This window comes from Saimiri boliviensis, chromosome 4 (assembly GCF_048565385.1).
Source record: "Saimiri boliviensis isolate mSaiBol1 chromosome 4, mSaiBol1.pri, whole genome shotgun sequence".
NCBI classification, from domain to species: domain Eukaryota; kingdom Metazoa; phylum Chordata; class Mammalia; order Primates; family Cebidae; genus Saimiri; species Saimiri boliviensis.
In genome coordinates this window covers 127,611,359-127,899,716 of record NC_133452.1, presented here as the reverse complement: position 1 = coordinate 127,899,716, position 288,358 = coordinate 127,611,359, and the positions used below count along the sequence as shown (strand labels likewise).

At 35.3% G+C, this 288,358-nt stretch overlaps 2 protein-coding genes across 3 annotated transcripts; one reads left to right on the top strand and one right to left on the bottom strand.

Moving 5' to 3' along the window:
- The first annotated feature begins 31,116 nt into the window (after positions 1 to 31,116).
- GFRAL (GDNF family receptor alpha like) lies at positions 31,117 to 90,927 on the top strand. Its single transcript, XM_074397082.1, has 9 exons — positions 31,117 to 31,138; positions 35,873 to 36,007; positions 37,721 to 37,879; positions 45,008 to 45,061; positions 46,155 to 46,485; positions 54,218 to 54,468; positions 88,304 to 88,399; positions 88,501 to 88,573; positions 90,864 to 90,927. Exons 1-9 carry the CDS (start codon positions 31,117 to 31,119, stop codon positions 90,925 to 90,927), a joined length of 1,185 nt encoding a protein of 394 aa, XP_074253183.1.
- A 23,923-nt stretch (positions 90,928 to 114,850) lies between these two features.
- Positions 114,851 to 264,534, bottom strand: HMGCLL1 (3-hydroxy-3-methylglutaryl-CoA lyase like 1). Of its 2 annotated transcripts, XM_003926374.4 has the most exons (9): positions 264,290 to 264,534; positions 229,568 to 229,648; positions 229,236 to 229,343; positions 203,604 to 203,699; positions 201,450 to 201,598; positions 186,404 to 186,467; positions 181,355 to 181,543; positions 120,768 to 120,893; positions 114,851 to 117,354 (listed from the first exon to the last, which is right to left on the bottom strand). In XM_003926374.4, exons 1-9 carry the CDS (start codon positions 264,395 to 264,397, stop codon positions 117,253 to 117,255), a joined length of 1,023 nt encoding a protein of 340 aa, XP_003926423.1. In that variant the 5' UTR covers positions 264,398 to 264,534; the 3' UTR covers positions 114,851 to 117,252. The 2 variants fall into 2 exon arrangements, with proteins under 2 accessions (XP_003926423.1, XP_074254281.1); XM_074398180.1 differs by lacking the exons at positions 114,851 to 117,354; positions 120,768 to 120,893 and adding an exon at positions 173,199 to 173,335 and having other exon boundaries at positions 264,290 to 264,473.
- Positions 264,535 to 288,358: the final 23,824 nt, after the last annotated feature.

The following is a 288,358-nucleotide window of genomic DNA, read 5'->3' as shown; positions in this document are numbered from 1 at the left end:
CTTAGTGACAGGAATACTTGTGCTTTTCTTGCTTGCATCTTAAGAACATTGCATAGTAGAGTATTTTTTCAAATTGTGCTTGCTGTTCAAATTGCCTGCAGGAAGGATCAGAGGCAGATCTGTAACATGCCCAATCCCACTTTTGCATATAGGATATTGTGGCAAACGTTGTATGTGCTAATTCTATCTGGTTTCACTTTATATTCCTGCCTGCCTCCATTTCCCAGCATTTTAATATTTTTAAAACTATATTTTTTACTTAAATGAATTTTGGAAGAAATAAATATAAAATTTGTTAGAAAACATGAACAAGAATAAAACCAACAAACATACCAAAAAAAAACCCTCATCATAACTTGTCATTAGAGAAATGCAAATCAAAACCACAATGAGATACCATCTCATTCCAGTTAGAATGGCAATCATTAAAAAAATTGGAGACAACAGATGCTAGAGAGGATGTGGAGAAATAGGAACACTTTTACAATGTTGGTGGGAATGTAAATTAGTTCAACCATTGAGGAAGACAGTGTGGCGATTCCTCAAGGATCTAGAAACAGAAATTTCATTTGACCCAGCAATCCCATTACTGGGTATATACCCAAAGGACTATAAATTGTTCTATTTTAAAGACACATGCACACACATGTTCATCACAGCACTGTTTACAATATCAAAGACCTGGAACCAGCCCAAATGCCCATCGATGATAGACTGGACAAAGAAAATGTGGCACATAAACACCATGGAATACTATGCAGTCATAAAAAATGATGAGTTTATGTCCTTTGTAGGGATGTGGATGAACCTGGAAACCATCATTCTCAGCAAACTGACACAAAAATAGAAAATCAAGCACTGCATGTTCTCACTCATAGGTGGGTGCTGAACAATGAGAACACTTGAACACAAAGAGGGGAGCACCACACACTGGGGTCCGTTGCAGGGGCTACTGGAGGTATAGTGGGAGGAAGGTGGGGAAGGGTTAATGTGGGGAGAAATGTATAGGTGATGGGGAGATGGTGGCACAATGAGTGCAACAAGCCACCATGGCCCATGTATACCTATGTAAGAAACTCACATTTTGCACATGTATCCCAGAACTTAAAGTATAATAATAATAAAGGAAAGCACAAAAAATAAAAGTACTTGGAAGGGGTTAAAGGGTTAAATATTATGCAAAACTAAAAACTAGCTGCAGATACTTTATATCATTTTAGCAAGTGGTTTCTTTCCAAAAATTTCTAACCTGTATCACACAGAGAGTGGACTTGAACTTGAAAATGTGGTTAAGGTACAAACGTAGATTTGGGGTCCCAGTCTTCTAGACTGTGGTTCTGTGGAGGAGATTTTACTGGCTCCAAATTCCATGATAATTGAACGAGTCGTTTCTGGCTGTGTCAGAGATGAAGAGTGACTATCTCCGCTTTATGTATCTCAAAACCTCTGAAAGGAAATTTGGTAACGCTATACCAGGACGCATCACAGTAGTGATTTGTATTCACAAAAGTCTCTCAGAAAAGGTGTTTGAAATGCCAGACCCTTTAATTTTTTAAGGCTTATATATTTATGATGTTCAAGTGCAGATTTGTTACATGCATGTATTGCATACTTGTGGAGTCTGGTCTTTTAGTGTACTCGTCACGTGAACAGTGAACCTTGTACCAAATAAATAATTTTCCAACTCTCATCCCTCCACCCTCCCATGTCTTACAGTATCCAAGCTCTATTATCCAACTCTCTATGCCCATGTACCTATTGTTTAGCTTCCACTTATAAATGAGCACATGCAGCATTTGACTTTCTGTTTCTGAGTTATTTTACTTAGGATAATGGCCTCCAGTTCTGTCTACATTGCTGTAAAAGTTACAATTTTATTTTTTATGGCTGAGTAGTATTCCATTCTGTGTGTGTGTCTATCTCAGATTTTCTTTATCCAATCCTCTGTGGATGGATACTTAGATTGATTCCATATTTTTGCTATTGTGATAAACATGAGCCGGGCGCGGTGGCTCAAGCCTGTAATCCCAGCACTTTGGGAGGCCGAGGCGGGTATATCATGAGGTCAAGAGATCGAGACCATCCTGGTCAACATAGTGAAACCCCGTCTCTACTAAAAATACAAAAAATTAGCTGGGCATGGTGGCGCATGTCTGTAATCCCAGCTACTCAGGCGGCTGAGGCAGGAGAATTGCCTGAACCCAGGAGGCGGAGGTTGCGGTGAGCCGAGATCGCGCCATTGCACTCCAGCCTGGGTAACAAGAGCGAAACTCCGTCTCAGAAAAAAAAAAAAAAAAAAAAAAAAAAATGTGAGTGTAGGGTTTTTTTTTTTTTTTTTTTTTTTTTTTATATGTAATGGTTTCTTCTCCTTTGGATATATACCAAGTAGTGAAATTGCTGGATCTAATGGTAGTTCTATTTTTAGTTATTTAAGAAATCTCCATACTGTCTTCCATAAGGTTGTACTAATTTAGATTCCCACCAACAGTCTGTAAGTATTCCCTCTTCTCTGCCTCCTCACCAACATCTGTTGTTTATTGACTTCTTGGTAATAGCCATTCTGACTAGTGTGAGACAATATTTTATTGTGATTTTAATTTGCATTTCTCTGATGATTAGTAATGTTGAACATTTTCTCAACATTACTATATTTGTCAGTGCCATTTGTGTTTTCTTTTGAAAAAAGTTCTTATACTTTGCCCAATTTTTAATGGGGTTATTTTTTTTTTCTTGTTGAGTTGCTTGAGTTCCCTGTAGATTCTGAAAATGATTTCTTTGTCAGATCCATAGTTTGCAAATTTTTTCCCATTCTGTAGTTTGTTCACTCTGTCGATTATTTTTCTGTCTAAAAACTTTCTAGTTTAAGTCCCATTTGTCTATTTTCATTTTTGTTGCATTTGCTTTTGAGGACTTGATCATAAATTTTTTACCTAGGCAAATGTCCTCAAGATTTTTTTCCTAGGCTTTCTTCCTGTATTTTTATAGTTTCAGGTCTTATGTTTAGGTATTTAATCTATCTCAAGTTAATTTTTGTAACTGGTGAGAGGTTTCAATCTTCTGCATATGGCTATCCAAGCTTCCCAGCACCATTTATTGAATAGAGAGTCCTTTACCCAGTAAATATTGTTGTTGGCTTTGTCAAAAATCAGTTGGTTATAGGTGCATGATTTTATTTCTGGGTTCTCTATTCTGTCCTATTAATCTATATGTATATGTTTATATTGATACCATGTTGTTTTGGTTATTAAAGCTTTGTAGTATAATTTGAAGTGAGATAATAGGATGCCACCAACTTTGTTCTTTTTCTTTAGGATTGCTTTGGATTTTTGTAGTCTTTTTTTGCGGGGGTTGTATGAATTTTAGAGTTTGCTTTTTCTAATTCTATGAAAAATGACATTGGTAATTTGATAGGGATTGTGTTGAATCTGTAGATTGTTTTAGATAGTATTGTCATTTTAATAATATTGAATCTCCCAATCCATGAGCCAGGGGTGTTTTTCCATTTGTTTTTATCATCTAGGATTTTTTTTCATCAGTGTTTTTTAGTTCTCCTTATAGATACCTATTACCTGTTTGGTTAAATGTATTTAGAGGCACTTTGCTTTATCCTATTTCTTGTAGCTATTATGAATGGAATTGCCTTCTTAGTTTGATCCCTGGAAATGCCAACTACATTTAAAATCCTTTTCCAATTGATGGATTTCAGGTCTTGATGAACACTTCAGTTGTGATTTTCTCAAGACTGAAAAAGTAAATAATTTTTCAAGACATATAATGAAGTGTCCTCTCTTAAAGTTTTAATTCAATAACCTGTTAGATATCCATTTAGAATCTTGCAGTACTAGTTTTCTTCTAAATTAATTGTAGATCTTAGCCTTTTAATTTGGGCACTTTGTTTCCCCTTTAAGGACCTAAGTTATCAGGACCTAAGTTATCAGGACCTAAGTTTTTAGACAGAAACCACGTTATATTTGAGAAATTTGTGAGCCATGTCCTGGGCCTAGCGCAGTGCCTCATAAGATGTAGACCCTCAAAACACTTTTGTTGACTAAGTTAATAAATGAAGAAACTCCTATTCAGGGTTGTGCTTTATTTCACTCCATTTTTAAAAGTGCTGAGAACAAGAAGAGACCTTGTTATTTACTATTTACCTAAACACTGTATGAAGAAGGGATATACAGATAAAAAGGGCTAAATCTCTGCCCACATTAAGCTAATGCTTCTATAAAGAAGAATGTAAACACAGCAAAAAATGCGGGTTTTTTTAGGTGCTAGAGATTAGACAGGATAAGAAACTTCTGGCTCTGCCTAGGGTTAAGCGGCTTTGGGAGAGGCTTTTCTGTAGTTCAAAGGCAGAGGTGAGGAAGGCCACTACGAGTATAAGGACTGATTCACAATGGGATGGGGTATGAAACAGCATGAACCCTTCCGGAAATTACACACAATTTAAAAGGAAAATGGGAGTCTATGGCAGAAAACGTAATTGAACAGGAGGAAAAAGGTAGATAGTAAAAAGCATTTTATAATATTTGAGGAAATTTGAAGTTTGTGTTATATAATGAGAAACAATTTAAAAATTCTATTCAGAGGGGTGACATGGTTAGATTTCTGTTCTGGGGAGTATATTAATAGCCTAATTGCTGGTGAATTTGAAAGCTAGACCTCAAACATTTAGCTCTCAGATAGGTTTTTATGGAAGAATTCATCCTCAAGAAACATGATTGGAACTAAACCAAGGCAGTGGCAAGAGGGTTGTAAAATAAACACTAGATTTCATATCTAGATGAAGATTTGGGGAATAAGAGAGGCCACATTAATGTTTAATTCTATTTACAATGGATCCCAGCCACCATCTGCTTGAACAGAGGTGCTTTTCCAGTAGCCAGGAGTACTAGATGCTTAGATACATTTGTGAAGTTTTCCTCCCCTTGTTAACATGCGTTTTTACTGTCTGTGTGTAGGTTGATGGGGAAGGCAGAGTTAGGATCACACATAGAAGTTCAGTCTTTGAACTGCCTTCTTTCTCTTTCCCCCAAACAATGACCCCCACCTCTTCCTTCTGGCATATGTTGCCTCAAGACCCTAACATTGCTGCCAATCTGCTGGTCTTAGAGCCAAGAATCTGCCACCACCTGGCCCACCACAGCCTGCTCTGCTAGCTGCTCTCCTGCCAATGCTGGCCCTGATGTCCAAGTGTAGATTTTGAGGGCTCTGTTCTCTCCCCCTTTCTCTCTTTGAGTGTGTGTTTCTGAGTGTGTGTGTCTCCTGTAATGAAGAGAAAGCAGGCCACATTTTCTCCACTTATGTTACATACTTCCTGGAGTATCTCATATCAAAACCTGTCCTAAGTCCAAGCCTTAGAAGCTCTTTACTGGCACAGTCTACACTTGGGTTGTTACCTCCCAAGGGTTACCTTGCTGTCAATTGAGATTTTAACATCTCATTATAGTACTCCAACCATGCAGTCCCTCATATCTTGAAATCTGTGCCTCGGCAGCAGCAGAAACGGGGGTCTGTGGATTCTGAATCCAGACTACGTCAAGCCAAAAGGGTGACATTCTGGGACATTTAATAAGTCAGAGAATATTTCCCAGGAAGATATTTTTTGAACCACTTAAACTAAAATACAACTGAACTGAGATCTCTGAGCAGAAGAAATGATCTTGACAAAAATTAGGCTAAGCCACATCTCATGACATAAATATTCACATATGCATATACATTAGCAGAGTCAAGACAAAAATTGATATATTTTTTAATAGAATTAACTTTACAGAAAACAAAGTTCAAATGATTGGCTTTAAAAAGCTGAAATTTACTGTCTTTTCATGCAATCTAGGAGAATTGGGGGAAGATTGGTTTGTAGGTTTCCCATGTTTAGGGTGCCAGGCTCCTCTGTTTCTGGCCCATATCATTGGAGGGAGGCTTTCCTCTTCAAGATTGCCTACCTGCAAGGTGGCTGCTAAAGCTCGATTTTATGCCCAAATAGTAATGAAAGAGAAAAGGAAGAAGGAATGGAAAGCCACATAACATGTGTATTTTCCCTTTTTAAGAAGCTTTCCTTCTCAACCAATCATAGAGATGATGGCGGTCAAGGAGCCAAGGATATAAAGTGTTTCATTTGGGTTCATTGACATTTCAAATAAAATTAGAGGGAAAATAATAATAGATATCTGATCAAAAACTAGCAGTACCTTCTGCAATAATGATTACATTTCTAGGAAATAAATGTTAAGATTCTTGAAAACAAGAAGTAATAGTTAAGGAAAAACTTCTTAGCAACCTGGGACTAAAAACTTTAAACGATCTAAGATAAAAATCTGAAAATTGGTAGAGAATCGTGGAGAAAAAGAGAATATGAACAAAGCATTCAAGAGTAAGAAAAATGTCATGAAATTAATAAGAGCATAAAACCAACTATATTTTCTTAGATAAAAATAAGTGGATTGAATAACTCTATTAAAATAAATTCCAGCCATACAGTGTTTATAAGAAGTGTACTTAAGGTGATGAGAAAAAAATAAAAATAAAAACCTAAAATTAAGCCCAATGATCTCCCAGGGAGGTGAAAGCAAAAATAAACTCAGATATTATTATCATCAGACAAAGTAAAAGTTAAGCTGAAAACACAACAAAGAGGGACAGAAATAAGGATAAATATACAATCCATGGTGATAAACCTTTATAAACTTCAAATTATATTAACAAAACACAAAAATTAAAAACTAAAATACGCTGATAAAATGCACATTATCAGGTAACAAGAATATATTTGTAGAAAGTAATATATCAAACTAAAATAAGAATAAATGTGTATCAATAACATGTATGTTATACTCTGTAGCTTACAAAATAAGAATATAAAATTTCTTCTTAAAATGTTGTACATTTACAATAATAATTTGTCTACTTAGAAAACCTTGGTAAAGCCAGAAAAATAGAGATACAATAAGACAACTTAATAATAATTGGTGACATTAGATAAAAGTGGAAGAAGTATCATATTGTGGTTGTGAACATAATCTCTAGTTATCCTAGTTTTGTGATCTGGGGAAGTTAGCTATCTTGTCTCTACCTCAGTTCAATTTTCAGTAATATTAGGATAAAATATTTCTTCATCATCAGTGTTTTTTTGTTGTTGTTGAGGAATATATGATTCATATGTATTAAACACTTAGATCCATTGTTGGCATATAGTATGTATAAATAATCTCAGTGTAAATCAGCGTCAGCCTAAAAATTAAGACTGTGATCTTAATACTAGATTTAGAATAAAAAACAAAACTGCAAAGACATTAATAATTTAAAAATAATAAAAGAGAAGACTTAAACACAATGGATGGAAAGCAGCTATACCAATAAAAGAGAAAAATGTGGAGTATTATATGTTAATATTTAATTATAAAAATAAACTAAAACATAGGATTTTAAAAATTAAATGTTGGAGGGATTAGGTCAGATAATAAGAGAAATTTCTGTTAGCAGCAGGCTGTATTTTCTGCTAATAGAGAATTGTGAAAAGGTGATTTCATAAATGTGGTAAATGTTTGTAATAGCCATCCCAGGAACATCCTAGGAACATCCTTGTAACTAGTGAGGAAGTACTGTTGGGCAGTGTCAATACACTGGTTAAGAATAGAATTTAGACTGCTTACAGTGGCTCACCTGTAATCCCAGCACTTTGGGAGGCCGAGGTGAATGGATCACGAAGTCAGGAGATCAAGACCATCCTGGCCGACAAGGTGAAACACCATGTCTGATAAAAATACAAAAATTAGCCAGGTATGGTGGTGGATGCCTGTAGTCCCAGCTACTCGGGAGGCTGAGGCAGGAGAATTGCTTGAACCCTGTAGACAGAGGTGTAGTGAGCTGAGATAGTGCCACTGCACTCCAGCCTGACAACAGAATGAGTCTCTGTCTCGAAAAAAAAAAAAGGATAGAAATTAAAACAATACTAATAAAGTCAAAAAGCTCAGTGATGGAATTTTTTTTTCCTGTATGATTCAGTAATTCAGAAGGAGAGATGATTAAACTTAGAAACTGACATACAGTTATCCCTTGTCATTGCCGGGAAATTAATTCCAGGGCTCCCTATAGATACCTAAATTGACAAATACTTAGGTCCCTTATATAACTTACACATACCCTCTTTATACTTTTTTTTTTTTTTTTTTTTTTTGAAACGGAGTCTTGCTCTTTTGTCCAGGCTGGAGTGAAGTGGTGAATTTCTGCTCACTGCAATCTCTGTACCCCAGATCCAAGCGATTCTCCTGCCTCAGCAGCCCAAGTAGCTGGGATTACAGGTGCATGCCACCACGCCTGGCTAATTTTTATATTTTTAGTAGAGACGGGGTTAGCCCCTTGTGATCTCGAACTCCTGACAGGTGATCCACCCGCCTCAGCCTCCCAAAGCTAGGATTACAGGCGTGGGCCACCACATCCACTCTCTAAAGTACTTATAATACCAAATTCATTATTAATGTCTATGGAAATCATTGTTATATTATTTAGGGATTACAAGAAAACAATACTGTATGTATTTAGTTACAGATGCCTATTTAAAAAAATGGTTTTGATACACAGTTGGCTGAACCTATGGATAGAAAACCCACATTTACTGAGGGCACACTGTATTTAGAGTACTTAAGGATCACAAGGGACAAGCATTTGAGGGTACAGAGAGTGTGAAGAAATTTCTAACCTTAGGGTCAGGCTACAAGGCAAGGAAGTGAAGCCAGGAGATGATTAGAGAATAAGAAAATCATACAAGACTAGAGATTATGTTGAAGTGTAAGAACATAATTAGAGTGAGAAACATGAGTCAAAGAAAAAGGGGATTGGTGCTTGAGAGATGTGGCAGATTGTGTCTTTCATATATGGCTACACTAATATATATCTCATTCCCCAAGCTCTTTTTACAATGCTGTATTGATATTCCTCTTTCTGGAGGTGGGAGCCTATCTCCCCTCCCTTGAAACCAAACAAAACTTTTTAATTGCCTTGGCCAACAGGTTTCAGTGGGAGTGATGCTTGATGATTTCAAAGGCTAATACACACAAGTAAGTACTGGCTTTCATTTGGCTTCTTGTAATATGTGCTATGGAAACCCTGAGCTTATTTGTAAGAAGCTCAGCTATCCTAAAGTTTCTATACTGGGTAGACCAAGTGGAGAAATTACATAGACGTTGAGATATATTCAACAGGTCTCAGAGGTTCAAGGCCTCCCAATTTTGGCATCAAAAAAGTGGAGAAGGCCGGGCGCGGTGGCTCAAGCCTGTAATCCCAGCACTTTGGGAGGCCGAGGCGGGTGGATCACGAGGTCAAGAGATCGAGACCATCCTGGTCAACATGGTGAAACCCCGTCTCTACTAAAAATACAAAAAATTAGCTGGGCATGGTGGCGCGTGCCTGTAATCCCAGCTACTCAGGAGGCCAAGACAGGAGAATTGCCTGAGCCCAGGAGGCGGAGGTTGCGGTGAGCCGAGATCGCGCCATTGCACTCCAGCCTGGGTAACAAGAGCGAAACTCCGTCTCAAAAAAAAAAAAAAAAAAAAAAAAAAAAAGTGGAGAAGAGGCTTTCAAGATGGTCCCTCTGAAATAATTGTCTAATTGAAACCTCAAAAGAGTCCCTGAGCCAGAACCACCCAGCCAAGCCACTCTCAAGCTCCAAATCCACAGACATCATGAATAATAGTAAATCATTATTGTTGTTGTAAGGTACATAAGTTTTGGGGGGTGATTTACATATAGCAACAGAAAAAAAAAACTAATGAATGGGAAACATGGAAAGATGAGCAAAATAAAATAAAATAGGGAAGAATAAAAGGAGAGAAAAGTAATTTTGTAGGAAATAGGCAATAGGATGACCCTCCAAAGGAGTTTTTTTGCTGAGCATTTTAATGAATTAAATGTCAGATTAAATTGGAAGGCATCAGGTACAAATACTATTAATGCTAAATTCTATTTGTAGTAAGTCAGCTATTTGTAAATTATGCATTGGAGATCAACTTTACATCAACCAAAAAGTTAAGTTTATTTAGAGATCTATAGAAGAAGGAATAAAAAAGCTATTGGAAAAGTTTTTAAGTTGATTCTATTATATAGGTAAAGTCTTTTAAAGAAAGGGATTAAATTGAAGGTAAGGGGATCTGCTTAAAAATGATATAACAGTCTGGGAGTCATGGTTCAGGCCTGTAATCACAGCGCTTTGGGAAATCCAGGAAGGAGGACCTCCCAAAGGAGATCTTGGAGTCTGAGACCAGCTGGGAAACACAGAGAGACTCCATCTCAAATTTTTAAATTTCTTAAAAAAAAAAAAAAGGAAAATCATGTCTTATTAATTCCAATGAAAGGAGCAGACAGATTTAGAATATGGATGAGAGAGAAAAACTAGAAATATCACAACAACAGGAAGGGAGAAAGCTGGTCTCTGGCAGGCTCTTCTAATTTAGAGAAAGAGACGATAGCAAACAGCAAAAGTTATAGATGCAACCCAAAAGCTACTTTGATTTTTATTTTTAGTTAGAAAAGTGCTTTAGTTATGAACAAGTATAACCTTGTATTTCCAGTATCTCTTTGTTGATCTCACATCTCTAACCAGATACTGCCTCAATTCTCTGCTTCTCTTTGCAGCGAATTCCCTTAAAAGAGAAACCACCAGTTATCAGAAATTCCTCTGCTTCAATCTGAATCTTCTGCTTCAATCCTGAATCCACTTCATGTAGGTCTTCCTTGCCAAATCCCGCAAATATTTGTCTTATTAGGGTCACATGCGACCTCCACATTGCTAAATCAGTATTTTATCCACATTTTACTTGAGTTACACGTGGTTAATTACTCCCTTCTCCTTGAAACACTTTCTTTACTTGGCTTCTAGGATGCCCTTTTCTCATGGATATCCTTTCACTTCACCAGGCATTTGTTTGTTTCTTCAGTTCGTGATCTTATATTTTAATGTGTGCCGCTAGCCTCCCAACTAGGTTTCCTACTTTCACCTTAATTCTCTATGGTTTATTCTCTACAAGAAAGCAATTATAATCCCTGAAAAAAAAAAAAGGTCAACAAAATTCTGTCACTACTCAGTATTCTCCAAGGGGTCCTTGTTTTATTCAAGTAGAGAACTGAAGTCCTTACCATATGCCCGTAAATTCCCACAGGATCTGACCCTACAGCCCCTCTGCAAGGCATTTGCAGTTGCTCTTCCCTGTGCTTGTAATCTCACATCACTTATTCTGAATGTCTTGTTTCTGCAGTTGATTTGCTTACTTGACTTATATCAAATAGTAATTCTTACCCCCGTAACTCCGTTCTGTCCTATCTTCTTTGCCTTGACTTTTTTTTTTTTCTTGGAGTTACAGATACCTAATGTAGACAGTATTTACTTTTGGTTTTTTATACTTTCATTAATCACCTAAAACATAAACTCCAAAAGAGGGTCTATTCCTTTTTTTATTATCTATCTAATATAGCTTGGACATTTGTTCTACCCAAATTTCATGTTGAAATGAAATTCCCTATGTTGGAGGTGGGGTCTGGTGGGAGGTATTTGGATCATTGGGTGGATTCTTCATGACTTGGGCCATCTCTTTGATGAGAAGTGAGCTCTGGCTCTGATTTCGCACAAGATCTGGTTGTTTAAAACTGTGGTTCCTTCCCCGAACTTTCTCTCTTACTTGTTCCTGCTTTCACCATATGAAATATCTGCTCCTGCTTCATTTTCCTCCATGTGTAAAAGCTTCCTGTGCCCGCTACCCACAAGAAGCAGATGTCCCTGTGCTGCTTGTACAGCTGGCAGAGCCATGAGCCAATTAAACTTCTTTTCTTATAATTACTCAGTCTCAGGTATTTCTTTATAGCAATACTTGGCTGGCTCAATACCTATATCTAAAGCAAAAGCTGGGCCTGGTATGTAATAGGTGTTCAATAAATATTTATTGAATAAATAAATAGGGTAAATAAAGTTTAAAACATCATAATAGAACACTAGGTAGATATGATAGTTATTTACGTATGGACATTCAAAGGTCTCTGGGGTGCATTGCTAAGGGAACAAATCAAATTACAGAACACTATGTAGAGTACAGCTGTATGAAATACATATGATGTATGTTTATAAATATGTCTAGAGGCCGGGCGCGGTGGCTCAAGCCTGTAATCCCAGCACTTTGGGAGGCCGAGGCGGGTGGATCACGAGGTCGAGAGATCGAGACCATCCTGGTCAACATGGTGAAACCCCGTCTCTACTAAAAATACAAAAAATTAGCTGGGCATGGTGGCGTGTGCCTGTAATCCCAGCTACTCAGGAGGCTGAGGCAGGAGAATTGCCTGAACACAGGAGGCGGAGGTTGCGGTGAGCCGAGATCGCGCCATTGCACTCCATCCTGGGCAACAAGAGCAAAACTCCGTCTCAAAATAAATAAATAAATAAATAAATATGTCTAGAAAAATTGAAAGCTATATATCAAATATTATTTATCTTTAGGAGACTAATTATATATTTTCAATTTATTTTTGTAATTTTCTTTTTATATTTTAACAATTATAGGTTACTTGTATAATCACAAAAGACAGTTAAATATAACTTTTTTTAAAATCAACTTTTAAGTTTTGGGGTTCATGGGCAGAATGTGCAGGTTTTTTACATAGGTGAGTGTGCCATGGTGGTTTGCTGCACAGATGAACCCATCACCGAGATAAGCTCAGCATCCGTTAGCTATTCCTCCTGATGCTCTCCTTCCCCTCACACCACTGACAAGCCCCAGTGTATGTTGTTGCCTGTCATGTGACCATGTGCTCTTATCATTCACCTCCCCCTTTTAAGTGAGATCATGCTGTATTTGGTATTCTGTTCCTGTGTTAGTTTGCTGGGTATAACGGCTTCTATCTTCATCCATGTCCCTGCAAAGGACATGCTCTTGTCCCTTTTTATGGCTGCATAGTATTCCATAATGTATATGTACCACATTTACAACTAATTTCAACAACAAAAAAAAGTACTATTACAGAGATAAAATGTTTATATTCTCTTCATAGAATTTGAGCCACTTGAATTTTTGCTTTAACACTTAGAATTCACGCCTGTAATCCCAGCACTTTGGGAGGCCGAGGCGGGTGGATCACAAGGTCAAGAGATTGAGACCATCCTGGTCAATATGGTGAAACCCCGTCTCTACTAAAAATACAAAAAATTAGCTGGGCATGGTGGTGCGTGCCTGTAATCCCAGCTACTCAGGAGGCTGAGGCAGGAGAATTGCCTGAACACAGGAGGCGGAGGTTGCGGTGAGCCGAGATCGCACCATTGCACTCCAGCCTGGGTAACAAGAGCAAAACTCCATCTCAAAAAAAAAAAAAAAAAAAAAAAAAAAAAAAATGTTAACACTTTAAATCCAGTAAGTAAAGGTAGAAGTTTGGTGAAAATTGTCAGCAGGGAATGCAGAATTTATATTAACTTTCACCAAGTTTTTGTTCACATTATTTTCATCTACAATTTTTGAATGACTAATTCTGTGCTAACTGCATTAAAAATGATACATATCATACATATGTATGTATGTCAAAAACCTAAGAAATGTAGCCAAATATTAATATTGGTTACACATAAGTAGTCAAATCATGGTGATTTTTAAAAATTTCCTGATTTTGCAATAAAAAAGGATGCTGTTTACATTTTAATTCACAGATGAGTATATAAATATAGCAGTGATGCTTTAAAATTTAGTAATTGTAAGTAAAACATTTTTAAATTCTTTTTAGATTCCTCAATAAATCTAAGTCTTAGTCTTTATCCAAATATTGATACTACAGTTACCCCAAAAATTCTGGCAATTTGTCCCTTTGGAGGAGAACTAGAGGAATCACAACTATACACACTTAGTGCAGTATTCAGTGCCCTTCCTCAAGGGGAATTAGTCTATCTTTTTTTTTCTAAAGTAATATTTTATCTTTAATTGACAAATAATTGTATTTATTCATAGGGTACAATGTGATATTTTGATGTAAGCATACCTTGGGGAATGATTAAATCAGGCTAATTAATGTATCTGTCATCTCAAATACTTATCCTTTCTTCATGATGAGAGCATTTAAAATCCATTCTTTTAGCTATTTTGAAATTTGCATTATTGTGTAACTATGTTTTCTTACAATATAGTACAGTAGATCAGCAGAAATTCTTTGTCCTATCCAACTGAAACTTTGTACCCTTTGACCAGCATCTCCCCTTTCTTTGTCCATCCTTCTACCCCAGCCTTTGGTAACCATCGTTGTATTCTGCAATTCTTCAATTTGACCTTTTAAATTCCACATAAAGGTGAGATCATGCAGTATTTGTTGCTTTGTGCCTGGTTTATTTTATTTAGCATAATGTCCTCTAGGTCCATCCATGTTGTCATAAATGACAAAATTTCCTGCCTTTCAAAGATTGAATAGTATTCTGCTGTTTACATATACCACATTGTAAAAGTCCATTCATCTGTTGATGGGCACGTAAGTTATTTCTAAATATTGGCTATTGTTAGTAATGCTGCAGTACACATGAGAGTTCAGACATCTTGTTGACATACTGAAATTAATTCCTTTGAATATATACTCAAAGGTGGAATTGCTGGACTGCGTGGTAATTTCAGTTTTTTGGTAAGAGTCATATTGTTTTCCAAAATAACTCTACTAGTTTGCAATATCATCTACAATGTACAAGTGTTCCTTCTTCTCCACATTGTCACTATGACTTGTTTTCATCTTTTCAATAACAGCCAGTCTATCAGGAGTAAGATAATATTCATTGCGATTTAATTAGCATTTCTTTGATTATTAGAGATGCTAAGCATTTTTCTATAAATCTGTTGACCATTTTTGTGTTTCCTTTTGAGTAAAGTCTATTTAAGTTCTCTGCCCAATTTTAATAGGATTATTTGTTTCCTTTTTTTGTGTGGAATTTGAGTTCCATGCATATTTTAGATATTAGACTTTTCTCCAATGTGTAATTTGCAAATATTTTCTTCCAATCTGTGGGTTGTATCTTCAGCCTGTTAACTGTTTCCTTCCCTGTGCAGAAGCCTTTTAGTTTGATGGAATTCCATTTGTCTATTTTTGCTTCCATTTCCTGTGCTTTTGGGGTCAAGGAATCTCTGCTCATACCCATGTCATGATGGTTTTCCCCTGTTTTCTTCTAATAGTTTTATAGTTTCAAGTCTTACATTATATTAAGTCTTTAATCCATTTAAAGTTAATTTTGGTACAAGGGCTGAAATAAGGGTTCATTTTGATTCTTCCAAGTGTGGATATCCAGTTTTCCCAACACTATTTATTAAAAAGTCTGTCATTTCACCATGGTGTGATCTTTGCACCTTTATAAAAATTTAATTGACCACAGGTATGTGGGTTTATTTCTGGGCTTTTTATCATATTCCATTAATTGTTATATCTAGTTTTATGCAGTACCATGCTGCTTGGATTACTATGGCTTTTAATGTATTTTAAAGTCTAATAGTATGATAACTTCAACTTTATTTCTTCTCAAGATTGTTATTTGTGACTATTTGCTCTCTTTTGTTGTTTCATATACATTATACAGTTTTTTTTTATTTCTGTGAAGAATGCATTGGAATTTTCATAGGAATTGCATTGAATCTGCTTTGGGTAGTATGACCATTTTAACTATATTAATTCTTCTAACCCATGAACTTGGGCTAGCTTTTCATTTATTTGTGTCATGTTCAGGTTTTTTCAACAATGTTTTATAGTTTTTAGTATCTGGACATTTCACTTTCTTCATTAAATTTACTCCTAAATATGTGTGTGTGTGTGTGTGTGTGTGTGTGTGTGTGTGTGTGTGTGTGTATGTGTGTGTGTATTAACTAACAGGCATGTGGGTTTGTTTCTGAACTTTCTATTATATTCTATTGATTACTTCTAAGTGACCGTGTGTGTGTGTGTGTGTGTGTGTGTGTGTGTGTGTGTGTGTGTTTGTAAGAAACTATTTTAAATGTGATTATTTTTAAAATTTCTTTCTCTGGTTGTATATTGGTGTTTAGAAATAATAATAATTATGTAAGTTAATTCTGTATTCTGCAAATTCACTAAATTTGTTAATTAACAGTTCTTTTGGAGGAGTCTTTATGGTTTTCTATGTATAAGATCATGTCATCAGCATTTTCATTTCTTTCTTTCCTATTTAGATGCTTTTGTATTCTTGCCTAATAGTTTTGACTAGACCCTCCAGCCCCATGTTGAACATAACAAATGAAAGCATACATCCTTGTCTTGCTGTTGATATTAAAGAAAAAGCCTTTAACTTATCACCACTGAGTATGATGTTCACTGTAGGCTTGTTATATATGGCCTTTATTGTATTGAGAAACATTTCTTCTATACCTGATTTTTCAAAGTTTATCATGAAAGGATGTTAAATTTTTTCAAATGCTTGTTCTTCGTCTATTGAGGTGACAATATTGTTTTTAATTCTTCTATTACTATGGTGAATCATATTAAAATTTTTTTTTACTTTTGTAAATTTATTTTGTGATAGGTAGAAAACCACATCTGCAGACCTAGAAGCAGAGTGAATCTTAAAAAAAAAACTATTTATAATTATTATGAGTACATAATAGGTATATATTTTCATGGGGTACATGCGGTGTTCTGATGCAGGCATATGATGTGTAACAATCATGTCAGGGTACTTGGATTATCCATTACCTCAAGCATTTATCATTTCTTTGCATTAGGAAATTTCAATTTTATTCTTCTAGTTATTTAAAATATACAAAGAATTATTATTGACCATAATCACCCTGTTGTGCTATCAAATACTAGATCTTATTCATTCTGTCTAACTATATTTTTGGACCCCTTAACAATCCTCACCTGATTTGCATATGTTAAACCATTCTTTCATCGCAGGGATAAATTACATTTGACCATGATGAATGAGTCTATTAATGTACTGTTGAGTACAGTTTTTAGTATTTTGTTGAGGATTTTTGCATCCATATACTTCAGTAATACTGGCCGGTAATTTTCTTTTCGGGTAGTGTCTTAGTCTGGCTTTGGTCTCAGGCTAATGTTGGCCTTGTGAAATGGCTGTGGAAATATTTCCTTCTCTTCAGTTTTTTAAAGAGTTTGAAAATAATTGGTATTAGTTCTTCTTTAAAGTTGAGTAGAATTAATTTATGAAAACATATTTTCCTGGGCTTTTCCTTCATGGCAGACTTTTCATTACTGATTTAATTTCCTTGCTCATTACTGTTCTGTTTATATTTCTGTTCTTCATGATTCAGTCTTGGAAGGCTATATATCAGAGTATTTATCCATTTCTTCTCCATTGTTCAATTTGCTTGCATATAATTGTTCATAGTAGTCTCATGATCCTTTGTATTTTTGTATTATCGATTGTGATGTCTTTTTTCATTTCTGATTTAGTTTATTTGAACTATCTCTATTTTTTTCTTAATGTAGCTAAGGTTTGTCAATCGTATTTGCCTTTTTTGGAAGACCAGCTCTGAGCTTTACTGATCTCTTGTATTGTTTTTCTAATTTCAATTTCATTAATTTTTGCTCTGAAATGTTTCCTTTCTTCCACTAACTTTAGGCTTAGTTTGTTCTTCTTTTAATAATTCCTTGAGGGGTAATATTAAGTTGTTTATGTAAGATTTCTCTCTCTCTGGCTGTCTCCTTCAATGTAGGTATTTAGTGTTACAAACTTTCCTCTTAGAACTGCTTTTACTGAATCCCATAAGTTTTAGTATGCTGTTTCCATTTTCGTTTTTCTCTAAATATTTTTAAATTGATTTTTAAATTTATTCTTTGACTCAATAGTTTTTCAGGAGCATGTTGTGTAATTTCCATATATTTGATCATTTTTCTTGGTTCCTCCTGTTACTGATTTCTAGTTTCATATCATTGTGATTGAGAAAGATACTTGCTATTATGTTGATCTTCTTATATTTGTTAATACGGTTTTTGTGGTCTATCAATTGATTTATCCTAGAGAATGTTCCATATATCCTTTAGAAGAATGTATATTTTGTTGTTATTGGATGAAATGTTCTGTATATGCCTGTTAACTCCATTGGAATTAGTACAGTTCAAGTCTAATGTATTCTTACTAATTTTTTGTCTAGATAATAGTTCTGTTGTTGGAAGCAGAATATTAAAATTACTTACTATTATTGTGCTGCATTTATGTCTCTTTTCAGATCTCTTAACCTTTGATTTATATATTTAGGTTCTTCAGTGTTGGGTGCATATATATTAACAGTTGTTATATTTTCTTGATTCATTGATCTCTTTATTACAATAGACTGACCTTGCAGTTTTTTGTTTGTTTGTTTTTTACCTAAAGTCTATTTGGTGTAAATTAAGTGTAGCTACCCCTGTTCTCTTTTATTTGCCTGGGACATCCTTTTCCATCTCTTCAGTTTCAACCTGTGAGTGTCCTTTAAGGTAAGGTGAGTCTTCTGTAGGCTCATATAGTTGGACCTTGTTTGGTATGTATCATGGTACTATATATCTTTTGACTACAGAATTTAATACATTAATCTTTAAAATAATTATCAAGGTGGACACAGTGGCTCATGGTAATCCCAGCACTTTGGGAGGCCAAGGTGCGCAGATCATGAGGTAAAGAGATCGAGACTATCCTGGCCAACATAGTGAAACCCCATCTCTACTAAGAATACAAAAAAAAAAAAAAATTAGCTGGGCATGGTGGTGCATGCCTGATGCCTGTAGTCCCAGCTACTTGGAAGGCTGAGGCAGGAGAATTGCTTGAAATCGGAAAATGGAAGTTGCAGTGAGCCAGGATTGTAGCATTGCATTCCAGCCTGGTGAAAGACTGAGACCCCATCTCAAAAAAAAAAAAAAGTAATTATTGAAAGATGAGAACTTGCTTCTTCCATTTTGCTGTTTTTAAGTTGTTTTCTAGATCCTATTTTTCTCCTTATCTCTTGCTTTCTTTATTTGTGATTTGGTTGCTTTTTGTAGTAATATATTTTGAATTTTTCAAAATCTTTCGTGTATCTATTATAGGATCATCCTTTGTGGTTACATAAATAATCTTATAACTATAACATGCTATGCCAAGTTGATAATAAACTAAGTTTGATCACTTACACAAAGTCTACACTTTTATTCCCCCTCCTTCTAAATTTTATGTTTTTGATGTGATTCTTTTCATCATTTTATAATATGTATATGTAACAAATTATTATAGTTGTAGTTGTCTCCAATAATTTTGCCTTTTAACATTTATACTAGAGAAATCCTTGATTTGTTCACCATCATTACAATATTAGAATGTTTTGGATTGGAAAAATGCCATTATTTTTACAATGAGTTTTATACTTTCATATGTTTTTCATGTTTCTATTTCACATCCTTTTCCTTCAGCTTGAAGAACATCCTTTAGCATTTCTTATAACACAGGTCTAAAGGTGATAAGCTCAGCCGTTGTTTCTCTGAGAAAGTTTTTAACACCCTTTCATATTATTTAAAGACACATTTGCTAGGTATACTATTCTTGATTGACAGGGTTTTGTTGTTTTTTTAGAATTTTAAATATATTATTCCACTTCCTTGAATTTTCAAGGTTAATGCTGAGAAATTTGTGATGGTTTTATCAGGGTTCTCTTATATGTGACAATTCAGTTTTCCCTTGCTGCTTTCCATACTGTCTCTTTGACAGTTTTGTTATGATGTGCCTTGGTGTGGGTTTCTTTTTTAAAAAATTTTAGGTTCATAATTTTAGGGGTATAAATGTGGATTTGTTGCAAGGGCATATTGCGTGATGTTGGGCTTTTGTTGATTCAGCCACTCAAGTTGTGAACATAGTATCTAATAGGAAATTGTTCTGTTTGTTTGTTTTGTTTCTTTATCTCTTGGACTTAATCCTCCTTTTCCATTTTTGCAGCATGTAGTATATATTGTTTCTGTATTTATGTCTGTGTGTACCCAATGTTTAGCTCCTACTTATGTGTAAGAACGTGGAATATTTGATTTTCTGTTTCTGTGTTAATTTGCTTAGCATAATAGCTTCCAGTAGTTCTTCCATGTTGCTGAAAAAGATATAATTTTGTTCTCTTTTTTTTGTGGCTTCACAGTATTTAATAAGTATATTTACTTGGTGTAAATTTCTTTGGGTTTATTTTATTTGGTGTTCTTTTTGATTTCAGTATCTGTCTATTTTCTTCCTCAGTATTTGGAAATTTTCTGCCATTATTTTATGAATACGTTCTGTGCTTGTCTCTCTCTTCTTCTGCATACCTATAATGTGTATATTGTTCTGATTGAGGGTGTCAATATGTCTCTTAATATGTGTTCATTCTTTCTCATTCTTTTTCCTTTTTCGTCCTCAGATTGGATGTTTTCCAGTGACTTGTCTTTGAGTTCACTGATATTTTCTTCTTCTTAATCTAGTTTGCTGGTTAATCTTTCTATGGATTTTTTCAGGTTAGTTTAATATTCTTCAGCTCTATGATTTGATTGATACCTTTTTATACTTTCTCTTTGTTGAAGTTCTGTTTGTTTTTGAATTTCTCTGTGGACCTTAGTGAGAGTTATTATGATCATTATTTTAAATTCTCTGTTACGTAAATTACATCTCATCCATTCACTTGGGTCAATTTTTGTACACTTATTTTGCTCTTTTATTTGGAATATATATTTCTTGTTTCTTTAGTTTCCTTGACTCTGTGTTGTTTTCTGCACATTAGACAAGACAGCTGCCTTTACCAGTCTTACAAAACAGGACTTGTGTAGAAGAAAAATATCACCAGTCCATTTGACAAAAAAATTTTAATGTGCCTCTCAAAGCTTTATGTTTGTCCAGGCCTCTGTTTCTGTTATTGGTAGCTTCCAGGAGATTGGGATATGCCATGTCCTATCAGTTGTCTGTGACCAGTAAAATAGAAGCCAGACTTTCAAAATGTAGACAGAAAAAAGTAAGCATGAGATGTATGATCCCGTTCCTTCTATCCTCATGTTGAAGTCGGGTGCTGGTGTTAGTTCACCACTCTCTCCTTACGAAGGCAGGGAGAGGCTCTACAGAAATTGCCTGTATTAGTGTTCAGGCTGCACTTTTTGATTCTGGGAAGATAGCTTTTGGAAGTGGGCCCATTCTTTGTCTACCTCTTTGTTATCTGTGATCCAGAGAAAGTTAGGAATGCGAAATTCCACCATTCCCAAACTTAGGCTGTTAAGAATTTAGTCCCTTGGGTAGGAGCTATAGAAGCTGTGACACTTAATTTGTGAACAAACTCTTTTTAAGAATAGGTAGACTATAAAAGAATAGGAAGGATAAATAGAAGAATACAAGTTGTGACACTTGGTGTGTGCACAGATTCTTTTTAGGAAAAATAGGCTGGGGGCATACCAAGCTCCTGCTCAGACTTCCTGAGAGCTGTTAGTCTGCCTCTCAGCTCTGTGATGAAAACTAGAGGTTAAGCTGTCTAGTTGTCACTGGATGAGTGTGCAATAAGCTGCTAGAGAAAAAAGAAATATCTACTTCCCTAGTCTTTTCTACTCTTAGATCCAGAAGTTTTGGGATCTTGTATTTCCGGTAAATGCTGTAAAAGTTAGAGCATTTTGTGGGTGAACACACTCCTTCCAGAGAGAATTGGGAGAGCTAGAATTATTGCTGAATTGAGCTGGATGTTAGTTAGAAACCAGATTATAAAGTAGCTACTAGGAGAGTATGCTGTAAACCTCTTCCAGGAGAAACAGGTAGGAGTATTTTTGAAGCCCATCTCTGTACTAATTCACAGGATTAAAGCTCCTGAAAAAGTACTTGCACACACATTTTCCTGTGGTCTAGATAAACTTGCTTATGCCTAATTTTCTCTAACTTCCAGAGTTGGTGAATTAGAGACAAACTGTTGGCCGCCTTATAACTGGGGTGTTATATGTAAGGTCCCGATTCTCTCCACAGAGAGAATCTAGTGTTAGTGATTCCAATTCTATGGTGAAATTCTTGGAAGGGAGTCCATGTTCAAGTACACCTCAAATTTGTATACCTATTTGAAGTACATGTTTGAGGGTTTTTTTGTTTGTTTTTTACTTTTTTGAAACAGAGTCTCATTCTGTCACCCAGGCCAGAGTGCAATGGTAAGACCTTGGCTCACTGCAGCCTCCACTTCCTGGGTTCAAGCTATTCTCTTGCTTCAGCCTCTAGAGTAGCTGCAACTACAGGCACTCACCACCATGCCCAGCTAATTTTTGTATTTTTGGTAGAGACAGGGTTTCATCATATTGTCCAGGCTTGTCTTGAACTCCTGGAGTCAACAATCCACCTGCCTTGGCCTCCCAAAGTGCTAGGATTACAGGTGTGAGCCACTGCACACAGCCATGCATGTTTTCTCTCTTGCCTGGTAGGTGGGGGGTCTCTCAAATTATTTCTGACTTTCTCTCAGAAGGAATTAATCAAGATGTTCATTCTGTGCGTTTGTGAGTATGGGAGTGCCAGGAGCTTCCTAGTCTGCCATGTTGCTGACATCAGTCTAAGAAAAATAATTTATAGAAAGTTCAAAAAATAATTGTAGATACATCTGAGTGTCTTCAATATGAATACTTTTATTTTTCAAATGCTATATATGTGTACCAGAACTTTACAATGGAAACATTATTTTGAAAAGGAAAAGATTATTACAACATTTATAGATGTGTTTTCAGTAGCTTTAGCAACTTATTAACAATCCTTATATGTTACTGTCAGACATTTCCCCCATGGAATGGCCAGACCCTGTTTCCAATGCATTATTGAGAGAACTGGCCTTACAAAATTGCCCAATCTGGAATTCAGCAGGACCATACACTACCCCCATTCAGTCCTCTCTCTGAAAGACAATATTGGCAATGTCTGGCCACAATTCAAAGGTTACTACCTCCTATAATAAAAGGACTAAAACATACTAAATTTGAGTGTAAATGTGCAATGTTTTGAGGTGATGTGGTAAGATTTAGGTCTTTCTTCATTTACTACTAGCCTTGCTGGATCAGCAGGTACATAATATCTTTTCACATTGATAATTAGAATGTGCAGCAGACTCTAACAGTTACATAAAATGGGAAAAAGAGAGCAGCAAATGAGTGAAGGAAGTTTAAATAGATTAAGAATGCTTTTAATAGTTAATCTTTATTATGGTCTTACAGATGTAACAAAATTCTGAAAATCAGACCCAACTAATAGAGTAACACAACCATCAACAAAACATAACCCTGGAGAGTTGCTTAACTGTAGTTGAAAGGAGGTAGCACTGTCTCAGGCAAGTTAGACTGATATGATTGAGTATATTATTTTTTGCAAAAAAGCAAGAATATGACATATACTTCCTTATAAAAAGTGATACATGGGGGTTATTCTAACCTGATACCATTAAATATTCAGATTACATAGAATGAATTACGGAACCAATCGCCTTTAAATATTTTTAGCCCGCATTTTGATGTTAGCATACCTACATTAAGATACTGGCTAGCATTTAGCTTTTTTAGTAAGTAAATAAATTCATGATGTCAATAATACTTCCATTTATATGTTCTTCAAAACCAATGAGAACGAAGACACAGCATACCAGAATCTCTGGTACACATTTCAAGCAGTGTCTAGAGGAAAATTTATATCAATAAATGCCCACATTAGAAGCAAGGAAAGATCTAAAAAGACACTCTATCATCAAAATTGAAAGAGCTAAAGGAGCAAGATCAAAAAAATTCAAAAGCTAGCAGAAGACAAGAAATAACTAAGATCAAGGCAGAACTGAAGCAGATAGAGACACAGAAAACCCTTCAAAAATCAATAAATTCAGGAGATTTTTTTTTAAAGGATCAACAAAATAATCAGAAGTACTAGCTAGACTAATAGAAAAGAGAAGAATCAAATAGATGCAATAAAAAATGATAAAGGAGATATCACTGCTAATTCCACAGAAATACAAACTACCATCAGAGATTACTACAATCCACTCTAATCAAATAAATCAATAAATCTGGAAGAAACGGATAAATTCCTGGACACTTCCACCTTCTCAAGACTAAACCAAGAAGAAGTTGAATCCCTTAATAGACCAATAACAAGGTCTAAAGTTGAGACAAATTAATAGTCTATTAACCAAAAAAAGTCCAGGACTACACAGTTTGACAGCAGAATTCTACAAGATGTACAAAGAACAGCTGGTACCATTCCTGTTGAAACTATTCTGAGCAATACAAAAAGACAGAATACTACCTAACTCATTTTATGAGACCAACATCATCCTGATACCATAAACTGGCAGAGACTCAACTAAAAATGAAAACTTTTGGTCAATATCCATGATGAACATCAATGCAAATATCTTCAATAAAATACTGGCAAACCGAGTGAAACAAAACATCAGAAAGCTTATACCTCATGATCAAGTAGACTTCATCCCTGGGATGCAAGGCTGGTTCAACATACAAAAATCTATAAACATAATCCATCACATAAATAGTACCAAAGACAAAAAACACATGATCATCTCAATAGATGCAGAGAAGGCCTTCAGTAAAATTCAACAGCTCTTCATACTAAAAACTGTAAATAAACTAGCTCTCATTGAAATGTATCTCAAAATAATAAAAGCTATTTACGGCAAACCCACATTCAGTATCATACTGAGTGGGCAAAAACTGGAAGCATTTCCTTTGAAAACTGGCACTAGACAAGGATGCCCTCTCTCACCATTCCTGTTCAATATAGTATTGGAACTTCTAGCCAGAGCAATCAGGCAAGAAGAAGAAATAAAGGGTATTAATCTAGAAAAAGAGGAAGTCAAATTGTCCCTATTTGCATATGATATGATTGTATATTTAGAAGACCCCATTGTCTCTGCCCAAAATCTCCTGAAACCGATAAGCAACTTCAGCAAAGTCTTAGGATACAAAATCAATGTGCAAAAATCACAGGCATTCCTATTTATCGGTAACAGAGAGCCAAATCAAGAGTGAACTCCCACTCATAATTGCTACAAAGAGGATAAAATACCTAGGAATACAACTAACAAAGGATATGAAAGACCTCTTTATGGAGAACTACAAACCACTGCTTAAGGAAATAAGAGAGGACAAAAACAGATGGGAAAACATTCCGTGCTCCTGGTTTGAAAGAATCAGCATTGTGAAAATGGCCATACTGCCCAAAGTAATTTACAGATTCAATGCTATCTCCATCAAGCTGCTATCAACCTTCTTTACAGAACTGGAAAAAAGCACTTTAAACTTCATATGGAACCAAAAGAGAGCTCACATAGCTAAGACAATCCTAAGCACAAAGTACAAAGCTGGAGGCATCATGCTACCTGACTTCAAACTACACTACAAGGCTACAGTAATCAAAAGAGCATGGTATTTGTACTGAAACAGAGATATAGACCAATGTAACAGAACAGAGGACTCATAAGTAACACCACACATCTACAATCATCTGATCTTTGACAAACCTGACAAAAACAAGCAATGGAGAAAGGATTCCCTGTTTAATAAATGTTGTTGGAAAACTGGCCACCCATATGCAGAAAGCTGATACTGGACCACTTCCTTACACTTTACACTAAAATTAACTCCAGATAGATTAAATATTTAAACAAAAGACCTTATACCATAAAAACCCAAGGAGAAAATTTAGGCAAAACCATTCAGGAGATAGGCATAGGCAAGGACTTCATGACTAAAACACCAAAAGCAATGTCGACAAAAGCCAAAATGGACAAATGGGATCTCATTAAACAAAGAGCTTCCACACAGCAAAAGAAACTATCAGTAGAATGAACCAGCAACCAACAGAATGGGAAAAAAATTTTGCAATCTGCCCATCTAACAAAGAGAAAATATCCGGAATCTACAAAGAGCTAAAACAGATTTACAAGAAAAAAAAAAAAAAAAAACATTCCAAAGTGGGTGAAAGATATGAACAGACAATTTTCAAAACAAGACATTTATGAGGCCAACAAACATATGAAAAAATTCTCATCATCACCAGTCATTTGAGAAATGCAAATCAAAACCACATTGAAATACTATCTCACACCAGTTAGAATGGCAATCATTAAAAAATCTGGAGACAACGGATGCTGGAGAGGATATGGAGAAATAGGAACACTTTTACATTGTTGGTGGGAGTGTAAACTAGTTCAACCACTGTGGAAGATAGTGTGGAACTTCCACAGGAACCTAGAACTAGAAATTCCATTTGACCCAGCAATCCCATTGCTGGGTATATATCCAAAGGATTATAAATCATTCTGTTATAAAGACACATGCACAAGTATGTTCATAGCAGCACTGTTACAATAGCAAAGGCCTGGAACCAACCCAAATGCCCATAGAGGATAGACTGGACAAGAAAAATGTCACATAATACACCATGGAATACTATACAGCCATAAAAATGATGAGTTCATGTCCTTTGTAGGAACATGGATGAATCTGGAAACCATTGTTCTGAGCAAACTGACACAAGAACAGAAAACCAAACACCACATGTTCTCACTCATAGGCAGATGTTGAACAATGGGAACACATGGGAACATGGAGGGTAACATCACATATTGGGGTCTGTTGGGAGTGGAGGACTAGGGGAGGGACATCAGAGGGTGGGGAGGTTGGGGAGGGATGATATTGGGAGAGATGCCTGTTGTAGGTGACGAGGGGGATGGAGACAGCAAACCACTATGGCATGTGTATACCTATGCAACAGTCCTGCAAGATCTGCCCATGTACCCCAGAACTTAAGGTACATTATATAAATAAGTAATAAATGAATTCATTCTTTTTTTGCTACTATATTGAGTGCCAGACCTTACACAGTAATAGTCTTCTAAGGCAATCTTATTTTTTGGAGCTGTTTTGGTTCTCTTGTAGATAACCAGCCTATCTTACCAAATGATGACATGATCTGCCTAAAGGAATGACTGTTTAATCATAATTTTTAACTTCTTCAATGAATTGGATGATTTCGTATATAGAGCATTGAATTGTGAGTCTTGTGCCTTGATAAATGGTGGCAACCAACACCAAACCACACAAACCAGAAGTTCATTTCTCCTTCTCCTCAACCCACTCCCACCATCTGTAAATTTTAACTTCCTAAATTTCTTGGACCTACTATTTTCTCGGCATCATCACTACTCTTGGTTCAGGCCTTGCCATGTCTCTCCCCTAAACTACTGACACAGCCTTACGAGAGGCAGTTTGCTTTGTTTCCAAACCATCTTCCAGTTTTTGCTCAAGCAAAATTGCTCAAGTAATTTTTCAAAACCCAATCAGGTTACTCCCTCTGAAACTCACCAAAAGCTTCTCTTTCTTCTGTTACACTCTAGTCTTCTTGGTAAAGCATAAAAGGCCACCCATAATTAGCACTTATCTTTTCCTCTTCATTCACGGAGTCTCAGTAATGTTAGTCCATCTAAAATCCCCAGAACAAACCTCAGAGTCTTGCCTCCTTGTTGTTTCTTAGCTTCTGCCAATTTTTCTTGCTCTGTCCTTCCATTCCTGGCCACATCTCATCAGGTTGTTAGGAGCTTGATGGGCAAGTTACGGTGACATAAGTATACCTAATAATAATACTATAATATATTATTAGGCATACTTAAGTTATACCTTATTATATAATATTACTAGGTATACTTATGTATAATACTAATTATTATTATTTGGTGAGGTCCTCCAGTAAAAAACAAGTGGTTTTTTTTTTTAATTTCTCTAAAAAAAATACTGCATCATGTTTATCTTTATTACTCAATGTCTTAGAACTCTATTTACATGTCTTTTAGCCAAGAAACTCATGACCATATGCATGTCTTCTCTTCAGAAGTGTCAATTTTAGGTTGGCAGGATCTGAACAGACTCCTCCAGACAGTGGTATCCTGCAAAAGTTTTAAGTACGCAAATACAGTGGTAATGCAAAGGTGACTGGGTAGAGTCGAGTGTCATTGAACAAAAGATTTAAACAATTTTATGTGACAAAATGAAATGCCTTTTAATATGAAGTTTTTTTCACTGATATAGCATTTTATTTAACAATTTTTCTTTTCTTCCTTTTCTATATGTAGCTTAATTTGCATCCTAGTATATCCGATTCATGAAACTAGGGTCTGTTCCTCATTTTTGTTTTTGTAGAGTCTTTGATACAATAGTCTTTTGGTAAATACTGCTGTCTTTTGCCAAGGTGTGAGGTCCAGTGCATTTAACTGTCATGAGAATTATACCTTAGCTAAAAAAAATTATTAAAAAGCAGTTACATACATTTAGGGAATTTCAAATTAGAATTTCAGAGCCTTCGGATGACTCAGTAGCAGCTGTGGATGTGATGGCAAAGCCCAAAAAGCTTAGAACTAATCATACAAATTCCCACCCAGAGCAGCTGTACTTTCTTTTGTTTTGTTTATGTATTACAACATTTTACTTGAAACATAGAATAAATTTTAAAATCAGGCACAAATAATTAGAAATTATCAAAATCGATCGTTCTCTCTCCAAAGTCTTGTGATTCAATAGCATCTTTCATTAAAATAATTGAGAGTATTATTTTCAGTGACGTTAAATTGGGGTTTATTAATCTGAGGTGTCTATAATTTGCCTGGCGTAAAATTGTGTTATCTTTTTACTAAACTCATTGAAATTCTGTACTTCCTGTGCTATCTTTGTCACTAATAGAAATTACATTTATTTTTATATGACACTGCATTTGTGGAAGTTCTCTCAAATTAGGATCTATGATAATCACTACACTGAAATTACAGTATTTTTAGACTCACTTGGGTCTTGATATTGACTTCTGCAATCAGGAAGCATATATATTACTTATCACAAATTTAAAACACATTTTGACAAATATCTTTTAACATACTTAATTTCCTTTGTAATCTTTAAAAAATTTTTGCCCTTAAAATATTATTCTGGGAAGGATTCTATATGCAAAGAAGACTAATGGCATAATGCACAGGTATTAACTGGTAACACAGCTGATATTATTTCATATCGGAAAAGCAGCTATATGCCCACAAGTGCTTTCTATATTTGTAAGTTATATACCTCAGCAGCTGTATTTGTTTGGTGAAGATTAGCACCATTCACTCTGTGTCTTACATTCAGTTTCTGTGTATCACTGCACTCTAGAAAGGAGTGCATTCTGTATCACTTTCCTTGAACAGAAAATTGTTGTTATTCTCTTCATTTGTTTCATAAGTTTATTTTTTTGTGTTTGTTCTTCTTAAACTCAGCACTTAGATCCTTTACTAAGTATGTGGCTTTTGCTGCCCCAAGATCCCTTCAGCTGCTTCTTCTAATACCCTAATTTTCCTTCATGATGCACCCCTTCTGCACCATCAGTTTCTGGTTTTGAATAGGACCAACTCCACTACAACCCTGTATCTGTGATACTGGACATAAGGTAAGTTTCTGTTGTAAAACTGATGGGCACTTGACACATCTAGAACTGATGTGACTTAATTCTGCAACTTTAATAAGCAAAGAACACTTTCTACTCTGCTTTCTGAGTAGGCTGTTAGCCAAAGGCTTGACAGTCATCTTCCCACAAGAAGGAAAGAACATTTGTGGAATGGAACTGGTAGAGAAAAAAGCAGCTAAAAGACAGGAGAAAACAAACAACATAGACCCAGAAGAAACATTTTAAAACATGGCTGAAATTAATTCTTCCCCTGGACTCTTCAATTATGGTAGTAACCAACTCTGTCTCTAGCTTAAGTCCTTTTAAGTCGGCTTATATCAAGAAGAACAATTATCTTGGTAGACGTCATTAGAAAAGTTTAGTCACTCAATCCCTTTAAAAGAAGAAAAGACTGATTAGTTTTATGATATTATAATTCTGTTAGGTAATAATTAAGCCAGTGGATGTAATTTTTTTTGTGATGTAAGCCCCTCATATACATACTTTATATTACAGCAAACATTAATACAATCAACACATTGTACAGAGGAGTGAATAACTTTCAATGTTAAGTCACTTATCTTAGATCTATAGAGAAAAACATTGTTATAATTTTCATTATGAGTTCTTTTCATTGTGTTTGTGTTCTTTTCATTATGCTTGCTGAAAACAAAATATAGTATAACTTCTCTACTAGTATAAAATAAACATGAACAGGATGCAATCAAAAACTCAATTGTGTAACTGCACTAATACCTCTCTCCCATCCCGCTATCTTCTCACTTTCTTGCTGAAGTAGCATTTTATATCTTTTAAGCATTCTTTATAGAAAGGTCTCCAGGTGATTTACAAATAGAAGTCTCATGACACCCCAGGGGAGGTAACGTCCTGTAGGTTCACTTGAGGAAGGGCATATCCAAACTAAGACATAAGATAAATAAGCTCCTCTTGAAACTAGGAAAAAAAAATAGTTGTCAAGTGATGAACACAAATGTGGATGATTATTCTTCCAGTGGAACACAGAATTTCTGCATCACTGGAAAGAGTATTTTTTTTTTTTTTACACTGTAGCTGTATTTGGAGGATATGATATACTATAGCTAAAGTGGCATAATTTCTAAGCATATTGGGGTTTGTGGCACATGTAATACAACTCCTTGTTTGGGAAGTAGCTTTCCAGTATGTATGATGTATATCAGGCTAATTCTAGTAGAACTTGAATTTTGCATACATTTTCCAGGGCTACTATGCCTTTCTGCTTTTCCATACCCTCAAATGACGTGAAATTGCCTTAATGAGGCTAATTAAAAATCTGGAAACTAAGTATGCTTGTGTCTTTAAAAATTTTGGGTCATATTTGGGAGGCTTTTAAGTAGTGTAATACTTTAGTTAAAGAAAATCTTTTTTATGAATATGCAGATTATGTATCATTTCTTTTAGTATTTAGCTCATGGGCTTTCTTAGAGGCATAATATCCTAATATCCAAGACCAGCACACTCAGGAGAATAATTGAATTTGAATATAATTAGAATAGTTCACAGCTTAGGAAACATTGGTGAGGAAATGATGACGTAGGAAGCTGACTTGAATTGGTAATGGTTTTAGGAAGCAAACACAGACGCTGATGCCTTATTCTGGACAGTTACTGTTAAGAAAGTTGTCGGAAGAAACACATCTGCCTTTTTTTTTCCAGGTGAACAGCCGTGAGTTGTCCAGCATGATAGTGCTCATTTTCTTGGGTAAGTGAATGGTGTTTCTGGTTTATCTGAATTACTAATAATACTAATTCTTTGTAAACTGAACACCATCACGCTTAAACTTAACAGCAGCTTATAATATGAAGTACCAAGTACATTACAGATTTATACTTTAACATGATTTATTTCTCTTGCAAAAATGTACACTCACTTTTACTTATTTCTAACTCTATAGATAATGCAGAATATGAAAATTGCATTAATCTCTCAGATAGTTTCTGTGTATAAAGTGACCCAGTGTTTTTGAGCTATTTATTAGGATTAATGGAATTCACATGTGTTAGAACCTTTTAGAAATAAAACCTTCCAGTATCTGTTTACAAGTTATAAGATGAAAAATTTCTAACTATTATCTATTTTATTTGCTTTGAAATTAATACAAATAAGACTAATTTAAACTTTTCAATTTCCTACAGTGTTAATATTTGCTAACTGACATTTAGTGAAGTAAAACAACTTAACGTTATATCAAACTGCTTCATACTTTGATTAATTTTTATAAACCAGAGCTGAAACTTGAACTTATTTCTCTTTTATTGGATCCTATGAATGTATTATAAGATGTTGATGAAAAATAACTTATTTTTATTTAATGTAGAATCCATAAAAATCTATTTGCTAGATGTGTGACTAGAGAATAATTTATATCTTCTTTAGCATTTCATAGAATCTATAAACTGAATTCAGAAAAGAAATAATTGTAATCTTAGCTGGATAGTAATTTTAAACATATGCCATTTTATGTTTAAGCTGGCATATACATGATGAATAAAGGCATGATTATGGGCAAGAAAGCAAAGAAGTTTACTTTAAATTGTGTTGAACATAAAAGAAGAGTCAAATCAAGTCAAAGAAACTTAAGAAGGAGAGAAATCCCTTCTATATTTTCAGTTTGTCTTTGGTTTAATTAATAGTTTTCATTATTCCAGAATTTTGCTTTTTGTACTTATTCCTAATATATTTTCTTATTTTTGTACAGATTTTGAATATTTATTTACTTTTTTTGTTGTAAAGAGAAATATGGGAAAGTTTAATTTTTTTATTGCATTTTGGGTTTTGGGGTACATGTGAAGAACATGCAAGATAGTTGCATAGGTACACACGTGGCAGTGTGATTTGCTGCCTTCGTCTCCTTCACCTATATATGGCATTTCTCCCCATGCTATCTCCCCAACTCCCCACCCCCTCTGTCCCTCCCCTATTTCCCCCCAACAGACCCCAGTGTGTAGTGCTCCCCTCCCTGTGTCCATGTGTTCTCATTGCTCAACAACTGCCTATGAGTGAGAACATGCAGTGTTTGATTTTCTGCTCTTGTGTCAGTTTGCTGAGAATGATGGTTTCCAGGTTCATCCATGTCCCTACAAAGGACACAGAAACTTTAATTGTTATAGATCAGGCAGCAATATAATGAAGCTCTCAAAATACGTTATAGACTCATTATGACCATAGTTGAAAAGGCAATGGCCTCTTATTTTCATCTTTTATTTCTAAATAAACTTGACACCAGGTTTTATGAAGGAGGGAAATAATTTCTTAACATTGTTAGAACTAAAATTTTTCTTTTTTTTTTTTTATTGCATTTTAGGTTTTGGGGTACATGTGATGAACATGCAAGATTGTTGCATAGGTACACACATGGCAGTGTGCTTTGCTGCCTTCCGTCCCCTCACCTGTATCTGTCATTTCTCCCCATGCTATCTCTTCCCACCTCCCCACCCCCCGCCCCTCCCCCATTTCCCCCCAACGGACCCCAGTGTGTAGTGCTCCCCTCCCTGTGTCCATGTGTTCTCATTGTTCAACACCCGCCTATGAGCGAGAATATACGGTGTTTGATTTTCTGCTCTTGTGTCAGTTTGCTGAGAATGATGGTTTCCAGGTTCATCCATGTCCCTATAAAGGACGTGATAGGTTTTATCAACATTTCCCGTATTATACTCTTTAGAAGGCTTGTCAACATTATCTAAATGGGTCTTATAATGAGGAAAATATCTGTTGGCAAAGAAATGTGGAAAACAATCAACTTAAAAAACTGAGAGCATTTAATAGGACAATGAACCCTAAACTTTTTTAAAGTAGTGATAAAATTTGCAGCACTATCCATCTTAATAATTTTAAAATAGATGTTATTTTTCATTGAGCATTTCAGGAGAATTCTTAAAAAATCCTAGGTTAAATACAAAACCAAAAATCATAGTCAGGAATGAACAAGACAGATTTTGGAAAGGAACAGTTATATTTTTAATTCTTGTGGAACAAATTATTGAGGTGGTTTTCTTAGCCAATTCAATGTTTTGTCTGAGTAGAAGGTACGAAAAATCCTATAAAATAATCAATTAAGTAGCTTAATAAAAAAACAAAAATGTGAAAGGAAATAAAACATATTTGGGAAATATAAGAGGTAGAATTTCTAAGTGATCATTACTCTGAAGTACTGATGAAGTTTTGATGATATATCCAGAAGATTATCACTTATAAGATGCTTGAGGGAGCTTTTCACAAGATATAATGAGTAATGGCAAATAAAATACCATTTTCTTATAAGTTGAGTTTATGACTTCAAATTCCTATTTCTGTGTTTTTGGAAAACTGGATTTGGCAAAGTAACTTTGGGTTAGGATCATAAGGGTCCTCTTTTTCTGTTTCTGGGCTTGCCAGCTAAGGAAAACAGGGCTTGACTAAATGAGGTTGTCCATGAACACAAGAGAAAACGGAAAGCTGATATGTCCATTTCCACTCCAGCCCTCAGCAAGAGAAATGTTACCAAGCTACACCCATGGGCCTAATCTCCAAATGCAGTGACCCAACAAGTAGTACGCATGGTCCAATCAGTTGTCTTGGATTCTTCTTATAAGATGAGATTTGGAAAGAGGTAAGATTTAAAACGAAAAAGATTTTAAGGCCTTACTTGAAGTCTATCACTCTACATTGCCACAGGTTATTCATAATTAACAACAGCATTTAAAAATTCAAATAGTTTGGCTCTTAGTTATAGCTTGACTCTCTTGATGACAGTTACTATAACTGTCTCTGTAACACCATTGCGATCTCCATATTTTCTTCTATTAATCGATTTGGCTAGTGTCACTTAATATGTTTACAGAGTCAATTTGACTAACTTGTACAACATATTAAATTAACATTGCTATTTTCTTGATTGTTTTTAGAAAACTTGCTGAAACCATTTCTCTTCTAGCAAAAATAACTTGTAAATATCTGGAAGGTATTATTTTTAGATGTTATCAGTTATTTATATATCATATATAAACAACTAATAAGCTGAATATAAGTCAGTATACATGTATGGGATACTCATAGGTCATCATTGTGTTTGGTGGTGAAAATACAGTTATAAATTTTCCTTAATGTCTGCCTGGGTAAAGCTGTGCAGTACAGTGGTGGAGATAAGCACATGAATATACACACTGCAGAACAGTAAATTCTGTAATTGGGGGATCCCCACGGTTCTAGTAAAACGGATTAAAGACGTCAAATTCAGTTTGAGTGTGGAAAAGGGGAGTATGGAATTCAGGTAAAGTTTCCTGAAAATAGATAATAATTGTGTTCAGATTTAAACAACAAAAAGGGTTATTCCAGAAGAAAAAGAAAGGGAATACTTAACACGGACCAGACGGTAAGTATGCGGCATGGATCGTCTGGGAAACTGTAAATGCTTGAGGCCTTCCAGATTGCACGTGGTGAGGAATATGAGAGCCCTGATATGAGACATCATTTAAAGGATATAAACAGAAAAATGGCAACACTAGACTAGTGCATTAGGTAGGTTACGAGTCATAACTTACTTTAATAATGTTCTGAATAAGATTCAAACTGGAGACGAACTGGCTAATTAAGTTAAAAAATGCTCAAAGTGAAAGTCAACCACATTTAGCAAGAACTAATATGGGAGAGTGAAGTTGAGGATGGAAAATAGTCTACCACAAAACCAAGATTTCTATTTGCTTATGTTAATTGTGGCATGAATTGCAGATGAAGTAGAGTGGTGCACAGCAGAACAAGGATGATGAAGACCCTGTTAAAGTGTTTCTGGAACATTCAGGTAGAGATAACAATTACGTATCTGACTGGAGCACTGAAGTACCAAGATTGAATTACATATTTGAGAATCATCAGACTAAAGATTTTACTTCAAACCGTAAGAGTACATGGAATTTTCTGCAGAGGATATATAAAATGAAAATAAAAAAGGTCTGATCAGAGAACCTAAGCTAAAATTATGCTCTATCAGGAGAATTAAATTATCTGGGAAGAATTTTAGCTGTGGACAGAAAATACAAGGTAGATAAATATCAAGAGAACAAGAACGCTGGACTGCCAAAGGAAGTTTCAAAACCAAAAAAGTCAGCAAAATGCTCAATGGTGACATAAAGTCTTAAAACCTTTAAGTTGAATTTTAAAGGGGTAGAGACATTTTTTAAGAGCAGCTTTAATGGAACAATAGTAATAAAAATAAATCATGTCAAGAATAAAGAGATGATGAGAAGGTAAAATGAAAAAATTTAAATTATTCATTTAAAAATCTTAAGAACAAATATAGATCTACAGCTAAAGAGGAGGTTACGATTATTCTGACAATCAGTAATTTCACTACATGTTATTTTCCATAATTCTGCTCTTTATCATTAATAACCTAGATTTGAAGAAAATGGATGCTATGCTGACATTACAAACTTGTTTTTGTTGTTGTTGTTATTCAAGCTGTGGGCCTAAGCTTGGAAAATGAATACACTTCCCAAAGCAATAATTGCACATATTTAAGAGAGCAATGCTTACATGACGCAAACGGATGTAAGCATGCTTGGAGAGTAATGGAAGATGCCTGCAGTGATTCAGGTAAGCAAGTTACTAAAAATACACTCAAATGATTTATTTTTATGAAAATAAAAATAAGATTTGATATTTTGTCATTCTCCTAGACTCTAAGGTTTTCTCTAAGTATCTTACTCAATCTTGACATCCAATCGATTCACTTTTAATTATGTATTAACAAATTTAATTACAAAATGATTTCTTAATTACTAACGGGCTTTAATTACTGATACTGAGAACAGTGTTATTCAAGATTTCAGATATTTTCTTACCTCTCTTACCATGTACAATGCTACAGTTTTATGCATGCTTCTCAGAATCATGACAGCATTTTTTCAAACGAAAGATTATTTTGACTATATGTCATGATAAAATAAAGAAAAAAAAGTTGCTATAATAATAATTGTTATGTATTTGTCCATGTATAATGTACATTTTATATTCTTGAAACGTATATACAGTATTTTCAATTCTATGTCAAGAACAAGTAAAACTATGGTTTTGGTTTTTAACTTGTCCTACCTTACAAATGTTTGAGGGGACATTCAAGAGTTGAGAATGTGAAGATTGGAGAGTGACTGGTATTTTCTTAAAAAGAAATATATATATATATATATATATATAATATTCAAATAGATAAATAAGCATTGAATGGGAGCATTTTAGTAAAACTCCTTTTATTAAAAGCAAATAGAATAAACTGACCATATGGTAGAGCATAGTTTATACAGTAGAACACTGTTATACAGTATAAGTTCAAAGGCATAACTTATTTGCTCAAAGTAACAACTTTAAGATGAGGACAGAGGATGACAAAAATAATTTATTTGCTTTTTTTTTCTTTTTTCTTTTTTTAATTGCATTTTAGGTTTTGGGGTACATGTGAAAAACATGCAAGATTGTTGCATAGGTACACACATGGCAGTGTGATTTGCTGCCTTCCTTCCCCTCACCTATATCTGTCATTTCTCCCCATGCTATCTCTCAGGCAGTTTAAAATATGTTGTCAAAGTATTATATTTAGTTGTCACAAATTGTAACTTATTTATTAATTTTAGCGTACAAACAGCAAGTTGTTTGCAGTAATATTTGCATAATTATTTTATATATAAAGCTGAAATATACATATTCTCAAAGGTACAACTGAAATAAACTCAAGTAGTTTTAGTCAGAATAACAAAAGAAAATTTTCAGGTAGAGGAATATGTATTTTTAAAAATGCAGAAAAATCAAATATTGATAATTATGAAAGACTAATTCACTTATTCAGTAATACTGAGTGCTATGTTGCAGGACCACATAATTTTTAATGATAAATTTAAAACCACCTGCACATCTCTTACTATAGTCTTTGAATGACGTGAAAATAAAATATCGGATTAAGACAAAATAGCTGATAAAATAGATAAGCAGACAAAACGTTAAGATTAAAGTGCATTCTGGTCACGTAGGTTAGGAATAGCCTTATTTTTACGGAAAAGCAAGAAATGACATTCTAAGTAGGAACAAAGCTATTTTAAAATGCAGAAAATTTTAGTATAGAAAGTACATTATGGAAAATATTCAATGAAAATAGATGTTTTTCTTAAAAAGTCACTTATATGGATGTCCTAAAGTAACCCCAGATCATCTTACTATATTAATTATTCAGATTAATATGTTAAAAGTACTTTGGGGAGGAAGAATCCAAAATTATAATCAGATTAATATCTATAATGTTATGTTTTTGATTGTGAGATCCAGGTGACACCTGCAAGATGAGGAATTCATCATACTGTAACCTGAGTATCCAGTACTTAGTGGAAAGCAATTTCCAATTTAAAGAGTGTCTCTGCACTGGCGACTTCTCTTGTACTGTGAACAAACTGCTTGGAAAAAAATGTATCAATAAATCAGGTAATATTTTGTTATAAGAAATGTTTATGATCATGAAAAAGAAAGCCACAATTTCAAAATTAATATCTATGTAATCTGATTAATTTTTTTGTAATTTGATTAATTCATTGCAAAGTTTTATTATTTTTAGAATTTTGTTGGTACATAGTAGTTGTATATATTTGTGGGGTAGATGAAGTTTTTTGATACAGTTTTTGATGTACCTCGGGATTTCGTGAGGCATTAGACCTCAGTAAATACATGACATATTTCTTAAATTGCTAACCACAGTTTAAGCTTCATTTGCGTCATTAGAATTATAGATTGACTCACACAGTTCTTATATTTCTGGGGTTTATTGTGCCTTTGCACAACACCTGGATGATATAAGACAAATAAGATATTATCTTTGTTGTTAAGGAACTGAGAGTCTCCCGGGAGGAATAAAATTTTAATTGCTAGAGTTACTTGCCTTTGCATAGGAACATTTAATCAGGCTAACACACTGGAGTAGTGGTGATCAGCTAGTCTGGACGTACCTTTGAGGGTACCACAAAGACATTCCAAGAGTTGTGCAAGATCAAACAGTCCTAAAGTGAACAGTTTTTAGTCTTTAATGTCCCTATGTACTCCGAAAAGTAATCAGCTGAGGAATGCACCTGTTATCATAGAGTCCTAATCTCTTCTTTTATAATCAACCCTCTCTCACTTTATAAGAGGTAGATTTACCTCTCATTTCCATGAAATCATATCATCGTCCAACCCATTTAATCATTCCTGGCGGGCTGATTAGACAGTGTTGTGTTCCATAATTTTGCCTTTTCCAGAATATCAACAATTGAAGTTACACAACATGTATCCAATTTAATTCAGTAGATTTTATCTAACATAATACATTGGAGATTCATTTATTTTTCTCATGCCCAAGTTGTTTTTTCTTGATGTGAGTATACCACAGATTGGTTATCCGTTCATTATTGAAAGTAAATTGCATTATTTCCAGGTTTTCAGGGATTAAAAAATAAGGCTGCTATAAATATTCACATACAAGACTCATACAAACATAAGTTTTATTTCACTTGGGTATGAAATTGTGGGGTCACATGGTAAGTATGTACTTAACGTTACCAAAAGCTTCTAAACTGTAATTCAAATTTAATGTAACCATCAATGTATAAAAGTTCCAGTTGCTTCATGTCCCCAATAGCACTATTTTTTGCCATTCTAATATATATTTAGTGGTGTAACATTAAGGTTTTAATTTATACTTAATGTTAAGCATATTTTTATGTGCTATGTGCCATCTGTCTATCTTATTTGGTAAAATATTTTTTCAAACTTTTGCCCATTTTTAAATTGGTTTTGGTTATTGTGTGGAGTTTTGAGAGTTGTTTCTGTATGTTGAATAGATTTTTTTAATCTGAACATGTGCTTTTTTTTAGTCTGTGTCATTATTTCCTTGAGTGTCTTAAAAAACAGATTTTTAAAAAAAATTTGATGAAATTCAGTTTTTTTCATAGATCATACCTTTGATGTTGCATCTAATAAACATTTCACTAATTCACATTAACAAAGATTTTCTCATATGATCTCGAAATAATGTAGTTTTAGGTTTTATATTTAGGCCTATGTTACATTATAAGTTAATTTTTGTATACAGCACAAGATACAAGTCAGATATTTTTTCATGCAGATATCTAATTGTTCCATTCACATTTGTGGAAAATAATAACAGTTTTAGTTTTCTTAAAAGTCATTTGGCCATATATTGGTGGCTCTATTTCTAGACTTTATATTCCATTCCATTGAATTAATTCTGCCCTCTTGCAAATATTCTAGTCTTACTGTAGCTTCACAGAAAGTCTTGAAATCAAGTAGTGTGATTCCTTCAACTGTTATTTAAAAAATAATTTTGGCTATTCTATTTATTTGTCCTTTTAAAAATATTTACTTGTTTTTGTTGTTGTAGCTACTGTTTTTGAAAGAGGGCCTTGCTGTGGTACCCATGCTGGAGTTTAGTGGCCCGATCTTGACTCAGTGCAGCCTCTGCCTCCTGGATTCATGCAATTGTCATGCCAAAATCTTCTAAGTAGTTGGGATTATAGGGGGTCTGCCGCCATGCCAGACTGATTTTTGTGTTTTTAATAGAAACTGGCTTTCACCATGTTAGCCAGGCTGGTCTCTAACTCTTGGGCTCAGGTGATCTACCCACCTCAGTTTCCCAAAGTGCTGAGATTACAGGTATGAACCACCTGGCTGGTCCACTTTGCCTTTCCATAAAAAGTTTAGAATCAGCTTGTCAAAGTCTGCAAAGAAATCCTGCTGACCTTTTAACTGGATTTACCTTGAAATTATAAACCAATTTACTATGTTGAGTGTTCAGATCCATTAATATGATATATTTCTCCATTTATTTATAACTTTATTGATTTAATTCATTGTCTTTAATATATAATTCTTGCACATTTATTTTAGGCTTCTACAAACACACTTCACTTTTTGGTGCTGTTGTAAATGGTAATTTATTTTACATCTTAACTCTCTGTTGATTATAGTGATTGTATAGAAATACAATTGACTTTTATACATGGACCTTACTCTATGACTGGCTAAATGCAACTATTAGTGTTTTGTTTTTGTTTTTGTTTTTTGGGTTTTTTTGGTAGAATCTGCAGGAAATTCTACAGAAGTAGTCTTGTCATCTACAATAGAATTTCGTTTTTCCCTTTGCAATCTGTAGTCTTTCTCTTTCATTTATTTTCCTTGCTTTATTACCCTGACTAGAGCTTTCAGTATATTAAATAGAATTGTTAAAAGTGGGTATCCTGCCTTTTCTCCTGTTTTGGGAAAAAGACATTCAGTTTTTTACCATAAAGTGAGAGAGAGAGAGAGAGAGAGAGAGAGTGTGTGCGTGTGTGTGCGTGTGTGTGTGTGCGTGTGCGTGTGTGTGCGCGTGCGTGCGTGTGTGTGCGCGTGTGTGTGTGCGCGCGCGCGTGTGTATGTGCGCGTGTGTGTGTATGTGTGTGTGTGTGTGTGTGTTCCTTGCAGGTTCTCTTTATCAGGTTGAGGAAATTCCTTTATATTTCTTTTATATTTCTGGTTTTCTTTGTTTTTACCATCATAAATGGATAAATAAATGCTGAATTCTGCAAATGCTTTTTTTCCTTTATTACTGTTAATTACTTCAAACATTCATCTTTTCTTTTTGTTGGGAATATTCCAATATTTCTGGCTATTTCAAAATATATAGTAAATTAGTGTTAACTATAGTCTCTCTGCTGCACTGTCAAGTACTGGAACTTATTCCTTCTTTGTCACTGTGGATTTGTATCCATTAACCAACTTCTCCATTTCTCCTCCCCCATGTCCCGCCAAGCCTGATCACATTTTTTTCCTTTAGTTTTTTATATGGTGAAATTTATTATTTGATTTTTGACTGCTGTTCCAGCCCTTCAATTCAAGGCTAAATGCTGTTCAATCATGGTGTATTATTCATTCTGTTTTTCTGGATTCAAATGCTAATATTTTGTTTAAATAACTATGCTCATGAAATATATTGGCATGTTGATTTGTTTTCTTATAATGTCTTTGTGTGGTTTGGTATCTAAATTATGCTGACCTTGTAAAATGAATTGGGAAGGATGTCTTCTTGTTTAGTATTCTGGAAAAGTATAAAAAGAATTGGTATTATTCCTTCCTTACATGATTGATTTCATTAGCCAAAAAGATATCTGGCACATGCTTCATTAAAAGGTTTGAAAATGTAAATTCAATGTGTTCACTTGTTGTAAGACTATTCTTGCTATCTATTCATGGGTGAGCTTTGGTAGTTTGTGTCTTTCATCTGCTGAATTTATTTTGGATTTTTATTCTTTAAGTTTTCAATTCACTCTTTCTTTTTGGCTTCTATCTCTCAACAAAGTTGCTGCTAGTATTTCCTAATTGTGCTTTTTAATGTCTGTAGCAGTTGCAGTGATGTCCTTTTTATGTTTAGATATTGATAATTTGTATCTTTCCAATTTTGCTATTTACTGTTTCCTTGTGTGTATGTCTGATTTGATTTTAAGGTGCTCCCCATTTTCTTGCCTTTTAACCTAAAACCTTGAACCACTGATTTGAGATTTTATTCTTTCCTCATATAAGCATTTAACACTATGAATTTCCTTCCAAGTACTGATTTAGCTATAGCCACATATTTTGATATATTGTTTTAATTTCTATTTATGTCAAAATACTTTCTTCTCTTCCCTGCAACCTCCTTCTCCTGGGCTCAAGCTATTCCCCTGCCTCAGTCTCCCAAGTAACTGGGATTACAGGTGCACACCACCATGCCAAGCTGATTTGGTATATTTAGAAGAGACAGGGCTTTGCTATGTTGGCCAGGCTGGTCTTGAACTCCTGACCTCTGATGATCCACTTTCGTCAGCTTTCCAAAATGCTGGGATTACAGGCATGAGCCACTATGCCCAGGCAGAAGGTTATTTAATTTCCTAATATCTGACATTTATCAGCTATTTTCATTATTGATTTCTGATTTAATTTCAGTATCATCATATAACATATTTTGCATGATCTCAATTGTTAATTAAAATAATGGCCAAATATCACCTATACAATGTGATACATGGTATAGTCATCTGTAAGGATACACACATGCACACCATAAACACAATGTCACTTATATGATGTGATAAATGCTATACACATGATAAGGATACACACACACGCGCGCGCACACACACACACACACACACACACACAGTACTAAAAGCCATAGAGTATGAAATAATGGTGACTCAGAAGACTTCACAGAATTGTCAGACTAGGGCCTTTTAGGGTAGGTTAGGTTTCATTAGGGAGACAAAATAAAATGGGTATTTTAAACAGAAGAAATAGAAAGAAAAGGCGAACATTTGGGGAGCAACAAATCCCTTGTTAAGCTGGCTAGCAGAATGGAAAAGTATTTGATAACCCTTGGGAAAAAAAAAGATATTTATGAAAAGAAGGAAAACTGAACTTACATATCTTTGTAAAGAGATTAGACTTCAAACTGTTGTTAGAGGATCTGTTACATATTTTAAATAGGGGAATATATCATCAGTTTCTCAAAAGATATTACAGGCAGTAAGGTAGGAATGCAGAGGGTGGACAGACAAAGATGTAGGTCAGGAATACCAGTTAAAAGCCATCAAAATAATTTGAGATAGAGGCGATGCATGCCTGAACTAACACACTGTTCCTGAAAATTATAATAAAACTCCTGGTATATTTATAAATAATACTCAATAGGAATTGGTGGCCAGTTGGATATAAGGAGTTTAAATGTATTAAGCATAATCTCCAGGTGGCTAGCCTGGGACAAGGGGATTGCTATACACTGAGCCAAGAAATGAAAACTTGTACAGGACTGTGGACAAAAGTGATGAGTTGTATTCTGAAAACATTGCATTTGAGGCATGCTTTAGAATAGTAGAGTCAGGAATATTAGTATTTTTTTTTCTAACTTTGCAATGATTAAAAAAAAGTCTAAAAAATGTAAAGGAACATGGCTCATCAAGCTGGCATTGGGAAGCAGAGCTCTTGAGGAGAGAAATCTGAAATAGAGATACAGAAGTTTATAAGTAGATACAAAACATAAAGGAGAATAAGCCTGTCTAGGAAAAAACACAAAGGGAGGAGAAAAATATTTTCAGAACAGTTTTAGGAACTAGTTGAAGAAGCCAAAAAGAAGTTTTTAAAGACAGGACAAGAAACTATAAAGAGTGGAATCTTTGGTGCCAGTGAAAGAGAGGACCTCATTTAACCTAAAGACACACCACACAACTGTACGTGGGGAATTACAGCTTCGACATATGAATTTAGGGAGTATGGGACAAACATTCATCCACAACAGTGAGTGAAGCTGCTGTTTACTTATGCCTATAGAGTAGTTTCTTGAATGTATTTTAGTCAGCGGCACAGCCTTACTGATCAGACCCAATTCAGAGGTATAAATCCATAAAAAATGTTCAGCGTAGACTTTTGTACTTGTTACAAAAGCTATACAATTTACTGGGATCTGCTTACTGGGATTTTATTAAATATGGAATAGTAGCACAGAAGTAGGAACCTCCAGATCTTCCTCAGAGAGATAGGATGATGGGTGGCATCAAGAAGAGTGATTCTCAAGCTGAGGCTTGATCAGTTAACCACATGAAAAACAATGCCTAGTGAGAATAACTTGGACAACGTAAGGAGTCTGGAAGGCCATGACACACCTGGGGGCAGAAGTAAGTTTCTTGTGATAGTATCATCTTATATGTGCACTAGACTAGTAGGATAGGTAATATGAACAAACAGCTCAGATTAGTACACAATCATGAAGGGACATTTATGCCATAACAAAAGTTAATATCTTAATATACAATGAAAACATAATAATTTTCCCTCTACAATGAAAATCATTTTATCTGATTCCCTTGTCACTGTATGGATACATTAATGTTCCCTCTGTTTTCTTTTAGCTTAATTTTATGTCTGTATTTCCTTCTAGGCTATGAGCTGCTTGATGACAGGGACTGCAGATTTGCAACCTCAGTTTGTCACCTGGTACATAGTAGGGAACCAACCAATGTTTCTTTAAAGATCTTGAAATTAGATGAACACTGAGTTCATTTCCACTGATGAAATTTTCTAATACTCTAATTTTAATTTCTAAGAACTCTTGGAGGGTAAGATAATCAGAGATGGGATTGATTTTAAAACTGTATTCAAACTAATTCAAACTACCTTACTTACGAGGGTTTTTATGTTGGCGGGGGTGGGAGATGGTGCTCAGAAAATATTCCTTCTGTTTTTTTCTCCCCAGTCAGTGTCCACTGTTTGTTTACTCTGTGCACACCGTCTAGTCACCAGCATTTGTTTAAGTCTTGAAGTAACTGAATCCTCAGAGTAGGGATGTTTAGCTCACTTGAATGATATTTCAGAGGCTTATTTTCTTCATCTATACCATACTAATTTTGAATAACAAGGGTTAAATGTTAGATAACCTTATATGTACTTATGCTTGAATATATCTGGGCTTTATTCATTTATAAACGTAGCCCACATTTTCCTAGGAAATTTAGAAAGTTGTTCAATAATGAAATAGTTTCTTCATTTTCCTTCTAGATAACATGAAAGAGGATAAATTCAAATGGAATCTAACTACACCTTCCCATCATGGTAATATTTATATGTTATTATTTTGATCGGCATTGCAAATAATTGACAATATAATTTAAAATGCAGTTACCAGGCTTCTTAAAGATACGTTAATACAAAATAAATTATGTGGTTTAACAGTTCTAATATAATAAAATGCAACAAAATCATTTCATTTCTTCTGCTAATGATGATATCAAAGCATTTACTTTGCCCATTCATTATCAATTTATAGATGTGCTAAGAAATACTTAATAATTAAAACCAAATAGTAGGTTGGGCGTGGTGGCTCACACCTGCAGTCCTAGCATTTTGAGAAGCTGAGGTAGGTGGATCCTTTGAGCCCAGAAGTTTTAGACCAGCCTGGGAAACATGGCAAAACTCTGTCTCTACAAAAACAAAAGCAAAAACAAAAATAAAAACTTAGCTGGGCATGGGGGCATGTGTGCCTGTGATCCCAGCTCATTGGGAGGCCGAGGCAGGAGGATCACTTGAGCCAATGAGATGGAAGTTGCTGTGAGCTGAGATCATGCCACTCTACAATAAGGCCTTGTCTCAAAAAAACAAACGAAAGCCCAAATACTAGATATTGATTACATTTCATGGATATTTGTGATCATATAAATTATTTGGCACCAACTGTTTTGTGCATACTTGTGTATATGTAGAAATATGAACATTTATATATGCTAGAATAACTGTGTGGAGCCTCTATTCAAGATTCCCCTCACAAAAATGTACAGCAGAACAAGAATCATTTTGCCTTGAGCCAATGAGCTAACCATAAGCTATATAGTTCAAATGCAGTATCTGAAGATTTATTGTTTACATTTGAAAACCTTGGACTATAAGATTTTTTCTTCAGCTCACTTTTGGCCCTACACACTTCCCATTACTCTGGATCACAATATCCCATATAGATGAAAGATGATTCCAATAAGTCTACTATTTCTCAGTAAATTTATACTTGTTCTAAAAAATGTAATGTTTGCCAAAAATAGGACATTGGTACATCATTGTATTTTGCTCATAGACTTCTCACAGTGTTTTATAGATTCTGTATGTACAGCTTTGTATTTATTTTTCCACAACATGGGCATATCATTGCTTTCAGGATTCAGAAGGATATGGTCCTGTTTGGAAGTGGCAGAGGCATGTGTAGGGGATGTGGTCTGTAATGCACAGTTGGCCTCTTACCTTAAAGCTTGCTCAGCAAATGGAAATCTGTGTGATGTGAAACATTGCCAAGCAGCCATACGGTTCTTCTATCAAAATATACCTTTTAACATCGCCCAGATGTTGGCTTTTTGTGACTGTACTCAGTCTGATATACCTTGTCAGCAGTCCAAAGAAGCTCTTCACAGCAAGCCATGTGCAATGAACATGGTTCCACCCCCTACTTGCCTCAGTGTAATTCACAGCTGTCAAAATGATGAATTATGCAGGTGGGTAAAAACACTCATACCTTACTTTCTTATTTTGGCACCTTATTTGTTACAGTCTAGTCCTAACACTTGATCTCATTACATTAGCTAGAGTTCCCACCATGGTCCGATACAGTGTAAATAAAGCCAGACAATTCATATTTTTTTTGAATCTGTGGCGTATGTGCAGTATTGTCTTTGAAATTCAAATCAGAATGGATTTTTGAAATAAAAAATTTCATATGTCAAAGTGTGGTAGCCATGACATGGTATTATAAAAATTACATATTCAAGTTAGACTAATGAATTGGTTAATATATCTGACTTATATATCAGCTTTTTAAATTGTTTTTTGTTGTTGTTGTTTAATTACATACAGCTTTTATAAATCTTATTATTTTGGCAAGGAGACCATTCAAACTTCAAAATAAATTCTTTCTGTCTCAGGCTGGAGAACAGGAAGAAGAAGGTAGCTTAAATACTCACAAGAGTGGTGCAAGGTCAGAGATAATCAGGTCCACACATAGTTGTATCTTTTCACAATGTTAGGCTTTAATTAATACCGTTCGATCACAAAAGCCACAAGCTACATGGAGTTCCCAAAGAGGCAGTCTCCTTAGTACTTCTCATTCACTTTGTCATCAGAGCCATAGGCACACAGGCTCAAGCCACCTCACAAATCAGTCGATATGGCAAACCGTACATAATAATATAGTTAATCAATATGTAAGTGTTATAGGTGAAACATTCCACAACAAAGTAACATTTAACATTAAAAGAAAAGGGACAGAGAAGATGGTTAATGAACAAGTCCAGGCAGAGTGACAAAAACAAAAAGATTCTTCTAGTCTTATCTGGGCTGTCCATTGATCTTGCAAGGAAGAGTCTTTGATGTAGGCAGAATCCTTGGCAGTAGATGCTGGGTGCTTATCATGAGCAATGGCAAGGCAGTGTCAGGTAAGATGGCCATTTTGAGCTGCTGAAGTCCTACTCTCTTTATGGCCAGAGTCCTCTTGGGAGGACAGATAGTGGAAGAGTATGCTTGTTTATATCCTTATCTAGTTGGATGTCATCTAGTTTATTTAGCAAAACATTTTGTTCCTGTTGGAAAAGCACCCTATGAAATGTAAGATGGAGTCTTTTTTGGAATTACTTATGTCAAGGATGCTCTATACAAGTGTGGTTTGGACATCCCTAGCACACATGTATACCATGATTGTAGAAATGTACTCATTCTCCTCTTTCCAATCTCACACCTCTGATTCCTGGGGGAGTAATGTTAGTCATTTATTTATTAATTCAAAAAAAGATAATCACGCACATACTACTACTCTAGGCAATGGTGAGTAAGAGAAACAAATGCATATGGATCTTATAGTCCAGGGAGAAGACAGATACTAAATTTAAAAAATGTATATGTTGTTTTAAGGCAATGAGTGCTCTGGAGTTTAAAAAAGAACAGAATAAAAGGGATTGCGAATGGGCTCAAAGAGTTGGAGGGTAAATGGGATGGTCCTCACGGGAAGCATTTTACCATACTTGAAGTGAGAAAATGGGCCTCTCTCAGTAGATAATCTGAGAGAAAAGTTACTAAGCAAACTGACTAGCCAGTGCTGAGGAAAACATATACATGTCATGTCAGAAAAGCAGTGAGGGTAGAATGTGCAAAAGGGAAAGAAAGAGGATGAGGTGAGAGATTTAACTGAGTGGGTGCAAACAAGCCTGTATCATATAAGGGCTTGTGGGACACTACCTAGGACTTCAGACATGTAGGTGGCTCAGTGTGTGATTTGTCCTGTTTGTCTCCTTGTTTCAACCACTGGCAAAAGAGAAAAAAGTAGTGACATCAGCTTCCTGAACGTTTTTAGTAATATTCTTTCTTTTAGCTTTTTAACTATGTCTGCTCTCATTCTCAGTCACTCTAACTTGCAAATTAGTTCCAGATCTTTTAAACAGTTTTTAAAAAGAACTGCTTCCTTATAGCACACATTCTATGAAATTAGTGATAAGGAGCTAAGCAGAGTCCTAGAGCATCAACCTATCTCTTCAACTCATCACATAGGATACCAAAGTTCTTAAAATTTTATTCAAGAATTTTTCATTCAAATGTGTGTTAGTTATTTTAAGGCTTATTATTTTTCTTGAGTGAATAATAAAGGCAGTGAAAAATTTTATAATGCAACTTAAGTTTTTCAAACTCATTTATCATCTCAAAAATCCTTATTAGATGTGATTTCTTTTTACTTATTTTAACATCCCTAACATATTTGAAATAAAAAAAAAATATGACAAAGACATTTGCCATAATTTAAGTCCCAACAGGTGGGGTTTTTTGTTATTGTACATAAAATAATGGTATCACTTAAAATAAATAAAATATGTTAAACATACTTGATTGCACTACTTTTCTCACATCAAATGAACTAAAACTATTACTATTCTGCCTTTCTAACTATCACATTCCTACATCAACAAACCTAATAATATATTAACTAGCCGGGGCCAGAGGATACCATTGTTTCAATAGCTATCACTATAAAAATATCAGATTTATTCACAGGTGGGTACCCTACTTTGCCTGATTCCAGTGCCAGGGCTTTATATATCATATCTAGTTATCTGGAAGCTGTTAGCATTCAACTTTCAAAGCATGCTGTTTCTGAGTATACACATCAAAGAAAATATTTTAATAGCAAGTGATGGCTCTGCTTCTACAGTCCTTGAGAATTCCTGTGATAGACTCTGAACCACACACTCTTACACTAACCTCCCCTTGGTATCAACACCTTCTCAGATGAACTGACATAGAGTTCATAATTTTCCCCCACAAAGACTCCCAGGTTTAACCACCTTTTCAAAATATTTGGTGTGGGGTCTGGAATGGGATAAGCATTCAAAAAATGTCATCTCCCTTCCTCTCACTTTTGAATATTGTACACTTAATTTTTATATTGTAAGATACATGTACATGTTTTCTCACATGTAATTTCTTTCTTAGATTTGTTCAAGAGTAAGGACTGTGTGTCTTCAATTTCCTTTCACTATGTGCAAATAGTCCCTTAATGAGTACTTTACAGAGGTGACAGAAATGTTATATAATATTAGTAGTCAATGTGAAAAGACAAATCCTATCATTTTTCCAAGCAAATTTTGCCTCGGGGAGATTTCTAGCATTTATATTAAATTATTGCTAATGTAATTCAGATGAAAAACATATATCCAAGTAGAAAACCACTTCTTCGATGAGAATAGTAAGCCCTTTATGATAATTTTTTGCAGAAGAGCCTGTATGTAGGCAAAGCAGGGCACTTCAGTTTTAAAAAATAATTTGTCCCTGTTCCAGATTTTCCAATTCATGATGGAATTTGAAATTCCTTTATTTTTTAAAAGCCAAAGAGGACAATTTAAGAGCCATTTCTCAATTAATTTTCTCTAGAACAGATACCCTCTCGGAGGTGAGATTATGTCTTGCCAATTTCACAAAAGCTTGGGTATTTACAGAAAATTATAATACATGATATTTTGATATTACTCAAAAAAGTAATAATAAGGTATTTGCTTGGAAAATATTCTAAATACTTTTAAAAAGTATGTATTCTTTATTTAAAACAGGTGGCATCATATTATATACTTCTCTGTACATTATTTTTGTCACTTTTCCCTAAATGTGCATTAAAGATCCTTCCATAATTGCACATAAGAAAATTCACACATTGGGGCCTGTTAGGGGTAGGGGATAAGGGGTGGGAACTCAGAGAATGGGTCAAAGGTTGTAGCAAACAACCATAGCTCACGTGTACCTGTGTAGTAAACATGCACGTTCTGCACATGTATCCCATTTTTTTTAGAAGAAATAAAACTCTCAAATTTTTGAATGGCTGTATAGTATCCCATTGCATGGATGTAGCTTAGTTAATTTGCTTAGTCTCTTTTGGACATTTAGACATACTCTAAGTATCTCAGTTTATTGGTAGCTATTGCAAATGGGACTACTTTCAAGATTTGCTTTTCAGATTGTTTGCTGTTAGCATATAGAAATGCTACTGATTTTTATGTCTTGTGATTTTATGTCTTGTAATTTTACTGAATTTGTTGATCAGTTCTAAGTGTTATTTGGCGGAGTCTTTGGGTCTTTTCAAATATAAAACTATATAATTTGCAAACAAGGATAATTTTTCTGCTTTCCTAATTTGGGGTGCCCCTCCCCCCTCTTTTTCTTTGTCTAATTGCTCAGCTAGGACTTCCAGTACTACGTTGAATAACAGTGATGGAAGTAGGCATCCTTGTCTCATCACATATCTTAGACAAAAAGCTTTCAATTTTTCCCCCTTCCATATGATACTAGCTATGGGTCTAGTCTGTCATATGTGGCATTTATTCTGTTGAGGTATATTCTTCCTATATCCAGGTTTTGAGGGTTTTATCATGAAGGCATGTAGAACATTATCAAATGTTTTTTCAGCATCAATCGAAAAGATCATTAGTTTTTGACCTTCATTTTGTTGATATGTTGTATCAAATTGATTGATTTGCATGTTGAACCATCCTTGTATCACTAGGATAAATCCCACTTTTTCATGATGAAAAAATTTTAATGTGTTGTTGAATTTGTTTTGCTAGGATTTTGTTGAGGATTTTTGCATTAATGTTCTTCGGGAAAATTGGCTTATAGTTTATTTTTCTTGATATGTCTTGTCTGGTTTTGGTATAAGGGTGATACTGGCCTCGTAGAATGAGTTTGGAAGTATTCTTTCCTCTATTTTTGGAAATATTTTGAGTAGAATTGGTAGGCTGCTCTAAATTTTTGGTAAAATTTAGCATCAAGTCCTAGGTTTTCTCTTGCTGGGAGACTTTTTTTCATAGCTTTTATCTTAGTACTTGTTACTGGTCTGTTCAGGATTTGGATTTCTTCATAGTTCAATCTTGGTAGGCTGTATGTGTCTAAAAATTTATTTACGTACTTTAGATTTTCTGGTGCATTGGCATATATTTGCTCATAGTAATCTCTAATGATCCTTTAAATATTTGTGCTATCAGTTGTAATGTTTCCTGTTAAATATCTGATTTTTTATTTAGATCTTCTGTCTCTTTTTATTAGTCTGGCTGATGATTTGGAGACTTTATCTTTCCAGAAGACCAAATTTTCATTTTGTTAATCTTCTATAATTTTTTTATTTCCCTTTTATTTATTCTCTGATATTTATTCATATTTATTTTCTACTATTTTGGGTTCAGTTTGCTCTTGATTTTCTAGTTCTTTACGATGCATTGCTAGGTTGTTAATTTGAAGTTTTTCTTTTCTTTTTTGTATTCTTCTTTTCTTTCTTTCTTTCTATATATATATATATATATATATATATATATATATATATATATATATACATACATACATACAGCGTCTCACTCATCACCAGGCTGGAGGGCAGTGATATGATATCGGCTCACTGTAATCTCTAACTCCCTGGTTCAAGTGATTCTCCTGCTTCAGCCTCCAGAGTAGCTGGGATTACAGGCACGTCCCACCACACCCAGCTCATTTTTGTATTTTTAGTAGAGATGGGGTTTCACCATGTTGGCCAGGATAGTCTTGATCTCCTGACCTCATGATCTGCCTGCCTTGGCCTCCCAAAGTGCTGGGATTACAAGCATGAGCCACTGCACCCAGCCTGAAGTTATTCTACTTTTCTCATGTAAGTGATTATTGCTATAAACTTTCCTCTTAATACTGCTTTTGCCATATCCCATAGGTTTTGGTATGTTGTGCTTCCATTTTCATTGCTTTAGTAAACTTCTAAATTTTACTCTTAATTTCTTCATTGGCACACTGATAAATCAGGAGCATATTGTTTAATTTCCATGTATTTGCATAGTGTTCAAAGTTTCTCTTACTATTGATTTCTAGTTTTATTCCATTGTCATCAGAGAAAATACTTGATGTGATTTCAATTATTTTGAAATTTTTAAGACTTGCTCTGTGAGCTAACATATGGGTTATCGTTGAGAATGATCTACATGCTGAAGAGAATAATGTATATTCTTCAACTATTGTGTGAAATGTCCTGTAAATATCTAAAGGTCCATTTTATCTGTAGTGCAGATTAAGCCTGATATTTCTTTGCTGATTTTCTGTCTAGATGATCTGTCCATTGCTGAAAGTGAGATATTGAAGTCTCTCTCTTTAGCTCTAATACCGTTTGCTTTACATGTCTAGGTACTGCAGTGTTTGTTGCATATATATTTACAATTGTTATATCCTCTTGCTGAATTGAACTTTTTGTCATTATATAATTACGTTCTTTGTCTCTTTTTATAGTTTTTGTCTTAAAATCTATTTTGTCTGAAAAAAAGTGCAGCTACTCCTGCTTTTTTTTTTTGTTTCCATTGGCATAGAACATCTTTTTGCATCCTTTTATTTTCACTCTATGTGTTTCTTTACAAATGATGTCTGCTTCTTAGAGTTAACAGATCATTGGCTTTTTAAATTTTTAATTCATTTAATCCATTCAGTCATACTATGTCTTTTATCTGGAGAATTTCATCCATTACATTTCAAATGATTTTGGTATCCAGTGTACCAAAGTAATACTTTTTAAATTAAATATTGTTTAGTTATCATTTTGGCAATATTTCATGGTTAATTTTCTGAGTGAAAATTTACCTACTTGTCTGTAAGTAGCTAAATTATGCAATTTAAACTTAGTAAAACACATATTTAAAATGAATAAATAGCATATAGGTACAGATATATTCTCTATCTAAATGATAGTCAAACTTCTGAAAGTTATATTTAGAAGATATCTTATATGTAACCTTTAACTGCATTGAAGGAATATGTTTGTTCTTCTAGCCTAAAAAATATATGTTCAGAAAATTTGTAGTATTTCCTTAATTATAAATTTAATATGCATTAATTAAAGTTTATTATTATATTAAAAAGCTTGTACTCTGAGATGAATTAAATATTTAATTATGAAAAACAATGCAACTTTGGTTTTTTAACATAGTAGCACCCAGGTGGACAAATAACCTCATGAAAGTGTCATATACTCATAGAGCTTTCATACATGTTTGGTGGCATCCTACTCAAGAAAGATTAAAAGGCAATTTTAGGTAACAAATATTAAATTGAAAGATTATTATTCTTGCATCCGTTAATAAAAATGTATTCTTATTGTTAAAAATTCAAAAATGAAATTAGTGTACATTATCCAGACTTTCATTCACTGTTATTACAGGAATAATCAAATACATAGAAAACTAATACCTCACAACATATTGTAAATTTTAATTAGTCTGCTTAGTCTGTTGAGAAAGTGTAAAGCCCCTCCCATCCTGTGAGATAACTGACTTGAAAGGTCAAGTAACTTGTTGGAAATCACTTGGTGTGAGACAGTGGCCAAAGACAAGCCACAGAACTGTATTCGGCACAAAAAATTGCCAATAATCTCTGAAGTAGTTCATACCTCATCATCGTACATGGAATAAAATTACTCATAAAGGAAAATCCATCCAGGGAATCCTCAACTTAGCCTCTGTCTTTCATCACACACACAAAAAGACAATAATTCACAAAATTACAATTTCTCCCATACTCCCTGTGGGAACTTTACAAATTATAAATTTACTTTTCAACTACCTACTAGCATCTCAAAGGCACTGTGTTTTATGTCATTCATTAGGTGATAGGGGATCACATGTTAATGCGAAATAATATTATTTGAAATTTAATTATTTTGCTTCATTCTTTCTCTAGGAAGCACTATAGAACATTTCAGTCAAAATGCTGGCAGCGTGTGACTAGAAAGTGCCATGAAGATGAGAATTGCATTAGTGCCTTGAGCAAACAGGACCTCACTTGTTCAGGAAATGATGACTGCAAAGCTGCTTACATAGATATCCTTGGGACAATCCTTCAAGTGCAATGTACCTGTAGGGCCATTACACCAAATGAGGAATCTGTGTGCAAGATTTTCCAGCACATGCTTCATAGAAAATCGTGTTTCAGTAAGTTCCCCAAACAAAATTCTCTATCTGTATATATTTTGTTTTTGCATATACAGTACAAAGTGATAATCCAGCACAGAAAATTTATTTACAAAGATATTTTTGTGTTTCTTACTGCATTTGAAAATTTGCTTTCTAATTATGTTCTGTGTATTTGCTATTTTACTCACCTGAAAACAGTCCATTTTTAAAATTTATGATAGATCACTCTTAGTTATCATTTATTGATTTCAGTGTCAAAGCATAGAATGTTTACTCTATCAGATAAATTGATATATTAAGTATCTGTTGCTACATAACAAACCACAAGTATCTATACTTGTTATAAAACAATGGTTTAAAACAATAACCATTTATTTTATCACATTTCTACATACTGGGTTTTGCTCAGCTGATTGGCTCTTCTGGTGGTCTTTTCACTCGTGCCTATCGTCATCTGGTACCTATATACTCTGCGGAGCCTGTTTGGTCCGAGATGGTATTAGCAGACACCATTTGCTGGGATGGTGTGATTCTCTTCCATATGACATCTTCAGCAGTATAGCCGAAAACTCTTACATGGCAGCAGAAGACTTCCTAATGGCTCAACCCCATTATGCAGCTATCTAGTATCTGCTACTCTTACATTTGTAAATATTTCACTGGACAAAGCAAATCACAATGGTGAACCTCAGAGTCACTGTGGGAAAGGACTACATAAGGATATGAATATTGAAGGTTAGATTAATCATGAATCGTTACTCTAACAACCTACTATAATTGGAGGTCCTTACCTACGTATAGTATGTTCAGTCTTCAATTTAGTTTTTCTCCCCATGGTCTTTAACATATCTGCTGATCAACCTATAATGTGAGATGGAAAACATATTTTCCAAAGTTATTATTTAATTTAGGGACAAGAAAATTGATACTTAGGAAATTAAATAATTTGTTCCGCATCTCAAAGTGAGCAAATGGTCAAAAGGGACCTTTCTGAGTCTTAAGGAAAAAACCTAAAGATGTGATCATGTACTAATTCAAGACCTCTCTTATTATCCATCTTCAGGGTTAGACCATGCAACCATCTATGTCCCCAAACTTCCACAGCCCCTTACCTCCTAGGTCCCTAGTTGTAATTACCATATCTGCAGGTACTGTTTTTAGAAGGAAATAATGGATCTTCACTGTTTCTTAGCAAACAAAATCTTTATATTTATTGAAAGTGTTTGACAGATATATATCTATACCTACATCTGTATTTATATCTATATACATATATATACTGCATATATGTATACAAATATGCATTTATACATTTATATTTCTGTTTTTCTTTACAGATACTTAGAGATGTACATTACCTAATTCGATAAAATTATGATTTGTTGTATGTTAGGTAATAGACACACAACTCAGAGTGTATGGTTTTGATTTCAACAGTGTTTTCTGCAGAATATTCACCACAATTTCTATAATTAGCACTACAGATATATTTCAGCTGAAATCATAATACAGAGAAGAACTGCAGTGTTGTATAAGTCATAGTCTCTAATTTTCCTCTCTTATTAATATTAGTTCTATTGAAACTGAAAGTATTTACAATGAATGGCTCATAAGATTACAGCAGGAAAATATCAAGTAACTGATTTGGTATTAACCAAATTAAACTTATAGTAATATATACTGTTACGTAATAATGGTTATTTATAGGCTCTTTCTCTATATTAAGTTGTATGAAGAAGCATGTTGACTCTTAGGTTATTAATGACTCAGTTTATTTGGTAAAAATTCTCTAAAAATACAGGTCTAAACATTCTAGTTCTAAACCTGTTTTCTCAAACATAATTACAATTGTGTTAAATTTTCATACTGTTTGGGTACTATAACATTTTCAGCAAATAGAGACAATTTGATTTCCTCCTTTCCAATTTGAATACCCTTTATTTCTTTTTATTGCCTGATTGCTCTGGCTAGAACTTCCAGTACTATATTGAATAGGAGTGGTGAGAGAGGGCATTCTTGTCTAGTTCCAGATTTCAAAGGGAATGCTTCCAGATTTTGCCCATTTAGTATGATATTGGCTGATGGTTTGTCTTAAATAGCTTTTATTATTTTGAGATACGTTCCGTCAATACCTAGTTTATTGAGGGTTTTTAGCATAAAGGGCTGTTGAATTTTGTCAAAGGCCTTCTCTGCATCAATTGAGATAATCATGTGGTTTTTGTCTTTGGTTCTGTTTATGTGGTGAATTATGTTTATGGACTTGCGTATGTTGAACCAGCCTTGCATCCCTGGGATGAATCCTACTTGATCATGGTGGATGAGCTTTTTGATATGCTGTTGCAATCAGCTTGCCAGTATTTTATTGAAGATTTCTGCATCTATGTTCATCATGGATATTGGCCTGAAGTTTTCTTTTCTTGTTGAGTCTCTGCCGGGTTTTGGTATCAGGATGATGTTTGTCTCATAAAATGATTTGGGAAGGATTCCCTCTTTTTGGATTGTCTGGAATAGTTTCAGAAGGCATGGTACCAGCTCCTCTTTGTGTGTCTGGTGGAATTCGGCTGTGAACCCATCTGGACCTGGGCTTTTTTTGGGTGGTAGGCTCTTAATTGCTGCCTCGACTTCAGACCTTGTTATTGGTCTATTCATGGTTTCGGCATCTTCTGGGTTTAGGCTTGGGAGGATGCGAGTGTCCAGGAATTTATCCATTTCTTCCAGGTTTACTAGTTTATGTGCATAGACTTGTGTGTAATAATCGCTTATGATGGTTTGGATTTCTGTGGAATCTGTGGTGATATCCCGTTTATCATTTTTTATTGCATCAATTTGGTTATTCTCTCTTTTCTTTTTTATTAATCTGGCTGGTGGTCTGTCTATTTTGTTGATCTTTTCGAAAAACCAGCTCCTGGATTTATTGATTTTTTGAAGAGTTTTTTGTGTCTCTATTTCCTTCAGTTCTGCTCTGATCTGGATGAACCTGGAAACCATCATTCTCAGCAAACTGACACAAGAGCAGAAAATCAAACACCGCATATTCTCACTCATAAGCGGGTGTTGAACAATGAGAACACATGGACACAGGGAGGGGAGCACTACACACTGGGGTCCGTTGGGGGGAAATGGGGGAGGGGCGGGGGGGTGGGGAGGTGGGAAGAGATAGCATGGGGAGAAATGACAGATACAGGTGAGGGGAAGGAAGGCAGCAAACCACACTGCTATGTGGGTACCTATGCAACAATCTTGCATGTTCTTCACATGTACCCCAAAACCTGAAATGCAATTTTTAAAAAAGATATTAATGATAATAACTAAATGCAAGTTTAACAGTTAGCTCAGTTAGGACAACAATTAAAGTGGAGGTAAAATGATATACATAACACTCTAAGGACGTATTTTAGGCCAAATCTTTAGGTTGTTATTTGGGATTTTAGTAGAAGAATTCAAATCCCCAGACTTCATCTCAATTGAAAGATCTTAATATTGTATATGCATGTTTAGTTTATCTATTCTGAATTATTTCTGTGAAAAGTAAAGCAAAATAATGTTTTTGTTCCTGCATTTAGCTATCTCTACATAAAAATATTAAGTGGTGCTGACACACAACAATGTGAGTTCTCTGCCACTTTCTAAAGACTGTGATTCATAATCTCCTGGATCATGGCATGTGCCCAATAAAGACAGAATTTGCCTTCAAAAAAAAAAATTTTTCAGAGCAAAACATTTGAAGAGGCACTAAAGATGGACATTTTAAAATCCATAAACATTGAAGTACCATATGAATGCTTTAGAAAAATGAAAACTCATAATTATTTCACTTTACTCACCTAGGAAGACTCTAAACTGTAGGAAGTTTTGCTCCAAATATTACCTACTAAGACTAGGAATTTCAAATGATAGGTTTATAGAATTAAAGGAATCTCAAAGGCCTTTGGTCACCGTTCTTGGTGGATTTGTCCCTTGGTATCCATGGGAAATTAATTCCAGGACTCTAATAGATACCAAAATTTGTTCATGTTCAAGTCTCTGATATAAAACGGTGTACTATTTGCATATAACCTATGCATATCCTTCCATATACTTTAAATAATCTCTAGATTACTTATAATACCTAATACATGATTTCCATGTAATGCTATGTAAATAGCAGATATAATATATCTTTTACATTCATATTATATTTTATTGTCGTGCTGTTATTTTAAAATTGGTTCTTTCTCCCAAACATTTTGATCCAAAGTTGGTTGAGTCCACGAAGGCAGAACTCACAGATACTGAGTGATGACTGTACTTGAATTAATAGCAAAAATTCCAAACAAAACCAAAAATGAAATCCTTAGGCCTTGCCAATTCTAAAAAATCTTTATCCATTGCCTCAAATATATGGAAGTAGCACAGGATATTTTTTGAAGAAAGTATGTTTCTCATCCTTGCCCTGACTTCTCATATCAGCCTAGTATTTTCATGCATTTTCAAAATATCCATCATTACAGTATGTTTTCAAAACCGTTTAGCTTCTGCTTTCTTTATTTGAAAGGCTCACAATTGAGTAGAACTGAGAGGACAATGAAGGGAGGCTTTTCAGTTGGTCACATTTGCTTAATTAAATACATCATTTCTCAAACTCATTTGACCTCAGGCCACTCGTTTGACCTCTGTATTATTCATTTGAGTAATATAGAGGTCAAACTCATTTGATCGCTATATTACTTTATTATATTAGTTTTGTATTTTTTAATGTTAGCTCTGTACTCTTTTTTATGCAATATATTCTGTTTGCTACAAATTTTTATTGCTTTACTCTATTGTTCCCCAATGCTGACCACTACCCACTAAACTGATTTTAAGACTTACTAACATGTCGTTCACTTTCATAAATTTATGAGATTAAATAGCTTGCCTGGGGTTCTACTTTGGGGTGTGGTATAGTCATGACCCTGGCTGGTTGACTTGGAGCCCACTATGTTCTCCTGTTTGTGAAATGATAAAGAAAAAAAAAAAAAAAAAAGCAAAAACAACTTGTATCTGTTTCATATCCTCCAAAGCCCTGTTAGTCCGAACTTCATAGTTCTGTTCTGAGTACTGAGTTTTGAAAATGCAGTGAAGAGCCCTTGTCTGTCCCTGTGCACAGGACTAGACTCAGGCAGAAGAACATCCTGTACATACCTTGTGTTCTGTCACCAACCTCCACTTACCTGCTAACCTCTGGATTCACAACAAACTTACTTGTCTGTAATATTCTGTAGCACAGAACAAATTTGTGGCACTTACTAATAGAGAGATGAGAGACATGGCAGAGAGAGGAATTTAAGAGACTGAGGACCATAAACACACAAAAAATGAAAGGATCCATTATTGTGTTTAGTTCATTATACTGAAGGAGTGGGGAGGATGTACCTTAAGCTGATAGAAATGTTCTTTTTGCATTTACCAGAGCATTTTTTTAAATACCAGTTGTATAGTCAACTAAAAGAGATAGGAAATATCACCATTCTGCCCCTAAAGACTCATCTCCTTCATTTGAATAATTAAAAGAAAAAGGAGACAGAAGAGAAGGAGGAAAAGGAAGGAGGAGGAGGGAAGGAGGAAAAGAAAAAAGGAAAGAGGAGCAGGAGAAGTAGAAGGAAAGAAGGAGGAAGAGGGGGAGGAAGAGGAAGGAGAAGAAGGAAAAGAAGTAGAGAAAAGAGGGAAGGTGGAGGAAGAGGAAGAGAAAGAGGATTAAGAAAAAACAGATCAAAACCACATTGAGATACCATCTCACGCCAGTTAGAATGGTGATCATTAAAAAATCTGGAGACAACAGACGCTGGAGAGGATGTGGAAAAATAGGAACACTTTTACACTGTTGGTGGAAGTTTAAATTAGTTCAACCATTGTGGAAGACAGTGTGGCGATTCCTCAAGGACCTAGAACTAGAAATTTCATTTGACCCAGCAATCCCATTACTGGGTGTATGTGTGTGTATGTATGTATATATGCGCATATATATATATGCGCCCAAAGGATTATAAATCATTCTATTATAAAGACACAGGCACACGTATGTTCATTGTGGCACTGTTTACAATAGCAAAGACCTGGAACCAACCCAAATGCCCATGGATGACAGACTAGACAAGGAAAATGTGGCACATATACACCATGGAATACTATGCAGCCATAAAAAACGATGAGTTTGTGTCCTTTGTAGTGACATGGATGAATCTGGAAAACATTCTCAGCAGACTGACACAAGAACAGAAAATCAGACACCACATGTTCTCACTCATAGGCAAGTGTTGAACAATGAGAACACATGGACAGAGGAAGGGGATCCTCACACACTGGGGTCTGTTATGGGGAGCTATGGGAGGGCGAGGGGATAGGGAGGTTGGGGAGGGATAACATGGGGAGAAATGCCAGATATAGGTGCCGGGGGATGGAGGCAGCAAACCATCTTGCCATGTATGTACCTATGCAACAATCCTGCATGATCTGCACATGTACCCCTGAACCTAAAATACAATTGAAAAGAAAAAGGAAAAGATAAAGCAGAAAACCTCTGTTTAGTAAATCGTACAAGGGATGGAAAACATAGCAATACAAATGTGATACATGCTTAAACAAATTCAGAGTACAGAAATAACCCCATTCTCAAGAGATAGCCAGCGTTAATAGGCTTGGTGTATATTCTTTTGAACTTTTTCTTGTAATGCATGCATACTTTGAATACCTTGTATGTACCCAGACATGTCTCCTTTACCCTGACACACACACACACACACACACACACACACACACACACCCCACACACACACCTTTTTAAGGACATTAAACTATACTTACTGTTTTACAGCTTGCTTTTTAAACTTAAAAAATATATGGTAGACCCATTTTCAAGTATTTACATATATGGTAGCTTAGTTCTTAAGATCACATCATATAATATAGCTACAACATAATTGTTAAGTAATCTTTTGATGTGAATATTTTCTTTGAATGCAATTGTTTTTACAGACATTGCTGCAATAAATGTTATTGCACATATTTACTGGCATTTCAACAAAATAGGTTTCAAGTGGTGGAATTACTAGACCATAAGATTTGTGCATTTTTAAGTTTGGTAGAAACAAACAAACAAACAAAAAACCCCAGTTTGTTCCAATTACATTTTTAATGAGAAAAATTTCCTTATTTTTAATTTATATTTTTAGTATAAACAATATGGAACATCTTTTCAGTGACTTGTTGGAAATATTCTATTAATTCTTACCTACTCTTATACTGTGCTTAAAACATCCTGCTTCTTTGGTCTCAGTAAATGACACTTTTTGCCTGTGTCAGCTGTTTGTATGGATATGTGAAGAGTTACTGACCTGCATACCTCCTTAATGATCCTGATAACAAAGTGATGACCTGGCAAATCATAGTTCCCCCGTTCTCTAAAACAGCTAGGACATACAGAAAAAATGTGAAATATAAATGGAGATAGTGAGCAACCTTGCCTTGTTCCTGATCTGGGAGAGAATTATCTCATCATTTACCAGTAAGTCTGACATTTATTGCAAGTCTTTTGTAGGTAACCACAGATTGGAATAAAGAAATTCTCTTCTATTCATGGAATGAAAATCACTTTTAAACAACAAATGAATGTTAAATTTTATTAAATGCTACTTTAGTTTTGAGAATCTCATCTGAAATATGTACAGTACTTTTTAGTAATTGTCTTGTGGTAGAGTGATTGGTCATGGTTCTAATATTGTTAGATTACCAGAAATAGAACTAAAGTATTCATTTCTAAACACATTCAAGAATCTCTATTTGTACAAAAAGAAAAAAAAAAGAACAGACACCATAAACCCAGCTTATTAATTAGCACCCTATCTTTTCCCTTTCACAGGCAAGTTTTTCAGAAGAGTTGCATGGGTCATTGTGTCAATTCATTGTTCTCTTACAGGGTGATTGACACTTTTCAGTCTGGTTTCTGGGTTTAGATCCACTCACAAAAGCAACTTTCCCATAGGTTATCAACCACATCCATTTCAGAGGTCCTGGAGGTCCTTGTCTTATTTGGATTTCAAGCCACCTTCAAGAACAGTTGATACACTTTTCTTTCTTGATATACTACCCTCACATCTTGGCTCCTATTCCTCTGATCACCTTGAGTACTCCTTTTATTTCTACCTTGTAGCCTTATCCAATTGGCTAATTAGTATTTGCGTTTCAAGACTCAGCTGTAGATTCTCTACTAAAGTAACTCTATAATCTTCCCCAGGGAGATCCCATCCGTGGCCATAGCATCATCACTTCTTAAATTGACTTACAATCTTTAAGGAAGATTTCTTTTCTAAGATACCAACTCAATTGTCTGTCCACCTACTTTATATATTCTTTCGGATTTTGAGATTATGATATAACAAATAAGCTTCAGAACCTCAATGGCTTTACAGAATGAAAGTTTATTCCTTGGGAGCATAAGTCTAATCATCATTAACAGTGGTCATTTAGAGGACTAGCCTCTTTCCAACATGCAGCTCTACCTCCACATAGGACTTCCAAGTCTTCGCTACACAGGTGAAGACAGGGTTACAAAATGTACAATGCGTCACATCATAAAAGAGCATTTTATGGTTTGATGGTAGCAATAGTGCACTTTACACACACTCATGGTCCACTCTCCCCAACTCAGCCACATGGCCATACCTATCTCCAGGGAGACAGGGAACTAAAGTCTAGCTTTGTGCCAGGAGGAAAGGCAAACGTAATTTTTGTTGTTGTTGATGTTATTGTTGGTTTTTTAGAATTTATTTATTTTACTTAAGGTGCATACTATATCTGGCATTTCTCCCCATGTTCTCTCTCCCGCAACTGTAATTGTTAGTAAACCAGGAAGTCTCTGCCACAGTTTACCCTTCCTTTTCCCAAATATCCATTGAAATTTTATGTTCCCATGGAGAGTATGCTTATTCCTTTTCCAATAGAGACATCTTAATGTTTTTCAAATTTTTGTCCCGTGTCAGCCACTAACTCAAAGTCCCTCATGTTGAAAAATGTGCAACCCAAGTGTTGTGGCACCTTGTAGTAGACAGGCAACCCACTGCCAACTTCCTGACATAGACACTGAACACTAACACACCCAAACCCCCACTTTATACCTACATATAGTATCAGGGACAGCATAACTTCAAAAAAAAAACTTCTCCTCAAAATCAGGAAAAATGGGAGAACAATACCACACAGTGAGTTCCTATAGCATAGGCACTGTGCAGCCTCTCTGGCAGTGTGGATTTCAGTAAGGAGACCATGAATCAGTTATCTGTGAAGAACCACCCTCTATGACTCCTATTTTATCCTCTGAAAGGTTCTTCCTTGACCATTTTTCTCCATGGCCATGTCTGAAATAGGTTTGGGTGAGTACACCCACCTCAGGGAACATGGAATACTCATAGCCAAATCTTGTTCATAGTTTGAAGGATTGAAAGTTGTTTTAAAGTTTGTCAGTCACAGACTTTTGCAAGCAGACTGGTGGCTCCTTTGGCAATATAATCTCTAAAAAAAAAAGTGTTAGGTTTCTCATGTACTTGCTTTTTATCAGTTACATGTGCCAGTATTCACAATAAAAAAAAAAATTTCTTGACTTAGTTCCCAAGTTTGCCTTACTTCTTTCATTCCTCACCTCTGAGCCTCTCGCTCTCTCATTTAATAATTTAAGCTAATCTAAACAATAGACTTGTGTAAAAAGGTAATACCCTTAATCTGATACTTGTTCCATTATTGAATCAATTTATTTAACTCAGAAATACTAGGCCTTTTGTGACTGGAGATATTTTCTTTTTTCCTTCAACTTTTATTTTTAAGTTCTGGGATACACATGCAGGACGTGCAGGTGTGTTACACAGGTAAACATGTGCCACGGTGCTTTGCTGCACAGATCATCCCATCACCTAGGTATTCGCCCAGTATCCATTAGCTATTCTTCCTGATGCTCTTCCTCCTCCCACCGCCCCCCTGACAGGCTCCAGTGTGTGTTTTTTCACCGTGTATCCATGTGTTCTCATCATTCAGCTCCTGTTTATAAGTGAGCCCATGCAGTGTTCGGTTTCCTACTCCTGTGTTAGTTTGCTGAGGACAATGGCTTCCAATTCCATGCATTTTCCTGAAAAGGACATAACCTTATTCATTTTTATGGCTGTATAATATTCTGTAGTGCATAAGTGCCACATTTTCTGTATCCAGTTTATCATCGACGGTCATTTAGGCTTATCCTATATCTTTCCTATTGTGAATAGTGCTGCAGTGAACATACATGTGCATGTATCTTTATAATACAATGATTTATATTTCTTTGGGTATATACCCAGTAGTGGGATTGCTGGGTGAAATGGTACTTCTGCTTCTAGATCCTTGAAGAATTGCCACACTGTCTTCCACAATGGTTGTATGGTAGTTTTGATTTGCATTTCTCTAATGATCAGCGATGTTGAGCTTTCTTTCATATGTTTGTTGGCCACATGAATGTCTTCTTTTGAGAAGTGTAATTCATGTCCTTTGCTCACTTTTTAATAGGGTTGTTTGTTTTTTTCTTGTCAATTTATTAAAGTTCCTTATAGAATCTGGATATTAGATCATTGTCAAATGGAAAGATTCAAAACATTTTCTTCCATTATGTGGGTAGTCTGTTCACTCTGATAGTTTATTTTGCTGTGCAGAAAGTCTTTAGTTGAGATACTATTTGTCAATTTTTGCTTTTGTTGCAATTGTTTGTGGTGTTTTCATCACAAAACACCGTTTGCCCATGGCTATGTCCTGAATGGTATTGCCTAGATTTTCTTCTAGGGTTTTCGCAGTTTGAGGTTTTGCATTTGTCTTTCATCCATCTTGAGTTAATTTTTGTATATGGTGTGAAGAAGGGGTCCAGTTTCAGTTTTCTGCATTTGTCTAGCCAGAACTTCCAGCGCCATTTATTCAATAAGGAGACCTTTCTCTCTGCTTGTTTTTGCCAGGTTTGTCCAAGATCAGATTGTTGTAGGTGTGTGGTCTTATTTCTGAACTCTCTATTCTCTTCTACGTGTCTATGTGTATGTTCTTATACCAGTATCATACTGTTTTGGTTGCTGTAGCCTCATTTTATAATTTGAAGTCAGGTAGCATGATGCCTTGAGCTTTGCTCTTTTTGCCTAGGAGTGTCTTGGCTGTTTGGCTCTTTTTTTGCTCTTTATGGATTTTTAAGCAGTTTCTTTCTAATTCTGTCTAAGAATGTCAGTGGTAGTTTAATGGGAATAGCATTGAAGCTATACATTACTTTGGGCAGTATGGTCATTTTCATGATGCTGATTTTTTCCTATCCATGAGCATGGAATGTTTCTTCATTTGTTTGTATCCTCTCTGATTGCTTTGAGCAGTGGTTTGTAGTTCTTGACAATGTCCTTCACTTCCTTCGTTAGCTGTATTTCTAGGTATTTTGTTCTTTTTGTAGCAGTTATAAATGAGAGTTTGTTCATATTTTGGCTCTCTGCTTGCCTGTGTTTGTGTATAGAAATGCTAGTGATTTTTGCACATTGATTTTTTATCCTGAGACTTTGCTGAAGTTGCTTATCAGCTTAAGATGCCTTTGGGCTAAAACAATGGAGTTTTCTAGATATAGGATCCTGTCATCTATTAACAAAGATAATTTTACTTCCTCTCTTCCTGTTTGAATAACTTTATATCTTTCCTTTGCCTGATTTTCCTGGCCAGAACTTTCAATACTAGGTTAACTTGGAGTGCTGAGAAAGGGCATCCTTGTATTGTGCAGGTGTTCAAGGGGAGTGCTTCCAGCTTTTTCCCATTCAGTATGATATTGGCTATGGATTTGTCATGAATGGCTTATTTTGAGGTATGGTCCTTCAGTAACTAGTTTATTGAGTTTTTAACATAAAGTGATGTTTCATTTTATGAAAGGCCTTTTCTGCAACCATTGAGATAAGCATGTGGTTTTTGTCTTTATTTTTGTTTATGTAATGAATCATATTTATTGATTGGGGTGTGTTGAACCAAACTTGAACCCCAGACATGAAGCCAACTTGACCGTGGTGGATAAGCTTTTTGATGTGCTGCTGGATTCAGTTTGTGAGTAATTGAAGATTGTTGCATCAATGTTCATCAAGAATATTGGCCTGAAGTTTTCGTTTTTTTGTTGTATCTCTTCTAGATTTTGGAATCAGGATGATTCTGTCCTCATAAAATAAGTTGGAGAGGAGTCTCTCCTTTTCAGTTTTTTGGAATAGTTTCCTTAGAAGTGGTACCAGCTCTTTGTATCTCTGATAAGATTCAGGTGTTAATAACATCTTGGTTGGTAAGCTATTTATTACTGCCTCAATTTCACAACTTGCTATTGCTTTATTTAGAGATTCCATTTCTCCTTGGTTCAGTCTTGGGAGTGTGTATGTGTCCAGGAATTTATCTATTTCTTCTAGATTTTCTAGTTTATGTGCATGGCAGTGTTTATAGTATTCCATAATGTTTGTTTGTATTTCTCTGGGGTCAGTGGTGATATCCACCTTATCATTTCTGATTGTATTTATTTGATTCTTCTCTCTTTTCTTCTATATTAGTCTAGCTAGCAATCTATTAATTTTACAAAGAAAATCTCAGCTCCTGGATTTGTTGATTTTTTTGAAGGTTTTTCATGTTTCTGTCTTCTTCACTTCATCTCTGATCTTGGTTATTTCTTGTCTTCTGCTAGTTTTGGTGTTTATTTGCTCTTGGATATTTTTCAATCTTATCTTTTACTATTTGGGACCTACGAGCAGTCAGCTTTGTAAATGTGAAGCGATCCTTATTTTAATGCCTCTGACCTTTTCTTGAAAACCAGCCAATTTCTACCTGAGCTCATTTCTCTTTGGTAAAACCCTGTTCATTGCAGCCAAGAGTGAGCCATTCATACTATCATTCCAGCTCTTTCAACCCACCTTACTTTGTCCTACTGGCTGGGTGGATATCTGATCTCCTTTGCAAGTTGTACCAAATAATTTGCCAATTCAATATAAAAAAGGGTCTCCATCTTTCCAGCGCCCAATAGGCATTTTCTTACTACCTGACTGCTAAGACAGTTCTACGTATCTTAGGTTTATACTATGGTAGCAGCCCTACTTCAAGTTGTCAATTTTATATAGCCTAGGCCATCACTAAGCCATCACTGATAATACATCAAATACAAGTAGGCTGAGATAATTAATTTCTAATTATTACGTAAAATATAATTACATAGGGAAGAGGTAGGATGGGTTGAGTGAGTTAGAGGAATTTAGATGTTATACAGTTATTTAGTGATTCCAGATGTTTCTACTTTATGGCTGTACCCTCTTCTAAGTTCACAGATGCTGCTTTATTCATCCTGCAGATTCAGAAAAAGGCATTACACTGGAGATTTTTGGAGACCAGTCATAAGTGCATTGCACGTGTACTTCTGTTTCTAGTTATCTGTGGGGAGGCTGGGAAATGTAGTTTAGCTCAATACCTGGGAAGAATAACAGTGAGTTTGGTGAGTGGCTTGCCAGTCTTTGCCACAGTATTTCCAATAAAGCATATAATCTGTCTTTCTAAAACTATTTCTATTTAAATATCATTTGTACCACTCTATTATAGATGCTGAAAGGTCTGAAAGTATTTTTGAACATGGCTAGTATATATGACAGAGGACAAAGCATAAAGCAATGGCTTGTGTGCAGTAGTTTATCTGCAAGCACATGTAAGTGAGATGGGGTGCCAAAGTACAAAGATGCAATACTGAGTTGTTTTCTAATTCAGGTAACTGAAGTTTGCTTCTTTTGCAACCTTCTAAAATGCTTTGTGAAATACATAACTTTATTCACAGGAGAAGAAAGGCAAAAGCATTTGACCTTTGGATCCTGTCCCTTACTTCTTTGGGGTGACCCCACTAGCTTGATTTCCTAAAACTTCAATATGGTGTATGCATTTCATGCTGCAGTGGCAGAAAAGCACTGGGAAGAGAAAAATGAGAAGCATGGTACAATGTTCAAGACGAAGCACTTTTAGGTTGTAGCTGCACAAAAATATTAGGCGTTCTATGAAGCATTTTGATGGTGCGGAAGGAAGACAAATCCATATCCAAAGTAGGTATATATTTTAGTTGGAAAGCATCCCTACCTCTTTCAAGTAGAAGGGTTGTGGTATCATGAATGCATCATCAAATTGCTAAAATAAGATCTCAGTATACGTATCTGTTGTTGCTGGAAGGTTTGCCATTTAGCATTGGCATTGGCATATCAGCCTTAGGGAGGGGAAATGTATTCTCTCAGGTCTATGCATAGCTGCAATCCTTGCCACCATGGCTACATTCTTCAAGCTCCTTGCACAATTACGGTCATGGAGGGTCTTCTTTGCTGTAGATACTATCTATCTGCAAGCAAAGTCTTGAGATATAAAAATATGCCCACATCATGCCACTACCATGGGTCCTTCCACAAGTCTTTTTCCCTCATTCCCTCTTCTGCAATCTTCCAAGTCTGCTTTTTTTTTATCCTTTTGACCAAGCAATTTTCCACTGACCATGAATCTTACTTCTAGCCACTTCTCTTTCCATAGAAAGTAACAGTCAAGAGTACTGCTCATGTTCTGCCTGTGGGAACGATTTCCTTTTACCACTGTCTTCTACAGCCACCTTTATATGTGTTTGTAGTCATCTGTGTATGGACAGTAAGTACTGATATACTGGGCTTGTCTTTCTGGAAATCAATTAGTTAACAGATCTGATAATGCCCAATAGGACCTACATTTCAAATGGCAAGGAGTCTACTAATAAAGATGAAATAGCCTTGCTTCAGAGCCCAAGGTGTCTGTGTTGTAACTCTCCTATTGAGTTCTTGCCAGAGACTTCATATACCATCCTGAGAGCTTGAATGAGATTAAGTGTATAAAGTGATTATTAAATAGCCAATACTGTGTATACATTAAAGACTGTGATTTTATTTTTTTAACTTTTATTTTAGGTTTGGGGATACACGTGAAGGTTTGTTGCATAGGTAAATGTGTGTCATAGTGATTTGTTGTACATATTATTTTGTCACCCAGGTATTAAGCTCTGTACTCAAAAGTTATCTTTTCTGGTCCTCTCCCTCCTCCTCCTCCCACCCCTATCAGGAAGACCTCAGTGCCTGTTGTTTCCTTCTTTAAAACTCTGCCTTTAAAACCATTATTTTGATTCTGGATTATGAATTGAACCATTAGGCTTCTTTTATTTGATGCCTTACAAAGACTATAATGAATAGTGCTACAAAACTTTAGGAATTTATTTTTTATGTTTTGCTTTTTCCCCAGATTTATTTATTTTTCAAATGGATATGTAAATTATATGTATTTATCATATACAAGATAATGTTTTAAAATACACACACATACATATTCAGACACACACTGTGGAATGGTTAAATCTGACTAAAAATATATAACCTCACATAGTTACCATGTTTGTGGTGAGAATACTTTACATTCACACTCAGCATTTTTTCAAGAATATAATAGGTCATCATTTATTATAGTCACCATGTTGTACAATAGATCTCTTGAATTTTTTCTTCCTGTTTAACTGTAATTATGCATTATTTGACCACCATTTCCCCAACAACCTTTGCTTTTAAACCATCCATCTATTCTTTACATCTATGAGATCAACATTTTTAGATCCCACGTATAAGTGAGTTCATGTGATAATTGTCTTTCTGTGCCTGGCATTTTTCTTTCAGCATAATGTTATCCAGTTTCATTCATGTTGTTGCAAATAACAAAATTTCCTTTTTTTCCATAGTTGAAAAGTATTCCATTGTGTATGTAGATCACATTTTTTTAGGTTCATTCCATATCTTGGCTGTTGTGAATAGTGTTGCAGTAAACATGGAGTGCATATATATCTTCAGTACACTAAATTTACTTCCTTTGGATATATGCCCAGTAGTGGGATTGCTGGGTCATTTGGTAGTTCTATTTTTAATTTTTAGAGGGACCTTCATACTGTTTTCCATAATGGCTGTCCTAATTTGTTTACATCAACAACATGCTATGGGTTTCTATATTAAGGTTTCACTAAAGCCAGTTGATTCCCCAACCCTTTTAATAGCAATCTTTCTATTATTATGAAGAAACATATTGTCACAAAGACAAGTCCAAACTATTGAGGAATATTACTAGACGTTAAATTTTTGGTTGTCAAATCTGGCAAATCCTCCGAAATATAGAGAGAGTGTATTGAAAATATAGGTATTTAGTCCTAACCTCACTAATTCTAATTCAGTAAGACTGAGGTAGAGCTCAGAAATATGTATTTAAAAAATCATCCAGGTAGTTGTAATTTTCAAGCAAGTTTGGGAATCCACACTTGGGAAAAACCCAGTCCCCAGCCATATGTCCCAGAGTCTCTTTTCACTTATACCTCTCAGGGAATAAGAAATGTCTGTGCTCAGAAAGGAAAGACTAAGAAGACCAATATCGTGTGGCTTCCAAGGTGGCCTGCTTCACTCCAGTGCCCAAAACAATTGTTGGGACAAATTAGCCACTCAATAAGTAGCGAATGAATGAATGAGAATAAAAGCCTATCATATTTCTATGGCAGCGCTGTTCTTCAATTTGGTCATTTTTCTTTGCTTTATTGGAAGCTTCCTGATAATACTCCTTCTCTATTTAGAGCCTTGATTCTTTATGTTTCCATTTAAGCTGGAATTTTTAATTCAAATATTTGGCAGAAGAATTAGGAATTAACAAGACCAGGCTGCTACTGTTCACTTTAATAAAAACATTTCTAACTCCTTATATTTTCCAACACATTTCCTTTTTATAGATCAAAAAGTCTGAGTGGTAGGAAATAGTTTTATGGTTGATCCTTGAGTGGTGTCAACATTGTAAATAAGCAACTGATCATAACACATTTTTGTTTTTAAATGTGTGCATCCCTTTAATGATGGATATGGTTAGCTCTATTAATGATAGAAGATTGTTCCCAATATTTGCAGAACAGTTGGCTTTTGTGAAGTATTAACATAAAAACGCTTTGAAATGTATATAGTCATTTAAGAAGCTTTAGAAAAGAACCTTTCTGTACCTGTTTCTACCATTTCATTTCTTTTTATAGCCATGCTTCTCACCCATCTGTCTATTGATCCCTCATGTTAGATGTCAAGATGCTAGCAAGATTGGTTTATTCATCTTGCTTGTCTGCATTCAATGGGTAGATGATTTATTTGGCTGCATTTCATCCTGCCTTACAATATTTCATCTGTCTATTCCCAGTGAAGGTCTGGATTTAAAAATAACATTCCATTAGTGAGCATTTTTATAGAAAGTACTTTAAATACACCCTTTTATATATGGAGGTGCATGTACATAGTCTTACATTTTTTCCTTAGTACATTAAAATTTTAAACTTAATTTTACCAAAATAATGTAAGGACTGTGCCAAATGAATTAATAAAAGCTCAAACTCACTTTTATAAATACTTGATATAATTCTTACTATTATCTGATGACTGTCTGAAGAAAGAAGATTACAGACTATAAATAAAACAGTGAGCTAAGTGAATTGTGAAAGACATTTCCATTGCAAAAACTCCTCTCTCTTTCTCTCCCTGTCTTATGCACAAATATATACATACATACATACATAAATGCACATACATCACCTTCTAGTATAGCCAATTTGTATAAATTAGTATTTCAGAAGCTTTATGTTACATTTTGGCTTTAAATAAATCACTTCATCTAGCCAAAACCACTGACTTTTTCTTGGTTTCTACACAAAACTCTAATTCAAGTCCAGTTTCCTTCAAATTCAGTCCAGGTGCTAAAAATCCTCTTGGTTTTCCAGGGAACATTCAGCAGAACTTCTCTGTCCTGTATTCATAGTTTATAACATAACCTGTAAACAGTCCAGTATTTGGTATTTTCTGGATTAAAATGGCTCCATGGTGAATTTGTAGTACATCAAATTCATAGACATTCACTTATAAATGTTTGTTTTCTATCTCAGAAATAAGTGATTATTCCTTAAGGATCTTGTTTTTTTATTATTTGCATTGTTTTGAATTCTGTAGAGAATAGGCATGTGTTTAAAGTTAGCAATAAAAATAATAAAAGCAAATAAATGTTTATTTAAACTTAGTTTAAATACCATCTAACATAAAAATGTTGATTCATAGTAAACTCTGCAACTTTTAGATTTTATGCTATCTGATATATATGCTTCGAATTCTAGATAATATTTTTAGGTTGGGTCCCCAGGGATAAATCAGATAACCATTTTTAGCTCTCACATCTGAAATAAACAGTTTCCATTCTTCCACTTTACTTCCTCAGCCTGACTCTTAAATTTTGATTAAAAACAATGATCAGCAACAATGACTCTAGAAGTCGAGTTTTGTGCTTGGAAATGTAACTAGACCTTATTATAAGACCACAGCCATAGAGAGTGTGTAGCACCAATATGTCTGGATTCAAATAATTTTTTCATTGTTTGCAGGATAAGTAACTGTAAACAAGTTAATTCACTCACTTTCCTTCAATTTCCAGTCTGTGAAATGAAAATCACAATAAACATTTCTATCTGGGAACTTTGGTACAAAGATTATATCAGGAAAGAAATACCTGGAACACAGTAAAACTCAGTAAACACTACCTCTTATAGATTTTGAGGGGTTTGAAAAATCAAGCAAATCAGTACTTTTTGAGTCATTATGATGTTAAACAGGTAATATGGGAAGAAAATTTCTGGATGATCTACGGTATATTTTCTTAGATTAAGTGACTTCTTAAGTATGGTGTTATCTTTGAGTAATTTTAGGGCAGATAATTAACTGGGGCTATTAGTTGCAAATTTCACTGTGCATAAGAATCACATGATTTCCAGTTAAAATGTAGGTTCTGATTCATTAGGTCCAAGGTAGGGCCTGAGATATGCATTTCTTTTTTTTTTTTTTTTTTTTTTTTTTTTTTTTTGAGACGGAGTTTCACTCTTGTTACCCAGGCTGGAGTGCAATGGCGCGATCTCGGCTCACCGCAACCTCTGCCTCCTGGGTTCAGGCAATTCTCCTGCCTCAGCCTCCTGAGTAACTGGGATTACAGGCACACGCCACCATGCCCAGCTAATTTTTTGTATTTTTAGTAGAGATGGGGTTTCACCATGTTCACCAGGATGGTCTCGATCTCCTGACCTTGTGATCCACCCACCTCAGCCTCCCATAGTGCTGGGATTACAGGCTTGAGCCACCGCGCCCGGCTGAGATATGCATTTCTAACAAGCAAACAGGTGAGCTGATGCTGTTAGTCTAAGGATCACTTTTTGAATAGAATAGCAACTACCTTAACAATTTCTTGAGGACATTAAAAAAATTTACTCTCCAATCTCATATACAATTATGCGCTGCATAATGATGTTTCTGCAGAAGTCAGGCTGCATATATGATCCTGGTCCCATAACATTATAACACTATATTTTTACTGAGTTCTACCTTGTTAGAGTATGTTTTACCTTCTCTATGTTTAGTTACTAATAAATACTATTGTGTTGCAGTTGCTTGCAGTAGTCAGTATTCAGTAACATGCTTACAGGTTTGTAGCCTAGGAGCAGTAGGCTAGACCATATAGCCTAGATGTGTAGTAGGCTGTACCACCTAGGTTTGTGTACATTCTCTGATATTTGCACAACAGAATCTCCTAATGATGCATTTCTCAGAATGTATTCTGCTCCTGATTATTAAGCTACTCATGACTGTACATACCTTCCTGTCCTGTACTGGGAAATAGACTAACCTGATTGACATGATGCAGTTTCTAATCCCATGGGCTTGGAAACTGGAGTATTTACATTTAGGACAACTTCCCAAGTGATGCTGAAATTGTTTGTCCAGTTACCGCATTCTATGAAACACAGGCTTAGAGTCCTCATTGATTCTTTTCTGAAAATCAGTTGGCTTCTGGATATGCTCACTTACTTAAATCATAAAGATAGCATGCACTACTCTTACCTCCATAGGAAGAGGTTCAACACTAGTTTGCTTGAGATACCATCCCAATGTTTTTGAATGTGCTTACCAAGTCAGTGGAACAAAAGATCTCACTCATAAGTAGGAGTTGACCAATGAGAACACATGGACACAGGGAGGGGAACATCACACACCAGCAGGGGTAGGGAGTTGGGGAGAGAGAGCATTAGGAGAAATACCTAATGTAGATGACAGGATGATGGGTACAGCATGGCACATGTATACCTATGTTACAAATCTGCACATTCTGCACATGTATCCCAGAACTTAAAGTATCACAATAATCTCCTGCCCTTTTAAAGCAACAGCCAAAGATATTGCTTCCCCTTTTAAAACATCCTCAGATTCAACAGAAAGACAAGCCTTATTTTTTTTTATTAAGTGTAAATAAACTATATTCCAGAGGCATTAGTATCAATATTATCATGTTATAAAAATAAAAAGGAGACTTGGATCACTGGAAGAATTCCCATTGGCCCCACAGTTTTACTGTCCACATTGACAGAGTCAGAAAACATCTGAACACTCAGTGTCATCACTAGACTTTCAGCATCAAGAACACTGTGTTTAGAAAGCAGTGAAGAATTTGTGCTTCACATTGAATAAAATTAGACTTGGAGGTAAAGAGCAACCAACAGATGTGTGTGGCAGGGGGAGATCAGCTGGATAAGGTTATTTGTTTAAACATCTAATGTCAAACCTGAATACATTTGAGTAAGTCATATTGTCCATGGTAACTTTTGCAACTTTAGAGGTCCTTTGGTCATGACAACTAGAATGTGCATCAGAACTTTACAAACAGGAAAGTCTCTGTCCCTTGAGTTCGTTCTAGATTTTCCTAACTTTCTGCAAAACACAGCAAAAATGTCATACTCAGCTTCCAGGTTAGACTATGAAGAATGCTCCACCCATGCTAATGGTGTACTTGGGACTGTCCTGGAAGGCATCAGTCTTTTGAATAAAGAGGTGGAGCCTATAGATGAGGTCCACCTGTGTAATTGGCTTTACATTTGCCATCACTTCTAACAGAAAGCACCAGAATTATCAAGTGTTTCCCTTTAAGCACACTACTATCTTTCTCAAAGAAACTACAGGAATAGTGAATGACTAACGGCCAGAAGCATATCATGAAAACATTACATTAATAGTATTAGTATAAGAATCTGGACAGACTCTTAAAAATAATTATCCCATCTGACCAACAGTAAGGAATCTTTTCATGGATCTTCTTGCCACTTTATCTCAACATTGTAAAATAATGACATGAAGAGAATTGAAGCTATAAAAGATGTATCCTAAAAATGTAAATTTAATAAATATCTAGGTCGGGTGACATGGCTCACACCTGTAATCACAGCACTTTGGGAGGCCGAGGTGGGTAGATCACGACATCAGGGGTTCAAGACCAGCCTGGCCAACATGGTGACATACTGTCTCTGCTAAAACTACAAAAATTAGCCAGGCACAGTGGCAGGCAGCTATAAGAGCCTAAGAGGCAAGTTTGATCCCTACTTCCAGCAGGTGGTGTAGAGGAAATTAGTTACCTTCTCCCTAGCGTTCGTGTTTCTCGCATATTAAATTCTAGTAAGGATTTCACAGAAATAGATGGTCTTTGATATTAGATGTGTTCTGATAGTTTTGAATTAGGCAACTGAGGTTAAGTTCAGGGCCATTTAAGCAAACTCCAGGCTGACTGTCTATGTGGTCACCTCTGGGGTGACTATTTTTTAATGTGAAAAAGACCAGTAACCAACCAATAACTTTTCTTTCCTATTACTATACTAAAATTTTAAGAAAGTCTGTATTATTTCTTCCTTTACCCTTAGAAAAATTCTTTCAGAGAGCTAAATTGAGATTTGGGATAAAAGAGTTTTTATCCCAGTTTTAGTTTAGTTCCAGATTACGTACCTTTTATTGCTTTGTTTAAAAAATTCTAAACAGCTAATAATGTGTCCAGACTCAGTAAATGATCATAATAAGCCATGTTTCTTTGCTTCTAGTACTTATGTGTTTGCGTCTATAAAACTGCATATTTTTAAGCAAGGAAAACAATAATTTTAACCTAAGGGACATTCAAAATATGATGTGGAACTTTTGTCATCTACAAATTCAGTACGTTAGCCATCATTTGCCATTTTGACCAGGCACTACTGTAAATGTGTGTGAATTTCAGTGAATGTGTGTCTTTTGGCTCTGTTTCTGTAAGTATGTGTGCATAGGGAATCTCTATCTGTTTTAATTTGGGCAACTTAAAATTAGATTACTGAGAGAAATTCAGCTTCCCCTCATCTCTCTCAAGATTTGACTAAGAAAGGCATCATATCTGGCTGCATCTTCCACTTTTGTTGGCTAAGATTTCACCCAGATACTCTAAGAAATTATCTGGAAGATTTTATCTTAGGACCTTTCAAAATTCAAAACTCCCTTAAGAGAAGAGACATGGAGGAATAGTTCCTAAAGATGTAGCCCATTCCAGTGGAGACAGAAATGCTGGCTTTAGTTTCACCACTAGGTTTACTTGCACTCAAAAGTTCCCATTAAAACCCAGCTGGTTTAAATTTTGTCTACAGACCTGAAACCCTGCGTATTTGGCTAAGGCTTCCTATTTTGCAGTAAATGCTTCACAGGGCTGTAATCTGGAAATACTGAAGTGTACAAACCCTCAGCAGAAACAACAGGAGAACAGCTGTCTTCTACCTTCCCTTTCTCCCAAATCTACTCTTAAAGGCATAGGTGTTGTTAAGGGAGGGGATAAAATCTGCCACTGACCATGCAATGTTGTATGAAGCATCATTTAACTTTGTTGTTTGCTCAAAGCCAAAAAATAAAGATTAAAGAGTTGCCATTGATAAGTGAGACAATTAACATGTTAGTATTGCTAGAGAAGAAAGGAGCATTTCAGATCATAGAGGAAAATAACAACAAAACAATACTGTTGCAATTTGAAGTTGCGATTTCATATACAGCCTTCAGTATATGAAATCATAGTGTTATCTTTTCCATTTTCCACCCTTATACTTTCATTGGCTTCATGCAATCCTCTTGTTGCCTGTAATTGGGAATAGGGTTAGTGCCAAAGCTGCATTAAACAAGCAGTCTTTCCTTTATACTTTCTGTGCTTCGTGATTGTGTATGTGAAGTCATAAAAATCATTTATTATGAGCATGTGTATTCTTGGCTTAAAGAGCCAAGTATTCTTGTGACAACAATGTAATAGCATCAGATGTATTGCCATAAAACACCATATGTGGGCACTTAATAGTTACTGCCCTGGCACCTACATGCTAGGATATCATCTTAAAGAGGGGCTCCTTAGAAAAAAGAAAGTTTGGTACTTAGACAAATAAAGCTCCTTGGATGAGATAGGCGAGTAATGAGTAGAGATTTGTAAAGAATTCATTGATGATGCCAGAGTTCATCTTCCATTAGGATCAGATTTTCTCAACTCATCTGCTTGAGTTCCTTTCATGAGCCCAAGAAAATCCTTTACAATGTTTCAAACATCAATAAATATCTCTCAGGCTAAAAGTTGTAAGAATGTTTTAATATCACATTTGTAGCTAATAAGCTGTAAAAATTAGCACAACATAATTTTTATTCTGCTCACCCATTACTCTTTGGAAAGCATTTATTTAGGGCACTTTGTACAAATCATAGTAAACAAATTAGTTTTCAGACTAGAGAGAAGAATGTAGAGTGGGTGAAAGCGGCTGCATAGCACATACGAACCCTTGGTGGTTTTGAGCCTCTGAGACAGATACTGCTTCCTATTGTCTCTGTCCTTTGTTCTAGCTTCTGCCTTAGGGTGCAGTGGTTTCGCTTGGTTGCCCCTGAATCTAGAGACTAAGCTTTCCCAAGCACCAATGCACTTCAAGTTTGCCGTAACTCTGGGACTGATGTTCTACTACTGCATTAGCACCTGAGTCAGGTGGCCAGACACTTGCTATAGACACACGATAGTGTCTTTCAAAACAACTCAGTTGCCAAAGGAGGCTAGAGTCCACTAGTTCCTGACTGCATGTCTGCATTAGTTGGGAGTGAAGGCTATCTAAAACAAGAAAAGCCACATAATTCGGTTGGCAGCGTTTTCTCACATGGTGACTATTTAGTGATATACTGCTGCATGTCACTGGGGTCTGTATAGGAAGATGCTACTCTTGATGTTTTAAGTTTCCAGGCCAGACATGATTCAGTCCCTGCGTCTCTATTCACTAGCTCTTTCTAGTATAACAGACAGTCTAAAACTTACAATGGTATTTTGTTGAAAGAACATATGGTAGCTATTACATTGAAAACGTACACTAAGCATATGTCTACAACCCTAATAGCTACTTCCAACACTTCCACACAACTGCTTCGACTCAGTCAATTTCTCTCACTGTTCTTTGGCCCACACTGTCATTCCAACACCCCTACCGTAAAATGGAAATATTGTTCCTTTTAATTGTTTTTGTTATTTTAATACTGCCAGGTAGCCAAAAGGGAACTTTTGAGGTGGTAACATCTCTTACTGATCCAAATATGTTTTTTTTCAGTTGGTAAACTGGCTTAGCATGTCTGGTTCTTCTCCACCAGCTGATTTTCAAAGGAGTTTACATGCTAAACATAGAACTCCCCAACCTCTCCCTCTTCCAGTCCTTCCCCCAGCTCACCTCACAAACTGTGAACTTCAACTCTACTAGCACACTATAATGTTGTTTATGATGTGATTTCTCTTTTTCATTTCCAGAATTATGAGTTTTTCTCTCTCTACGAGTTGTCTACATCCTGACTGTATAAATATCTTTAATGTGTTTTATTATTTTTTAAACTTTATGTTAAGTTCAGGGGTACATGTACAGGTTTGTTATACAGGTTATATGTCATGAGGGTTTGTTGTACAGATTATTTCATCACTCAGGTATTAAGCCTAGTACCCATTAGTTATTTTTCCTGATCCTCTCTCTCCTCTCACCCTCCACCCTCCAAAAGATCCCAGCCAGCATGTATTGTTCCCCTCTATGTGCCTGACCATATATTGAAAGGGCACAGAAAAGGTTTTGAAATTATGGATGCCTAGTACTTATCTCTGCTTTTCCCTTTCCCTATTAAATAAAAACCTACAGCAATAGAACCCAGAATCTTTCATTGCTCCATAGGTAATACTTATGGTTTACTAGTGGTTATACTAGCAAAACGTAATTTCTTAATTAAAAAAAAAAAAAGACTCCTGTTGTATTTCTCCTTTGCTATTGTAAACAGTGCCACTATGAACATGTGTGTGCATGTGTCTTTATAATAGAACGATTTATAATCCTTTGGATATATACCCAGTCATGGGATTGCTGGGTCAAATGAAATTGCTGTTTTTAAGTCCTTGAGGAATCGCCACACTGTCTTCCACAATGGTTGAACTAATTTATACTCCCACCAACAGCGTAAAGGTGTTCCTATATCACTGCATCCTCTCCAGCATCTGTTGTCTCCAGATTTTTTTAATATCGCCATTCTAACTGGCGTGAGATGGTATCTTATCTCAATAAAAAAGGATAAAAACATGAGGGCGAAATCTCAGTAACTTGCCTCAAATGACTGAGCGGGGGTGAAGTCGAGCTGGTTTTTAATCCATATCATATGCTAATACTTGTGCTGCTGTGCTCTGTGTCATTCTGCTTTCCAATGAAAATGTCTTTAAGTATAACCTACACTTTCTCTCTCGATTCCAGCTTCTGTTGCCTATTTTTAATTTTTATCTTCTATGTCTAAATTTCTGCTGTAGCTTTCTCGTTAGATTTCACTCACTCAACCACCATCCTGTATACCATGACTAGACTAATTCTTTTTTTTTTTTTTTTTTTTTTTTTGAGACGGAGTTTCGCTCTTGTTACCCAGGCTGGAGTGCAGTGGCACGATCTCGGCTCACCGCAACCTCCGCCTCCTGGGCTCAGGCAATTCTCCTGCCTCAGCCTCCTGAGTAGCTGGGACTACAGGCACGCGCCACCACGCCCATCTAGTTTTTTGTATTTTTAGTAGAGATGGGGTTTCACCATGTTGACCAGGATGGTCACGATCTCTCGACCTCGTGATCCACCTGCCTCGGCCTCCCAAAGTGCTGGGATTACAGGCTTGAGCCACCGCGCCCAGCCTAGACTAATTCTTAAACTCTGCCTTGGTCAGTTTTGTGTGCAGAAGATATTCATTGCTCTCACTTCTTCCTACTTTCCTCCTTCCCTCATTTAAACTCCTTCATCTGATTTCCAAGGAAACCCAGAGTACAAATTATTCTTATTTCTTACAAGTTCTCAAAGTGTACCGTTTACCTGGTTGTCGCTTATCAATTCAACCTTGCTTGATTCATTTTTCTCCTTACTGGAAACTAGATCAAGAACTTTATGATAGTAAGTTCATATATTGTTCTATGAATATTTCCCCATATTGATTGTCATTAGGCTAGCTTTGAAGTAGGAAGTAATTACGTACATAGGTAATCTTTACTTGGGTCCAGAGTTGGTGCCAGGAACCATCACATGGTTCTGTGGACATTTACAGGTAACTGGAATAAGTGATCCATGAATTCTGTTCTGGTTCTTCTGTAATGGGTCTTCTGAACAGAAGGCAGATTCTAAATTCTCCGTATCTCATGGGGACACGTTGAGAAATTGAAGAACGTCAGATTAACTGGCAGCAAAAGGGACTGATGTTGCATCATATCGTGCTCTCTAGGGAACAGTAGGAGTAGCACTGGGAAGGTCAGGCATCTTTCAAACTACAGGGTAAAAAGTTTGCTTGAACACATTGACACATAGAGAAAACAACATACATGGGGGGCCTACTGGAGGGTGGGGGGGGGAAGAAGAAAAGGATTAAAAAAATAACTAATGGGTACTAGGTTTAATACGTGGGTGATAAAATAGTCTGCACAACAAATCTCCATGACACAAGTTCACCTATGTAACAAACCTACACATGTACCCTTGAACTTAAAAATTAAAAAAAAATAGAATAACATAAAATAAGTAACTAAAAAAGAAAAAGAAAAATTTGCTTGGCTTCCAGAAATAGAGATGAAGATAAATTGTGGTGCCTCACAGTTGTATATGTGTGTCCAGTAGAGGTAAGGATTATAAATTAGCACTTTCATTTATCAACACAATATTTTCAGCACGGCGTTCTCTTGCCTTTTATTGACTAAGCAAAAATAAAGATCCTCAATGAACATCTTATGCCTGCACACATTTTATAAATCCTTGGAATTAAATCACATACATACGTGTTTTCCAATTTGTTTTCTTGGATTCTAAGATATATCCCCTGGAGAAAGTGATTTTAGGCAATTTATACAACTACATTATGTTAAAAAAAAAAACTGAAAAAATACTTGCAGCAAAAATTCATATATTATGTCTAACCCAGAATTTTCTAAATTCATTTACTTGTGGGTTCTTTTGATTGCCTAACCCATAAAAGTATTTGCAGAACTAGTGTTTTATGGAGCATAAAAACTCTGCCTCTTCTAAAAAAATGTGGAATTTACTGTGTCCCCTTGAAAATAGAAAATTACAGAGGGCTCTATTCTAGTAAAATGGCCTGGGAAAATCTTTTCCAGGAGGTGGTCTTTAGGCAGAAGCTAAAGAAAGAGGAGTCTGCTCTAGAAAGAGGCAATAATAAGGAGTAAGTGCTCCAGCAGTAAAGAAAATATTTAATGTGCTTGGTAAACTAAAAGGAAGTAAGACAAAGACGAAGGAATGAAAGGGAAAGAGGGAGGAAAGAAGCCTTTTGGTGGCTGGAATGAATTGGGCAAAGACAAGATTTAATGTACCAAAGAGATTTCTAGGGTTTAGATCATGTAAGACTTTCTAGACGTGGTAGAGGCTTTAGGTTTTTACTTAAGTTCAGTGAGGGGCCATTTGAAAATCTGAAGTCGAGGATATAAATGATTTCATTTGGATGTTTAGTAGATCACCCCGATTGATTTCACTTGAAGCAGGCAGAAGTGAAAACAGAAAAAAATGTTGAGATTATTGGGGATATTTGTTGAAGCACCTCTGCTGGAATATGAGGATCACTTTAGCTAGTTCAGTGGCGTTTGCAATGAGGAAGGATAAAGATAGCTATTTACGTAAAGTTAACAAGACAAATTGGCTAACAGGATATGTGATTGAAAGGAGAAAAAATCTAGGATAATTTCCAGATAATCGGAATGATGTGGATGGGCTATATCATTTACTGAGATGAGAAACACAGTGAGAGAAGTTAGTACAGTAAGAGGAAACCTAAATTTAGTTTCCAACTTGTTAAGTTTGAGATGGTTATAAGATACACAAGCAAAAATATCAAGAAGGTAACAGAATATGAATCTGTAGTTCACTGAAAATCATTGGAAAATTGACATCACTCAGTGAGATTATTAGGTTTCTTCTTACTAAAGGGGAGGGGCGGGACTGAATCTTATTAAAGGAAAGGGCCAGGGCTGAAATCCAAACTTTTGAAGTTGAAGTAAGCAGAATAAGCCAATGAAGAAGAATATTTGAAATAGCCAAGTAGGCCTTAACTGATCTTGAAAGAATAATTTCAGTGGAATAGTGAAGCAAAAACCTGTTTGGAAGGGTTGTAAAGTGAAATGGGTTGAGGAATAGAGACAATTGTCGAGACAATTCTTTAAAGACATTTGGCTATTGAAAGATAGTCACAACAGGAAAAAGGTAATTGTCATATTGACAGTTTAATGCAGTAGTATGAGATCTTTTCAAGATGGCTTGAAAATGTACTAATGAGAAAGGAAGGAGAACTAGAGGTAACAAAATGTTTTCTGAGCCTTCAGCTTTTGAATGGTCTTTGGGTACTGACCACGAAGACGTCAAATCTGGTGTATTTTCACACCACATTCATCAATACTGAAAAAGTGCATGTGGATAACTTTTTTTTTTTTAATTTCCACTGTCTGTCCATAGTAAATGCTCACTGAATACTTGTTGAAGAAAGATAGGAAAGAGAAAAGGAGGGGGAGGAAGAAAAGAAGAAAAATGAGAAAAAGAACCAAAAAGGAATCCCATATTTTATCCTTGTTTTCCCTTCTTTTCTTATAATTGTGCATTCTTACTGATGGAGTTCCCCAAGAGCTGTTAGCCTAATAATAATTTTAATACATTTTAATCCTCAAAACAATCTTGCAAACATAGGTAACACTATTTTACATATACAAAAACCAAGGCTCAGGAGAATTCACAAAATTTTTTAATTCTTTTAGCTATCTCTAGCCCAGTGGCCAAGATGATTAATTCTTTGCACATCAGTAAACAAACTTGATTCTAAGACTTAACCTCAGGCAAAATAATTGCTTGACAAATTTTTGTTAATTGGGTGACCATGTGGACTGCAGCTGGGAGACGAAATTTACATTTTAAGAAATGGTGAAAAATATCCGAGCTATGTGAAGACACTTGACGAATGCCAGTTAAAGATAAGAAAAAATGAAACATAAACAATCATACCCTACACGGTGACAGATGTGCTATTTCAAATGTGAATGTTGCGAATATACACTTTTCGGCCTACTAGATAATTGCATGAGCACCTAGATAATTGCATGAGCACCGTATTGTGATAGCCTTATTATATTGTACATTAGACAGACATAGTATCTATTCACAAAAAGTTTCATCTCTAAGGATAATTAACAACACATTTCATACATTATATTGAGCTTTCTCCTGCAGCTTTGCAAATATGTGTGAAGGGAAGAGATACTGCAATTATAATTTCTTTTCCATTTCAAAATTCAGTAATTTATAAAACTTTCTGGATTATCTCATTATTCCAAATGACTAAGAAGACTCTCCAAAAGGTATCTCTTTTATTTTTCCTAACTCTCTTGCCCCATTGTTTTCAATCAGCCTATGAAAAAAATGTATATATGTAAGCCAGCCAGCCAAATTTTACACATTTTCTAAAGGGTAGCCGTTAGTGAGTTACTCGATGTCAAATGAAGACATCAAAACCTGTCTACAATGGTACTGTCACTTACATATATTTTTCAGTAAAAATATTCCATACATTGAAAATCTTCCCATGTGAAATATAAAGTTTTGAAATTTTTAAATTATGGTACAAACTGTTTTCATTCATCTTATTTATTACAAGCTCGCCTAGTGCTTGTATATTTTATAATTCTAAGTAAAAATTACTGATCAATTTTGTGTACTTAATTTTTTTCCCATTAAACTCATTCTAGATACAGGCATTTTCCCCCCAAGCTGACTCTTCTAAATTATGTTTTAATTAAAATGAAATGAAGATCTGTAAATTTGCAGTTGGTGATAGGTTTAATCTCTATTTCAGATTATATCTCAAATATTGACATTTATTTCTAAATCACTGCTTTGTTTCTGATCTACCATAACTTTTACAATGCATTTGCCATTTCATATCAATTATACAAGCAGCATTTCAGTTTCCACAAACTCTCAACTACTATTGCACAAGGATTTTGTGAAAAAAATAATACTAATGCTCACCTCTCCATAGCTCATTTGAGGAGAATACTATCTAAGTTTGTTCCTAATGCAAGATTTAATTTAATCTTGATTTCCCATCAAATGTACAGGGATTTTACAATATAGTTCATAATCGTGTTTAATTTCTCCAGGGTACAAGTCAAGATAAACAAGTCACTGACAGTGTTTATCTATAAATATAGCAGATGGTGTAGGACTGAGATTAGTTATCAACTTTGCCGACTTTAATTTCATGGTTATAAAATGCTGTAAACCTCACTGTTTATAAAAGGCAGGGAAGGAACCCCAGTGGGCCTCAGTAGCCAAGAAACCCTCAGTAACATTAATCTCTCTAACTGATATTCGGTATCCTCCTAGGGTGCAATATTTAAGATTGTGGAGTGATTGCTAGACGCATTTAAATTTTCACTGGGATCATTAGCTAACATTTCTGTCGTTGATCTACTATAACTTTGTTAATGAGTTCCATGTGAGAGGAATTTAGTAAATGAGATGATTCTTTCTAAACTGCTAGGTGAATGTTTAGCAATCACTTAAGGCAGTTACATATCTTTAAAGAAGGCCTTTTTTTTAAAAAAAAATAATTTTTTTCTTTTGCAAAGATGAATTGTGATACCCAACTAGACTAAATGCACTTAGGGATAAAATTTCGTAAGGAAAAACTATAGCATCATTTAAATAATTAATCATCTAATATATATTTAGGCTATAAATCTAGCTACAACTTTTTTTTTAAGGCCATAGGACTTAAAAAGAAGTAAAGCTATTGATTCTTCACATTCTGAATTGATTTAAATATATAATTTTATTTTGATTATTTGTTTTGCTAAAAGTCTATATAATCAATGTGATTAAAATTAATTTTTAAAGGACCCCTTATTTTAAAAGTATTATTTAAAATTTCTCAATTTTTTTCATTTCAACTTTATAGTGAATAAAAAATTATTTTACAGTTACAAAAGTAAAAATAATTCACAAATTAGATCTTTTGAGACAGAGTCTCACTCTGTTGCCAGGCTGGAGTGCAGTGGTGCAATCTGGGCTCATTGCAACCTCTGCCTCCTGGGTTCAAGACAGTTGTCTTGCCTCAGCCTCCAGAGTAGTTGGTATTACAGGCGTGCACCACCATGCATGGCTAATTTTTGTATTTTCAGTAGAGACGGGGTTTCACCATGTTGGTCATGATGGTCTCAATCTCTTGACCTCATGATTCACTGGCCTCACTCAGCTTCCCAAAGTGACTTTTACATTCTTAAGTGGTTTATTTTTCATACTAAGAAGAAAAGGCTTTTTTTTTTTTTTTTTTTTTTTTCTAGAGTCAGGGTCTTGCTCTTTCACTCAGGCTGGACTGTAGTAGCTTGCCCACTCCTGGATTCACATGATCCTCACACCTCAGCCTCCAGAGAATTTAGGACTATAGGTGTGCACCACTATGCCCAGCTAATCTTTAAATGTTTTAGAGATGGGATCTTGCTGTGTTGGCCAGTCTGGCCTCAAACTCCTGGGCTCAAATGATCTTCCTACCTTAGCCTTCCAATGTGCCAGTATTGTAGAGACCAGCCATGGTGGAGGCTTTTTAAATACATGATAATCCTATATGCAAGTTGGAGACTAAAACTATTTCACTAAAAAAAATGGCTTAACTGTATTTGAGTTCAGACCGCCTGAGAATGAGTTTTCTAACGACAAAATCCTTGGTTACTTTTTTGGTCTTATATTGGGCTGCTTCTCTCTGACCTACTCTGGGAGGTTTATTACTGTTCTGAAACTCCAACCCATCTGTCTACTGATTATTGTTAACATAGTGCTCAAATCTTGGCTCCCAGTAAGCTGTCTTCTGAACACCAGCAGCCCTGGGTGAAGAGATTACTGAATGGAACATTTGGTAATACAATCATGTACCTCATAAGGACATTTTATTCAACAACAGACTATACTTCACTGGTCCCATAAGATTATAATACTGTATTTGTATAGTATCTCTTCTATGGTTAGATGTTTAAATACACAAATACTTACCATTGCATTAAAGTTGCCTACAGTATTTAGTCCAATAACACACACTGCACATGTTTGCAGTCTAAGAGCAAAGACTGTATTGTATAGCCTAGGCCTGTGGTAGGTTATATCATCCAGGTTTGTGTAAGAATACTCTGTGATGTTCACGCAAGGACAAAATTGCCTAACCATGCATTCCTCAGCACATATCCCCACATTAAGCAATGCATGACTGTAGATTTTCTTATCTCCCTTCCTGCTCAGAACCTGTTGTCACCAGTTTTCACTGGATGTAAAATCCCACTGTTTGATGCATTCACTTTTGTAAACAACTACTCTACTCAGAGTCAGGTCTCAAAAATGCATAAAACATCTGTAACAAAAGACAGCAAAACTTCTCTAAAGTGGAAGCTTTATCTCATTTTTCTTACTGGCCCAACGCCAACTTTAATGTTCATTACATAAATTGGTTGCTAAACTGTTGGTATGTTTGACATTCATATTTGTGTCCAATTAAGTAAAAACTAGCAGTGATTTCACTTTAAAGTTATCGATAAAAAATCACCTAAAAGAGGCCTATCAGTTAATTTTAACAATTGCATCTTTCTGTCCTTAAAGTAGAAAAGCCAGAGAAATGGCAGCCTGTACAGGGAAGGATTTCTTTTTATGGCCTGGCTATTCTGAAGCATGATTTCTAGAGTTGTGAGGCTATTGGAAACTGGTTGGAATGTATTTCTCAGAAACATGGCCAAGAAGACTAGCACCTCAGAATGGGCAGGATTGCTCTGAAGGGAGGCGAAATAGGTAACAGGAGAAACTGAAGGTTTAGCTAATGGAGAGAAAAAGAAAAAGAGACAGAACAGGGGAAAGAAGCAAAACTAGGATTCCAGTATCTGAGTGTAGCGGTTCATGGAGAGACTGGTTTAGAAACTATCTTTTATGGGAATTTACATACATAGCAGATCTGAGGAAAATGGAATATTCTTAAAAGCACATTAAAACAATCACTGTCGTAAAGAAAGGATTTTTTTCAATTTCCCAAAGGATGGTCTAAACTGACTATCTTTTATTTTTCTTGTCTGTATATAAGATACAATGAGTTATGTTATGAAATAGAGTCATTGTACTAATCTTGGTTGTAAAAAAAAAAAGTCTTATATAGGGAAATCATCTGATTAAAAAAGGAAAATCAAGCTATTAAAATTTAAGAATATTGTTTCTAGTTTTATTCAAATCTAACAGATTAAAATAATGTAATAGAAATAAATTGCTGCCTTATAAGATAAAGCAAATTGTAACCCATACAATGAAAATAATGTATGATATGTAAATACTTTCATTTTTATGATTTTATTTCAGATTATCCAATCTTGTCTAATGTCAAAGGCATGACATTGTATACAAGAAAACATGGAAAGAAAATAACTTTAACTGGATTTCATTCCCCCTTCAATGGTCAGTTAAAAATCAGTCCTTTATCATATGTATATTATTTATTTCCTCTAAAAATCCGTGCTTATTTTTTTTTAATCTGTTTTGTTTGTTTGTTTTACTAGGAGAAGTAATCTATGCTGCCATGTGCATGACAGTCACCTGTGGAATCCTTCTCTTGGTTATGGTCAAGCTTAGGTAACTGAATATAAATCAGAAGGAAAGGGCTGAAAGGGAGTCACTTAGCTGTGTTAAAGCATGTTGCACGATGGCTGAGCTTACAAAAAGCCTGAGAATGAAAGCTTCTCTGTTAAGACATACTAAATCAAGTTTTATGTGGCATAGGTCCATGGAAACGTTACTTTCAGTCTTCATACGTAAGGGAAATGTGATCGTAGGAGATGTTTTTATGTTGCGTTTAATAAGCACATATGTACTGTATGTTCCCTCCAATTAAGCTCTTATCAGTCTTTCCCCTTGGCTTCCCTACCAAATCCAAACTGAACTTTGCTGCATTCATTATCCAAATTATTTGCATGATTGATAGACTCACATAACTGACCTGTTGTTTACTGCGTACAGTTTATATTTACCCAAAGATGTATTCTTTACTCGAATTTCTTAGATGCTAATACATTCTGTTTTTAATAGGCAATTATTGAAAGAGACATTTAATAAGGCCGCACAGAGTGCATTAGAAAGACATTACTGTTGCCTGACGTTAATTTATTCTCCAAATCTTGGCTGCTTTTATTGCTGGAATGTAGTAATGCTCCAGCAGGCATGTGAGACATTGAGAAGAGATATACATCAACCTCTAGATTTCTAAATGTCTAGGGTTTAAAATTTTTCCACTTATTTGGCATTTACAACTATACATAAAGGAGTGCGGACTCGCCTTTAATTAAAAAAACAAAAACCTCATATTTAAAGATCAATCATGTCCTATTCTTTATACATATGAGTACATGTCTGTAAAATTTGAGTGCATACATATTAATGAAGAAATATACATAAGTGTGTATAAGGCCATATATACTTGAAAGTACATACACAAACTATATTCTATCAGTAAGACTGGGCCTTCAGAGGAACAGAAGTATTCATTGGAGATTTACCTCATGACATTTGACACCTAGAAAGATTGATTCAGCCAACTTATGCAATGCACATTAACATATCTTGCTCCTCCAGAGATCTCAGACTTAAAAAAGCCTTGACAATCAGGCAAATAAAAGACTGACATGAGAAGTTGTATGGTGAAACCAAGAGGTCAGGTACATACAAACATCCTAATTTATCTATTTTTAAATGCAGTGCCAGCTAAACAAAATGTATCCACTGTTTGGATCCAACCCCTCTAAGCATTTAATTTGATGTTAATTGAAACCAGTACTAAAACACACCTTTTCTCCAAGGCCTTAAGAGGTATATTTGTATGAGAAGATATTTCTTGGGTTCTAAGATATGGTTTGAAAGCCAAATAATTGGAGTCCATTACTAAGAGGGAAAAATGGCATTCGAAATTTAAGTCCTGGAGAACACTGTTTAGTTACTATGCCTGCCTAGATATTCCATGACAAACAATGTTTCAAAGAAATATGGACAGTTTTCTGGCCTACCAAAAATCTACCCTTAATGGTTCTCAATCTCTGCTTCTTAACTACATACAGAATGTGTAAAGTTTCCACCTGTTCCATTATCCCATTGGTTTTTACATATTACAGTTGTGCTACAGATAAATAAGGTATAGACTGACTACTCATAATTCCCTATTTATTCACTGTAACTTCATCTCCTCACCTGCTTAGGAGACATATTCCTTTTTTAGATGGCATTGGGGGTGTTATTATGGATAAATATTTTGAATTTATTCTAATGTGTATTTTAAAGCAAATTATTTGTACAATTAAATATATTTGTATTTAGTTACAAATTATTTCCTTATAATTTAAAATTTATCATAATGTGTAATCTGAAAACTCCAGACCTAAGGTAAAAGAGACCAAAGTTAAAGCCATGATAAAAAGTACAAACTGAAACACAAGCATCTTTGGCAACAAAATCTGTGTTGCCCACACCTGGACAATAGTGCCCCCTAATGAAAGAAGGATGGTTGCTATTTCAGACATTGTGCACTCACCTGATAGGCCTAATCTATGTGAATACCTGTTTTCTGTAAAGAATAAGATACTTGCATTTGTTTCATTTCATGCTATGTTAAAACAACGATAAGCCTTCAAAGAAGTTTGAAAAGAAACAACTAAAATTGTAAATATTTGTGGGGAAAAAAAAGGCCTTTAAAAAACGATTACTTGGACATTATAGAGGTGTGATGCTCCTTAGAAAGGCCATATACTATTTTACTATTAGGACTTTACATTCTACAACTTAATTAATTTTTTCCTCCAGGTACAGACTCCAGCTAAAAGATTTGTGAAATCCTGAACATGGCATGTTGTTAACTTTTACTTTTACTTTTATACAGAACTTCCAGAGTATCGAATAAAACAAGAGATCCTTCACCGATCCAAATACCTGGAGAACTCTGATTCATTAGGAGTTATGGACCCATAACAATCACTTTCCTTTTCTTTTACGTTTTTGGGTGGGGGGAGTTTCACCCTTGTTGCCTAGGCTGACGTGCAGTGGTGTGGTCTCGGCTCACTGCAACCTTTGCCTCCCTGGTTCAAGAAATTCTCCTGCCTCAGCCTCCAGCGTAGCTGGGATTACAAATGCCAGCCACTATGCCTTGCTAATTTATTGTATATTTAGTAAAGATGGGGTTTTGCCATATTGGCCAGGCTGGTCTTGAACTCCTGACATCGGGTGATCTGCCCATCTCAGCCTCCCAAATTGCTGGGATTGCAGGCATGAGCAACTGAGCCGAGCCAACAATCACTTTCTTTAAAGCAAATCCAACAGCTGATCAACACACTATTCCATCTAACATCGAGAAGGCAAATGATAAAATATTGGTTTAAAATATTTTGGTTTATTGAAAACATTGATTTATTAAAATTAAAATATTAGTTTTAATTTTTAATATTGGTTTATTAAGTATAATATGGCATGATGATGTTACTTTTTTCTTAATACTCAAGAAAAAAATATACAGTGGTATCTTTTACAACACTGGAATAGAAATAAAGTTACCCTTGAAGGCAAACAGTGTTATCTCAAGTCACATTTTGCATAATTTGCTTTATGATTAATATAAACTCATATTAATTAGTTGCATACTAATATGATATAGTTAGCAGGTTTTCTGATCAATTACATAAGTTCCCATTAACTTGCCAAAAAGAAAATGTTAATACATATATCCAGTTTCTGTGTTATTTGTGTATTTTGAACAATTTGAAATCGGTCACTAGCGTATTAGCATTGACTTTGACTTCCTACATATATCTCTTTAAATGAAAATGTTATAAAATTGGAAGTGACACGTTTGAATTTTGTCATTTGAATACTGTTGACTTTTATGTTTTGAGTTTGATATCTCCATTTTACTCTTATAAAATGTAAAACAACTACACTGGGTTAAACAAAGTCAATGTGTACTACAATAATGATAGATTTTCGTGAATTAAATCTTTCTAGGCTAACTTCTACAATAATAAAGTAACATCATCATTGTTACTTTCTATAATATTCCTGTACTGTAACTTTTGGCCTGGTTTGATGTCAGAGTGTAACTGTGATTAGAAAATTGTAGAAAATGTGTTTATTAGGTAGAATTTTAATACTTATTTTCAATCATCTACAATTATACTGGTACATACTCAGAATAGCCATGAGGTTGCATTACCTATAGTGGCACAGAGGCACAAATATCCAATAACCGGAAGGTATTATAATAACTGCGGCATATTTACAATTAAAATTTAAATGGTTTCTGCTCATTTGGTCTCATTTCTATGCTATTCACTACACTTCAGATTAAACTGTCTACATTAAATTAAATTTGAAGTTAACATTTGGCTATGTTTACTCGATGTAATTGAGAAGCTATCGTTTATCTTTTAAAACAGGGAAGAATAATTTGATGAGTCACAGATGTCTGTCAAGGAGTTCTGTATATTCTAGTGGCTATGCAGAGTATTAAAGTGAAGAGAATGCAGGGATTTCTATCTCCCGATCACTGCCATTGAACTTAGGCGTGGTAATGTCTGTGAATGTGCACACTGTTCCATGGAAAACTGAGAAAAGAAGCCAAGTTGCTTCTAGAAACATGCTTGTGTTGAGCAGAGAAGGGGAGAACAGACTGTAAAAGGGGTGGCATCCCTAGGAAACGGAATCTTGTTTCTTAGAACAACAAGAATAAGTAGGCAGAACCTCAGAAGAGGGAATCAGCATGAAGAATTGAGGGCACACTAAATAGTCGCCCGTCTCTAGAGCAGAGTCCAAATTGAGAAAGTGTAGGGCATACAGCTAGTAGACATCAGGACTAAGACACTGAGATACAAGGCTAAAGAGACACTATAAGTGTAAAGTGTGGGCCTCTTAGGACATGGTCCCCATCTTCATTGTCTTTCACTCTTCAGTCCTCTGGGAAGCCTTTCCTAACTTGTCCTTCCCTGTAGGTCAAGGATCCTTATTCAGTGCTTCCCAGCACCCAGTGCTCACCCATCTTAGACTGCTACACTTCACTGCCATGGCTTCATTTATTATTTTTGCTTAGCAACTTAAAAGCACCCCGACTGAGTCTGTTTGCTCATCTTTGTTTTCTATTCCTTTGCACACAGTATATGCTCAATAAATAAGTGTACAGTGACAGAGTTGCTTCCTTTGGAATGCCACAAAGTGCTGCAAAATAATTTTAAGCAGATTTTTGAATTAAAAAGTTATGCTAGCAGATATAGAAATGGTAGACTAGAGATTAAAACTGATGTTGAAAAGACTGCTTAAAAATGCACTAAAATAGCTAACACATTATTGGAAGCACTAATTTATTGCACTAAGTTATTCATTCAACACTTACTTATTGAGCATATACTATGTATCAGTCACTGTACTAGGAACTGGAGATACAATCCTGAGCACAGTCTTCTAGGAAATTTGAAAAACAAAGTAAACAAGGTAATTTTTGAAAGTGAGAGATGCCATAAAGAAGTGAACAGGCAGCAGTGATAGTAGAGTTATGTGAGAGAATGAAAGGCACTGCATAAATCTCATAATTTAGAATCAGTGGAGACTTGGGGTCAGATATTTGCATGAGTTGAGATTGTAAGGATCATGGATCATGGTAGGAATGAATGTTGAATATACTTTTGTGCCATTAAGTAAAGCATGGTGCCAGTTAGAAAACTGGCTCATACAAGTGGAACCTGGAATGGGAAAGGGCAATATGCTAGTTATTTTAGGGTCTGTTTCAACCTTCCTCTACCTCTCACACACCCCTAGGAGGCTGACTTACATGCAATATAGGCTCCTTTGTCCTTGGCTTCCATTTGGTTCAGTCCATGGTGAGAAATGGTAGAACATGGAGGAGAAATCCTTGTTGAAATGTCCCCACAGGCTGGCTGTTTCCTTTCATTGTTTCTACCAGTGTGACCTTTTCTATACACATCTTTCCTCAATCCCAATAAACCTTACCAGTCCTTCTCCCTGTAGGCTTAGTGGTGTTAACAACTCAGTTGTTGTCAGACCTAAGTTACTGGACTCTGCCTTGAGGTTTTTCAACTATCCACAGCTGTATAAAGACTGCCTAACTCAAGCATTCTTAAGAGTCATCCAATTTCAGGTAACTTGAAGTTTATTCTAATTGGAGTATGTCATCTGCTTCCTGGTTCCCTGACACTGGTAAATATTTCAAGTTTAGACCAATTGACTTCCTAACACCAGTGACAAATCCATGTTGAGTCACCTAACGGTTAACTGGAAAATATGATTCTAGCACTGGTAAGTGGGATCAAGCTAAAACCACTAAATTTCAAGATGTCCAATAAGTTCCTTACGTCTCTCTCATCCCAGATGAGATAGCAAGTTTACCATTGTGATTTCTGGGGAAAAAGTAAAACAAAAACCGAAAATGCTGTGGGAAAGGATAGCCAGATCACAGACCTCTCTGCAGAAGGATTTGACGATGGATGCCATTCCCTCCAGAGTGGTCTCTTTCTCTGTAAGCTTTTGTATCCCTAGCTCCTTTTGCGTATTTACCCACAGCCTCTTTTCCTTCCTGGAATCCATTCCATAACCACCCACAGGTGTTCCTGGGACCCAGGAGTCAGCAGAGCAGCACCAGCTGGAACTCCACGAGGTGAGTCAGAAAGGTCTCTCCGGAAAGGGCTTTAGGGCCGTAGGAAAACAGGGACTTTGTGGTTATGCCAAAGCTGTGGCTTGCGTCTGTTCCTACTTTTGAATTCCCCTGAGAGAGTGCTGAGAAAGAGATCTTGGGGTTATTAAAACATATATCCCTTTTCATTGTCATGTACAGAGAAATGAATACAAATGACTTGAATGAATAGAATACTTCTTTTTAATTTTTTTATATTTTTCAAATAATGAGCTCAACAAATGCAAGAATTAAATGAGTGACTGATGGTCAAATGATGGTATCGCTGCTTTCCAGGCAGTACCAGGTTGGCATGTACCCTGTGGGAACCAACGCTGCAATTTTTACATATCCATGTCTGCCTGCTCTGCTCTTTCACAACTTGTTTCCCCTCAGAACTCTGAGATGAATATCATCTGGGCTGCAATGATTTACTGCACTTGAGTTTCTCAAATTGTTCCCAGAGTGCTTCTTTGAGGCTTCAGTGTCTATTCAGACCACACTGATTGCACCCCAAAACTTAGGGTAGTAGAACTGGTGTTTCCAAAACCTCAGGCAAGTCAATTGCCATAAATATATTTTTAATGAGAGTTGCCATAGCACGGTTGTTTATAATCTTGGTTCTACTAAGGAAACATGCCTTTAAAAAACAGTGGCTTCAAATTATACTTCAGCAATATTGTCAGATTTAAAGATAGGTAGTAAAGTCCTAAAACTTCATAAAACTCACCATCTAGTGCATATAATTAGGTTAATCTGTCTATAAAGTATAATAACTATCTTGAATATAATGGATTACTTAATATTTGCATATAATTTTACAATCTACACCAGCGGAAATAAAGAAAATATTTTCTAAATATTTTGTGTCTCGGTAAAAGCAATTATAAATATAAAGCAGCCATTTTTCAAGTATAATATTTTTATTTGTAAACCCAGTTTGCTTTGGATGTATGTATATAGTACATATTAAGCAGAGTTTTTATTCACAGCTTAACGATTTTAAACATTAAACTCACATGTGTTAGCTTCTATGTGTATACATTATTAAAAGAGGTTAAGGAGAATATATTCTCATGATTACCCAAAATTAATTTCCATAAAATAATATTGGAAGAAAAAAATCTACAGATTTATTTAGGATGACAAACAGTCAAACAAGATTAACATTAAAATATTTTTGAGATTTCACTGGAATTTTCTAATGTAAGTTATCCTCCTGTTTTTGCAGAAGTTATATGACTCATTCTGCAGTCTATTTTTATAAGATATATATAATTAAATGTTTAGTCAATGCTTAATTACATGTGTTACATTCTTTTAATGCTTTGAAACAAATTAATTTTTACTCTTCTGGCTGAAAATTCTGATTTAGTGAGTATGGAAGATAATATGCCTCTTAAGAGTAGCAGAAGATATTTAAAGGGCATTGTAAACAAAGGAAAAAGAATAGTCATAAATTCAAAGGTGGAACACATATCTACCAACACCACATCTCATTACAATATAATTATTTCAATCAATGGGGTTCCAGAAAATACTAAAAGCAACTAAACTGTGTAAGATTATTCTACATGCTTTACATGTGTTATGTAGTTTCATCCCGACAAAAACTCTGTGCCAATTGTCTATTTACAGAATTAAAAAACAAAATCCTGATAATTAAAGAAATTAAGCAATTTCCCAAGTTTCAGAGCAGAAAATTGGTAGCTGAGCACAGATTTCAGAATCTTCCATCTTATTTTCTAAACTCTATCACCAGACACTGACAGCTGTAATTATGTAATTCTTATACTTTAAAAAAGGACCAGAAAATATGTGTTTTAAATATTCTTCTCTAAATATAATTTTTATTAACTTACATATCTGAATCACATGTATAAGTTGGAATACTAACATTAAGTCCAGGGCAAAGCATCTCCAGAGTTGGTTGACTTAATGGCTGAGTGATATCTTCAAGGACTCACTTTTATTTTCTTTTCTGCCATATTTACAGTTGCTGAGTTGATGGTACAGTTCAGGATTTATTGGAAGACATAGCAACATAGAAATTCGAATTACTATAATTGACATAGTAAGAATTTTCCGTGAACTACCTAGGAAAAGGGGGGACTCCAAAACAAAATCTATTAGCAAGGATGAACAGGAGAGGGCTTTTGGGTAGGTCACCAATAGTTTCTGCTAAAAAAACCAGTCTAGATTACCTTTATCAACAGTTATGAAGCAAAATGGCTTCAAAAAATAAATCAGATTAGTTTGGGTTTAGGTTCTACTTTTCATTTTGTTATTTGAAACTAAATAGCCCACACCTGAGACAGTGTTTCTCTATGTATACTTCTATGGAAATGCTGACGCTCCAGTAATTTCGGATTTTCTATTAATGAACAAAATTTGTCTAATAGTAAAAAAAAAAAAGTTAATTGTTTTGTGTCAACAAAGTAAATATCATCTTTTCATGAAAACTTTTCCAGAAACTGGTGGATCATTCATTTATTGAGACAGAGATTAAAGTCTGTGGAGCTGACAGTTAAGTTGCAGAATACAGTGACTCGTGGAGGAATCACCACCGCCTGGGTTTCTCCTTGATATGGTCTGGCTGTGTCACCACCCAAATCTCATCTTGAATTGTAGCTCCCATGATCCCCATGTGTTATGGAAGGCACTCAGTGGGAGGTAATTAAATCATGGGGGTGGGTTTTTCCCCTGCTATTCCCATGATAGTGAATGAGTCTCACAAGATTTGATGGTTTTATAAAGGGGAGTTTCCCCCACACAATCTTTTGCCTACTGCCATCTAAGATGTGCCTTTGCTCCTTTTTCACTTCTACCATGATTGTGGTGCCTCCCCAGCCATGTGGAACTGTGAGTCCATTAAACTGCTTTTCCTTTATAAATTTTGCAGTCTTGAGTATCCTCATAGCAGAAGGAAAATGGACTAATAAACTCCTCTTTTCTGAGAACTGCATTCCACATAGAAATACTCCTTAGACTACTCATCTATTGGTTAGATATCTTTTTCTTAATAGCTCAGACAAGGCAAAAGAATAAATGCTTCCCAGGCAGTAAAAAGGATATGCCAAGTGAGTGTACCATTAAGAATAGGATGGGAATGTATAGAAGCCAATGATGAGATACGATATATAAAAGTAAACAATGGGAAATAAAATTCTATAAAGTGAAACATAAAATACATGCTTGTTAGGCACAATCTTCAGAGATATCCTATTCTCTTGGATGAATCAAAATTAGTCTTTGCAAATAAAAAGTGATAGGAATAAAATATTAGAATTTAAAGATATATAGTAGGAAAGGGAAGCAAAATGTGTAACTTCCCCTAATATCTCAATAACAGAGAAAGAACATGGACACAAGCTTTGAGGAGTTTGACAGAATGAAATGAGAGATTGGAAGATATATTTATCTAGCATTTTCATGATTGCGTGAAACTTGGTGGAACTGGGGATGCGGTATAGGGTAGTGGTGAGCAGATGTGAACAGAACTGGGAGTCCTTATTATTGGCAGCAATATTGAAATACAAGTGTATTGTTTATTGTATAGTGAATTATTTTTCATATGAAATCATATGAAGTATTCTATTTCACTATATTTGTTCTTATTTTAACAGTGCTACTAGGTAACAAATGAAACAAAATGTTGTTTTATATAATTATTCATTCACTTGATCATCTTAGAAATACTTCAGATTTCTTTCATCATAAGTACTAATCTTTTTCTATTTTTCTTCTTCCTTTTCTTTCAACTCGTTTTCTTTTTTTCTTACCAGGAGGGGAACAAGCTCAGGAAAGTTGCCAACAGGCAATAAATAGAATGATCTGGAAACAGCTAACACATTTAGCTCAAATCTTTATTTTATTTTATTTTTATTTTTGAGACAAAGTCACACTCTGTCCCCCATGCTGGAGTGCAATGGTGCAATCTCAGCTCACTGCAACCTCTACCTCCCAGGTTCTAGTGATTTTCCTGCCTCAGTATCCTGAGTAGTTGGGATTACCAGCACTTCACCATCATGTCTGGCTAATTTTTGTATTTTTAGTAGAGACAGGGTTTCACCATGTTGCTCAGGCTGGTCTTGAACTTCTGAACTCAGGTGATCCATGCACGTCAGCCTCCCAAAGTGCTGGAATTACAGGTGTGAGCCACTGCACCTGGCTTAGCATAACTCTTTTAGTGATTTAATACCCAATTATCTTTCACAAATATATTTTTAGGGAAATAAAGCCAGGAATGCTTATTGATGTAACAGATACAAGAAATGGGGAAAACCTAGAATTCAATGTGGTTACACAGAATTTTTTTTTTTTTTTTTTTTTTTTTTTTTTTTTTTGCCTGGAATAAATAGAGTGTGACTAGCAGAAAAGGAAAATCTGTGTTTGGTCTTTTTTGTTTTTGTTTTTGTTTGTATCCAGCTGTATTTTAAGGTAGATGTAATTGTTCAAATATTTTTAATTGGCAGTTGTTATATGAAAGTAGAGACCCACAATGAAGTCTACCTCAGCTGGGCACAGTGGTTCATGCCCCTAATCCCAGCACTTTGAGAGGCCGAGGCAGGTGGATCATGAGATCAGGAGTTTGAAACCAGCCTGGCCAATATGGTGAAACTCCATCCCGACCAAAAATACAAAAACTTAGCCAAGTGTGGTGGCACACTTTTGTAGTCCCAGATACTCAGGAGGCTGAGGCAGGAGAATCACTTGAACCTGGGAGGCAGAGGTTGCAGTGAGCCGAGATCCTGCCACTGCACACAGGCTGGTTGACAAAGTGAGAATGTCAAATAAAAATAAAAATAAAAAATAAAGTCTACCTCAAATTAGTGTATGAATGTTATTTAAGATCACAAGAATGGAAGAAACTAATTTAAAAAAAGTAAGAAAAGATGGGAAATGACCAAAACATGACTTGGGTGATTCCAACACGTAGTGATCTGGAAGAGGAAGATGAGAAAGTTTGAAAGCAAAGCTACTGTAAACGGGTGGCTAATGAGAAATGACGGCTATCAGAAACAAGCCAAAAGTAGAGAGATTTTCAAGATGGAGGGCAGGTTCAATAATGTTGGATATTGCCAAGAGACTGAATAAAGTGAGGTCTAAAATTTAATTTTGGCTTTGGTAGAAAGAAAGTCGCTGAGATCTTAAACAGATCTTATTGATGTGGTGGAGACAGAGGCCCAGTTGCCGTAGATTGAAGAGAGACTGAGGAATGAGGAAATGAAGGCAATGAATACTTACAAGTCTTGTGAGAAGTTTTGCACTCAAGAGGACCATTACAATGGGGTGTTTATGTGGAATTTCTGTAAAGTATGAGGTCATCGACAGAATTGAGAGGAAGATGTTAGAGATGGGAGAAGAGGTAGATTGTGAAATGGTTATCTTGGGGAATAACTTTACTAGGGAGTATAAGAAAGGCAATATTGCTAAGCCTGCCTGCATTCAAATCCTCACTGACTCATGAATTTATGATTTAGATCAACTACCCAAATTATCTGAACCTCAGTCTTCTCTACTTACAGGGAAATTTCCTGTTAATTTCCTTAACAAGGAATTAATTGCACTTACCTTACAGGATTTGAAAGGAACAACTTTGTTAATATGTATAAAGCCATTAGTGAGAGGTATATATGAATTTTCCACTAGGCAATGATTATAATTTCTCAAATCACCTGATATTTTTGAGAGTTTTGGTTAAAAACACAAAATATGTCAGTATAGTTGAATGATTTTCTTCATTAGATACAGAGAGCTAGATACTACCACAGCTGGAGTATTTCAAAGTAAATTTGATGAAGAGAAGAAGCTGCAGCAGCAGAAATTATCTACAAATGTGTGGTTTAAAGTTGGGCCTTTCTGGAGGATGATGGGAAATGGGTCATAGATGGTTAAAGGTATTTGGGGTGGCAAGGCATAGTGGTCTCACTAGAAATCCAGAGTTGTTGGAAGGAAAAAGCTGGTTTTGGTACAGATGGTTATTAGGCATGAGCAGGTCAGGAGTGGGCTCTCCTGCCACCCAGTAAAAATGTCCACTTCTCTAAAATGATAATTTGGCAGCACCAGGGTAAAGCCATTTCCTAATGGTCCACACCTGTTAACATTAAAATGTTAATTGAACGCAGGCCCTAGGGGGAAAGCACACTCCTTGGGCATGCGTGAGATAAAAATGGTGGCGTGTATTCCGTCAGGCGCACACTCCACTGGAAGGAGAAGAAAGTCTCAGATGGGCCTGCGTGTAACCTCCTGAGCACAGGCGCCTGCTCCATCTGAAAAGGTAAGGAAAGCATGGGGCATGCGGAAAGCCACCCTAAAAAAAGAATCATGGAGAAGAGGTGAGCCTGTAAGTCCTAAGATCAAATTTAAAGGCCCTTTTTTGCTGCCTTCTTTTGCTCTCTTTTGTTTCTTCCACCTTCAGGTGTCTGACTGGGTCTGTTTCAAGAGAATTTTCCTTTCTTTCCTGTTCTAAAGCCTTTCTAAATTTCCACTCCTGCTCTGAAACTTGCCTTGGTATCTTTCTGGTTTATGCCCCTCAGTTGAATTCTGTCTTCTGAGGAGGCAAGGACTAAAGTTGCTGTGGAATGGGTGTGGATTCGCTGCTGGTAACTGGAAATAACTCGGATCTCTTCCACCGCTAACAGTTGGAGAGGGCTGGAAAAATGGGGGATGGGGGTAAAATCAATTTCAGAAGTTATAGTCACTAGAAGTGTTAGAATGGTCACCTGAGTTAGAGGGGGCATCAAGAGAAAATATTACATATAAACAAAGTGGACAAAAACTAAGAGGTTAGGGTATCTATGGAAATATTAAAGCCACTAAGAATGATAATAAGAGTAGAGATATAAGCCAGGCACAACAAGACAAATTCTGCACAATCTTGCATGTGGAGTGTTAAAAAAAAAAAAAAAAAAAAAAAAAAAGTCAAACTTAGAAACAGAGTAAAATGTTACCAGAGACAGGAGGTTGAAAGGAATAAAGAGAAGTCAATCCTCAGATTAAAAATACTCAATGCTTTAGACCATGACACATAATTAAATCAGAACCTCTAGGAAGAGGCATGGGTATAAGTGAGTAAAACTTTCTCAGGTGATCATAATGAGCAGACAGACTTGAAAGCCACTAAATCGATGATATTCAAAGCTTGGCCTGCAGATCAGCAGCGTCAGTATCATGTGGAACCTGTTAAAAATGCAAATTCTGACCCCAGCAGACCAATTAAATTAGAAATTCTGAAAGTAGAACCCAGAGAGCTGTGTTTAACAACCCCAGGGTGATTTTGATGAGGACTGATGTTTAAGAACGATAGCACTGGGCCAACTGCAGTATGGCTGGTGCCTGGACACTCCACCCCATAGTCCCATTAATTTTGGGCAATTTCTTCCCACAGCTCATGTATGTCAGGACCTTGAGGTGGGTTTTATATTCTTCTTGATTCCCTTGTCTGCTTCCAAAATCTTTCCTCTTATTGCTACTTCAAAATACCCCAAATCATTGAGGAAAATGTTTTTAAACTTGGTTAGCTATTTTTTTCATTATCTACTTCACTTACTTTATTAGTCTGTTCTTACACTGCTAAAAAGATATACCTGAGACTGGGTATAAATGAAAGAGGTTTAATTGACTGACAGTTCCACAGTTCAATCATGGTGGAAGGCAAATGAGGAGCAAAATCACATCTTACAGGTGGCAGGCAAGAGAGAGTATGCAGGGGATCTCCCCTTTGTAAGACCATCAGATCTTGTGAGACTTATTCACTATCATTAGAACAGCATGAGAAAGACCCTCTCCCAGAATTCGGTTACTTTACACTGGGTCCCTCCCACAGCGTGTGGGAATTAGGGGAGCTACAATTCAAAATGAAATTTGGGTGGGGACACAGCCAAACCATATCACTTACTATGCTTTCTATAATCCTTTCTCATTAATGACTCCAGTGTTTGACTCAGTCTACCCCCCAATTCTTGTTTCTTCCGTAAAAATTGTATATATTTATGATATTAATGTCTTGATGTGTATACACGGCATGGAAAGGCTAAATGAAGCTGTTTAACATATGCTTTACCTCATGCTTATTTGTGTGTGTGTGGCAAGAACACGTAAAAACCACTCTCGACTATTTTCATTGTTCAACATATTGTTATTAACTGTAGTCATCTTATTTGAAATACACGTTTTGAACTTATTTCCTATGTATAAATGAAATTTAGATGATACTCTGTATCATGAGCCCACGATGCAGAGTAATTGAATGAGAGCAAGGAGAAAGTACCCCTAAGAGGTTAAAGATGTAAGGGAGTTTGCAAGTAACAGAGAGTGAATTCCTGAAGCCCAGTGGCAGGATCTGAAAGGGCAAAGAGGAATGAATGGAAGACAGGATCCTACTAGGAAATAAAGAGTGAGGAAATAAGCACAAAACAGTGGTTGGTCTGGAAAGCTGGGACTTCCCATAGCATTTGAGGCTCTCTTGAATTTGTCCTGGAAATCACTATGAATAAAGTATCTTGGAATGATTGATGTAATGTAAGCTGGAATGTTGTGGCGGTCTGAAGAACTCAGAGTGGCCAGTCTTGCCCCTAGCTGGAGAGACCATTAGACGTGAATTCTTCTTTCCTCATGGGAAGGAGAAAGGAAGTTTTCATGGGAGAAGGAGAAATAAGCAATGTCCCAAGCCCCTGCAAATTGTGACCTTGTAGGTATTGCACAATTATATGGTTTGAAGCACTATTCTTAGTACTAAAAGAAATTCTGCAAGTGATACTCATATTCAAACATAAATACAAAATCCTATTTCAAAAGAAAATAGAAATGGATGAAAATTATCTGAATCTCTGATGCCCTATGGTTGGCTATAATGGATTTGTTCAATTGAAAATAGGCAGAGGTCAGCAAGATATTAATAGGCTCAGTTTACTAAGTCTTTCCAAAGCCTGCTACTACAGCAAGAAAAACAATTTCTTCTGGCCTGCTGATTGGTGCTTGTTTCTACACGAAAATAAGTTTTAGTTAAAATAGGAACTTAGGTCATGTTTTCACCATTTCTTGTTTAAAGTAACATAATAGCTCCCTAATTTTTCTGGCCATGTACATGCTTGTCCCTCCAATCTGACAGTTTTTTTTTTTTTTTTTTTTTTTTTTTTTTTTTTTTTTTTTTTTTTTTTTTTAGCTAGAGTTTGGCTCTTGTTGCCTAGGCTGGAGTGCAATGGCATGATCTTGGCTCAATGCAACTTCCGCCTCCTGAGTTCAGGCAATTCCCCTGCCTCAGCCTCCTGAGTAGCAGGGATTACAGGCACACACCACCATGCCTGGCTTTTTTTTTTTTTTTTTTTTTTTTGCATTTTTAGTATAGATGAGGTTTCATTATGCTGGCCAGATGGTTCTCGAACTCCTAACTTCAGGCAATCTGCCCGCCTTGGCCTCCTAAAGTGCTGGGATTACAGGTATGAACCACTGCACATGGTGGACAATTTTATTCTCACCTGTCTATGTATTATTTAAAATGTTTCAGTGCTTTCAGGCTGCTGAGTAAATTACTTACCATAGCTCTAAAGCTAAAACTAGCATAACTTCGTGATTGAAAGCACAGTCCCCAGAGCAAGACTTCCTGGGGTTGAAGTTAATTATTTCATAATGATTAGCTGGGTGATTTGGGGCAAGTTAGTTAAACTGTGCCTTTGTTGCTTATGTATAATAAAGAAATAACCTAGTACTTCTTTCATAAAGTTGTGAAGGTTAAATTACTTGGTACATACAAAATGCATAAAACAGTGTTGGTGTGGAACAAGAGCTCTGTAAATACTAGCTATTATTATTGCTTCTCAAGAAATTTCTATGTGATTATCAGTATCTGTCCCCCCCAAACTCATCTGCCATGACGCTACAACTCACTCACTGGGTTCCAGCCATAAGGTATTTGTTTTCATCCCTTACAACTAATAGGGTTATTTTACCAGTAAACCTTCATATTAGCTTTATCATCAATTTAGAATCTTTATTTCTCTCTTCCACAAGTTAATTCCCATATATTATTCAGAATTTAGATGGACACTTCGTTGGAGAAATTGTCACTGGCATCTGTGACTAGTAGCTCCTCTTCTAGCACCATGTACCTCTCATTTAAAACAATTATTACATGTGTGATCATGTATTTGTGTGGTTATTTGATTAAGCCCTTTTCCCCTCTACACCCTCAAGCTACATGAGGCCAGAGACCTATTCTGCTTTTCTCACCAGTGTATCAGCAATACCTGGTGCAATTCTCATTAGAGAAACGCATTGGATTTGAACAAATAAGAAAGAACATTTAGAAATTATTATAAATTTGCAACTGCTACATTGGGTGAACATGGGTTAAATTCATAAACAATAAGTTTTATTAAGAATTAACTTTGCTTTTCAATCACATCCAAAATAGATTCTGTGGGTCTGTGAAACATTGAGCAGGAAAGAATAAGAAAAGGAACTATTAAAGCTAATTTACATATTTGTGTATAAACATTTATAAATTTGGTAACTGTAACCAGATTTTGTTGATAGATTATTATAATCATTAGGGACCAAGCATTAAAGTAAAAGAATACTACCCTTAATCTGGGGTATTTGATGTAATGCCCATTTGGACAGGGAGCACTCAGAAGAGTTGGCTTTTGCCACTGGTTTCAACTTTAGTTTTCCATCTTCCTTGAGTGACTTGGAGATGACAGTGTACAAAGAATAAAAAAATTTAAAGTAAACATTTTAGGAAGAGAAGCATAAGTAAGTTCATTTTATAATGCCAATTTCTTATCTTCTGCTGCTTTCCAATATGTTACTTTCTGATTTTGTGTGTATGTGTGTTGTCAAGACTCTATACTTACTATAGTGGCAGCTCTAATTTAATTTATAACTTGGCTAACACAGAAACATCTGAGATAGTTCTATGTAATCAAAGAAACATACAAAATTAGGATCAAAACATTATACTACTACTTTACAACATATTACATGAAGTACCCAAAGATAGCAAATATTTATCTGTATATTTATTCATAATCTGGTATCAGAAGCCTTTGATGCCCCTGATGATAAGAAAAATATCTTAAAATCACCAGGAAAGGTAACCTAAACATTTATTCATATTAACTAAATCCCTGTAGAATAATTAATCAGCTATTTTAACTTTGAATTTTTAATTGGAGAACTCTCATCTCTTTTACTCTTCTCCCTCCTTAGGAGGGTATCTTTGTGAATGAAGAGCATGCCGAGGTGTGCATTCTGGCTTCTGGATCTTTGGTGGTGTCTGCTATGGAATGACCGTCTTGTCTGCTCTCTGGTCATACTGCAGCAAAGTCTGCTGAGGAGTGGCTGGTCCATCCTGATAATTTGGGTACCAGGGTTTCTTCTCATGGCTTCCAGTTTTATGGCTTCTGTATACAGTGGCTCCTTTGTCTATGACTCTTCTGGCTCTCTAGAGAGGATCTCAACCCTCTTGCATTCTTCTGGAGAGTGAAATAGCTACTTTCTCTGCACATTGACATATTTGGTTGAATCTAACTTCAAACCCCTCCCTCAGCTATGGCTTCTTTCATGCTGGAGTCTCAGTGCCATGCTCATTTGGCAATATAATCAGTATCAATGCACAGCTTTGCTGAGAGGCAAGAAGTAAGGCCCTCTTATAATGGAATTTTTCCCAAACTTATATAGGTGTGAGTATTGTTCTTCATTTCTACCCTGACTGCAAATGCATGGTAGGATCAATCTTAGGTGGAATGGGATTCTATTATAAAAACATATGCACATGTACGTTCATTGCAGCACTGTTTACAACAGCAAAGACTTGGAACCAACCCAAAAGCCCATTGATGATAGAATGGACAAAGAAAATGTGTCACATATACACCATGGAATACTATGCAGCCATAAAAAAACGATGAGTTTGTGTCCTTTGCAGGGACATAAATGAATCGGGAAACCATCATTCTCAGCAACCTCACAGAAGAACAGAAAATCAAACACCACATGTTCTCACTCATAGACAGGTGTTGAACAATGAGAACTCATGGACACAGGGAGGGGAACATCACACACTGGGGTCTTTTGGGGAGTTCTACAGAGGAGCAGTAGGGAGTATGGAGGTAGGAGAGGGATAATATGGGGAGAAATACCAGATACAGGTGACAGGGGGATGGAGGCACCAAACCAAATTGCCATGCATGTACCTATGCAGCAATCCTGCATGTTCTACATGTGTACCCCAGAACCTAAAGTACAATATATCTATATATATATACACATATATATTTAATATTCATCAAGAATTTATTCATAAATTATTTAAAATATATTTATAAGTAAACAATGTAGGAAAATACCTTTTGGTGATTAAAATTTCTTCCACATTTTCTTATAAGTACTATAATTATGTTAGTAATAGACTTAGGCCTAGAAAACAAATAGTGTATATATTTAAATTATTTTATAAACAATCTTAAAATTTTTTGATTTCCAGAATATATGACCATGTATTAAGCTCGTCCTTGAATGTCTTGATACATACTATGCCGCTCAGACTAAAAGTAAAAGGCCCTCAAACAGTTGGATAACATAATTTTCATTTTCCTAATGTATACCAGAATCTAAATTGCATCTTTCCTTCATTTGAAACCAACCATTCAGTTATGGTAAACTGACTTGATGGGAAGTTTATCTTAAGACTTATATAATTTTTGTCCCTTGAGTATCATGATATTTGGGGAATATATTTTCTAGGGATAACATATGGTAGAACAATCTTTCAGGTTACCTGTCGTGACCCTGAGTTTGCATCATAGGAGTAAAATATGCTTTCAATTAAAATTGTCCTATGGGGATGCTATTTTTTATGAATGCAGGATAAAGAATAACAAAGGAGTCTGGGCTGTATTTGACAGCTGAGGTAAAGCACCTTGAATCAATAAAAATGCTTATTAATTCCATCCTAAGTACTTGCCATTGTTTCACATTGACATGATTCTATATATAACTAGAATTGGAAACTTCTAATACAAGTATTTGTCCAGATTAATGCCCAACATTTTTGAAAAGGCCTACATACTAACAAAAATAACATCAAATAAATAAATGCATACAGAAGTTTATCGGTTCTGTTTTAGGTGCCTTGAGAGTCACAAAGAAATTTAAAAATATAATTTCTTTTCCTAAATGATGCTTCTAAAAATAAGAGATATAATTTTAATTTAAGTCTAGGTAGACCAGGGCTTATGGAAGTTCTATTCTTTTTTTTTTTTTTTTTGAGACGGAGTTTCGCTCTTGTTACCCAGGCTGGAGTGCAATGGCACAATCTCGGCTCACCGCAACCTCTGCCTCCTGGGTTCAGGCAATTCTCCTGCCTCAGCTTCCTGAGTAGCTGAGATGACAGGCACGTGCCACCATGCCCAGCTAATTTTTTGTATTTTTAGTAGAGACGAGGTTTCCAGGATGGTCTCGATCTCTTGAGCTTGGGATCCACCCGCCTCGGCCTCCCAAAGTGCTGGGATTACAGGCTTGAGCCACCGCACCCGGCCGGAAGTTCTATTCTTAAATACATGAATTTACTTGCTTACAACAATGATCCAAGCATGCATAAGCTATTTTTTTGGTTGAACTCTGCATAATGCTAAGCCTGCTAAACATTCTACAGAATCAAGTAAAATCTGACTGAGAGTGATTTATCTGTATTTTTCTTTATTCTTTTCTAAGCACATTCTTTCAGATTCCTCCATATTTGGTATATTATTCAGTACAAAGCAGAATTATTATGTTACACAAAGTCATATCAATTATTTAATACAGGCATACCTCAGAGATAGTAGGTATTTGGTTTCAGACCACTACAATAATGCAAATAACACAATAAAGTTACAGGGATTTTTGGTTTTCCAGTGCATATAAAAGTTATGTTTATCTTATGCAGTAGTCTATTAAGTGTGAAATAGCATTATTTCTAAATAAACAATGTACATGCCTTAATTGCAATACTTTATTGCTAAAAATTGCTAATGCTCACTGACCATTCAGGAAGCTATTATCTTACTGTTGGTGCAGGATCTTACCTTGATGTTGATGGCTGCTGACTCACTAAGGTGGTGATTGATGAAAGTTGGGGTGGCTGTGGCAAATTATTAAAATAAGACAACAAAGTGTGCTAAATTGACGTTCCATTGATAAAAGGAATTCTTCTTTCCATAAAAGATTTCTCTATAGCATGCTATGGCATTTGATAGTATTTTACACACAAAAAAAACTTCTTTCAGAATTCAAGTTATTCGGCCAGGCATGGTGGCTCATGCCTGTAATCCCAGCACTTTGAAAGGCCGAGGTGTATGGATCACCTCGGCTCAGGAATTTGAGACCAGCCTGGCCAACATGGTGAAACCACGTCTTTACTAAAAATACGGAAATTAGCTGGACGTGGTGGTGGGCACCAGTAATCCCAGCTACTAGGGAGCCTAGGCAGGAGAATCGCTTGAATCCCGGAGGCGGAGGTTGCAGTGAGTCGAGATTGCACCATTGCACTCCAGCCTGGGCAACAGGAGCCAAACTCCATCGCAAAAAAAAAAAAAAAAAAAAAAAAAAAAAAAAAAAAGGGATTTAATCCTCTCAAACCTTGTCCCTAATTTATAAACTAATGTTCTAAATTCTTTGTTGTTATTTCAACAATATTCATAGTATGTTCATCAGTAGATTCCATCTACACAAACCACTTTCTTTGATCATCTATAAGAAGCAACTTCTCATCAGCTCAAGTTTGGTCAGGAGATTAGGGTAATTCAGTCACATCTTCTGACTCCAATTCTAATTCTAGTTCTCTTGCTATTTCCACCCGATCTGCAGTTACTTTTTCCATTGAAGTTTTGAATTCCTCAGCCATCCATGAGAGTTAGAATCACCCTCTTCCAGATTCTCAGTGAATATTATTTTTATTTCATTTCATGAGTCACAAATGTTCTTTATCACATCTAGAAGAGTGAATCCTTTTCAGGAGATTTTCAGTTTTTGTTGTGCAGATCCATCAGGGGAATAACTAGCTATGGAAGCTATAGTCTAACAAAATATATTTCTTAATTAGTAAGACTTGAATGTCAAAATTACTCCTTGATCCATGGGCTGAAGAATGAGTGTTTTGTTAGCAGGCATGAAAACAACAATTAATTTCTTTATCTCCATCAGAGCTCTTGGGTGATTATGTGCATTGTCAGTGGGCAGTAACATTTTGAAAAAAAAAAAACAACAACAACATTTTTTTCTTCTGACCACTATGTCTCAATAGTGTGTTTAAAATACTTGGCAAACCATGCTATAAATAAATGTTCTGTCATTTAGGCTTTGTTGTTCTGTTTCCAGGGCACAGACAAAGTAGATTTAGCATAATTTTTAAAGGTCTTATGACTGATCGCAGATCACCATCGTAGGTATGATAATAGTGAAAAGGTTTGAAATACTGTGAGAGTTACTAAAATGTAACAGAGAAACAAAGTGTGCACATACTGTTAGAAAAATCGTGCTGCTAGACCTTGATGTGGGGTTGCCACAAGCAAAACCTTGTCTCTACTAAAAATATAAAAAATATTCAAGTGTGGTAGTGCGTGCCTATAATCCCAGCTACTCCGGTGGCTGAGGCTTGAACCCAGGAGGCAGAGGTTGCAGGCAGCAGAGATCATGCCACTTCACTCCAGCCTGGGCGACAGAGTGAGACTCTGTGTGAAGTAAAAAAATAAAATAAAATGCCCAGGAGGTAGAATATCAAGAGGCTTTTAATGACTGGATGGACATATCCTCTCCACATATGTACAAACCCCTTACAGAAACACATCTGTCCCCACTTAGGCTCTTAGCATTTGTCATCACATGTTTCTTCCTTCTTTCTCATGCCCATAATTCTAGCCTGAACTACTCTCATCCTTGGATTCTTTGAAGATGTTTACAGTGGAAAGAAACAAAGATGTACTGTTCTTTGATTAAAGGAAGGTCCATAGATAGGTTTTTCTGTATACCAAGGTGATAAGTACTGAGCATACAGGCTGTTATAAAAGGAGACAGATATTGGCACTCTACACCTTCCCTTCACCTCTGGAATATACACACATTTACAGTACAGATTTTGTGAGATGACTACCAGATGATTCTGTTTTAACTAGACATAGCTTCTGTGAAAAGCAGGCAGTGATTCCTTGTATTTCTGTGGACCTTTCTGAATGCTGCTGGAATGTCTGCCCAACAATCTAATGCACTGGCGTTAGCGTACAGATAGTCAGAGGTCACTCTGAAGGCCTTCTGACTGAAGACACCTTTTCAGGATTCATGCAGTTCAGGATGCTCTTCTGGCTGGCTACCTACGATATTTTGCTCTGCCGCACTAATGACAAGGGCCTTAAATAACTAGCTGGAGAAGGAGAGTTCGGATAAAACGGTAATGAGAAGTTTTGATTTATTTCCTCTTAATTTCTAGAAGGGCATCATCCCTTTTATAAGCCATATAAGTTTGATACTATCGCTCAAGTCAAAGAAAAGATGACCCTTAGTGAAACAGAGAACAGTACTCTTCAACTAAGCATGCGGTTCTGCTTTAAAAGGGAACCATGAAGAAAGAAGAAAGCAGAAGCTTTCTAGGTAGTCCGCCGAGTAAGTACAACTAATATGAAAATAGACATCAACATCTATCTGCTCCCTTGTCCATCTGCCAAAAGACTGAAACAAATTCCTAATGTTAATGAAATTTTTGACTTTAGATGATGCAGGTTATAGAGTCCAAGCCTACTATGGTATTTCTTAGATAAGCTTTTTCAGCAAAAGTCTCAAAACAAGTTCCATAGCAAACTACTGCCATATGAAGTACAGAGTTAGGTCAGCAAGCATACCTCAGTGTTACAGCATGATAAGGAAAATGTGGGACTCTGGTGCCAATTTAAGACTGTGTGGTCCTAGAGTTTGATGGTGAGCTGTCATTTTGGGGGTTATTACAGGCCCTTTAAGAAAACATACATTTTTCATGGAATAGGATGTAGAAAGAGAGCCTCCCTAACTATTAACTCACAATGGAGGGGAAGTTCCACTCCAGGGGAGTGCTATAAGAAAAGAGAATAAAACTGATGATTGTTAATATTTATTGATTACTTTCTAAGTACCAGGTACTTTGCCAAACACTAATAAGCATTATTTCGTGAAATCCTTCCAATAGCTGTATAGATAAATGCTCTTATTATCTTAGTTTTACAAGTAAAGGAAGTGAGGTTTGAAATTAGGTTTAAAGACCTTAGGTAAATTGAACAAATTTGCATAGACATTGAGTAATACAGCCAAGACTCAAAGCTGAATTGTGTGCTTCCAGAGTCTGAGATCAGATGGTGCCGGAGAAGAATCAATAGAACCCTGGTGGAATTTTTCTCACACTCAAACCTCTTGGAGAAATCCTAGTGATGAGGCTATTCACATGTCTCTTAGAACTTATGATGCTGGAAACAGAGTCAAGGGAAGAAATGTGGCAGAGGACATTGACATTTGTTTTGTAGACCTCAGTTTTCTGTTGTAAGCACTGTTCACGTTGGAAATGTAGGCTGGAAAGGTATGGCTGTTTGGATTATATGAGTGCTAGTTCAAAATGATGTTTTCTGTGTAGATATAGGGCGTTCAATAAACGAAATCATGCTCATTTTTCTCCTTTACTACTCTGCCTTAGAAGGGAGGCGATTCTCAAACTTTAGGTTTTTCAGAATCCCTTGGAAGATCTGTAAAAACACAGATTACTGGGCCTCAACCCAGAGTTTCTGATTTAGACATCTGTGTTGGAGTTTGAGAATTTGCATCTCTAGTGAATCCTAATTTGAATTCTAATGAGTTGGTTACGTAGTTTGGATATGTATCCCCTCTAAATCTCATGGAACTGTAATCCTCAGTGCTGGAGGTGAGGCCTGGTGGAAGGTGGTTGGATCAGAAGGGCAGATTTCTAATAAATGGTTTAATATCCTTTGGTGCTGTCGTTGTGATTGTGAGTCCTGAGTACTCTGAAGATCTTGTTGTTGTAAAGTGTGGTACCTGCTTCCTACTCTCTGTCTTGCTCCTGTTTTTCCATGTAAAGAGCCCACTCCCTCTTCACCTTCCATCATAAGTAAAAACTTCCTGAGTCCCTACCAGAAGCAGATGCTGGAGCTGTGCTTCCTGTACAGCCTGCAGATTTGCAGAATGATGAGGTTCAGCCTCTTTTCTTATAAATGACCCAGTCTCGGGTATAGCAAGGCAAGGACTGGCTAACACAGTTGGTGTCCTATTACTGTCCTTCATCTCCAGAGTATACACAGATTCACAATCTGGATTTTATAAGCTGACTCTGAGATGATGCAGTTTTCTCTGGATGAAACTCCCAAAAAAAGTAGGCCATGTTGCTGATGCTACTGCTCCTGGGATCATACTTTGAAAACCAGTGCTCCAGAGTGGAGATTTTCAACTAAATTTGCACATGAGAACTGCCTGGTGTACAATTTTTTAAATGCTGATGCCTAAAGTACTACTCCAGACCAATTAAATCAAAATATCTGAGGGTGAAGTTCAGGCATTGGTATTGTTATACTCCTCTCCCATCATCCACTGATTAATCTAATGTACAATATGAATCAAGATCACAGAAAATAAGTTTATGTGTCAGTGACAGAAAATTAAGGGTATGTCTCTGCTAAGACTTGACTCTGAAGTACCTATACATTACTACAGGAGTTTAATACTGAAGTAATGAGGTCTTGATATCAAATCATTATGAAATTTTTATCTCCTAATCATATAGATAACAGGCTGGCTTTTTTTTTTTTTTATTGCATTTTAGGTTTTGGGGTACATGTGATGGACATGCAAGATTGTTGCATAGGTACACACATAGCAGTGTGGTTTGCTGCCTTCCGTCCCCTCACCTGTATCTGTCATTTCTCCCCATGCTATCTCTTCCCACCTCCCCACCCCCCCGCCCCTCCCCCATTTCCCCCCAACGGACCCCAGTGTGTAGTGCTCCCCTCCCTGTGTCCATGTGTTCTCATTGTTCAACACCCGCCTATGAGTGAGAATATACGGTGTTTGATTTTCTGCTCTTGTGTCAGTTTGCTGAGAATGATGGTTTCCAGGTTCATCCATGTCCCTACAAAGGACGTGAACTTTTAAATAGGCAATGCAGTTCTTGTTTCTTTGATAGAGAAGACACAGGTTACAGAAGTTTGATGAGAAAACTAAATTTTCCTGTTCATATCTGGAATGGTATATTATGCATGCATGTGTGTGTGCCCGTGTGCATATGTGTAAGACAGAAAGGAATTGCGTGCACTTTTTGATGCCCATAGCAAAGATAATTAGTTGCTTACTATAGTTGTTGCCTCTTTACCTCAGGAAGGTTTTTATTGCTATTGATATAGTCAATTTGTTGTTATTAATTCCAGCAGTTTCAGTTTTACTTTATTCCTGCTTATAAAGATGCGTATTTACCTTACAGTTATGGTTTACCTAAATTTTCTTAACCTCTTTCATGTATATACTGTATGTGTTCATTCTTTAACTCAATCATTCAACATATAAACTGGGACAAATAAACCCTAAAAATCTATTAAGGGCTCAGAATATATTTCATATATATATATTTGAATATATATATATATATATATATATATATATATATATATATATATATATTGGAAAACAGAATTCATTCAGAGTAGTTTTCTTTTTTAAACTCCCAAATGTTTGCATTAAACACGTTTCTATTCTTCACTCCAATTAACATTTATTGGTATTTAGTGCCAGACCCTAGCACTATGTTCTAGGCACTATGGAACTCAGCGTGAACAAGATAGCAAAGCCCTTGCTCTCATGGAGTTGGAAAAAGAAAGAACAAATAAATAAGAAGGTAAACATCCTATAAGTAATAATTAAAAGAGTTGATGTGAGAGAATGTAACAGGACTTGCTTTAAACTGAGTTGTCCAGGAAGATTCATTAAGGAGGTCAACTGGGTGCTGAGACCACAGTGACGAGAGGGAGCCAGTCATGGCCAGGGAAAGAGCCAGGGAAACAGCGCTACAGGCAGAGACGAAATTAAGATAAATTACCTAAGATGGATCTGAGTGTGCCTTGTTCCAACATCAGAGAGAAGACAGTGGACTAGACTACAGTGCACAAAGTAAAAAAAAAAAAAAAAAAAAAGGGACAAGGATTTTGAATATACATGAAGCTTGAGATGCCTGTTAGACACCCAAGAGGAGGTATCAAATAGGCAAGTGCTTCTCAAAGTTAATTTGCATATGAGTCATATAAGGATCTTGTTTAAAATGCAAACTGATGCAATAGATACGGAGTGAAATCTCAGATTCCGTATTTCTCAAAAGGTCCCAGGGAATGATCCTGCTGGTCCTGGACCACATGTTGAGTTGTGAGGATGTAGGCAGCTGTGCATTGGTGAGTCTGCAGTCAAACATAAAGAGAAGGAAGGGGCCAAAAAAATAAATAAGGTAGAGGAAAGACAACCAGAAAAGAAATTCTCTTTAAGCTATCAAAGGGATGGAGATGGTCTCTGTGGAGAACGGATACAAAATACCTGCAACAAGCTTTCTCGTAATACATGTGATGTGGTAGCATCAGCGTATTCACGAAAGTGACTCCACAGACTGATGTGGGTGCTGTGTAACTGTGCTCTGGACTGACTGACGTGGGTGCCGCGTAACTGTGCTCTGGACTGACTGACGTGGGTGCCGCGTAACTGTGCTCTGGACTGGCTGACGTGGGTGCTGTGTAACTGTGCTCTGGACTGGCTGACGTGGGTGCTGTGTAACTGTGCTCTGGACTGGCTGACGTGGGTGCCGTGTAACTGTGCTCTGGACTGACTGACGTGGGTGCTGTGTAACTGTGCTCTGGACTGTACTTGGAGTTTCTACTTGCTCTGCCTTTCCAAGTCCATGGTTTTCTTTTCAAAATAGCAATGTTTTCCCCTTAATTGTTACTATAAGCAGTTTGTAACAAATGCTTTTCCAAATATCTCAAATTAAGAACTGTGCCGCTTCGTAAGAGATAGGAAGTCAGTCTCCTCAGAATATGGGGTACATATCTAGCTGTACCTGCTAAGGGCAGGTGTTCCATTACTGCCACAGTGTGCAGGGTCATGTACTTCATGAGAGGAGATGCACAGGGAGAGAAAAATGAGAAAGATTCATAAGCAGCGTGGATTTTGTCTGCTCCCTGCATTTCCCCCAACTCCCCAGAGAATTGCTCTCAGTATTCCTGCTTCAGAACCATGCAATGTAATTATAATCAGTATTTCTCTTATTTTCTTGAATTTATTTTTTAATGGTTTTAATGAACATTTCCTAGAAAGTTCACAGTACTCATTTCTATTTTTCAATTTCTATTCAAATTTATTCAAAGATCATGTCACCTGGCTATTACTAGAGAGGTCTATATAAATACTAGAACTGACATTTCAGATCCATGTGTAATAGTACTGCTCCCATATAATTTGCATAGGTTACAGAAAAGTTTTTCTTGTATAGTTTTTCTGCTCCTCATCTCTGTCTTTGATATATTAAAGCTTACAATTTCTGGCAATAATTTCTAGGACAATAAACAACATTTCAGCCACTTCAACTTTTTAAAATAACCACTAAAAAAGTCAACCCCCCAAAATTATGTGATGTAATCAAAGCACCATGAATCAAAGGAAAACACGCATTTCGTTAACTTAAAACTATCTTAATATTCTTAGGATTACAATGATATTTCCTTGTGCTATTTGAAAGTGATCTGAAAAGTATAAAAGCAGATTATGAGACCTGTATCAACCTATTCTTATTACTGCAATTTAGACAACTGGACAAAAATAATAGCTTACAATTTCTCAATAGTTGAGTAACACCATGCTGGCTTTTACTACAAGTGATGAAAGGTACCGTATGGTAAACTGGATGCATGTCACAAACACGGGAGGTTGTAATATGTTTCCAGGATATGGCATCTTGCCATTGGCCACAGCCTCTTGGAAGCAGATAATGTCACTGAAATAGTTAACAGATGTTAGCCATACTCAAAATATGAAAGTTCTATTGCTAAAATTATGTAGGGTCAGATGGAGATTTGGCTTTTGGTCCATAACTTAACTGACTTGGCAAATGAATAGTTGAGATCCAGAGGCATAATGCATAATATTGAGGCCACACACTCTGCATACTATGCAGGAGCTCATAAACTACTGACAATGTGTACACTGTGCTAAGCCTGCTTGATTAAGTATTAACACAGTATTTGATTCTTGGGGAAATATGAAGTTGATGTTCCAGTCTACTAAATTAAAAAGTTATTTCTACAAGCACAATAGAGACCTTTTTTCCAAGTTTAAAAGTATAACAACAAGTTTATTATTTATCCTCAGCTTGCAATTTACCTGATGACTGATACTGCTTTTTGTTGACTTAATCTATCCAGTTATAATCTTTTTGAAAAGTATCTCTTTTTTGCCACTCTTGTCTATTACTTCACATATCAGAGCAAGTTGACACGAATGATTTTCAGATGAGTATTGTAGCTGAAATTGATCTTCTCAACCTTAACTCATAAATCCACTGAAGTCAAGCATTGAAGGAGGCTCGTGCTACTTTAGAGTTTGTGGTTTTATTCACAGCTTTGCAAATAAAGTCACCAGCTTCCATCACTTTGTGTAGATTCACACCCTGGTGAGGAAAAGAAAGAATACCAGGAAGGCAGAGGAATTAGAGAAATAAAAGAAAAAACATAGCCTTTTAAATTTTATTAGTAGTTACTTAACCATTTAAAATTACTAAACAAAGTGGTGTTGGTCATTATCAGTTCTGTGGCAACATTTGTTTTCATGAATAATGTTGTCAACATTTTAGATTCTTCTGCTTTATTACAGCATATCTTGAATTTGACCCTTATCTAATAATATAGGTAGACACACTTGAATAACATCATAATTCAGGCTGGTATGTAAAGTCTAGGAAGGACAATACTGGAACTACAAAATCCATCTACAAAACATCAGTGAAGGACAATCGAAATGATAATGTTTTGGAGAAGTTTATAGATAAGAACTGACTTAGAAAAAAAAAAAAACGATCTTCTTTACTGTATGAAGAAACAAACTTGAAAAAGCCATAAGGATTACAGAAAAGGTGAATGCATATATATACATATATGTTTTTTTTAAATCAAGATGAGAAACACTAGTATGATATTGAAGAAGGTAGTTGCAAGTGAAATAAAATGAAGTAGTATTTAGTACACATCTGGAACGTGTTTGCCTGAGAGGTTGCACTGTCTGAAAGTATAAACAGAATCAACAAAAGCTTAGGAAAATCCACGGATGACAGATATGCAGTTGGGTATTAAGGCCAAGTTCAGGGCATGAACTTGGTGTAATGAAAGGGTCACTATCAAAGTCTCCATCCGGCCCTTTTGTTGTCTCAGGAGGAGGCAAAGCATTAGGAGGATTAAGCACAAACTTGCCCTTACATGGCATTTCATAAGCTTCTATGTTCTCTCTCCATGTGAACTAGAAACACTGTGGGCTTAAAATGGAAAATAGTAAGCTTTCCTTGCTTTTAAGAAGTACTCTTTAATAGCTATGGAAACATGTCATGGCTTTTCATAATCGAATATCATTTTAGAAATTAGAGGCATTTCAATATAGCTAGTTATGTATCTTTAAAAACTAAAAATATTTTGTGAAATGACACAAATTATTTTCATGATGTGCTTTTATTATAAAGTTGTTTTCAGGATACTAACTTTTGCTTTGGTTTGAGAAATTCGGTTTTGTCATGGTAATGGATTTATGTGGAATATCTGTTAGGTACATTTTTAGTTTAACATCCTTAATCCAGTGATACTTAAATTCTGTAAACAATTAACTTCGGATGCCTTTCACTTATAAATTACAGCCAGCAAGAGTCGATAGAGAAATTTTAGTCATTAATGTTTTTCTTCTCTTTGCAGTAATGCCATTTGTAACACTTATATGGTAGAATTCGTCGATTTCACAGCAAAGAAGATTTTTGTTATGGCTTTTCTCTATCACTTTATTTAATCAATAGATACCATTTTGAAACAACATTATACATATTCTTAAATCATTTATCAGATGTTTAAATATGCCTCATGTACTACGATAGGTTCTGGAGTTTCAAGAACTCATGTAGAATGTGGTTTCTGCCTTCATGAACAAGCAGGCAATGTGGACTCACAACAGAAAATTCTGTACCATAGTGAAAGTCACAGATAGAGATATGCCCAGGTTATTATGGAGGCAGAGGTGTGAGGCCACCAACCCAACGAGGGGGAAAAAAAAGCAGAAGGGAATATGTCAGGGAAAGGTGCCAAGAAGGGTAAAGCCTGACCCAAGTTTTAGACCAAAAGTATAAAGGAGGATGGAGGATGTATGAGGCACTGTTCATAGGCAGAGAGAAGAGCCGTCCAAGATATCTTAATAATATCGTGGCATATATGGATGAAGATAAAATAAACCATTAGTACTGGAAAAAGTAATAATAGGCCAGATGGTGTGATAGAGTACAGTCTTGCTTTCAGGAAATTAGAATCCACTGATGAGTGCTCAAGGAGAAGTAGAGCCTATTCATACTTGCATGTTAGGTGTAATCCTTTGACGGTAACCTGGAGCATAGATTTCAAGGCAAGCCTGGAACCAGTGATGAGTATAGAAGATGAACAGCCTGGAAAGGGATACCGACCTGCATCGGTGTAGTCACAGCAGAGTAGTAAAAGGGGGGCAAACAAGCCAAAGCTGTCAGTGGAGTTCACTTTAGTCATCTAAATTTCTAAGAAAGGAACTATTTATGTGCATTTTATGTCATTGGCTTCTGATAGTAATGATTAAATAGGATATAAATGAAATAATATTTATTTCTCACCAGAGAAGATAGGCAATAGCTTTTGGTGTTTATAGGCAACAGCTGTTGGTGTTTAGTGTCAAGTGAAATCAGCCTTTCTATAAATATTTATTGAGCATCTTTATGCCATAGGCAACAGGTATGAATAAGCTGTCATAATTGCTCTGTGGTTGCATGGGAAGCTAGACACATAAACAAGATAATGCTATAACCTTTTGGTAAGTTTAGAGGGAATACAGAGGGGAAGAAGAAAACACTAAGGAGAGGGATGAACAATTTGACCTGGGGACAGGCAGGGAGATGCTAGACGGCATTTTTTTAGGATGGTGGTGACTGACTTTCCAGGTGAAATGGAATACGAGGTATAAAGCCATTTCACGTGGTAGTAGAAACCTGAGCAAGGGGTAGAAGTGAGGAATAAAATGCTATAAAACTGTAGACTTGAAGCAAGTTTAAGCTGCAAGCATGTCAGTGTAAGTAGAGTGATGAAAAAGGAGCAGCAGAGAGTAAAATCCGTTTTATAATACAGATGATGATTTTACATCTCAGAAAGAAATTTTAAATGTCTAATTATCTGTGATTTTTATATCTTTTTCTTAAATAAAGCTGTTTGGTGGACTAATAGGTTGTGCTAACAATCATAGGACAAAACAAGATGCTGATTGTGATGGATGTGGTTATACAGCGTGTGACTTTTCAGGTACAACTTGCAAAGAGACTATTCTTGTCATCCAGGGTCTCACATGCTAAGTATTATGAAGCTCCTCTCTTTCACTGACGATTTACAAGGTGTCCTGGGATTTTTTCCAGAATCCATAGTTGTCACTGTGAGGCAATCAAGATCTCTGTTTTATCCAAGAAAAATATCCATACAAAAAACAAAAATGCAAAACTCAAAAATCATAATAGCAAAGACACAGACTCCAACTCACAAAGTGTGTAAAATCGAATCAGATAATACAGGAAAAAGTACTTTAGAGGTCATGAAGCACTATAAAAATGTGAAATAATAGCATTATTGGTGATTGAGCTATAGCAATGAGTTACTTCATAAAGCCCCCAGAAGAATTTTTATTGTATTTTCCTACTGTGCATTTTAGCAAATAGTGAAAGTGTAGTAAAACATTGACCTCAAAACTGCTTCCCACATCTGAGAAGCATTGCAATTTGGGTCTGCAAGGAATGCATGAATATTAAAATATGTTAAAGCAACTTACTGTATTGAGCCCCAGGCCATTAAGCATATATATCAAATCTTCAGTGGCTACATTCCCAGAAGCACCTTTTGCATAAGGGCAACCACCTAATCCGGATACGGCAGAGTCCACCACGTTAATTCCCATCTGGAAAACAAACCAAACCACCTAAAGCTTGTATGTTTATGGCATGTAAATTGTTGCATTTCTAGTTAACCTGTGGTAAAGAGCAAATAAGCGAAATCCGAACTGGTTATTCAAATATGTTACTTACCCAGCGGCCTCTAGAACAGTCCCTGGAGTGATTATTTCTTTTATGGCTAATCTTGTCTCTGCGGCTAACGGAAACTCTGCTAAGGCTCTCTGGAACTAGAATAATCTTTGGTCAAAAGTAAAATGGTATTGTTTGTTGATAACAGCTCAACTGTAGGTGGTGAAGCTCAGAGTAAGGTTAATTTACTTGAGGTTTTCACATATTATCCAATTCTCTAGATTTATTTTAAAGGCATTTTATAAGCAACATGAAATATTTTCAATATTCGAATTCAACATCGAAATGCCTTAGACGGCTGGTACGTGTAGGGTAGGGGAGGGAGAAGTCACTGGGTTTGAAATAGTATTTTGTGGGCTCACTTTACTCATTTGACTTACCCAATCTTTATTCATAGAATCATTACTTTGCACACAAAACCCACTGCTTTTGAAGAAGGAAGAAATATTTAAGAGGCAAAACACTCGCCACCAGCAGTAACACCAGCTCATATTTACTGGGTCCTCAGTAAGTGCTGGATGCTGTTATTAACAAATGATGTGTATTAATTCACAATTTTCCCCAAAACCCATTTTTTCTGTGAATTGGGGATGCTTGTATCATCCCCAATTCACTGAAAGAAAACTCAGGTACAGAGGGATCAAACAACTTACCCAGAGTCAACATCTGGTAGGTGAAGTCCTCTGTCTCCAGGAAATCTACACTCTGCCTTGATGTAAAGCTTTTGGGAACATGAGAGTTGGCATATGATTGTGTGCTTAGGGATATCATAGGTGGAAGGGCTATGTGTGTGCTGGAGAAGTTATGGAAGACATGAGCACAGCAGGGTCTGAGAAGGGTCCTGGAGTTCAAATGCTAATAATATGAGAACAGAGGCAGGCATGCCATTCCTCTGTGAAAGATAACAATTTGGTAATCAGAAGGTACAGTAAAGGCTAATCTGATTCTTCACTCTTGGGCATTAAAGAAAAAGTAACATGACCACATCGAAAATGAGAAGCACCTGGAAGCAGAGCTCTTGAGCAACCAACTAGATGAGTGGTTCTCAATCACGGGTTGCTGCTACATCCCCAGAGTTTTGATTCAGAAGGTCTGGGCTGGGACTTGACAATTTGAATTTTTGACAAGATCCTGACTGCTGCTGCTCATGTGGGAATCTCTTTCTCCCTTCCTTCCTTCCTTCACTTTTTTACTTTTTTTGATAAACTTTTGATTTTAAAATAGTTTTTGATTTTACAAAATTTGGGAAGATAAAACGAAGTTCTTATGTATCACTCAGTTTTTTCTATGGTTAACATCTGTTACAGAAAACATTATTCAATAATACGTATTAAAGCACAGCAAAGATGACTTCTTTAGGAGCACTGCAATAGACACAGGGACCACATGCAATGCAGGAGAAATAGATTGTGCTCGAATTCAAATACAGCATGGGCAAGTGAGACTTTATGGCCAAGGAGTGGAGTTGGGGTCAGTGGATTAAAAACTACTAGGAGAAAAGATCAGGGGTGAACAGAATTCTGGCTAAACTGACCTACCAGGATTTTTGCTGAAGACAGGTCAGGGTGATCAGACGTGATCTTCGGGTTGGTGGAGGAGGAGACACCTAATCAGATAGGGTGTTTAGATATTGAGTGTAGGGGTTCTTGTTAAACTGATTTAGCAGAAATTGCTAAAACTGGATTTTATAAGGCAGTGCAGAAGTGGGCTTAGAAGAAGTTTTAGAAGCCTGACTGAAGTTTAGTTTCTTTGTCATATATTATTATAGTCTATTTATCATAACTAAAGAACACATATTGACATGTTTTTATTAATTAGAATCCATATAGTATTCAGATTTCTTTAGACATTTAAAAAGACATTTCTGGCTGGGTGCAGTGGCTCACGCCTGTAATCCTGTCCCTTTGGGAAGCCTAGGCAAGTGGATTACGAGGTGAAGAGATCCAGACCAGTCTGGTCAGTATGGTGAAACCCCGTCTTTACTAAAAATCCAAAAATTAGCCAGGCATGGTGACACATGCCTGTAGTCCCAGCTACTCAGGAGGAGGAGGCAGGAGAATCACTTGAACCTGGGAGGCAAAGCTTGCAGTGAGCCAAGATTGCATCATTGCACTCTAGCCTGGTGACAGAGTGAGACCCCCTCTCAAAAAAAAAAAAAAAAATTCTAAAGACATTTTTAAACTAATGTCTTTTATCTGTTCTGGGAACCTACCAGTATACCATATGACATTAGTAGTCAGGTATCCTTAGGCTCCTATGATCTGTGACAACTTCTCTGAACTGTTTTGAGTAGTACAAGCCATGTTTGTTTGTTTGTTTGTTTGTTTGTTTGTTTTTGTGAGATGGAGTCTTGCTCTGTCACCCAGGCTGGAGTGTAGTGGTGCGATCTCGGTTTACTGCAACCTCTGCCTCCAGGGTTCGAGAGATTCTCCTGGCTCAGCCTCTTGAGTAGCTGGGATTATAGATACATGCTACCATGCCTGGCTAATTTTTGTACTTTTAGTGGAGATGGGGTTTCACTTTGTTGGCCAGGTTGGTCTCAAACTCCTGACCTCAGGTGATATGCCCGCCTTGGCCTCCCAAAGTGCCAGTCATGTATTTTGTACAGTGTCCTTCAATTTGAGTTTGTCTAAGTTTTTCTCCTGTTAAGACTGGAGTTAGAGTTTTGGGAAAAGACCACAGAGGTGAAGTGCCCTCCTCAAAGCGTTATATCAAGGATACATAATATCAAAATGAGTTATGATAACTGACATTAACCTTTATTTTCTGGCTGAGGTGGTATCTGCCAGGTATCTGCACTATAAAGTCTCCCCTTTGTCTTTCCATATTGTACATCTTGGAAAAATGTCACGATGCATAGCTCACAATTAAAGAATAAGGAGTATCTACACAAAAACTTAGAATTCTTCTTTACAGGAAATTTGTCCATTTTCTCATATTTATTCTAACATATATTTATGTCAGCAAGAACTCATAGGTAAATATAGGCATTTATTTTCCACTTTGGGTTATAATCTAATACCAATTTATACCCTTTGTTGCTCAAATTGTTGAACATTTGGCCACTGGGAGCTTTTCCAGTTGGCTCCTGTGTCCTTCAGGCATGCTGAAGGGGCTGTGGGTTTTGAACCACTTTCCTAGAGTTTCCTTTGCAAGACTTAAAAGGATACTTACCAAGTCTCACAAAGGAAGAACTACAGTCCGTAAAAAGCCCTAGAATTCTTCGGGACCTAAAGTAAGTTTAAAAAGGATAGACTTTTTTTTTTTTTTTTAACCTCCATTTCTTCTTCTTAGACTCTTCAACATGGAAAGGTCTCCATTGCTTCCTTTCCATTACCACAACATATATTACATAATGATCTGACAAGCTTAGTCATATTCAGCAGTAAAACACTGGTACGCTTAGGACAGTTTTCATTTCCTATGTACCAAAGCAGGAAGAATAAGGAATTATGCTCTAGAAGTGAAATTTGTGGCGTTGTTCTGTAGCTGGAAAAGGCAAATGTTAAGACATTGGTCCATCTCGGGGAGTCTGCCGTGATAGAAACAGGCAGGGCATTTATTTACTTAGATGTTAAAACTGATCTATTCGGTGCATCTGAATGTATCAACTTAGGAGCCAGAAATTTCCATGACTCTGCTCCTGTCAGCCCCTTAGAATCACCTGGAGCCCTTTTCAAATGACCAATGCTTAAGCTTCTCCCCAAGCCAATAAATCAGAATCTCTGTCCTAAAATCCCCAGTGATTCTCAAACCCCTAAAGTAGAGTTTCTTATCTATCTCACCCTTTATCAATCCGAGGGTATGAGTCAGCTTTAACTTTAGAGAAGCTTTGTACCCTGGGGCAGCAAACAGTTAACCAAGACTGGTTAGCATGTCAAGAAAACCAGGTTTTGAAAGAAGACCTAAAATAGTATGACTTAGCAAGTCAGAGGAATCAGCATGATAGGTGAGAAATAGCTTCAGCCTGAAATGTGGATGATTCACTTTTGGGATCTGGAATCCACGTATCATGTTCCTTTCACTACTGAGGATCAAGACCCTGCAACTACAGGAGTCCCAGAAGGAAAACTTGTTACCTTGTCAAAAGAGCAGTTTTTAGTCTTAATTGGCCTTTTGGGAAAGAGTGAGGAAACAACAGCCATTCTTCTATTTTGTAACTAAAGGCCAATGTAGCCTATTGTTTGGAAAAAAGTGAAAGATGTATTTATAATAGAGAAACCAGTATTACCACAGAGGAACAATAAATGACCAGTGTCACAGTAGAGCAAATATAAATAACCAGGAAAGCCAAAAAAAAAAAAGAAAAAAGAAAAAAAAAAAAAGTTCCACCTCACATTAAATCAAAGATTTTGAGTGAAAACTGTAACACTGCATTTTACACTTTCAGATAATAATTAAAAAAGAATGTTGGCAACAAAATAGTATAGTATAGAGCTAAAATATATAAAACACTCTGCAACTTCAACAATATGGACTAATTTCACAAACACAAGCTTGTTTGGAAAAAGGCTCAAAAGAAGACATAATAGGATTTCATGAAGATCAAGTCCTAAAATAGACCACACTAATCAAAGCATTGAGAGGCTAATAATTACCCTTTGAAGTGTGAACATAAATGGACACAAGGAGAGCTTTGAGGGTGCTGGTAATATTGCATTTTTGAACTGAGTTGATTACATTGATGATACCAGTTTGTGAAAATTCATTGAGCTTATCATTTATACGCATTTCCATATGCGCATTATACTTAAATAAATATCAATGAAAAAAAGGGCAGTGTGGTTGCATCTGAAGCTAAATGGGCAAACTTAAACTAGGAGGAATATACAGTAAATGGAATCCTTTTGGTGAGCAATTGATTAGTAATAAGTCTTCACTTGTCCATAGTCTTTGTCCCAGCAATTCCTTATCAATGAGTCCTTTCTAGAAATATTTAACAAATCCTAAGAAACTCTCACTAGATAAAAAATAAAGCCAAACACATATGGGTGACGTATATTGTATATTTGTTTTGTGTAGGATATACAACACACATACATATATTTATATAAAGACTCTTCATAGTATTTTTTTTTAAGAATGAAAATTTGAGAATCATCTAAATGTCTCACAATGGAGAATAACTTTATGGTGCAGCTATAAGACAAAATGATGATGCTATTTAACTGCACGATTAAGGGGAAAACAGGTTAGAACATGTTACAACAGTACATAGAGTCATGATGTGATTTTCTAGAAGCAAAAAGGATTTGGGAGATAAAACAGGTGTTAACAGTGATGGATGCTGTGATTACAGATCATTTATTTTACTTTAATTCTATCTCTGTTTCCCAATGCCTCCACAATGAATGTTAAGTACCTACATAAGTAGAAAAAGTTAAAAAGACTTTGAAAATTTTAGCCAGTAGTAAAATGATAGCAAATAAGTGAAAATCAATGTAAATAAATCCAAGACTCTGAATTTATTCATATTTTGCAATAACAGATCTTTCTATGATCTAAGACTACAGGGCTAACCTGCAAGCATACTCTGGGTCAAGAAAGACATATTCTGGGTAAAAGAGGACATGTAAAATTGTCTTTCTGACTTTTCTAGTACCAAGTTAGTTGTAGACACAGATTATCTTTCAGTAAGCTCTATTCACAAATTGACTCAATTCTAAAAGCAATATTTGGACTTAAAGTTTAAGCAAGCAATTTAAAGAGTTTATTCAAGGATATATTACCTGTAAAGGAGAATATTAGACATCAGTTCCCTTTAAAGTCTCTCTTTTCTTAAAAAATCACAGTACTTTAAAAATATTTTAATGCAGTTTCCCCTAAATTATCTTCTTAAGTGTATAATCTTCTTCACAGAAATAAAAAATATTTTCAATGACAGTGTTATCCTTACACTAAATTATACACTCTTATTTCTAAACAAGCTGATTTGGAAATTTCTAGTCATAGTCTTCTAAGAAAATTTCACTATGTATGTTTTCTTCATGTCTACTTCCTTATTTCATCAGAAATAATTTTAATATGATGTAAACAAGCTTTGAACAAACTAGGAAATCATTATTTCTTTTTATTAATGTCTTCTTTATTATTAAGAGTGGAGGCCGGGCGCGGTGGCTCAAGCCTGTAATCCCAGCACTTTGGGAGGCCGAGGCGGGTGGATCACGAGGTCAAGAGATCGAGACCATCCTGGTCAACATGGTGAAACCCCGTCTCGACTAAAAATACAAAAAATTAGCTGGGCATAGTGGCGCGTGCCTGTGATCCCAGCTACTCAGGAGGCTGAGGCAGGGGAATTGCCTGAACCCAGGAGGCGGAGGTTGCGGTGAGCAGAGATCGCGCCATTGCACTCCAGCCTGGGTAACAAGAGTGAAACTCCGTCTCAAAAAAAAAAAAAAAAAAAAAAAAAAAAAGAGTGGAAAGACATTTTTATGTAACCATTGAAATTATATTATTGTGTGTTTGAAAATAATAGATGGGCCACTTAGCTGATTTTACTACATGAGAGACTTTCGATATTAAAGGTTTACTCTTGAAAAGATGTTCCATTTCTCTCCTTTTCAAGCACAATCACTACTTTAAGACTCAGGTTTCTGGGGGGTGTGTGTGTGTAAGAACACAGCACAAACTTATGTTTGCACCATATATCACAAAAGCAAAACAGTTATTCTTTGTCTATTTTTGATTTTTGTTTTTGAAGAAAAGTCCATTTTTAGATGAGCAACCACAAGGTGGCAATATAGCACCAAAATCCACCAAATTAAAGTCGAGCATTTATAACCCCACTGTGTTGCAGTCCCTCGAAATTGCAAACAAATACATAGTTTCATATTTATTAAACAAGTTATCTACATTTAAAATAAAGACAGGTTTACCAATGGTGTAGAACACATGAAAATGTAGTTCAATATATTCAGTATATTTTTATTGTTCCTCTGACTTAAAGTGTTTAACAAGCACATTCTTTGTGCCAGGGACTTGGAATACATAAAAGTCCTGCGGCTCACAGAATTTAGCATGATAATTTATAAAATATAAATATATAAAATGACTTTATATTTTGTCTGTCACTGAGAAGTAGCTTATGATTATCCAATGAGAAGCAACTGTTTCTAAGGTTCAGAGAGCCAATGCTTTCTAAATCATATACATATTTTTATACATATTTATATATAATACACATATATATTGCATGATTACCTATTTACATATAACATATATAAATATATATAACATATGTATATTAGTAAATTTTTATAATTATAACTCTAAAGACTGACATGTCCTTGGCTTCTCCTTCTCTCAAAGTTTACAATTAAAGCTATTAACCCAGTGGCCCAGGATATCATTAACTGGGTGAATTCCATTAAGCGTGCTCTGTCAGCTTGAGCTCTCTGCAAATGTACTTGGACCTAAGGCCAGAGGAAAACGAATAAAATGTTAGTGGCAACTTTTATCATAAACATACCATGTGTGTACTCTAATCTTAGGTGAGCTCTGAGGAGTACTGATGGTGTGTGATGTTCTAATGCTCAGATGTTACTGATATGCTAACTAAAAGTACCATCACAACTTTTTCTTGTTGCTATAAGATCTTATTGCCCAAATAAAATGAATAAATGCAACAATAAAGGGAGTAAAAAAATTTTGTAAAATTTCTAATCTGCATATTTATGTTTTCAAAATATTTTATAAAACCTAAAAATTTTAGATAGTGAGGTTACCGAAGTCCCCAAAAGCAACGAGAGCTGTATTTTTCTGAAGTCACCTATATTTTTTACCCCCTAAGATCAGCATTTTCTTTAATAATCTGTAGTGTTAGATTTAATTTAAAAGAATAAAATTTCTGAAATGAAAATTATTTTAACATGAATATTAATGTAAACTATCAAAACGTACTTAGTTTCCAATATTTTTCTTCTCAATTTGTTTCTCATAGCTAGTATTCACTTTACCAAAGAATTGAAAGTACCCCTACATGAAGTATTAATCCTACTCCAGTGCCCAGGCCAAATACTACTAACACCAATAAGACCAGATCTTGCCTTGAGGTGTGTCTCAATGAGGATTCTAAATAGATACTACGTGAGCTACGGCCCGCTTGAGAGGGATCCCTATCTGCTATTGATGTGTATTGTGGACATAATATATGTAATATGTAAGCCACAGATAGTGAACAGTTAGCACACCTGAATTATGCCAATGTTTTAATAAACAGGAGTTTATATAAAAATTGGTAAATAAGATATATATATATATATATATATATAGATATAAAGAGAGAGAGAGCTATGTTGAGGAATGACTAAGCAAATGTGATTATTAATCAAAATAATTAGACTTCTCATCTTTAAAACTGGTTTTCCTAAATGCTTCACTCCTCCTTGCCTTCAAAAGGAGATAGATTATATTCCTACCTTCAATGGATACATTCAAATTGAGATAGAAATGGCAGTGTGTACATAGAAGTGAGTAAGAAAAAAAAAAGTAAAAGAATTTTCCATTTTTTTAAGACTAAAAATAGTAAATACTATTAGAGAACATTTGCTCAATTGATTATTTTTTCATAGGGATTGTATCATGTGCTTCACATATGGTAAAGCTCCACCAAGTCAACCTGAAGTGGTTAGTAACACATTCCCATTTTACTCATGAGTAAACCGAGGTTCACGAAGGGCAAGCGATACGTCCTGCTTCATATGTTTAGTATGAGGCAGAGTAAGAATGCAAACCCAAGTTTATCAACTGTGCGCTACTGCACAGTATTAATAGTTAATAATAAATACAGACTATATGCCAGACACATTACCTAACACTTTACATGCATTGACTCATTTAATCCATATAACAACTCCAGGGGGCAGGGTGTGAATCAGGAAAAGAAGATCGACAAATCAAAAAGCTTCCTTTTCTTATGAGACCTTCTGAAAAGTTTCCACACAAGTTGGCAACATTAGCAAACAACATCAGAAAGTAAATATTTGCTGTCCTAGTGATTGTATTTCTAGGAAGTTAGCCCAAGAAGATAGCCAGAAATGGTTCAGATAGATTTATGTTCAAGGGTGAATATTTTTTGTAATATTACTCATAACAGTGAAAATAAGTTCATAGGTTAAATGTTCAAAAATAGAGTCAGAGTTAATAAATTGCATAAGATTGACTATTATAAAACAGTACAATATTTTTGTATAATAAAATATACAAAAATATATAAATCTATAAACAGTACAGTATTAGATATACAAAAATATACAATGGTTGAAAAAATGAAGAAGAGGAAATGGAAGATAAAAGAACAGGATACTAACTATAGTTTCATTTATTTGTGTTTCTCTTTTTTTTTTCTCCAATCCTCTGTAATAAATATATGCCACTCATATATTTAGGACAAATGAACTTTATTGACAAAGTTTTATCCTACTCTTTTTTCATAGACATTTCCTTCCAATGCCAGTATCATACCCCCAAAACTATACTGGTCTATTTTAGGCTCACCTTGGTTGAATTCCATTCAAATTGTACAGAAGATTCATCTCAGAATCATCTGCTTTTGCCTGTTGTTGATTGGATATAGCTCCTATCACTTTAATTCTGTAGCCATCCATGCTCTCTAACATCTTGGAATAAAATAATTAGCCCAGTGCTCCTCAAACTGTACTGAACATACGATTTCATTGAATAGGTCTGAGGTGGTATATGGGATTCTGCATTACTTACAATCCTGAATTATGCCAATGCTCCTGATTCCCCAGAACACACTTGAGTAGCAAGACACAACAGATCTTCCTGGAAGCATCTCGGATGTTAATATATTTAGCTTCAGTCACAGTGGCTCCCTCCTGCCTGCTGCAGTTTTTCTCAGAATGATATCATCTGAGTATTGGAATCATCTGATGTCCTAGTTAAAAATGCAAAATTTTAGGTGCTACCTCCCAAACTGAATTTTTCTTGTAAAATATATTTATTGTTTCAAGATCCAAGATGGTTTCTATGGCTAAAACACTTTTTTGACAATTTGTAATCTTGTGGCGGAACTGTTTTTCTGTGGTAGATACAGCTAGTTCATCACCAAAAGTCTGTTTCTTCTTCCAGGACCCTCAGCTAGCTGACATTACCACGCTGCCCTGTCCCTAGGTATGCATGTGTGACTACAGTCTAGCCAATGGCATGCAAGCAAAGCGATACAGCCCATTTCTAAAACATGTTTTCTTAGAGACTACAAGCATCCTTCCTCTTTAATAATCAAACACAGATGACATTGAGGCCTTAGGGAATGGTGAGCCACAAGGAAGCAGCAGCCTGAGTTCCTGAATGACTACTTGGAGGAGACAACACACTCATTTACCAGGAACTTGTGCGGTGGGCTGTTAAATCAGTGAGAAACAAGCATCTATGGGTCAAAGTCATTATCACATGTCACAGATGACATCTGATAAAGAAGGGAGCTGAGGAAGAAGTTGAAGTGGGAATGTGTATAGAGAGATATAGTAGTTATGTGAGGCATGTAAGTAGAAAACCATAAAAGACAGAGCAAATTAAATGGAAGTAAGGAATGATGCCATGAATAAAGGAGAAAATTAACAAAGAAAAAATATTACAGATTAGGATGAGTTTTGGGACCGGGGCAGACAGAGGGAGGTGAGCCAGGAAATTTACAGAAAAAAACTGTCCTTTGAGTTAGGGTGTAAGTAGAGACAACATTCATCCCTTAACAGAGATATGTTGTTAAAGGAACAAGGTCCCTGAAGCTTTTGTAGAAAATAAATAACCAATCTCAAAGACATAGTAATTGAGTTCATTGGCTGAGAGTCCTACAAAGAGTCCATTCTCATTTCTAGCTTCCTGGCATTTGATTCTTTTGGACTTGTTTTGAGGTGGGCTTTCGGATCAGCATAGCCCATTGGAACGGATATGCCAATGGATACAAGGTTAGATTAAAATCTGCCACTTGGCTGGCTCCTTTCTATTTGCTCCACGTTTTTAAATTTGTTTCTCCTCTTTTCTGCCTTCTCTTCTGTTACTTGATGTTTTATGAGTTTCTTTGATCCCATCTGTTGACTTAATATTTTGATCTCATTAAATTGTTGAGTGGTTGTCTGCTCATTTACAATACACACCTTTAATTAACCATAATCTATCTGTGAATAACCAGTCACGCATAGGGAAGGAGCTTCTAACAGTATATTCTCCACTCCTTCCATGTATTCTTTGTGCTGTCGTTTCTCTATCTGTGACTTTCACATAAACCAACTGATAGTATACTGCTACTATTTTTTACTTTAGGCAGTTGGTTATCTCTTAGAGAAATTAAGAATCAGGGAAAAATAATCTCATCTTGACTTACTCCATTTCTGAGTTCCCTGAAGGAATTTGGCTAGAATAAAAACCTTAAAGATCCTAATTTTGTTTTTTTTTTTTGGTGAAAACTCACTTTTTGGAGGTGGGAGAAAGAAGATGAGTTAGTGAAAGAGATAAGGAGTTCAGGAGGAAGTTCAATGTCAAAAGCCAGGGTGGAAAAACTTTCTGGAAATATATACCACAGTGACGAGGGCAACAGATGGTTAAGAAAAATGACAGATGAGAAAATCCACTGGATTTACGTCATTGACAAATTTTGAAATTGGTCATCTCAGCAGAGTGGCAGGACAGGGTAGAGCTGGCAGTAGATTTCAGAATAAATGAAGAGCATACAGCCTAGTGCTTAAGAAACCAGTTTCAGAAGACAGACTTCTGTCTGAACCCTTGTGCCATCTTAATTGTGTGATTTTGATAATGTCATTCAACCCGTCTGTTCCGTCGGCTGTAAAATGAGGATAACAGTACCAATTAACAGGCTTGCTGAGGATTCTATGAGACCTTTCATGACATGTGCTTATCACATGGGTTCGCACATAGCATAATGCTAGATTTTAAAAGCAGATGACAAGGATGTAGAGGCAGACAGAGGACCTGTGATTAAAGGAAGAAGAAAGTTGAGAAAGAAGTTGAGGGGGGTATGTGAATAGAGAAATATCGAGATTATGTGAGATATGTAAATAGAAAACCATAAAAGACAGAGCTAATTAAATGGAAGTAAAGAATGATGCCATGAATAGAGGAGAAAATTAACCAAAAAATAAAACCTCTTCTAGATTAGGATGAGTTTTAGGACTGGGGCAGAAACAGGTAGGTGAGCCAGGAAATTAACAGAAAAAAAAATGTCCTTTGAGTTAGGGTGTAGGGAGAGACAATATATATTCCTTAAAAGAGAGATGTTAAAGGAACGAGGTCCCTGAAGCTTTTGTAGAAAATACATAACCAAAGTCAAAAGCAAAGTAATTGAGTTCATTGAGAGTCCTACGAAGAGTTCATCTTATTTCTAACTCTCTGACTCTTGATTGTTTTGGACTCAGCCCTGCCTTGCATTCACAATAGTCTTCAGTGTGTGCACAAAGAGAAAGGGATGAAACGAATGGTTGTGGGGAAGAGGAGTAGGAAGAGAAGGAGGCAGAACATAAACAATATTGTGCTGACAATGACTATTCAGGTGGAGGTTCCATGGTATTTTTTGTACTAATCTGCAAATCACAGACATTTACAACTAGATAATTTAGCCAAAATCCCTTATATGTTTAATGATTAATTGATTTAAAATGAATTAAGCACCATAGTTCTTACCAAAGAGCTTTTGGAGGTTATCAAAAGTCACATAGGTGGTCATTTATAGGCAGTTATAGTGACGGATATAGAACTTAAGGCTTTCTGTTCCAGGAATTTCACTAGGAGGAAGGAGGTTAAAAAAAAAAAAAAAAAAAAAAAAACTTGCAGTTCCAAAGTAGATGCTAGTGGGAGACCTACCTAATGTGAAAACACAACTAAATATTAATAAGTTCTGTTGAAGTATGTTAAAAGACAAAATAATTGAAAACAGTGGTTCTGACAGGGTATGAACAATGTTATAAATATTAATAAGCTAGGGATGGCTTGTGAGAATGTACAGACCAAAATTTTGAAAATATTCGAAGCAGCAAGCAGTATATATTAGCTTCACGATGTCTGGAATTTCAGTTTATCTCAGTCCATTATACCTTCAGCATATGGCATAGTACCTGGAACATAATAAGTTGTTATTCAAATATTTTTTAGGGCAAATTGAACAAATAATGAATATACCACAATACTGTATGTAACATCAAGACCTGGGTGCATATAGGATCATATATGGTAAAAAGTGAACTTGAAAATACAACACTACCTTTTTGAGGACACAAAAATAAAGGAACATTTGAGTGGATCACCACCTATCTCTTTTTCTCCCTAAACCTTCTTCTCCTCTTGGGAGTGCCTGTCATAAAAAAAAAGACTTTTGGAAACTGCTCAGTGACTTTTTTTATTAATCTTGGCTGCAGCTGATTGGCTCTAAATTTGGTCAATCACAGTCTTCTCACTAAGACTTGGAACAGAGACAAAGACAGAATCCATCTTTCTAAGAGGTGAGATGTACAGTAAATGAGCTGTGGACCACTAACTTTTTCCATGGATAATGGAGAGCAGAGAAATTCAATCTATAGTGAAATGAGAAATGAAGCACGGGTGAATCAGAGAAACATGGCCTGAATTTCGGGCAGCCTTTCAGTCCTTCCTGAGGTCCAGCTGCATTCTCTTACCTGCTTTGTTTTTGGACGTGGGCACTATCATAATCATCCTCATTTTATAATTGAGGAAACTGAGGCATAGAATGTTTAATATGATCATGTATAATTTTACATGTTTGGTATAAGGCAAAGCTGAGATTCATAATCAGGTAAAAAAAAAGACCTCTTTCTAAATATCTGTTCTTGACTTGTGTGCATCATTTCTCCAAGTTTCCATGAGACACCTCTTTATCTTCATAATGAATTTTCCTTTTCGTTTAAGGAAGCCTGAGTTGCCTACTGTTCCTAGGAAACAGACTGGTAACTAGCATCATTAAGTTAATGGCCTGGAAGAGAAGATAGTCATTAATACGAGGAACTTTAATACAAAGGAGAATGTAGGAGCTATTATGAGAATTATAAACAAAGCTATTCAGAAACATCAGTGAGAGGGTTTGTATATTTTGTCATGGAGCAAGGAAGGGGTGGAGGAGAGGAGGGATAGTGAAAATGTTAAAATGTTTGCCTCTGAATCGGGCTTTGAAGGATATTGAGGAAGGTGGGGAGATGATGTGGGAAGAGGTGTTCTACAGAGAAGAAACAATGTGAAAAATCATACATACAGTGAACATGCCAAGTATGTACTAAGAAGATTTTAATGGGATGTTTATGGTAGAGACTCTTGGGATATGGATGGAGTATAGTTCCTGATCACGGGAGGCCCTGTGCCTTGCTATATAATTGGAGCTTCATTCTCTAAGACATAAAGGTCTATCTAAGGTTTATGAATAATCATGCCATCACCAGCGCTTTCTTTTTTTTTTTTCTGATTTTGCTAGCAAGGAAGAAATGATTGAGATGGATAGAGGCTGAAAAATATGTAAGCAGAAACACTTGTTAGAAAATTAATGCAATACATCAAATCACTAGTGATGACTATTTAGAAAAAGATATGTTAAGAAATAAACTTGAGAACAATTTACAAGGTAAAATACTGTCTAAATGAATAAGGAATGACTGAATAAAGAAATACCATTAACAAGGCGCTGAGATCTCTAGCTTAACAACTTAGTGGAGGGGATCTGTTAACTAAAGTGGCATATAGAATCACCTCTAGTGAAAGGCGAAAGTTGTTTTTTTAAAAATCATTATAGACGTAGAAAACTGGCTATTTACCACATGATGTTTCCTGAAGCATTCCTAATTATTCAAAACTAATTGAAATTCACATTTATCTTTCAACTTTTTTTTCCTCTTTCCCATGTGTAGTTGGAGTGATTTCATATCTTTGGTAATGTTTATATTTACAGTTAAACATCCTTGTAACTCAAATAATTGGACTCCATTCTTCAGTAAAATAATTTAAAAATACATGATGCAGTGATTCCTTGGTCCCTGGGAAGAACACGAGGCTTCCCATCTGCTGAGTACCAAGGGCAGGGTCAGGGGTAATGAGTGGTAGGAATTTCATATGGGTTTGGTGGAGCCCTGTCACAAAGGAGAGTGGTCTTGCTTTCAAAAGTGTGTACCGGAGGGTATACAAGACTCAGAAGCTCCACATGCAGCTGACTGAGGTAATAGGAAAGCAAAGGGTGAGTGAGACATCTAGCCAGTGGCTTTCAGGCAAATTCAAAGAATACAGAACACTCAAACCTGGCACAGAAAGCATACAACCAATTCCCATTTCCCCAGAAGAGCTGAAAGATAACTGGTGGGTATGAGGGAACTAAAATCAGGACCCAGAATGTGGCACAGAGTATGGGCTAGAGTTGGGTGGATCACGGTTTGGGTACCATCACAAGAACACAGCTGAATGAGCCGGATAGTCACATCTCAGGGGAAACAGGGAGGACTAAGAATGTTTGCGGACCAGGTAATTCCCCATTAATGCCAGGATGATACTTAAGCCCTCTTCAAACTTAGCTCACTCAGAGGAGGAAGGGGAAAAAGGATAGGAGTGGCTTGAAACACTGTTATAAAGAAGAAGTGGCTAAGCAGATTTACAGATGTATTCCACCATTTATTAGAAGACATCTATTTTGGGAGTATTATACTTCAGAATTCATTAAACTGGACACTGTTGTGTTTTTACATAGATATAAAATATTATTATGTATTCTGTAAAGTACAAAATATTGTACAGGCCAGGCACAGTGGCTCATGCCTATGGTCCCAGCTACTGGGGAGACTGAGGAGAGAGGATCACTAGCCTAGGAGTTTGAGGCTATAGTGAGCTATGATTACACCACTGTACTCCAGCCTGGACTTCAGAGTGAGACCCCATGTCTAAAAAAATAATTATGATATTATTTCCTCATATGAGTATTATCATTTACATTCTTGTTGTTAGTTTCAAATAGCTCAAGCTCAACTTGGTTTCTAAATGACTTAGCAAGGACCTTGCTAGATTGAGAGCCACAGTTGATAAAATATCTAACAAGATATTTATGTTAACAATAGTATTACTTTTTTAAAGCATCGGGTGCAACTCGAAGGAAGAAGGAAGCCTGTGAATACATAAAATATTTTTTTTTTCTGGTGCTAGAAATAGTCCAGTCGAAGGCACCAGAAATGATGCAGTTGAAGTCAGTTATTCAAAGAAGGTAGGAAAGTAAACATAGGCATAATTACAGTTAAATAAATGGGAAGAGAGCCGCTTTGGAGCAAACCTGCAAATCTAGAAAACATGATATTATCCATGGTGGAGGCAATTGCAGATAGTTTCTTTGGAAAAGGCTCAGAGATAGATGAGAATTGTAGTTGCATAGTTCAAGATCATTATGTGGTCAAGAAAGCAGACATATTCTGTATGATTCCAGAGGCAAAGAGACAGATGTAGATTTTGGTTGATTATGGGGGAGAACTCTCTAGCTGTTTAATGCTGCCCAAACACAAATGGGTTAGCTTTCAAAATAATGATCTCCTTGCTACTGAAGGATTAAAAGACAATCTAAAGCAGGCATCCCCAAACTACGGCCCCGCAGGCTGCATGCGGCCCCCTGAGGCCATTTATCCAGCCCCCGCGCCACACTTCAGGAAGGGGCACCTCTTTCATTGGTGGTCAATGAGAGGAGCACAGTATGTGGCGGCCCTCCAATGATCTGAGGGACAGTGAACTGGCCCCCTGTGTAAAAAGTTTGGGGATGCCTGATCTAAAGGTTGCATAAGAAATCCCTTCTATTGTCAGTGAAGGCATCGGCTTTGATGGCTCTAGGATTTTCTCCAATTCTATGTCTTTCTGTGGATGCATATTGAACTTGATTTGCTCAATTATATCTAATTCTGTCATCAAATTCGAAACATAGCCCCAAAAGTCAGAATATTAAGGGCTTTTGCTATTATAGCTTTGGGCAACAGCATTATTGTGATAGATTCATTTCCTTGGCATCTGAAGATATGATGTACAAATGCTAAGCAAAGACACAGTGACTTAAGGGGAAGGTCAAATGCATATAAGCTTCCAGATGGCATACAGCCATGATGGCCAGTGCTAATAGCCAAGAAAAAAAGTCATATAAGACATAATTTTTAAAACACTTGCTGAAGATTCTCATTGAAGAGTGCCAAACCCACACATACTTGCTGTTATAGCAAAGTTGCCAAATACCACTAGGCCCACAAAAGCTCCTGTATAACCTGTCACATATTTTATGTTTCTGTTTTTACTTTAATGCCTCAAAATACCTGAAATTCAATGTCATTTTTATTTTAAAATGAAAATATATAAGAAATAAAAATCTTTAGATCTGAATCAAATTCAAATGCTATTTCACTCACAGGCTAGATAATTCTAAAAATAAAATAAAATAAAATAAAACACACATATGGGGTATGCAGGAAAATGCACAAAGTATTAATCATGGACAGATTGACCTGCTAACCTCTGGGCTGCTTTTTTGTCAGATGTTCAGTTGTATACTTCTCCTCTCACCTGTGTTTCCTACAATCAATTACTTTTGTGTCTTCTGCTTTCTGACTGATCCCTGAAAAATCTAATCATCCATCACATCTTTGTCCATCACATCTTTGCTCTTCATCACAAGTGACTGATTCCTTCAGAATGCATTTCCCCAGTTCAGATATCAGCTGGATTCGTAGAGTTCAGCCAACAGAAAGCTCTGCTGTTAGGAAGAAGTCAGAATATTTCCCACTAACAGCTTTCGGTGGTATCTCAAGCAGAAACTGTATTTTCTTTGTGGTCTCCAGTGCCTTCTGTTGACCATGGACAGGCTCATCATGGCTCCAGCTCTCTCACTATGACTCTGGATGCAGGGATCCAGTAACACTGCTTCTTTCTTTGTCCATCCAGTCCTATTGCAACAGTGGTTTCCTGCTACTGCTACTCTCATGGAGTACCTCCTTAAGAGTGAGGCAAACAGGGTGCAAATTTTAGGATGCCATTCAGCCACTCAGTTGATCAGCAAGTTGAGGATCAGCACCTGAGAAAGAGTGCCTCCTGAATGTCGTGTTCTAGGTACCTGGTTTGCCTTACCCCATAGGACCTGCTAACCTCTGGGCTACTTTTTTGTCAGATGTTCAGTTTTACACTTTTCCTCTCACCTGTGTTTCCTACAATCAATTACTTCTGTGTCTTCTGCTTTCTGACTGATCCCTGAAAAATCTAATCATCCTTTCCAAGGAGTTGAATCTTGAATTATCTTCTGCCTAACTCTTATCAAAGGCAGACTGGGTGAAGTGATATTAAAGAAATGCACTTTATAAGATTAACTGTCCATCTTCTTCTAAGTATTTTAGTTCTATCCTCATGCCAATTCAGTTCACCAGCAAGTTCTGGATCTCATTAGCTCAGACTCCTGCAGAGATAGCTTCCTTGAATCCCATTTTCAGCTTATTCAAAGTCATGATAATAAATAAATAAGTAAAAGTCTTGTGAAGCAGGACTCCCCCCACCCCCCCACCCCCCGTTTATTCTTAAAATCCCCACTGGAGACATTGTCCATTTATTTTACTAGGTTATATTCTTTATTAGCCAGGATAAGTAGGTTGAGCTATTAAAGCCAAGAAAAGGGCTGGAGATAAATTCATTGGTTTCGTTAAGCGAATTAAAGAAAAAGTTTGGGTGGTTAATCCTGGGAAACACTGAAAGAGTCTCCAGTTTTATCCTTCTTTCTGTCTCTTTCATCCCTTCTTTTTTCCTGCCTTCTCTCTCTTCGTCTCTCTCTGCCATCATTTTTTTTCTTTCTCTGTGTGTTGGCTTTATTCTTCAAAGTCATCTATGTCAAAAGTCACAAAGTTTTATATAAGAGAAAAGAGCTTTTTTTCATAAGCTCTAACTAGAAAACTTTTGGGACAGTGATCTTTATTAACCCACCATGAGTCCCGCATCCATCTGTGCAACGGTAATGAAAGTCAGTGCACTAGAATATGAAAATTCCCCTTACTGGGGCCACAGAAGCACTTCGTAAGCTAGAAGCTGCGGGAGGAAGGAAGAAGGATGCTACAATTTCTGGGCCTTCACTAGAACCACGTTTGGAGTGATGACATATGTTCCTAGAAGTGGGGTATTATTTTGAACGAGCTAAACAATTAATATTCACTGGATACCTTTTCTAGAAACTATTCAATCTATTCCATTGAAAGTATAATACCGGAAAAGAATTTATTAGTGTTAAGCTCTCATGGTTTTCCTTAAGTCTTTGTTTTTGGGAAACTTAAAATCACATGTAATGCTTGCTAGTGGAAAGTATTGACCGCATCATTGAACAGGTATTTGTTGATGTCCTATATTGTTCTAGGTGCCACGTATATAGTAGTAGAAAATAAGGCATACGAAATTTGTGCTCTCAGGGAGCCAGTTTTTAGTGGGGAAGAAAAGCACTTACGAAGGCTAAACAAGATAATGATGACCCAGGAAAGCAAGTGACAGGGTAGAGATGCTAATTGAGACCATTTTGTCAAGGAACATTGTTCTGTTAAAGGAGTGTTTGAGCTGAAACGTGAACGAAGTGGAAGGTTAACCATGAACTGGTCTGAAATAATAGTGTTTGAGGAAGGTCAGAACCAAATGCTTTGACAAGGGGGAAGGTATTTGATGTGTTTAGACAGAAGTAAGGAGATCACTGTACTTGGAGTAAAGGGGGCTATGGAGACACTATTAAAAAGTAATATCAGACACATAGTAGGGTCATGTCTTATGAATAAGTATTTACTAATCAGGTCAGTATCATTAGTGAATCACTTTGAAGTCCCTGCTAGCATTTTTTTTTAATGATAAGAATAGAAGAGAAAATATTATATTTTGTGCATTGCACTTTCTTCCATATCACAAAAGACTTTGCTGTTTGATAGACCACAGTGTTTTGGATAAGTAAACCACATGTACTAGGGAGGATGCTATAGGCCAAAGCTTAAGTGAAGCCATTAACGAATTAATTTGAATAATTTGTGTTACATGTGTACTTTCTTGTCCCATAAAGTATGTTTCAACAAAAATCTCCTGTACTTTATAAAAGAAGATTTTAGCTTCTTACTGGAAAATGCAATATTAATTTTGTAAATGTCTATTAGTTGAATGAGTTCAAATTTCACAAAGCAGCCTCCTCTCCTATCAAAATTAGTATAGAATGAGAGCTTTTAAGACAGCACTTGTATTTATGTAAGCGAAAGAGTAAATCATGCTATCAGCCAACATGTACTAATTATTCACTCACAAAAAACTTAGCACATTAACATATTTCAGATGTAGCCCTTGACTTAAGACAACTTAGAATCTAGTAGAAAAGATACAATGTATATGTGGATAATTAAAAGGGAGATTATACAAAGTTTTAATTCAGGCCAGCTAGGAAAATATTGTTGAGAGTTTGAGGAGGAAGAAAATTATTTTAGACTGGTTAAGTTGAGGGAGATTTTATAGAGGAAATGACATTTGAACTTGGCCTTGAAAAGTAGGGAGATTCAACAAGCAGAGACCGAGGCATGGGGAGCAGTCCTTAAAAAATATAAACAACATCAATGACTGAACTTGTTAATAGCAGTTTCCTGTTTACTCATGTTTGACGTTAATTCCGACATAATGCTGGATCCCTCCTGCTATGTAGCACACTTTGGTGCATGTCTCCCAAAATACTGTGTAATAACTATTTATTAAAACATATTTATTAAGTGGTTTCTATGTACAACCCACTGTGAGGAATATAAATAGGAATAAGATGAACTAAATTGAGATATATAAATCTAGAAGCTCACTAGAATAAATTTTATAGAGCCTTAAGATGCATATACACATACATATACTTAAACTTCTCAAATTTCACTCAAATGTTATATTGTTGAATATATAGATATCCAGATAAATATATAGATATAAATCTATATCTGACTATGTTACTCTGTATATGTATGTGTATATGTCTGTATTTTGGTTACATTATAGAGCAACTATTTAACTTAAAATTCTCATTTTAGAGAACCTTTTTACAGCTGTCTATAGAACATCTGTAAGTACTATGGTATTTCTTAAGAAATGTATGTCTGCTATTGCTCAGTGTTTTAGGCTTGTACCTAATCTTTTATCAATTACTCACATTATCCAACATGTCCAGGAGAAATATATATCAAGGTTTTTGAACCATCTAACAAATGCATATATATATATATATATATATATATATATATATATATATATATATATATGGCTGTGTTTTGGAAACTTTACAGAGGTGGGACTCTTCCAGGCAGTCCCTCACTAAGGATAACAAATGTAGAAAACTATACACAAAAGGAAGTACAATAAAGTACAGCTATATTTGCAAAGACTAATTTATTTTAATACATATAAAACTAAAAGTATTATTTTCAAGTTGGTATTTAGCTCTAAACCAAATACTTTATGTATACAAGCGATTTGTTCCACATTACTAAAGACAAATGACAGACGTTTGAAACTCATAGAAAGCACTAAAGTTAAATTTTAACCATATTTTTTATCTGTTTTTATCAACTACATCTTTGTAAACATTAGTTAAAGCCAGGTAAGAGTTGATGGAACAAACATGGTAGCAATGGCCTTTGGTTTTATTTTCAGTTCTTTATTAACTGAACGGTTGACTGTGAAAAAGTTGCTTAATTTCTTCGAACCCTACCTTCCATTTTGGAAAAGTGAGCTATTGAAATAGTTCCCGTGGAAGTATTACTTTCAGAGTATATATATAACTATTCTGCAAAAAAGGAAGGACTGCGTTTATGGTTTCTCTCCTAATTGTAAAGGAAGTGACATATGATTAAGAGCTCCCTATAAAATTTTAATAAAATGGCCCTTGAGGTCCCAATATTTATATCTGCCAAATATCATCTGATTATGGAATGGTATTATTTTGCAAATGCTAGGCAGGCAGCCTATAAATGTTTATTGATTAAATGAACATATTTTGTGCTTCCAACATATTATTCAACTGAAAAAATTATTAAAAATTTATAAATGCCATACATATTTAACATAAAGTGCCTGTTTATTATGCAGTAAATCTTCATGTTTTTCAAAACAAAACAAAAAAAGAGCTCTTCTAGTAAATCACAGTTCTAAACATTTTGTAAGTCATAGATTGTTCTAAGAACCTGAAGGAAATATGATGTCATATTACTAGAAAAAAAAATTACATGCATAGACACATGCCTAAAATTGTATATATTGATCTGATCCATGGCAAAACACTTTTCTGAAATAAATCTGTTGAATTCACTTAATTGTCACCGATATCTAAAGGCAAGGGGACAGTATTCTGTGGTTGCTTAAGCTCTGTAGTCCAGGTATACAATTTTTTTGTGTCAGTATACTTTAACGCAGCAATTTTTGAAGGTTAGTATGACAATAAGTTTTGATGTCAACATTGCTTATTTATTGTAACACTAGCAACATTGAAATATTTATCTGACCAAGTAAGCTAGGAAATATCTCAGAGGCATATAAAATATAAGACACAATTTCTTTTCATGAAAAACAACTTAATGTGTTTTATTAAGAGTCTTGCCCTTAGGGTGCTGCTACAGGATTTGGAACAAAAATGATTTAACTCTCTGCCCTGAATGTAGAGAAAAAATCTAACTTGTATTAAATAGCATCTATTTTGGAGTGCTTTGTTGACAAGCAATGTAAACTTTCTGAAGAATAATGTTCCACTATTTTTATTTTTAGTAACCTAGACAGGCATCTAAGTAAAGATTTTTTTTTTTTTTTTTTTTTTTTAGTGTAAATGTTTTCTTAAGAGTCAAAAGAAGAAATATGTGAAACCTATTCCTTAGTTTTCTGAAATCTCCAACTGGGAGAAACATATATACAGTACTTTTAAAGTTTAAAGAAATGAAACAAGAAAGGCAAACCACTTTATAATTCTCTGAGTAAAATAATACTAAGTCCACCAAACGCTATTGTTACCATGAAAGCTTCGCTAGAGTTTCAATGCCTGCTAATTAATCCTGAAGGGTGGCTGGGGGAAGCTGCAATCAAGTATATTGAAGATGCTGCTAAATTTGAAATACAGTAAGGGTTAGGCAGAATACTTGGAATATGGTGAGAACAAGAATATAACTAACTTATTTTTCATGTTGCTTTGACTAGTAAATGTGCTTGCTAAAAACTGGTTTGTTTTGGTATTTCATTTAAAATTAAAATCATCCTACAAACAAGAGAAGGTAACCATGATTTTATCAGAACTTAAAGCGCCATAATATTTGATCAAGATATATGCAAAGTAACAGTTTGTATTTTAAGTGTAGGTATACTTGATTTGACTATTTATACGGAAATAATCTAAAAAGTACTCAAGATAGTCAATGAAAAAGTGATTATTTTGTATGTTCTAAAATAAACACCTATAAAGAACTACTCAATAGCACCTTGCTAATGAAAACAATAATATCTCTAATTTTAGAAGAAGACAGTTAAGTAGAGGGAAAAATAAATAAAAATATAATTCAGGTTAGTTGTTAACTACTGTGGCAGCAGGTTCATATGATTCATTGTGGTCCATATGAATGACATTCCTACCAAATACAGCAAATCAACACCAAACATTCTTTGCATACCATCAGATATGCCATATATTTATGGGAGTATGGGGACTTGGGGAATTCTAATGCCATATTCTGTTAAAAATTAGAATAAATAAGGAAGACTATATGACAATACCTCAGAAGTGTTGAAATGTGGTCAGAAAGATTGCTTTGCTTCTCTATGCTTACTTTTCTTATTTTTTTAATTATACTTTATGTTCTGGGGTACATGTGCAGAACGTGTGGGTTTGTTATATAGGTACACATGTGCCATGGTGGTTTGCTGCATCAACCCATCATCTACATTAGGTATTTTCCCTAATGCTGTCCCTCCCCAGCCCGCTGCCCCCAGCAGGCCCTGATGTGTGATGTTCCCCTCCCTGTGTCCATGTATTCTTATTGTTCAACTCCCGCTTATGAGTGAGAACATGCGGTGTTTAGTTTTCTGTTCTTGCAATAGTTGGCTGAGAATGATGGTTTCCAGCTTCATCCATGTCCCTGCAAAGGACATGAACTCATCCTTTTTGTGGCTGCATAGCATTTGATGGTATATATGTGCCACATTTTCTTTATCCAATCTATCATTGATAGGCATCTGGGTTGGTTCCAAGTCTTTGCTATTGTGAACAGTGCTGCAATAAACATACATGTACATGTGTCTTTATAGTAGAATGATTTGTAATCCTTTGGATATATATTCAGTAATGGGATTGCTGGGTCAGACTCCTCATCTGAAATGCCATCTGCTCTCTTGGGAGCTTGCCTGCCGCAAAACTCTCATCTTTATCTGTTGCAACTACACATGAAATAACTTCCTCCCTTCCTATACTCACCATATATGCTCAGTCCCTGGGTTTTCTCCCTTTCTCAATTATACCACATCTTAGCTTTCTCCCCTGCCCCCATAACCTCTCGAACTCTCAGGAGTAGTTAACTGCAAAATGTGGAGATACGGCACTGACTCCATCACAATTAAAAACACTGTTTATATAAATGAAAATTGTATATGAAAGGGACAAAGAATCTCCTCCCAACTGCAACAATATGTAGGGTCAAAACTCACTGGGCTTTTGGTGCTGAGTCCAAACAATACACACACACACACACACACACACACACACACACACACACACACACACATATTTTGAAAGGAGTCTCTGTTGTGCAGGTTGGAGTGCAGTGCATTGGCATAATCTTGGCTCACTGCAACCTCTCCTCCAGGGCTCAAGCGATTCTCCTGCCTCAGCCTCCTAATTAGCTGGGACTACAGGTGTATGCCACCATGTCCAGCTACATATTTATTTATTTTATTTTTTTTGTATTTTTAGTAGAGACGGGGTTTCACTATGTTGGCCAGGCTAGTCTTGAACTTTTGACCTCAGGCAATCCGCCTGCCTTGGCCTCCCAAAGTGTTGGGATTACAGGCATGAGCCACTGTGTCAGGATGCAAACAATCTTTATCTGAGAAGAGAGATAAATGATATATGAAAAAGTGGTCCTTACAATGTGAAAATTGCATGGCTATTTTAAATTGAGTTTTAAAAGATGTTATAGTTCATGATTTAAGTTATTTACTTTTATACTTTAAGTTCCTTACTTTAGAATGCTCTACTAAAGAGAAAATTGCAGGAAAGTTATTCTAAAACATACACATTTTCAAACAACTTCCTTCAGTAAAATAAATTCTAATACAACTGCTTCAAGATATACTAAAAGAAACATAACGTTTTTGGCTTAAACCATTGGGGCAACTGCAGACCTTTCACGTATTTAAAACAAAATGTCTACTTTCTTCTTTTCCTAAATCTAGTAACCCCTAGGCATCTCTCCAGTTGGAATAATCACAGAAAGAAAGAGAGCTTTGTTTTTTGTTCTGTTTCTGATTGAGCTGTCTGCTTTTCTACTCCATGTATTACCGCTTTCCTCAGAGAACACTTGGGATATACTTTCAGAATAAAATACTTTCAACCTCTTTTGAATGTTTTAAATCTCACCTCCAGGGCAATGCTTTGTATGTACAGAATCATAAAAAAAAAAAAAAATAGAGGAAGAAAAAGTGAGAATATAAAACAGGTGGAAATTAAACTACAAAATGCTTTAGACTAAAATATCTTATTTTGATTATAGCTTGTTTCATTCCTCATTTGTTCATACACTTTGAGTTTTAAATATTAAATTTATAAAGGGGCTCTATAGATTACCTAGAATTAAAACTTTAAAAGATATGCATATCAAAGGACAATAGTTGTGAGTAATATTAACATTAGATTCCAAGAGAATTTAATTCTCAATTTACTAGTGTATAATATCAACTGAAAACATAATTAAATCTATGTCATTCAATTTTTATAAAGATAATTTAATGGTTTTAAAAAATCTCATTATTATAGATAAAAATATTAGAGTCCTAGTTGCAAGTCAAAATCAAATTTTTACATATTTCACTTTTTCCTTTTCAATTTGATTTCGACTTGCAACTAGGAGTCTAATATTTTTATCTATAATATTTTTACCTATAATCTTATAAGATTATTTTTATCTATAAATTTTTATCTATAATAATCTTAAAAGATTATTATAGATAAAATATTATTTTAGATATTATTTAAATATAGATAAAATATCATTATAGTCTCATAAGATTATTATAGATAAAAATATTAGACTCCTAGTTGCAAGTAGAAATCAAATTGAAAAGGAAAAAGTGAAATATGTAAAAAATCCTATCCTGTGACTGTAACTTTAACTAATGTGACTTTTAGTATTTTAATTATTTTTTCAGTTTAAGAAGATGTTTCTACTGCTAGGTCTCTGTTTAGATACATGGATAACCACCTACAGAATATTTTTAATAAATATAACCTACCAACATCTCTAAAACACAAGTAAATTGCATGACAATAATTAGCCTCACTCTCAGTTCTGAATTTGATTCAATTTCATTCAGATTAACAATCTACTCAAGATTAATGATTAAAGGTTTCCTCCTTGCAGATATCTATAGATGCTCCCAAAATTTCCTACAGGTAAACTCAGTTTCCTACCAGTGTAAGAGTTTTGACACTCAGAGCCCAGCCTTTCCCTACCCTCTCCTTCTTTCCACACTTTTGGAATTACATGTTGCTCCTCATCTCATCCCAGGTGCTGTGAGCCTACACAGATTTCAGGATATAATCAGTCTTGGAGGCTGCAAGTTCTCCTCTCTTGTTGTAAAATGCGTCCTCATTTACTCTGTGCTCTAGGCGTAGGCAAGGACTTCATGACCAAAACACCAAAGGCATTGGCAACAAAAGCCAAAATAGACAATTGGGACCTAATCAAACTCCACAGCTTCTGCACAGCAAAAGAAACAGTCATTAGAGTGAATCGGCATCCAACAGAATGGGAAAAAAATTTTGCAGTCTACCCATCTGACAAGGGGCTGATATCCAGAATTTACAAAGAACTAAAACAGATCTACAAGAAACAAACAAGCCCATTCAAAAGTGGGCGAAGGATATGAACACTTTACAAAAGAAGACATACAGGAGGCCAACAAACATATGAAAAAATGCTCATCATTACTGGTCATTAGAGAAATGCAAATCAAAAGCACATTGAGATACCATCTCACGCCAGTTTGAATGGCCATGATTAAAAAATCTGGAGACAACAGATGCTGGAGAGGATGTGGAGAAATAGGAACACTCTTACACTGTTGGCAGGAGTGTAAATTAGTTCAACCATTGTGGAAGACAGTGTGGCGCGATTCCTTAAGGACGTAGAAATAGAAATTCCATTTGACCCAGAAATCCCATTACTGGGTATATATATCCAAAGGATTATAAATCATTCTACTATAAGGACACATGCACACGAATGTTCATTGTAGCACCGTTTACAATAGCAAAGACCTGGAACCAACCCAAATGCCCATTGGTGATAGACTGACAGGGAAAATGTGGTACATATACACCACGGAATATTATGCAGCCATCAAAAACGATGAGTTCGTGTCCTTTGTAGGGACATGGATGAACCTGGAAACCGTCATTCTCAGCAAACTGACACAAGAGCAGAAAATCAAACACCGTATATTCTCACTCATAGGCGGGTGTTGAACAATGAGAACACATGGACACGGGGAGGGGAGCAATACACACTGGGGTCTGTTGGGGGGAAATGGGGAAGGGATGGGGGGTGGGGAGGTGGGAAGAGATAGCATGGGGAGAAATGTCAGATATCAGTGAAGGGGAGGAAGGCAGCAAATCACACTGCCATGTGATTGTGGAACAATCGTACATGTTTTTCACATGTACCCCAAAACATAAAATGCAATTTAAAAAAATTTCATCATCAAGTTTCACAAACAAGGCTGCTAGGGATTCCACTTGAAAGTTTATAAATCAAACTCAGAACAATTGCCATCTTTAAGAAACCAAATTCATTTACCTGTGAACATTATGTATCTGGCCATTTTTATTCTGATTTAGTTGTATTTCTTTCAAAAACATTTTGGAAACATGATATATAGGTTTTACAACTAAGGTTTTAATATGTATTTGGTTCTAACACATACCGGGTTTCTTCTAGTACTTTGTCATTTTTGCTGCTAACTTGAATATTGCATTTTTTCTTTTTATGTATTGATTATTATTTCTCTGTAGAAACACTTATTTTGAATATTTTAACTGAAATTTTGTCAAATGCTCTTATTACTATAAATATGCATATTAGTACATATACAAGTTCATTTTATCTTTATATATATGTATATGTGTGTGTGTGTGTGTGTGTGTGTGTGCGTGTGTATATAGCCATTACTTCACACACAAATAAAAACCAGAGGTATCCTGATTGCAAATGATATGATTACCTATATGAAAATCAAGGAGAATACATGTCATTATAGATAAAAATCATTTGCAAATATAGATAATTTTTGTGTTCTTAATTATTTTTTATCATTTATTTTTCTTAATTTAGTATATTGGCTTAAATGTCCTATGTAATGTGGTAACAGTGATGGATACCTTGCTTGATTTTTTTAATTGATACTATTTCTAAGAGTTAATCATTAAGTATAATATTCATTGTAAGTTTTTGATAGATACCCTTTATGAGCTCCAGGTGGTTCCCGTTTACTCTTAGTTTATGAAAGGTTTATTATAAGACAGTGTTTAGATTTATCAATTTTTTTCTGTGTTCCTTAAGAAATGTTCTTCTCCTCTAATGTGGTAATGTTCTGATTACATCAATTCCCAGAGACTGAAGTAATCGTTCATTTATTTCTGGTATAAACCTTACTTGGTAATGTAAGGTGTATTCCATTTTGCAACAGATACTGAAACTATCTCTTGTTTTCCTTTAGGATTTCTTTTTGTTTTTTATATTTCTGTGTATATTCATCTATGCTTTAAGGATTGCCTGAATCCGGAACCACTGTCCTTAACCTTTATCCTATAAGGATATTAGTAATACAGGTTAACAATTTTCCAAAGACTTATCAAGGTAAAAATACAAGTTTGCTGAAAGTATGCCAGACTGTAAGATTCTAGACTGCATGGTCCATTTGTGGAGATACTGCTTCTCTGGGCCTGGTACTGAGATCCAGAACCCTACTCCTTAAGCCTCTGTGGGAAGCAGGACAGGAATTTGAGCAAGATTATGCCTGATGGACTTAACTATTTTGACTAATCAGGAGGCAAGATCACTAGCTATGCAGGGGGAAACATGGTTTTTTAGGAAGCTTGAAGAGAGATGAACCTGAGAGCAGTAGTAACTGAGGGGAATGAGAGAGGCAGCATCAAGAACCAGAGCTTTGTGAAGTCCCATAGGAAACTGATGACCAAGTCCCATTTCTTTGAGCTAATTTGAGAATGTGCAATGACCCTTACACTTGGCTTCTTCGATTTATACTGTCCCTGGCATAGTTTGGGCCCAAGTGTCTGCTCTGGAGGACAGTTACACATTTAACAAATGACTCTACATGACAACATTTGATCACTGCTCACCTAGTCACTCATGCAAAAAGCATGCAACTCAGCTGTTTCTTCCCTCTCTCTGGCCTTCCATGTTAAGTCAATTTTGAGGTCCTACTATTACCTCTTAAATGAATTTCCAGTATGCCCTTTACTCCTCTGTACTATGCACACCTTCCACACAAGAACTCCAATATCTCTTTCTTGATTCACTGAGGGAGTCTATGATCTGACCTGTTTTGTCCTATGCTCTTAAATCTACTTTCTATAGATAGACCAGAGAGAGTTCTAAAATACAAATCTAAAGTGCCAATATCACTTCCCTGCTCAAAACTCTTGTGGTCCTCCATTACTTGCAGGATAAGTTTCAAGAGTTTTACCCTTATTAGTGAAACCCTTGAAGTTTCGACATGAGAATGTATTTTTCAGCCTCAGCATTTATCATTGTCTTACATGATGTAATTTTATCATTGTCTTTAAGTTACCATCCCCTTGAACATGATGCTTCAACAACATAGAATTTCTTGTTGGCCGGGTGCTATGGCTCACTCCTGTAATCCCAGTATTTTGGGAGGCAGAGGTGGATGGATCATGAGATCAGGAGTTCGAGACCAGTCTGACCCACCAACATGGTAAAACTTTCATCTCTACTAAAAATTAAAAAAATTAGCTGGGTGTGGTGGCACACATCTATAATCCCAGCTACTCAGGAGACTGAGGCAGGAGAATCACTTGAACTCAAGAGGTGGAAGTTGCAGTGAGCCGAGATCGTGCCACTGCACTCCAGCCTGGGAGACAGAGTGAGACTCCTTCTCAAAAACGAAAAGGAATTCTTGTAAATTCCCCCACACTGTTTCTAAACTCTGTGGCCTTAACATATGTTTTTTTTGTTTTTGTTTTTTGTTTTGCCCCAAGGTAGAGACAGCTTCTATAATCGTGAAAATCCTAAAGATCTTGAGATCTTGAAGCCTGACATTTATCTGTTTAAGGGAAGCCCATAACATGGTCAGTACAATTTTGCTTCACATCTACATAGTCACATCCTAATATATTTATGCAATGATTATAAAGATCACTTATTGATAGTGTTTATATATGTATATGCGCTTGAGCAAGTGTGGGAGTTTAAAAGCCGTAAGGAAAGAAAGAGAGGATTAGGAAAGGAAAGAGAAGAAATGACTTGCTACTGTTCACTGATTTTCACTGGCCAAATGGTTGTAAAGATGGAGAAATTATAAAACTCAAGGGTAAATAAAAAAATCCAGGAGCTTCTTGTGTCATGGAGTTGATGCAGGTGCATATTCATCTTTTGTCACATTTGGGAAATGAACTTTCTATTTCATATTCAAATGCCATTAAGTTACTTACAACTAGATCTAGAGGTTTCATATTTATCATCATGAAGTATAAAGCCAAATGTCCCTTTTTCAGGAGCACCAAAGATTAACCGATTAGAATGTTTTCCACATGTCCATTTTTACTGTCAAGAGAATTTTAAAGAAGTTTTCCAGCTTCCGCAGCTGAGCCAGATGTCAGTAGGTCCCACAGTGAAATAAAATTGGCAGAGTAGCCTTCTCATGACCCTGGGGTTGTTTTTATCAGGGATCACTTTAATGTCTAAGAGTCATTCCTTGCTGAAGATGCTAAAGGTTTTGGGGCCAATCTGCCACAATTACAGAAATATGCTGACTTGGTTAAACCACTGAAACCCAGAAGTAGTTCTTACAACTTTTCTCACATCACACTATAATTGTTGTTTGTGTTGGCACTAGGAGAGTACAGGGTTTCATTTCCACTGTACGTTTCCGGTCTCTGGTTTCAGAAACATCACTAGAGAATATTTTACCAGCCACATTTTGTGTTGTGTAAACAAGTCCTGGTGATTTACTCTGTTGGTCTCTTCGCTGTATTCTCAAATGACCATGGTCTCAAAGATATCAGATGGACACTTTCTAAAATAACTCGAGGAGTTAGCACAATGTTTTTCAAAAAATATTGTAATTGATAGCTTTGGTTCAGAAAATTATGACAAAAAAATCCCAAACTGGTTATATTGACATATTTCATTCTTTTCCTTTAACTTTAAATTTTCTGCTACTGTTAATATAAAAATTATGTTTATGTTAGACACAGTTTAAAACACAGTACAATAAAATGAACATGATTTTAGTCAACATACAGCTTAAGAAATGAGAGTATGTATTCTGTTTTCACACTGCTATAAAGAAATGCCTGGGACAGGTAATTCATAAAGGAAAGAGGTTTAATTGACTTACAGTGCTGCATGGCTGGAGAGGACTCAGGAAACTTACAACCATGGTGGAAGGTGAAGGAGAAGCAAGGCACGTCTTATGTCATGGCAGGAGAGAGAGAGAGAGAGTAGTGGGGGAACTGCCAAACAACTTTAAAAAACCATCAGCTCTCATGAGTACTGAGTATCATAACAGTATCAGGAAAATTGGCCCCATGATCCAGTCACTTCCTACCAGGTCCCTCCCTCAACACATGCAGATTACAATTCGAGATGTGATTTGATGGGGACACAGAACCAAACCATATCAGAGCATTACAATATTTTTGAATCTCCATGTAAATCTTCCTTCATTGAATGACCCCTCTGTCCCAGAAAATTCTGTAAATCCTTCTCCTGTTTTTCTTTAAAATGTTACAATATAATATGATTGGTAAATGTATCTGTTTTTGGACTTTACATAACTAGAATATTACTTTATTCTTCAATAACTTGCTTTACCCACCCACTATTGGATTTTCCAGTTCAACTTGTGTGACTGCACATCGCTGTCAGTATTCCTTGTCTTGACTACATGATTTCTATTTGTGTAAATATGGCACACTTTTACCCATTTCCTTTGAGATGAATAATTGACTGTTTCAGCTTTTATCATTATGAACAGTTCTGCTAAAAATTATTTTTCTGTGCCTTCTGCTGCATAGAAGAGATTTTCCAGGTATATAGCAAGGAATGAGCTGCTGGGTCACAGAGTACACCCATGCTCAAATCACTAATAATACATGAGATTTTCTGTAAGCCTACATCTTTACCAACATTGGATATCATCTGACTTTTATATTTTTGCCATTACACCAGGTATGAAATAAAATCACATTTAAATTTGCTTTTTTCAGATTAATGCTGAATATACTTTATGTAACATTTGTGTTCCCTTTTCTGAGTAATCCTGATGTAGTTAACAATTTTTATTTTTTCTTTTTTAAAAATAAGCTTTTATGTTTATAACATACACATAGAGAAGAGCACAAATCATAAGTATACAGACCAATAAATATTCTCAAAGTGAAAATACCACCCAGGGAAGAAAATGGAACATTAGCAGCATGAGAAGTCCCTCTCATGCCTTCTCCCATATTATCCTACTCCCATCTGAACATCTATAAGTGTGGATTACTTTTGTAAGGTCTTGAATGTTATAAAAATGTAATTGGTGGGAAGATCCAAGATGGTCGAATAGGAACAGCTCTGGAGTGCAGTTCCCAGCAAGAACAAAGCAGAGGGTGAATGCCCACCATATTTCCAAACAAATTTTCACTGCCCACAGACCAGGAGATTCCCGATCCTAAAAGCACCACAAGTTTTCAGCATGGCAGTTTCAGCCAGTGCCAGATTGGCGCACAGAAACTCACACAAATCTGGGTGGCCATTTCAACTGGTGCCTGGAATGCCTGGGAGACAGAGCCACCCACTCAGCTGAAAGGGAGGTGGCAGAGTCAGGGAGCCAGGTGATCTGGCTTGGCAGGTACCACCCCTACAAAACAAACTATCTGAAAGGCTCTGGATTGAGAGTTTTCCAGCAAGCGCAGCTGGACCCAGGATGGTCCACCTCAGTGGGTGAAAGGGCAACCACCACTACCAAGGCAGTTCACACAGCAGCTGGGCAGAGCCTGCGGCAGCTTAGCAATACCTCTGCTGACAAACTGTGACTAGACTACTCCTTGTGGCGCAAAGCATCTATGAAAAAAGGCAGCAGCATGACAGGAACTTATAAATAAAGCCGACCTTCCTAGGACAGAGCACCTGGGAAAAGAGGCAGTTATGAGTTCCGCTACAGCAGACTTAAAAGTACCTGCCCAGCATCTAACTCGATTGCACTGTGGTCTGAGAGACTGTTATAATTTCTGTTCTTTTGCATTTGCTGAGGAGTGATTTATTGCCAATTATGTGGTCAATTTTTGAGTCGGTGTGATGTGGTGCTGAGAAGAATGTATATTCTGTAGATTTGGGGTGGAGAGTTCTGTAAATGTCTATTAAGTTTGCTTGTTCCAGTTCTGAGTTCAGGTCCTGGATATCCTTGTTGATTTTCTGTCTGGTTGATCTGTCTAATATTGACAATGGGGTGTTAAAGACTCCCACTATTACTGTGTGGGAATCTAAGTCTCTTTATAAGTCATTAAGAACTTGCCTTAAGTATCTGGGTGCTCCTGTATTGGGTGCGTATATATTTAGGATCCTTAGCTCTTCTTGTTGCAGTGATCCTTTTACCATTATGTAATGTCCTTCTTTGTCTCTTTTGATCTTTGTTGCTTTGAAGTCTATTTTATCAGAGATGAGAATTGCAACTCCTGCTTTTTTTTTTTTTTGCTCTCCATTTGCTTGGTAGATCTTCCTCCATCCCTTTATTTTGAGCCTTTGTGTATCCTTGCATGTAAGATGGGTTTCCTGGATACAGCACACTGATGGGTTTTGGCTTTTTATCCAATTTGCCAATCTGTGTCTTTTGATTTAGTCCATTTACATTTAGGGATAGTATTGTTATGTGTGAATTTGATGCTGTCATTTTTCTCACACCAGTTAGAATGGTGATCATTAAAAAATCTGAAGACAACAGATGCTGGAGAGGATGTGGAGAAATAGGAACACTTTTACATTGTTGGTGGGAGTGTAAATTAATTCAACCATTGTGGAAGACAGTGTGACAATTCCTCAATGACCTACAAATAGAAATCCCATTTGGCCCAGCAATCCCATTACTGGGTATATATCCAAAGGATTATAAATCATTCTACTATAAGGACACATGCACACTAATGTTCATTGCAGCACTGTTTACAATAGCAAAGACCTGGAACCAACACAAATGCCCATCGATGATAGACTGGATAGGGAAAATGTGGTACATATACACCATGAAATATATATATTTTTATTGAATTTTAGGTTTGGAGGTACATGTGAAGAACATGCAAGATTGTTGCATAGGTACACACATGGCAGTGTGGTTTGCTGCCTTCCGTCCCCTTACCTGTATCTGTCATTTCTCCCCATGCTATCTCTTCCCACCTTCCCACCCCCATCCCTCCCCCGTTTCCACCCAATGGACCCCAGTGTGTAGTGCTCCCCTCCCTGTGTCCATGTGTTCTCATTGTTCAACACCTGCCTATGAGTGAGAATATGCGGTGTTTGATTTTCTGCTCTTGTGTCAGTTTGCTGAGAATGATAGTTTCCAGGTTCATCCATGTCCCTACAAAGGACGTGAACTCATTGTTTTTGATGGCTGCATAATATTCCATGTACATCATGAAATATGGCACTAGACAAGGATACCCTCTCTCATCACTCCTATTCAATGTAGTATTGGAAGTTCTAGCCAGAGCAATTAGGCAAGGAAAAAAAAAAGGTATTCAATTAGGAAAAGAGGAAGTCAAATTGTCTCTATTTGCAGATGACATGATTGTATATTTAGGAGACCCCATCATCTCAGCCCAAAATCTCCTTAAACTGATAAGCAACTTAAGCAAAGTCTCAGGATACAAAATCAATGTGCAGAAATCACAAGCATTTCTGCACACCAATAACATGCTAACAGAGAGCCAAATAATGAGCAAACTCCCATTCACAATTGCTATAAAGAGAATAAAATACCTAGGAATACAAATAACAAAGGATGTAGAAGATCTCCTTAAGGAGAACTATAAACCACTGCACAAGGAAATAAGAGAGGACACAAACAGATGGATAAACATTCCATGCTTATGGTTAGGAAGAATCAATATCATGAAAATGGTCATACTACCCAAAGTAATTTATATATTCAAAGCTATCCCCATCAAGCTACCAATGACCTTCTTAAAAGAATTGGAAAAATCCACCTTAAACTTCATATGGAACCAAAGGAGAGCCCACATAGCCAAGATAATCCTAAGTAAAAAGAACAAAGCTGGAGGCATCATGCTACCTGATTTCAAACTACACTACAAAGCTACAGTAATAAAAACAGCATGATACTGGTTCTAAAACAGAGAGATAGACCAATGGAACAGGACAGAGGCCTGGAGGCAACACCACACATCTGCAATCATCTTATCTTTGACAAACCTGACAAAAACAACCAGTGGGGAAAGGATTCCCTGTTTAGTAAATGGTGTTGGGAAAACTGGCTGGCAGTGTGCAGAAAGCAGAAACTGGGACCCCTTCCTGACACCTTACACTAAAATTAATTCCAGATGCATTAAAGACTTAAACATAATACCTAGCACCATAAAAACCCTAGAAGAAAACTTGGCAAAACCATTCAGGACATAGGCATAGGCAAGGACTTCATGACTAAAACACCAAAAGCTTTGGCAACAAAAGCCAAAGTAGACAGATGGGACCTCATTAAATTCCAGAGCTTCTGTACAGCAAAAGAAACAATCATTAGAGTGAACCAGCAACCATAATAATGGGAAAAAAAATTTGCAGTCTATGCATCTGACAAAGGGCTAATATCCACCATCTATAAAGAACTAAAACAGATTTACAAGAAAAAAACCCATCCAGAAGTAGATGAAGGATATGAACAGACATTTTTCAAAAGAAGACATATATGAGGCCAGCAAATATATGAAAAAATGTTCATCGCTGATTATTAGAGAAATGTAAATCAAAACCACATTGAGATATCACCTCACAACAGAATGGCGATCATTAAAAAATCTGGAGACAACAGATGCTAGAGAGGATGTGGAGAAATAGGAACACTTTTACACTGTTGGTGGGAGTGTAAATTAGTTCAACCATTGTGGAAGACAGTGTGGCCCTTCCTCAAGGACCTAGAAATAGAAATTCCTTTTGACCCAGCAAGCCCATTACTGAGTATATACCCAAAGGTTTATAAATCATTCTATTATAAAGACACATGCACATGTATGTTCATAATGGCACTGTTTACAATAGCAAAGACCTGGAACCAACCCAAATGCCCATGGATGATAGACTAGACAAGGAAAATGTAGCATATATACACCATGGAATACTATGCAGCCATAAAAAATGATGAGTTTGTGTCCTTTGCAGGAACAGGGATGAATCTGGAAACCATCATTCTCAGCAAACTGACACAGGAACAGAAAATCAAACACTGCATGTTCTCACTCCTAGGTGAGTGATGAACAATAAGAACACGTGGACACAAGGAGGGGAGATTCACACACTGGGGTCTATTGAAGGGGGGCAGGTGATGGACAGTGGGGGAATAGGGAGGTCAAAGAGGGATAAGATGGGGAGAAATGCCAGATGTAGGTGATGGGGTGATGAAGGCAGCAAACCACCTTGCCATGTGTGTACCTATGCAACAATCCTGCTTGATCTGCACGTGTACCCCAGAACCTAAAGTACAATAAAAAAAATCAAAAAATATACTTTATTATGTCTGATTTTTATCATTCACCATATTGTTCTGAAATTCAACCATGCTGTACACAGCAGTTTTTCATTCTTATAAAGATATATATACATACACACACACACACTCACACACACACACACCTCACAGTCTGTGTACAAATTGTATTACTGACGTGTTTCTGGGTTTCTTCCAATTTGGAGCTACTATAAAGAGTACTAGCATGAACATTCTTGAACATATCTTTCGGTGAATACATGCAGACATTTCTATTGTTTATATACCTAGGAATGGAATTGCTGTGTTCTAAAATATGCATATTTTACAGAGTGGTGGCACCAATTTAAACTCCCACAAGCAGTGTATGAGAGTACCATTTGTTCCACATTTTTGCCAGTGCTGGGTATCCTCAGACTTTATAATTGCAAACAGTCTGGTGGCTATATAATACATCTTTAAATAATAGTGTACTATTTTATTTGTAGCACTAATACCTTGTAATAAAGTATCCAAATTCATTCATCCTGTCTTTTATAATATTATCATTCCACTTACCAATATGCTACAATTACCCAGTACCTTGTTACTATTATTTGAATAGTTATTAATAGATAACGATAATTAAAATATTATCTTTTATTTTTATATATCGCATCTCTGATGTCTTATTTTTCTTTGCGTAGATCTAATTTTCTGGTATATATGTAAGTATCCTTCTCTGCGAAGACTGTCATTTTACATTTCTAGTAGGGCAGATCTCTTGATGATGAAATCTTTCAGTTCTTGTTTTTCTGAGAAAGTCTTTTTTTCTACTTCACTTTTTAAGAGTAATTTTATTGAATATAGAATTCTAGGTTGGTGGGTTTTTACTTTCAGCACTTCAGTTACTTCATTCTACTTTCTAGTTGCTTTTCACTGAGCTTCCTGGATCTATGAATTCGTGACTGTCATTGATTTTGGAAAGTCGTCAATCATTATTGCTTCAAATGTTTATTCTACTGTGTTCTCTGTCTCTTCTCCTCCTAGTATTTTAATTATACATTTAATGGATCTTTACAGGGTCTTTTAAACTTGTGTAATCGTTCTTGGATAATGTATTCCGAATGTTTCTGTTATTTTTTCCTCTTTGCATTTCAGTTTTATGAAATACCTGCTGACACATTTTTCAGCTTACTGATTCTCTCCTTAGCCATATTTAGTCTACTGAAGAGTCTATCAAAGGCATTTTTCATTTCTGCTGGGTTTTTTTTTTTCTAGCTTTTCTTTCTTTTCTTTTTCTTTTTTTTTTTTTTTTTTTTTTTGGCGTTTCCATCTACATGTTTTTTACATTCCCATCTCTTTTTTGCATGTTGTCTATTTCTGCCAATAAATCCCTTAACATAGTAGTCATAGTTCTTTTGAATCCCCTGTCTCATCATTCCAGTATCTGTGTCATATCTGAGTCTGATTCTGAGGGTTGCCTTGTCTCTTCAGATTGTATTTTTTTCTTGGCTTTTTGTCTGCCTCTGATTTTTGTTGCAGTTGTTGAAAGCCTCCACATTGTATCTGGTAATAGTAACTGAGGTAAACAGGGTATCAGTGTGAAATTGTATGTTTATCTGTTTATCTGGCTAGGAATTTCGCTGTGTTTAATGTTTGCTGTAGCTGTACCTGCCAGAGACTTCGAATTTCTCTAGTTTCTTTGTCTTTGCCTTTTCTATTTATGGCGGGCTTTCCTAAGTTTCCTCCTCAGATAGGGTCTGCTTCTCGTAGTTCTTTCTACTGTAATCCCTGTTATTATACTGGAGATCTTTTGTTGTGTTGATAAGGTGTGAAAGAAGAAAAGCATTCCTTAATCTTGTGATTAAATTTCAGACTTGTAGTGGGCCTGTGTGTTTTAAATGTTGACCTTCCTGAGTGTTTCTCCAGTGGTATCAACTTTTGTTTATCCCTTTGGTGCTATAGGAAGTCTAGTGGGGGCTGGAGAGGAATGAATTCCCTTTCCTCTGCTGGGATAAGGTTCTAGTAATTTCTTTCTATCTACAATAGGCCTTTGTAATAGATACTTTTTTGGTAATATTTAACAGTGATTATTCTTTCCCTCTCCTTGCCAGAGTCACAGAAAGGTCTTTATCAAATTCTCAAATTCTCACTTTTAGAAACTGATAGGAGGGGAGACTCACAAAATTAGTGACTCCCTTAAAACTCCTGCTTCAAGTGTTTCTCATTTTTATGCTTATCCACACTCAGACTCCAGTGATTTGGCAAAATTACCAGTTAGGGAGATCTCAAATGTGCAGCTCAGCATTTGCTTGTCTCTCCTGATTTCAGGGCAGAAGTTTGCTCTTAAACCCCAGTTTTCTGATAGATCCAAGAAAGATTATTTAGGTTCCATTTGTCAAGTTTGTCCATGCTGTAAAAATGAAGGTGATATCCAAGCTCTTTACCCTTGGAGCTAACATAGAAGCTCACAGTGTATCTTTTTATGAACAGAAAATCCTAATTGTAATATAGCCTGTTTATCATTTATTTTCCATTGTTAGCCTTTCTCATGTGTTATGTAATAAGTCTCTGTCTATGCAAAATATTCCTCTCATGTTATTTACTTTATATTTAGACTTATAATCTTTGTGTATAAAGATTACGATTTTTTTCTATATGAATATTCAGTTGAACTGGCACCGTTTATTGAAAAGATCATGCTTTTCTCACTGAATTGTAGTCATGATTTTATAACAAATCAAGTGACTGTATGTTTGGATTTCTTTCTCAGCTCTCTTTTCCATCTTTTTGGTCTGTATGTCTATTCTTGTATTGCTATTATGCTGTCTTAATTATTTTAGCTTTATATTAAGATTTGTTATCTGATACGTTCTTTAGATTTGAAATTCCTCTTTTGGATTATCTCTCCATTTACTTAAATTTATAAAACTTCTCTTCATAGTGTTATGTTACTTTCTATGTAGCAGTGTAACATGTCTGTTGTTAAATCTATGCCTTACTGTTTTATATTTTACTAATATTGCAATTGGAAATGTGTTATTTAATTTCATAACGAATATTTGTTACTAGTATATATAAAAATACCAGTAATTTTTATATATATATATATGTGTGTGTGTGTTTATGTTCTATAATCTTGGCTATTGTAGGCCGTTTGCATTCTCATGTCAATTTCAAAATCCACTTGTAAATTCCATCTACACACACAGACCTACTGAGCTTGCATTGAATCTATAGATCAATTTGGTGAAAACTGATATTTGTTCAATATTGAGTCTTCCAAACCCAAAACTTTTCTCTCCATTTGCTTGAATTTATAAAACTTCTCTTCATAGTGTTATGTTACTTTCTATGTAGCAGTGTAACATGTCTGTTGTTAACTCCATGCCTTACTGTTTTATATTTTACTAATATTGCAATTGGAAATGTGTTGTTTCATTTCATAATGAATAGTCGTTACTAGTATATATAAAAATACTGGTAATTTATATACATATGCTTATATTCTACAATCTTCTTAAATTTATTTATTGATTTTAATAGTTTACCTATAATTTATTTTGGAAGTTTGAATACACAATTATGGCATTTGAAGTCATGATAATTGTATTTCATCCTTTTCAACTTGCACATTTTGTTCATTTCCTTTCCTATTGCACTGGCTAGAATGCCTACTTTGCTAAGTATGTCAAATAATTTCCTTCATCACTTGAGATAATCCCAAGAGTTTTTTTTTTTTTTTTTATTTTATTAATGTGGTAATTCTACTGATTGGTTTTCTATGTTGAATCAGAATATCTGGGATAAATCCAACTTGGTTGAAATGGATTAGTCTTTTAATATGCCACTAGAGTCCCTTTCACATATTTTATGAGGATATAGTGAAATAGATTTGGCTATGAGTTTTCTTTCTTGGAATATCCTTGTAGGATTTGTGATCAAGGTTATACTGGACTCAGGAAATGAGTTAGGAGGGGGTAGAAGTCAGAATGACTGCATCTAACATCACACTGTTGCCTGTATAGCAACAGCTGCTCTTAAAGCAAGTTATGAATTTCCTCCCCTTATGTGTAAGCCTTGTTTTTAAAAATTATGGGCAAAAAAACCAAAAACTGAATAGTAAAAAATACTGGATGCATAAATGTCTTTTAATGGAAGAATAGATAAGTAAATACATGGTTATAAGTAAATATAACCATTGAGATAATCATACCTTTTTCATTTTAGTATTTTTTTCATGGTAAATAGATACATTGAAAATATTAAGGAAGAAATCTTTCCCTTGAAATTGATTTTTCACTATTATCTTTCTACCTAAATTCAGAAAAGGAAGACTATGGCTCTGACCATCTTTATGCCTCTGTATTGCTCTCTTTTTTTGCCTACTATCTGCTAGTGAATTGTACTATGCATGACTTTAAGTAGTTTTAACCTTAAACCAAGTCTAACCTGAAAGAAATCTCTCATCACCTAGTTGACATGCGCATTTTGCAGCTGAAAAGACTGAGTTTATGGAGATAGGCACCATCCTTACCAGGCCTAGGCTTCATACAAGGACCATTTACCATGCAACACGAAAGTCCTGTGGCAGCCTTTCCACATTTATCATGGGAACTTTAACTATCAGGCAGTCTAGTATCTGCTGAGAAAAATTTTGCTAGTCCTGTTTTCTTAACCACAACGCTTCAGACACGTATAAACTACACATTTTTCCTCATTTTATGCTTGTATTTTGGTGCTGCCTATTTTGTTTGCATTTCACTATGTGCTGTGGTTTATTTAAAATATGGAATCCTAATAAAATCTGGGCAGTTCAATAAATTTCCAGAATCACTTTCACGGACCAATCAGTTACTAATCACTTGCCACTTTCATCCTACCTTTTCCATTTTTATAACCAAGAGTGATCTTCATGTAATCTTATTCTTTCTCTGTATTTTCCTTTATATCCATTTTTTATATTAGCACAGCAGGTCAGAACAATGTAGACACTCATTTAGAGACCTTTAATGATTTCCGTTTTAGAATGCAAAAAATAAACTTGACTTCAGTATGTGAAAGCCTGAATATTTAAAGGATAAGCAAAAAGTTAATTGCAAATGTTTGTGCATGTCGATTGCTTTTATTCACTTTAGCTCACCACAGTTTGACAGGATTTGTTATAAAGTCCAATACCCACTAATCTAATCCAGAATTTCTCTGCTTACTAAAGAAGGCAGTCTTTCTAATGGGATCTTGGATTACTAAGAAGCTCAGAATTCTTTTTATGAATTTACTATTTCACATCCCCATTACCAACATTTTTTTCTTCAAAAATTTAAAACAGGTTCAAATGCTTGCAGAGGTAAAAGAACTAAGAGTTTCCCCAATGATTTCTTTTAGTAGTTTCACAGTTTGAGGTCTTAGATTTATCTTTCTTGGGTAATACCCTACAAAGCAAAAGTGGACAAATTACATCAACTTAAAATAATGTAATTTTAAGGGATTTCATCCGATTAAAAAGCTTCTGCATAGCAAAGGAAACGACAAAGCGACAACCCGCAGAATGAGAGAAAATACTTGAAAACTCTCCATTTGACAGGGATTAATGACATGAATACATAAGGAGCTCAAATAACTCTGTAGGAAAAATCTAATAATCCAGTCAAAAATGAACAAAAGATCTAAAAAGATCTTCTCAAAAGAAGACCTATAAATGGCAAAGAAGCATATGAAAAGTTGCTCAACATCACTGATCATCAGACAAATGGAAATCGAACAATGATGAGATTATCTCACTTCAGTTAAAATGGCTTTTATCCAATAGACAGGTAATAACAAATGCTGCTGAGGATGTGGAGAAAAGGGAGCTCTTGTACACTGTTGGTTAGAATGTATATTAGTACAACCACTATGGAGAGTGGTTTTGAGATTCCTCAAAGTAAAAATAGAGCTACCGTATGATCCAGCAATCCCACTGCTAGGTATATATTCAAAATAAAAGAAATTAGTATATCTAAGAGGTATCTGTACTTCCATGTTTAACTCCAGCACTTTTTGCAAATAGCCAAGATTTGAAGTGGTCTGTGCCCACCAACAGACAAATGGATAAAGAAAATGTGGTATATATATGCAATGCAGTACTATTCAGCCATAAAAAAGAATGAGATCCTATTAATTTGCAACAACATGAATGGAACTGGAGGTCATTACATTATGTGAAATAAGACAGGCACAGAAAGACAGACTTCACTTAATCTCACTTATTTGTGGGAGCTAAAAATTAAAACAATTGAGCTCACGGAGATAGAGAGTGGAACAATGATTACCAGAGGCTAGGAATGGTAATGTCATAAGGAGTGGGAATGGTTAATGGATATAAAATAGAGTTAGAGGGAATGAATAAGATCTAGTATTTAATAGTATAACAGGTGACTACAGTCAACAATAATTTATTATAGGCTGGGCACAATGGCTCATTCCTAGAATCTCAACATTTTGGAGGGCTAAGGTGGGTGGATTGCTTGAACCCAGAAGTTCGAGGCCAGCCTGGGCAACTTGTGAAACACTTTCTCTGCAAAAAATACAGAAATTTTCTAGGTGTGGTGCTGCATGCCTGTAGTCCCAGCTACTTGGGAGGCTGAGGTGGGAGGATGGCTTGAGCTAGGGAGGTCGAGGGTACAGTGAGCTATTTAGCCTGGGTGACAAAGTGAAAACCTGTCTCAAAAAGAAAATTTGTTTTACATTTAAAAATAATTAAAAGAGTAGAATTGGAATATTTGCAACAGAAAGGGTAAGTACTTGAGGTGATGGCTACCCCATTTTCCTTATATAATTATTAGGTATTGTATCCCTGAATCAAAATAACTTATTTGTAAATATACAAATATATACAACTATGTACCCCCCTAAAATAAAATTTAAAACAAAGTGAGACACAAGAAATGAGATCTACACTCTTAGAGTATGCTCAGTCTGTGTAAGCTAGTGAAGGCATATAATTATGTGCATTGTATGCCTGAATCAAAATATCTCATGTATCCTATAAATATATACAACTACTATGTAGCCCCCAAAATTTAAAAAAAAATAAGTGGAGACAAGAGACAAATGATATCTCCACTCTTAGAGTAGGCACAGTCTGTGTTAGCTAGTGAAAGCACGCCTATTTTAAGGGGCCCCTTGCAACTTAGTTCCAGTCTTTTTTTTTTTTTTTTTTTTTTTTGCCATGCAGTAACATAAACTCACTTTATAGACATGTTTAAAATTTAATTCACAACAAAACAGAATTTCAATATTTATTTTCATAATTTTAGAAAATAAGCCATTTTATCTATATCCATCTGTCTATCTATATATTTGTGCACCCAGACCAAAGAATAAAGCATTATTAATATTTGCCATAAGGTAATTATTTACTAGTGTTCTTTTTCAATTGAATATTTCAAGTCAAATGCCCAAGAGAGGTTCCTCCTTCATGTGCCTCCCTCTTACTATTTCTTCTATTTTTTACCCAGTGCACATACAAAATTTCCTCAAAAAAATAGTGCTTTTATTTCCACTTCTTCATAAAATAGTCACATGTTCCCGTCTTTATCACATATGAACCCACTCACCTGGAATTTGAGACAGAAATGCACTTCTAATACTCTGATTCTACAATAAGACATCATGATTTTAAGTAAGCTAAAAACCACCATTATCACTTTGGCAAACATTAATATTTTTAAATCACAATTATTTTGAATTAACATGGTTTTAGGCATACCCTTAATCCTTAGGAAGTTCTGCGTCTTTTTTTAAATAATGCAAATGAGGCAATAATGAATCAAGATAAAGTTTAAGAAGTTGCCTTCACCTCTTTATTGAAGTTATATCTTAGCAAATAAAAATAGTCCTCCTTCTTTTTAATATTTCATATTTTTTAGTGGATTCAGCCGTGGACATTCTTTTAAAATTATTCTGTTGGCCTCCTTACAGCTGAAGTGGGTATTAACACTTATAACTCTAAGGTCTGTTATCTATAAAGCCTTGTATATTTTCAAAGGAAAGTGTTCCAAAATGTCTATTTAGAAAAATAAATAACATTTTCTTTCCTTTCAGAATAGAAACAGTATTCTTTTAATTTGGGCCATCAACTGAAAGCCATGGGTTTTGGTTACTGAAGCAAATGTTTCCTTTAAGAATGTTTACTGAACTGAAAACATTTTACTAAGAAATGTGAGCTTTATTTAGTTATCTGTAGTTACTGTGAGATCAAAGTAAAAGGAACCTAATTCTCAAAGCATCCTCTTCAAACCTCAACTTTTTTTTACCTCAGGAAATTAATGTCATGAAAATATTTTCCATATCCTGCAAGGAAAGGTTTCCCTCAAGAAACTTCTCAAGGTATTCATATGCTTAACATAAATAAATTTTAACTTTTATATACAAATCAATATAAGTATGTTCTGAGAAATTTGAATGAAGACAGGAGCGATTGATAGAACTCAAGGAAGATACAGTTCAAATCTGAAAGATAAACAGAAATATGTATTATAATGATGCCAATCCAGAAGAAATCTATGGAATCATGTGCCTTCTATAGGGAAAAAAAATTTCATTTTTATACAAATAATAACTTGAATAAATTGAAAAATACACCAATTTATTGGATTGGATCACTAAATGTTATCATTAAATCAATTCTTTGTAAGTTAATCTATGGATTTAATATAATGGATATTTGGGGGATGTAGTTTTGAACAAATTTAGTTTAAATTCAATTAGACTGTATATATATATATATATATATGTATACATATATATATAAATAGACTACATATGTAGTCTAATTGAATTTATATATATAGAGACTATATAGACTATTGATATATATAGATATATAGATATACATAAACAATCAAGAAGGATTATTTTACTCATTTTTTTGAAACAGAGTCTCACTCTGTCACCAGGTTAGAGTGCACTGGTGCAGTCTCGACTCACTGCAAGGTCCACATCCCGGGTTCAGATGATTTTTCTGCCTCAGCCTCCCCAGTAGCTGGGACTACAGGCACGCATCACACACTCAGCTAATTTTTGTATTTTTAGTAGAGATAGAATTATACTATGTTGGCCAGGCCGTTCTCAAACTCCAGACCTCAGGTGATCAGCCCGCCTCAACCTCCCAAAGTGCTGAAATTACAGGCGTGAGCCACCATGCCTGGCCAAGAAGTATTTTATTAAAGGACCAAGACATGTTATGTCAGATTTAAAATGTAATATAAAGACACATTAATTAAAAGTGTGTCATTTGCCCAAAATAAATAGGTCAAAGAGATGGAAAGAGACGAGATGAGTTGGGTTGAAATCCTGATTCTACTATCTTTCAAGTAGGAAACATTGAACAACTTCCCTAACCTTGCTAAGCTAAAATTACATTATTTTTTAAAATAAATAAAGTCATAAAAACTATTTCATGGGATTGTCATGAGGATAAAATAGAATAACTCAGGTAAAACATTCCAAAAATTATTAATATCAGTTATTGTTATCACAGAATAGAAATTCCATAGAGAGACTCAATTTAAATGTAGTATGTGTCATGGATGAACATTTTGGATTAGTGGGGAAATAATGGGTTTGGTAATAAATGAATAAAAAATGTATTTATATAAAATACCTTTTTATCTTTTACCTTGAATAAAAAGTCCAGATGGGTTAAATATTTTATTGGAAGAAATGAAGTTAAAGAAAAGATAGGGAGTCATGTACATCTTCTTGTTGTATTAAAGGTCTTTCTAAGCATAACTCCAGAAGCAGAAGGCATAAAGGGATGACAACATGGGCAATCCCTGATCCTCATCAAACCTGACCCATATGTAGCATTTAATGCCTCTTTCTTCTTGGAACCCTTTTCTTTAGACTCTAGGGCTCAAGAATCTCAGGTTTCTCTTCAAATATCACTATTTTTCAGTCTCCTCAAACTACTCTGCTCTGATCTCTTAAGGATGGAGTGTCTTGGTGCCCCATTTATCATCTTCTACAGTCTGTTGGATTTAAATATGATCTATATGCCTCTTATGTCCTCAGTGAAGACTTCATATCCCCTCTCAATTCTTACATACGCAACTGCCTACTCAAAAGCTCCATCCAGATGTTTAGCAGATTTCTCAAATATGATATGCCCCAAACTGAAATTCTGATCTTTGCTCACAATATTGTCCACTCAGCATTTTCTGTCTTGGTTGATGGCAGTTTCATCCTTCCAGTTGCTCAGGTGAACAATTGAGTGTATTTGTGATCCTTACTCTACATCTAATTCATCATGAAATAAATTCAAATTGTAAAATACATTTAGAATATGCTTACCACCTCTATAGTTACCACATTTATGCAAACCATCATTATTTGTTTCCTGAACTATTGCAATTACATCCTTTCTAACTTGTCTTTAATTCTTATTTTGCCCCCTCCTTACAGTGTAGTCTCAACAGAGCAGTCAGAATGATCCCTTTTGAAATGCAGGCTAGAACTGCTCAAAATCCTGTATTTTTTTTTACATTTCACTCAGAGTAAAAGCCAAAGGATTTACAATAGCCTACAAGGGTCCTCTCTTCCTCTCACCTCTCATCCTTATTCATTTATCTCCAGCCACACTGGCCACATTAGTGTTTGCTGAACACACATTAGAATCTTGACTGTAACTATTCCCTCACACTGAAATGCTCTGTTCCCAGTTGTGAAGTAATACCCTTATCTACCCCAGTTCTTTGCTTACATCTTTTCTTAAGATTGTCTTCTCAACCACCTAGTTAATACTGTAACCTGCCTTCCTTCACCACCCCTCTGAATTTCCCATCCTCTGTTTATTACTGCATGGTCTCTTTAATTTTTGGATAATTTTTATCACCAATTAGTATGCTCTAAACTTTACTTCTATAGTAGGTGTGTGTGGGGGCTGGGAGGGAGGCTGTTTCTATCATCTGTACTCCCTTGCCAGAATATGAGCTACTTGAAGACATCACAATGCTTTCTATCATGCTTATGTGCCTAGAACAGTATCTGGTAGTAGTATGCATTCAATATATGTTTCTTAAAATAACTTCATAAATTAATAAATATAAAGCACATATGTATTAACAAAAAGCAACCTTTGAAAAATAATTCTACCATATATATACATATGTTAGATAGATACCTGAATACTTACGTAATAATATCTTAACATAAATAGCTCTTAACGTTTATGAGAAAAAAAACATTTTGATACAAAGAGCAAAGAACACGAACAATTAATTAAAAAATACAAATAATCATTAACCATATGAAAGAACAGTTCAGCCCCACAAAACAAATGCAAACAGAAATTAAAATGGCATATCAAATGTAAATCGAGTTGACACATATTTTACATTATAATATCATGGTAAGTGAGGTTTGCTGAATTTAGCAATCTTACATAAACCCACTGAGTGTATAGGCTGAAATCGCCTTTCTAAAAACTCTTGACTTATGTAATATATCAAATCTCTCTAATGATCTTACATTTTCCCTGAAAATCCATTCTAAAGTAAGATGAATAAAATATTAGAAATAAGAATGTTCATTTTCATTATATTAAAATAACTGCTCCCAATCAGAAGTGGGATCAGTTAAATTAACATACACATGTGTGATGGTAGGCTATTTTGGTTTTAAAAATCCTATCTGGGGCCAGGCACAGTGGCTCACGCCTATAATCTCAGCACTTTGGGAGGCCTAGGTGGATGGATCATGAGGTCAAGAGATCGAGACCCTCCTGGTCAACATGGTAAAACCCCGTCTCTACTAAAAATACAAAAAAATTAGCTAGGCATGGTGGCGCATGCCTGTAGTCCCAGCTACTCGGGAGGCTGAGGCAGGAGAATTGCTTGAACCCAGGAGGCGGAGGTTGCAGTGAGCCAAGATCGCTCCATTGCACTCCAGCCTGAGTAACAAGAGCGAAACTCCGTCTCAAAAAAAAAAAAAAAAATCATATCTGGAAAAGTTTCCATAACAAGAATGCTAATCACAATATATTAAGCAAAATAAACATGGACCTCATGACTGTTACATACATGGACACACACGCACAATATGTATGTGTGTGTGTATATATATATATATGTCCATGAATATATATGTAATACTTATATATTAATACTTATTTTAATAATTTAACACTAGTTTCCTCTGTGTGGTAGAATTACAAGTAATTATTTTTTTGTGATTTTCCATATTTTCTAAATATTTTTAAAATAAACTTTTTTATTTATTGGAAAACAAGCCAATAAACTCAACTACAACTGCTTTGATCAACCATAAAGTAATAGATGTAAAGTGTAGGTTTCATAGTCCACACTATTTTATTTGCCTGGTAGGCCTTCCAGAAGTCTACTTGCCCAAGAGGCTTCTGGAATACATCTAAAAATTATTCCCACAATATTTTGGGGGGAAACGCTGCAGCATGTCTGTGGCCCTCTGGAACGTTAACTCATAAAATATGGATTACTATCTTTAGAGAATAGATCTCTGCGTCTGTTCTTATAAAGTTGTCATTGCCTTGGAAAAATCGATATTTTAATGACATCCACCTGTCTTCCAAACTTGTACACTTAGCGTCATTATTCACTGTCCTTCTCCCTAACGCTTATCTTTTACCATCTTCACCTTACATACACTCACAAGCAATTCTTAGTCTCACTGCTTCTGCATCGGAATAACTTCTTTCATATGACTTCTCTACCTTGTCTTCCCCCCTTGTCTGTTTGGGCTGCTATAACAAAGTGCCATAAGCAGGGTGGTTTATAAATTATAATAGAGATTTATTTCTCACAGTTCTAGAAGGTGGAAGTCCAAGATGAAAGTGCCAGCAGAATCGGTATCTGGAGAGGGCTGTTTTTAGCTTTGTAGATGGTGCCTGGTACCTTCTTTTCTCCTACCATGTCCTCACATGGCAGAAGTGGCAAACAAATTCTTTTGGGCCTCTTTTATGAGGGAACTAATTCTATTCATGAAGGCAGTCCTGATCACCTCCCAGAAGCCCCGTCTCTTAATACCATCACATTGGTGATTAGGTTTCAACAGAAACATTGTGAAAACACAAAGATTCAGACCACAGTACTCCTCATCATTTCTCACTAGGAACAACCAGATTGCAATAGTGTTCTCTTCAGTCTCTGGTCTCCAGACCTTTTGTACTTTTTTTTCTTTACAGTACCCAGATTTATACCAGTCCATCCTCTACATACAATTTAGGCTAAGTTCTCTAATGCAAAAAATTAATCAAATGATCCCTAATTAAAAACCTCCAGTGGCTGTCTGTTGCCTTCAGTATTAAACAAAACAAAACAAAAACAGACAAAAACAAGAGACACCTCACCCCATGTTTCCTGCCAAGCATCTCTCCTGGGTTACTATAACACTTAAAGTTTGTCTCTGTTCCTATTGGAAACTCCAAGGTCAGTAATGTAAGCTTAGTCTTTTTTTTTTTAAAGACAGAATCTGGCTCTGTCACCAGGCTGGAGTGCAATAGCATGATCTCAGTTCTCTACACCCTCTGTTTCCCAGGTTCAAGTGATTCTCCTGCCTCAGCCTCCTCAGTAGCTGGGACTGCAGGTGTGCACCACCATACCCAGCTAATTTTTGTATTTTTAGAGATAAGGTTTCACCATGTTGGCCAGGTTGGTCTTGATCTCTTGACCTAGTGATCCACCCACCTCAGCCTCCCAAAGTGCTGGTGTGACTACTGTGCCTGGCCCTTGAGCTTACTCTTGTATGTATCCTACCCAATACTAGACCACCTGACTCTTTGAATTAGATTTTATGCATATATCAGTACAAATACACACACACACACACACACAAACACACACACTCATATATAAGGTAAACTGTAAAGTAGGATAGAACATTTTTCAGTACAATGGATGAAAATAAAACAGGTTAGGATGACACAGGATACTGTAATTTTTACATTTCTTGGGAAATCTGTTAAAAGTTCCATCAGAAAAAGACACAAATTTTATAAAATTGTATTATTTAATCTGAAAAGTCTTTAGTAGAAGTAGGTAGCCATAACCTGATTCTTACAGTTAATCATATTTATACAGATATTTTTAAAAGTTAAATCAGTATAACAAATTTAGAATGTGGATCAATACAACTTGACTTTTTGCCTGTGCAATTTGACATGATTCTCATATTTTATTTGATAGATTAAAAAATTATTGAGGAAAAGGTGGTGTTTCATCATGATTTTTTTTTTATTTTTTATTTTTTTTAATTATTTTTTATTTATTTATTTATTTTTTTATTGTATTTTAGGTTTTGGGGCACATGTGATGAACATGCAAGATTGTTGCATAGGTACACACATGGCAGTGTCGTTTGCTGTCCTCCGTCCCCTCACCCGTATCTGTCACCTCTCCCCATGCTATCTCCTCCCACCTCCCCACCCCCCACCCCTCCCCCATTTCCCCCCAACGGACCCCAGTGTGCAGTGCTCCCCTCCCTGTGTCCATGTGTTCTCATTGTTCAACACCCGCCTATGAGTGAGAATATACGGTGTTTGATTTTCTGCTCTTGTGTCAGTTTGCTGAGAATGATGGTTTCCAGGTTCATCCATGTCCCTACAAAGGACGTGAACTCATCGTATTAGATGGCTGCGTAATATTCCATGGTGTATATGTACCACATTTTCCGTATCCAGTCTATCATCATTGGGCATTTGGGTTGGTTCCAGGTCTTTGCTATTGTAAACAGTGCTGCAATGAACATTCGTGTGCACGTGTCCTTGTAGTAGAATGATTTATAATCCTTTGGATATATACCCAGTAATGGGATTGCTGGATCAAATGGGATTTCTATTTTTAGGTCCTTGAGGAATCGCCACAGTGTCTTCCACAATGGTTGAATTAATTTACATTCCCACCAACAGTGTAGAAGTGTTTCTATTTCTCCACATCCTCTACAGCATCTGTTGTTTCCCGATTTTTTAATGATCGCCATTCTAACTGGTGTGAGATGGTATCTCAATGTGGTTTTGATTTGCATTTCTCTGATGACCAGTGATGATGAGCATTTTTTCATATGTTCGTTGGCCTCCTGTATGTCTTCTTTTGTAAAGTACCTGTTCAATGTGCAAAAATCACAAGCATTCCTGTACACCAGTAATAGACTTCAAGAGAGCCAAATCAAGAATGATCTGCCATTCACAATTGCTACAAAGAGAATAAAGTACCTAGGAATACAACTAACAAGGAACGTAAAGGACCTCTTCAAGGAGAACTACAAGCCATTGCTCAACGAAATAAGAGAGGATACAAACAGATGGAGAAACATTCCATGTTCATGGTTAGGAAGAATCAACATGGTGAAAATGGCCATACTGCCCAAAGTAATTTACAGATTCAACGCTATTCCCATCAAGCTACCAATGACCTTCTTCACAGAACTGGAAAAAAACACCTTAAACTTCATATGGAACCAAAAGAGAGCCCGCATAGCCAAGTCAATTCTAAGCAAAAAGAACAAAGCAGGAGGCATCACACTACCGGACTTCAAACTATACTACAAGGCTACAGTAATCAAAACAGCATGGTACTGGTACCAAAACAGAGATATAGACCAATGGAACAGAACAGAGGCCTCAGAGGAAATACAACATACCCACAACCATCTGATCTTCGACAAACCTGACAAAAACAAGCAATGGGGAAAGGACTCCCTGTTTAATAAATGGTGTTGGGAAAACTGGCTAGCCATGTGCAGAAAGCAGAAACAGGACCCCTTCCTGACGCCTTACACCAAAATTAACTCCAGATGGATTAAAGACTTAAACATCAGACCTAATACCATAAAAACCTTAGAAGAATATCTAGGCAAAACCATTCAGGACATAGGTGTAGGCAAGGACTTCATGACCAAAACACCAAAAGCAATGGCAACAAAAGCCAAAATAGACAAATGGGACCTAATCAAACTCCACAGCTTCTGCACGGCAAAAGAAACAGTCAGTAGAGTGAATCGGCAACCAACAGAATGGGAAAAAATTTTTGCAGCCTACCCATCTGACAAGGGGCTGATATCCAGAATTTACAAAGAACAAAGCAGATCTACAAGAAAAAAACAAACAAGCCCATTCAAAAATGGGCAAAGGATATGAACAGATACTCATCATGATTTTTAAAAATTAACCAGTTTACCTAACATCAGAGAGACTGTTCAACAGAAGATAGTCAGCAAACATTTTTTAGGTTAAATCTGTATTTTAAAGTAATTCATAAAATAATTCTAAATGATTGCAATTGATAGAAATACTTTATATTGTATATTATGCTCTCTATTGAAGAGACATTTATAAATAAATAAATAAATAAAAACTTTGTCATTTCCAGATGAGAGTTCCAACTGTTTGACTTAAAATTATTAAATTCTCCACATCTTCCATCCCATTGGTTTTCAATCTTTAACCCAATCTTCAATGATACTATTAAATAAATCTGGTATTCTAAACTGAGCAGTAATCTTATAAGAATGAGCCAGTGTGATCTAACTGTATTACTTCTATTCAGTTCAAATGCAGAATTAGAAATATTTTGGCAATATATGAGAAAGTTGTTCAACTAATAAATCTAAGAGATTCCTGAATTTGGGCTATTGGAGTTATCAGTGCTTCCAATTGTGTGTGTGTTGGGGTTGGTGTGTTTAACGGCTGGGCATATAACCATTAACTGGTTATATTACATTAAGCTAAAAAAAAGTCATGTGAATAGCAGTTTATGTTCAATACTATATTTGCCAATTCAAATTAACGTTCCAAAGGAAAAAGTCCGTGTTACATTATATTCAGGGGCAAGAATGTATGTGCATAAAATTTCCTTGTAAATATAAACTTTCAAGTGAGAGAAAAAAATTGAAAGAAAAGAAACATGAAAAGAAATTTAAAAATAAAAAGCTTAATATGTTTTATACAAACACCATAGCATAACAACAAAATTTCCAAATTAAGGCCATATGTGTTAAGAAATATGCTAAAGTGTTTGGTTAAAAACAAGATATTGAAATCAAGATTAAAATAATAAGATGAGACATTTACAGAATAGGTAAGAGGTTCTCAAAAAGGTAATAAGCCAAAGGAAGAATTGTATCATTATCTGGCCTCAATCTTTACCGTAATATTAATTGAAGCTCCTAGAAGAAGAAAGATTAGACTGAGAAGAAACTATTAGTATTAATAGATAATGCTTTCTTTTCTTGAAGGTGTTAACAGCAAGGAAAAACCATTTTAAAATTAAGAATGATTATTTTTTAAAAGATAAAAATTAACCAGAATGAGTTGTCCTGATTTTAAACTTGAATTATTAGGTCTGAAGAAAATAAAATAACAGCTGAAACCTAGAATTAATGTCATACTAGGTGCAATTCATGATAAAAACAAAGATCTATCATCTTTCATTTTTGGAATTACTATGATCACACTAATTTAATCAAATTTGTCAAGAAAAGCAACCACGATATTTTGATTAACTCTATTTGTTTTGAATTGAAGAAAATTTTATGACAAGGGTATGAACATATACTTTGATTTATCTTGTAGTGTAACACAATTATTTTGCATGTGAGGAAATGCAATTATCCCAATATCATATTCTATAGCTAATAGAAAAGTCAGTGAAAACTAAAAGTACCCATTAGGAAGTCACTGCTTCAGGAAAATGAAACAGAAAACCACAACACCTGACCCCATGGAACGTGAACAGCTACCAGTCATATTCTCCAACCTGTAATCTGTCAGTTTCAGGAGCCTCTACTTCTCTGTGTATATCTGCACTCCAGGACTGTGCCTATGACCTTCTCAGCCTCTGGATCCCCAAAAAGATGTTCTAACTATCCAATATGTGTTAGAGTTTCCTTGGTCCAGTGAGATAGGACTTGTGGGAATGGAGATCATAATATATGTTATTCCCTATGCCTACTCTTTTATCCTGGAGTATCAACCAACTGGAAATTAATGATGCTGATGTAAGTGTGGAAACTGGTTTAAAAAAAAAAAACAAACAAACAACAACAACAACAACAACAAAAACCACACAACTGTTAAATAAGAATAAAAAGAAAATCAAACAAGCAAACAAAAAAACCCTTCTACTGATGAATCCAGTCTTCATTCTTTTTTACTTTTCTGACTCAGCACTTGACAATCGATTTTCCTACTGCTTGACCCTTTGATCAGCTTGTAGGAAATGCTGTGGGAGTGGCAGGGCATATTTAGACGTGTTTACTTTCTTTCTTGGTGAGCTTTACTCTCTTGGTAAGCTTCAAGTTTGTGATCTAAGCATAGTCTGTTTCATGAAGATTAACCACTTTCATTTTTAGGTTATTTATGGTAGAATGAGAACTCTTCTATGTGTTATTTTTAAATGTTGATTAACTGAATATCAGTTTAAAATCTCCTCTAGCTCAGAAGCAGTTTTTTCCAGCTATCCAATATACCTGTAGATATCTAGAAATAGATGAATGTTATATTATTCCTAAAGACAAAAACTAAAGTGATTTCCTATTGCCAAAATCAGAGAAATGCTTATGTTAATAAAAAGATGTTGGAGATGAATGAAAGCAAATAAAATTATTAGAAAGTTAACCCATTTTTTACCACTGATATAAACAACCCAACGACACACACACACACACACACACACACACACACACAAACACACACACACACACATTGTACCCTCATCATTTTTCACCAGGAGCAACACAATCGCAATAGTGTTCTCCTTAGCCTATAGTTTTTAGACCTTTTGTACCTTTTTATCTTTACAGTAGCCAGATTCATACCAGTCCATCCTCTACATAAAATTTAGAGTAAGTTCTCGAACACAAAGCATTAATCAAATGATCCTTAATTAAAAACCTCCAGTGACTGTCCATTGTCTTCAGTGTTAAATAAAACAAAACAAAAACAGACAAAAATAAGAAATACCTCACCCCATCTATAAGTATATTTATATCTATTACAAGTGGTTGGATTGTTTATATGAGTGGTAAAAAGGGACTTTGTTCATCTTTGTTCATTCAGACTTCTGTGGCTCAGGAGCCTTGGTTATACACACTAAAAAATCCAACAATCCAACTAAATGTATTGTTATCAAGGCATCATTGTAGAAATACTGCATCTCATCTCAGTTTTGTACAAATCAGGGAAGTAGACATCGTTACATCCATTCTTACAAATATGGAACTGAGAAACAAAGAGGTTTATCTGACCAGTAATGGAAATTTTAAAAATTTCTTCTTGAGAAACTCAAAAAAAAAACTGTGAAGAAAGATTTGTTATTTGGTGGCATTTAAATATGGTTTGTTAGGGCTCAATCTAAAAACGGAAAGCTTTTGATGTAAATAAAATTAGGTAAATAATTTGGTCTTTCTGAAAGAATGATAAACATAAGAAAAACATTATGAGAAGAGGCACATTAAAATTTATTAAGTTTAAGAGAAAAAAGGACATATAGTGCTTCTTCAGAAGAAATCTAAATATTGCCTGTTGTCTTTATGCTGCCAATCCATGTATGGCTGTTGTTTCCGTACTGGATCTCATGTGTTTCCTTATTTCAGTGAAGAAAAATAGAGACTGAGAAATTAATTAGATTAAATAATTTGTTAACTGGCCTTTTACTTAGGTACTGGCAGAAAGGTTGAAGTTAAATTTTTACATTAAAAATTAAGATAAGTATATTGGGCCACATCCATTTCCTCTGTTACTAAAATGCTATGCGTTTTTGTCACCTCATTTTCTTACTCTTTTGGTTTTGAGGGATTATAAATATCCCACATTAGATTTGATATGCTCAGAATAATTTCTCTATATTAAATAATATGATTATTCTTGAATTCCATACAACCATCTCCTGTCCCATAAATCATATATTTAAGTAATAAAAAAGCACAATAAAACCCAGGAACCCAAGAAAGATCCTTCTACTACACTATTAGTGTGTGCTTTCCAGACTGAGGGGGATGTTCCATTTATAACTTTCATTCGTTTCCTATCACTGTGGCCAAGTTTCCACTTATTACATGTCTCCTTGCCTTAATATTAACTTCTAGTCTGAAGCACTGTAAACTGTTTCTCTACCCCTAAATTAAAGCTAATGATACCTAGTCCACATTCACCACTAATCTTACTAGAAGCCACTTCAAAGATTCCATTTTTAAAAAATGAAGTAGGGCCTCTGCTTCCTAAAGCCAAGGTTGGCCCTATTCTTAATGAAGTTAGATTTTCTTTGATTCTCCTTCTATTCAAACACTGACAGTTTTGTTAATGTATTTTCTTCTTCTCCTCTACGGTTAAGCCTGCTTGTTGTGTTTTTGTTGTGGTTGTTGGAAGAGGGGTGAGAAAAGGGCACTCTGGTGGAAAACCTTTCTCAGTGCCGCTCAGGACCAGTACACGTGTGTGTTTGCAATGACATTCCAGTACCACATGCGGCTGTCTTTCATAAACATAAAAGTTTCAAAACATCTGAACACTGTCTCAGTTACCTACAGTTTCAAGAGAGCAGTTGTGTATCTTTCTTATGTTGCCAGTGTGTTATCAAACTCTATGCCAGCTGATGGCAGATAAGACAGAAAGCTCTACAACTCTTTAACTTTTAGTTTCTTCAGCACATCTCTGCTTTTTGACCATGTTCTCAATCATCTATAGTAGCTTCTCTGGCCTCATATCATGTTGCTTATTATGCAAGCTTCCTTTACTCTCTTATCCATGTATTTGCACTGTGACTATAAATTAAGCTCTGGAGCAATGTAACACAGAACTGGAAGTATACTATTGCTTTCCTAAGCCCCTTCTGCCCCAGCATCCCATGTACACAGTAGAGCTTGTGCCCATGCAGAAAAACAGAAAACACAGATCCTGACATTTAGGCACTCTATCACAGGAGCTACTGAAGTGTATAGTATAAATCTCTCCCCAACACACACATACAGACACACACACATGCATGCACACACAAACAGACAGATCTTAAACAGGTCAGCTTAAGTTGAAGATGTGTTCCTTAATTTATATTTATATATATTAATATATAGAATATATTATTTTCATATATTATATAAACAACATATTAATAATACAAATATTGTATGAATATGTATGTTCTTCTGGCACCTGCAGTGCTACTAACCCATAAGCATTTGAAAATAACTCATCTTCCTAGGTCTTTCCAGTTCTGCAGGTATGTGAACTTGAACCCTAAAGTGAGATGAGGGTCTACAAAAGGCTGTGTAGTATAAAGAGAGACGTAATATTTCTCCTCTACTCATAGCCGAGGCCATGGGAGATAAATGTGCTTGTTCTCTCCCTTTATGGGGTGGATCTCTTGCTGATTTACCCTTTGACTGTGGTGTGGTCTTTTGGGGAGTGCTGGCCTTAAACATGTTTTCATTCTTGTTCCTCATCTTACTTAGGCCCAAGGTTGTTTCCTGTCCCCTATGTGGCCGTAATGAGATGAAAAAATGGCCCAGAATTTCAGTTCAAATCTCTCCGAAAATAGAGACAGTGCAATTCAACCAATCTAGCAAATTTTATAAACTTTAATTTATCTGAATACGTTAGTCTTCTTTTAATTACTAGGACATCATCCTCTCCTTCTCTAAGGACTTTTCCCCAAAAGATGTTTCATCAGCATAAAACATTTTTTTTTCCCATACATGCACACACACGCAACACATATAGATCATTTTAGGGTTAGTTCCTTCTCATTTGTTAGATAAGATTTCAACAGTTACTTCTTCAAATAGACCTTCCTTAACCATTAAAACTGCATTGGGATAGCAGCAATGTTTTGTTACTTAGGCGTTTTCGAGAGGCAGATATGGTCCAGAGGCAGAAGTTTGGGGTCCCAGATTTTGTACTATAGCTCTTTATTCCAAAGAGCTAAACTGTCATTCATTCTATAATAAATATGCTACACAAATAAACGATTACTCTAAGTGTTAGAATATAGAAGATATATTCATACAGAGAAATGAGAGAAAGGCAGCCCTTCAGAAACACTTAATAAGTTACAGTTGCAGCTGAACACAGGATCCTGAAGTGCTGCCTAGTTTTCTATTGTTTCAGAAACTAAAATACCGAGGGAAGGAAAATTGTAAAAATTCCCACGCCTAATAGACCATGGAATAACATTTTCTCTTTTCTCTGATTTAATAGAATGTTCCTTTCTTGCTTCCAGAGGATAAATAAGGATTTGTACACATATGTTACAAAGTCAAAATAAGCCCTTGTGGAACTTGATCTTCCCATTGTTTTTTAACTTCTGCCAAACAACTGTAGACTTGAGGACTGTGATATTAAGCTTTACATATTGGTTTTCAGTCTCACCAGAAAGCTTTTATATAGTCTTATCTTGGTAGACTATATGGCTGTCAAAATCTTGAATTCTAACAATATCAAATGAATCTATTTTTAGCTGCATTTAAGAACCTGACATTGATTTAAAAATAATACTCTTTTAATGCTACTTATGTCTATTCTTTCAAAAGAATAAATTTAAAATAACACAGAATTTAATAAGCAATTTGTAATCCTCCAACTTTCTAGATTTCTTCATTTTATCATATAATGGAATATACTTGATTAAAAAACATAAGTTTTACAAAAAGTAAGCTTGCCAACATCAGGAAAACATTTTAAGCAAAATACACTATATTTCAGCACCATATCTTCCCATCATAGAGCATGAAATCTCCAAAACAGAGCATTAGTTTTATGATTATAATAATCTACTATTTTTGTGTTTTATGCTGCTAAAAATGCCATCATATTTCACTCTATTAAATGTTATGGTTGACAGAATATAAGAAGAAAAACAAGCAGACATAACTCTGCTAAGACTAATACTTCTAAAAAGAAGAGATTACAGATTTAATCAAATCAAATTAACAGTAATAAGACAGATCTATTGCCCTAAAAAATGTGAAATTTACAAATATTTCCCAGGTGCCTGTCATGTGCAGACACTGGTTAAAATGAGATTCATAACATTTTATAAAAATTGTAACAATATGTCTCTCAGTATGTTTATATTGCAGATAAAGATGCACACTCTATGCACACACATAACACACAAAGAATACAAAATACCTGAAGGGCCGTAAGGATATTTGCTAAGGCTTGTCCATACGTGTCATGACAGTGAACAGCAAGAGCACCCGGTGGGATTTCTTTCATCACACTTTCCAACATTCTCTTCATACTTCCTGGAGTTCCCACTCCAATTGTGTCTCCTAGAGAGATCTCGTAACAACCCATACCATACAATCTCTTAGACACCTGTTGATAAAGGTGAAGTGCTAGTAAAATAAAGGAAGTGAAGAGATTCAAACACTCTTGTTCGTCAACTAATATCAGCTACAGGTAAAAATTACAACTAAGATCATTTATGTCCATGAAAAATATATAATGTATTTTCTGGTCCTTTTCTTTGCTAATTATATTCTAAACAGTATATAAGACTTTGACATTACTGCAATTCTTTTTCTAATATTCGAGTTTGCCTTAGAGTCATATCTACCTATATTTTTATCCAGCTATTTGTTCCGCTATGAAATTATAAGTTCCAATGTCAATTGTGGGAGGCTTATGTTTCTTAACACTATAATCAAACCAAAGCATTACAGATTTACTTTGGAAGTAGTATTTCTCAAGGTATTAGTTTAGGTGTCAAAAGGTATATATAAACTGATGCTTGAGCTACAGAAATTTGAACTCTGTGAATACACTTGTACAGGGATTTTAAAAAATAAACATATAAAATTTTTTTGGAGATTTTCAACAATTTGAAAAAACTTCCAGACAAATTGCATAGCATAGAAATGTCGAAAAAAGAAAAAGGTATGTCATGAATACATGAATATATGTCAGTACTATTCTATTTTTCTTTTCTATAAAATAATACAAATGTATTATAAAAGTTAAATTTATCAAAACTGATGCATACAGACACAGACTGTAGATAGTCCATTTGCATTCAAGAGAAATGTACACGTAATGATTCAGTACTAAATCATGACTGAACAAAATTAACTGTAGTACATACTGTACTACTGTAATAATTTTGTACCCACCTCCTATTGCTATTTCAGTGAGCTCAAGTGTGGGTATCCACTTAAAATCCTGGTGATGCTACTCATCTCTGTATGAACAGTTCCTCTCTCCAGTAAATTACATATCACAGTACAAAGTGATCTCTTGCAGTTCTTATGTGTTTTTCATATTTAGTGCAATACCCTAAACCTTAAATAACAACAGGAGACTCACAGGAAGTGCAACTAGTGACGCTGGACGTGCTCCCAAGAAGCAGAAAAAAAGTTATGACATAAGAAAAAGCTTAATTGCTTCATATGCACCACGGAGTGAGGTATCCAGCTGCATTTGCCAACCATTTCAAGATAACAAACAACAAAATAAGTGTTAATTGATGGGTTACAGGCTCTCACTCAACGGTAAGCTATTGGTAGTGAAGTTTTCAGTAGTGAAGCAAAATTACACCTAGATTTTTGACTGTACATGTGGCGTCTGGGGTTCCTAACCAATTTATTCAAGGATCAACTATATTAAGTTCAGCTCTTTCACTAAGTAGCTTGCTACTGGTAAAGTCATTTAATATTTCTGGGCTAATTTTTCTGGCTTATAAGTACATATACTCGTGTAAAGTAAATTGCAAGATCTCTTCAAGCTGAATAATGTTACTTACAAAGAGCAATATAAATTTGCATAAGGGCAGCATGGTATTTTGACAAAGGCATGGGTTCTGGAATCAGAGAGACCTAAATTTAAATCTCAGCTCCCAGTCCTCATACTCGTGTGACACTGGGTGGAAGATTAGCCTATTTAACACTCAATCCCTAATCTGTAGAATACAGATGATAGAAAATCTTCTTTTAGTGTATTTTCTAAGCCTTGGTTACTTTGTTTTAAAAACCACATGATTAAAGCCATTTAATAATAACATATTTGGTTCTGAAAGTGAAATAAGAATGTATAAAAGTGATTTGATACATAATCTGGCACATGATACTGATTCATTCATTCATTTATATGTATTTCATCAATGCCTGCTTTATGCCAGGCACTGTGCTAGGTCCCAGGATAGAATGGGGCAATGGATATTGACATGGCTCATGTTATTACAGATCCTGAAGTCGAGTGAGGATAGATCTTAGTCAACACGGCTGAGGAATAAATCTATACTAGCTAAAATAAGAATTTTCAAACAAAGAAACAGAATTCTAAGAGCATGAGCAAAGGAAATTGATCTATATCTGTCAAGATTAGGACCTATGTGACAACTTGAATTTTTATTTTTTTTGAGCAGGGTTATGTGATGATATTATTAATGAATTAACAGGAGTGTGCCATGAAGGCTTGAAATACTTTAATGTATTTGTAGAGAGAAAATAATAAAGACTATTAGTGCATAGTTCCAAGCACCCTTAAGGAGGGTACTGTTTACTCACATTTATAATGTCTTATGTAAAGCTATTTCAGTAGAAAAAGTATGCGGTAAAGGAGGAAATGTGTTTTTATTATAACTCACCCTAACGATGACCTAGAAAACAATTTGAAGTGACTGAATGTTGAACTTGATTCCTTAGTTCGCAGTAGAAGAATTTCTTTTTTCTTTCTTTCTTTCTTTCTTTTTTTTTTTTTTTTTTTTTTTGCTAAGGGAGTGGATGTAAAGTATTCTTTTTTTAAAAAGAAAGAAAGAGAGAAAAAAAGAATAAAAAAAGAATAAAGGAGAGGAAGAAAGAGGGAGAGAGAATGGGAGTGTTGCTTTATTGCCCAGGCTAGAATGCAGACTAAAAATGGGTATCGAAAACCTCTTTTATGCCAATAAGTGTGCTTAATAATGGAGACAGGAAAAAATGAGGGAAGAAAATAACAAATAAGCAGCCAACCAATATTTCATTTAAACATGGAGGTAGGTGTGATGTGGTACTGATTAGAGTGTATATTTTGTGTATTTAAAGTAGAGAGTTCTATAAATGTTTATTAAGTTTACTTGTTCTGTATCTGAGTTCAAGTCCTGGATATCCTTGTTAATTTTCTGTCTCGTTGATTTGTCTAATATTGATGTTGAAGTCTCCCACTATTATTGTGTGGGAGTCTAAGTCTCTTTATAAGTCTTAGGTATCTGGGTGTTCCTGTATTGGGTGTGTATATATTTAGGATCATGAGCTCTTCTTGTTGCATTGATCCTTTTACCATTATGTAATGTCCTTCTTTGCCTCTTTTGATCTTTGTTGCTTTAAAGTCTATTTTATCAGAGGTGAGAATTGCAACTCCTGCTTTTCATTTATTTATTTGTTTATTTTTGCTCTCCATTTGTTGGGTAAATCTTTCTCCATCCCTTTGTTTCGAGTCTTTGTGTATCCTTACATGTGCAATGGGTCTGGATGCAGCATACTGATGGGTTTTGGCTGTGTCTTTCGATTGGGGGAAAATTTAGGATTAATAATAATATACGTGAGTTTAATACTGCCATTTGATGTTAACTGGCTGTTTTGCCCATTAGTTGATGTAAATTCTTCATTATGTTGATGCTCTTTACTTTTTGGTATATTTTTGGAAAGGCTGATACTATTTGTTCCTTTCTATGTGTATAGACAACTTGAATTTAAGTAAGCTTTATTTTAAAGTGCTTACTGACTTATTGAAGAGGGTGAGAAGGAAGGATCTGAGAAGAATGTTCCAGGAAGAATATTAAATGCAAATGTTAATGGGTTCCAGGCAGCTGACATATAAAATGCAAAGAACATTCCAGGTAGGGAAAAAGCTAAATGCAAAGGGCAGTGTAACGAGGAAGCCAAACTGAGGAGGGAGGCAATGAGAGGAAGGACCAGAGGCTTAGACAGAGTAATCACAGTTTGAAGTAGAAATTTCAGAGAGAACAGAGTTAGTTGAGCACAATATGTATTAGGATGACACAAAAGGCTCCTTTAAGGTTTCTGGTCCTGAATTTTTCCTGTCTGCCTGTTACATGACTGCAGTAACACCTTAGGCATTCGGGTACAGAAACAGAGATCCTCAGCCAAGATGTGTGTGGTTCATTCCTATGTGGTGCACAGTGAAAGGAAGAAAGCGAGTCTGCCACTAAGCAGAGGTGGATCCAGGTTTTGTGGGCCAGCCTGAAGTTATACCCTTTGGAGATACTCTTTAAAAAGAAATACAATTGTGAAGGTAAATTAACGACAGAGCCTTAAAAGGGTCCCATGCAAGTGAAAAACTATAAAAGCCGAATTTTGTTATTTCATAGTATATGCGCCTCTGTGTGCAAGGGTCTTGTGTAAATAATAGATCAAAGGATATCTTTCATTGGAAAAATCTGCAGTAAGTACAAATGAGTATGCAAAAGAGAAATGGCTTTAGCTAAACGGAAAGTTTATATCCTGCCTAAATTTGGATTTTCTTATAAGGCACTCTTCACTGCTTTGGTGATATGATTATTAAATTTGCCATAACTAGCAACTTTAACAACAGGCGTATATGCTTTATATATAGATAAATTTCTGAGGCATTCTAATATAATCTCAAAGATAGTACATGTATTCATTGATATAAATTAATAATAAAGGACAGGAAGAAAAGAAACTTTAATAATCAGGGGCTTAATGACTATAATCTGTTGCTGTAAAATTGTTCCGGAATAGCAGCAACTTAATCACAGCAATAACATCTACAGAATCATAAAGGAACCAAAACACAAAGGTAGCGTATCTACTCCGATACAATGGGCCAACGTATGCAGGAGAAAAGGGGGAATGCTACCTAAGCAACCAAGGCAAGTTTAAGTGTTTCTACACCAACTGCCTGGATGTTCTGATGGAGATGGAAAAACCCACTCACTACCTTACAGCCATAGAAAAACAAAACATATTTTTATTCCTTCCACCTTTGAGCAGCCAAGTAATGAGACTCAACTGTCCCTTAACTTTGAAAAGTTATAGTCAATGTACAGGACTTCAGTGTTAAAATGAAACTGTTAGTTAAGTGATCAAACATGTCTTCAGGGTTCCTATCTTAATCTATGGGTTCATGCTATGCAGATCCAATAAACAGAGCAATAGCCCACTTTTAAAAATAATCTATATCATGTTACCATAAACCAAAGAAGCTGGAGATGTAGCTTACTTCTGTCACTTTTTGTGGTGTAATGCTTCCTTCATATGGACAGCCCAGAGCACAAGACACATACCTAAATTAAAAGTAGAGCCTTATTAATATGCATGTGGTAAATAAGCCATTTCCATTTTATAAAAATTAGGAATTAGCCAAAACTGCATCAAGAAAATTTATTTTACACTATTACTTCATTATTATTTTATCCTTAGACCAAACCAAATAAAGTCTAGGGCATTTTCGACCAACTCACATTTTTATCTTTCTATAATAATTACAATTTGGTACATGTTTTTGATGGCAGATGGAGATAAATTATAAGTGATTATCTGGTGAAGTTACTCATACTATAGCAACATATTAACATTCAAAGCAGAAAATAGCAGTGAAATACACGGTTTTATTTAAACAATTACATTAGAAACATAGAGAGAGATCATGTAGAAGACTAACTGAACTTTTCTCTTTACTCCCATCTGGATATTTTGGCCTTATTTAGATACAGTCATTAATCATCTAAAAGTCTTAAAACTGGGCACAGCCTCAGTCAGTGTCTCTCTCTATCTCCCACCCTCCCCCCCCCCTTTCTCCATCTCTCTCTCTTGGGTTTACTTAAATCATTCCAAATAGAAGAGTGACTAGTGTGTACAGAAGGCTAAGAATAAAGATATTCTCTAAGTTTCTTTGTTAACTCATTCTAATGTAAAAAATCAAATCTTTCCTGCAAAGATAAAGATCCATTTCAATCTTGAACAATTAAGCTTCAGGAAAAGTCATCTTTAGCTGTTTTCAGCTCAACATCAATCCCATTTTATTAAACTTACTTCAGAGATGTTTACAATTCTTATATTGAAATAATGCATAATGAGTCTCATATTTAGGAGTGAATGAAGCAAGCTGCGTAAAAGGAAGAGGGATGGTGGGAAATGAGGCTGGAGATCGAATATGTGGGCCCACAATATGAAAGGCTTTAGAAAGAAAAACCTTTGAATGTCATTCAAAGGAGTCTGGACTTTGAGATCACTTAAAATCACTTTAGACAGCGAAAATTATTAGGTAAGGTAGTGGCAAAATCAGATTTGTTTCTCAGAAATATAACTCTGTGGAGGTGCTGGAAGCAGATGACAGAGAAAAAAATAAAGACAAAAACACAAGACAATATATTTCCTTAACTCTAATATGCTATTGATCGGAAGATGCACTATGAATTTCCTAACAGGCTTTGGAGTAGAAAAATAAAAAAACGTATTCAATGATTCGGTACATAGCCATTGAGTCTAAGATGTAACCAGATTAGGTTACAGAAATTATGGAGGTGTTAAACTGTCAACTGACAATATGTTTTAGTATTAAATAAGTAGTTATATAAGCCACTCAAGCAGTCATGAGGGATAGAAAAGAATAAAGAAGGACAAATTCAAGTAAAATTTGAAAGTGATGCTGGACAGGAAGCTCATCCTTCTGCTATTCCAATAACCATAATCTAAGTTTATGCTTTAGGTAATCTGTACATTTAATCAAGATGTGTGAAAACAAAATGTTCTTATGTGAACATAACACTGGAGAAGGTGGCTAAGGATGGAAAAGGAGGAAAAGTTTTAATACAAATGTAATGATTATAATAACATGCTAAAATATAAATAACACTGATTTTTAAACCCAAAACATCTAAATGTGAATAAATAGAAAATCCAAGCTATTCATTTACATGTTCTCCTTCTAAATGTGAAAAACAAAATAAAGTAAATCCAAAACAAAATAAATGTCTCCTGCATTTTCCAAATATTATTTGTCCACAGCTATCACTTCATTGACAGTACCTTACCCCTCTATGTGAGCAATTTTGTTTCCATTCAAGTGCTCCCTCCAGGACATTTCTGTGCCTGTGTTTCTGAGATCTTTACACTCTGTTGCATTTCATGTTCACGTGATCTTCCCTATCTTGTGAGAGAACATTGCTTTGATATTGTCACACATGAGGCTACTTTCTTCATAGCTGATTTGATGGTTCTCAGCTATGTTCCCTTAACTGTATACTTTAACATTCTAAAGCAGAAATTGGTACACAAGGCCCAGAGGCCAAATCCCGCCTGTCACTCTTTTATAAATAAAATTGTATTAGAATACAGCCATGCCCATCTGTTTGCATACTTATCTATGGCTGCTTTTATACTACAGCAAGAGTTGAGTTGTTGCAACAGAAATCATCTGACCCACAACACCTAAAGTATTATTGTCTGGACCTTTACAGTAAGCTTGCCAACCCTTTCTAAAAAAGTTAAGCCACATTTCCTGAGTGTGAAAAGGCCTACACCATCATGAATATAAACTGAATTATCTTCTTTGACACGTGGCCAAAGCCGACTTCTGGACTTCGGCTCTTCTCTAACAATCTCTTACAGTAGTTCTCAACCTTTGCTGCACAGAATCACCTTTGTGCTTTAAAAAAGACAAACACTGATGCTCAGGATATGTTCCAAAACAATTAAACCAGAAACCTAGGGAATGAAATGCAACCACCAATATATTGTTTTTTATAATTTTTTCAAGTTCTATTATGCTGCCAACATTGAAAAATCACTCAACTATTATCAATACTGCCTCACCTGGATTGTCCTACTGATTCCCTGTGTAAAAAGTTACATTACATTGACCTGACAGTAACCAACTAATCTCAGGAATTTCCTCGCTACTGTCCCATAACATATTTGTTCAACTTTGATTGCCTGGTGGTGAAGTTTTACCCAGACCTGTTCCAAATAATTTCTACTTTTCTGAAGCTGCAAACTCCAGTTGCTCCATTTATTATTATTTTTTTAATCTTATCCCTTAATTCTGATTCAATATGTTTGACTTAACTCAATGGTAGTTCTTTCAGAGAGTCTGAATGGTAGATGTTGTAGACTGTTTTGTCAACAAACAGTTTGATTTCATTTTCATTCTTGAACTATAGTTTGACTAGGTGTAGAATTCTATGTTGACAGTTATCTTGGCCCTTTGTATTATTTCACTGTATCTGGTCTCAGTTTTTGCTGATAAGAATTTTTCTATCAAGCTAACTTTATGGTAATCTATTTTTCTCTACTGTTTTTAGGATTATGTGTTTATATCTTACCTGCATTTTATTATTAGCTATCTCAGGATTTGCTGTACTTATTCAATATTAACATTAATGATTTTCCTAATTTCTAGAAAATTCTCAAGGTACTATCTTTTGAACATACTTCTCATATCTATCTTCTCTGATTTCTCCATATGGAAATTCCTCTAGGCATTTTCTACTAACCTCATGTTTACAATTTCTGGGCTTCATTTATTGTCTGGGCTTCATTCTTACAATTTTCTGAAATCTTAATTGTAAGCTAAACTACATGTAATCTACTGTTCAATTAATTAATTTGCTTTTGTATTTTAATGAATATATTTCCATTTATAGATAATATTTTGTTAAATACTAATTTTGTGTTCTGTAAAGATCTGTTCTTAAAGCTCTTCCTTTGCCTCTATAAACATTTTATGTGGTTAACTTACAATCTCTTTTTCAGATTGTTCTGTTGCCTTCTGTTCTGCTAAAGTTTCTTTCTGCTGTTTCCTGTGTTTATTTCATTTGTCTTATGTTAGTTTGTTTCCTCATGTGCTTTATAGTTGTTATAGTGAATGCCTTTTCATGGTAATTTTAGTTTCTGTAGTAATTCTTTGAGCATCTTGAGATATTTTAATGATCCTATTGAAGGAATCTGATTGCTTTCTGCCCTTACCCCATGGAATTTATCAGTTTTTGAACAAATTTCAACCCTAATTTCTCAATTTGGGTTTCCACAATTCTTATGTGTCATAAATCCACAACCCATAAAAATAGCTGGCATGGGTTCCGTTGACTTTGCATTGGAAAGGTGGTACTGCCAGACTCCAAGAAATAGTTCTAGATTCATACCTTCACAGAACATCTAATTTTTCCCATGTAGACATTAAAATCCCATTACCACACCACTAGGTAGTCTTTCTCAGAGAGATACCCCCATATGCTTCTGTGGTATCAACCTACAGGACTACTATATCTGCATTGATGAAACCTGAGACTCTTTTTTTTTAATGTATTTTCTGAGCTAGGTGATATGTTTTAAAAGTTATAAAATTTGTGTGTCTGTAATGAGAATGGCAAAGGGGGTCTTTGTGTCAGCTAGGTCCTCCATCATCCCCCTCGCTCACCATTATGCCAGTTACCCCAGGATCAACCCCAGAGTTTCTCATGCATATTATAAGCTTGATGCATTCACAAAGCATATTTAGTTAAACATGTCTGAAATGGTCACCATTCCTATTTCTCTTACATAAATCTGTTTTCCCTGCATTTTCCATTTTAAAAAATGATATCATTATTCTGAGGGTCAGTCCTGCTATGTCACTTGATGGTCACCTTTGCAAACTTACTCAATAACCAAAAGTTAGCTGATTCTTCCCCTCCAGCCCCTGTGGCATTCAGCCTCTGCCAGCAGCAGCTGGAATGTACAGACCCATTCCCAAGAGCCCTCTCCTAAGTGCGCTCCTTATTTCTAGTCCCGTGTCTCTCTATTTTACTTCAGTTTCTAGTGTTAAAATTATATTCATGGGCATGGATTAAATTACATATTTTCCACTTCGAAAATCTTTAATGGCTTTCTATTTTCTACTGAATAAACTGGTATTCAAGTTTGGCAATCTGTGAAACTCCAATCTAACTTTCTACCTTTCTTTTACTATACATCCACACAAAAATACTTTATTTCAATAAAAGTAAACTTCTGGCCAGGCGCAGTGGCTCAAGCCTGTAATCCTAGCACTTCGGGAGGCCGAGGTGGGTGGATCACGAGGTCAAGAGATCGAGACCATCCTGGTCAACATGGTGAAACCCGTCTCTACTAAAAATACAAAAAATCAGCTGGGCATGGTGGTGCGTGCCTGTAATCCCAGCTACTCAGGAGGCTGAGGCAGGAGAATTGCCTGAACCCAGGAGGCGGAGGTTGTGGTGAGCCAAGATCGTGCCATTGCACTCCAGCCTGGGTAACAAGAGCGAAACTCCGTCTCAAAAAAAAAAAAAAAAAAAAAAGGAAACTTCTTTCTATTACCCAAACATTTCCTGAGATTTCGCTTCACTCTGTCTTTGCTCTTTGTAGATTCCATGCCCTGCCTGAAAAAAAATTATTATTTTTATTATGTTTTCATACACTCATATATTTTTAATGACTTCATTGTACTGATACCTTCTTTATGAAGTTTCTCTAAATCACTCCAGAGATTAGAGTTAACCTTAAACTTTAATAGTATATATCGTTCTCTCTCTTAATGTATTTGCTGGTTTGGGCAGTACAATCATTATTTTTGTACGTAATTTATTTTCTTAGTCTGCTAAAAACTTTTTGAAGTCATGCTGAATTCTCATTTTCATAGCCCACATAGTATCACAAGACAGTACATTGTTTAAAACAAATACAGTCATCCCTCGGTGTTTGGGGGTGATTCTTCCTATAGACTTTAAATCGTCTCTGAATTACTTGTAATACCTAATGCATTGTAGATACTATGTAAATAGTTGCTATACTATATTTTTATTTGTATTTTAAATGTTTTAAAAATATTTTTGATTCATAGTTGGTTGAATCCCTAGGTGCAGAACCCATGGATATTGAGGGTCTACTGTACTTAATTGCTATTTCTTGTATGAATAAATACACAAATATGTTAGTTAAAATATAATTTTTACCTTCTGAATTACTTGTCTAAGACATTCCTAATTTTCATGGTAAACAAATAGGTAAGGGATATTTATGTTCTAAATCCTGTTGCCAGAAATAATAGCACATATTTGAGAGATCAGAACTTGGAGCTCATTTTTTAAACATTATTCAGATGACATAATAATCATCAGCCATATTGACTCCAATCTTACTAAAATTAACAAAAACACAGCATTACAATAAATTCTGTGGAAGTGAATATGTACTGTTTTACTTGTATTTGCGCTTGTGGAGGTCATTTTTAATGGTGCATAAAAATATGATAAACAAGACTTGAGACGTTTTAGTCTTTGATAATCTTACCTAGAAGAACTAAATCATGAAAAAGAATTTACAGTTAAGCCTTATCCAGGCCCCCCTTCTCACTATTATCCCATGTTCCTCCAATCATCCTGGCAAAAATGGAAACAAAAAGTATAAGTAAAAGCCATGCATAAATGTCACAAACATTTGGAGTGGAGTCAGTTATTGCCTATCCTCAGAAGAGGACAATGCTAGGAGTGATGAAATTACATGTCATCTCAAATAAGGGGAATTCAGGCATATAAACATAGAAGCTACTTCACTACAGTCATGCAGAATACACCATCCCATAAGCAACACAAAATAACATGCCATTATTATTAAGTGAATGAACAATACATTTTGAGAGTCTGTAATACATTTATCACTGTGGATAACATACAAATTAAAGACTATTTCTTAGCATCAAGGGGGAATTATGCTAAGATTCAATTTTTGCTCCAGAATACTTGACCGATTTTATTTCTCCTAAGCCTACTATTAAAATACCATGTATTTAAAATGTCTTCTATATAAACTGTTATCTCTCTATAAATATGTGTAAAGTTTAGAAAAAATTTTCATGTACTTTATACATACTTACGTTCCTAAAGCTATATATGGCTGGGATGTTAATATTAATTAATCTACTTAGTTCCTGATGAAATTAAAAAGTAAATTTGTATTCAAGTTAGAATATTTTAGAGTTTTCTTTGAAAGAAAATGGCATAACCTCCTTCAGCAGTTGATCCTTGGAAAAGTTGCTCCATAAAATATTTAAACATATGTGGAGCTAGACATTTGCTTAAAATTTTGTAATCTGCACAATAAACCCATTTTACCAACGGCAAAACTGAGCCCCTGGTAAATTAAATAGTTTGCAGAATACAAATAGAGTAAACTACTGGACTTGGCTTTAAAATCAAACTGTCGGTCCAAATTGAAGGCTGGGTCTTTCTACTACATCAAATTAGCTGTTTACAATGAGAAAGCCTCTTCATGTCAAGCTCAGATTCCCACAATAAATACAAGCTCAGACTCTGGGAAGCCAGACACAGAGACTGGTTCAGACTGAGTTTTACATTATCTTTACCTTGATCTTATTTTCTGTCATACCTTTTGAAACTTTCTATACCTTTTTGCTCTATTTGTGTTTTTACTTTAATTGATAAACTACCTCATTTTATTCTGTGTGGTTTTGCCTCTTAAAATGATGGATCCTTAGAGTAATTTTTGATTAAATGGCCACAGCCCCACCCATAGCCATGTGGAAAGGTGTTGGAGTCCCATACTGTTACAGTAGCCTTCCTTTATCTGAGGTTTCACTTTCTGCAGTCTCAGTTATGTGCAGTCAACCATGGTCTGAAAATAGGAAATGGAAAATTCCAGAATAAACCATTTATAAATTTAAAACTGTGGGCCACTCTGAATAGCATGATGAAATCTCATATCGTACCATTTGAGATGTGAATCTTCCCTTTGACCAGCATATAGATGCACCCAGCCCATTAGTCACTTAATGGTTCTCTCAATTATGAGATCGACTGTATCTCAGTACCTGTGTTTAAGAAACACCGATTTTACTTAATAATGGGCCCAAAGCCCAAAAGTAGTGATATTGGCAATTTGGATATGCCAAAAAGAAGCTGAAAAAAATTCTTACTTTAAGTAAAATGGGGAAAGTTATCAACTTAAAGAAAAAAAATGTATCGTACTAGAGGTTGCTAACATCTATAGTAAGATTATAAAACTCCTATCTATAGAATTCTGAAGAAGGAAAAAATAAATTCATGGTGGTTTTGCTGTTGTACCTCTAAGTGCAAAAATTACAGAGACAGTATGTGATAAGTTCTTAGTTGAGATGGGAAAGCCATTAAATTTTTGTGTGGAAGAAATTAACAGAAAAGAAGTTCTGACTGAGGATCATGTGTTGTACCAGAAAGCACTGAGCGTGTAAGACTTCAGCAAGGCATCTCCTAAAACTGGTGACTCTAAGCCATTACTGCAGGTAGACGATATTTACACAGATTCAGAAATAGGTTTGGACTCAAACAAAAAAATTACTGGAGAGGCTACATCTGCAGATTAAACTTTATTATACATACGTATGTAAAGGAAAAAAAACTATATATAGGGTTTGGTATAATACTATCCAAAGTTTCAGGCATCTACTGGGGTCTTAGAATATATCTCCTGTGGACAGGGGGACTACTCTAAATATCCTTTGGGACAATTCTAACTGGGACCTGCATGGCAGACTCCCTGCTCCCCGAGCCCTCAAACTAAACACAATTCAATGTCTGAGTATATTCCCAATGATCTGGGCCAGACACTTCAGGTAATGTTTCAGGTTCCATTTTATGATGATGTATATTGTTTGGTCTTCAGAAGAAGTTTGTAAAACAGTCTCTCTTTATAAATAGCATGATTGTGTATAAAATAATATTTTATTCACCAAATTAAACCAATCTGTAGTTCAAGAGACTTTTCTTAGAGTTGTGTATTTCCTGGCTTTTGACTCTGTCTCTAACTAGCCAAGCTCTCAAATTTTTAATGATCCACTTAAATCTAAGAGGCCTGAAACTTACATGACTGGGTAGTTTGTTCTCTTATGTTCAAGAAGAAAGACATTTTATTTCATAGCTCCCATATTATATTTTATATACTTCAATGGCATGTCTGCTTTTGAAAACAATAATTTAAAAAAACAAAGCATCAATGTTAAATTCAGCTGCTGGAAACCGAACTAATCTTGCCTTTTTGATCTGGTGCTAACACTTCAATTGCCACTTTTTTTCTGGCCTATCCACTCAACATGTGTAGCTTAGGTTGTCTGTACAGTTGATTGATGAGTCTAGAAGTGAGAACTTCGGAGGACTGGCCACATGAAATGACTGGTGAAAAGTGGATTCTAAACATCAGCAAATTTGAGAAACTCAGTCTAACACAGTCATCTTCAAGCCTGAGTTTAAAGAAGTCCTGTATTTGGAGGGCCTGGTTAACAAGGATAACTTTGCTTAATTCAGATGTCCACACATTTCTGAACCATGAATTCTCGCCTTACCTCTACCTCCACCACTGTCTTAATTTTAATGTAATCCTACTCAACATACTGAGTAATCCTTTAGGAAAATCTTATTAGATATTTTCAAAGTAAAGCTCTGCGCTTGGCTCATTTCAATCCCTAACTACATTTTTTAAAAATAAATTTTTGATTCAGTTTTGAATTAATTGAAGAATGCCTAAGATTAAATCTCTTTTTTATTGAATTACATCAAAAAAGTTGAATAAAATTAAATATAAATTTATCTAATGCTTAGTATTTCTGAACTTTATTCACAGTGCTTCTTCCAGATATTATTTGTGTTCTAATTTCATATGAATGATGTTTATTTTTTTATTTTTTAAATTTTATTGTACTTTAAATTCTGGGGTATATGCAGGTTTGTTAAATAGTTATACACTTGCCATGGTGGTTTGCTGCACCCATCACCCCATCATCTACATTAGGTATTTCTCCTAATGCTATCCCACCCCTAGCTCCCCTCTTCCTGACAGGCCCTGGTGTGTGCTGTTCCCCTCCCTGTATCCATGTGTTCTCATTTTTCAACTCCCACTTATAAGTGAAAATATGCAGTGTTTGGTTTTCTGTTCTTGTGTCAGTTTGCTGAGAATGATGGCTTCCAGCTTTATCCATGTCCCTGCAAAGGACATGAACTCATTATTTTTTTATGGCTGCATAGTATTCCATGGTGTATATGTGCCACATTTTCTTCATTCAGTCTATCTTTGATGGGCATTTGGGTTAGTTCTAAGTCTTTGCTATTGTGAACAGTGCCACAATAAACACAGGTGTGCGTGTGTCTTTATGACAGAATGATTTATAATCCTTTATGTATATATCCAGTAATGGGATTGCTGGGTCAAATGGTATTTCTGGTTCTAGATCCTTGAGGAATTGCAATACTGTCTTCCACAACGGTTGAACTAATTTACACTCCCAGCAACAACGTAAAAGCATTCCTATTCCTCCACATTTTCTCCAGCATCTATTGTCTCCCAACTTTTTAATGATGACAATTCTTATCGGTGTGAGATGGCATCTTATCATGGTTTTGATTTGCATTTCTCTAATGACCAGTGATGATGAGCTTTTTTTCATTTGTTTGTTGGCTGCATGAATGTCTCCTTTTGAGAAGTGAGAGGTAGATCTTTTGCCCACTTTTTGTTGGAGTTTTTTTTTTTTTCTTGTAAATTTGTTTAATTTTTTTGTAGATTCTGGATATTAGTCCTTTGTCAGATGGGTAGATTACAAACATTTTGTCCCATTCTGTAGGTTGCCTGTTCACTCTAACGATAGTTTCTTTTGCTGTGCAGAAGCTCTCTAGTTTAATTTGATCCTATTTGTCTATTTTCGCTTTTGTGGCCATTGCTTTTGGTGGTTTAGTCATGAAGTCCTTGCCCATGCCTTTGTCCTAAATGGTATTGCCTAGGTTTTATTCTATTGTTTCTAAATAAAGGTAAATTTGTAAATGCTTTTGAAGAATTTGTAGTAAAGTTAATCTTGTGATAAAAGCTTGTAAATGTTCAGTTTTCTATTTCATATTATATACAATTCTCTTTTCATACTTATTAAATTCACTTTGTTCTATACTTATTTCACACTGACATCATATAAAATAAAAGAAAAAAGTATGTTAAAAATAATTTTTAATTATTGTGACTGTATGGACTATGAACATTTACCGTTCAACCACAATCTGTGCTGAATTAATTTCACACCTAGGGACACCATTAACTTTCTTGAAATTACTTGTGTAAATTACAAATCTACTTCTTGCCCAGGTATGGCAAGGCATAATCTAGCAAATGAATATTTAATAACAAAAAGATATTAATGCTAATTTCATGAGAAATTATGAAACACATTCTTACCTTAAAATGTCTACATGGAGGCTGTTTAGACACAATTGCACAAACCCAGCTTACAAATATTAACTGCTGCTTGGTATGTGTTATTCTTGCACACAGCAGTGCCAGAATAATATATAAAGCTAAAAATGTATAAACCCTTAAACAAACCATATGTATGAAAGAAAATAGCTTTAACAGATGTCTTATTTTACAGTTTTATGTACCAATTTTGGTGGCACATAATGATGATGGAATCGTTCTTCCAGACCTAGGCCTCAGTTTAACAGTAGAATTTGGAAAGGAATTTCTGTGGGCAGCTTCTTGCTGCCCATTTACAAGAATATGATGCTATAAAAGCAAGTGTTCCATAGAGGTAGATCATCCAATGGAAGGGATTTGATACATTTGTCGTAAGAAACGCTGCCTACTAGTCACAGTGTTCCTAAAAATGGAGCCCTAAATCAGGAGACTCATTATCTCATTTAATAAGATTGGTATTATCTTCAGGATCAGGATTTGAATCCATGCTGAGATTCTACATTAGGCGAGGAGAACGTGAAACACAAACTCAATGCATTGTGACCTAGATGGTCTGGCTAACTCAGCAAGCAGGTTGCAAATTTTTGAATAAATGTGTTTAGTTATAAATTATCTCTCAAAGAAAAAAAAAAACTGTTTTAAAGGAGAATATTGTACCCTGACTTAATTACACTTAGGAAGATTGACATTTTAAAGGATGAGAATTATACAGAGCTGAACTAGTTTAAAAAAAAAAAAAAACTAAACACAGATTCATTACAGTTCTAGGAAAATCTGACTCCTTACCTCCTCCTAAATATTAAGCACATTTTATTTTTAAAAATGACGAAAGTATGACATTATCACATCTGACAATTGTCTTTGTTTTTCTGTATCTAAAAGTAATCTATGCTTGTCTATATTAGTTGAATTACTAATTTACCTTCAACCATTATCATTATTTCACATCTTTATCTGGAAATTAAAAAAAATTAACAGGTATAATACACAGATATGTATTTTAAAATTTTATATTTTTTAAAACAATGAATAATTTTGTGTGGCTCATAGGAGTAATGTTAAATATGCTCTTCTTTGAACTTTCAGTATAAACTTTCAGAAGGTTAGTTATGAATCAAATCATTCTAGGCCATTTTATAAGAGAAATATAAGATGTAACTGTGTAAAAAACTTTCATATTTTATGCTTTAATATACAAACCTGCTGACCTTGTAATTCTATAATTTCTATTTATAAGCATTTTAACCATGAAATTAATAATGGCAACTTACTGAGAATTTAATTTTTAAATTAATACTCTCACAAAGAGTGAGCATATGATTGATATCACTTCAATAAAGAGAAGTTGGTAATCATTTTGACCAAAAGTAATACATTCTGAACATCTTATATATTAAAGCACTACTTCATATCTTGAAGTATTTCCATTTAAAACGATCCTGGCAAGCCAGTAAATACCATTGATAAAGGGAAAATAATCACTTTTATCCCAGGCTTTTATTTTTCTTTGCCTTCTTAACTTTCTAAAGTTTAGACAGTTAATAGAAAAATTACCTAGATGTTTAAAAATATGTCACATGTACTGCCCACTAAAAATAAAATCCAAAGTGCATACATTTTATTTTTCATTCGCATATAATGCAATGCACCAGTAGTTAGCTGACTCTGCATTTTATGTCACTGATCTGGCATGGTATCTTTTTACAATGTGTCCCAGATGTTATGTAAAGTTCTGACCATGTGTTAGAAATGTATACACATGCATGTGTTGTATGTGTGTTTCAGTGGGTGCGTGGGGGAATTTAACAATAGCCTTCACAACTCTAATAAAAGCTACTATTTAGACCCTATGAAAGTTTACTATTTTATAAAATTTAAATAGTTTTAGTGAGCTTTTATAAAACGTGTACTACTTTATTGCCTTTAAAGCGGACAACGGACGACATAAATTTTCTGGAGGATTGTCAAGTATGTGTTGATGCAGCTGTTGCCATGCAAGACATGCTGAAGCATCTACTGCAGTTTCAACCAGTTGAGCATGGCTCCCTTCATGAAATAGGTACTCATGGCTTATGACTTACAGTGATGAATATCTAAAATATAGATTGCCAGTAAAAATAAAATCTTATTTAAACTCTGTAAAAATTGTGGGGAGGAAGAAGATATTTTCAACTATACAAATAGGTACTGAACTCAAGTACTGAAAGGCACATTTCTGAAAATGAAAAGCGTTTCAGAAAATTCAGGAGTTTTTCTCCAAAGGTATAAAATCCACACTGGAAAACATACATTTGTCTATAGCATAATTCTACAGCGAGTCACCAATGTACTCTACTATTTGGTTTTACTGTGGGTCACTTCTTGTTTGTCAAAGCCTGAAAAACTTTTTAAGCCACAGCACAATTGGAAGTTTTCATTTTTCTGCTGAGGCAAGATTATTAGTCAAACAATGAGTATTAAGAGGGTTTAAGATTTTTATTAGCTCAATTACATTATTCCATTTTACAAGAGAAAGCTACGATGATAAAAACTTACTTCCTGTAACTTATATTTGCATCCATCTTTCAGCACTAAAAAAAAAACCCTATTTGAAGAGCAAGCCACATGAGCACTTTCCTTCTTACAGTCACATGCTTTTTAATTTTCCAGTGAGAAAAGCTTATACTCCACTCTATACTTGAAACACATATTGAAATAGAATACGGTCTTCATCTTTATTTTAAAGAAAATAGAGTTAACATTTATATTTGAATTAAATCCATCCCCAGTTTCAACCTTCTATTACCAGTTGCTATGCACTTTATCTTGTTAAGATACGTGTTCATCATATCTCCATATTTATAAAATTAATACAAAAAAGCTAATGTCTTTGAAACAAATTCTTCGTTAAGTAACACACACACACACACACACACAAAAATGCATTACAGGTTTCACAGCAGATAGGCCTGGTTATAATATTTGAGGCAGCTAGTGGTCCTGGGAGCAGGCAACCACCAAGGCAGATTTTTCCCTGTCTCTCTTCCCTCCCTCTATATCTCTCATCACTGCTAGGACCCTCCGGTTTCCATTTCTGCTTTCTGTCACTCTGTCTCGTCACTGATTTGCATGTGGCTCCATCCTAGGAACCCCAAAATAGTCAACTCAGTGACAAAATCACATCATATTTCAGTACAAGAAACCATGTTTGATATTCCATTTCTAAATTCCTGAGACAGAATGTTAGATTTGTGGATCTTTAATCAGTTTTTCTTTCCCATGTCCTGTAACTGACATCTCTTAGAATGAACAGCTGATAAGTTTCTACAAGAAAAAGGCAAGGTGAGGAGAAAATGATTGATGTATCTGATACCCCTGAATTTACAGAAAACATATATAATAGAGTAGTAGAGAACTAAAAATTTATATTGATCTTCCATAAGCCATTTATCAAGTATTTTTAAATAGTGTTCTGCAAGATAATCTGTAGGTGCTTTAGAATCACCCAGAGGAAGTAAGAAGTCAGCCATTGAAGGGCAGAAAGAATGGGTAAAATGATGGGCCCAATTTCCCAGAGCAGCCCAGAGGCTTAATTTTATGTCTGCTGTATTCTATTGAAGATCTACATAAAATACTCTTTGAAGAAAAAGTCGTGTTTTAAAAAAATATTTGGAAACCACATTAGATGATTCTTTTCCAAAAGCTGTTGTGAGTTTATACCAACTTATGAGCACATGTAGGCTGATATAAAAGGGCTTCATTTGGGTGATAGCATATTAATAAAATAGTTAATACTACCAGACTTGCATGCTAGTTCCTCTAATTTCAATTGCATTACACATTGCATAAGCTAGATACTCACTAATAATCATCAATGATGTTAATGAGATCTAACTATATAGTTGCCCTGATTAAATAAAGTGGAAATATGATATTCTATGTATATTTATATATATATATTTATATATTTATATATTTTATATTCTATGATATAAGAAAGTCTAGAGAATTTATGAGTAAGCTTTAACAATAAACATTAACAAAATAAAATTGTGAGATTTCATACATACCCTCGTGCTGGAATATTCATGTGCCTTGCAGACTTAACAACCTCTTCAAACTTTCCCATGCTTTCTTCAATGGAACAGTTGATGTTCTTCTTGCTAAAGGATTCAGATGCAGCTCCAAAAACTGATATCTCAGTGGCTCCAGCAGCAACCTGAAAAATACGTAATTTACAGCCAAAGCTAATGATTTCAAAAATGTAAATGATGGTGGTAGAAGGAAGATGAACTACTCTATGAAGGCATACATGTATTCTTGAACATTTGCCTTAGAATTTAAAATTGGATTCCTCTTATCTTGCCACATATACTCTTTTAAAGTGTAAAAATATTTTATAATAACAGAATAATCCGCAAACTGCAATATTCATAAGTCTGTGAGGCACAAAAATCACAATGAGGTTGTCCTATGTAATTTTGTCTTTTATAAATGATGTTTTAACTTCAGAAATACTGTGATTCTAATTATGGAAAATACTAGAACCTCAATAAAGCCTTTCTCCTCCATGAAAAATTATTTTCAAACCAATTATTAAAATGGAGGATACTAAACACTTTCTGTTTTCCTTCTCTTCCTACAATTCAACAGAAAAATATTTTTCCAATTCATCATTTAGATTTTGCCCCCAGTTTTTCTTTGATCTCCTAACCTACCTTTTACTGTTTTGTATCCTGACTTTTACAAACATACTTTTGTGTACCTAATGCTTTGATCCTTTTGCCAGTCTTTAAATCCAAAATATTAATCTAATCGATTTCCTTTTCGCACCTTTTGTCAACCTTATTCCTTCCTCCAGGCTTCTCCAATGACTTGTTTTCAAAGGTCAAGTCTCTTAGTCTTTCAGCTGGACTTTTAAGACCTTCTGTTAATGTATTTCTAGCATTTGGCCTTTGCTCTCCCCTGTTGCTAATCCCCCATTAATATATGAAGGGAGGAAAAACCTAAAAACTACCTTTTCATCTTTCCTTAAACATTTAAAAAATATTGGCTTCCATGACTCTGTCCAAAATATATTTTCAATTTCTAAACTAAAAACTCTTTTAGTGAACATCTACTATTTGTCTGTACTGTTTTTAGTACTATGGATGTGCTTTTTGTAATCTACAAACAACTATATAAACTAAGCATTGTGATGCCCATGGTACAGATGAAAGAGCTGTAGCACAAAAATTGTAACTACTTAGCATAATATTGCACGGGGAGTAGAAGTTCTGGAGTCATGTTTTGAGCACAAAATTGCTTAACTCCCAAGTCAAGATTAGTTCTGCTCCACTGTTGGCCCCTCTAAGTTGACATGAGGGTGTCCTTTCAGTATCTTCTTCAGTGTAAGTTACGTTCTTTATTTTGTTACAACTACTATGACACCAAAGTTACAATATTTTAAATGATTTTTTAAACAATGCAATAAAAATCTCATCAAATCAAACCCAAGGGAAAAATAAATGGTTCTAACAAAATACACTAACAGGTAATATACTGATTAATTAATATTGCACAACCTCAGCTTTACATAATACAGTTTCACATACAGAAGTGAAAAATAGTTATTAATACCAGAAATAGCTGCCACCCAATATTTGCAATAAGCCCACATAAATGTAATGCCTTAAAATTGAAGAGACTCTTCTCATATGTAAAATTATTAAAGACTTATTTAAATTATATCAGTTTATAAGTAACAGAGAATCAAAAGTAACAAACCAGGAGATAAATAGGGAAAGTAACTAGAGCCAGATACAATGACAATTAGCCTCACCTAGAGGTAGAAAATAACAGATACAAAAAGCTGACCAACAAAGGTTGACAAAAATAATTTAAAAATTCAACAATAATTATAACTATAAAAATTGCATTGAGAAATGCTTAAATAGTATTCTATATTATTTAACAAGAAGCACAAAATACACTTCTAAAAAATCTCATGAAAATGCAGAATTTTACTTTTGTGTTTTAATTTTTGAACAGTTAAACTAGAAGAGCCAGGTATACAGATCACTTGATCCCCAATGGTATGAGGACATGGAGCTCTATGTCTTCATGTTAGTATATTAGCATATATTTATATTACAGGAAAGTTATATATGACACAATTTTAACTTTGTAAATATCTTTAAAATAATGAGACATATAAATTTTAGAAATATTAGTAGCACACTTACAGCACGCTGAAAACCCTGAAGATTAGGAGTAAGGACAGGATAGCGAACTCCTGGATATTGATGAATGCCTTTCATTACTTCAGTGTGATCGGCCATCTTAAATACATAATAGTTATATGTAAATATGTAACTTTTAATATGTAACTGAGAATCATTTTAGTTTCAGGTAGGTTATAGTTACGTAGGTAGTTAGACTTTTTAAATTAATATCTGAAATTAAAAATTATGCCAGTGAATATAAAGAAAAATAGTTCTCAGTGTCAAACATGTATAATAAGTAGAGATGAATTTAACCACTTTACAGAATGTGATCTGGTAAAATGAGTTATTGCAGATAAGAATTTGGAACTTTACTATTTTCACTTGACCAATCTTTATTCTCTTGTTTTCATTTCATGGTCCAAGGTTGAAATACTCCTGAGATTGGGGAGAGTTTGAAAAGCAATATGCTCTTCATTTACCACCAACATGAAAATTTTATGTCCAAATAATTTTCAGTGTATGAATTTTACAATGTTTAGTAAAATTTAAATTACACGTGTTCTTTAGTATAATTTAACAAGGCTGAGATCCCAGAATGTTATTTGGTGAGCATTGGTGTTTTAGTTAGTAATAGTTATAAAGTTTTACGTAGTACTTTCATAGTATTACCACATGTTCTCATATGTGAACAAATTAGTATAGTAGATACTCACCTGAAAAATGTAACCTCCCGTTAACGTTTTGTTTTCTATATCTCTAAAAAACTCAACTTTCAATTAAAATATCAAATTTACCCATTTGCCGCAAAGTCTATGAAATAGCTTCTTAAAACAATAACTATTAATCAGATCCCATAATCATCACACAGAGAAATTACCATTGACATAACCATGAGCCTTGCATATTTAAAAATAATAAATTATGGCATGAATAATAAATATGAGGAATAATATGTAAGCAGTGTAAAGTATACAAAATGAGCATGGAAAAAGCTGTGAAAACACACCAAACCACAATTAGAATCCTCAATATAGAAATGGCAGAAATAGGACTATTGGGTTTTCTTTATATATCTTGGCTTGTCATTAGAATGCATTATTTTCAAATTAAAAAAATTAAAAATCCAAATAAAAATGCTTTTTCAAATATAGCGAAACACATTTGAAAAATATTACAATATTAAATATAACAATACATGTTAAAATATTTACTCCTATTGAGCCTCTTGTCAACTCTCAAATGCCAGCAGAGTTAAATTTAGTGCTTTCAATTAGTATAATTTGAATTATTTAAATGAGTTTTTAAATACATACGAATTTGAAATTAAATAGCTAAAATGCAAAAATGTACCTTCCTTTGACTGCTATCATGCCTTATTGACATTTAAGCTTTCCTGTTTCATTCATAAACACATTTATTTGTGTTTACCAGGTGATCCTGTCTCACTTATTTCTATGCCATTGTAACCACTATGCCTTTCATCACCCATTCACATCTTTTCCAAACACTATCTACCATATTCATTTACAATGTATAAAATTGATATCTCTCATTTCATTCTAAATCTATCTGACTTTAGTCTAGATGTTTATTGAGCTCCTACTATGTCCAAAGCTCTATGTTACGTACTGTGGAAACTAAAAATATAGACCTTACTTTCCTGTGGGAAAATGAGGTTATTGTGCTAAAGTAATTATTAGTATGGTTGGGGAGACAAAACAGATAGACGTGGAATGTTAACAATTCAAAGAAATATACTGGTTGTAAATGAGATCACAGATTGTAAGAGTTCAGAATGAAGAAAGGTTGGTATGGCCTATAATAGACTGGGAGAATTTAAAAGAGCACATGGGACACAAACTACAGTCCTTGACTGTGGCATTGTTCCAAAAAAAAAAAAGAGCCACACCAATATTTCTGGTCCTATACGTTCTTCCAGGATCTTACCACTTTTTACCAAGAGGTAGACTTTATTTACTGTTTTCCTTGAAGCTGGGTAGGCTGTGATTGCTCCAGCTATTAGAGTGTAGTGGAAATCATACTATATGACTTCTGAAGCCAGATTATAAAAAAAGATACAGCTTCCATATGGCTTTCTCTTTTGCAGAAAGCCACTGTAGGGAAATCAGCCAACATCCTGTAAGAAAGTCCAAACTAGCCTACGCAAAGAGGCCACATAAGAAGACCCTCACGGAGAACCCATGTGAAGAGGAACTGAGGCCCCCAGCCAATAGTCAGTGTCACCCCCTAAATTTCTCATTGAAGTAGGCTCCAGATGACTTTTGCCTCTGGCATTTGAGTCATCCAGCTGAGGCCCTAGACACTGAAGACCAGAGACAACCTGTCCCTGATGTCCTGTTCAAATCCTGGCCCACAGAATTAGTGAGACTAATAAATGTTTACTTATACCACTGAGTTCTCAGGTAATAAATGCTGAAACACTGAAAAATCAATAGGGTTGGAAAAGAAAGAGGGACAGTTGCATAAGTGGTAACATATTATTTGGCTCAAGGACATTATTAGTGAACAATAGGGGATAAACTTACAAATGAAGAGGAAACCACACACTGTAATGTGTCTTTGAGTTAGGTTCATGTTAGTATAAAGATACTGATTTATCCTGAAGGCAAGTAAGCAGTAGAAAACCATGGAGAATGGGTGTTGAGAAAGATCACTGGACTAAATGCAGTATTATAGAACAATTAATTTGGGGGAGGTGCAAAGGATAGTCTAGATAGAAGAGAAGCAACTCTCAGGTAATTGTGAGAATCCAGCTTGAGACAAGTTCTGTGGTAGAGAATTGGTACTGGGAATAGAACTAAAGAAAAATGAAGAGGACACAGTGATTAATAACACAGAGGAGCACTTTACTCAAAATTGTAATTCTCACCATTTTATAGCCTCCCTTTGTCAATAGTTTGTACATATTTAAACAGTTATTGATTGCATATCCATGTATTTAACTTTTGTGCTTGATGCTCTTTACAGTGTGAGCTCTGTCTCTGTTTTTCTAACATGCACACACAAATTATAAAAAGAAAATTAAAGAACTCATTCCCGACAAGTAGAAAGAAAAACAAAGCTTTAGGATATTGTAATAAAATTTAAAGCAACACTAGAGAATACTGTTGATCAATATTACTCATGCTTAAGCCTAAATAATCATAGTAGGTATAAATATTTATTAGAGACATAATGTATTTTCATCACAAAAGTTAAAGAGCATGTTCCTAACAAAATACAGATTTGGATAAAGATTGGCAGTATGTCATAAATCAGAGTAATGAGCAAAGAAACAAATTTTAATCTACAATAAATATAGGTAATGTTGGTCTATTTTAATTCATTCTGCACATAATTTAACAAAAATGTTGAGACAGTATGAAGAAGTTTATATAATGAAGCAAACAATAATTTAGGAGATATTTTAATCAATAGATCAAGAAAATGAACAGAGATAATAATCAAGTTCCCAGGTCATGAAAGCTAAATGTTGATAATCACTGAAGATATCGTAATAAGATTATAATTTATTATAATAAATGCAGAAAGTAGAATTTAAAAAAATCACTACTTTTACATTTTAAAAAATGCTCACACTATAATAAGGCCATTCAAGAAAATAATAGTATTCTGTTTTAGTCAATAAAGTAAAGTAAGTAAAGAGCTTTAGGAAATCCTGATAGAATATAATTTTATTACAGTGAATAAAAAAGAGCAGGTTCCAATCAAAAGGTATAAAGTCCTTGCTTTAATTTTTTTCTTTTCCTCCTGGGGAGTTTATGTTATACTTCAATCTTGATGTTATTTTAATGTCTAAAGTTTAACTATATTTCAACAATGAAACTATTCATTTGCATTACTGTTTTGAGATTTTAAGAATCCTTCCTACATCTGGTTTTTTTCAGTATATTTTTTCAGATTTTGGGGTGATTTTAAAAATTTTAAATGATAAAAATTCTCATGATTTGGTGAGTAACAAATTTTGCCATCATCTACACACAGTCTGGAAACGGCAATATCTGTATATCGCTGGCCAAAAAAATAGGTCTACCATGGTTAATCATTGTTTTAAACATGCACATTTTGATGTGAATCCAAATCATCATGATACTTGGGTAACACTTTGCAAGAGTTTTCAAGATGCAAAGCATCACGAGGATTACAGCATAACAAACTTAGAGATTTTATTTGCTACTAACTCCATCATGATGTTTTTTAAACTTGGATTGTTCATACTATACACATTTAGACATCCTACCACGTGTAATTACCTGAATACCGTAATGTGTTTTAAATATTTAGGCTTTCGATACGTTCTCCAGACAAAGGCAATGGCTAAAATACAGCTTAAGTGTTGCTAGCGTCCTCAGCTCACCCAAATTCCCTGAGATTAGTGGAATTTCAAGATAACGCACATGATTATGCAACAATAAACAATGAAAGAGTTTCTCAAAGACTTCTAAAAGAGAATCATATTGGAAGTTTCAACTTGTTTTTTGTAAATAGAATACAGCAGACCTAGTTTTATTCAGCTTTGCTTTACTGTACTTCACAGGTACTGTGTTTTTTAGAAATTGAAGGTTTGTGGAGCTCTGAGTTGATCAAATCTATTGGCATCGTGTTGACAACAGAATGTGCTCACGTTGTAGCTGTGTGTCACATTTTGGTAATTCTCACAATATTTAAAATTTTTATTATATTTGTTATGGTGACGTTTGATCACTGATCTTGGACGTTATTATATTTGATCTTCGATTGTTATTATTTTGTGGCACCATGAGCCACACCCGTCTAAGATGGCAAATGTAATAAGTAAAGGTTGTGTGTGTTCGACTGCTCTATTGACTGTGTATTCCCCACCCGTCTTCCTCTGCTGAGGCCTCCTAATTCTGAGACACAGCAATGTTGAAATTAAGCCTATTAACAACCTTAAAATGGCCTGTAATGTTCAAGTGAAAAGAAGACTCACATATCTCTCACTTCAAAGGAAGAACTAAATATGATTAAGTTTAGTGACAAAGGAATGTTGAAAGCCCAGAAAGGTCAAAAACCAGGCCTCTTATGAAAAACAGAAAAGTTTTAAATGCAAAGAAAAAGTCTGAAGGGAATTAAACGTGCTACTCTGTTTTACACACAGATAAGAAGAAAGTGAAACAGCCTTATTGCTGAAATGGACAAAGTTAGAGTGATCTAGGTGGAAGATTAAACCAGCCGCAACATTCCCCTAAGCCAGAGCCTAATCCAGGGAAAGCCCTAACTCTCTTCAATATTGTAAGGGCTGAGATTGGTGAGAAAGCTCCAGAAGAGAAGTTTGAAGCTAGCAGAGAAGTTTAAAGAGGCCATCTCCATAATATAAAAGGGCAAGGTGAAGCAACAATTGCTAATGATGTAGCTGCAGTAAGTTATTCAGAAGGTCTTGTTAAGATTATTGATTAAGGTAGCTACACTGAACAACAGATTTTTAAAGGGGACTGTCATAGTTAGATAGAAGTCAATGGCTAGCTTCAAAGTTTATCAGGACGGGCTAGCTCTCTTGTTAAGAATTAACACAGGTGATATCTTTAAGCTGAAGCCAGTGCTCATTGACCATTCCAAAACTTCTAGGATCCTTAAGAATTATCCTGAATCTACTCTGCCTGTACTCTAGAAATAGACAGAATCTAGATGATAGCACTTCTGTATATAGTATGATTTACTGAGCATTCTAAGTCCACTGTTGTGAACTTAAGAAAAAAAGATTATTTCAAAATATTACTACTCATTGGCAATGCACCTGGTCACCCAAGAGCTCTGACGGAGATGCACAAGATTTGTGTTGCTTTCATGTTTGTGACACAACGTCCATTTGCTGCTCATGGATCAAGGAGGATATTGACTTTTATGACTCACTATTTGAGAAACACATTTTGTAAGAGTAGAGCTACCATCGATAGTGATTCCTCTGATAGATGTGGGCAGAGTAGACAGAAAACCTTCGGTTAAAATTCACCATTTTAGATGCCATTATGAACATTTATGATTCATGAGAGGAGGTTAAAGTAGCAACATTAACAGGAGTTTGGAAGTCTATTCCAATCTTCATGGATGACTTTGAGGGGTCAAGACTTCAGTGGAGGATGTAATTGCAGATATGTGGAAATAGCAAGAGGACCAGAATTAGAAGTACAACCTAAAATTGTAACTGAATGGCTGCAATCTCATGATCAAACCTGAACAATTGAGGAGCTACTTCCAATGGATGAGGAAAGAAAATGGTTTCTTGAGATGAAATCTGCTCCTGGTGAAGATGCTGTAAATGTAAAGAATTTAAATATTATATAAACTTAGTTGTGAAAGAAGCAGCAGGGTTTAAGAGGACTTAGGACTAATTTTGAAAGAAGTTCTATATAGCGTAAAATACTATCAAGCAGCATCACTTGCTAGAAGGAAATTTTGCATGAAATGAAGAGTCAATTGATACAGCAAACTTGTCTTATTTTAAGAAACTGCCAGCCGGGCGCAGTGGCTCATGCCTATAATCCCAGCGTTTTGGGAGGCCAAGGTAGACGGATCATGAAGTCAAGAAATCTATCCTGGCCAACATGGAAAAACCCCATCTCTACTAAAAATATAAAAATTATCTGGGCATGGTGGCGTGTGCCTGTAGTCCCAGCTACTAGGGAAGCTGAGGCAGGAGAATCCTTTGGATCCAGGAGGCAGAGGTTGCAGTGAGCCCAGATAGTGCCATTGCCCTCTAGCCCAGTGACAGAGCAAGACTACATTTCAGTAAAAAAGCAAAGAAAGAAAGAAGCTGCTACAGCCCTTACCACCCTAATCAGTCAGCAGCCATCAAAAGAAAAGCAAGATTCTCCACCAGCAAAAAGATTATGACTTGCTGAAGGCTCCGATGATTATTAGAAGTTTTTAAGTAATAAAGTATTTTTAATTAAGGTGTGTATATTGTTTATTTAGATGTAATGCTATTGTATACCTGATAGACTACCACATTTTATAAACATAACTTTTATATTCATTGAGAAGCTTAAAAATGTGTATGACTAGCTTTGTTGCAATATTTGCTTTTTTGCAGTGGTCTGGAACTGAACCCACAATATATTTTTTAAATATATATATATATTGTATTGTGTTTTAGGTTTTGGGGTACATGTGAAGAACATGCAGGATTGTTGCATAGGAACATACATGGCAATGTGGTTTGCTGCCTTCCTCCCCATCACCTATATCTGGCATTTCTCACCATGTTATCCCACAATATTTCTAAGGTATGCCTCTACTAACTTACAATTGGAAAGATACAAAATTTAAGCATTCTTTAAAATATCATGAGACCTCATACTTGATTATTAAAATTCATTTCAATATTTTAATATTGTTCTATTTCAGTATGTATGCAGTTACTACATATCTAACTTTATGACATAGAAAAATGAAGCAGATGAAGTCCTTACATGGATAGGATACATAGGCTAATGAGAGAACATACATGTGTTTGTGTGTGCATGCATATGTACATATTATATATAAATATATACCAAAATAGAAAATAATCAACTATCATGTGTTGTGAAATTCTATGCAGCACAGATAAGAAGCATATTTCTTAACAAACCAAGGTATGATTATGACAAATATTTTAGTTGCACCTTATCTAGGCCAAATGTAAATAACTCGGGGGCCTGTTTTTTAAGAGAGTAAAACTATTCATTGCATTTGAAACCACTGAAAACCACTTATAGAGCAAAATTATTTATATATGCTCATATTTTTATGATAAATTATTATTTTTAGTGTATTGTAAAAGGAACATGTTTAATAACCCTAAACTTAAAGCATGCTGTTTATTAAAATACTTCAAAAAATTATATGGTGAAAATTTTGATAGGAATTAATTTTTAACATTTTTCCAAGTATATAATTCTTTCATTTTCAAGTCCCATGAAATTAAAGGTAAAAATACCTATCACCCTTTACTTCTCTTCAAAATGACAGTTAGAGAAAATAGAATATTCACTGAATACATTTTTCTCATTTCCAACTGGTAACATGCAATGTGGGATGTTCAATAAAGCGAAATAAATATTTATTGTAGATATAAGTACATAAGGAACTAAGAGATCCTATTTCATTTTTGACAAGAGTTGACTCCTATTCATTAAGATTTTAATCAATGATTAACTTCCCTACTCCCTGGCCCTGAACAAATGCAATTACAAAGCCACTACATGTACATGTCTCTAAATTCCAGAGCTGCATTTGTAATATACTTTTTATATGCAATTCTCTCATACCGATTTATGATACATGTCACTTCTATATTTACTATTTTAACTTAATGAGAAATTAGTCCACTGTAAGTTTGCAAAGTACAGAAGAGGAGAATGGTTTAGGTGGTTCTGTATTATCACAGAAATTATTCAGTATGTTTTTGTGGCTCCGCTGAAGATGAGAAAATTTAATTGTGTGATGGGGTGGAAATATTAAAAGTTAGCACAGTTGTTAAGAGAAGAGTTCAGAGGAGGATGTGAAATTCACGTGAGAAAAAAGTGCAAAGATACTCTATCTTTACAGTGATATCTACAGAATTATATAACTTGCACCTCTCTTACAACTACATCTTGTAACTTAAATATAGGACTCTCTACTTTGTATCCTTTTCCCTGGCCTGGTCAACTTGACATGACTGAGTCAAGCGTCGTCAATGAGTGAGCCTTAGCCAATGTCTCTGTCTCCACCTATCTGCTGAAGGGCTCAAATTGTTTCCCTACCTTGCCCTCTAACAAGAGAGATTTTATGCTTTGTGATAGTATACTAGGTAAGAAGCTAGCTGAGAAGTCCTAGGTAAACAAGGAAGGCACAGCCAGAAAATCTGCATAATCTAAATAGACGTGGTGTTGGGGAAGCACAGCCTGGGATTTGAAAGGTAGGCTTTAGTGCCAAGATTCTTTGACTGCTCTATAGCAGTGAAAAGGTGTGAGATGAGAAAAAGAAAAAGGGGAATTATACAAAGTATTGCTGTAATATTGCAGGTTCTCCTGCAATGGTATTCAAGTGACACATAGTGATTGGAATACCATTTAATTCTTTAGGTTCCTATATTTCTTTATGGATAAATCCAGGTCAGACTCTGCCACTTGGAAGAGCTCCCAGTTGCTGCACTCTTTCAGAATGTTGGTGTAAATATTCTCATACAGTGAAAATATATAAAACTCAGTGTATTATATAAGATATAGCAATTTTACAACATATTAAAACTCACTGTAGAGTTGAGCAATAGTGCATATTCACCATGTTAATGTCCTTCACTATCTGTCCTACACTACAGAAGTATGTAATGTCCTACACCGCAGAAGTATGTAAATAATTAAGGAGAAACAAAATTCAGAATGTATACAACCAGATGCTAGTTTTTGAAAAATTCTTCCAAACATTATATACGTACACTTGTAAGGAAATGAATCTGTTTTCATCAATGTGAAATCAAATGGAAATTTTCCTCTGCAAAAAATATATTCTATATAACAATTAGACTGTGCATGTATTTCTACTTTTAATTGCATACAATTTACAAAATAATAAAATATATCAAAATTCCTCCATGTTAAAGGTATAAAACTAGTAAGTTTTCTAAGATAAAGAATATATCTGTGTATAAAGTTACTTATAACAAAGTATTAGATTAGATCTTAATACATTACTAATTATGAGTTATTAAACTGAAAGGCATTTTTCTAATTTATAAATAAAAATTTTTATTGACAATGCTAGAGAAAAGACAGTTATCTGTCTATATTCTCCATAGGAAACATCATAGTGTTTACCTCAGAAGGAGGCAAACGAAGAATGTACAGTTAAAAAAAAAATAAAAGAAAATAGTATTACAAAATAACCTAAGATGCCCACTTAATTTTTTTAAATTAAAATTTATTTTTTCTTAATTTTGAGATATATGTAATATGTTAACTTTTTAAATTTTATAATCTCATTATTTTTTCTCATTTAAAATTAATATTTATGTTCCTGTATAGTGTTGTATTTGGCATTTATAGTCTTTAAAAAAAAAAAAAAGTCCTCCAGATTGTATTCAGCATCTGAAGCTCCCTACAAGTGGTTGGCCACAGGTCTGCTAGTGATTTGCAGATCTCACCCAGAGGCAGGTGGCCCTGAACCATCCAGACATATCCATTAGCAAGAGCACAAGCAGTTGCTTCATTTGGAGTGACGGAACATAGATAGTGGTAAATTACTCTCAAAATTGAATGATCCCAAATACTAGCTCATACTTTGCATTTTGCCAGAAACAGGATCCTTGAAGACGAAAGAACCTGAGACATAGCTAATGACTGCCCCTTGGAACATTTCATATTTCCTGGTTCCAGTGTTTGTGATGAGGGACCTTGACAGACGCAACAAGGCTAAACTTTACAGCACTTCCAGAGGCACTGAATAGGAAGTAAAGGAACTAACAAAAAAAAAAAAAAAAAAAAAGAGGAATAAACTGTAATAGTATGGGTTTCTGAGTAGTGTAATTAGTATTGATACCTGTTACAGAAGTAGTAAAAAAAATGATCAAAGAGTTGAGGAATAGTATTTGAAGGCTCCTCCTAATCCTACCAACTTGACCTTACCATCATTCAAAGACACCTCTGCCACTGCTAGCGTAAATCTTTCTTTTCAATCCACAGACTTGGTCTCTGCTGCTCCTAGTGACATCCACTGGGATATGGAATCAAAAACCAAAAAAAAAAAAAAAAAAAAAAGGTAGGTGTGGATCATTTAGAGCTCTTCTAAATGTTTAGGCTCTAAAACAGAGGTGAGGTCTAAGATATTTCAAAAGGGGGATTTTTAAAATCCTGTGGAAGATATTTCAAAAGGGGGATTTTTAAAATCCTGTGGTAGGATAAGAATTGGGTCCCTTCTAATATTCTATAGGAAACATGAGTGAAGATTCGAATGACTTAATTATTTTGACATTTTGAGAATGCCTTCATATATGAAAGGTTAGCATGTGGCCCCAAAGTTTATTTTAATTTCTAACTGAAAGAATTAAGGTCCTTTATCTTCTTAGCTAAGCCAGAGTCACTGAGACTCAAAACTGGAAATCTCTTAGAAAACCCTCTTCCACCAACTGCAACCAACTCAGTATGTAGCCTTTACCGAAGGGTCCAGTGTGCTTAGAGCTGTGCTTCCAAACATGGCTCTGAGGACTGCCCAGGTCAGAATAATCTGGGATAACTTTTAAAATGCGTATTTCTGTATCCTATACTGGCCGCAGTGAACCAAAAATCTCTGAGACTGTAAACTGGAAATCTGCACGTTCAATAATTTCCTCCAGTGCTTTATAGGCATAGTTTAGAAAAGTCTGCCACTCCTTGCTGGGGTGAGGAGTAGAAGTTTTGGGGTAGATTTTTTGTGTAACCTACATAGACCTTACAAAACAGATTTTTTGTGTGTGTGCTTTACAATGAACATTATTATGAGAGTACTGTGGTCAGGTGACACCAATCCCAACTTACTGGACTCTAAGAAATGGATGTCACCTTAGATCTGACATCCATGACCACTATGCAGCCAAGGAAAAGCCTTATATTAAGGTTGTCCATACCCCCACTGGAACTTTGTTATTGTTTCCTCACTATTGAGAATCCAGAATAATTTGCAGCTAAGCCTTTGAAGGTCTTGAGGACTCCAGACCCCTATTTTTAATTAACAGCTCACCTCACTGTTACTGAAGTGCTCCCGGCTTGCCTTTGAGAATAGCACGATGTTTGCAGCATTATGCCTGTTATTTCATGTCTCTGATCCTTTGCATTATTCCTTCTGCCTAAAAATGATTGTTCCCTTTCTTACCTAGTTAACTGATTTTATTTTTCTAATATTCAACTCAAAAATTCCTCTTGTATGACACTCTCAACAACTAGCTTGACTTAGATGTCTCTATACTTCCTAACTTGCTTTGTGTATATATGTATATTTATTCGGTAAGAGCAGTGATATATAGATATAGATATAGATATATAGATTTATAATTATTTTATTATTTTTGATTCATGTCTCACTTTCCATTATTAAATTGTTAGCTCTTTAAATACTTTGCATGAAATAAGATTTAATCAATGATTGTTGAATTGAACTGACATTTCTTTCTTGGTTTTAGCCCTTTATCCTAATTTGAATTCACTTTGAATTCAATCCACTTTGAATTGTGATTTTTTTCCCATTAATTCTTCTAATATTTTATTGCTAATAGTGATGGTAATAATGGTGAAAGCACCTTTACTTTATGCTGAGTTACATGTTAAACCTATAGGTATTTAATTCTTTATGTGATATCCCTTTACACATTTTTAACAACCTAATAAGAGACTTCCTCCTAAATAGCAATCACTTCAGGCCCATAAAATGGGGATTCACCTCTGAATAAAAATAAAATTAGGCTTTCCTTATTGAAGTAGGAGGAGAGGGCCTAGAATTCACCCTAGAAATCAAGAAGGTTGGTTTGGCCTCCCTCAAACCAACTTTGTTGATTCCGAACCTTATTGATGTCTAACCTCAACAATTTTTGTGGAGAGCTAGCCCATGATATTAGAAATAAAGAAGATCACCCAGCTGATGAATATAAGTGCCAGGCAAGGACCCAAGTCTATCTGACTGCAAAGTGTGTTCTCTAATACCTCCTTGAAAAACATATGTTCCATATCATCTATCTTCTATATCATCCATATCTTCTATCTTCATCTTAGTCACTGCTAAAGATTTTGCACATCAGAATATCAAAGGTAGAGCCCCTAGAAATAACTTACCCTCAGGCTAAAGAGTTTTGTGGCATATTTTATCATGTAGCCCAGTATGTCTCAAACTGAATTTGTCATCAACATTATTTGAGGTACTTTTAAAAAATACAGATTTCTTGGACCTATTGTTACAGATTCTGATTCTGTTCTCCTGTAAGATCCAAAAATCTGTAGTTGCCAAAACTTCTCAGGAGATGCGAGACATCAACAAGTTTGGGAATCAATAAGGTTGGCTTGAAGGGGGCCAAATTAGTACATTCTAGGCCCTCCACCACTACTTCAACAAAGGAAATAAAATTGTATTTTTATTCAGAGGTGAATCCCCATTTTGTGGGCTGCAAGCTAAAGTGATTGCAATTTAGGAGGGAGTCTCCTTAAGAAAAAGAACACAAAAATATCTATTAAAAATTTCATTTTTCATTAAAACTTATAACGGATGATCACATTGATAAGGCCTCTCCTACAGCCTGGAAGGGACCTCACCAAATCTTTCATGGTAATTTTCTTGTTTGTATCATATATTGAAGTTCTATATAACACTCACCAAAAAAAAGTTTCATTGATAAAACAAAACTTTGGAAAATACCAGTTGGGGTAAAATTTCATATCTTGCTTGAAGCAATATCATCAAGATAGTCAAGGATATTTTTGAAATACAGATTCATGGTGTCTGTAGTATTTCTGTTTCTACTCCAGAGACACTATCAACAAACAAGTGAGTTCAATTTGGTATATCCTATTATTGGTACATCCATAATATTTCCGAGTGCATCTCATGTTCAAAAATTCTCTGTTTAACCAACTCTCCTAAATTTTGCTAGGAAGCAGACATAAACTCATGGACCCCTAAGCCCCCATTTCTTCTTCTCACTAATATAGACTGCTAAGTAATTTTAAAAATATATTTTTGAAGGATTCTTGCTTTTCTTTTCCCCATCACCAACTCTATCACCCAGGACAATATTTATAGCTCTTCAGAATGAGTGTATAATGTCAGAAGTTATTTGTCTACAGTCTCTAGTAGCTGGATTAGATGCAACTGATAGTATTGCTTTCTGCATGCAGGCGTGCAACAGGAAAGAGACATAGAGCATGCAATTTCTTCAACACATGCCATCGATTACCATAAAAATGTAAATAATGTGGTTTCAGACCCTATAACTCAAAACTCAATTTGAGCAGTAACTCCTCTTAAAGGCAATACATTCGTACATTCAGTAATGAGAAAAAATGAGACTAGAGCTCTTCCTGACAACCCTGGGTGAAAATGCTCTAGCCAGCTATGAATAGCACTGCAGCCTGGGTACTGTAACCCTGTCTCATTCACAGACTTCTTGCACAAACCTCATATATCTTAGCCTCAGTAGCACAGAGGAAATCTTGGTCTGCTTGAAGAAGTAAGACAGTTTTAATAAATCACAGTCTTACAATAATAAACACAGGAAATCTCTGGAAAATTGAACATCCAGTTTTTTTTTTTTTTTTTTTTCTACCCAATACCCTGTCTTGGCTGCCAAAGCTAAAATAGACTGACACCATATTCACAAAACTTCTTAAGTCCAGAAGACTTGAAACTAATTTGGTCTTGTGTATAATTTCCTGTATTTCCTTACTCAGCATTACCTTTGTGTACTAAAGATCTCTGTACTGCCCTCTATCGGGTGAAATGCATATACTTTTCATGAGTGACCAAAATAGAAGCAGACAGCCCATACTCTCCTATTGTGAATGCAGGCAAGACATTTTAGTCATGATTCACTAATGTCTACAAGTATTCATTTTTAAATTAATAAAATAGAACCAAGCTACCAAAATGAACCTGTGAGTTATAAACTGGGAGACCAATATTCTGGATAGAGAAACAGAAGTTATTTTATTCAATAACATTTCCTAGTTTCCTAAGATAAACATAATAAATATGCATTAGTTATTCTTTGTTCAGGTCAATGCCTTTTGTGACCACCCTCCTGGTCTTCCCATGTCAAAACAATCATGTTCTCAACATCCTTCTGAAACAGGGCAAGAAGTCTCAAAGCTCCCAGTATAATTTTCTTTCCACTCAACTGTGCTGCCTCTCATATATCATGTCTTTATGTTTGATAATAACACTGTCAGAGTTGTTATTTCCCATGCATGAAAACAGAAGTGATTTTTAAAATACTGTATCTAATTGTAGTTACTGTTTACAGACTATAAACAAAGTTTCTCTTCTGTACTTACACTTCTTTCTGTAAGTCAACTTGCCCAGTGTGGAGGGTAGGCCTAGACTGCTTGAAGGAGACTAACTTATTGGTAATTAGACACTGGTAACAAGTAATGAGACACTGGCTGTTGGGGGGAAAAGAAGGGTCTTATTACCACAACAAGCAATGCCATCACTGCAAATTTGTGGTTTGACCATTATACGGATCTGGAGATCTCTGTTTTATAAGACACAACTTTAAAAACACTGGCCAGAGTGCTTGATGACAAGTTGCTTAACATACCCTGGTTATTAAGTTCTATTTCATAACTAATTTACAGATATTCACTTGGTTTTAAAATACCATATGTATGAGTTTGAATTTTTTTATTCATTTTGTTCCAATTATCTATTTTTAACCTTACATTTACCTTATTAGGTACATATTATGGTTATTATTAGCAACTACTGGTTATGCAACAAAGAACTTGTTTGGGTCCAACAAAGAACTCAATACGTTTTGAATAGAGACCCAATAAAAGCAAATGGGTGGGTGAATGAATTGAAACAATCCAAGGCATAGACAGATGAAAATACTTTGCCAAATCATACCATAAATAAGTAAGAGTCAGGTCTCAGATTTTGTATTGCTCCACCAGAAAGCATGGGTTAAACAGACATAAAAGTGATTAAAAAAAAAAAAAATACCTCAGGAAACCTGAAACCTGGAGGATCGGCGGTGTGTGTGTGTGTGTGTGTGTGTGTGTGTGTGTGTGTGGTGGGGGGTGGGGGATGACTATATTTGAAATATATGTCTTACTACGTGTTATAAGCAGAATTCAATATAAGATGCATTCATCTTGATTAATAATAGGGTTAAATTTATAAATAGATTCCACATTATAGCAGTATAAGAAGGTCTAAAATAAGTAGAGTTAGTGCTGTAAGGTTAAGCATGAATTTGCTTCAACAAGTTAATATTTCAAAGTTCTCAGTTATAGCCTATAAGCTTTTGCAATGATAAATTTAAATTTGTCCAAGAAATTTATAAAATAAATAGCATTCTTCAAAGTATAGCTTATATATTAACAGTAAAAATACCAAATGTCCATAGATGTTACAAAATATTCTATTATTCTAAAAATTATAATTCTAATCAGTGTTGATAAGTTAAATGTTCAAGATAAACAAATTTGGATAAAATTTTTAAAAGCAAAATAAAATAAAATATGAAATAAGTTTTTGATTTATAGGCATACTCTAAATAAAAAATGTATTTATATTATTTGCATTCTTTTTCTTTATCAAATTTAAAACAAGTGAAACATTAGCATACATACATTTCAGTAATGTGTAGGTTTCAACATGTAAAATCCATTGTCTAATGTTATATTGGGGATGCAGTGTTATTTTGGCATTCATGTTTATCTTTCCAAATCTCTTTGTTTACTACATATTACTTCTAAAGATCATTCCAGCAATTTAATCAGATAATTTTAGATAAAGGCATGTGTTTCTAAAAATTAGAAAAATTACTTTATTTCAAAAAATTATTTGAATAACTCTTTATGAACATCAGCCAAAACGCATGTCTTTAAAACTCATTATCTTAATTATTTAAAAATAACTGCTATGATACGTTTGATTTTCAGTGCTCAAGGATACATGGATAATGTATTCTTGAAAATGAGTGCTCCCAGAACATACTGAAAACTGGTGGGCTATCCAGATCATGTTTACTATCTTAATGCTTTAAGTTTAATCTAGGTTTTGAGTAATGGATGTGATTCTCCAAGTGAGTAAGCTGTAACTGTGGCACACTAGAATTAAGTATTACTAAATGCTTTCATTCCCTCTATTCTAGTCCCTAGAACACACTCTGCATTTCCCAAAGTGGACTGCACTTAAGTGGCTTAGGAGTCAGACCAATGAAATGAGTTTACACTAAAATAATACCAACAATGTTCATCAACAGACTATTCAGAGTAATGCAAAAAAGATCACTAATAAGTCAGAATCAAGTCTTTCTGAGCCAAACTGGACCTCTATTTGGGTTTTAAACAATTATATACAGACCTTTCAAATGTCAATGCATGCATATACTTCTACAAGACTAAATTTTAAGATACTCTTCGTCAGATACAAAAGTGGAATTTCAGTGTGACCAAAACAGCTTTGAAAGGTTTTTTTTTTTTTCCTCCTTTTCATGGTAAAGCTTATTTAAAAAATTGACCAACGTGATGAACTCAATACGATTGAATAAAAGGTGTGGTAAAGCAGTGGTACCCAAACCCCAGTCCAAAGACCAGCACTGGTCTGTTGCTGGTTGAGAACTAGGAACAGTGCCACACAGCAGAAGGTGAGCAGCAGGCAAGCAAGGGAAGCTTCATCTGTATTTACAGCCACTCCCTATCACACACTTTACCTCCTGAGCTTCACCTCCTGTCTGTTGAGCCACTGCATTACATTCACATACGAGTGCAAACCCTATGGTGAATTGCACATGCGAGGAATCTAGGTTGTTCATTCCTTAGGAGATTCTCATGCCTGATGATCTGTCACTGTCTTTTATTATCTCCAGATGGGACAATCTAATTGAGGAAAACAAACTCAAAGCTCCTACTGATCCTACATTATGGTGAGTTGTATAATTATTTCATTATATATTATAATGTAATAATAATAGAAAAAAAAGTTACAGTAAATGTAATGCACTTGAATCATCCAGAAACTGCCCGCTACTGTCAGTGTAAAAATCTTCCACAAAATGATTCCTTTGTGCCAAAAAGGTAGGGGACTTTGAAGTAGGATGTTTTATTTTAATATTATGTTTTGGTTATTTTTATAAATCTAAGTGAAGACAGTGATTTGTGTGGCAGTGTGTGCTCACCGTTTTCAACACCTCTTAATCTCATTTAAAGCAAAACAAATTAATTTTATTAAGGGAGTAGTCAGGAGTAAGGTAAGTATTGGTAGCCATGACAGTCCTAGAATAGGTATTTTTTTTTTTTTATGTGGGAGTTTCTTGGTTTATCTGTGAACCGTACTTATTATTTAATTATTAGTAAGAAAAAGCATATAATTAGGGCAATTATTAGGCCAGTTTTAAAAACTTAAGGGTGGCAGATTACAAAAAGGCCCTAATGGTACTTCCTCTCCCACTGGGTTTTCCAGAATGCTGTGGCCCAATATAAAGGGGGTGTCTGTGCCCTCCTTTTGAAACCCGGTGGGCTTTGTAACTGCCTCAACTAATAGATTATGAAAAAGTAATGCTATAAAATTTACAAGACCTGGTTATAAAAGTTATGCCACATTTGTCTGCCCCTTAAGACACTCATCTTTGGAGCTGTGAGCCATTTATGTTAGATGTCTAAAGCTTCTATGCTGTGATAAAGTCCAAAGTAACCCCTGCAGCAGACCGCATAGAGAGGCTTTGAGAACACATGAAGAGAGAGGTAGACAGCAAGCCTGCAGCTGCCCCAGGCCCCTGCCCTTACTGTTCCAGCTCTGACCACTGTTTATTTCACTGTGAGTACCCAAGAAATCTCTAGCTAGAGATGCTCAATTGAGCCATTACTGAATTCTTGATACACAAATACTGTAAGCAAAAACAAATGTTATCATTTTAAGCCATTAAATTTTAAGATTCTTTGGTGTGCAGGTAATTAGAATAACCAACACAAATTTACTAGCATTCAAGGATATGTAGCAATTACATATATTGAATATGCACACTTACACAAACACATGTAATATTTCCCACAAGCTGCATAGTCAGTGAAAACAACATTAGATCAACTGAAGCAATGTAAAGAGTCTATGGTTCATGCCATTCAATACTGGGAAAGAAATTAGGTGACAAACAGTGTATACACTTGTTTTCTCTTTTCTTGAAGAGCTAACATATTTTATCTATGTGGTTCTAGCTCTCAGAGCACAGTTTTACCTACATTTAACTTTCAATGACCATTTGAGATTATTTACTGAAGAACTAAGTGTCTTCATTCTTCTCTGAGACCAAATATTGGACAAACAGTAATTATTTGTTACATAAGAAACTCAACCTGCTTGTATGAGTTGAAAAACAAAATAAGCCTCATATATTTAGAAACAGAAAATGAACCACGACAACTCTTACAAGGAAGGAACACTAGTGTGTGTACCTACTCTACCAATTCAGTAGAAAAGACAAAAATAGGAAGACTTCACCAAGAAATATTCTCAGTGATTTTAATTGACTGGTTCCTAAGGATAACTGAATAATTCAGCACAACTGCGTCTCTCATAAAAATATGTCGAAGACCCACAGTTGCTGAGTAGGTCACCAATTAAGTGAGAGTTGGGTCACAATATGGTTTTGACCCCTATGCTGGCATCTTAGTGTGTAGGAGAAAATAGTGTTCTATGCACAGAATTGAGTATTTTAAGTCAGGCTGAGAATTTGGCTTAAGTCTTGCTCCCTTTTCAACCTGCATTCTCCTCTCCCTGACCTAGCTGGGTAAAGGACCCTATAGCACCAGGGAATAATAATTGTGGTCTTGGTAAATTTCATCAGGAACCTCTTTGGGGAGGTGACAGAGGGCAGCTAATCAGGACTGCAATGGATGATGAGTCTTACTCTGGAAGCTTTCCCAAATGCAAAGTTTTTCTGAGTGAACTGTGCCTTATAAGCAAGCAATGTGGGGGCTCTCTGCCTCCTTTCTTTTTCACTCTCTCTCTCTTTCACCAACCCTTCACCACCAACACGTATACACACCTCTTCAAAATTACCTCCTTTGACTCTTCTCCACACCTACTTTACTCAAAAAGAAAAGCGCTAGGAGGAGACATCAGGAATAGACTCGGTAGCAGAAGCTACAGCCTCCTGCATCCCATCAATGCAAATCTGAATTTTAAACTTCAGTCCAATAAATGTGTTCTCAATGCCAGCAAACAGCTACTTGTATCACACACCTAAAGGAGAGTAGGGGTAAGTTCACTCATTCCTTCTTGCTAACATTGTGTGAAGTCACTCATTAGAGTGACCTGAAAATAATTACTAGTCTTTTATATATATTTATTTCTACTTTTATAAAGAAAATCTATCTTCATTCTCTGCTGTTAAGACTTGTGACCCATCTAATCCAACAGTTAAAAAATAGCTAATCAGGGAGCAAATATTTTTAAAGTAAGCCTTTGCCTATGGCATACATAAATGTACAATGTTATATATATTTCATGTATTTTTATTTTTAAATAACTGATATTCATTTTGATTGCTGTAACTAAAAATATTTACAATCAAATGACTAAATTAAAGATGAATGCAAAACTCTAGTTCACTTTTTAATCGATTTTATTTATAGCATAAATGGCTTACTACTAACAGCCACATTTCAAAGTTGCAATAAACTTCATCTATTTTTATAAACATGTTTTCTTTCTGGTGCAGTTGTTCATTCCATCTAAGTGAGGGGCTATCTGGACTTATTTCAAATGTTCTTATATTTCATGTCACTCTCAGGAAAGCTTTTTCCAGCTAAGTTGTAAAGAATGTGTATTTTTTAATGACAGGTATTTTATCATCTCTAGCCATTCAGGTTATAGGTGTGGGATCCTGTTTTATATGGCACCCTGCTACTGTGGAACTTTTCTTTTAGCTGTTTGAGTTAGAAAGTCTTTGCCAAACAAAACAGTAGGAGGGAAACTGTAAAAAAAGCTTTAAAATCCTAAAAAAAGAAATAAGTGATCAAACAGCAATCTAAACATCAACTAGAGGACTATTCCCATGACCTACGTTTGAAGGAAAAATATAAGCTATAGAGAATTAATAGAATACCAATTTAGAGCCACACACATTGTCCTTAAAAGTAGAAATTATTTCAACCAATATATATGTAAGCTGTTGTTCTAAAATTATCGTCAAAAATCTCAGACGTTATTTTAAGTTAGACAAGTCTGACCTCATATTTTTTCTAAAATAAGAGAGTAATATAAAATTTCAAAAGAGAAATTTTAAAATGCTCTGCTCGGATAAGCTCAATAAAATCTAAAATCAAATTGCAAAAGTAGAATATCCTCAATATTTGCCTTTGACAAACATTTGATACAATACATAGTAAGTGACTGATATAACTTTGGAAGATGAATTTTATATCTTTCTTGGATTCAGGCACACTGATCTTTTACAAGTTTGTGATTTATTTAAACCACTTAAAAATTTGGAATGTATGTAACCAGATGAGTATTAAAGTAAAATATATAACATAGTCTTTAGTATTTGAAAGGCAGAGTGTCTTCAATTATTCAACTTGAGCTCAACTCAATATTGTAACTATACACATACTTTAACCTTCAGAATAAAGGCTGGTTATCAGAAAAGGCAGTTAACTTGTGTGGAGCCCAAAATCAGCCGGTAAGTCTGTCTGCTAGTCAGCCGTTCCCTTAAGTAACAGCAGTGAGCACTGGTAAGGAGTCAGGTGCTCTGGGCTGTGGGCATTTATACACAGGGACAATTCACATGCCTTATAATCTCCAACACTCCAGTACTGCAGGCATTGCTGCTGGGATTTCCAAGGTTCACAGAGGTTAAGTCACTTACTCAAGTTCAAGGCAGAATGTGAACGGGGACAGAGTTTTAGAAGCACTTCCTCTCACCACAGCTGTCCTCAAAATCTATGTGAGGAAATTCAGTCACTTATTCAGTAATACTTTGAGCCTAGGAAGAGTTCATTAAATTTCAATAGGTTAAGCCCTAAATTCAACTTGCAAACAAACCTAGAATAAATCATACCATTTTATAGTCCCATCATATGTATCTACTTAATGTGAGGTCAGGAAGTATTTCCCAATTACTTCTCACAAAGGACTGCCTTTTTCTTTCTTTTGTCTATCTTTTCTCTTAACTAGCTATGAAAGAAGTGTGGCCTTCTAGAAAGGATTTCCCCTTCATCCTTCTTAATGTCATTGGGTGTGTCCTAAATCAGTTTAAAAAATAATCTATCATCAATTTCCACTATTGCACAAAACGAGAATGTGGCCATGAACAATGTTATAGGAAAGACTATTTTGTAGGCAGCTTTATAAAATTGCTGAGAAATTAGATAAGTTTGAAGATGGCTAGCAATATTTAGTACTTGAAATATAACTTTGGTTGGTCAATATTCGTCAAATAATATTAGCAAAATCTATTCTCTTTCATAACACTAATTCTAACGTTATAGTAGCCTATCTTGTTTCTCTCCAGCAACAATCAAATATGTGAAATTGCGAAGACTGTATCAATGACAGAGATAACTTGATGAAGATAAAAAGATAATAAAAAGTTCTAGCACTCACTTAAAATTATTAGTGGCTAGTGAAATAATAGCTAGCATTTTGCAAAATGACAATTTTAAGATCATACGCGTAGCTTAATCAAGCTAGTAGTGTTGTCCTAAAAAATACTTTTGTGACCTTCATTATACAGGACCACATACATGAACGAAGTGAGAGTCAATTGCTCATACCAGAGAATTGAAAGTAATATGATGTTGTTCTCTCAGGCTGATTGATTATTTATTTTACAATTATTTATTGAGCACAAACTTACTATGTACCAAGAAATTGGTATACAGTGATGACGAAAAGATAAAAGATCCGTAAATGTTCACTGCTTTTATAGGTAGTGACTAATCAAAAATATTTACATATTATATATATATATATATATATATATATATATATATATACACACATATATAGTATCTCTATAGAGATACTAATTATATATACACATACACACACACACACATACACACACACACACACACACACACACACACACACACTATAAGTGACAGTAGGATAAAGAAAATTAGTTTCTTTTGAGGATAAATGTACCCCTCTGTGAAAGGTGACATATTACTACTACTGTTAATCCTCTTGTGGCTTCCGTTACTTCAAATGTAGTACAGTTAAAAAGCCTTTCATGTTTTATGCCTTGTTGATCTAATTGAGTTCTAACTGCAGAGAAACACAGAAATGTAGATGTACATAAGCAACTATAGGTAAAATCCTAGATAGACAAAGGAGCAGGACATGTAGAAAGAGGACAAGAAGCCGTTTTGTTTAGCAGTAACTTCCACAGAGTCATACAGTTAACAGTAGTACAGTTAACGCTAAAAAGGGAAAAAAGGGAACAGGTATAGACAGTCTTGAATACCCAAGCAAAGTTTCTAGGCTTTGTCAATGGGAAGAAGGGACCCATTAAAGAACTCAGAATGTGACTTTGTGACCTAAAGACAGAAATGTCATTTGACCCAGCAACCCCATTACTGGGTATACACCCAAAGGAATATAAATCATTCTATCACAAAGACATATGCATCTGAATGTTAATTGCAACACTATTCACAATAATAAGGACATGTAATCAACCCAAATGGCCATAAATGTTAGACTGAGTAAAGATAATTTACTGCATATATACCATGGAATACTATGCAGCCGTAAAAAGAATGGGGTCATGTTCTTTGCAGGGACATGGATAAAGCTGAAGGCCATTATCGAACCCATTAACACCTTAACTAACACAGGAGTAGGAAACCAAACACTGCATGTTCTCACTTATAAGTGGGAGCTAAATGATGAGGACACATGGACACACAGAGGGGAACAACACACACTGGGACCTATTGAAGAGTTGAGGGTGGGGGAAGGGAGAGGATAAGGAAAAATAAGTAATGGATACTAGGCTTAAGACCTAGGTGATAAAATCATCTGTACAACAAATGCCCATGACGATAGATCTGTACCTAAGTTACAAACCTGTACTTGTACCCCTCAACTGAAAAAGAAAGAGAGAGAGAGAGAGAGAGAGAGAAGGAAGGGAGGGAGGGAGGGAGAGAGGGAGAGAGGGAGGGACTTCCTTGTGATGGGACTATAAAATGATATGATTTATTCTAGGTTTGTTCCCTAGTTGTGAATAAAATTCAAAAGATTAATTTATAAAAGGAAGGAAGGAAGGAAGGAAAACAAATATGACTTTGTGAAAGCTAATATTTCTGGAAGATTATTTTACAAGGAAAGCATAAAGAATGGAGAAACAGTGCTTATAAATACCATTTAAGAGACTACTGCAGTAATTTTTTAATGAGAGTCTGAATCACTAACGTATCAATGGGACTGAAAAGAAGAGACAAGTATAGGCCATATCGAGAATGAAACATTTCATACATCAGTGTCTGTTGTGGACTGAATGTTTGCATCTTCTCAAAATTCTATCTTAACCTGTAATGTGATCATATTAAAGGAGGGATCTTTGGAATATAATTAGGTGATGGGGGTGGAGCCCTCATGAATGGTATTAGTGACATGATAAGAGACATGGGTGTGCTCCCTGTCTCTGCTCTCCATCGTATGAAGACACAATGAGAATGTGGCCATCTACAAATAAGGAAGTGGGTGTTCACCAGATGTGGGATCTGCCAGTGCCTAAACATTAGACTTCCCAGCTTCTAGAACTGTGAGAAATAATTATCCTGCTGTTTAAGCTACCCAGTCTCTGTTATTCTGTTATATAGTATCCCTAACTGACCATGACAGTAACTGGATACAAAGACAGCTCTTTAAAGATTCAAGTCCAGGATTTTAAAGGGAACAGTTGCACTCCTGGCATGAAGCAGGATGGAAAATAAATTTGATTTTAACCCAGTGAGATTGAGGTGGAGATGGTACATCTACCTGAAGCTTATCAGGGAAGGCAGGAGTAGAAACGCAAATGTGTTGTCCTCATAGATGTGACTGTTAGTGTTGGAAAGATAGCCAAAGAGGATGGGCAGAGAAAAGTACTGAACACAGAATCTTAGGGGAGCCTTAAACTAAGAGGGGAAGAGAGATGTCAGAGATGACAGAGAAAGACCAATTGGGAAAATAACTGTTTCATTAGAGAATAATGGAAACTAAGGAAAGATAGCAAGAGTAGTTGGTGAAACTAAGTGCTGTGGATAAATTAAGGGGTCCAAGGACCGAGAACAGGTGCTGGATGAGGAAGAGAGAGTGTTTTACTGGTTGCCAGTTATTAGTGATGCTTCAAAGATCAGTCAAGTCTCAGAAGTGATGACTGCTGCCACATGCCAGAAAACTTGATTGAAAGCTGTATCATTTTGTCATCTTTCAAGGCAAAATTCTAGATGACTCTCTGCCTTTTCTTCAATGATCTATTTAATGCTGTCTCCCTATAGCAAATACAAGGGTTATAAAAAAAAAAAAAAAAAAAAAAAAAAGCAAAGAAAAAGATGTATGTCTCTCCATTTCTCACTCTTTAATGTGGGATTCTAGAAAGAAACTATCAGGATACTTATTTTCATTTGCTCTAACAGACAAAATGACTAATGCATTCAGAGATGTTCAGATTATTTAGAAAGTCAGCCATAAAATGATAAAGATAGGGCAGACCCCCTAAAATGCTATTTCAAGATCTTGTCCCTTATTCATTATATTGAACTATACACACACAGGCTTAGTATAAAGTTCCAAGTAACTTTTAGGATGTCATCAAAGGGTTTTTATTTAATCATATCATAGTCCACAGGCTAATATTTTGTAAGAATATGGAAAATTAGTCATTAAATCAAGTTAATATCACAGTATTTACTAAATAATTTTTGGTAAAGTTGAATTAGTATCTAATTAAGAAATTGTGGGTTTACATACCTGTGGTACCCATCTGGAAGACACAAAGCTAGTCACTTCTATTACAGACAAGCCAGTCTGGGAAAGTCGATTGATAAATTCAATTTTTATATCTGTAGGAACTATAACCTATAAAAACAAAAGAAAGTATTTTATAAGTAAATTATATTAGGTCTATTGAAGCACAAACAGAAAATTCCTAAGTCAAAGTGAGTATTATTTGTAATTTATAAATTCAGGTATCAACTGACAAAAAATATATAATCATGTAACATATGAAATCCATGTAAGTCTTTAAAATCTTAAACCTATTACTATTTAGACAGTATTTGAAATAAATGGTGTTAAACTACCTTTTCATTCTGCAATCCATCCCTAGGTCCAACTTCTACTATTTTAACAAATGCAGGAAGTCCAGATGACTGGGATGTTTCCTGAAATGCAAAACATAAGGACAAGAAAACATAACTTTTAGATTGTTACACGTGCTTATTTGAAAAGTCAAACAATTGCACTTTCTTATACTCTTACAGCAGAGAATCAAAAGAGTGAGAAATCAATACAATGATACCATGAAAATACATTATTTATATTACTTGCAACGTGAAGTCTTTTTTCTTATAACCAAGTGATATTTAGCTTAGCTAAATTTTTGAATAAAATTCAAAAGACTAATTTATAAAATATAATTGTAGAATATTTACTCGGGACCTAAAGAGCAAATCTGTTGGGTGATTCTGTGTATGACGATAAATTGACCACTGTTAAGTTTATTTTAAAATTACATATTAGTTGGTCGTATTGGCTCATGCCCGTAATCCCAGAACTTTGGGGGGCTGAGGTAGGCGGATCATGAGGTCAGGAATTTGAAAACAGCCTGGCCAACATAGTGAAACCCCATCTCTACTAAAAATACAAAGAACTAACTGAGCGTGGTGGCGGGCCTCTGTAATCCCAGCTACTTGGGAGGCTGAGGCAGGAGAATTGCTTGAACTTGGGAGGCAGAGGTTGCAGTGAACTGAGATCACATCACTGCACTCCACCCCAGGGCCACAGTGCGAGACTCTGTCTCAACAACAGTAAAAACAACAACAACAAAAACAACGACAAAAATTACATCTTAAGCCAGGTCCTGTGGCTCATGCCTATAATCCCAGCACTTTGGGAGGCTGAGTCATATAGATTGCCTGAGCCCAGGAGATTGAGACCAGCCTGGGCAACATAGTGAAACCTCATCTCTATTAAAAGAATATGTATATAAATTAGCCAGGCATAGTGGTGGTATGTCCTGTAGTCTCAGGTACTCTATTTGGGAGGCTGAGGTGGGAGGATTGCTTTGGTTCAGGAGATCAAGGCTGCAGTGAGGAGTGATTGTGCCAGCCTGGGTGACACAACAAGACCCTGCCTCGAAAAAATAAAATTACATCTCTAAGTTGAAAGACTACTTCTGCTTCCACAAAGAGGAATACAAGATACCATCCTCTATACCTTGAACTTGAATGTGGATTTAGTTTTGAAGATCGGGCCCAGAAAACTGAGAAGTAGAGGAGACAGTGTGCTGTTTATTTTTTTAATTGTACTTTAGTTTCTGGGGTACATGTGCAGATCATGCAGGATTGTTGCATAGGTACATACATAGTAATGTGGTTTGCTGCCTCCATCCCTCTGTCACCTACATCTGGCATTTCTCCCCATGTTATCCCTCCCCAACTCCCCACCCACTGCTTTACCTCCCCAATTCCCCCAAACAGACCCAAGTGTGTGATGCTTCCCTCCCTCTGTCCATGTTTTCTCACTGTTCATCACCCACCTATGAGTGAGAACATGTGGTGTTTGATTTTCTGTTCTTGTGTCAGTTTGCTGAGAATGATGGTTTCCAGATTCATCCATGTCCCTACAAAGGACACAAACTCATCATTTTTTATGCCTGCATAGTATTCCATGGTGTATATGTGCCACATTTTCCTTGTCCAGTCTATCATCGATGGCATTTGTGTTGGTTCCAGGTATTTGCTATTGTTTTTTTTTGTTTGTTTTTTTCTTTTCTTTCTTTTTTTTTTTTGAGACGGAGTTTCGCTCTTGTTACCCAGGCTGGAGTGCAATGGCATGATCTCGGCTCACCACAACCTCCGCCTCCTGGGTTCAGGAAATTCTCCTGCCTCAGCCTCCTGAGTAGCTGGGATTACAGGCACGCACCACCATGCCCAGCTAATTTTTTGTATTTTTTAGTAGAGACGGGGTTTCACCATGTTGACCAGGATGGTCTCGATCTCTTGACCTCGTGATCCACCTGCCTCGGCCTCCCAAAGTGCTGGGATTACAGGCTTGAGCCACCGCGCCCGGCCTAGGTATTTGCTATTGTAAACAGTGCCGCAATGAACATACACGTGCATGTGTCTTTATAACAGAATGATTTATAATCCTTTGGATATATGCCCAGTAATGGGATTGTGGGGTCAAATGGAATTTCTATTTCTAGGCCACTGAGGATTCGCCACACTGTCTTCCACAATGGTTGCTGTTTATTTTTTTTGTGTGTGTCATACAGTACAGTTACCACCTAAGTGCCACTCCCTGAAAGATAGACCCCTCGTGGAACCTAAACCACAGGAACCCACTGGGAGCAGCCTAGCTCCAGCCAAATGTGGCAAACACCTTGTTCTACCTCTTGCTGAGATCTGACATGGAAAATGGTCTGGTTTCTGAAACCTCTGCCCCTAGACTAGGTATTATGGATCTAGTGTAGAAGACATATTTGCCTTCTAAATATGCCCGTTTAGAAGGCTGTTATTTAAAATAGGGGGAACATGAAACAGCCTTTGAAATTTTATATTGCAGTTAAAATCGGAAGGATACACCATCGTTTCAGACTGTACCAACATAATCTCTTGGTACCTCTGAGCCGAGTTAAGTTTGGGTAACCCATCATCAAGTTCTTCAAGAAGATAGTTGACAGAATCAGCCCAGCCCCACAGAATCTGTGTTTAAAAGGTTTTGGTTTGCTTGTTTTTGCCTTTCATCAGGAATGATAAATTCAAGCCAACCAGTTATTATCTCACTCTGTCCTTGTAAAAATTATGGCATCCATGGGTAAGGTGGCTATTTTGAATGCAGAACCAAATTCAAGTCAATGGCACAAAAACATATTCAAGAACCATTTTTAAGGTCCATAGCTTTGGCTGGTATTATCAGCATTCTGAGCTATCAGCAAAGAAACCCTAATGGTCCTTGTTACAATGTTTATAGATCACTCTCCACAATACCCATGAAATTAGGCAATTAAATAGCAAAAAAGCAACCTAGAAGAAAAAGAATGTTCATTTCTGCATTTTCTGTGCAGGCTGTGATGCATGAAGTTAACCTGAGAGAGTGGAGGGATAAGAGGAAGGCCGGGGGTTCCTCAGCTTGCAACTCCATTTGGATGACAATCATGAAATCAGGCCTAATTTACAAGGTGTCTATAATAATAATAGTATAGAATAATGAGTATGTTATGATAATTATATAATTATAATAATAATAATTCATATGAAAGTAATGAATCATTCAACAAAAACTCCTGCCCATAACTAGCTTACATTTTAGTGCTACAGCGACCTGGAAGCAACTGTGAGGCAGGGATGGGGAGGGATGTTTTTCTTATACACTGAATACATGAAAATTAATGAATGACTTGTAAGTTACAAGGAATTGAGTTGCGTTTTACTGTAGTCTGGAGAAGTTAGAAACATACTTCTTAAACAGGCCAATACTCTAAAATTTATTTTTATGGCATTTAACGTCCTATGTTACAGAGCTCAGTGTATCCTGTTTAATGTGCAGTATAGTGTATGATACTAGCAAAAAAACAAAAGATGTTTTATCCTGAGTGAATGTTTCAAAAGGCTATGTTTTATGGCTGAATGTATGCCCACATGTGGCATCAGATTTCTAATGGTTCACTTTCATAGAGTAACAACAAAAGAAACACTATCTTGCATTTATATGTTACTTTACTTTTCCAAAGAACTTTTCTATCTACATTTCATGTGAAGCTACTCTGTGAGGTAGGCAGACCTGAGAGATTAAATGACTTCCTAAGTTTACCTAGCTAAGTTCCCTGGCTCTTATTCTAGTTTTCTTTAGGTTAAGATTAAATACAACACCAACTATTGAGTTATGGTTGAAGAAAATAATAATGAATCATTCTTTTATACAGAACATAAGTAATGTGCTTCACTCACATTTTTGAATCTTACATAAAATTAAATGGAAGGCGTATTTTGAAGGGGATTTCTCTGAAATCTTTAGAGTGTGTGTGGGTGTATGCCACTGTGTACACGTGTGTGTAACATAGACATTTCTCAGCAATAATAATGGATGACTTATGTATATACAATCAACCCTTTTCATGGTGATAGATATGATTGCTTATTAGTCACCCTCCAAATTCTGCTTTTTTCCCCTAGGAAAACAATATCATCTATAGTAGAAATTTCTAGACAGATACGCTTACGTTTCATGCACTTCATTTCTTGAGGAATAATTTTTTTGTGTGTAAGTGAGGTCTTTATGAATACTGAAATATCCTGTTTCATTGCCAGTATTCCCAGTAACTGCCATGATATTCAAATCAAATGTTCCCATTACACAGATAAGAGGTCTAAATCAGGAAATTGTGACTTCCTTTCAAAATTAAATTAAGACTTTTTAAAGGGGGCATTAGAGATCAGCTTTTCCAAAAGCATCTATTTTTGTTGTCTCATTTGAAATAGGCACATGGTAGTGTTAAACTCTCCAGTTCTGCTATTTGTTATATCTTGGATATTAATTTCTGTTTTAATCAACTATAATCAGAAACACATAAACTATTATCATCTATAAAACAGATATCCGTAGTAGCCTTGGTCCTCCAGAGCAATCAAAAGACATTTCTTTTCCTGGGTGCCTCTCTAGAATGAAAGGTTGACTTAACAAAGCTAATAGTGAAAACTTTCTTTCAGAATACCTATGTGCCTATGTTGATTCACAGGCATAGACTGTACTACCAATAATAAATTATTATTAAACTGCAATCTTTGGCAGTGTAAAAATAATTTATTTGTAACTGTAAAAATAAATTGTAATATATTATTATGTTATCTAAGACTTCATGAACAATAGGTTTTAATTTACTAAATCAAAAAGAAAGGAAAGTATCTGCTTACTTTCTAGTAGCTTTTGGACAACCAGAAGAGAAGTGGAGACTGTGCTGTACTTTGTTTTCAATAGCCTTCAGTAAAAGCTTTAGCAGAGGTTAAAAACAAGCTCTAGAAATGTCAAAATCCCTCTCTATACGTATCTTAACATTCATTCTTGGAACTCAATGGACAATCAGTGCAGAGTATGAGTGGAGGCATACAGCATAACTAAATATGGATTTCTTCTGGAAATATATATATTTTATGAACACTTGAATCAATCAACAGTGGGAACAAAAAAAGCATAGGAAAATTATATAAGGGGCATTTGCCACATATGACAGATTGAAATGTAGTAGAAAAATGGACAAGACAAGAGCATCTAAAATTGCTTATTAAATTTTTTGAGTGAGATTTTTAGCATATGCACCATATGCGTTTACTTACTAGTTAAATAAATTCAATTTTTTAAAAGTATTTTGAGCAATAAATGCAAGCAAGTGTTTAACATTCATCAAGTATTGTTTTAATATAAAACACCTATTATGAATAAAACTATGAAGGATGAAAATAGAAAATAGAAGTAGATTAAAATAGATAATATTAAATAGATTAAAGAGAATATTAATCAATAGTGAAAATGGAGAATGAGGTTTATAACATGTGGATAGTAATAAAATAATAGGAAAAAACAAAAATGAGACAAAGTACATATAAGAATAAACAAATCAAAGAAAAAAAGAATAGGAATTTTTAATGCAAGAATTTAATAAAGCACCCAATGAAAGCATTAAAGTGAATTTAAAATAATTCAAAACAGAAAAACTTTATGAATTGATAGAGCATGAAATGCTGCAAACATGATAATGCTTCTTTAAATGGTGGTTATTTGCACTATTTAGTTTTAATAAATAAAATTATTTATTCTTGTATTCATGGCCACTTAACATTGAAATAAAATAAACTTTATGATAAAATAGCCAACATGACCTGTAGGTTTTTCATTACAATTATGATCATTATTGCCGTATTGAAGGTTAAGATAGTAATAAAAGTGTTACTTTGAACATCAAAAGGAAATGTTTGACTTCAAATACTTTATATAGAAAATTTCCTCTCCTTAGTGGTGTGTTCACCAACAAAACTTGTTTGATCTCACACTCTGCCATCTTTCTGTCAGTCCCAAAATTTATTTTAAAAACTGCTAAAATTAAGAGTGTGTGTGTGTGTGTGTGTGTGTGTGTGTATGTGTGTCTAGTGTATTTGGTAAAGCTTAATTTTATGGGATAAAACTGTGATATGCCAAGTTTCCTCATGGAATGAGGAAATCTGGGATGATTCATTTCTGAAAACAGCGGCTTTTAAAAGAAAATGAAACTATTCATATTAAGTCAGATACCCCAGCAGCATGTCTTCATAGCCACAAAGTTGAAGGAAATTATTAAAATGCATAAATTGTCAGCTATCAAGTCATGCTCCTAAGATAGCATAGCAGTGTATTAGCTGAGGACGTTTGGTTTAATATTTGGCCGAGAAGACATAACAGGTCATTCTAACTTGTTATTTAAATTGGGGCTATTATTATTTACAAAGACAATAAAATTTCTTTACCTAATTTTTTTTTTGTTGTTATACCATGTTGGTTATACAACAATGGCAAGTCGGGAAATGGTATCAGTGATGTGCTAGGAGTTTTCAGCTTTATAATACACTCTATCAAGCACAGTAAGACTACTCAGTGATCCACACAGTTATCAACCCAAATCCATTCAAATTTCAAATAAAACTTTTCATATATTAATGAAGCTTCTATCAAAATACAGCTTTATGTAATGTTTCTTTTCTGATTGGCAAAGATAAAAATGTCTGAGCATTTGTGTGATTACGGACACACAAAAATTAACAGAAAACAACAATCTATGGTACCTTATACTTTAGGATATGTGAACAGTGTTTTATATCAGTTAGAGATAAATTGGTGAGTGCAAAAGGTGGCAGAAGAACAGGTTGAGAGAAATACTACCCTATCCTAATAAAGTCAGGTGAAATCTTTACCTTTGGAAATTTTTATTTCTGTTATGAATAGACTATAGCAGATGTTGTGAGATGCTGCTCAGATACACCTAGGACTGAGGCATTCTCAGATACTGGAGTTTTGGCAGCTGATGGCTTTTCACTGAGCCCCTTTTCTGTAACTGCCCTCAGCTACAGCGCCACTTTATCCAAGGTCATACCTCCATCCTCTGATCATCCAATAAGTGGCTTATTCGGGAACATAAAAGCCTCACCACTTTGCCTCAGGGTAGTAAAACTGGAAGGGCCATACCAGCTCCAGGATCCCTGTGTGACTAATTGAAGCTCTGCTGTGACTATATCATAGTTCAACTCCTTCTTCTACCTAGTTTTATACCCTTTACTTTTCTACAGTTATTGAATCCAAAAGCAATAACATCCTGCAAACAAATCCCTGTCCAAGAGCCTGTTCCCAGGAAATCAGACCTAAGAAAATTAGTGCCAGGAGTGAGCTGAGGAAATAGTCTCTAAAATGGGATTTGGGAGCTAGATCAGTTGCTGGTTAATTTTCAGATAGTTCATATCCTTCGAAGTAGGTGGGATATTGCTACTCCGTGGTAATCTGCAGCAGTGTAATTGTTAAAATAGTCACTGATTCTCACTCAGGGCAATTTTGCAGCCCAAGGGACATCTGACAACATCTGGAGAAATTTTTGATTGTCAAAATTGCTGGGCACTACCGGCATCTAACGGGGTAAAAATCTTACAATGTGCAAGACAGGATTCCACAACAAAGAAGACATCCAAAATTCATAGGGTTGAGGTTAAGCCATCCTGACCTCTACAATAAAAATTAATGAAGGGCATAGTTCCTCAGTTAGTTTTGGTTAGCTGCTTCATTGTAAAAGTCATGATCCCTTTCATAGTCTATACATCTTAGCCAATTTTCAGACACACACACACACACACACACACACACACACACACACCCCTGACTGAAGAAGCAGCCTGATGTTTATGATGAGGACCTTGTAACACTAAGATCACTATATGAAGTAATTCATACAATCTTTTCCCAAGGGGATCTGTAGCCATTTATTTGAGTAAATTTACACTGGGTAAAGAAGAATACCAAAAATTTCAGATTCTTGGATACAAGGTTCAAATGAACAATGATACTTGGAGATCCAAAATATCATTATATCCCCCTTGTCAGAATGAGAAATACAAGGGCCACATAATAAATGGAGTCCCTAGTTCTTATTCCCTGTGGTTACTTCTCAGTCCCTGAGTATATAATCGGAAATAACATATTTGGTATTTGGAACAGCCATTACTGCATATTAGTTCCATGACTCGTAATGTAAGAGCTATTGTAACAGGGAAGGGCAAGTAGAAGGTTCCGGCCTCTCCTTCAGCTGAGACAGTTAAAAAAAAAAAAAAAAAAAAAAAAAAAAAAAGGAAGGGGAAGAAGGGGGAGGAGAAGAAGAAAGCATATTAGGAGAAACAGCAGCGATTATTACCATCCTCAAGAATCTAAAAAAAGTAAAAGATGTAGGGGTGATGACCTCATCAGGAATCTCCTCTAATCACCGGTACAACCTCTACCCAAACCAGAAGGATGTTATGATTTCGGAGGATGCAAATAAGCTACCCTAAAGAAAACCCCAATCATAGCTTCTGTGCCAGTTGCAGTATTTTTACAAAAGCAAATCAACACTGCCTTATTTAAATGGTATGCAGCCACCAATGGGTGAATGCATTCTTTTCTATACCTGAAAGACAGGACAGCATTAAAATTCCAATTTGCTTGGGATAGACAACAGTAGATTTTACAGAATTCCCTCAGTCCTATATTCACTTGCCTATTGCCTGTCATAATATATTTCAAAAGCCCTGAAATATCTGGACATTCTGCAGAACGTCACATTGATCCACTGGATTGACTAAAGTTCTAACTCTCTGAAATGGAAACTCAATTAAAATGAATTAAGAAATTGTAAAAGTAATTTAAGGGGCCTTTTAAAAAAATGTAGGTATCCAAAAACAAACACACACAAAAAGAAAAATGATTGATGAATAATCATGACAGAATCTAAAGTATAAAATAGACACTATTATAGTGATCTATCTCTGTAAAGCAAATAGACGTAGTGTAGAGATTTAAATACTAAACATGAATGCTACCAGTCTTCCATTTCAGACTCGGGGCAGACAGTAGTAATCCAATATGCAGTTTTTCACAATGAGTACAGCTGTATCTTCTAGGCCTTCTCAATACAGCTACCTACTCCAGTAGCTACTATCCAGGCAGATGCTGCTAGCTAAACTCAGGTATCTACCATCAGTAGTCTACTCTGCAAGAAAAAATCCATTTTCCATCCCTGATATAGTGAAAAATTCTATTACCACTCTGTACCTCAATTACTCATCTATAAAAAAAAAAAATGGAGGTTTCAGTAGGTAAAAGGAGTTGTGGCAAAGCCACACATAGCTCTGTATGCATATATGTGATGGCCGTTATGCAAATAATAGGTATAGAAAAAATACTGTTTGTTCATTTATTTATCCACTTACCACTGACTGGATATCTAATATGTGTAAAATCCTATGCTAGAGCTTGGTCAAAGAAAGCCTATTTGGATACAGAGATTAATTTTGAAGGAGATAACCTCATTAAAATCTTCCTGAAATAGAGCATTAGTTTCTTTAGCAGCTGTGTTTCCAATACCCCTATGGAAGCAATCTTAGAAAAGTTTTAAAACTGATGGTATAGGCCGGGCACAGTGGCTCACACCGGTAATCGCAGCACTCTGAGAGGCAGAGATGGGCGTATCACCTGAGGTCAGGAGTTCGAGACCAGGCTGGCCAATATAGTGAGACCTCATCTGTACTAAAAATATAAAAAATTGGCCAGGTATGGTGGCTCATGCCTGTAATCCCAGCACATTGGGAGACCAAGGCGAGCAGATCACCTGAGGTCAAGAATTGGAGACCAGCTTGGCTAACTGGTGAAACGCCATTTCTATTAAAAATACAAAAAATTAGCCAGGCGTGGTAGTGCATCCTGTAATTTCAGCTACTTGGGAGGCTGAGGCAGGAGCTTGAACCTGGGAGGCAGAGGTTGTGGTGAGTTGAAATCATGCCACCACACTCCAGCCTGGGCAACAGAGGGAGACTCCACCTCAAAAAAAAGAAAAAAAAAAAAAAAGATGCTATAGTAGGGGATCCAGAGTGATGGTAAAAAGCTTGAGAGACAAACAACCTGGCTCTACAATGTACTAATGAAAAAAACAAGAGAAAATAATTTAGTCTTCTTACTCTTCTCTGTTAAAAGTGGGAATAATTATGGCATTTAGCCCATAAGTTTGTTTTGTTTTAAGGATTAAATGAGAATGTATGCAAAGCATTTAGCAAAGTGTTTAATGAAGAGTTAATACTTCATCAATGTTTGTCGTTTGCCTTTTCATAAGGCTAATATGAAGACATGGGACATTTTTTGATAGTTTGCAAAAAGGGTAGCTTAAGTTATTCCATTTATCATTTTAAAATATAACTACTTGTTTAAAATTTGCAGTGAAAGGAATCATTGTTGATAGTAGAGCAGATTACCTTACACAGTTCTTGCCACAATCAAAATAATACATGGAAATTATTCAAGTTCTTTCAGCAAGGAGCTCAAAACACTTTGGAGACATTATCTCATTTTCGAACCTGCCAACAATTTTATCCACCTACAGTGCTGACAACATCAACTCCACCCATCCTGTTCCACTTGGCAATGTCAACCTCAGTTTGAACATTTGAGAGGCAACAGAGGTGCACTCACTTTAACGTGAGGATAAATGAGAGCTCGTATTCAAAAGCTGGCTGAATTATGCCGTAAGTGAATACAGGGGGCACAGCTATTTACTTGTTAGAAATGTTTTTTATGATAAAAATACTAATGTAAAAGGCAAATTAAGTACGTTAATAATTATGATTGGCAACATATGCTTAGAGGCAAGAGTATCAAAAAAAGTCTTATATCTTCTTCACAAACTAGCTTTAATTTCTTCTTATATTGCAGGGAGTTTCTTTTTAACCTCAAAGCATAGTTTCGGGGTGTAAAAAGTTCTAAAATTTTCTTAAATGCAGAACCTCTTGTAGAATATGGAGCTGGCAGATGAACAGTTAAACATTCACATCACAGGATAAGATTTGAGTTGACCTGCACCCTCAAGCAAACAAGACTTCACAATTCCTTTAAACAACCCAGTTACTCATTTAGTCATTGTTCTTGGAGTAACTAGTGATTCTAATTGCCATTGTAATTAACGCAGTGAAAAAACTCTACCTCAAAATCTATCAGAATTTTCAGAAGCTGTAATATTTAGGACATTCAAAGTATAAAGTCAATGAAATATGCTGAGAACAATCCACACAGTGGAGGGAGACTTAGGCATTTTGAAGCTGTGTTCATAGGCAGGACCCCTTTAGACACCATGGCCAGGGGAGGGGTCCTGCTTGCCCAACTCTAAAGGATCTGTTCTAGAACTGATACTTAATCCATTCCTCTACAATCCGCCCTTCCACAGGTTTCCTGTTCTTTGGAAATATACATGAATTCATCTTTGATTCCTCTCTTCTTCTCATACCCTATATCAGATCTATTAGCAGATCATGTTCTATCTTTAAAATAATGATCTCTTACTTGGATAACTGCAAGAAAATTATAAGTAATCTCTCTACTTCCATTATTGCCACCTCCTCTGCAAGGCAGAAAGCAGCCTTCCTAGCACTTCATAAACATCAACCAAATCACATCACTTCTTTGTTCAGTATTTTCTGTAACTTTCCATTTTCCTCAGAGAAAAGTCCGAAGTCTTTGCCCTGCCCTTGGATGCCCCCATGATCTTGCATCTTACCACCTTTCTGATTCCTTCTCCCATTCATCCTTTGTCTCTGCTGAAGCAACATTAAATTATTTGCCATTTCCTGAATACCAAGGCATTTGCATTTGCCCCTGTTGAATGTTGTTCCCCTACATATATGTTCTTCCCCTACGTATAGCTCACTTCCTCACGGCTTATAGGAGCTCTGCTTCCTCAAAATACTCCATAAAATAATACCAGAAAGTCAACAACGACAAAGCCACAACAAAAAGGAAACTCCACTCTCGACCTCCCTTACTTTTTAATATGCTTCAAGTACTGATCAGTAGCATGTTATATATGCATCTATTTATTTGTCTATTTTCTGTCTCTTCTTTTCAACTAAAAGCCCCTTGATGGCTCTTAATTTTGTTAGGTTCAGTGCTGTGTCCCAGTCTTTAGAACTGAACCTGGTATATAGCACACACTCAGTAAACACTTATGGAATAAATAAATGGGTATAATTCCTCCAATCAGAGTTCAAAGAAGTGATGAATTTTTTATCAGTCACTTAACGAAGGATGTTCATACTCATGTTATGGCTTTGAAAACTAGTAAAAAGTCACTATACATAGTGTGCCCTGATACTCTGGGGAAGACAAGTAGAATCATTATTTGTGTATTAATTATTCAAGGGAAGCCTTCAAAAACACTTGGAATGGGAGCTGCATCTGGTGAGGAAATGTCGACAAAAAAAAAGTCGAACACCTAGATCACTGCTCTTTTAAACAGGATGTCCCATGGATCAAAGGAATGTACATGTCTCTGTTGTGGGGGTTCCTTTGGGCAGGGTGAGGTAGAGTCGAACATTTCCACTGGTATTACTGGCCATAATAGATAAAGATTCTTGACCCTGAAGGCCAGTATGCAGAATCTTCGGGAAGTTCTCTAAACTAGAAGGAGAAAAGTTAGAATTATTGTTAGGTACATCAACTTACCAAAGACCCAGTGGAGTTCTGTAACTATTGATAAGCTATTGAAATGCTCATCAAATCATTCCTTTATTTCATGAGCCCTGGCAGAAAGTAGTGGAAAGGAAAGACAAAAGGCCCTGTCTTCACAAACTTACAGACATTTGTAAAAAAAATAAATAATTAATTAAAATATATAGTGTAAGTGTCAAAAAAAAAAAAACAATGAAATGAAGGAGAGGAACTAAGGGAATAAGAAATAGGTTACACTTGGAGGTTGCAGTGAGCCGAGATTGCGCCACTGCACTCCAGCCTGGCGACAGAGCAAGACTACATCTCAAAAGATAAAAAGTAGAAGAAAGAAAAAATGAAATAGGTTGCTATTTTACATAAGAATTGTGCTCTGAAGAAAGAATAAAATGAAGTAAGTGGTGGGGATGGGTACAAGGGTATACAGATATCCTAGGGAACAGCCTTCTAGTCAAGGGGACAGCCAGCACAATGTAGCGTGAGTTGATTGAGGGAAATGTGCCCAGAATGTTAACTGTTCTAGCCAGAGCCAGAAGACCATTGTTAGCTGCAGAAGAGTGAGCAAGGAGTCAGGAAATAGCAAAATGGTATTGGAAGTGTAAAGAGGGCCTGGGTGAAGATTTTTGTTACCAAGCAGATGGAAAGCCACTAGAGGGTGAGCTCTGGAGCAGGGGAGTGATACTCTCTGAGGTTCCTCTGACTGAGCTCACTCTGGGGATTTTATTGAGAATAGACTGAAAGGTGCCAGGGCAAAAATAAGGAGACTAAGAATTAGGAGTTCATAGAAATAATCTAGATGAGAGATGACAGCCAACTTGATTAGGATCATTCATGTGCAAGGGCCAAGTGGAGACCCTGAGAGTTCATTAACTTCTCACCCTGTCAGAGTAAGTCTCCTGACGCCCAGGTTGGGCAGGGCAGATTCATACATCTTGATTTCCCCTGGAAGCTTGATGTAAAATACATAGAAAGTTGGAATACTTATGAGAGGGAAATACTCCCAATTTTAATAAAAAGTAAACTAAATTGTTAAATATCGTCAAAACCTGCTTCTCAGTTAAACACTTTCCTCCCTTCCCCCAGAATACTACTAAATATTTTCCTACAGGAAGCTTTCTCACACGTTATAAAATTAGATTCAGTCACCCTAGTGATACTAATATTTTGCTGTCTTGATTTTACTCCCAAGAACCCCAAAACTGAAAGTTCATCTACAGATACCAATTTATACTAAATAGTCTTATACGAAGATTTCTTTGTATATTTTTTTTCTAGCCACTAAGCTTTAAAGTATATGGTAGACTTTAATCTAATCCTACTTAAGGGGATGAGCCTTTAAGCCAGACACTTACTTATACAGCCTTCCTGCCTGTAACATCTAACATCAGGCTGGTCCACCACAAAATAACCACATTTCAGGTTGCCTGGCAGTACATCTGTGCTCTTGGGCAGTGCTTGCTATCAGCAACTCCAGCTCTGCTCTCAGCCATATCTAGATTGCTTCTCACTCACTGACCCCTCACTTGCCTCCCCTCTCTAACACACTGACCTTTCCCAGACCTGATTCTAATGAAAACTTGTGTTTTTGTTTCTTAAGGGCTCTGTACCCAGTTGATGAGGTTACTACTGGCTTTATTATACTTTTCTTTCCAGGTGGCCTATTTCATTTTAGAGACACCATATTTTGAACCCCAGAGGTGTCTCTAATGTTGGGAATGTGAGCAGGCTGGTGAGGGGTGGTCTGGGGCCACTGAATTTCTAATCCTTCTTAAATCACGTCATGTGTGTGTATTTGCTCATTCCATGTAAACCTAAATCTAGCCGTGCTTAAATGTTCTCAGTATACAAGGGGGAGAGGGGTTTGCAATAAATTATGTTGCCTGTATAGAGTACAGCTGGTGCCCGTACTGTACTTAAAAGTGCTTCATGTACTTGCAGACTGTGCCTAATTTGTTCCACAACCTTGTATTCTCAAGCTGAACAAGTGAGAAACAGAATACTTAGATAAAAGTTTAACTTGTTAAGGTCTGTCTAAAATATCGCTGCCTTACTCAGGATTTGGTTGGAACCTAGCTACAGAACCCCGTTGTGCTTCAGACTCCATTTAAAGGGACAAAGGGAATTAGGAAAGGTCCAAAAAATGATTAAAGCTCTTCTTATACGTGGGACAAGCAAGGCTAAAACATACTCGAAATGTGTAACCAGAAGCATATAGAAAACTAACGCACAAATGTATAACTTAAATGTGTGAAGGTTTACCCTACTAAGATTAGTGTTTATGTCAAATTTTATTTAACATAGGATTAAATTTAAACTATACATTGAGGATGAAAGCTTCTTAAAGTGAGGGCCATTAAATACTGATGGGTTATTGTTAGATGAATACACTATCACCATTTTTAAAAAGGTGGTTAAACATCTCTGTTTGAGGTGGTCCTGGTGTTTACCTGTTTTCTGAGGGTGATGAATCCTATCCCCATATTCTCTCGTTATGTCCTTGTTTGGATTATAAATTACATGATTATCACACTTAAATTTACTATATAAATGTACTCTGAAAGAAGACTTAATAATTTTATACTTCCATTCCAGCTCTATCAGAATTCATACATTTCACAATGACAGAACAAGGTCAGTGTCTCTAGCTCTGCTGCTAGATCTCATAGTCCTTCATGTGACTATGATGACCAGTAACAATCACAAATAAGTAGACTCACTGCTCCAAGAATCCCTTAATCCCATACGTGGGCCATCCTGGAGACTGACCTTTTTCCAGTTTCTTTTCCAGGGGGTAATATCTAGGCAAACATGTGAAAAAGGAACTTTGTTTTCAATGCTGCTTCCCCCAGAGCTGTTCCTTGGCTCTTTAAAACAATTTTTCTTTCTATTCCTTAAATTTCCATCATGACCAGAAGTATCCAAACTGCTACTCCTTCCAAAATCTCAATAAAATTTATCTAACGTTGTTCATTATCTGTCAGGACTATTATCTTGGTTATCTAAATGCTGTTTTCTTCCTAAAGTAGCCAGAACAAATATTGGAAAGATAGATATTTCCATACCTTTCACTTAGCAGTGGATCCAGCCCTAAGACACATTTTAGCAGTCTGGAATCTCTTAAATTTTGACTTCTCAGAGGCACTTATGGGAATGCCCTATGGGAATGCCAGTCTAAAGAGACAGACAAGCAGCAAGGCTGGACAGGAAGAGAAGCCAGAGAGTTATTGAAATAAAATTAAATGAGACTTTTTGTTCCCCACCAAAAGTCCACAAAAACCTTTTGGTCCCCCAGGTTTTAATGTAGAGCAAATACTACAAATATAGTCCTTTATTTAATTTATCCAGTTTGTTTGTCTCTGAATATACCCAGTTAGCATAACATTTCATTATAATCAAAAAAAAGAGAAGCCTTCCTAGAGATTTGGCCAGAAGGTTAAGTCTATGTGGCAGAGACTGCTACAACACGAATACACAAAACTCTGCTGCCACCCCCACATCTGGGTGTGACCATTCAAGTGACTTCTGGACAATGGAGTGTAGCACAGTCATGTTACTTTCTGAATGAAATGGTAGGAAGTGAATGTTTCCTCCTGTGATCTCTTTTCCCATCCTCCAGCTAAATGTAAATGACCTAGAGGAGACAAGGAACACAGGAAGGAGCCTGAAATAACCAGATCATTCACACTGGACTTGAGCAAAAAATTCACCTGCAATTATTATAAGCCATGGAGAATATGGGGTTGTGAATTACAGAGTTTAGTTAGGCATACTCGTTAATTAAATCTAATTTTTAGATGTGCGGAGATTGAATCTTGTGTTTACGAAAACTCTATACATTAAAATTAAAGGACCTCTAAGGGATGGTTAGGAAGGAAAACTAGAGCCAGAGAAGGACACTGGCTTCCATAATGCTGCCTTACCTTTCTCTGTAATTTCTCACTTTTCCAGATGCTCAAATGTCTGGCATCATGAAGGAAAACATATATTCAGAATTAAATTTCATTTTGTTTTTAAAATAAACATGAAACTTTGAGGAAAAAATTAACTACTTCTTTTATTATCGAAACCAAACCTAGAGCTTTGTTTATATATTTATTCATTCCTGTATTTACTAATTTATTCATTCATTCACAATTGAGAGTGGGAAGTGTCATTGAGCAAGATAAATGAGCCGGAAGACGTGATTGTTCACAAGAAGAATAAAACAAAATTTTTTGTTCAAAGTAATTTAAATCAACACTGTCTGCTGCAGCATAAGTAAGTTATCAAACTTCTAAAGCAAAACCACTCACTTGATCAAAGCCTTGGATTTCCATTTCCAAAGACCACAGCTTTCTTAGGACTTTAAAGTAGGGCCAATATAACTAGAGCAAAACTATAAAGGTGTAATAGCAGAATGTCTTTCCAAGTCTAGGAAATGATGCCCAGTGGCTCTGAATAACTAAACATCATCACTGGCCTTCACTGTTCCAGAAAAATACTTCCCAGTGTGTTCTGTATTATGCGAATCTCATGTTCTGCTTCATGTGATACCTATAAGCTGTTCTATCCAAATTCCAATCCATTTTTTTATAAGTTTAGCTATGATCTATAGTTCATTCTGTTAAATCTTTTCCATAATCCCTCCGTTCCATATTATATATACACCTTCAGTGCTTCCTTCCCTCCCTCGCATCCTAACACCTTCGTTTAATCGCCTCTTAATCATTGCCTGAAAAGTAAACCTTCCAGTCACTTATTGTTTCCTTCCAGATGCTGCTGTTCAATGACTCCCCATGGACTTCACCTAACATTCCATCCATGTTCATTTGGCTGTGCAGACTGTGGTTCCAGCACTCCAAAGCTTTTAAGCTCTTTCTTTCCAAGAAAACTCATAGCTAACACCATTATTTCCTCACAAAAACAGCTAACATCTGCAGACCGAAACACCAAAACAACAACAAAAAAAATTGCACACTTCTGCTAAACCTGGATGCAACCTTTATCAGTCATCTTAGACGATAAATCAATGTTCTTTTTAATTTCTCGTAAAAAATAAACCAAAGTGGTTTATTTCAGTTTCCCCTCAAAGGAATAGTTAACATTCAGGTTATAACTGAACTAAGCCTCTATTTGAAAAACTAATCTCTAACACCATTTATCAGGTTGTTCAATTATGTTTAATTTTATTCTGTATATAAATAGTTTATTTCAGCTGCACTATTTAATTTAGTCAGTCAACTAAAATATCCCAACACATTATATATTCTAAACAAATAGTATGTAATGTTTATCAAAATTATTTCTTCCCAGAAGATTCTCAAATTAATAACAACTTGGAATATATCTAAACTATATTCTCTTATGAAATCATCTTTAAAACTTTTATCCTTTTTGTCCTACAATCTCAGGAAATTTAGGTTTCTTATCCAAAAGAAGGAAATATGTAAATTACATTATCTTACAAAAATTGTCTTTAAAACTTTGATCATTTTTGTCCTGCGATCTCAGGAAATTTCGGTTCCTTACCTAAGAGAAGGAAATAAGGGTCCTACGAGTCAGACTAAGAAAAAGACTCCAAGCCTCCTAGTTCCCAGCTGTTTTCCTATATAGATCCTAAGGCCCATCAGCCATGGGCTTTTTAGATGAGTGGTTCTCAAACTTTAACATGCACATGAATCCCCAGTAGAACCTGTTAAAGCTATTTCCTGGGATCATCTCCAGAGATTATAATTCGTTAAGTTAGACTGGGTTCATGAATTTGCATTTCTAATCAGCTCACAAATAATGGTGATGCTGCTGAACCAAGAAGCACTATTTGAAAACCATATCTCTCACCTAAAAGCCAACTTAAAAAAAATTATGTGATTATGTTTAAGGAACAGCTTATCATCAGCGCTGTAAAACTGATTTTAAAAATTCTCCTATCAGCATAATGCAGCCCATATAAAAATTTAGATTCCAATTTTTATATTAATATCCATTCTAATTCCCTAGTTTGAAGAGCACTTTCTAATTTCTTATTTTATTTCATTTCATCTCACACTACTCTTTTATTTCTAAGTGAAAATGATATATCATTCCCCACTTGGACCATGCTAGGTAGGTCTTCTCAGCATACAGTAGACTAAATAATGGAAGAAAGTATAAACTATAACACAAATATTCTCAAATAATTCTATAAAATTTCCTTACAAAATTCATAAGTTATTTTAAATTTTTCTATCCCTTAAATTTCCAGTGGTATTTTAGAAGTACCAATATCAGGAACATCTACATATATTACAGGGCACTGAAAGAAACACACACAGAGAAACACTATTTTTAATGCCGAGTACTTTGAAAACAATGGGAGTTGACTGTTCAGCAAAGGCCTCAAGATCTGCTGCCAGCAGCAGATACCCTGCCCTGGAAAGGTGTCCTTTCAGTTCTTGTGGAGAGAAAAGGCTGAAACATCAACAGCTGATTTACATGGATTTCAGCCAGTAATAGTAAGACTTGGTTTTACTGTCCAAAGCTACTTAAGAACAAATTTAGGAACTTAAAATGGTCATTGGAAAACTTACTTGAGATACTGTTTTACAATCACAAGGACACTCAAAGACAAGAGTAGAACAGGCTAAGCAATTACCTACAAGGCTGATGAAACAGAGCAGGATATTGGAGATTCTACCCTATCAATGCTTTGTCATACATATCCACTTCTCAGTGGTTTCTCTCGGTTCTTATTATACCAATCTCATAAAAATGTTCTCAATTGCTGCAGGTCCTAATTTCTCTTTGGCCAACTCATTTCTTCCCCTTGAGAGCTCTAACTCCAAGAAAAAAAAAATGCTTTGATATACTACCATTTACCCAACAACAGTAAATATGTCCATATGTAAATACATATATTCATATACATAAACCTACATACATAAAGACAAATATACTCACAAATGTATTTGGATATGGATAGTGTCAATTTCAGTGGATATGTGTATATGCACACACACGATGATACATAAAAACATATTTACAAGAACAAGTCCATAAGCAGTAAATGTTTGCTCTTACAAAAATTGTTAACAACTAAAATGTATAAACACTTGGGAAGTATTAAATGTTTAGTTGATGATAACTAATAAATTATAAATTAGTGATATTAAAAGTTGACATGGGCTGGGGTGGCAAGAGGTGGGGGCAATTAAAGCCAAAATTTAAAAAATAAAACACACACCCTATAGACCAAATATAATTAGGTTCTGCTGCAATGATAATACAGATAGAGAAACTGTATAAGATATGCCATGTTTTTCTGGTTTTCAATTCCTACGATTCCTATTATGTATGGGAATCCTATATTTTATTGATTATACATAAATTTTTCACACTTATTTTTCATTCCTGGGGAATTAGTGAAATATCATTATTTTATGGCATAACTCAGCCCATTTTAAACATTTTTAAACTTTGTAAAAGTGTTTCCAGCATTCACTTTCTTCTGTCCCTGCTGATTAATAGTAAATGTTTCCAACCACTCTATAAATCTAAAGATAGAAGAAAGTTTTCACATGTACTTTGAATAATCAAAGAATCTGATACCAAAGTTTACATATGGCTGCATCAAAACTAGCTAAATAGGAGTTCATACAAAATTAATGACAAGAATTATATTTTATTCTCCTTTCAAAACAGTTTGCTAGACTTTTCCTCTTCTCACCTTTAGTAAAAGAGTTGCCTTCAAATATGATGAGGCTTAGGGCTTCCTGAGAGGTCAATAGTGCAGCATCAACATCATAAACTCTGAAGCTCCTTTGGAGAGGAGGAAAGAGGAGCTGTTGAAACAGGTCATTGAAAACTTCTGGCTACCTCAACATTTAGCACGTGCAGCAGTTTTTTGAAATGCTAAGCAAAAATGGAAAGGCAGCAAAGCCTCATGAAAGTGTATTCAGTGATAGCATAAATTCAAATTAAAGTATTTGGTCACAGTGTGACTGGCTCTGGGCTCCTGAGATGCCTCATTTTCCAAATGGAAGTATACAGAAGCTCTTATCTTAGGGGTGGAGTTTTGGGTGTGAGAACAACTGCCTTGTCATTATGTTTTTCTATACACATTTTTTTTTATTCTCTGATCAATCAGATCAATCATGTATAATTTGTTGAATTATCTTTACTTTTGTTCCTTGTGAAAATGATGGAAAATTATCATTTTATATGTCTCAACCCATATTTTATTAACCAAGACTTTCATTAACTTCAAAATAGCACCTCAGCACCTTTTAGGCGACTGTTTTCTTATTCCATTTATTGCATTATACTCTACACACTATGATTTCAGAGGGTCTCTTATAAACAAGATTAAATATTCAATGGTTTGAAGCAAAGTAAATATATTTTCCCAACGGAAGTTATCCAGGAATTTTCATTATGTATATGAAGTTTGCATTATATAATATTTGCTATAAATGCAGTAATACAATTTTACATAAATTTGATCTCTTTCATGACTTTGAGTCAATTATACATGCTCTGATTTTGAGCTACTTTCTGAAGAACTAAGGACGGATGTGTGTATCAGAAATAACATACAATGTTTATAAGAGTATTGATGGTGTGGCATGTACAGTTCAAATGAAAAAGGTCATGAAAGTTCCCCCCTCCCAAAAAACACTATGGAATAACTTTACAGAGTCTAAATGGCCTGTCTCTGAGAGAAGAGTGATTAATTCAGGCTCTTCCACCTTAGCCTGTGAATGTTGGGTCTCAACACGGATTAATGATGGAAGTTGAGCTACTTCATCCTAAGCATTTGTAACCAACTACAATTTGTTTCCTTAAAGTGATAGCTTAATCTAGAACTTGATTAATATGTTAAAAGAAAAAAGTTATTTTTGAATGAGTACTAGATAAATAATTGTATTATTACAACCTAAGTTCCGACTAGTCTATTGACTGACGTTATGTGGTGAAAAAAATTCAGGCTTTGGCAACTGATGTATGTTAAAGTCCAGTACCTCTACCAGGTGCGGGGCCTGGAGTGGGTTCTATTAACTCTCAGAGCCTCCATGTCCCTATATTGAAAGTGAGAATAACAGGATCTTCTTTGGAAAACTCTCAAGAGTTCAAAAATTATGTAAAGCCTTTAGCAAAGTCGCTGAAATCATTTTGCATTTGGTAAAGTGGAGTTAATATTACTCTAAGATTATAATTTTCCAGATTCATGTTAATAATACTCTATTCATGGTTAATATAGTATTTTGTATATCATATATTATTTCATTTGTCCCACGTGATGTCAGTTGCAAACTGAGAGCAAGTATGTTAAAATAATACTACTGCCTTTATATAATACTTTTTGATTAAGACAAACTATTGACGTTTTATTTAATAAATTGTCACTATATCTTTCTCATCGGAAGGTCAACATCTATACACATTCTTCAAAGAGCAAGTCGATGTAAGGGATCTAGCTCTCTAGAGATGAGTATTTATGCAAGCTTTATGTTTCATCTCCTTTAGCTCAAGTTTTCCTTTCACTATTTTCTAGAGCATACATTTAGCAGAATTATATTGAATTAAATATTAAAATATTGTCATAAGGGAATGGGGGCTAAATGATAGCAGACATTCATGAGTGAAACCCTGAATAACTACATCTGTTTCTCCACAGGTCTTGAAAATGTCTTTTAAACATAGTTCTAAAACCTAGGCAAACAGAGTTCCAAATTACTCTCAGCTTTAACATTTGACCAGGTCCACAGTTTTCTGTAAAATGCAAGGTTTGAACTGTCCTAGATCATTTTTTAAATTAAGGAGTTATCGGCCCTTACATCAAAATTCTCAAAAGTAGAAATTGTGTCTAACAAAAATAAGATTCATATTTTGACTTCAACATTAACCTATGATCAGCTTCTATTTCACAGTGAAATAAATACGAGATTGAGTAAAGAATTTAAAAAGTGAATGCCAGACTCTGTACACCCAGTGGGTTACAGATGTATGAAAGTGGTGGCAGAGAGCCACTCCACTTCCTTCAAGATCCAAAAACATTTGGAAGGAAAACCCAGAAGGAAAAATGTCTGACAGACATGTTCTCTTTGGGGCTTCCTGCCTCATTGTTTGCCAAGCTTCCTAGACCCTATTGCTTCTTAATAAAGTTCACTAAAAAGACTTTATGAAATGCTGATTTCATAGAATGAAACTTGTGTTAAAGGCATTTTTATGTAGCTGAAGTTTTCTGCCATCTGCATTTCTCTACTTCACCAATTCAAGGAAGCGTGACTTGGAAAGTTACAAGCGTAAGGTGACATTTGACGCTCTTACTGTTGGTGGAAAAAGGAACCCAAATGCTGAATTCTAAACCGGAGACCATAGCTTAGACATTGCAACAGAGAAGCTGCTTAACCCTGGGGGGATCATTATACCCTTCAATGCTTCTACTCCTTCTCCTGTAAAATAGTCATGTGAACATGCATATCATGCCCTGTATGAATTAACTTAATAGAAACACAGATATGGGGAAGAAACTAAAAGCTGAATTCTAATTTCTCTGACCTTTACAACAGTAGCCAAGAAAAGAAACAAATAGGCTTTCAAATTTTCTAAAAATGCCACCAGGTTTTAAAAGTAGGCATTATAGTCTAATATGAAAAATAATAAGTAAGAATTAAGCTACTAATTTTACTACTCAAGGATATAGCTGATGTAATTAAATACATATTTTTCCAATCACAAAGGCAGTTAATTGGGCTAAAATCACCTAAAGTTTAATACCAGGAATGTTGGCTATATTTACTTCTATAAATATTTAATGAAGATCTAAATATTTAGGTCCTTGGGGTAACAGAAAAGTAAATAAAATATAACTACACCCCTTAAAAAGACCTCAACATAGCAGTGCAAATATTATATATTTAATAAAGTGATATTTCATTTGAATCAACCATACTGTAAAGGGAACATGAGAAAAACAAGGATGGGTCTCCTAAGTACTATAAAAGTATTGGAGTTGGCCACTGGGAGAGGTGAAGGATATAAAAAAAAAAATACAGTCAACACTTGTAAAAAGTGAGTGAGCTTTCAAGCTCATCAAATTTGAAAGAAAATACATTTTAAAAAATTATAAGATTAGGAGGTCTTAAAATTATTTTTTGTAAAGTGGTAATAGCTTAGATAGATGTATATATAGATAATAGTTGTAGATTTATATGTATTTACACACACACACATAAATAAATGAATAACTGCTATGATTTTGCTCCATTAATTCCACCAAAATTGTCCATCATCTTACTCTGAACAGGAATGCCTTCTGTCTATCCAAATGCCAGCTGACCCTCACATCCCCTTCACCACAAAGACTACTATTGTTATCACTAACTGAATTAAGCCGAATTAAAACAAGTTTACAGGCTTGTGCTTTTAAATGAATTACAAGAAAGAATTTCAGGGAAAAAAATCAACGTGATCTGAATAAACAGCAGAATGGAGGAGTGAGCTGTCAAAGAAACACAGCAATAGAGAAGGAAAATGTGGCCTGGGCCATGCCGTTGATATAGAAGCTCCAGGAGTTCTGTTTGTCATAACTCTTTGCCCATCTTCTTCCACAGTGATCCTTACAGCCCTGCTAGCATCAGAGTGCCAGAACCTAGCTCTTCTTCTCTCTCAACCAGGGAAGTAACCTCAGTTCCTTGTATGAAAAATGTGTTTGGAACTCATAGCTCTGGTCCCTTCATTATCGCTTAGTAACCACAGTTTTTGTTTATTTATTTAATTTTCAGAGAATTTTTCTATTCTTGTTATTACTTGACAGTCATATAAACTATATGGGGGGGGGGAAATATTGTGAAAATATAAACCTCCATGAAACTAAATAATCCTAAAACTCATTTTCACATAAAATTCTCTTTAAAAAATAGTCTGATTTTGGAATGAGTGTTTTGGAAACAAGATTCACTAATCGATATTTTCTGTAAGAAATAATGTAAAAATTGGCTTATAAATATGGCTAGAACCAAGAGAAGAAATTAAAAACAGCTGAGTCTACATTTGCAACTAAATTCTGATCACTTAGAAAAGGGAAGATTGTCCAAAAGGAAAGATGGCAACCTTCTGACAATTTAAAAATAATATCCTGCTGAATAATAATGAATGATTAAGTTCCACCCTGTTGAAAAAAAATAATTCAAAGTTCAGAAGTGGTCTTATTTAAATATCCTATGTAATTGTTCATCAAATATCACCAAACCAAACATCCATAAGCACAGGAAGATAATCTTGATGCCTGAGCTACCGAAGTATATATTTTAAAAGTGTAAATTCTGTTTAAAGGCGTTCAAATTTACTTACATTTTAACTGCAATTTCAACCAAACAAAATATTTCCAGGGACTGTATTGGGCTCCCCTAGGCTGGTAATTTGCAACTCCTATGCAGACTAACAATGCATAGTCAGAACAGTGATAGGAAACTGGAATTCTAAACTTTGTTTTCATTATTAGGGTTTTAACCAAGCTGAATAACCACTTTCAAATCTGAATTTCTATAAAAATGATAGCCGCCAAATACACAATTTTGCTTTATATCTTTTAAAAACCATGGGTCATATGAGAGTATCCCATGAAGATATGGGTGTGCACAGTCTAGCCCCTGGGTTGATTAGGGAAAGTAAAATTAAACACATTTAAAAAACCCAGCTAAACTTGGAAGGGGATAGATACGGAAAGAAGAAAGGGTCAGGGAAAGTTACAGCACAGAGTGAATAAGCATAAAGAAAGCCAGAAGACTTGGAGGAGCTCAGAGCTAATGAAAAAAACAAGAACACAGAGAAGGGGGAGGGAGGGAGGTGAAAGCCAGCTGGAATCTGAGAAAGCAAGAAATACAGGAGCCAACAGAAATCCAAGGACAGAAAGTATTGAAGATTGAAGGGAACAGGAAATTTATTGGAAACCAAGTTGTTTTTCCTTTTGTATCCAGTGCAATTCTATTCCACGCAGAACTCTAGTCTCAGCCTCAAAAAGGATAGAAGGGAAGTCAAAACTCATAGCAATCTTTTTTTCATGGGCAGGAGCCAGGAGCTCTGGAAAGACAGATTAGAGGAAGTGTGATCCTTTGACAGCAGATACAGGGGTAGAGGAGTAACAGCACCATCCAACACAGTGTTTACTGAAATTAAGTTAATTAGAAATAAAGATAATTGGGCTCCAGCTCAGAGCTACTGAATCAAAATGCCCTCTCTATTTAATAAACACTTTAGGTGACTCTTACCACAAGAAAAGTTTAGGAAGCACTGGTATCATGGTAAAAAAAAAAAAAAAAAAAAAAAAAAAGTACAAGCTTTAGAACTAGAACTGCCTGAGTTAAAATCCTGGTCTGCGCTTTACTAGCTGTTGATCACAGGCACATTATTTAACCTTTCTGAAGCACAATGACTAAATCTGTAAAATGGATTATTGGGAGGATTAAATGAGTTACAGGATGGAAGCAGGTAGTGCTGGGTTCATACTGAGCATTCAGTAGTGGTAGCTGTATATCTACAAAAGTCCTTATAATAAGAAACTCATATTAAATAACATGTTACTTGATTAAAATAAAAACTAAGGAGGGTATAAGATGGCTGTCTTTCTTATGAAACACTAAGGAACACACTTGGTAATGTCACAGAGACCAAGCCACACTCCCCCAGGATTCTGGCCTTGTGCTTAGCATGTACTAGCCAGGCATTTCCCTTTAGGAATCAATACGTGAACAGCCTTAAGCTTTCCTTCAAATGTGCCTGTAAGTGAAGTCAAATTAAAGATGGCTTTAAAATTTGTATTCTTCATGCTATAGAGATGAGGACTCTCTTAAAATGCAATAAACCCAGGACTTGGCTGAGACTGAGATACCCAAAAAGACTCACAGCCTCCTCAAGACTTCTGAGATGTACTTACTTGATAACACCTTATTTTACAGTCCTGCTTTCTCTAGTCATTTCCCAATATATTGTTCCCAAGAATTCCACTCCTTCTGTAGAACCCTGCATAGTTCTCTGACTTTCCTGTTAGAGTAAGATTCAAGTCTTTTTTATTTTACAGCTGGAAACTCAGCTTCATACATAACAAGTTCTATCACATTTTCAGCCTCTTTACTGAACGGTCCTATTATATCCTGGCCTTAAAAGAGGTCTCAAATTACCCTTGAGGAAGGCATCTCTCCTGTAACCCTCTCAAGGATAACCTGTCCAGGAGACAGGTTAGTTCTCTATTCTCTGCTTAGTGATTGGAATTAAATCTCCTATTCTTTGCTTAGTGACTGGAATTAAGGATAGCATTTTTAAGTTCCATTACTTCTTGAAAACTCCCACTTCTTTTTACTAATTTAAAAGACCCTGCTTTTGGAATCTATGTGATTTGGCCATACAGTCTTTATCCCTGCTTGATGATTGGTATTCTTCAAATATCAAAGCCATTAGAACTTATTTCACCATCATTCCCTTCATCCCAAATCCTGACACCATTCTGCATCGTATTCAGTGTCCTGGAGAATACCATTTTCGATCTTATTCCGTCCAATATTTGGTTTTCAATGAAATCCACTGGACTTTTACTCTATTCTGACCATGATTTATATGGTCATAAAAAGGGCTTATTGTTTGTGGCAGCTCACCTATTAAGTCTATGACCACAAATACTGTATTAGTTCATTTTCATGCTGCTGATAAATATATACCTGAGACTAGGTAATTTATAAATAAAAAGAGGTTTGATGAATTCACAGTTCCACATGGCTAGGGAGGCCTCACAGTTATGGTGGAAGGTAAAAGGGATGTCTCACATCGTGGCAGGCAAGAGAGAATGAGAGCCAAGCAAAAGGGGAAACCCCTTATAAAAGCATCAGCTCTCACAAGACTTATTCACTACCATGAGAACAGTATGGTGTGGAACACTCCCGTGATTCAGTTATCTCCTACCAGGCTCCGCCCACAACCTGTGGGAATTATGGGAGCTACAAATCAAGATGAGATTTGGGTGGGGACACAGCCAAACCATATCAAATGCCTACCCTTTTAACTTTCTAACTTTATTGTGGACATGATTAGATCTTTAACCTTAAGTAAATATTACAAGTCTTTGGAACTCCCTACTTTCACCTCATCTGTCAGATGCCTTATATCAACAGAAAGAATCTTGAGAATGGTAATATTCCTGGTGCATATTATTTGAAGAATCATGGTGTAATAATTACACAATCTTTTTCTCAAGTGAATTTGTTCCTTAAAATATATATTTTGCTCTGAATAATAGTATTGATTTAAATACAAAATAAGAAAACTGAAAAGACATAAACAGCCTTAGAAATAGGAAATGTAAAATGGTGAGTGAGGCTGATAAATATGGCAGAAAATAGGATAAACATAATAATAGTAAGATCAAACATGAATCAAAGTTAAATTCATCTAATTAAAGATACAGAGTAATCATATAAGCAACTTATAAGACACTTAAAACAACAGAGAAATGGCTATGTACAGTCTTAAAGCACTTATTTTGTTAAAAGACTAAAATCAAATTAGCTAATTGTTTAAAGAAAATTAAAATATCAATAGTACAAAAGAATTTTTTTCAAAAAATAGAAATCAATTGCTAGCATATCATACATATGTATAAACAGGTACAAACGTATACATATAGTTAAGAGGATAAACAAGTTTAGAAGATGCTTCTGAGTAAAGTTATAAAATATAGGAAGACTTATAGAGAGATAAAGAGAGAGAATGTACCCCAATTAGAAAGAGGCAATGCAAAAGATAAGATTATACTTATAAGAAGAAGAAAATACTTTTACCAACTTTATGCTCATAAAATATTTGATATACATTTATGTCAATAAAGATAAAATATTATAAAGAACCTACTTTATTATTTAACACTTTAAAAAATACTTTATTGAACTCAAAATTTTATTAAAGTTTATTACATATAGAGAGTAAATGGTATATTGTTCTTCAAAGAGCAGATACTAAAATTTGGCATAATATTACCTTTAACATTGTTTAGAATATATATTCATTCCTTTGTAACTTGTTCTTCATACTAAAAACCATTTGGAATAGTTATTTTTTTCTATGCAGTATTTTTTCATGAAGCAGATAATCTTTTTATTCTTTCTTTGGAATTCAAATTGGTCATGAAGCAGATAATCTTTTTATTCTTTCTTTGGAATTCAAATTGGCAATCTAGTATGTACGTTACTTGGAATATAACAAGTTCAAGTAGTATGGTAAATGAATATATTTTTGCAATGTAAACTAATTGCACAATATGTATTTTTAAAGTTAATTTCCTCATTTTATAGTTAATCTTTCAATAATGGCTGACTAGCTTGTTCGCAATAAACCTCTCACTGACAGCAACTATATTAGTTGGATAAAATATTAATGAAAAACACTTATTTAACAGTCTCTGAAATTTGGTTAATGAGTATTTCAGCAGCCAGTATACTATGCAGAAGAAAAAAATAAAGTGGTGAGCCCAACAGTCAGCGTAACTTTTCTTTTTGAGGCATTTGCCAATTCTGTATCAGCAACTGAGAAGCTGAGACCATCAGAGCTTCCAGGAGGCTTACAAGGCTGGAGTGGAAATGGTTTGAATGGTGGTAGAGAACGAAAGTCTATCTTTTAGAAATCATAGAAATGCTTTAACTCAAAATACAATAATTAACATTAAGACCTCAATAAGTTAGATTAACAGCAAATTAAACAAAACTGAAGAAGAAATTAGTGGAATGGAACATACATGAGAAGAAAATATTCAGACTGAATTTGGAGAAAAAAGAATGAAAAACAGAATGTAAAAAATAAATGAGGCACAGAGGAAGTTCTAATATTCTTCAAATTGTAGGCCCAACTGGAGAGGTTTTAAAAGTAAGCAAAAAACAGAAACAATGTTTGAAGCAAAAATGGTTAAAAAGTTGCAAAATGCAAAACCCAACAAACATCAAGTCATAGATCCAAGAAGTGTTACACATCATTAGCGGATAAATACAAAAGAAAGTATGCCTAGACATGCCATAGTCATACTATTAGAAACCAAATACCAAGAGAAGAGAATGAAAGATAAATTATCAAAGGACCAAAAATAAGACAGCAGCTGATTTCATTGTCTCTGGCTTCCACTGCATCTGTTGAGAAATCTGCATTTGTACTGCTATCATGTCTTATAATTTTTTAGATAAAATTAAGTTTATAGTAAATATTTATTTATATTTATAAACATATATGTGTGTGTATATATATACATAATAGTGTATATGTATGTATATAATTTCAAAGAAAGAAAAACTGAAAGGAAAACAATATTAGGACATATTTTTACTAAAGAAAATATTGAAACAAATACTTCTGGTTGAAGATAAGTAATCTAAAAGTAACCTGATGAAAGAATGGAGATGAAGAAAGAAAGAAAGAGACAAGAGAAAATAAGTGCAAAAATATAAATGGACATTGACTGTATACATATGTATTATAAATATACCACATAGGTAATATATGAAAACAAAATATAAAAGGCAGAAGACAGCAAATGAAGTTAGAGTCATATTTCGATTTTTATTGTTATAATAGTACTAATATATTATTTTAATAAGCCATGGTTTTATGTTGACATCTTACAGATAGCAATTAAGAGTATACTAAAAAAACAAAAGTATCACTAACATGTCAATTCAGGAGGAAAATGAGTAATCAAAATGCTACGTAATTTCAAAAGAAGCTGGCAAAGAATAAAAAATGGTAAGAAGACAGATAAAGAACATATGAGACAAATGGAAAACAGTCTGATGGCAGTTTGGTCCCTGTCCAAAAATTCTTCCTCAAACATCCTAAGATATTTAGTAAATGTATTAAGAACTACATCATTGCAAGCTAAAAGTATAAAGTTACATTATCTTCCAATTACATTTAAGCAGAAATATAATACATTGAAATTCCAGAGACCCTTTAGCACCAAATAACTTTACTTTGAATCATAATTTTTGCTGACAGCAAATGTAACATAAAGGATCAGAATCGAATATAAACTAACTATAAATTTAATCTCACATAATCTACAATTTTATTTTTAGAAATATAATAGGTTTGAAACATTGTTTATATTAGAATTTAGGTCTTTGGAAATTTTATTTTTGCAAAAGGGCATTAATATGTGAAGAGATTTAGTTATTGCTTAAGGAACACTTGAAAATCAAAGGGGGAATCTCTTCCCTAGGAACATTAAATGTAATCAAAACTTTAAAACATACTAATTAAGTCAGCTTCACTATACTCTTTTTAAAAGAGACAACTACAGAAAATAAAACATGTCCTAAGAGATATCTTGAATTACACAATGAGCAATTTTAATTTCTTGGTTTATTAAGGGAGTTTTCTGCGAAACTACTGTCATTAGCAAAAACATAGAGACCCAAATAATTTACTTAGTGGATCTGTGGTAGAATAAGCCTTTCATTCATATTTATTCTTTTTATATTTGATGATACATTCTTAAACTTCCAATATGTATATGTGTATATATGCACAGACACAATATTTAATTTAATTCTAATAATTTATCAGGCATATATTATCTCTAATATGCAAACTGAAAAATAAAGATCTGGTCATGCTCTTGCACAAACAAAATCATGGGATAAGTTAGTAGCAGAAAAATATCTAGGTTTTCAACCTTTTATTACACACATATGAAATTATTTTTAAAAACAGAATATTCTGTCTGTTCTAACTGCAGTCAAATCATTTCAGAACACAAGAGTCAGGGTGATTCATGATTCTCTCTGCCACATTCAACAATAGAGAATTGGTTAAGCTCCCTGCTGTCTTGACAGACTCCAGAATTCATTTTCACCTCATCTCTCCATTAAACCACTATTAGGTCCTATGAGACAAAAAGGTAAAAGAAACACAGTAATAATACTCATTGAGTGGTGCTAAGACCAAACTCTATTTATACCATGTCTCCATTCTCATTGATCTTGTATTAATTTAGCAAATATTTACCATGATGCTACAATGTGCCAATCATTTTGTTGGACCTTGAACAAATGCTATGAATAATTTCACAGTGTTGATAGGCATGTGATGCTTATGGCCTATAAGAGAAAACATTTATTCATTTGTTCATTCAACAAGTATTATTGACCATTAAAAATCAACCAGGCCTTCTGATAAGTGTTGAGAATCCTGTGGCAAATTGCTTCCTTACTTTCATTGTGCTTAATGTCAGCAAAGTAATTAAATATCAAGTAATTATAAAAATAAATATAGAATATGTATTATATATAATAAATATACTACTATGCAGTAAAAGTATAATAAAAACTTCTGGCATTGAGAGTCTGGGAGAGATTTCATGAGAAGGTAACAGGCAAGTTGAGAGCTGAAGATTAATTAGAAGTTAATTTGTTAAAAATAATCTTCCTAACAGAGATGAAAGTAAGCAAACACTGTGGTTCCAGAGGGAACACAGTTTATTAGAGTGGCAAGAACAAAAAAGAATAGCTTAAGATGATGTTGCTGAAAGGTGCAATGAAAAGACCATTTGAGGTTTAGAGAACAAGTTAAAAGTTTGGGTGTTCATTCCTTAAAGCAATGGAAATTCACAGACGGTTTTGAAACAGGGAGGGAAATAGCATTATTTTCTTTGAAACAAGGAAAACTTTCCAACTAGCCATATAGACATCAAGTTGAAGAGGGATTCCTAGAAAGTAAGAAGACTACTGCAACAGCCCAGTCATCCGTATGAGAGATATTGCCATTTTAAAACTGAATGGTGCTCTGAAGTTGGAAAAAGGTATAGATTTGAAAGAAATTCAAGAAGTAAAACCGCAGGACTCAGTGATACATTGGGTGTGAGGGAAATGAAAGAAGATAGCTTCTGGTGTATGCTTGTAGAACTGAATGAATTATGATGACATTCCATGCAATAGGAAACACTGGAGAAAGTCCAGTGTTGGAAGGCGTAGAACCTTACTAGAATTTTGAAAATGTTGAGTTTGAGTTGCTTTTGAGATACCGAAGTGATGATGTCAAATGAGCAGCTGAACATCTAGACTGAAATTCAAGAAAAAAAAAAATGGGAATATAAGTCTAGAAAACACTGGTGCACAAACAGTAACCAAAACAGTGAATGTAGATAGTCACTCACACTCACAGTAGGAAGAGTGCAGATAGTGTTGAGGAATTTGGATATTTACCCAGTGGTTAAAAGCCATGTAACCTGCCAAGGAGACTGAGAGACCAGAGACATAGGGCTGAAAGCAGTAAAGGTTTGCTAGATCAGAAGCCTAGGAAGGTAAAGTTCAAAAAGCCAGGTGTCAGATGTCAGTGCTGCTGTGAGTTCAAATAGGATGAGATAGAAAAAAACTACAATTCAACAGTATTGAAACTAAAACAGAATTATTTTAAAAATTTCCGAGAACACAAAAGAAAGGGACATAACTCTGGAGGGATAAAAGAGCTGGATCGAAAAAAATTTAAATCTGGACTTGAGAAACAACTAGGAGTTTCTAGGAAAAGCAGTTGGTGGGTAAAAAAGCAATATTTATAGAAGGAGTATTATTTCTTCAGAAAGGGACAAAAAGTCTTCATTAAGCTGATGAATGTCTCAAAATTTTATTTTTCAGGAATCGTACTCATTTTAATTTAACCTGCTTCCATATCTTAATAGGGCAAAGAAGACATCCTTACGTGTTCTATCATTGTCCCTAAAACCCACAAACTGTGTAAATCAGAAAATAAAGGGGGAGAGATAAATATAATATTCACTCAAAAAGTTATATAAAGTCTCAGACTTAGGAAATTATAAGTTAAGAATTTCTGATTAAATAACAGCCTGAATTTAAAAAAAAAAAAAAAAAAAGTCAATAACATCAAGATAAAAGTTACAACAGGATGTCCAAAACAGAATGTAGGAAAATTAAATAACCATGTTAACATGTGGGAAGATAAAGGATAACTTTTCCCCTCTACGACCGTCATCAACAGGTTTTAGAGTTAAATGACCACAGCCATCTTTTAAGTAATGAGAAGCAAAATACCTTCTAGAGAACACAAATGCTGAATTCTGATTTGTAGACAGAAGATTGCAATTTCACATATGATACACCAAATTGATAATACACAATAGAAAATGAATATCTTATATGAGAATAGTTGATTTAAAGCCACATAGTACAATTATGCTTACTGACAGAAATATTACAATGACATAAGATATTTTGTTCACAAGCCAAATCGGAAATAATCTGCATCCAGCACCTGTAGTTCAACAAAAAGAAAGTCCTCACAGTGCTCCTCCTTCACTCCATGTGTCAACATTTTCATAACAATTATCAGTTATTTAATATTTTGTGGAATTTTCGATTTTCAGCTTTTTTGGTAAAAAAAGTTAATTTCTTTATTTGACACCTTTTCTTTATCTGACACTGGTTGAGAGTGCATTAAATCATAATATTAGGTTGCCTATTGTCTTAACATGGGCTTTCAGGAACACTGTGGGAATAAGTTTTAGTCTGAAATTGCTGTTATTTACACTTTCTTACAAGTTTGGTCAAGTTTGTTGAAGCACAAATACATTTGGGATAATTAATGTCCTGATGGATTATTTCATCCTGCTATGTCTTCTTAACCTTCTACTGGTTTCATTCCTTTTTCTGCCTCACATTGTGACAAACGTGTCGTCTTACACAGTACAAGGAGCTTTGAGAATAAGGGCAGTATCCTTGAAGGAATACCTATGAATACAAATCGTATTACGTAACGTATCCCTTTCCAGGAAAATGCCGAAAATGAATAGTTTCCTTTAGGCGACCAGTAAACGGTCACAGGTAGGGATTTTGCGGGGTCTAATCTCTAGAGGTGGGTCATTACACTGACAGAGGAGATATGATGGGAAACCATTTAAGGGGTGGGGCCTGACACGATAGAGTTGCTGCGGGAAGGTCCCTGGGGTGAGGAGGTGACACAAAGGGAAGAGGGCACCAAAAGGCTGCAGGGAGAGAGGCCGGCTGTCGGTGAGCATGAGGGTGGGGACACCCTGGGCCGCGAGGTGGTACCTGCGCGGGGTCGAGCGCCCCTGCCACTGAATCCCCGATCCAGAGATGCTCCCGGAGAAGCTGCTGGTAGCTGAGGCAGTGCTTCACCGCAGATGGCACATTCCCCATGGCGGAGCCTGGGGCGGCAGTCGGCGAGAGGAGGGAGACTAAAGGAGGATGAGGGGCGGGCACCGCGCTGGGAAACTGCGCCAGCTCGGGAGCGCGCCCCTCCGGTGCACGGGCGGTGAGGCCCAGAGCGGCTCTGCGCACTGCGGCGGCGCCGAGAGGGCGGGGAGCAGGGCGTGGCAGGTGGCTGCGCCCGGGGCAGCGGGTCCCTCGGGCACCTGCGGCAATCGTCAGAGATGCCAGGCACCTAAACAGGAAAGAAAGGAGCTGAGCTGCAGAATGTTCAGGGGTGGCGCATTTTCCGCACTACACTGAGCGCCAAGGGCTGACTGTCCCTATCTGCCCATGCCCACCTACTTCCCACCTGGTTCAGATCAGGTGTAGAGGAAAAGGGATCTAAAGTAAAAGGAGGGGGCATGCAGTTTTTTGTTGGTGAATTTGTTCCTTCTCAGCTGCAGCCTTAGGTGCTCAAGTGTAGATTTGCCCACCATTGAGCTCACGGAGTTCATGTTTTATAACAATAAGTTCTATATAAAATTTTTTTGAGGCAACCGGCAAGGTTAAAACATATCCAACAGTCTAAAAAAATTCAAAGGCAGACAGTCTTAAATTACAGGAGGTGTCAGAGGTACTCTCAGAGGTACGTTCCTAAATCGGAGGTAAGCTGTCAGTAAGTTGGCACTGCAGTTAAGCGCTGAAATGGAACTGTGTGTTTAAAAGTCTCATGGCACAAAATTTTTAAAGCCTGTAGAGCTAGATTTATCCAAACGGAAAATTCTAAACAAGTTATTAGGATATTAGAATTGCAGAAATTTTTAGTTTAAGAGTGTGAAAAACAGCCTTGGAGCAGACCGCTGTCCCGCCTTCCCCACCCACTTTCAAATGTACCCTTATTTATATTGTCACACCCTAATACTCTTTTCAGTGGGTCCAGTGGTTTGCAGCTAGAATGATATGGTCATCAAGAATAGTCTTGTGCAGGGTACCTAGGGTCTCCCAGAGGCACAGCCAGGATGTTCGTGGCTAGGAGTACCCTTGGCCCTGTTGGTTGGCTGAGCAAATATAAACCAGGAGCCAACTGATGCACACCATAGTATAAACACACAGAAGAAATTTACCATCCAAAGTCAAACCATCCTTACCACTTGTGCGTTTCAGGGATGGGGGATTGGGGAGCGGGCAGTGAGACTTCCACAGGTAATAGAAATAAATGAGTTAAGGGAGGAAAAAGACAAAGAGTGGAAGGAAAATCATGTAGATCCTTTGATAAAACAGTACTAAAAAGGGCAAACAGGATGAGGAGGTCATAGTCCTCACACAGTTAACCAAGGATATTTAACCTGGAGAACATTCTCTGAACTGCTGAAGTGAAGTCGTGCAATTACTGGATGCACTTAAAACTCTGTAAAGCACAAAAGCTTTGGTCGTTTGTACTTAAGCATGACTACTATATAGGTGAACATTCATAGAACTAAATCTATTAGATGCACCAGCAGAGCTCAGCTATTTGCCCACCTACTTCTCACCTAGTTCAGATCAGGTGTAGAAGAGATCAGCTGTTTGTTATTTTTTCACTGAAAGTGAAATGGACCATATTGGTTACATCTGTGCTTACTATCCTTTTTCTCTCTATATTGAAATTCCGCAACAAGGAACGTGATACTGAAAAGAATCTTAAAAGATCCAAGTTGAACAACAATAATTTAGCAAGGCAACCTTCATAATGGAGTTAACAACCATTTCAAACCTCAAAAAGGATTCTCAATTAAAATAAAAATGAAGTCTAAACTTTTAGAGAATCAGTCCTCTAAGATAAGTCAGATATTATATGATTCATTCCACTAAGAAAAAGAAAATTTAGACAACAAAAAATAAAAAACAACTTTACTGCTTAATAGTTTTCTAAATTAGAAGGGTCTGAACAAAGTTTTATATACCAATTAATTGACCATGTAATGTGTATTTTACAGAAAAATCTTATAAATATGAAAGTATTTGTTGACACATTTTATTTTAATTCATATCATGTGAAAAATGCTGTGATCTCAAATTTTTAAACAAAATCTGTAAAAATGCCAAAATCATAAAGATCAAATTTCTTAAGAATGTTTAATCTAATGAATAAACAGGAGTGGAAATATGTGTGCTTTTACTGGTAAGCAAAGTTTGATGTTAATTTATGAATGCTTAAAATTTATAAATTTGAAAAACGTATGTTCTTGTACTTAGTAGTAATGTACATCTTTCTGTTTTGATTACTCACATAAACATTTTCAATATGTATCCCTGTTACTTGCAAGTCTAAAAAGCTTTAGAAAATAAGAATAAAGAGAATTCTGTAGAAGGTACTGTAGTTCTCTTTTGCCATATAACAGGTTAAGAAGCTAGATCTCCTTTAGAAAAATAAAGAAACCACTTGTTAAAAACTCCAAAGAGAGTCAGTACCATATCCCAAATCTGCACTCTGTACTATGCTTGCTGCATCATATGACTAAGCTATTTTTATTTCATTGAAGTTTACTCACTCAAACAGAAGAAGATACGAACATTCACTGCAAATTAAAGTTAATTAAATTTTCTGTTTTCTCTGGTGGGTTTATTAATGATTTTGCTATGTGCAAAAACATCCAATTCAACCTGTCTCTCCTGAATTATTGTTGACTTCCTTCTCTCATTAATCCTACCAATCTGTCAGCAAGTGACATGAGTTAAACATCTTGGACCCATTCCTTGCTCTCTTTCTTTTGCTAGGAACTTCTCTCTGCTCCACTTCCTTTATGTTTGAAAAGCAGCACCATACTGCAGTATGGAAGAGTCTAAGAGCGGGTTCAAAATTATCTATGATGGCAGCCATCATAGATGGACAACTTCTTTAGCATCTGTTTCCATATGTGTAAGAGGGGGCAGTAACAGTTCATACACATTGCAAAAATTAAATGACAGAATATATAAAGTGCTCAACATGTGGTCTCTGGCACATAGTAGGCACCTAACAAATGTTAGCTATTATTAATACAGTAGTCTGGCTTCCTCGGTTATTTTGCATTCACCAATTCATACTGTATAGCCTGAGAGATTTTTGAAAATATGTATCTGATAAACATTGCTGAACTTAAAATTCTTAGAGGTGTTCCATAACCTCTGAACAGCGAGGAGATGTCATGTTTCTTAAAAATTGTTTAATGAATGTATCATGATGAGACTCTTAGCAATCTTTGCAGCCTCCACTCCTACCCATTTTCTAAACTTATCCGTAACTTCAGAAATATCACATTATGTACAATTCCACAAGTTTTAGAATTGTTTCATATCCTTTCACTCTAATTATGTTCCTTTTTATAGCAATTTTGAGAAACTCAGAAGATACGTAAAGATATCAGTGAAGACACCCATTGTTCTAATTCTAGAAACATTTAATACATTTCATTTCAGAGAGAAAAAATTAATATTTCTTATATATACATACACATATATATACACACATATATATAGATATATACATACATACATATATATACACACACATAGATAGATATTGTAGAGTCAATAGCATCATGGTTTCAAATAATTTAAAAGGGAAAAACAAGTATATACAGGAAATATTAATTTTTCTCTCTGAAATATATATACACATATATCTATATGTGTGTTTATATGTGTGTGTGTATATATATGTGTGTATATGTGTGTGTATATATACACACACGTGTATATATGTGTATATATATATATACACACACACACATATATACACACAGACACACACACACACACACATATAGATATAAAACAGGTTGCTATCTTGTGAGTTTCTTTGGTCCCAGATGCACACACACACACATATATATATAATCAAAATCATTTATTTTAATAACTTCCTAAAATACAGCATGTTATTTGTTTTTTTTGAGAGGGAAATAGGTAGCTAGAATATGATTATATGAATGTTTGTATTTATAATTATTTGATTAATTTGCAAAAACAGCATGACAGTGGAAATCCTCCACTATAGCTCTGTTTCTGTCAATTTCTCTTTGTATTTCTTAAGCTTTTCTTTGTATATGCAAAGCAAATAATATACAAAGCAGTATTTACATAGTTGGTAATTCGCCTATATAAATTATCTTTGATGAAGCTGTTTATTTTTCTATAGGAATCTTTCATGGGTTATTGAAGTATTCCTAAAGGATGATTTTGCTTTTGTTTGACTGGGATTTCTAATGGATTTAACTTGATGGTGCTTAGATTTGTTTTTTGTTAACATCTTAACTTGGAGTCTCATAATGATATAATAAATATAGAACTTAAAATCATGCATGATGGCACTTGCTTTCAATCTTCTTACAGAGATTTACTTTCTTACCCACAGAACCAGGTGAACTTTTTTTCATCTCTCATATGTGGAATGGTCTTTCGAGACCAGTGGTTCATGTTTATGGCCCAGTTAGCTACCCAGACTTACATGACCATTGGCTTAAATGTACATTTCCATGTGGTGCTTAAAACCTCAGATCCTGACTATCTAGACCTGTGCCTTCTTGTGATCCTCTTGGCAATACTTAGCTTCTGAGATTTTTCTTGATATCAGTGTTTGAGGGGAAGGGGAAAAATCTCCCTGATAAGCCCCATATTTGCCAGAATTCTGACATGAAACTTTTTTCTGAGTATTATATTTGTTCCATAATTTTCCATGTATTCTGGAGTTCCTATCACTTCTAAAAATAAAGGTAGGGAACAAGAGATGCTAAACAGAACTAAGAGCACTATATTTAACTCAAAGAGCCTGTGAATCTCATGATTTAGTTCTGATGTCTTGACTAATCCACAAGAAGGAAAACTAAACAGAAGCCACGTGTTCTACACTTACTCCCATTCTTCTCCCTATGTCTTCTCTGTGTAAAATGACCACAATAAATTACTGCTGTATCATAAATTACAGGGTTGTTCATTGCCTGTATTCTAAACAAAGAGTCTCAAAAACAGAGTAAGGAATGAATTGTGTTTCAGAGATCAGTCAACCCCAAACTAGGTAGACTGAATATATCAATTGTCTTGAGTGGCAAGTACTTGGGTGAGAAGGGTCTAGTTAAAACAGATTGCTATCTTGTGAGTTTCCTTGGTCCCAGAGATGGCTATTTGAAATTCTCTATGCTGACAGCATGGATAGAATCAGAAGCAAGTGAAGGAATCGAAGTTCTTATAGTAACAAATGCCAAACTGACATGTAGCCAAGATACTGTGCAGGGATAAAAGACACATATGGTGAATCTCAAACAATGATTCCATAGAACTTTGGCTAGTATTACAAGAGTGATGTGTTACAGCCTTAAACAATAAAAAAGAAAGTATGAGAGCAACTTGGTTACCAATACCAAATGATTACCTAAGGGGAAAAAAGCTTTCATCGTATCAGTTTTATCGATGAAAATTTTAGCTATCTTCTCACACATGTTATGTCTGGCTGATCTAAATTGATGAGATGGATAACAGAGTGTTTAAAAACATTCTTGGCATTTGGTTACTAAAATCAAAGTTCCATTAACAATAGCATTGTTCTGAAACAGAGCATTCTTTTGAGAATAAGTAATGAGTTCTATTTTACCACAATGACAACCCACCCCAGGTGATGAGTACCTGGCACCAAATACTGAAATCAGAACAAAGCCATAAACCACATTTCTCCAGATGTAGGAGTCTATTTATTCTCTCACTAATTTAGAAGGATCCAAAAGCATTAGCTTTGCCAACAATATTGCAAAATGAAAGTCACAGACATGAACTGTTCATTAACTAGGTTTACTTTGTTAGATGCTTGCAGTCCACATATTTTTTGCCAACAGATGTGAAAGTATTTTTTACTCCAATAACTCCAAACTCAAACTTTACTTGGAAAATATTTTAGCGATTCGTTGATGCATTTTGGTGGGTTATGATAGACATGATCTTAATAAGTAAACTATATTATCTTTTATCCAGAAATTATATCACACTTTGAAATTGTATCGAGTACTAATGAATGAGAACATAATTCAATATCAACTATGATTACAAAGCATTTAGTATTTTGCTTTGCACATTGTAAGTGCTCAATAACTCAGCTTTCTTTTGCCTTTCATTGAATCAAATTCATCCATTATTAAGAAGACATATGTAACATTGTTCCAGCTAATGGGAATATGTTAAAAACCATTCTATAGGATATTTGTTTTGTTCACTACAGATATTTTTAAAATGTAATACTCAATAGCTAATGAAAATAAGTATGAATATATATTTAAGATTAAAATATGCCTTCTTGGCTTTAAATATCTCACATGCCAGTGGCAGCATCTGCAGAGAAACAGCTAAAATCAAAGAATGCAAAGCGTATCTATTTTAATTAAAGAAGTATAAGAAATTAAATTCTAAAGCTGTAGGATCTAGCTACAAAACATTACTTAAAGTATAATTTGCATATTCATCAAATGTGAATTGAATAATTAAGGCTTAATAAATACAGGACTGTATAATACTGTGTGGAGGGTAATGAGGAACAAGGTAGTCAACACAAGAAACTTCTAATCTGGTAGTAAAATATAATGTGTAAATATCTAAAAATAGGGCACTATGTTGAAAAGTGTCAAGCGGTAATATAAGTTTAGAACTATAGAAATAAAAGCAGTAGTTTCCTTGTTTAGTTGTGATAATGAGAAAACACTTAAAGGAAGGAGACTGCATTTTAGAGGACTGGGTAGACAGAACCCATCATGATGAAGAGACAGTGCAGGGGAGGGCTGAACAAGAGCAACTGAACACAGCCTCATTATTACCAAAAACTATCAAAAGGTGAAAATCACTTTTTAATAAAAATCTTCATAAAATTGTCTGATTTCATGAGATTTTTATCTCATGATTATTTCATGGGTGGTTAAAATATTCCTAAAGGATGATTTTACTTTTGTTTGACTGGGATTTCTAATGGATTATACTTGATGGTGCTAAGATACTATAGCATAAAATGATCATAAAATGATCATTTTTATTATTCCACAGATAAACATAAGCACATACATTTTAATATATGTACTAAAGACACTGAAGCATTTATTTTGCGGTTCCATTTTAGATGTCTTACAGTGTGCCACACCTGTTCTCAAGGGCAGAGAAGGAAAGATAGTATTCATTAAGTGCCTAAACTTATGAAGCCCTTCAGTGGATATTTTAATTAAGTGTATGAATTGTCATCTCCATTTAACATACGAGGAAACTGAGACTTAGAGAACTTGAACAAACTATTCGGAAGTAACAAGGAAGTTCAAAAAGTACTTTAAAAATTAAGCCTTTGCTCTTTGTCATCTCATTATTTTCAAAAATAAATAACAAAAAGACACTTCTTACATGCATGGTCATTTCCTGTGTGTAATATCTGTTAGCAAAAGAAACCTTTGCTCAGAGATGTTAAATTTTTTCCAAGAGAGCTACTTTAGAGCAGGAACTTAAATTCAGTCTTCTGATTCTTCATTCAAGAGATTTACACACTATGTGAAAGACCCAATCTTGTACTAAATATGAAGCCCAAGAATCTTTGCAGATCTGATAACATCGTAAGTACTATCCATGAGAAAGTCAAAGTGAAAGAACTGTTAATATCTTCAGCACCAATGAGTGTTCTGTCTTCTTCTAGGGTTCAAACTTGAGTTCTAAGTTAAACTGACAGAGGGGCACTTCATCTTGATAATCATGCCTGGTGGGGATGGGATTTCTCTTTTGTAAATCATGCAAGCCATGTTTTTTACGGCTATACATTTATCAAAACATCTATGTATCAGAGAGGAATGAAGATTTTTGAGTTCCCATTCACTTTTTCTTTTTCTTTTTTTTTTTCTCTTTGTGGCCTGGCATACTCATTAATACATTTTCCCACATATCTTGTGGTTTTGTTTTGTTTTCCCAAACTAATGAAGTTTTACTCTACTACTTAAGGAAGTCTTTTTTTTTTTTTTTTCCATTAGGGAAAACATAATTTTCTTGCCAAAACTTTCCCAGAGTTCCCATGGAAGTACAATTCTCTAAAGAATTCATTAAAATGATTGGATAATGGAATCCTTTTCTTACTAGAATGCCATCACTCTAAGAACATTTTAGTTGAATAATATAAGGGCAGAAACTTATAACAGTGCTTTATCAACTGGTATTATTCAATGTCCTATGTTTCACTAATCTCAAATCACCACTAAATTTACACATGAAAATGCACCAATATGGAGTCATTACTTTTCAAGGCAGTAATCTATAGGTATTCTGTAATAAAATACTAATTTTTATAAATTTCAGATTATATTTGGAAAACTTTTTGCTCATCACTAACAGCTTGAAATTACTCAAAAAATTATAAGCCAATGCTAAAGACCTGAGAGGGAAGAAGGTCATGGAGAGACAGAACAATAGACCTAAAGCAATATTCCTCAGATTCCCCTCTTCCCACTTAATTTCTACTCCCATTAGGAGGATACTCCTCTAATGTCTTCCATTTTGCCTTTTTCTCTTTTAATTTATTTACTACCATTTCTTACCTTAATTCTTATACTATTCTCTCAGAAACTTTTCTCTATTACATAGTTATAAGTTCATGAATATATCTGATTCTTGGTAATTCATAGTTTGCTTAACAAAAGCTTAGAAGATACGGATTGACTAAGTTAGGATTAACGAAGGTTATGTGCAACATTCTGAAAATGTTTGTTAGTCTATATGCTTCATCTTCAACAATTGAATAGCTTAAATTGGTGTTTTTCAACCTCAACACTATTGACATTTTGAGCTTGATCATTCTTGATTGTGGGTGATGTCCTGTGCATGGTAGGAGTTTTAGCTGCCTTCCTGGCCTTTACTCACTAGATCCCAGTAGCCTCTGAGATATAGCAAGCAAAAATATCTTTGGACATTGCCAGATATCCCCTGGAAGGCAAGATCATTCCTAGATGAGAACCACTGGTTTAAATGATGGCAGTGAGGACCATTACGAACATCTGCTGAGCATTTTTCAAGTCCCATTCTAAATATTTAAGTGCAAGCTGTCTAATTCATGAGAAGGGTCTTATGATTCCTATTTTACAAATGAGACTATTTGAGCACAGAGAAGTCAGCTAAGTTACTACCAACACATGGCTAGTAAGTAAGAGAGCCAGAATTCAAACCCAAGAAGTCTGACATGTTAGCCTACTTTTTAAATTGTTGGGCTATAGCTGTCTAACTAAAATTACACTAAGCTAAAGTAAAATCTATAAAAAACATGCATCATATAAGGTTAAATTTTTTCCCATGATTTAAAACATTAAAACCTTGGAAAGAAGACTTCCTACAAATTCAAAACCTCCCTAGATAAGTAAGTTTCCTTATTCCCTTCATCCTGTTCATTGAGCTGTTGAGAGCCCATCAAAGCTCAGATTCCCCAGGCAGATATTTAAAGACCAGGTCAAGAAGTCAGATTCCTGGGATCACATCCTTACAGAACCATATTAATGAGTATGAGACCCATGAAAATCATAAAGCTGCTTACATGTTTTATTACTTTATAATCATTATTGAAATACTACAAGATGTTTTTTTTAGCACCACTAGTTAAGAAGTAAACAATTAAAATTAGTTTTTTAGAATTTATCCTATGTTTCCCAGCATTCAAACTCATTTCCGTTTAACATTTTACAAATAACTGCTGACAAAATGAAATTCATTTTTTTTTACCTCTCCATCTGAACTGCATGTGGCAGAAGTGATATTTCTATAACTTATATAAATTATGCTGTGGAATAACAAAAACTATCCCACAGCATAATTTATAAAGGTTGCATCTTTGTAAGCACTTTGTCTTCAGAAAATGTAAATTAGCTTGTTTTAAACCTGTTTTAATTAGTTTTGGGCTTGCCATAAAAATTTTAAAGTAATATGGTGTAAAGACCAAGGTTTCATATCTAATCAAACACAACTAATATATATAATGTTAAATACATGGTATATAATACCTTCCAAGTTTCTTAGACAGTTGATTGAAATAGCAATAAGAATGTATACTTAATTTATATTTCCATGTGCCAGGCACTGTCCTAACAGTTTCTTATTAGCTCATTCATTCCTCATAATAATCAGTTAGGTTGGTATTTTTAATATCCCCATTTTGGAAGTGAAAAATCAGAACCACAGAAAAGTAAATTACTTGACTAAAGTCACATTGCTAGTAAGTGATTTAGCTGGCTTATAAACTTAAATGATTTGGCATCAAAATGGTTCTGGTTATTACTTATATATACTGCCTTCCTAAAGAAAAGAAATTATTACCAAACATATTCTTCATCATTTTGTTAGATGAATCAAATTAGAATATATGTCTTTTACAGACACTGGAGAAAAAAACGTATTTAGTCTCAAAATTGTACCACCTATGACATTCTTGGCAGCAGAGAGTAAGAATTTTATCTTACAAAGAAATGAATTAATAATTATAAAAAATTTTGAATCTAACGATTTTGAATTATTACTTAGTTAATTTATTTTTCTTCTTTCCATCTCACTAGTTCAAATGTCTGTTTCCCCATGTCATCACATTTTCTAGGTCATTGAGAACACATGTCCCAGTTTTCTGGTTCATGTCTAGTTTACACTACCTTGGTGTCCTCTACTGTTCAGAATTTCCTGAATTTATCATTTTTAACCAAGAATTTTGCTTAATAATTGCATTAAAATGAGCCAAGGTGAGTTAGGTCAACCTTCACATTGTACTTCCAGCTTCTGCTACAATCGCTTCTTGAGTATGTGAAACATTTGTTCTGAGGATGGAGTTCTCACTTCAACACATGGTTAAATGTGCAGAAAAACAAACAACAAACATGTTTCTTTACTTGATCATTTCCAGATGTAACATATCTACATTTCCCCTTTCAAGTACAGCATGCAGGGTGCCAGCTAATAAAATATGATTTGAGATAAGCAACTAGGGAGACCTAACTCCCTCTGGTATTGGGTGGTGATGGGGGCAGAAGAAATCTATCCTGTTGCCCTGATGGTCCCTTAGTTTAACAGCAAGTTGTCCCATGACCTGTGCCTAGTGTTATGAGATGCTTGAAGCTGTCAGGACACTAATCTTCTTGGTCAGAGAGAAATACTTAATATTACAGCACAGATACATGAATTACATGAGGAGATGAAGGCTAAGCAGTCCTGCTACTAAGCATACGAGTAGTAAACACTCTGGATATTGTGTTGCCTTTTTTTAAAAAAATGTATTTTTAAGTGTAAATCTACAACTGTTTTTTTGGCTTTTAATTTCTGTTACTGCTTTCTATTTTGCAGTAAAATATTTCAATGATAATTTCTTAGAAAAATAGAAATGTACATTAAAAATAAATTTATAGTACTAAATGCCCACATGAGAAATGAGTAAAGATCTAAAATTGACACCATAAAGTCACAGTTAAAAGAACTAGAGGAGCAAGATCTAACACATTCAAAAGCTAGCAGAAGACAGGATATAACTAAGATCAGAGCAGAACTGAAGGAGATAAAGACACACAAAAAAATCTTCAAAAAAATCAATAAATCCTGGAGCTGTTTTTTTAAAAATATTAACAAAATATATAGACCACTAGCCAGATTAATAAAGAAGAAAAGAGAGAAGAACCAAATAGATGCAATAAAAAATTATAAAGGGGATATCACCACTGATTCCACAGAAATACAAACTACCATCAGAGATTACTACAAACACATCTATGCACAGAAACCAGTAAATCTAGAAGAAATGGATAAATTCCTGGACACTTACACCCTCCCAAGACTAAACCAGGAAGAAGTTGTATCCTTGTATAGAACAATAACAAGGACTGAAGCTGAAGCAGCAATTAATAGTCTACCAACCAAAAAAAGTCCAGGACTGGACGAGTTTACAGCCAAATTCTACCAGATGTCCAAAGAGGAGCTGGTACCATTCCTTCTGAAACTATTTCAAACAATACAAAAAGAGGAAATCCTCCCAAACTCATTTTATGAGACCAACATCATCCTGATTCCAAAACCTGGCAGAGACACACAGAAACAGAAAATATCAGGCCAATATCTATGATGAACATTGATGTTAAAATCGTCAATAAAATACTGGCAAACTGAATCCAACAGCATATCAAAAAACTTATCCATCATGATCAAGTCGCATCATCCCTGGGATGCAAGGCTGATTCAACATAAGCAAATCTATATATGTAATCTATCACATAAACAGAACCAAAGACAAAATTCATATGATTATCTCAGATGCAGAGAAGGCCTTTGAGAAAATTCAACAGCCCTTTATGCTAAAAACTCTCAATAAACTAGGTATCAATGGAACTTATCTCAAAATAATAAAAGCTATTTACAACAAACCCACAGTCAATATCATACTAAATGGGCAAAGACTTAAAGCATTCCCTTTGAAAACTGGCACAGGACAAGGGTGCCCACTCTCACCACTCCTCTTCAATATAGTATTGAATAGGAGGTTCTGGCCAGAGCAATCAGGCAAGAAAAAGAAATAAAGGATATTCAGTTAGGAAAAGAGGAAGTCAAATTGTCTCTATTTGCAGACATGATTGTATATTTAGAACACCCCATCCTCTCAGCCCAAAATCTCCTTAAGCTGATAAGCAACTTCAGCAAAGTCTCAGAATACAAAAATCAATGTGCAAAAATCACAAGCATTCCTGCATACTAATAACAGACAAACAGAGTGCCAAATCATGAGCAAACTACCATTAACAACTGCTACAAAGAGAATAAAATACATAGGTATACGACTAACAAGGGACATAAAGGACCTCTTCAAGGAGAACTACAAACCACTGCTCAAGGAAATAAGAGAGAACACAAACATTTGGAAAACATTTCATGCTCATGATTAGGAACAATCAATATCATGAAAATGGCCATACTGTCCAAAGAAGTTTATAGATTCAGTGCTATTCCCATCAAGCTACCATTTACCTTATTCACAGAACTGGAAAAAAACCACCTTAAACTTCTTATGGAACCAAAAAAGAGCCTGTATAACCAAGTCAATCTTAAGCATAAAAAAAAACAAAGCTGGAAGCATCATGCCACCTGATTCAAACTATGCTACAAGGATACAGTAATCAAAACAGCATGGTACTGGTACCAAAACAGAAATATAGACCGCTGGAACAGAGAAGAGTCCTCAGAAGTAATGTCACACATTTACAACCATCTGATCCTTGACAAACCTGACAAAAACAAGAAATGAAAAAGGATTCCCTGTTTAATGAATGGTGTTGGGAAAACTGGCTAGTGATGTGCAGAAAGCTGAAACTGGACCCCTTCCTGACATCTTACACAAAAACTAACTCCAGATGGATTAAAGATTTAAAAGAAAGACCTAACACCATAAAAACCCTAGAAGAAAACCTAGGCAAAACCATTCAGGACATAGGCATAGGCAAGGACTTTATGACTAAAACACCAAAAGCATTGGCAACAAAAGCCAAAATAGACAAATGGGATCTACTTAAACTCCCGAGCTTCTGTACAGCAGAAGAAACAATCATTAGAGTGAGCCAACAACCAACAGAAAGGGAAAAGTTTTTTGAAATCTCTCCGTCTGACAAAGGGCTAATATCTAGAATCTACAAAGAACTAAAACAGATTTACAAGAAAAAAACGACCCCATCAAAAAGTGGGCAAGGAATACGAACAAACACTTTTCGAAAGAAGACAAATATGGGCCTAACATATGAGTAAATGCTCATCATCACTGGTCATTAGAGAAACACAAATCAAAACCACATTGAGATACCATCTCATGCCAGTTAGAATGGTGATCATTAAAAAATCTGGAGACAACAGATGCTGGAGAGGATGTGGAGAAATAGGGATGTTTTTACACTGTTGGTGGGAGTGTAAATTAATTCAACCATTATGGAAGACAAGGTGGTGGTTCCTCAATAGAAATTTCATTTGACCTAGTTATCCCATTCCTGGGCATATACCCAGAGGGTTATAAATCATTCTATTATAAAGACACATGCACACGTATGTTCATTGCGGTACTGTTTACAATAGCAGAGAATTGGAACCAACCCAAATGCTCATCAATGATAGACTGGATAAAGAAAATGTGGCATATATACAGCATGGAATACCATGTAGCCATAAAAAAGGATGAATTCATGTCCTTTGTAGGGACATGAATTCAATTAGAAACTATCAATCTCAGCAAACTGACGCAAGAACAGAAAACCAAACACCACATGTTCTCACTCATAAGTGGGTATTGAACAACGAGGTCACATGGACACAGGGAGAGGAACATTATACACTGGGGCCTGTTGGGCAGTGGAATAGCTAGAGGAGGAATAGCAGGGGGTGGGGAAATTGGGAAGGGATAATATTAGAAGAAATACCTAATGTAGATGATGGGGGTATCGATGCAGCAAACCACCATAGCTTGTGTATACCAATGTGACAATCTTGCATGATCTGCACATATACCCCAGAACTTAAAGTATAATGAAAAATAAAATGTATAAAAAATAAGTTCTGAATATCTGCTTCTCAAGGAAACTAGAAAAGATTTTATAATTTGAACAAATGGTTTTCCATATTTACCATCTACCATGAAGTTGTAATGACCACATGAAAATCACAAGACACACATCTACTGAAGCACAACCATTTTAAGAAGACTATGTACAGAGACAATATCTGAACAAATAAAAGTAGAGAGGTGAAACATATCTATCTATAAAGCCTGAATTTTCATTTAGATAAATGACTATTCTAAATAACTGCTGTCAAATTACATTTCAAGAGGGTTTATTTTCACATGTAAGTAGTGAGGAAAGGGCTGTTAATATGTCCACTTCAAGAAGAACTCTGTAAAAGGTGACATCTATTTATTACTTTACTCTCAGAAGTTTCAAATAGAAAAGCAGTTCAGCTAATGAAAATGAAGCCTTAACTTGGTTCTTCATAGGATTCATAAAATCAAGCTAAAGCTATGGAAATTTTATGCAATAAGGTAAAAAAATCTGACTTTATTGTGAATGCTACTGTAAATTCAGTTAAAAGTTCAATATGGAAGATGAAATTATTTATTTTTAATGTAATAACCCAAATAAAATTTTCAATGGAGCACAGAGGTATAGTAAGAGCAGTGTTCTTACTAAAGAACCTATGAAGAAAAAATGTTCTTGGAATTGGCTGGGAAACATAAATAATTCATGAATATGGCCAAACCATGAGAAATACTCTGTTAATTGCAATTGAAGATAAAGCTTTACAATTTTATGTGCTAGGAAATATATCATTGACCCACAATTTTTCAGCACAAACTGATGTTAAATAATCCAGCATGATAATATAACAACTATAACATTTACTCTTTAATGGTCATTTTTGATGTGATTTTAGAGATTTTGGAGCTTTTGTGAACTACTTTGTAAGTCAATGTTAGTCTTCAACAAGGTATCAAGTGTTTTGTGAAAGATTTATCTACATTGTGATAGCATTTTGTTAAAAAAAGGAATTGAAAATTCAGGCGTGATGGCTCACAACTGTAATCCTAGCATCTTGGGATGCCAAGATGATTGGATCACTTGAAACCAGGAGTTCAAGAGCAGCCTGAAACTCTATCACTACCAAAAAATACAAAAATTAGCTGGATGTGGTAGTGCGCACCTGTAGTACCAGCTACTCGTGAGGCTGAGGCAGGAAAATTGCTTGAGCCTGGGAGGCAGAGGTTAAAGTGAGCCAACATCACACCACTGCACTCCAGCTTGGGTGACAGCAGTGAAATCTTGTCTGATAATAAATAAATAAATTGAAAATATTTAGTACATATAATAAATTAGCACCAGAGGCTTCAGGTTTTGAAACTTTAATAAATTGCAATTGTAGAAAACAAAGCTTGCAGAGAGATGTCTTTAATATTTAGCTCTACTACAACAAGCTTAATAATAAATATTACATGATGTAAAAGATTTGAGTCTGAGACTTCATAATATCTTGAATTTGATTGCAGCTTTGTAAGATCTTGAGGAAAGGACTCAGTTAGGTTATGCCTAAACACCTAAGAGATGGAAGTTGTAAGATAATAAAAACACAGTAAACATTTGAGAATGTAGTAGATTAGCAGTTTAAAATCTTAACTACATTTCTTTATGCATATAAATTACACATATACTTATAACAAACTTTATGTCTCAAATCTGTTATCAGCAATTAGTTCATGAAGTTTATATCCCTAGAAGTTCAATTTGTCATTAAGCAATCTTTTGCCAAGTTACCATTTTACATTTAAAACAGCTGTGACAATTCTATTTACTATGTAGACATTGAAAATTAGTGAGAAATGCTGAGATATATATAGTCTGTAACTAAAACCAGTTGTTAACTTATCAGCATAAATGTTTAAATACTACCATGTAAATGAAAAATATATTAAAATAACATGTTACATATAAAAAGTAAAATATGATGCACAAAACCTAATGATTCTTTTGACCAGCAACCAAATATGTGTATCATTCGCTTTTCAATATTTCATTTAAATTTTATTTCAAGGTTAAGGTGCAGCATTTGCAGCGTGAATAATGTAAGATCTTCCTTAAAACTGACATATGGAAGTGACAAATATTGTGATTTTTGGCTTCCATTACAGACATCATGTCAATAAACTTAATAATATTTTAATTTAAACATTCTGAAAAAAACTTAGATTCATATATACTTTTATAAAGATTATAAATTGAATGCCTCTATGAGAATTCTCTTTTCATCATAAGAGCGCTAAAGGTATATTGAAAGAAAAATGATTGGATGCAATTCATAGACGTTTTCTATCTATGACAACATAGCTTCTTGCATAACAAGACACTTCGAAGAATTAATCCCAGATTTTCATATCTGATTAAAAAGCATACAGAAGTTGATCAGAGGGAATTGAAATACAAAATATATTAAAATGTTGGAAAGAAAAGGGAAGGGGGGAGGGGAGGAAAGGAGACGGGTGGGAAGAGGAGGGAGGGAGGGAAGGAAGGAAGGAAGAAAGGAAGGAAGTAGGGAGGGAGGGAGGGAAGGAAGGAAGAAGAAAGGAGGGAAGGAAGGAAGGAATTGTAAGGAATTATAAGAGCTTGGGGCTCGTGGCCCAGAAAATTACACATATGGATTCTATGGAAATCTGAAAATTTGAATTTCTACAGTTATTTTATTATATTTGAGGAATGGTAGAAAGGAACTACTAATGACAATGGAAAAATGAAGTAATTATTTTCAAAACTAAGGGCTTACAATTCCAGGTAATATGCTAGTTGAAATTATAAATAAAACAGTTTGTAAAAATTGAAATGTTCATTATAGCCAGCACAACTTTACAAAAATAAATCACTTTAAACTGACTTCATTTTTTGACAGACTGATTAGCTTGGTAAAACAAAGAAACAGAGTTTAGATCTGTATATTTCACTTTACTAAGACAAACTCATAAATGAACAGGATATATAAAAGAAAATATTTGTGAAAATTTGTAGAAAGATTAGACTGTGGGGCTGAAAGGATTAAAATTTGGATGAGTGTTTAGAAATCAAGGTTCACTGTAATGAAGAGTACATTTTCCACAATAAGATCATGATCAACTAATCATTAATTCAACTCATATAAGGTCCTCATCAGTGGATGTGTGCAAATGCAGGGGCTAACAATAATAACAGAATAAACTTGTACTGTAAAAGAATATGTCAGTTTTCTATTGCTACTAGGGTTGTCAAATGTCTTGTATATGCAGAACATGTTCTGTATTTAATAATTTTTATCTATGTCCTGTTCTGACTTTGACAAGATACTGTAAATACCCTTTATTTAGCTTTTGTTGAAAAAAATTACAAAAATATTAGAGAGCAATTTTTCTGCCACAGTAATTGCTGCTTAAGTCACCTAAATGCCAACAGTAGTTGAAAGAGATACTCCACAAATGAGCTCAACTGCAATTCTAGACAACACACAGTCAGCTTGCATCACACTTCATTGACTGGGTTTCTGAAACTCAACCAGTCAATAGCAGCCTTACTCCTCCTACCATGCAGCTGAAAGCATTGAAACCATGTCCACTTCTGAATGACCACCAGTGTCCAAATATCAGCTTTTCAGAACCTTATAGAAGACCATTTCTGGCTTTGTAGTCATACCTCACAAGTACGGTTCTCTGTTGACACAAATGGGAAGTTAGTTACTTTTTGCATGAGACATCAAGTTCATTTATTGTTCGTTTTCAAGCTTGCAGGCCTTTAATGGTTCAATCACAGATTACAGTTAGCAACGAGTTTGCACTCAGGAGTAATAAACACACTGTTGTGGATGTGAAATTATCAAATGAGATCTTTTCAATTCCTGTAGTGATTGCTAATACTTATTTTTATGTACCCAAAATGCATATTTGTACCCAAAATGCAAGGGTGTATTTTATGATAAATTACCTGAACAATAACATTTATTAAAATGCAGCCATAAAAAAAGGATGAGTTCATGTCTTTTGCGGGGACATGGATGAAGTTGAAAACCATTATTCCTAGCAAACTAACACAGGAACAGAAAACCAAACACCACAAGTTCTCTCTCATAAGTGGAAGTTGAACAATGACAACACATAGAAACAGAAAGGGGAGCATCACACACTAGGGCCTGTCGGAGGATTGAGGGCTAGCAGAGGGACAGCATTAGGAGTAATACCTAATGTAGATGACAGGTTGATGGGTGCAGCAAACCACCATGGCAAGTGTATAACTGTGTAACAAACCTCTACGTTCTGCACATGTATCCCAGAACTTAAAATATAAATTAAAATAAAAGAAAAAGAACTCCTGAAGCTCATTGAGTAGTACACATTGTTAATTCCCTGTTGAAACTAATGGAAAGTTAGATATAAGCCAGCATACTCCAGCTACATCTGCAACTAGTACCGAAGTGATAAACAACATTTTTAAGAAGATAAATTCAGATAAAGGAGGCAAGTTGGAAGAAGTTAGATTAGCCTTCCATATTTGATACTTGCAACAGTCTTTCAGCCCAAATGACTGAATGTACTACTACTGAAAGTATTTTCTGATTCCGAAAGTGCAATAACATTTTCAAGTGCTCAGATGAAATCTACCACAATTAAAGAAAAATAAATGCTAACTCCAATTACTGTTACAGAGATCATCAAAAATATAAATTCCTTGCCTTTTTGCAGCATAACTGTGGGTGCAAGTCATCACAATGCAAATGCAAAAAAAAAATTTCCCTTGGTTCATACACAATTTTTCTTGTGAAAAATTCTTGCCTATAAGATGACACTTAAGAAACAATAGAAAATTTTGCAGAAACACTTAGTGAAAACAAATGGACTCCCACCATGTGAAAGTGATACAAGTATACATTTAGTGAATGTTTGCTTAAAGGTAAAGACAGTGTTTATGCAAAGCTGAAGCAAAGCATGAATGATTCTGTGAAAGATGTTGGCTATCTTGTCCATATTCTAATGAAGCTCTTGATTATGATTTGATTTTTTATTGAAATTAAAGTAGTTGCTATAAAATTATTCTCTTACTTCACTGTTTATTCTGTTTAAACTGATTAAATAATTTTTATGATTACATTGACATTAAATATTATTTAATTCTCTCACATTCAAACTTTAATGACTCTCTTTAACAAATGCAGTTGAGAGAATCTTCACTTTTTAAAAACCTTTATAATCATATTTCAGTTCTGAAGACCTCCAAAATTATTGTTAATGTTTTAAATCCAGTAAGTGAAGCCTAGATTACCTTTTAAGCAAAACAATTACGCAAATTTAAAAAAGAGCAAACAGTGTTATTGAAGTACTCCTTTGCTTAAACAATTTCTTGAATGTGGTAAAACTTAAAGCATAATTAAAAATTTAAAAAAGAAAGAACTTTTGAAAAATGTATAAATTTAGATGTCGAAGCTATTTTTAAAAGAGGCAACATCACTTACCAACAGGAAATTAAGCTCTGATTTGAAGTGCAAAATTGTTTTGATATTTTTTCTCTTGACTATCTTTTGAAATAAATTTAATTACATTTGATTTTGAATAGATTTGCTTAAATAATTTAATTCTTATATATTGATGTTAGTAAATACTATTAGAGCATGAAAACAAGTGAAATAATCCTGTGTATTATTGAAGATAAAAATGTTCTTTTTGTTAGTGGACTGCCTTTTAAAAAGATATTAATCAAGATTTGCAATGTAATCCTAAAGAAAAAACAAATTGACCTGAAAAATGGTTTTATATGCTTCAACAAATTAAATTGGAAAATAATTTATCACACTTGTCAACTTTACCCCAATATGTGTTCTGTAAATCAACTTATAATGCTAATGTTGCCTGCATTTTCTCATTAATGCTCAATGAATCAAATAACAAAATAAGTTAGATTTAACTATTGTAGAAGCTATGTTGCAATGTAAATGGAACACAGACTGCAACTACAAGAAATTTGATAAGCAAATTTTGCAAAAACAAGGAATTGTTTATAGAGCCAAATTATGAGGAACTGTTTATAGAGCCAAATTATTAAATTACATACCTCTTTCTTAAACTATGAAGAAATGCTTATAATTTATTTCAGATAAATGAAACATAATTTTTAAAATTTTATGTCAATGTAACATATCTTATTAGAAATAATTTAGATTTACCTGGTCATGCTGCATTTTGTTTATTAAATATGGCAATCCTAATGCCACAAATGACAATACCTCAGTGCCATGCAATAAAAAATATTTTTCCTGTGAATTATGAGTGCTGGTCAGTTAGAGGGTGCTGCTCGTTTGGGGTAGGCTAGGCTGGTCTTGGCTGGGTTTTCTCCAGCATCTGCAGTTAGTCACTGTAAGGTAAGGGACCAGCTGTTCAGGAATGACCTCACTGATCTGTATGGCTGATAGCTAACTGGTGACTGCAGGTATGCAAGTGAATGGGCTGCAGGACTCACATTATTCTGCAGGATAGACTTGGCTTGTTTGCATAGCAGCTATGAAAGTTTCAAATAAAAACAGGGCAATCACACAGGTCTCTTAACTGGAACACTATAAATCCCACTGCATTCTGTTAACCAAAACAAGTCCCAAATTTAGTCTAAACTCAAGAAGTAAGGATATCAACTTTACTCCTTGAAGCCACTGCAACAGAGAAATGAATGTAGAATTGTGGTCATTTTAAAAATCAGTCTACCACACTGTGATTCAAGCTGTTTAGCTCTAATTTTTTTTTCCTTGTATATCCATTCTTTTTCAAAGTTTAGAATATTGTTGACTAAAAGGTAAATTGAATATAAATTAATGCTTTAAAAATTGGCTTGGCTATTAATCACTGATTTTGAAAAAATTTCTTAATTGATATATTTTATAATGTTAATTTCACATACTAAATAAAGACTATACAACATCAATATTTCAAACATAAGTAATGTGGTTTGAGCTAAATACTTTTCTATTTTTTAACAGTTACTTTTCTACATGCTTGTTTTCCATCTAGATGAATGCAGTCCATTCAATTCGAATGTGTTCTCCTTATAAGGCTTTCCTTACAGTTTCTACAAACATTTATTCATTTTTTTCTTTTTTTATTATAGTTTAAGTTCTAGGATACATGTGCAGAACATGCAGGTTTGTTACACAGGAATACACGTGCCCTAGCGGTTTGCTGCACCCATCACCCTGTCTTCTATATTATTTCTCCTGATGTTATTTCTCCCTGTCCCTCATACTTGCTATCCCTCCCCTAACCCCCACCTCCTGACAGGCCCCAATGTGTGATGCTCCCCTCCCTGTATCCATGTGTTCTCATTGTTTAACACCCACTTATAAGTGAGAATATGCGGTGTATGGTTTTCTGTTCTTGTGTCAGTTTGCTCAGAATGATGGTTTCCAGCTTTATCCATGTCCCTGCAAAGGACCATGAGCTCATCCTTTTTCATGGCTGCTTAGCATTCCATGGTGTATATGTGCCACATTTTCTTTATCCAGCCTATCATTGATGGGCATTTTGGTTGGTTCTAAGTCTTTGCTATTGTGAACAGTGCTACAGTAAACATACATATGCATTTTGGCATCTTCATCTTGTGTCTTTGTAATAGAATGATTTATAATCCTTTGGATATATACCCAGTAATGGGATTGCTGTATCAAATGAAATTTCTTCAGGAATGGCCACATTGTCTTCTACAATGGTTGAACTAATTTACATTCCCACCAACAGAGTAAAAGCATTCCTATTTCTCTACATCCTGTCCAGCATCTGTTGTCTCCTGATATTTTAATGATCACCATTCTAACTCGTGTGACATGGTAACTCAATGTGGTTTTGATCTGAGTTTCTGTAATGACCAGTCATGATGAGCCTTTTTTTTTTTCATATGTTTGTTGGCTGCATAAATGTCTTCTTTTGAAAAATGTCTGTTCATATCCTTTGCCCACTTTTTGATGGGGTTGTTTGTTTTTTTTTTCTGGTAAATTTGTTTAAATTATTTGTATCTTAGCCCTTTGTCAGATGGATAGATGGCAAAATATTTTTCCATTCTGTTGGTTGCAGGTTCACTCTAATGATAGTTTCTTTTGCTGTACAGAGCTCTTAAGTTTAATTAGATCACATTTTTCTATTTTAGCTCTTGTTGCCATTGCTTTTGATGTTTTAGTTATGAAGTCCTTACCCATGCCTATGTCCTGAATGGTATTGCCTAGGTTTTCTTCTAGGATTTTTATGGTGTTAGGTCTTATTTTAAATCTTTAACCCATCTGGAGTTAATTCTTGTTGCAGATTTCTGCACATGGCTAGCTGAAACTGTATCCCCTCCTTATACCTTATTCATTTTTAAATATATTAAATAGGAGAAATAAAATATTATTAATAAAATGCCTCTTATCTCTTAGATTTTTCTTTGGCTCTTCATCTCTTAGATGTATGTAATAAAACATAGAAAAATTATGATAAATAAAAATACTTGGTCAAATAATGTAATCGGCAGAAAGTATGCACAGCATAGAGGAGAGTAGAGCTAACATTCTATATTTGCCTCTCTGGCTCCAGGAGAAACCTCATAGATCTTGTAGCATGAAGACTTTTTGTTGAATGTTATTTATACCACACAAACAATGAATATTCAAAACTATAAGGGGAAATAAGAATGTTTTTATTCTGTGAGAATTCTATTTTAATAAGTAGCATTGGCACTTTGATATATTTTCTGTGTTACACTCTTTGTATAACAAAGCAAATAAGATGTAAAACAAAGTCACAATCGACAATTGAACAAACAAAATAATCAACTAAAAACAAAGCAAGCACACAGGTCTCTTAACTGGCACACTATAAATTCCACACTTAAATACAAGTGACGAGATGATCCTGAGAAATGAACCATTGCTATCACCATATATTGAAACCAGTTGGAAATGAGTCTGCTAATGTCTAAACTACATGTGATTTAAAGTCAAAAGATATGAAAGTCAAGATCTGTGTATTATTTAATAAAATAGCATTTCTTGTTTAAAGGCATGTAATTTTTTCTAAAACAATGTTTATCATCTGGAGAAGATTGATGATGGGCCTTAAAACAGAAATTTTGATTTGGTAGGTCTTCAGTGGGGCTTGAGAATTTGAATTTTTAACAAGTTCCCATGTAACAATGCTGCTGCTGTTCTGGAGATCAAACTGGGAATTCCGGATTTAAGAGAGACTGGGAAAATAGTATAAAAATGATATCATTTCTTATTCTTGAGTATTAAGTCTACCATCTTTTCAGATAAATTATTCTAGTTGATAGGCAACTTAATAAAGTCATTCTAGTTTCTAGTCAACTTACTAAAAGTATCAGTACCAATCTGAAAATAGTACTATTGAATATTACATAGCCTAAGAGAATATTTTAACTTTTCCTTTATAGT

Excerpts from the sequence above, each read along its gene's own strand:
- GFRAL (XM_074397082.1), top strand. The coding sequence starts at position 31,117 with ATGATAGTGCTCATTTTCTTGG. Across the intron at positions 45,062-46,154 it reads AACTACACCTTCCCATCATG|GATTCAGAAGGATATGGTCC; the intron begins GTAATATTTATA and ends CATTGCTTTCAG. Across the intron at positions 54,469-88,303 it reads TCATAGAAAATCGTGTTTCA|ATTATCCAATCTTGTCTAAT; the intron begins GTAAGTTCCCCA and ends ATTTTATTTCAG.
- HMGCLL1 (XM_003926374.4), bottom strand. The coding sequence starts at position 264,397 with ATGGGGAATGTGCCATCTGCGGTGAAGCACTGCCTCAGCTACCAGCAG. Across the intron at positions 229,649-264,289 it reads GGGCGCTCGACCCCGCGCAG|GAAACATCCCAGTCATCTGG; the intron begins GTACCACCTCGC and ends TTTGCATTTCAG. Across the intron at positions 229,344-229,567 it reads ATGGATTGCAGAATGAAAAG|GTTATAGTTCCTACAGATAT; the intron begins GTAGTTTAACAC and ends TTGTTTTTATAG.